Source organism: Cavia porcellus, unplaced genomic scaffold (assembly GCF_034190915.1).
Source record: "Cavia porcellus strain 051 isolate PalLab524CR breed Dunkin Hartley unplaced genomic scaffold, mCavPor4.1 scaffold_19, whole genome shotgun sequence".
Taxonomy (NCBI): Eukaryota; Metazoa; Chordata; class Mammalia; order Rodentia; family Caviidae; genus Cavia; species Cavia porcellus.
The window spans coordinates 59,365,518-59,647,664 of NW_026947502.1; the positions used below are offsets into that span (position 1 = coordinate 59,365,518).

Genomic DNA, 282,147 nt, shown 5'->3' on the forward strand with positions numbered 1-282,147 from the left:
GGACACAGCTCTGACTGTGGACTCTCACTGGACACCTTTGTCCTCACTGGATGCTTTCATCAGTCACCTTACTAATGGGTAGATTATCCATTCCACTGCCCTTGCTCTGTAGGTGGCTCCCACTTGCACATCTCTGCCTCACGTGGGACCAGGATCCCTTTTTCTGGTCTGTTTGTGAGTGAGCATGCAGGTCCTTGGATTACTGCAAGCAACAGAAACGTCGGCTTTCATGTGTTCTCTGATGATCCTCACATCCCCCTGGCTGCTAGGGGTCCTCTTTACTTGTTGCCAGGTGTGCCATGTACTAGCAGGCAGGAGGGGGTTTCAGGTTACAGAACCTGTGACAGTTGGGAATTCCCTTTTCATTGCATTACATCAGAAAATGCTGAGTTTTGCATGGTGCACAATATTTTCCACTGTTAGATAAACTCATATGCTTCTAATAGGTTTCTCAATTGTTTCACATAGTATGCAAATGTAAGATTTTCTAAAACAATATGCATGTCATTCCTTTTGATTATTATTCTAGCCAGAAGCTACATTTTACAAACTATTCCTTTTTCTTATTGTACTTACACAGCTGAACAGAAACAGCTAAGCTGTGAAAGTACTGTCAAGGGGAACCCTCAGGTACTGGGCTGTCTCATTCTGTAATTTGTAATAGGGACCCTGCTCTCCTAGATGAGGCTTTTTTTTTTCCTGTACCAGGCATCAAACTCATGACCTTGCTCATATCATAGTACTACAGACGCAGGATTAGTACTTGGTAGGCAACCTGAGAGTTTATGAATGAACACAGGGAAGAAAACTGTTCCTGGGAGAAGTGTGTCTCGGAGTAGATGCTCATGAATGCCTGAGGAACTGAGTCAATCCATTTTACGCCATTCGAGAGCAGGCACACATCCTGGCCACCTACGGCCATCAGATGAAGAAGCCTCCTTTCCTTGAACAGTTGCCTCAACACACAAATTCTTTTTTTTTTTTTTTCGTTTTTATCGGTACCGGGATTGAACTCACAACTGCCTGCTTGCAAGGCAGGCGCTTATGCCGCTGAGCTAAATCCCCAGCCCCAACACACAAATTCTTACAGCGTTTTCCCCTCTGTTTCATATCTTTCTCGTGAATTAACTCCCATACTTGATTCCCATGATAAGCAGCTGCAAACTGGCTTGCAGCTGAGGTTTTTTTTTTAATTGAGAAATTTTAAAAATATTTTAAAAATTGGAAAATGTGACATCAAGTTGCAAAGTTTTTAAAAAATTTTATTTTAAAGAAAAACATAAACAATGAAAGCTAGTTTCAAAACAGGGTCCTAAGACAGTTACACCACTTGATACATTGGGTACTGGTGTCTTATAGTAGTTATTCAGAGTACAGGACAAGGCATGATCTCTTGTCTAAATATTAGCACAAAACATTCTTTTCGAGGAACAAACAGAAACTAGTTGTATAACTACCTAAACTATCTTGTATATACATAGTTTCCTTTTACTCATTCTTCCTTTCTTCTATCACAGTTTGTCTTTTCTTTTGAATAGTTTCTTTCTAATTCAAAATATTTATTGCACATTTATTTTAAAGAGAAAAAAGAAAAAAAAAACAGAAAAATCAAAATGCAAACAAACCAAAAAAAACCACAACAAAGGCAAAACAACAACAACAAAACAACAATAGCTATTTACGTTTTCAAAACAAGACAATAGGAATTTAACAATGGTTGCTATACTGCATATTGTTTTTATTTTATTTTAGTTTTTTGGTACTGGGGATTGAACTCAAGACTTTGGGCTTGTTAGGCAGGCGTTTATGCCACTGAGCTAAATATACTGCATATTATTATCTTCAAAATAGTCGCTCAGGTTACCAGATACAGGAATAAAACAAAACACTAAAATGGAACAAAAATTGGGTTTCAAAAACAAGACAGAAAGAAGTCCCCACAGTTGCCACAATGCACTTCCATCCTCCAAATAGATGCCCAAGATCATCAGTCCCTGCAAAGTCAATCAAACAATACCAGGATTAAGCTACTCTTTTACCTCAGCTGCCATCACCTCACCCCCAGTCCTCCTAACTAGCCAGTTACTCATGTGGGGGGTGCAAAATATGCTCTTCTGTTTCCCAGCCCCCGCACTGGCTGGCTCACTGCTGGCTTTGTTCTTGCTGAGTCTCTTCCCATTCCCCATGGTGGAGCCAGGCTCAAGTTGTAAAATTTTAGCCTCTCCAGAAAAACAACAAGAGCCCACAGCCCACCTGGCCTCTACTCTTCAGAGGAGAACCTGCCGTGTAGGTTGCTACAGTGGTTCCTCCATTCCTACTGTTTTTTTTTTTTTTTTTTTTGTATCAGGATCAAACTCATGACCTGGCCTTGCGCTTGCCAGGCAGGTGCTTATGCCACTAAGCTAAACTCCTGGCCCTTTCCTACTTATTTTTTATTTTATTTTTTTGTCTTTTTCCTTTTTATCGGTACCGGGGATCGAACACACGACTGCCTGCTTGCAAGGCTCCTACTTATTTTTTAAATAACAGCTTTATTAAACTAAAATTTGCATACTGTACAATTCACAAACTTACTGTGTATTATTCAGCAAATTTTAGCATATTGACAGAGTTGTATGACCATGACCACAATCAAATTTAGATCTTTTCTGTTATTCCAAAACGAAACACTCTACCCACTGTTATCTCTCAATAACTCGCTTCCCTCAATCTAGGCAACCATTGAGCTACTCACCAGTACCACAGATTTTCCTATTTTGGAAATCTTTTTAAAAATTCAAAATAGACCATGTTAAAAGCAACCATAAAGGGGCTGGAGATTTAGCTCAGCGGCATAAACGCCTGCCTTGGAAGCAGGCAGTTGTGAGTTTGATCCCCGGTACCGATAAAAAGGAAAAAGACAAAAAAAAAAAAACCTACACTGGAGACCTTACAGGACTTCAAAAAAGATAATAGTCAAACCATAATGGGCGTCATAGTATATCTTATTGCCTTCAAAGTGGTTGCCTATACCCTCAAACTTGATACTATCAAACAAACCAGAATATAGAATAGACAGAACAAGATGGGGAGAGCAATACTGGGGTTCAAATCAGGTTAATAGGAAAACAAAAAAGTTACTATAATACGTCCTGCTATTTTTGAATTTAGTTTTCCCTTAATTAAAAAAATGTAAGAAAAAAATAGATTAATTATGTCAGGATATCTTGAGGTGAAACACTATTTTGCTTAAATGGTTGTTTTGACCTGCGCTGTACTGTTGTTATGCCCTCTTTTATCTCAATCCCCTTTATTGCTTTTTTTTTTAATTATTTACTTCTTTATTTTTATCTTTTTAATTAAGGGAAAAATAAATAAAAAATAGCAGGATACATTATAGTAACCTACTTTGATTTCCTATTAACTTGATTTGAAACCCTGTATTGCCCTCACCATCTTGCTTTAACTGATTTTCCCCTATTCTCCTTTGCTAGATAGTACCAAGTTCGAAAGTATAGGCAACAACTGTGAAGACAGTAAGATTCATTATGACGCCCATTCTGGTTGACTCTTATCTTCTTTTAAAGTCCTGTAAAGTCTCCAGTGTTTTGGTTGTATTCGTTACTGTTTTGTTCAACTTTATTATAACTGATGATATAGGCAATTCTTCTTAAGATAGCAAGAGACAGTACGGTAACTATTGTTGATCACCTTGTTTTTTATTTTTACATTATCTATTACGTCCATCCTTTTGATTTGACTGACTCTGTTCTGATATGTCGCTTTTGGTTTTACTCTCTTCAAAAAAAGTAATAAGAACTGTGGAAGTAATAAAACCCAAAATGTGTAATTGTCATTGTACAAAAGAAAAGAAGGTGCTCTAAAGGATATAACTGCATATATGTTTGAGTGTATAAGATGGATAACCATATTACTGAGTTTTGTTGGATCACTGAACAGAACTGTTTGCACTCTTACTGTTTGAAAGTCCACTTTATATGCTTTAATTTTGTAACCTGAACAACTATTTCTAAGATGAGAATATGTAATCTATTAACTAGTGATTTCTTATTGTTTATTTTTTAAAGTTTGTATTACTTGTACCCTTTCTCTGTTTTTTTCTTTTTCTCCTTAAATAAAAAAAAAGAAATAAATAAAAATTATGGTCTCAAGGTTCATTTTCCTACAAACATCTCAAGTTTATCTTTCTTTATAGCAAAGTAGTACTTCACTGTGTATAAATACGTTTTCTTTTCTTTTTTTATTAAAAGAGAAAACAAAACAAAAGAATAAAAGGGTACAAGTAATACAGAAATTAAAAAAATAAATAGTAAGAAACTACTAGTTAATACATTACAAATTGTCATCTTAGAAATAGTGATCAAGTTACAAAATTAAGCATACAAAGTGGACATTCAAACAGTGAAACTGCAAACAAGTGTTTTTAATGATCCAACAAAAACTTAGTAATATGGTCATCTATTTTACACACCTAAACACACTTGCAGTTGTGTCCTTTAGAGCACTTTCTTTTCCTAATACCACATTTTCTTTAACCATTTATCTGTCAGTGGGCATGTAAGTTGCTTCCAAGTTTAGTTATTGCAAATTGTGCTGCTGTAAGCATGCGTACACACCCTCATCCCCACCACTGTCCACTGTCTACAGGTGTACTGCCCAGTGGCCACACACACGGGGCTGTGAGCGTGGTACTGACCCCTTTATCACCTCTCCCACTAGCTTCCTGCCTGAGACAGATTCTAAACGCAGAGAGGTGGGCATTTCCCTGCCTGACAGCTACAAAACACATGCAAAACATCTCTAAGGATGAGTCACTGTAACAAGTATTTTTAATTGATTCTTGCTAATTCCATTTTCAAAAGTGGTCTGTTTCTAAGCAAACCCTCTTCTACGCTGACAACTGCCCAATTTGTCTGAGGGTATTACAGGGTCTAGGATCATAAACAATTCTACTTAGAGGTCACCAGGGAAAGCTTAAACTCACTTGAGTTCACAGATGAGCTAGTCATGATCAGCAGATTGGGGGGGGGGATAAGCTTCAGTGTATATTCACGGAGTGCCAAGCGTGACTCAGGTATGCCCATTTAGTGCCCCTCGCTTGATGGATGAAGAAACAGAGGCACAGAAGAATAGAAATTGGTGGAGTCTGGAGCCACTGTCTAAATCATCTAACACACTGCCTGATCCATCATGAAGGTCAGAAATTGTAGAGGAATGGCCTTGAGTCACACAGCAACCTGTGAGGACGTTTGTAGCTCTCCCCACTCCAGATTAAAACCTCCTGAGGACTTCCAAAGTCCAGCCAGGCTGAAATTATGCCTAAATAAAAATTATCTGAAATTATGCCTAAATAAAAAAAGTTTAAAGAAAAAAATGAACAAATTAGAGTATTATTAGTTAACCTGGAGAGAAATCAAGTGTTAATAGCAAGATTCAGAAAAATGTGAGTAAAACAATTCCATTTTTGTAAATAAACAATGATATAATCTCCCCCTTACATCCCTATATATATCCTTATATGAGAATGTAATAAAATATATACAAATTATTAAAAAATATTTCTGGAGCCTAATCACCAGAGGTTCTAATTGAATTGTTTCAGGGCAGGACTTGAGCCTCAGTGCCTTCCTTTAAAATTCCACATATTAGGGTTCTTAACTTTTCTACACATTACAGTCACCTGGGAAGTTTTTCAAAGTCCTGATGCCCAGGCCACAGCCCAGACCAACTAAATCAGACCTGCTGGCAGTGGAGCGCAGAATCAAGGTCTTAAACTCTCCAAGAAGGTTCCAATACGCAGCCAAGTCAGGACCAGGCAGCCCTCTGGACAGCCAGGACTGTTGCTGGGAAGGAAGGCAACACCTTGTACACCACTACTGTGATAGGAGCAGTGTTCCTGTGAATCCTTAAGACAGTTACTGCGTTTGGACCCTGGGAAAACAGAGTCTCCAGAGATCAAATAACCGGCTAAAGGGTACAGAGTTGGGAGACAGCAGGGCACACAGGCAGCCACGGCTACCCTAGCCTACGGTGCTGAAATTCTTCTACCATATTCTTTCCTTCAGATTCCTCACCCTAGCTCAAGGACTTGGGTTCAAGCGTCAGCACTGAAAACAAAAAACAAAAGAAAACAAAAAGCAGCAACAGCAAATATTCCCAGGAGGAGGTACATGTCAAGCAGATCTTAACACCCACCCACAAAGTGCTCCATGTTTTGGAGGAAGGAAAAGCTTGGAAGATGCTCAAAAGGGCGAAAGGAATATAAGGTATGGGTTATAAATCTGACCTTGCATCATCTCCTTCCCAAGATCCCCCTACTTTTTATTAAAAATGCCAAGAGTCTGTCCTACCTCTGGGCTTTTTCTGTCTTGGGGAACTTTCCCAGAGACCCTCTCAATGATTGCTTTCCAATAAGACAGAAAGGCCTGGTTCTCAGATCCGAGGGCACGAGAGAGGTGCGTTTTATAAATACTGCAAAGTTAGGTTGTTTAGCGCATGTGGCAGGAAAGCTGAATTTAGCCTCTGGGGCTAAGCAGGGCTCTCTAATCCCAAGAGTCTGGAGGCTGGACGGAGGGGCAATCTGTGGCAGGAGTCAGAAAACCAGGCTTGGAGTCCTTCTAACAGTAAAAAGACAACTGGAATCACAGCTACCTTCAGTTATAGGTAAGTCGAGTGAAGTGCCTATAGGGATCACTGCAGATCCTCAGCCCGGGTGTGTGTGAGTGGGGGACACACCAGCATCTCAGTGTTGGGAGGGCACTCTGGGGCCCAAGGTAGATGTGAGCTTTGGCCTGGTATCTACTTCTGTTGGTAAACTTTCTTGAGGGCTTACTGTTCTGATGCCAGATACAACCTTAAGGCCATGTACTTACTAGGCTGTAAACAGCGTGAAACCAGGCCAGCTGGCTCTACAAACAGTCGCCTGGGTCATTATAGCACCTATAGCATTAAAACCATGATGGGGATGACCAAGAGCTAGCTAATCATGCGTCAAACAACCGCTGGCAACTGATACCCAGGGAGAGGCCGGTGCAACTGAATGTTCTTGGGACGCGATCCAGCGAGATTGCCAAGATCAGTTACTTCCAGAGGGTGCCTCACAGTGATCTGGGGGAGAAGGGTGGAGAGTGAGTGTCGGTGTGTGGGGGGCGCGAACATCTGCAACTCCAGGAATCCCTGGGATCCAGGCTTCTCAGTCCGGCCCCTTCTTACTGAGGGGATTTGACACAAATTTGCACATTTTGCATATGGTTTCTTTTGCTCTCTCCCCCAATTCCTTTTCCTCTTGTTACATTTGTGCTTCTAATCACCGGTCAAAGTCCAATTAGATGTTTTAAGGTCTATTTTTTTTAAAGTTGCTCATTTGATCGCTCCCTCCCCACCCCCATGCCCAGTTGACCTTAGTCTGAAGGGGACCTCCTGGGTTGGGGTTAGGCCAAGGCGCTGGGAGCAGGAATCTCCAGCCCCACCCAGGTGCTCTGCACTGTCAGGTCAAATTTCCAGGGGGTGGGGGCGAAGCTCTCTGTGGTTACAAAACATCCCTTACCCTCAGCCAGCCTGAAAAACAACCCTCCGAGTCCCGGCCAGTCAGCAGTCCCCACTGAGTGAAGAGCAGGAGATAGGACTCTATCGAAGGCAAGCCATCAATCTTGCAAAACCGATCCACTTCTCCGCACCCCGCAACTTTATCGAACTTAGCACCCCACCGCAGGCTACGGCCCCGAGCTCCCTTTTAATTACGCCTCTGGCTATTTACAGAGGCCACCCGGCGTTGTAGTCCTGACATCACTGAGCGGGCTTCCCGGGGTGGGGGGGCTGCAGTAGAAGTGGCTTTCCCGCCCCACGCAGCGCTCACTTGCTCGGCGTGGCGCGCGGGGCACAGCGCGGCGGCGCGCAGGTTCCCGGGCGCCCGCAGCCGCGGTGGGCACTTGCCGGGAGGGCGGGGTGCTGACCTGCCCTCTCCGCGCAGCCGCCCGCAGCCAGGGGCGGAGGGGTACTCCGCGAGCGGAGACTCGCCCGGCGCCGCCCGCAGCCAGCCGGTATCTGCGGCGCGCGCCCTGCCCCGCCCGTTCGAGCGCGCGCGCCGCCCCGCGTCCCCGCCGGGGACGCACGGCCGCGAGCGCGCGCGCGCCCCTCCGTACGCCGGCGGGAGCCCAGCCAGAGCGAGCACGGGGCTGGGCGCGCAGGAGTGAAAAGGAGGCGGCGGTCGCGGCTGCGAGCAACAGATCCCGGCGCTGCGAGCAGACGTTGGCTGCTGCGGGCTCATTTTTTTTCAGTTTCTTAAAAAAATTTTAAATCTGCAAATCTTGCATTTTTTTAAATGGCGCTGACCCGGGGTCGACGGGCAGCTTTCTCTGTATCAAGATGGGCTTTGCCTTTTCCGTCCTGGGCGCCGGTGGTGGCCTGATTACCAGCTTTCTCCGGGCATTTTCGAGACCAGGGGCTGGGCAGTGCATGTAGGCGAGTCGCCCCACAGAGCGGTCTGGTTCTCGCCACCATTGTTAGTCTTCGGGGCGGAGAACAGTGACCCTGCGCACCCCGCGCTCTGCAGACGCGCTGCAGGCCGGCCCCGAGGGCGAGGCTCCTGTCGGGTGACGAGCCCGGCCCGCGCGCAGCGCAGCGCCCCACGAGTGCGTCCTCCCCGCCGGCGCCGGGAAAATGGAGGCTGTGATTGAGAAGGAATGCGGCGCGCTCGGAGGCCTCTTCCAGACCATCATCAGCGACATGAAGGTAGGACGCCGGGCGCGGCCGCGGTCGCTGTAGCCTCCGCGCCCTGACCCTCGCGGTTTCTCGCTGTTTTCGCCCGGAGCGGCCGCCCTGCCCTCGCTAGCGGCGCGACCGCCTGCCACCTGCGGGAGCTCGCGGCCGGCGGGTGTCACCTGCTCGCCCGGCCGGGGCGCTGTTGCGGGCGGTCGCCTGGCGGGCGGCTCCGGGTTGGGGGCGGTGTCCCGCTGTCTCCGACGCTTCTCCGCGGGTTATTCCCGGGGGCTTGTTCTTTGGGGGGCTCGGGGCCCTCCCTGGCTGCAAGTTTTCCATTGTCTGTCCCTGGATTAAGTGTTCGCGCCCCGTGAAACCTGGACACCCGGGCGGACATTTGATTTCCTGGAGTCCTGGGTGGGGGCGCCTAGCGTGGCGAAGGGGAAGGAGTGGAGGCTCGGCTCGGCCTCAGGAAGGCTTTTCCTGCCTGGTAGATGGGGAGGGCGGCCTCCCTCCTCGACTTTCAAGTCTACCTGGAAGGTGTGCGTACTTGCGTGTGTGTGTGTGTGTACACAAATTAGTAACTGTGCTGTGGCAAAGCTGGTGTGAGTGCACAAGCCTGCCCTCAGTCCTAGTGTGTGCGGGTCACAGTGCAGAGGTTCCCAGAGCAACCTGAAACCAGCCAACCTGAAAGCAAGACCTGGGTCCTTCTAAACAACTGTGTCTTACCTCTTCACACACACGCACACGCACACGATCTCCATGACCCTTTCGAGAGTGGTTTTCTCTTGGATCGTGGAGGTCCTGTGTGCGTGCATGTGCGCGCGCGCGCGCGTGTGTGGGGGGTGGGGAACAACAGTATGGCTTTTTCCTGCAAAGGGTGGGACTGGAGATAACCTGACCCTCCGATGTGGATTTTCTGGGATAGATAGACCAGGGCCCTGTGTAACTCAACCGTAGGAAGTGGAGCCAGCCAGAATCGCTAGCTGGAAGTGGGAATTAGGGGCCGTGGGTTGGGGGTATTTTTTTTTTTGTATATATATTTAGGGAGCTTCTCTTTGGCTCCAGCCCAGCCCCAGTTTGCCTCGACAGATCCGGGAAGGTGGTGTTTAATTAAAAGCTCGGCTTCCAAAAGAGTGGGCAGGTTTGGAAAGCAGTGCGGGCGAGTGGGTGTGGACAGCCCCTCTTCAGCCGCTGCCTGGCGCCTGGAGAAGCTTTTGTCTGATGGAGTGCAAGGTTTGGAGAGGCTTCGTGCCTCGGAGATGGACTTCGGGAAGGAATGCTCAGCTGTCACTGCCAGCTTCTCCTTTTTAGAAGCAACTGCCACCTCACCCAGGGTGAACTTTGTCAAAGTGCCTCTTCTTGGTTTTGTCCATTTTAACATCCTACATATCTTGTGTCTTTTGTCAGAAATTGACATTCACGTGGCCTGATCTGCAGGCAGACCAGCCTGCCCAGGAATGCCTCTAATCCAGTCATTCGGAATTAGATGGATTAGGCCCTCTTCAAAGACAGCCCCTTTCATTCCTTTGCCCCTGTCCACGTTGAATTAACGAAGTGCTCTTTTGAACAAAGATCGGTGCCCCTTCTGCGGGCTCCTACATTTATTGTTAATTTAAATTCTCCACGCCTTATAGTCAAACAAGATTGGATTTGAAGCACACATGGTAAATTCTGATCTCCAGAAGAGAAATTTGGGATGGGTTGGTAAAGCTGTTTGTGTTTTTTGGAGGAGAAGAAATACATAAATGTTTCCAGTCCTTGAGTAGTAACAGGGAACCCAGGGCCTTCACTGATCCCACTGCAGCCCCAGAGTGATCACACCTGGAATTTTTTTTCTTTGTTCTTTAACCCAAAATACAAACCCAACTCTTCTGATTCTCTGGTTTGAATCCAAAGCCCTTCAGAAGGTAATCCTTCCTCAAGGGTGGGCTCTCATGTCTTCTGCCTGCCATGCCCTCTTTCTGGTGGTATAGGCTCTGTCCAGGAATTTGTGAGTATTGAGATGTTTTTTGCAAGGTTCCAGTTAAAAAGATCTCAGAGTTCCTTCAGTACTGACTCTAGAGTTTGTAGATCCTAAGTTCTTTTCCTTTGAGTTTGATAGGTTTAGTCAACATCCTGTGGGAAAGCATTTATTTTAAAGATTTTTTTTGTTTGTATTGTTTTGTTTTGGCAGTAAAAGATTTTAAAAGCAAGATAGAGCGGAAGACCAAGCTATGTTGGTTTCTGCAGAGTTATAGTCTTTTGGGAAGTAGAGAGATAAGGAAAAATGGGATGTTTTATTGCCAAGATTGTTTATACATGAGACAATTGCTAAATTATTTTTACAGAGTTTCCTCTTAGGACTTTTTCATTAATTAGATGTTAGTGATATTTTAAAATAGAAGTTAAAAATACTAAAATTTGACCATGTTGGAAATAAGCAGTGTAGAGTATATGGATACATACAGTTGCCAGAAAAATGAAGTTTTTGATAGCTGGGTCAGCTGGCTTTGTAATGACTTGCTGGTTTTTTTCTCTTCTTAAAACTCTTGTGACACATTTATCATGACTTAAATTCCCTTTCAGTTTGCTTTGAGAGAGAAGTGTTAAATGTTAAACTAATTTGGAATGCCATCTTGACACCATTTTTAAGTTATTTTCTTAAAAGTCATGGGGACTGGGGGTGAGAGAAGGGTAAAGAAAATGCTTTTCTAAGTAACATTTTTTTTCAAAATGTATAATAGCGTAAAAAGAGAATCAATTTCTCCTTTGGAGGAATAAAAAAAGAGGAAAAAGGAAAAACAGAAAATGGAGTAATTTCCAGGCCTGATACCATCCATCTTCTAAAACTAAAGTCTCAGGACCGAGAAAACTAGAGAGGATTCTTGGTGACTTCTAAAAGATTCTTCCCCCAGTCCTGGGCTGTCTGGGTGTGTGTGTGTTTTACCCTTTTCAGAAGGGTGTGGAAGAAATCCTCACTTTTCTCCCCAGGAATAGAGCCCCACGGAAAATCAGCAGCAGCTGTTAAATAACTTATTGATTACTCTAATGGGAAAAACCTGATGTTTTCCCCGTTCTTCCACCCTGCTGTGGGGGCAGTCACTAATGAGTGGTGGTATGCAGAATCACTTAGGGTTGCCTTGGCCCCATAGCGGGTGTAAATCACCTGCCAAGTTGGCTGGGGTGTGTTGGTCCCTGAGAGGAGGGGAGACCAGGACTGTTTATGTGGCTGGAAGGAAAGGACTTCATTGGTTTGCCTGGGTTAGCAGTGGTCTGGCAGTAACTGAGGACCACATTAACGAGGTCCTGCAGTTTATTTTTATTTATATTTATTTTTACTTTTTAATCCAAGGCCTAGGAAGGACCGGCTAAAAACTGTAAACAGATTTGTGTTGTTACTTTTAAGTAATTCAACCAGCATCTGGTGGTGGTTAGGGGTTTTTTTAATACCAGAGGGTATTGGTGGCCAAACTGGAGGGCATCTCACCCTAGGGCTGTCTGTCTTCTTTTAATAATTAACTTTAAAAAAAAATCGGATGGTAACATCAAATATTTTCCTTACTGTTGTTGCTCAAGCCTCAGGGTCAGGAGCTGAGTGAGGCTGTGCAGGGGCACTTTGCCCTGGTGAGCAGAGCATCTGGGCTTATATAACAGTGATTGGTGAGGAACAGCCAACCACACCTGACTGCTCCTTGCTGCCTGTCACTGTGGACAGGGGTGTCCTGTTACTGGCACCTGTGCAGAGCAGAATAGGGGCCTTGTTCAGTTCCTCCCTGCTGTGCCCTGCTTCCCTTGGCCACCAGTATCCTCTGTCCTAAGTTCTGCCTAAAATTAGAACTGCTGAAGGGACTTCTTTGAATTTGATGGAAATTTGTTTGTGGCTCGAAAGCACATCATGATATTTTCCCTTGCTTATCGTGAGATCAAGAGCGTGGGTAGTGGGTCCAGCACTGGATCTTGATTGGAGGCCTGTTTTTTTCATTAAGCAGACTCAGGGCTCCTATCAGGAGAAAGGTTCCTTTTCTTGGTGCTTATGGAGGGCCTACCCCTGGGAGGTCTTTTGCTTGGTCCTGCTCTGGAGAGGGTTGTCTCCTGGTAGGGGCAGTACAATATGGAGGCCACATCAAGCTTTGCCTGACTTCCTTTTGATGTTTCAAATCAGTTCTCTCAGGGTGATACTGAAAACCAGGGCCTCAACCAGTGGCCAGGTCCTATAATCTGTAGGTGGACTGCTCTGTGTAAATGCTGACAGCCACACAAGACAGCAAGTAGAGTCCTTAAAAAGGACAGATGGGCCCTGTGTTGGCTTTTCTTCTGGCAAATGGCTGTGTTTGGCCAGGGCTTTACAGCTGCCTCAGTTGGAGCCTGGGGAAAAGGGAGTGAAAATGTAAAATCGTCATCAGGCAACTGCCTGGAGTGGGTGCTTACTCAGAGATTAAGGGTCTCTTCTGTGTAGATCAGGCTTTCCAGCTGAGCGTGTTTTGGGGAAAATCCCTTAAAGATCTTACTTAATCAAATTGTTTAGGGCTTGTTTGATGTTCTGAAATTCTGTGATTTATAATGTCCCAGGGAGAAGGTTGTTCCTAGGTCACACAGCTCACATGGAAGGGAGGCTTCCTGGGCTTTGGCCTGGTCTAGAGGTCGCTAGGTACAATTTCTAGTGATGCGTTCTCATTCTGTAGACTTTATTCACAGCTTGGTGTAAGGCAACACACTTTGCTAGGATTTAAGCAAGCAAAAATACAGCGTTCTAGTTACATTTGCGTTTCACATGAACAGTCATTTTCAGTGCTGGCTGTGTCTTCTCAGCTGCTGACCAGTTGCCCTTTGACCTCTTGTTTTGCATCTTGGCTATAGAGAAAAGAAAAAAGCTAAAATGATACTTGTTAATTTGGCTAGCTTGTTTAGGGTTGTTAAAATGCTTGAAGGGTGAAAAGGTTGAAACTATTGATCCATTAGATGCTTTATCATTTTATCTTGACTTCTTTGTCTTTGCAAGGACATGTGGCAGCTGGCAAGTCTTTTTGCAGAGAGACCGTTTTGATGGTCAAATTAGGTATGGAGAAATGAGATCATTTTGAGTTCCCATTACTTCTTGGAACTGCCTTCAGGAGACTTCCCCCTAAAACCCACGTCTCTGCAAAAACAAACAACACTCCTCTAACCAAACAAGAGCCAAAAGGACAGGTTTAGCTGCTTTGGACATTGGACAAGACTTATTTGAGACCCCTTACAGGGAACTGACTGATGCCTTGAGCTGTCCAGCTTGGATTTGTAGATTGCATCTCTGATTTGGCCTTGTTGAGTACCAAATGGGAAAAAGAGTAAGTTAATTGGCTGAGTATTAAGGAGACGTATTGTATTTGATTGCAGAAGTTCTACTTTGAATTAGATACAGACTGCAAAATGTTTTGTCTGAGTTACATGGCTATGGAAACAACCCAGGAGCCATTCCCAGTGCAGAGTGCCTTCTGAGCAGCTCATTGGAGTGTCCCCTACCTAGCCTTCTCAGGGCCTTTGGCCTGGACTCTCTGTTGCAGCATCATTTAGTTTTATCAACTGCCAGGACGAAGGCTTTGGTTGTGTTTGATGCTCATGTGTGCCACTTGGCACGTAGCAGTGCTTATTGTTCTTTGATGTACTGATGAGGACCTACTGTGCACACATTGTGTTCTATGCTTGGTGTGTGTGATGTCATCCTGTCCTCTCCTGTGCCCCACTTTATAGGTAAGAGAACAGAGACTTGGAGCAGCTCAGTAAGTTGTGTGAGGCCACGGTGGGTGGAAGTGCTATTCGAATCTTGGCCACTGACCAAAGCTGGAGCTCTTTGGTGTTAAGTGGAGAGGGTTTCCATTTACTTCTAAAAGACAGTGCCTCACTTGCTTGAGTGTTGCAGGAAGCTTAGAGGGAGAATCAGGATCTTGTCTGTGTCTTACATGCAGAGCCAGGCTGGAAGAGAGGGCTTGAACCCAGTGAGGAGGACTCTTAAGATCTGGGCAGTTCTAATCCAGCTGTCACTTTGGTGGAAAATCGTTTAATTTTGATACACTGGCATATTATGGCTTTCTTCCTTTTCCTGCTTACTGATCTTCAGCAGATGGCTTGGCATTCCCTTTCCTTTTGCTTTTCTGGTATACAGAGGTTAGAGGTGCTTCGGGGCCAGGCCAGTCCTTGTTCACACATGAAGACCACAGGATGTCCTCTGTGACAACCATGTGTCCAGAGACTGGGCAGCTATGCAAACCTGGCACCTCCTCCCTCTTCCATAATCATATGAATTAACCAAGTTCACCCAGAGTTCATGACTCCTCGAAGGGAATGTTTTACCTTGAACTCGTTTTGTGCCCAGTCCTGGAACTCTCTTGTAAAAGAGCTTCTGTGTTTAATTACCTCCCAGTAGCCTCCAGTTTGGATTGAGTTAGTAGAGCCCTTGCCGGTTTGCCTTTGGAGTGCAGGGGCTCCTTCCTGTGCGGATTTTTGGCATGGACAGACTTGGTCCTCCTTTCTAAGTGGTTTTTCTTTTCCTGTCTAGTTTAAGTGGGTGAAAAAAAAAACCAATTGAGTGTCTTTTGAACTGTGTGTCGTTTTATTTGTTTTCTTTGCCTCAAAGAATTGGACAGCAGTAAAAGCACTGGCTGGATCAGCGTCAGCAGCCTCCTGAACTGCGGCAGGTGGGTGGCAGGTGTTGTCTGTGAGTCTCTTCCCTGCCACCTACCACACAGCCAGGCTCTCCAGGGGCAGGGGGAGTGGAGTTGGGCAGGGAAGCAGGTTCCTGCAGGTGTGCCCGGTGGTGGAGGAGACATGGTAGCAGAGACAGCTCCACTAGTTCTGGGAGTTTAAAGATCAGGGCTTGGGCCCTGTTCCCTGGAGGCTGCTCGCCAGTGCTTTGGGGTGCATTCCTGGATACCAGGATTTTGAAGGCAGGCACCCTGGGTAACTGTAGCATGAGGTCTGGGTTGTGAACCCCTGAGCTGGCAGAATTCCCTCAGATACTGAATCTCACCCAAGTCTGAGTAAAAGCACCTTAGGTGCTAGCACTACAATGTCAATGCACTTGCCTTTTTCACTTTAAAGAGGTCAAGATGGTGGATTTTTTTTTTGTCTTTTTACCCTAATTAACAATAAAAATTTAACAAATTACAGTAAAACACTAGGTTAGTTTTTAAACTAATTAGTTTTGAACTAAATGGGGGATTGAATCCAGGGCCTCACACATAATAGGCAGCTTCTGGTCCACTGAGCTGCATCTTAAGTTAGAATAAAAAGCAGCAACAAAAATGTATTTTAGGATTCTTTTTTCAGAGTTTTGTTGTTCTATAATATGCTTTTCTGCATGCTGAAAATTATCAGATGTATTTGCTACTGACCACATGTAAGAATTGACTATATGACATGTGGCCAGTGTAATCAAGGAACTGAATTTTTAATTTGACTCACTTTAAATTCGTTTAAATTTAGGGCTGGGGATGTGGTTCAGTGGCAAAGCACCTGCTCGGCAAGCAAAAGGTCCTGAGTTTGATTTCTTGTACCAAAAATAATTTTTAAATTAGTTCAAATTTAAATAGCCACATAGGGTTAGTGAGTGCTGTACTGAACAGCAAATATCTGTAACAAGCTACATAAAAAAAGTTAGGGTACATGTTTGGAGATAGCTTCCTGCTGACTTTCCGCCCCTGCTGGCCGCAGCACATCACTGAAGTCATCCTATAGAAATTATGGAGCAACTGCGGACATTGGATTTCAAAAGGATCTGGTTTTGAATGCTGTAGACAAGATACTCTGTGTGCCTCAGTTTCCTCTTCTGAAAAGCAAGTGTAGTGAAGCACCCACCTTATGGGGCTGTTGTGAGAGTTCTGAAGTAAAGAATTCCTTGTGAAAGTTTCACCTGTGTCTGGGTGCGTGTTGGCTGCTGTACCGTTCTGCCCTGTAGGTTTGGCAGTGGAGTATTCTGTAATTCCTAGCAGAGTACCCTGCCCGTTGTGACACTCAGAGGTAACACAAGAAAGTTGTGTTCAATTAAATAATGCAGTAGAGACAAGACTGTAGGACTTCTCCCATTTTGACCCACAGTGTAAATGAGCTGAGAGAACACATTGTACATACTCAGCAGACATGGTGTGTTGCCTGCTGTGTGCTGCTGGAAGGTAGACATATATCTGTCAACAGGACAGGCACAGTCTCTGGCTTGAAGCTGTTACTACAGAAATGGGGCAGGTAGGTAATTAGAACTCAGTGTGGTTCCAGCCATGACAGAGGTGTGTGCAAGATTTCTGGGTGCCTTTGGGCTTCTGACTCCTGTGTGAGGGTGGCAGGAGACAGTCACTGAGGCTTTTGGTCCAGATGACATGCAGACTGAACCTTGAGTTTTATTTTACTTACTTAATATGTATTAATATGCCTGGCACTGTCAGGTTCTGTTTTAAGTGCCTTGACAAATAGCGTAAGGACCCATTTAATCTCCTGACAACCCAGTGAGGGAGTGATTTGTAATTACCATTACAGCCCCCATTTTAGACACAGGGAGACTGAGGTAGAGAGGTCAAACCTCTGAGCTGTGCATAGCTGATTGGAGGCGACTTCAGAGTTGATTTCAGACTGTTGACTCCAGGGTCTGTGCTCTTATTCCCCAGGCTAGGCTGCTGCTTGCAGTGTGGCATGTTTGGATTTCCTTTACAATTCTGGAGTGGGTGCCTTTCACTGACTTTGATGACTGTTCTAGCTATACTTTCAGGACGTAGGGGGAGTCACATATAGTATGTAAAAAGCCTGGCCTGCCTCTGGGCTTCAAGAAGCTTCAAAGGGCCTCCCTCTGTTTCAAGAGGAATATGACCAGCTGCTGACCTGGAATCCAGGGGCAGTTGTTCCATCCACAGGTGCTGTCAGCTTACCAGCAGGGAGAAGGCTGTGGGAGCAGTGAGATCCAGGTGACACCTGCGGGAGGTGCTGTAGGGACCCTCCCTCAGAGGTTGACTTGCTTACCCTCTGTAGTTCTGAGGGAAACAGGAAAGGGGGAGACGGGAGAGGAGGAGGCTGGAAATGCTGCAGGATTGGTTCCCAGGGAGGCCTGGGGTTCACTTCTAAGGCCAGGCGCAGCCCTGAGCCGCAGCCAGTAAGGAAGTCTTTGAGTTTGGTTTAATGGCCGCTCTTTGTTTTGAAGTGATTGTTTACTGAACCTTCAAAGCCAACTCCACAGCAGGATGTGATCTGGGGCCTGAATTATGGCATCAGACACCCCCAGTAGGAAGCAGGTAGTGGGGAGCAGAGCCAGGAGGAATTGACAGCCAAGTCTTGAGTCTAAGCTGCTGCTGGCAGGACTGAGGTCATCTCATAACCAGAAGGAGACCTGGAGTCCCCTGGAATCTGGTCTCTGGGAACCTGGCCTCTTTGATGTTGTGCCAGCATTAATTAGGGGCACCCTAATTAAGTCACTGAGGAGGCAGCTTTTTCTTTAAAAAAATTAACAAATGTTTTGAGAACATTTCACAAGGGATTACTTCTCAAAGATTATGCAAGTAATGCAAAATTAATGGAAGAAAAACTGGAAACTTCAATTAGGTAAAAAAAAAAATATGACCCATAAACACTTGATTATGAAGTGGGTTAGGTATGCATGCTCATAGCTGCAGGGTTAGGTATGCATGCTCACAGCGCGCATGCATTTGAAACAGAGGGGCATTTGAAACAGAGGGGCATTTGAAACAGAGGGGCGTGAAGCCATGCTGTTATCACTCTGAGTTATCACCTAGTGTCTTCCTGTTCCCTGTTGGAGTTGCCAGACAAGCTGGTTTCCATAGCTATGCGCTGAGTCTCTGTTTTGTATGTCTAATTAATTCATTTGTTGGCACATATTTGATGACCTACTGTGTGTAAGGTTAGGTTTGAAGTGTGCGAATGGCAGGGAACAAAACAGTCGCAAATCCTTCCTTCCTGGAGTGTACATTCCCACACAGTGAGGGACAGATGAATAAATGAGTGGTCCCAGGTGGTTCTGTGCCTCGGGCAAAGACGTGGCTGTTTTCTCAGTAGAATAACGAGGGGCGGCCTCACAGAAGGTAATGTTCGAATTGCAACCTATGAATTGTGTAGATTTCAGTGGGTGAATGTTCCAGGCAAGAAGAAGGACCACATGCCAAGGTCCTGAGGTGGGGAACCACTTCCTTAATTGGGATTTAGGTTGTGATCAGTTTTTTACTAGTTGTAAGCAAAATTTCACTGAGAATATCCTTGTAGTTACACTGATGTTCCCCCTGCAGGATTTACCCCCCTGTTCAAAGGTATGAGCTTTTCTAGGCCTTTGAGACCCACTGTTGAATGCTTTCCAAAGAGGATGTCTCAGTTCATGCTCTTATGTGTGGCTGCTCATCCCTGGGATTACTTTGGAATGAACTAGATGTGAACATTAAGATGGAGGAATCGCTGAAGTCCCAGCTTCCAAGGGCTCAGTGGAATGCGTGGCATCCTGTTTCTGGTGCTGGTTTTCCATTCTTGCCGTCTGCTCAGTACGTGTAATTTGTAATGAGTGAGCATGGCTCTGGGAGTGGGCTAAATACAGGTTCCTAGGCCTCGCCTTGCGAGGCTTTGGGTGGATCTGGGGTGAATCAAAAAATCTGCAGATTTTACAAAACACCTCTCTGGGTCTTGCTGAGTCTGTACCATGACTGGGGCAGGCACTTCCCCTGTAGCTCAGGAGGCAAGAACTCCCCTGTCCTTATGCTCCCCCACCATCATGAGTGGACTAGCATATGTTCCAGGTGGACAAAAGGCAGTAAGTGCCTTAGAATAGCACCATCTGCCCTACTTCCTTTTCTTTTGCTAGTTTTGTTTTTGTAAGAGGTATTTCCTCCCTCTATCCATTTTTTCCTTCCTCTTAGCCAGAAAAGCTCCCATTTATTCTTTTGTGATCCAGATGAAACTCCTCCCCTCTCTGGGAAGCTTGTACCATCTCTACCTTCCAATGCCTTATACCTGGAGTTTGCCATTCTGCAGGCTTTTAGGATTGGTGGTTGCCAGGTCAGCCTTCCTACTCGGCTGAGTGTCTTAGCACATCAACGTCTTATCTCTTCGTGGTCTCTCAGTGTCTGTGCATAGTAGGTGTTCATTAAATACCCCAGTTGGGAAAGACTAGCATTGTAAGTGAACTTGTTAAAGCAATGCTGAGTGCTAGTCACTCTTCTAAGCACTCATATTATTTCACATAGTCTCATAACCATCCTTTGAGATAAGCTGTAACTACTAGATGATTTAGAGCTCAAGATAGGGCCACAGGGCTGCACTTGGTAATTAAGTAACTTGCCTAAGGCCACCCAATGAGTAGATCTGATGTTGGGGGTAGACTGACTCTGGAGTCTTAACTACCAGACCACACTGAGCCTTCCAGATTCTCAAATGGGGCTGCTTTTGGTTCTTCAATAGGAGCAAGCCAGTGTGTGTACACACACACACACACACACACACACACACTCTCACTCTCTCTCTCTCTCTCTCTCTGTCTCTCTCTGTCTCGTATGAAGTAGATACAGGTGCCACTTATTTGGGTACTTTGGTGACCCCTGACTCTTCACTGCCCATTAGGGTATCATTCCTGACAGCTGGGGTGGTGCTGCGTTGGCCCCCCAAAGAGAATTCTGTTCCGTAGACAATGGCAGAACACACAAAGTGTGCATGGTGCGGGGAAGCCAGGGAAGGCCCAGGTGCCTTTCGACATGGTTATCAAATTGCACTTACTTGGGAGCTGTCAGCACCTTGAAAGGGTAGTTAGCTGGGGATATAGCTCAGCGGCACAGCACCTGGCTCACAAGTGCGTGTGATAGGATTATTTCCAAAAGATGAGAAGTATAAAACAAAAGAGGCCTTTATTCTGAGAACATGGAGAGAGATGACCTGCACCCCCCACCGCTGGAGTCCGGCGGTCTCTCCAGCGGACACGTGGCATAGGGGTGTCTGTAAGTAGCCTCGGTTTGGGGTGGAACCTAAGGGGGCATCAGGGATGCACGGGTAGCCCATTGGTCCTAGGTTTGGCCCATAGGTAAGTTCCCAGGGGCGGGGAAGATGACGTCACATGTAAATTCCTAGGGGTGGGGGAAATAGGAGCTTCCTGGTTCCGGTTGGGGCTTTTCTGGCTACAGAGTCCTGTCTGGGCCAAAACCCAGCGTGGTTGTGAATTAGAGTCCCAGTACCAAAAAAAAAAAAAAAAAAAAAGTGAAAAAGGCTAGTTAGAAGGTAGATGCAGAAGTGCACACTTAGAGGAAAGAGATTAAGCCTATGTATGCACTTTCTCTCTAGGCCACAGTGTTTGTGTAAGGTGCTGGAGGAATTGGCTCCAAGAAGGATCCCTGAAGGGCAGAAAGTGGTTCAGGGTTTGGGTGGAGGCAAGTCAGAGAGGACACACCAAGGAAGAAAAATGAGCGAACAAAGGTGTGCAAGCCTGCAGCACTGGTGACAAGACTTTGGTTTTGTTGGGTCATTGTGTGTTTTGCTTGGGGTTCTTAACCCATATAGACACTCACAGGCAGGAATGAACCAGTGGGGCAGTAATAGCTTTGGACCCTGCATAGTGGGATGGAGGTTAGGAGGAGGAAGAGAGGGAGGAGGAGGAGGAGGTGGTATATTGTATCCTGTGAGGCATTAGTACATACAGATGTATCTTAGGAGCCCGTAGGTAAAAAGCCGCCAGCCACTCCAGTAAGTTTAGTAGTGTAGATGGGTAAATTTCAGGTTCTCAGGTTTTCATGGAGGATCACCAGCCTAAGATGGAGGATCACCAGCTTAAGATGAACTGATGGAACAATTCCATTTTCAGAAGAAATGGTCAGTCAGTAGCATTTGATGCAGCAGACCGAGTGTGAGGACAGACTGTAAACCCTCCCTCTCTGGGGCTGTTTTCCACGGTGGGAAGCAGTGTTGCATGCAGCGCTGCTGGCTGCCCTCCCAGGGTTGCTGTGAGCCATCCCGAAGCATCCACACTGGAGGGGCTGTTTGCACAATAATCACACAATCACCAGAACGTCATCGGTGCTGTGGCTTTTCTTTGAACGTTCACTCAGGCAAATAGGTGGTGACAGGGAGGCAGGAGATTCACCACCTCTTCTTCCTCTCTCTTTTTTTTTTTTGGTGGACTGAACTAAGTATCCAGCTGGGTTGAGTGTGTGTATGTGTGTATTTGTGGGAGGTGGGCAGGTTGGGGAAATGGAAAAACAGAGGAGGAGGTTTTATTTTCACAGAAATGGGGAGCATTTCACAAACACACGTATTGTGAAGCAGACTAGGAAACCTAGTTGCAGTTGCTGGCCATGCATGGATGCTATTTAGGGTAGCCCGCGTTATCTGCTGTGAAAGCCGCCCTAGACCTGCTGTCTAGCACTGTGGACTCTGGGTGTGTGTGGTTGCTGAACACCGGAAATAGGGCCAGTAGGACCAAGGATGTGAATCTTCTATTTTACTAAACTGAAACTTACCCCATATGGCAGATGGCTGCCCCATTGGATGGCTTGGGGATAGACAAAAGAATACTAATGGATAGAGCTTAAGAAATAGAAAGCTTTGAAGATATGGTTGACATATTTGTTTAGTTTTTAAGTTTTAAGTGGAGGCATACTCATATGTCCGAAAACAGGCAGTCTGGGCATCAGACCTAGTAGTCTAGTATGGTGGGGAGCTTGCTGCCCTGCCTTAATTAGAGTGTTACAGTTACTACTGGAGCAGGGGGAGCTGGCTGGGAGCACTTTCTGTGGTTCAGTCCTCCCTTTTATAGGCACATTATTGTTGGTGTGCTTGGGCGAGTGGGTGAGGGTGGCAACCATTGATTATCCCCAGGGCTGTCATCGGAGTGATGGACAGCAGTAATTAGTGGATTAAGCAAGCCCCAATTAGAGAATAATAAGCCTGGGACTGGTATTTATGATGGATGGGCTTACCCAGTGCCTTTTATCTGAGAATCGTAGGAGCCCTTCGTCTTACAAGCGGGTGGGGAAGTGTGGTTTTGGGGATGGCGCTGTGACAGGCATTCATGGGCCCTGTCCCTCATTCTGCTCACCCTTGTCTGTAGGCTGAGCAGATTCTTGCTTTGTGCTCAAGGAAATGAGTTCAGAGATGCCCAGCTTGGTCTGCAAGGAGCCAGGCATCTCTCAGGCTTCCTTGCTCTCCTCCTCCTGGAGTTTGAGCTCACCAGGGATCCACCTAGAAGGAGATGAGGGGTGCTGCTGACCCTTCCTCATGCTCCCCTTCTGCATTGCTGCAGACCAGGGACAGGGTGCAGTGGCTTGAGTGTTGGCCAGCCTCGAGGTGCTGTAGAGGAGATTTGCTTCAAGGTCCAAACCTCAAGATGAAGTACAGCTAGTCTAATCGTGCAAGTGATGCAGTTGTGTGTCTGTTCCTTTAAGGCTTTTATCTATACAGATGGGTTTTTCTTTGTTTTGGCATGCCTTTTTCTGTGGCTGAGGCACTCAAGTAGTTTCTAGGATAACCCGCAGCTCTCTCCTGGCCCTCTAGTTGTGATCAGGTGTGTGTATTTCTTGCTGCTTGCTTTTACCCTGGGTCCTAGCAGGATCCACATACAAAGTAGGAAGGGACCTGCTGTGTGAGTTGCTTTCTGTAGCCCCAGGGCTGGGCTGGGCCGAGCTGTGAGCTGGTGTTTTGGCTGGTTAGACTCCCCAGAATCAAGGAGCACTTAGGCCAAAAAGTCAGACAGTTCTGGCATCAAATTTGAGCCTGGATCCCTTCAGTGCAATCTCCGGTCACATTCCTCAGCTGCAGCCCCTGCCTCCAAGGGCTCTGGTGAGCAAGGAATGAGAATCCCTGCAAGGCTGTGTGTGTCCGAGTGCGGTGGCCAGCAATGCCCTCAGATTAAACAAGCCACATCCCTGACAGAAGCACGTCCTGCAGCCGCGCAGGCTCCCTGGGGGATAGATATGGAAGTTAAAGTTTGAGAAGCTGTGTCAGATACCTGGCAGTTGTGTAAAAGGGACAGATGCCTCATGATCATGGTGGTGACGACAAAGCTTGTCAGGGTGCCCAGAAGGCTTGTCTAGTCCGGTGCTGCTTGGCTTCTCCCTGCCACAACCACTGGTCAGCCAGCTTCTCTCTGGCATCTTCTCGCCAGGACAGTCTTCTGGGTAGGAACGCAGCTCCCTGTGGCTTGTCCCCTGCTTGTCCCTATTTCATTCTCCACTAAGTTGAGTCCCTTTCCTTAGGACAGTCCTCCTAGCGCTCTAGCACCTCTCATATCGCCCCTTCCCTGGCCCTGATCCCTGGCCTTCTCCTGTTCTCTGTGTGGTAGCGTGGTGTCCAGTTCTCTCTGCTGTCATCATGGGGCCAGGCTGGGAGAGGCAGTTGCTGCATTATTTATGGAGGGCCGTTAACCAGCCGTGCTGATGAGTTACGCACAGTTTATCCTCCTGCACCGTGTGTGGGATGCCATCCTGGGCCTCTGTTTGACACAAAACAAAACAAAGCCAGACGCAACCCCAAGCCAAGTTCCAGGTGGCTGACTTGTGCTCCAGTGTGCTACAGATGCCTACCTGGGCTTCCTGCTCTGGGTGAGAGGAAGAGCGGGGTTCAGGTGTTTCCCAGAGCTCCACCTCGAGGGTGCAGTGGGATATACTTCGGGGTTGGGGTCAGTGGCCACTGAGATCCAAGGACACTGAGGAATGCCTTTTCCTAAAAGTAAGAACGTAACTTTATTGTCATTCCCTTCCCAAGGGTACCAGGCTGCTGCCAGATATGTGACCCATGAACACGATCCTAACTGACTTGCAACTTGTGTCACTCTTCATCGAGTGAAGGCCACCCTGTCTTCCTCTGCTGTCTGTCATTCTACTGTAGACCTTGCTCTTGAAGACTTGGTCACCCTGTCCACCCTGGCCATTACCTGCTTCTCTGCAGTAATAGAAAGGCACCATTTTGATGTGCCTTGGGAGAACTAGTGTGGCCTCTGCTTCGGTGTCAGTGTACCTACCAAACCTCTTCCTGGAAGTGTCTGTCTGTCCTCTCCATTTCTGTGTCCTTGCCTTGCAGTTTAGAAGGAAAAATCCCCTGCTCCTTGGCAGCCAGTCCTGTGATACAGTGAACTGTGTGTGAATATGGCCAAGTCTGGAATGTGGGTGGGAAGGAGGTGTATCAGAAAATCCTGGAGGAGGCGACATTTGGTCTGGGTCATGACTGAGCAGGAACTTTCAATTGCTGAACACCTGTGGAGGTGAAGAGAAGACAGTGGTGATGTGTGTGTAGGACTGTGGCAGGGACCTCAGCTTGGTGGCTGGAGAAGGTCTCAGTGAGGTCATGTGTTCAGGAAGTCCCACCTCAGCTAGGAAGTGGGGTTGCCATCCATCTCCCTCAGGGAGTCCTGTTGATCACTCATTGATCATTTTCCCTTCCCTTTGGTAGGCCCTTTCCTATCCCTGTGAGCCTGAGTTCTGTGTTCAGCACCCTATAGAGGTCCCAGTGATTCCCTCCCTGCCTCTCAGAGCCCTTGGGTAGCTCCGGGGCACAGCCTTTCTCTGCCTGGGACTTTGAGTGGAAGCAAGCTGGGCGCTGTTGGGGTCTGGAAAGTTGTGACACCTTTGTGTGCTCTCTGGAGGAGGTGAGGGGTCCTGCATTGTGTGTTTCTGTACCTCTGGGAATGTGTCCTTCTAAGGACTCCTTTACTGGGACCAAGACTCCTGGAAATGCAGCAGGGCCCTCAGGAAAGTATTTTCTGGGAGGTTGGTAGATGGGCTCAGGTTAGGAAATGAAGGTCCGTGTTAGAATTGCTTTCTGTGTGCCTCTGGTCTTGGTCTGCAGGTTTCTTTTGAAACTGAAATATGGTCTTCTCACCCAGTTGTGTAGTGAAAAACCCTAGGGCCTTTTCTTTATTGCCATTTAATCTTTCTACAGTTACTTTCCTCCATTCTCCCATCCAAGCTGTTGAATTTCTGTAGTAAAAGTACTTTCAGGTGGGTAGAAACTTTTTTTCCTTTAAAGAAACTTGTAAAAAAAATCTGGAATAACCCAGTATCACCTTGCCTTTAAGTTTTAATAACATTTATATAGTTTTTTTTCCCCAACAAGGAGGTTTTTGTCTTCTGTTCTTAGAAGTTGGTTTTAAAAGATTTCATTAAATTACGCACTGCCTAAAACAGGTAGGCCTGACACACTCTGATAGACTGTCAAATGTCATCAAGTCAGGCGAGAGCTGCTTTTGGCAGTCTTCATCTGAGTGGGTGTTCGTAGGTGGGGAACTGTGTGCTGTACCCCTAGACGAGAGAGAGGACCCTCCTTTGGTTGCTAATTTGGTAAAGACAGCGATGAGGCTCCAAGTGTGGGGGCAGATAAGTAGTTTTTTAAGTGGTTTGGGCTGAATTCAGGCATGCACGCCACGTTCATCACAAGTTTGAGTATTCCACTGTGCCATTTGCTCAGAGTGGCAGACACATCGTCTGGCACTGTGCTTCCAGCCACCTCAGTGTGTTCCCGCCTTAACTGTGGTTATTTAACCCTGAGATGTAAGACAGACCATGGCCTGGGTATGTGGTTTGATTAGACAGTTTTTAGTGTCTTTCCCAGTGACATGCTGAATGAGATTACCTGGAATCATGAGTGCTTGAACCCATCATGTATGTCTTTCTGTGTCCCAGGCACTGCACTGAGCCCCTTATTTACCACCTCATTTGTTTATTTATACAGCTTTCTTGATGTCACCCATTTATATTAGTACAACCCACTGGTCTTTTGTGTGATAAGCATTGTACCACTGACTATGCCTCATACTCAATTTTAGTATGTTTTCATCACCCAAAATAAAAGTTTTATAACCTTCACTAGTCATTTCCAATCCCCATTACATCAGTCATTTCCTGTCCCTGGAACACAATTCCTAACACTCACAACTTAAAGCAGGAGAGATTGATTTGGCTTGCAGTCTCTAGGGGGTCCAGTCCATGGTAGGCTCGAAGGCAGAAACGCGTGGTGGAAGAGTATGGTGGAAGAAAGCCGCCCCATTCCATGGCAGCCAGGAAGCAGAGGGAGAAGGGAGGAGCCGAGAATAAGAATACTGGATTCCAGGTCACACTTTACCTGCAGCCAGGCCCCACCTCCTAAGAGCACATTCAGCTACTGAATTTATCAGTGGACAAATCCACTGGTGAGTGTAGCACTTAGTTCACACACACACACACACACACACACACACACACACACACACACACGAGACTTCTGGGGGACATTTCAGACCTAGATTGTAACACCTCTCCCTTGGCATACCCCACCCAAATCTGACCTAGGTGCTTGCTTATCCATTTTGTCTCTAAAGATTTGTTACCTCCTCTGCATCCCCCCCATCTGATTATAATTATATATCCTTTAGCCAGCATTTCCCCATCCCTCCCACCTCTTAAATACTCACACCTCTGGTAACCACCGTTTCACTCCCTTTGTTAGAGCTTTTTTAGATTTCACAAGTGAGTCCCTGTAATACTTCTGTGCCTGGAGTATTTTAGTACAATAATGTTGTCCACATCTGCCCATGACAGTTGCGTGGCACAGAATTTGTTATCTTTTCTGGCCGAGTATTCTGTTATATGAATACACTGCATTTTCTTTATTCATTCACCCACTAGCTATTGTATAGTGCTGCAGTAAACATGGGATGCAGATGTGTCTTTGACATAAATGTGTGACTTCGTTTATTCCTGGCACCACCAAATTTGTGAAGTAATGACATCCCTATCAAGAGGTCAAATGACTTGATGTGTCACATGGCAGAAGGGAAGTAGTGGGCAATGCTTCTGAACATCCACAGGCTTTCAAAAGTTTTTTTCCTGCGTTTTGTGGATTAGGAAGAAAGAGACTGGCTAGACGAGGTAAATGAGCCTTGATGCCCCTAAGGGTGCACTGTTGTCCCCATTTGCCCCCCAGAATACTTCGGTCCCCACCCTTAGCTCCTGAGTTACTTGGGTATGGATGATGAGGGGCTGTTCATCTCTGGACTTTGAAAGAACATGGTGAGTACTGAAATCAGGATCCTTACTGGATCACCGTGGGTCTGGACTGGTCTGAACACTCGAGATTTCAGTAGTGCTGTGAATATGCACTTCTGTTTTGGAGTTGAAGAAATTTCCAGGGAACAAACATCGGTGCCATTTGGAGAGGGTCCCTGCCTGATGTCGCTTGGTGTCTGGTGCGTGTATCACTATGGCAGAGGGGAATCAGTCCAGAGACCTCCCTTGGACCAGTCAGGACTCGGGGGCACAGATGCAGAGCTGGTGTGATCTAGCTGCACTTGTAAGATGGATTGCAGGGCTGGTGGATCCAGCCCCACGTGTGAGATGGTCGCAGAGCTGGTGTGATCTAGCCACATGCGTGAAACAGATTGTGAATTCACGGTGCTGTTGATGTCAGAACCTCAGATTCAAATCTTAAATTCTTTTTATAATGACTGTCATTTTCATTGAAGTGATAATGATCCTTATAAGAGCAAAGCAAACTAGCTCTCAACATAAAGGAAAGTATAAAGAGAAAAAAGCAACATACTGGTCTAAATCTTAGCTTCTGGAAATCACTTGTTTTAATGGCTGATTAGACCACTTTCTATGCACATTTTCAAACAGGATTATAGCTAGAGAAATACATAAATAGGTAATTTTATAATGATGTTCCTTCTAGGTATATTCTTTTCAAGACAAAATCATATTTAATTCCTTTGACAGAAAATGAAACTGATATAAAGTAATACTGACAAAAATTGATGAACTTCAAATGACTGTACCTTCATCACAGTAAATTTGTTTTTTAAATGCCTCTAAGACAGTGATTGTTAACTAGGGAGTGTTTGCCTCCTGGAGGACATCAGTGGTATCTAGAGATACTTTGGGTTTGGGTTGTCACATGGGGCTGGAGCCTTCTGGTGTCCAGTGGGTGGCGGCCAGGGATGCTGCTAAGCGTTGTGTGAAGCCACCATAGTCCCTCACAGCAGACAGTTACAGAGTCCAGAATGCTAGGTAGTGCCAAGACTGAGAAACAGTACTGCAAGGTCAGAAAGGAGGCTAACTGCTGGACATGGTCGCCTGTAACCCAGTGCTTGGGAGCTTGAGGAGAGAGAGTTTTTGTGAGTTCAAGGCCAGCTTGAACTGCATAGTGACACTCTGTCTCAAAAAGGTCCCCCCCCAAAAGAGATTGAGTAAAAGCTGAAATGTTGTTATAGCTCAATTATAGTTTTAGATTTTTATTGGGCTTCTGTAATGATGGGATAGAATGATTAAAGTCATCCTCTTACCCCTCTCTTCCCCCTGACAAAACGAAGAAGCAGCATGTGTTATTTTTGCCTTGTCAAGGTTCTTAACTTACATTCAGTTGTGCAGTTGTAATCCCATGTTTTTGGTCTTAGGTTTCTGTTAAACAGTTCAGTGCCAAATACTCTGTCTCTGACTGTGACATTTCCTTTCCTGGGCCCTTGGTAGATTGCTGTTTGCTCTCAGACATTCAGTGTGCAAGAGAAGGGAGTGTGCTCTGAGTTGCCTCTGTCAGAGTTGCAGCTGCAGATTCGAGTTTGTGTCTGAGCACTGTACTCACGGGAGAGGCTGGATGGGTCATCTGTAGCATGCTGTGGCCAGGCACAGGGTCCTCTGCAGAAGTGGGGTTGGGTTTGGCACAGGACTTTGGTCAGAGTTCAGTGCGCAAGCAGGATTATCAGTTTAAACTCTCGGGGCTCCCAGAACGGTGAAATGATAGCTGTCAAGGACAAGGAGACTTACAGGGCTGGCCTGGCAGCTTGGTCTTGATGAGTTTCTTCTTGTCTAAAGTGTGCTGGGGACCTACTGGTTGCTGTGTTATCTGTAGACTCTGAGGCTAAACCACCAGCTGAGCAGCTGTATTTAGGTCGCTTTGCCACCCTGAAATTCTGATAGTCTGATGGTGCTTCCTGAGAGCCACCTGTCCTGAGGAGGGAGGAGTCCCAGTTACTCTAGGTCCCTCCTCCCCTCTGTGGGACAAAGGTGACGACAGCCAGGGCTACCTTGCATGAGCACATGGTTCAGGCTAGAGCCTCAGAAGTTCTGTACACCTCAAATTTGAGCCATTATCTACTGGCTCAAAAATGTGTGTGTACATTTTGCCAGGCTAGTTCCTGTCATTGTCTGTAGTATTTGTGAGATTATAGGACGTGAGCACATTCTGAATCCATTTCTTAGCCAGTGCATGTATATATAGCTTGGGTAGCATACTGACGACTCCATGAAGGAAGACAGCCTCCGTGGACTGTTTCCTGCATAATTAGAATTGAGTGTCTGTTCGTGTCATAACCAGATGCCTGTTACAGTGTGACTTACCCATGCCTTTGTTTTGTTGTAGGGGAGCTATCCAGTTTGGGAAGATTTTATTAACAAAGCAGGAAAGCTGCAGTCTCAGTTGCGGTAAGTAGATGCCTGTGTACCACAGGAAAAGGGCACTGTCTGTGGGAAAGAGTTGGGTGGGTTGGACCAACATGCGTTGGGGATTAATATGGGCATTGTTAGAGAAGCACAGAGTAGGTTCTGACTGGGGTGCAACCAGTTGTTTAACTGTACGTCCTTGCCCTGATTCTGATGTAAAATCAGACTCATGTCTGCTCTGCCTGCTTGCACAAGGATCTGTAGCGCTCTCACTGTGTGCCAGGCATCTGTTAACTTGTTCAGGTCTTACATCCCTGTACTACGAATTTACTTAACAGCTCCATTTTACAGCTGAGGAGACCAAGGCACGTAAGCTAAATGATTTACCCAGTCATTCTCTAGTAAGTGACCAAACTGTGGTTTGGACTTGGGCAGTCTGGTTCCTAGAGTCTAAATTCTTACCTTTTTTTGTTGCCTTTCAACATAAAGGGTTTAAAACCTACTCTTGACTGGGGTGTAATTTTACCTACATGAAGTTTCTAGGAAAAACACATCTGTGGAGACAGATGTACCTTAGTGGTTGCCCAGGTCTGTGGACAGCAAAGAAGATTGACCAAAAATGGCTAAGAGGCATCTTTCTGGGGCAGTGGAAATATTCTAAAATTGAGTAGTGATGCAGATTGTACAACTCTTAAATTTACTAAAAATCACGGAGTAGTAAGTATGCTTAAGAAGGGTAAATTTGGGGCTGGGGATTTAGCTCAGCGGCATAAGCTCCTGCCTTGCAAGCAGGCAGTCATGAGTTTGATCCCCAATACCGATAAAAAGGAAAAAGACCAAAAAAAAAAAAAAAAAAAAAAAAAGAAGGGTAAATTTTAGGGTATGCAAACTGCACCTTCCATAGTAAAGGTCTTAAAAAACACACCAAGGCCTGCTGCTGAGCTGAACCGAGAAGCTATTATTATTGCCTGGTGTGCTTGTGAAGTAATTGTTTGATTTGATAAGAAATACTTTTTGTTCAAGCTGCAGCCTTTTAAATCAGTGAGAGCCTTTTAAATCAGGAGAAGGGATACGGTTGCACTTGGGTGCTCTGTGAAGGTTAAAAAAAGTAAGTATTTTGATGATTCTCATTCATGAAATTTGGGTGGTGACCTTAGGGGTCTGAATGAGTGAGGAAGGTTCAGAGAGCAGCAGGGTCAGGAGGTGTTTCTCTGGGACAGAGCCACGTGGACGAGGCGCAGATGATAGGAGGGGAGTGCTGTGGCCTTCCCTAGCTCAGCCTGGGGCACATCAGAGGGGCTGCCTGGAGTTTAAGGCCCAGGCCTAGGATAGGACTGCAGGTTCCATGGCGCCTGTTGGGGGAGCAGAGAAGAACTGGGGAGCGGTGAGTATTTTTCTTGTCATCCTGTCTGTTTCTGAGGGGCCTGAATTTAGAGTCCCCTGTGGGCCTACAGGTGGACAGCAGACTCTGGCATATGGTGCCTTCACCAGTTGTGCAGGTCTTTACTATTTCCCCTGCCCCAGGACTTGTAGTTATGGTCTCCTCAGTGCAGCGTTCACTAGCTTTAGCTTCTTTAGCTACATCCCTTCCCCTACCTAATTAATCCCTACTGCATTCATTCATTAATTTGGTGGTTCTGGGGAGCACACCCAGAGCCTTTGCATTGATCTGCATCTCTGGCCCTTTTTTAAATTAGCATTTTGAGGCAGAATCTTGCCAAGTTGCAAAGTTGCCCGGGCTGGGCACCTTACCATCCTCCTTCCCTTCTTTCAGAGTGCTGGGATTACAGACGTGTGCTACCACACCAGCTTATTGTTTATTTTAGATAGATTAGTCTGTGTCTTGTAGGAGATCTTCTCCGGCAAAACATTTAAACACACTGCTGCTCCCCCACCTGACTTGTTAGCCTTCTTTAGCTGTCTGGAAGACTTTCAGGGTTGACCAGGGAAAGTTTGCTTTCCTTTTTGCTGGTGAGGGTGCTAGAGCTTACTAATAAACTTAGGAGCTATCTGAAACAGCCACTGGATAACCTATGAGCCACTTACTCTTTTTTTTAAAAAAATTTTTTTAAGTGTATCAAAAAGGAGCTGTTGGTGCTCATATACATTAACTACAATCATTCTGTATGCAGCCTAAGACTGTTCCATCAGGGCGGCCCAGGCAAACCAAAGGTTGGACACCCATGATTTAATAAAACGTCCTCTTAGCCCTGCTGTTTGGGGGTGCATCCTGTTCATTTTCATACAACATTTAGGCATCCTGAGGCAGGGACCAGTTCGTCATTATTTTATCACAGAACTGGCATATGGCTCAGAGTTTAGTTTCCTGTACTAAACAGGGATAAAGGCTGCAGAAGAAGCATAGACGTCTTGGTGCCCTGCAGCTAAATCACCCAGGTGTCTTACGACTGTGTCAGAAAGTGCAGTGTGACTGTCATTTAAAAGCTCTTCCTCAGAATTAACCCCCGTCCTCATTTACAGTGGAGGCTTGGTGGCTCTGTAGTCTGCAAGGCACCTTTCCAGCTGACTCATGAGATCTGGGCATTGGCCTCCAAGTGCAGTGAGAATAAGTCTAGCTGTTATATCAGATGTGAATTGTAAGTCAGGATGAGCTAGTTTTAAGTTGCTGGATGTTTGATAAAACTAACTTTCCCAGGGTTTGCTTTTGATGTCAGCTCTAAAAACTGTGCTTTAGCGTAGATTTGGGTATGTGAGCATGCCATTTTTGTTTATGTAAGCAGAGTGCTGTCTTGCTCTACTAGAAACCGTCAGGTGTCATTTCCAAGTTTGGCCCCTGTGGACCTCTCATAGCACTTTTCAGGAACCTTTTGTTTCATGGCTCCTATTGTTCTTGTTTCTTTCTTTTTTCTCCATTTTGAACTCTTTACTTCTAGTTCTCAGTCTTTCTCTTCCTTCAGCAACTTTGTGTTCTCAGGAGTGTTCAGTAGAAACTAGCATCATGTAGGAAGTACTTGGAGGTTGGTGTCAAGCTGAGTTGGGTTGTAGAGTCCTTGAGTGCTGGTTTTGTGGCCTGTTAGTTTGCAGTCTTGACCAAGGCATGGAGCGCGTTGCCTGCCTTCATCCCAGGTCCGGCCTCCAGGAACCAGCAGGCCACAGAGCACTCAGGAGGTAAGAATCCAAAACATTTGTAGAATGTAATGTGAGTATAGTACAGTTTCTCCATTTTCAGCTTTTAGAAATTCAGAAGGTACAGTTTAAATAGCATCCTAATTGAAAAAATAAATCCCCAGTTCATTGTAGTTGGAGTTCGGGGAGAAGAGTTACACTGCTGGGACCTTGTGTTGCACTGGGTGAGCTGGCCCTGGGAGACACCAGGCTGCCTCACAGTCCCAGCTCTGGTATGGACTGGTGGTCTTTAAAAGTCCCTTTGATTTTGAGACCTCAGCTTTCCCTTTCACTGCAGTGAACCGTTTTGAACTCTGTGATCTTTCCCAAGTTGATCTTTCCTTCAGTTCGGGGGTGTATATATTATTTTCCTATTTTAAAGTTGTTTTCTTTTTGCTCGTTTATATTTTTTTAATGATTTTTCTTTTGGCTAGAAATACCTATCTTTTTCTGGTAACTTTATAGTCAGGTAAAGGGGATAGGAAGGACTTGTGTTCGTGGACTAGCAGCAGATGACTGGGCGGACATCTTTGAGGAGAGAAGTGGGCCGTGTACCTGGGTAGTCTGTGTCCAGTTGGATTATTTCCCGTGGTTGCTTACATTGTGTCCATAGTGGCGGTTTCAGCCTTTGAGCTGTACTGACTTTACCAATGTGAGACATTCCTCAGGCTTTTGTTATCTGTTTGCATTTTAGGACAACAGTAGTAGCAGCAGCTGCCTTCTTGGACGCCTTTCAGAAAGTGGCTGACATGGCCACCAACACACGCGGTAAGCAGATGGAAGGCAGCCTTCCAGCACTAACTGAATTCAGCTTGTGGGCTTTTCCCCTGGGTGACTCCACAAGAAGATGCAGCTTAACTCACCGGAGTTTAGCTGACTCATGTGTTGCATTTTTTTTTAACTCTATGGGGCTCAGTGGATGAGAAGTTATGACTAGTTCCCCAGACAATAAAACACATGAGGAAGAATGAAAAATAAAGCAAAAGGAACCACAGTTCCTATAGGAGACAGCCTGATGGTTTTTGATCATTGTAATGTGTGGTTTCCAACCTTTTTGGCACCACTGGGACCTGTTTTATGGAAGAGAATTGTTCTGCACATTGAGGTTGGAGTGAGCTGGGGGATGATTTGGGGATGACTCGAAGGAGCATGCAGCCTGCACTCCCCCCACACTTGCAGTCCACAGGCTTCGTGTCCCCTGGAATCTGAGGTCCACCCTGATCTGAGCAAGGTGGAGCTCGGGCCCTGACAGGAGCTGTGAGGAATGAATGCTTGCTGCTTACGTCTTCCCGTGTGGCCCTTTTTCTTTTTTTTTTTTGTCTTTTTCCTTTTTATCGGTACCAGGGATCGAACTCACGACTGCCTGCTTACAAGGCAGGTGCTTATGCCGCTGAGCTAAATCCCCAGCCCCGTGGCCCTTTTTCTAACAAGCCATAGACCTGCTCTGGTCCAGGGATTGGGACCCCTATGTTAAAGACATGCTCATTGTGGAGCCTTGAGCTGTGCCACTGCTCTTCCTTCCTGGCATGGGTTGTCCTGCAGTTTTCCATATTCCCTGGGGGAATGGAAAGCCATGGAGATGACTCATAGCCATTTCTTTGGGTTCTCATCAAGCAAGGAACCCTTTTATAATGAGCACAGTATCCAGTAGGTCATACCCGTTTATGTGTCTGCCACATTTGACTGCAGACCTGTTGAGTTGGAGACTGAGACTTATATCTGAACACCCAAAAACATAGTGCCCGGAACACAATTGATGTTTGAGTTATGTTTGTTAGGACGGGAAACAGTGGGAAATCTTCTGAAAAGGTTTAGTAATGTCAGTGAACACAACCATTAATAACACCTGATAGCATGTGAGAAGAAAAAGAACATGACCCCCCCGTGGGCACCTCCATCTTTAGGATTACAGCGTTGCTAGTAATGTCAGGGATCCCTGTTTGGGGAGCATGCCTGCCTTCACATCCCAGTGCAGCCTATCTCTCTTTGGCCCCTTTCTTGCTTTATCTTGCTGGGTGTCCTTGTTAAACCGATAGCTGCATTTCTGTTCTAATTGTTGTCATGGTGATATTGGGAAATCCGGAGTAGGGGAAGTGCTGGGGATCATCGTCCCCAGTTGCGTGAAGCACACTGTGAGAACCTCCAGTGGGTCTAGTAGCGATCCACTGACTGCAGGGGTTTAGTGAAAGAGTGGAATGCATGTGCCTCAAGGATCTTCTGTGTGCATTTAAAGAACACCAAGTCCTTTTATTGTGGGCACCATGTGGGACTTAAAAAATCAATACATTGTTCCCCTTGTCCTGGAGGAGCTTGCAGCGGAGCAGGGAAAATGAGATGTGTGGATACAGTACGTCAGTGTAGAAGTAAGATGTGCGGTAATAGTGGAAGAACAGAGTGCTATGGGAATATTTGAAAGTGAGCAATTAACTTGGCTCTTGGGCTTGGGGAAGTTTTCCTGGGGGAGGTAATATTTCTCCTCATTTCCGAGATGCCGGCAGTGTTTCAGAGGTTCCCCAGAAGCATGCAACAAAGGCATTGGTGCTTCTGTGGTTTTGTCAAATCCATGTGAGTCTTAGCTGTTGTCATTTTTTTGTGAAGTGTTACATAGCTTATGTGTGTCTGTTACAGAAACATCAGAAAGAAACTTAAGATGTTAATGTGCAAGCCAGTGAATGTACCTGTTAATACGGTTGGGTCTTGTCTTAGTTACTTTATGCTCGTTGCTGAGACAAAATACCTGATGCTCAAGTTGGAAAAGGAAAGGTTTATTTCTTACAGTTTTTGGAGGTTTCAGTCCACACTCAGTTGGCTCCCAAGCAGGTGGGCATGGCTGGGCCGCCTTTCATGGCGGCTGCAAACAACAAGGAGGAACAAGCAAAGAACAAGACACACCTTCTTCTGCAATTACATCACATCCTGGCCCCACCCCCATGAGGGTGGAGCAATGCACCATCAATCCAAGCACTGAGGCCTGGGGGACACAGACATAGACCATGACAGGTCTGCTTTATCTTTCTTCTCCGTTAGCAGTATCTGGAACTGCGCTTGTCTGCTGCATTGTCTGCTTGTCTGCTGTAAAAGAACTCTCTGAATATAGCTTAAAACAATCAAAAGCAACAAAAAACTGCTGCACTATTGTGTGTGTGTGGAGGGGGCAGTACTGGATTGAACCAGGATTGTCATGGTGAGCCACATCTCCGGTCATCCTCCTCCTTTAATTTTGAGTTAGGGACTTCATAAATTGCCCTAGTTGCTCTCAATCTTGTCATCCTCCCTCCCAGTACCCAGAGTTCTGAGATTACAGGTCTGTGCCACCACGGCCAACTTACCCTACTGTTTTATTTATTTATTTATTTTTTAATCAGTACTGGGGATTGAACTCATGACTGCACACTTGCAAGGCAGGCGCTTATGCCGCTGAGCTAAATCCCCAGCTCCTACACTACTGTTTTAAATCTGCCATTGCATTTTTGAGGCTCTGGGATTCACAATTTGTTTTTAGATTTTATTGTTCGATTATTTTATGGATACTGCAGGATGGACTAGAAGGGCATTTGCTGTCTGCCCTGTGCTTCCTGTGGTAAGAACTTGGGTCTTTGAAGAAGCTGCTCTGAGGGAGGTTCTTGGCGGCAAACTGGAAGACTTAGACATTCCCATGTTTGGAGGGAAAAACAGAGCAGTTACTTGTGGGCAAAGGAACCAGGAGAGGCCTTCTGATGTGGTGGCAGTAGAGTAGGACTCTGGTGTGGTATATTTGACCACAGACAAATAATGTCACAGTGAGCAGGATCCTCTGTTGACAGAGCTTTGAACTGGTTTCAGGTCACTGCTGGCTGTTTAGAATCCCTGTGTACTGATACTTTTTGGTGGATTATGGAGGCTTGAGGCCCCTTATAGGACCCAAAGAATTTAGGGTTGATACAAAGTCGCTGTCCTTTGTGGAGGTAACGAGAGAAACTTGGGTGGACTTAGGTGTCAACACATCAAATATGATTTGGAGTTAATTATTAGTTAAAATTGGAAAATTTAGAGCATGCTGTACTTCACAAATTCAAATAACAAAGTATGTAATACAAAATGCACCCTCACGTCTCCTAGGAATTAGGCTCAAGTGTCATTTATAGACTTTTTTGCATATATAAATACATCTGGGGAAAAAGACATCTGCAGAAACATGTGAAAGGGTGGCCTAAGGTATATCTGCATGATCGTTTTTAGAAGGTAGCCCTAAGAGATACTGTTCCTGTGCTTTTATTCCCCAGCATGTTATATTATTTTCCAGTATCAGTGCCTACACAGCTGCTTTTTTTAGTGGAAAAACAGAATTGTGTTGTCTAGAGAAAGTGCAGTCCAGCAGCTACTCTGTTGATAGGTGTTGAATTGTCTCCAGACACTGGCCATTACAAGCTATGCTCAGTTAAAGCCTGTGTACACATCGTTTGGGTGTCTGCGAGCTGCAGGGCCACCAGGGAGTGATGAGTTAGGCTGTAATACTGGAGGATCTACAGTTCTGCCCTTGCTGAAGGAGTTCCCTGCATCCATTCTTTTGTTTGCACTCTTTCATTTTTTTTGAGTCCCTTTAGTCAGAAATGGTTTCAGGTATTCATTTTCTGAGCTTTTTAAGACACACACTATGTAATTCTTACTGATGCAGTAAATCATCCGTGAAGTCCTTACTGTGCAGTAGCACACAGGACTTGATTTTGTCTCGCTGCACGTGAGACCCGTTGATCAAACTTTGCCTGTCTCTCTTTCCCTTCCTCTCTCCCCAGCCTCTGGTGACCACTGCTCCACTCTTACCTTCTGGGAGCTCAGCTTTTTTAGATGCCACATGGGAGTAAGCCACGAACTTACTTGTCTTTCTGTGCTTGACTTGTACTTAGTGTAATGGTCTCCACTTCCACGAGTGGGTTTTGGTGGCTGAATAGTATTCTGTGGCGCATACACCTCACATTTGCCCGTCCTTTCATCTGTTGATGGCACCGAGGTTATTTCCAGCTTCGGGCTGTTGCGAATGTGGACAGTGCTGCAGCAGTGGGAGTGCAGCGTCTCTGACTGATTTCATCTCCTCTGGATCTGTGTCCAGTAGCGGGACTGCTGCATCGTACGCTAACAGCTTTTAATTTTTTGAGGAACCTTCTCACTGTTTGCCATAGTGGCTGCGCTAAATGACATCCCACCAAGGGGAGCAAGAATTCCCTTTTCTCTGCATCCTCCTGGACACTTGTTACCTTTTGTCTTTTTGGTAATAGCCATTCTTAATGGAGGAAGAGATGCCTCACGCAGGTTTTGATTTGCATTTTCTGATGATTAGTGACGCTGAGCGTTCCATCACCCACCTTGCGGCTGTGTGTCTTCTGCAGTTATTTTTTTATCTCTTTTGGCATCTCCAGAATATCAAGCTAGAAATTTCTGGTTTTTATATTATCATTTCACATTGTTTCCCAAAGGAAATGAATATGCCTGAAGGTCTTTTGTATTCATCAATAATAAAATTGACTTTGGAAAAAGTTTTAAAATTGGTCACTATAATGATAGAATCGATCTAGTCATTGCTTATGGATGTTAAACAGATTTTTTTTTTTTTGTCCTAAAATTTTGAGACGGGGTCTCGCTGTGCAGTTCAGACTGGCCTTGAGCTCGCTTTGTAGCCCAGGCTGGTCTCAAACTCACAATGATCCCCCCATCTCAGACTCCTGAGTGCTGGGATTACAGGTTGTGAGCCACCACACCCAGCAACAGATTTGTTTTTAAAACAAGAGTGTAAATTGGCTATTATCTGTAATAAGTACACCAGCATGGAATTTGAGTGTGTTAGCAATAGGCATAGTTCCATAGTATGTTGATTTTACACTCTGGAATGAATGTAACAGTTTTGGTAAATAGGAAAATACACCTTTTTCTGGCCAAATGACATCCATTTCTAGGCATTCAGTATGGGCAGAGCCCAGACTCTGAGGCAAGGTTTCTGTTGCTTTGCACCAGCAAGTGGCTTGTCCTCGGAGCTGAGAAATAGCTGAGTGACTGGCGTTTGTCTGGAACACTTAGGAAGTGTCGCCATAGTCTGTGTCCAGGTGGCCCGCGTGGCCTGTCAATCTGCCCTGGTCTCACTGTGGCAGGTGTGGTGCCACCATGTCATGTGCTGAGTCGCGTACAGTGCTGCATGACCGTCACTGTATGGACCTCTCTGTGCCTCTGTAGTTACTGCTGTAGCTTTTTAACACCATCTCAGGGATGTTTGTGTAGCGATATTCCAAGCCCACAGGAAGTAGCTGAAGGTTCTGGTTTCCAGGTAGAATAGCTTCATCTTCAGTGTCCAGAACCCCTTTTTTGTTGTTTTAAAAAGCAGACCTGGCTTTGTATTGAAAATCACAGGAGTTAGTGTTTTCTGAGGTCCTGGGCAGGGCTCTGTTCTGAGTGGTTTACCTGTATAGCTCCCCTCTTAGTTGCTAGGGGCACATTCCAGACCCTGTGGGTGCAGCCCTGAAATGTCAGACACTATTGATCTCTAATTTAATTTAGAGACCATATATATATATATAGTTTTCCCCATGCATACCTATCTATGATAAATAATAAACTACACATAAGCAGAGATTAACAAAGACTCATAAGAAAATAGGACAGTTCTAAAATATACTATGCTAAAGATTATTTAAAATTTCTAGATTATTTATTCTTAGAATTTTCCACTTAATATTTTGAAAGCACAGCTGACTGGGTAGCTGAAGCCACAGAAAGCAAAGTGGTAAAGCTGTGAAGGGGTGCAATTGTGCTCTCTCACTGCAGCCTGTCTAACAGGTGCCTGGGACCCCATTTTAGGTAATGAAATCAGGACATAGAAAGCTTAACTGAAGTGACCAATGTTCCCCAGCGTGAAAGAGATGAAGCTAGATTGTTACCTAGAGACTAGAGTTTACTATTAAATTAGAATTTCTTTTGTAAGGCACTCTTGGATTTAGTGTAGGCTTATGTGTTCCTTTTTTTTTTTTTTTGTTATCAAGGATCAAACTCAGGATTTCACACTTGCCAGGCAGGCTGTTACACCACTGAGCTATATCCCCTGCCCCAGCTTGTATTTACTTTTAAAATTACTTGATCATGAAAATACAAAAACAAAACTCAAAACAACCCATGCAGCCCCTTGGCGTTGCAGTAGGGGTTGGCGTTCCTGGCTTGGCCTCCTGGCCCTGATGGCTGTGCGGCCCTTAGCACATGGAATGACATTCTCTGGGCTGCAGGTGCTCACCTGTGAAGGGACTGGGGTCCTAGGTGTCCTTTTTTTTTTTTTTTTTTTTTTTTAAGGTGCTAACGGTCTATGATTTTAAGGGTTTCTGTGTTGCTGTTAAATACATTCAGTGTGAGTGAAGATGCACAGTGGACTTTTCCTTTTCTGACAGAGGGAATGGAGATAACGGTATAGGAAAGGAGAGAGCAGAGGGTCCAGAGAAAAGATTGGAAATAGAGATGAGCGTGTGGGCTGGTTCGTGTGTAGAGGAGGACACCCTCCCTCCAGCTTGTGGTGGGCATGTGAGGAGGGCCTGGCGCTGGCCCTGGGGCTGGCCACTGGGGCGGGGCTCTGATTCGTGCTCTTGGCAGTGAGCCTGCATCGTTCCTGCCTTGGGTTTGCAGACCTGGTTCTTCAGAGTGTTACGTGCTTTTTAGTGTGCATTGCATGTTTTCAACATGGATTTCATTAAATGCTGCATTTTGCAGAGCCAGCGGCTGTATCTTCATCCTTGAGGAGTGTGCTTTAAGGTGCAGATTTTGGGTGTGTGCCTGCCTCAGACCTGTGGAGGCGGAATAATTGGATGCGAGCTGAGAATCTCTGATGTTTTAAGGCTTCCCAGGAGACTGCTCCGCCAGGAGGTTGGTCAGTGGTGTCACAGAAGGCCTCTTGCCATCTTGCCATAACCCACCTTCCAGTGGCATTTCTGCCCGTGGCCAGAGGCTCCTCCCACAGAGACCTGCTCACTGTTCCTGAAACCAAGGACCTCTAATGCCTTCTGCTTGCACAAGTGCCTGCTCTGAGTGGAGTGCCCTTTCCGGCCACCTCAGGCCTTGTGCATACCACAGAAGGACTTCAACGGCACAGTGACCGAGGATCTTAGTTAGGTTCCCTTCTCAGGACCTCTGTTGTGCCCGTTGCTGCTGAAACCGTCACCATCTGCCCCAGTGGTCTGCAGCAGCCCTGGGACAGGACCTGTGTCTCCTTCCTTGCTGAGGAATGCAGATTTCTAGGTGCCCAGTATCTGATGTTCAGCAAGGTGCAGACTTTGACTGTGGATTGAATGGCAGATGTGCACAACAGCTGCATCCCAGAGGCCATGGGGACTCTGATGAGAGAGCTATCTTTCAGAGCTCCAGGGCTGGCCCAGATGGGATGGCATCTTGGCCAGCATCCACTCAGGAGTTCAGAAGTGGAACCCTCGGAAGAGATCATGGAGAGAGGCGAGTGGGGGAAAGGCAGCCACCCACACTGGGCTGGCTGTGGGAGGCAGGGACTCTTCCTCCCCAGGGAGGTGCTGGGAGCAGTTTCCAAGTTCCAGCCCCCCTGTTCTCCCTGCCCCCATTTTACTTTAACTAGGTTGTGTAATTGAGACTTTGCTAGCCTTTAACTCCTGGATTAACTTTGGTTTTCAGGGCCAGAGCTCTTTTCCATGTAATTAGAGCCTTGTGATTTCTACCTGCAAAGCTCTCAATCTGAAAAAATACTTCAAATGAAAAGCAGTTATGAAAAATGCCTCCTTGCAAGTCTGGAATTGAGAATTCTTTGGATAGTGCCTTAAAGAAATGAGGTCAAATCTGTTTATTCAGTTAAAATAAAAAAAGCTGGACGTGGCAGTGCATGCCTGTATGCCTTCCATTCTGGGAGATTGAGGCAGGAGGATGTTTAAGTTCAGATTCAACTTGGACGACTTGTGTGGGTTAGTGTGAACAACTGGTGTGCACGCTCGGTAAATATAATACATGAGAGCTGTCCGATGCATGCAGTTTACCTCAGGACATTGTTGTGGGCTTCCTAGGTTCCCAGGGCTCTGGGGATACTAAAGTCAGATTGATACAGGTCTTGTTTCTGAGGCATCAAGTTAGGGAATGGTAAAAGGTTTGGGCAGGCAAACTTTCCAGGGGATGAGGTGGAAAGATGTGTGTGAACGGTAACTGTAGTTCCAAACACTAACCGTACCATCCTTCTTAATTGTGACCATTTCAGGAACTTTCAGTGGTCAAGATACTGTTGCTGAGGTATGAAGACTGGTTTCTGACATGGGAATTTACACACAGTTGAGCATCTCTGATCTGGAAATCTCAAATCCAAAATACTCCAAATTCTAAAGCTTTTTGAGTATCAACTTGATATCACAAGTGGAAAGTTCCACAACCTGAAACTTTTGTCTTGTGTACAAATTATTTAAAATATCAATAAATTAATCAATAAATAAGTAATTAAATAAAAATAGCCAGGGATTTAGCTCAGTGGTATAAGTACCTGCCTGGCAAGCAACGAGGTTGTGAGTTCGATCCCCGGTACCAATTGATAAATAAATCCATAAAAATATTGCATGAAACTACATTTTGGCTATATGTTTAAGGTGGATAAGAACAACATGAATTTTGTGTTTAGACTTGGGTATGTAGTTGTGATATTTGAAAAGCTGAAAAAAATAAGGAAATCCGAAGCTTTTCTGATCCCAGTTATGTCTAATAAATAATAACTTGCATAAGGAATGGATATGCATGTAGAACGTGCGCAGATACACACACTGGAGGAGTTAAAATCCTCGGGGAGGGTACAGATCAGGAGAAGAAAGTCCAAAAACATTTGCTTTGCGGGAGTGGGGAGGTCACTGGGGAAAAGCTTGAGAAAAGTGTTCAGAGGTGAGGGCCTGCTTCCTGGCCAGGTCAGCCTTTGCACTATTGTTCTCTGACCAGTAGTCCAAGGGCTTTTCACAAACCGGAGGAGGACAGTTGCAGTTAGCTGCTTTACCTGAAGTAAGTGAGTTAGTGAAGTGAACCCAAGTTACCGAGCATGATGGGTTTGCCTACAGGTCCACACTGAACTGACTCCTCTGACTGGTGTCTAGTGTCCATGAACACACGTTCTCTGTGTGTTGGTGCGAGCAATGCTGTCAGCCCCGGCTGATGTCAAACAAACAACCCTGTATTGATCGGACGTCATAGCTGTAATGCTTTCAGTGTGGTTTTTTTTTTGGTATTGTTTTGCTTAGATGAAAGAACTACAGCTTTCGACCTGGACTTAGTGGATTCTTACCTAAAATGATGAAGAAAACCCAGTCCTCTTTTCTGGGATGACTGGTTTGCAGGCATGCTGGTCTCCGATGAGCTTACAAGTTTGCCAAGGGCCATGGTGGTATCAGCACTTGGGAATAGGTTTACTGTCATCTCATTATTTCCCGTCATCCCTTCAAGCTATTCTAGTTTTGTGTGTGTATTCGTATGTGGATGTATGTTTTATATTGAGTATGTCTTAAGAGCCTCAATCTTAGGAAATATGAACTGAAACTTTGGTATAAGTTATTGCTACTTATTATACTATGAAATACAGCTAAAAATTCTTCAGCCTTTAAGCCCTCTTACACAGAAATTGTGTTGCCATTGTCCTAGTGAAGTAGGTTTATAAATGTGAATTCTGCTTTTATGTTCCATTATTTTGATTGCTTTTCCACTCTGATATACTTTGAAACATTTTAACTTCTTCATGCAGTAGATTAAGTCATCCACATTCTGCTTAGGTTTAAACAGCTTTTTAGAAATGGCTCTTGAGTGTAAAGTTTGTGTTTTCTAGCATTTTAAACTCATCTTTTAGTGTGCTTTGAAACTGGGGCTTGGTGTTGAGTCAGAGTGGTGGGGGGCATAGGGTTTTTAACATTCTTACCAACTACACTGTAGGTGAAAACTAGAATTAACTAAGAAATTCATGTATTTATTAATATTTCTGTTTTACAGATTTTAAAAAAATAAAGCTGGATTCCTTTTTATCTCCTTCCTTTTGACTGATGGAGATGGGAAATGGTTGCTTATGTGTTTTAAGTATTTCAATGAGCAAATAATGAATATTTGGGAAGTTTGGAATCCTGAGCTGAGCATTTCTAGTGATGAAAATGAAGTCCCTCTTTCCCATCCCCTTGACCTTTCCTTGGTGTTAAGACTGGATGCCAGTAGTACTTGGTCTCCCTCTCCAGGTGGCTTTGTTATGGATCCTTGGTTAGGCAGCAGCAGTTGACAGAGAGGTCCTTTGTCGTGGTTGCCAGTGCTCCTGCCTGTGTTTCAGTGTTAACTGACTTCCTGAAATGACACTTGAAAGAGCGGTCATGTATGTTACCCCAAGAGGTCCAGCTTTGATGAAACCATATCCAGAATTCTGGAACCCTGCAGCTGGACTGGTGAGGGACACTGGACCCCACAGGTGAGCTCAGGCGTCCATCTCCCCGAGTACCGGCAGCTTTTGCTCTTGCTGGTTCAGTGGTGTTGCCCATTTCGTGTTAGTGCATTTCCCGAGTGATGCTTGATGCTTGAATAACAGTGTGTGCTGTTGTGTGCCTAACCTTGGCGGCCGTAATCAGTGCCGGTGAGTTGCGTGGCAGTGGTGGTGGCAGCTGGGAGGGTCTGAACCTGGGGAGGATGTGTGTTTCCTCAGGTTACCAGTCCTTGCCTGCCCTGCCTTTGCTGTCTGATGCCGTCACCTTTGCTTCTTGCATGTAATGCCCCAGCTCCTTCCCACCGCACATCTCAAACCCACTGTAGTCACTTTTGGTAACATATAATTAACATTCAGGAAAGAGTGCATTTGCTTTGGTTCGTACACATGAAGGCAAGCTGTTTTGGTGTATGCTTTCTTTTTGGGGTATGTGTTCTTGTGAGAGATTGTTTGCCACACCGCCATGAACTTGGTTTCCTCTGCCCTGGCCACCTTGGATAAAAATAGCTGTTTGGAATGTAAATGGGAACTTAAAGACCCTTGAAAATGTCACACTAGGGTTTTTCTGCGATGTGTGGGCGTAGGTGTCTTCTTACCCTTGGACAAAGCCCCAGTGAACACAGTGAAATGTGAAAACCAGTGAGGACTGAAATTTCACTTGAACTGTGTGTGTCTTCTCTGCTGTAGGAAAACATGTAACTCAGGGAATGAGAGAGATTCAGAAGGCCTTTCTTTACCCCAAGAATTTGGCAGTGAATTCTCCTGCAACGTTTTTTTTTTTTTTTTTTTTGGTGTTTTTCCTTTTTATCGGTACTGGGGATCGAACTCATGACCGCCTGCTTGCACAGCAGGCACTTATGCCACTGAGCTAAATCCCCAGCCCCTGTGCAATGTATTTTTTAAAAATGGATTTTATATACATTATTTTTGGGTACAGTGAGAGTTACCCGGAAGGTTTTCTTTTTTAAACGTAACTTTTTGGTTTTAATGTTTTAGAAATCATCGATGCCTTTCTTCCCCCCCCCTTGTAGCTCATGTAGTATCAAGTGCAGCCTTTTCATTTTTACAGGGGAAACTGAATCAGAGTGTAAAGTCAGGTACCAGTAGTGACCTGATTACCAAGGGTTTTCACATCCTACCAACCAGGACTTTCTGTCCTGTACTTTCCGTCACAGCTGACCCTCCCAGGCCCCTCAGTCACTTGCCTTCTTGGTTCTTTGGTGAGTGTGTTCAGGTAGGAATGACAAGGGCTATGAAAAAAATCTGTTCTGAACTCTGTATTGGTTTTTATTTCTGAATACTGTTGTTTGCTTATTTGTCTGCGAGGGATCCTTAGTCATCTGGTTTTCCCCTACTTCCCTTCTGGTCCTTCCTTTTTCTATCAAAAATGTTTTTATAGTCTTCTGGCTCTTTGGTAGGGGGGACTATTTTTATTTGTATTTTAATCATTTGTTACATTTGACGTGAGCTTATTAACTGTGAGAATGTCTGCTTCCATTCATCTATGTATTGCCTTATAGGGAAAGATGTACATGCTTTTTTTTGGTAAATTCCCACAGTCACCATGGAACTCTTTTCTCTAGTAAAAGATACTGCTGTGGAAATCTGCAGCATTTCCTGCTGTGTGTTCCAGGGCCCAGGGACCCCTGGTTACCATGGAAACGAATATTCAGCCACTGATGGTTCTTCCCTTAGAGCTACATTTGAGCGCATTTCACAGTTCAGTGTGCTGCTTCTTGCCTTTAAAGTAAAGGAAGAGGAAAAAGCTGATTGATTAGAAAGGTGAAAAACTACTGATTCTGTTAAGACAGGAAGAGACCCTTAGCACACACCCTTTGATATGATCGGTGGAAATAGGGCTTGCACAGTTTCCTAAAGATGGCTAGAAGTGTCTGATGAGATACAAAGGAATTGTGGAACAGATTGTGAAAATCTTTCTCTCTGCTGCTCACTTGCAGCTTTTCTTTGAGAATGATGGGCATATGCGGCTGACTCTGGGCACTGTCCTGACTGGTTGGGTCCCACTAGTTTGCTGGAAGGAGTTGGTGGGAGAGAAAAGACTTTTGGTTCTCTACATGTGCCGTCCATCCTGTTGTTTTCTGACTTTCCTCTGTCGGAACCTTGCAGATAACCAGATCTGATGGAGAGCTGGCTTTGCCCACCCAGATTTTAGCCCATGATTTGCCATTTAAGCCTGTGATTGCCCTTTTGTGCTGGTGTAAAGGCTGATGCCCACGATGAGACTCGTACTTCATTTGAATAACATGACCTAAACCCAAGTACAGCATGTGTTGCTTGTACAGAGCGGGAGAAAATAAGGAACCATGTAAGTGCACCCTCTGAACTCCCAGTGGGCTCCCTCTGACTACAGAGGGCTTGCGGAATGTCCCGTGGCTCTGAGGCCCAGGTCTTCACCGCAGAGGTGCAGGGCAAACTCTTCATCAGCGAGACTGAAGGCGTAAAATTACCTCCAGCCTTGTTTAGATGGCTGCGTGTTGCTTTGGTGTTTCTTTTTCCAGATACACTAGATACAGTAAATGCTGGTAGCTTGTCTTATGGAAAAGGGGATGGGGGAGAGTCCAGAGCCTTCCCGTCACAGGTAGTGGGGTTCCAGCCCAGCCTTGTATTGACTATTTATTTCATGTTGAGAAAGTTGCTAAGAATTCAGTAGGCAAATGAGGAAATGACTTGGTGGCTTCAAGTGACTTGGTTAAAGCAACATGGTTACACTGCTGTGAGTCCAGAGAGCCTAGTGTGTGTCGGTCCGTGGGACACCTCAGTCCCACTCTTTCTGCCTCAGAGACCACGTTGCATGGAATTGGCTGGGAGTTGGGCGAGGGTCTCCTGACCTCAGTACTCTTGGCCCTTGGGCCGGATCATTTCATGTGCCCTATGTGTTATGGTATGCTTCTTGTCCCTGACCTCTGCCCTCTTACAGTTATGTAAAAATGTCCCTGGACATTGCCAGATGTCCCCTAGGGGGACAAAATTGTCTGTGGTTGAAAACTACCATCCTAGACATTTCAGACGTTTTCATTGTGGGAAGTAAATGGAAGTGAGGCTGTGCCTTTTTTTTTTGAAGCAATTGTGGACAATTTGGTTCGTGTAAGCTGAGTTTAAAATTATTCACAGCCAAGTTATGATTTTAGAAACTCAACAGTCCAAGGATCATTTTGTCTGAGAAACCACCACTCTGCCACGTTTTGTGTGCACAGCTCTGTGAAGTCTGCATCTTACTAAAAATAGCTACTTACTAGAACTGCATTTTGCGCGTGCACACATGTCAGGCTTCTGCCTCCCCAGGAGGCAGAGTGAAATGAGCTCAGTGGCAGGGCGTGGTGGAGGTTGGACTCCTTAGGTGGAGCTGGAATGAGGGCCTGTCTCCAGGCTCCTCTGCCCATCCTCGTCTGGCCACAGGAGGGTCAGCACAGGTGGATGCTACAGAGTGTGGCTGTCTAGTTTGCTCTGCTTGCTGTCTAGGGCCCCATGTAGCTATCACTGTAGATTGGTCCTCCTGTGTCACGTGACTTCTGGGGGCACACAGAGACCCCTTTAACGACTTGTCCCTGCTTGGCTGTGTGCTCTACTTGTTTGGCTACAGCTTTTGCCACTGTCTGGGTCCAGCTTGTGCGATTGGGCTCTGAAGACTTTGACATTTCATGCCCCTTGGCTCTGGGCTTTATTTTGTTTCTTATCATTGCAGTTTATTACTTTCTTTATAATTATCATAAAGGTTTGGGTATTGGAGTGGAACTTAAGAGGACGATGAGTTTCTGGTTGTCTCCCTGGTGTTCTGGATGAATCCTTTCTTCTTGCTTCTCTTACACTCCATGATACCCCTCCTGCCGTCCCTGCACACTGCCTTGCCTCAGTTTCCCTCTGGTAGCCCTGCTCGGAGCCATCTACTCTGGGGTCACAGTGGCTTTTTGTCAGCTCTGGACCCAGAAGTGGGCTTTCTGGTCAAAATCAAGCCACTGGTCTATGCCTGTCCTGCTCTCCCATAGACTGGAGCATCTTCCTGGCCAGCACGTGGTCCTTTAGTAACAGTGAGTACTGCTTTGTGCCTGGCATTGTTTGCTTTCTTCCTTTTTTAATTAAGATGGGATTTGCGTAATATGAAATGAACCATTTTTTTCCTTTTAGTACCTGGAATTGAACTCAGGACCTCATGTTTGCGAGGCTGGCAGGCCCTTATGCAGGGCAGTATCCCCAGCCCAGAACCTTTTTAAAGTGAACATACTCACAGTGTTGTGTAATACCACCCTGTCTAGTGACAAAGCCTTTTTTTTATCACCACAGTCAAAAGTCCTGTAGCCAAGATGATGAAAGTGTTCTAGACATGGAAGTAAGATGTTCTAGACTGAGCACCATGTGATCAGATACTTAAAAGTGGTTAAAAGGGCAGATTTTCTGTTATGTACATTTTACCATAAAAAGTAGAAAACCCCAAACTCCTGCCCATGAAACTATAACTTCCTGTTTCCCCCATCTCCCAGCTTCTGGCACTGTTTTAAGCCATCTTTGTATCTGCAGCCCCTAGCATAGTAGTTGCTAAGTCGAATTTGGTTGAGTGAATGAGAAGATGCTTGCTTTAACACCGATTTCTTCTCTGCATGTCCCTGATGGCTGGGTAGTGGAGAAAATTACTTTAGGGAAATTTTGTTGAAACCAGTATTTATTAAGGAGTCTCACGGGTAGGTCCATTGAAATGCCTCTTAAGCAGAAGCTAAATTTTATAGTTTATCCGTCTGCCTCTTTGTTGTCTCTGCTTATTGCTTGTGAGTGATAATAGATCAGTACCTGGTGCCGCCTCCAACGCTTGGAAACAATCTGCATCCCTCCATAAGGTGTTAAAGTGTTTGATTCCTCTGTATCTTATGGGGGAGAAAGAAGATCTGCTGTCTTTTCAGTAGTTACTGTTTCTAATCCTGTGTCTTCCTGGATACATGGCTGTGTGTTTACTCCTTTTTTTTCATGCTTTATAAGATCTTGTTCTCCTGTGTTGCTCTATGATTTATAAAATTGCTGTTGGCTTGGGTAGAATTTAGTTAATCATAGTTGAGCCTTTAGCTTTTCTTTCTGGCTTGGACAAAAGCATCGTTCATGATGAATATGAATTCCTTTTGCAGAATGGCAAGATTGAGCACTTCCGCATGCCAATAACCCAGCTGTCTCATTCTGAAGCCCAGCGAAGACTTTGCAGAGATTGTTTTTTAATGGTCATGGTCTCAGATAGGAAATAAAAAGCTGAAGAGAATGCAGAGTAGTTATTTAACGTTTGTTTGTCTAGTGAAAGAAATAATGAAAGATTCCTGCTTGGTGGTGGCTGTTTCTGTCTTGGTCTCTGTGTTGGGCTGAGCTGTAGGCAGAATGATTGTGCTCAGCCATTGGCAGACGCATCTGTTCAGATGCTCGGGATTCGAGAATCCCAAGCCTGGGTCGCCCTTCAGTCTGGGGAACTGGAGCTCATTCTTGGTTTGCTGATGGGGTGGGAGTGATGTCAGTGTCTCTGTGCCCAGTGCGGCGCCCTTCCTGCCCCGCTTCCCATCCTGCTGCAGTCTGTCCTGGTCGCCCGTGTGTGCACACCACATGTAACTCCAGTTCCTGCCCAGGAGGCAGCATCCTAAGCTCAGGTTCTGGAGCACATCGTGGGTCCCTACCATCAGTGGGCCCCCACCATCAGTGGGCCATCTCAGTAAGACGTTTCTGATGTTTCCCTCCCTGTACCCCATGGGATTTACTGCTTGGAGAAGCTGACCTGGATCCAGCGTTTGGTTCTGTCATGTTGGAAAGGCCCTGGCCTCTAGCTGGGTTTCCTAGACAACAGATGGACCTATGTTCTTACGTTGCTTCCCAGTGTGCCCAACGACTATGCTCTAGGGAAGTCTCCAGTAAGTTTAGAGTCCAAGATCCCATTTTGTGTGTGTGTGTGTGTGTGTATGTGTTACACTTGTGTATAAATGAATGCATGTACAATTGGGTGCGTGTGTATACACACACACACACACACACACACAGAAGTTGAGTATCCTGCAGCCAAAATGTTTGGGAATAGAAGCATTTCAGATTTTGGATTCTAGAATACTGGGGAGAAATACATAAGTGGATATCACAGCAGTGGGACCCAGTGTAAATGTGAAACTTGTTAAGTATATACACCTTAGCCACAGCCTAAAGGCTGTTTTGTACAGTATTTTTAATAATTTGATTCATGAAATGATCTTTTATGTCACGGACTTTTCCACTTGTGGCATCAGGTCAGCACTTAGACAGCTTTTGGATTTTGTAGCATTTTGGATGCTCAGTTTTTTTGTACACACAGCAAGTATTTGATAATGTACTGCAGGCTGTTGAAAGGATTTGTTTTCTGTGGATAATTCCTTGAGTGAGGAATTCAGGTTTCTTATTGCCCCCCCCCCTTAAAAAATTTTTATATGCATTGTGGTCACTTCCTTTTTAACTGCATGCATTTGTGTGTGAAGAAAAAGAAACTCTTTGGGGTTTACTTTACATGCAAATGCTGTAATGTTACACAGCAGGCTGTACATGTGTCCAGATGGCATAGTCCATTCACCGTCTCAGGAGATGTGGGAAGGATCTGTGTGGTCTGCAGGGGACAGAGGCTGGGAAAGCGAGGGTGCAGGTACCGTACGTCAGTGTTTACAAAGAACAGAGCAAGGCAAACCAAACCTGAACCCTGTATGGAAGCCACTTTCACTTCTGTCTACGGGAGGTGGCTTGGGATGCGCTTCGCTGGAGATGGTGTTGACAACATGCCTCAGCCTCCCAGAGTACCCCCTTCTTTGAATTAGGAACCACTGTTTCAGTCACCTATCCTGAGAAGGCCTTGTTTTCAGTGACTGGCCCGGTAGCCAACTTTTGCCTTTTACACTCCACCCTGTGGCCTGTTGCCTGCCGGGCAGACTGGCCACTCCAGGCCTCGCCTCTGTGCTGCACCTCACACCTGTGGCCTCACACTCCTGACTGACCTGTCCTGTGTGAGGAGGAAGCCTGACCGACAGTGAGCCCTGTTCTTTTGGATTCTAGCTCTTGTGGCCCAGTCCAAGGGGTGCTGCCGACCCTGTTTTATTCCACTAAAAAAGACAGGCAGAGAGTGAATTCTGGTGTGAGTGCTGTCCTGTTGTTATACATGGCCTCTTTTTTTTTGGTACAGGGGATGGAACTCCAGACCTCTCACTTAACAAGCAAGCGCTTTAACTGCTGAGCTAAATCCCCAGCCCTATCCTTTTGTTACATATAACACACTGCTCTTCAGTTTGGGTTGAATCCCAGCCTGCATCTTTCTTGCAGTGGGACTTTGGCAAGTTGCTTGGACCTCTCTGTGCCTCAGCTTTGCTGCCTGTGAACTGGACATAACCACAGCATCTGTGCAGATGAGGGAAGAGGCTTTGCAAATGTGTGAAGAGCGCAGCTCAGTGCCTGGTCCACGGTAGCCTTTTCTCAGCACACGTGAATGTGTGAGATGCTCAGCTCTGTGCTTGATGTAGCTAATATTAGTTATTAGGTAAACAACTATGGATTTATCTATCAGAATGACTGGATAGGTTTAGGGTGGTGCATTTTCTTGGGGCCCCCGCCATGTTCCATGGACGATGGGTCCCTTCATCAGCTTATCATTTGTGTTTTTCTTCAGAGGATTTCACAGCCTCTTTGGATTGCTGTATCAGGTTTCTAGCGCCCCCCGCCCCCCATGCTGAGCTCCATATTTCTCCTCTTTGTTTCCAACACCAGGCAGTTGGATCTGCTCCTTGCTGGAGACATCTGTGTTCTGGGCTGTGCCATTTACTTCCTGGGTGGCCTCAAGCAATTTTTAAACTTGGTTAGATAGGATTAAAGAGCTCCCTTCCTGGGATTTAAGGATGTCAGCTGCCATTCTGGCCGGGAGGGTCTGTTGGCTTAATTTATCCTTCCTCTGATAGGGATGGAGCCTGGGGTAATGAATGCTGAGCCTGGTGTGGGTTTGAGGGCCCCACCTGCCTTACCTGTGTTGCCTGGGGGAGTGTCCATCATTTGTACTTGTAGAGATGCTGCCTGGCACTAGCGAATGTTCTCTTGATACACATAGGGGTCATCATGTGGCTCTGTTTACCATTGATTGTCAAGGACTGGGTGTTCTCTCAGTGCTGTGAATGTAACAGCGATGTTCTAATGTACTGTCAATGTGAGGGGTGTATTACATACCATTAGTACAGTAGAGACATGACCCTGGGTACTGGAAGTCCTTCTTGTGGCATGGAGACCACCTTTTCCCCCCCGACCTTGGAGTGATGCTCACTTAGGTGCTGAAAACTTGTTTAGCCACGCTTGGCTAAGAGTAGAGGCAGCAGCTAGCTGGCAGTGGGCTTGGAGATTTGGCAGCCTGAGGAGATGGTGCCCTGGGCAGGTGACTGCACCCTTTCTCCTACTCAAGCTGCCTGACACTCAGCCATGCCTGGCACTGTCTGCACATTCACTTCCTGAGCCTGCATGGAGTTGCCCAGCCCTTTGTTATAAATGTAATGGGTTGATCCAGTGATAAAGTTGTCATTGAAAAATCTCATTCTTGAAAACTGTTCTGATATTTGCACTTTAAATCTGAAAACTGAGACTCCTATATGAGTTTTAACTTTTCCCAGCATGTTTTGGAGGATTAATATATAAATAATGATCAAGGGAGTCTGACTTACTGTTTTTGTTTTGCTCATCTTAATATTTAAAAAAAAGTCCTGGAGGAGGTAATAAAGACAAAGCTTAAAGGATGTCTTGGCATTTGTTAGAGGAGATTTAATTAAATCCCCAGCTACTGGGTGTGTGAGAGTGGTTCTCTTCATGAGGGTGACTGTTGAGTTCGAGTCCTGTACGATGTGTTTTACACATCTTCATCTGTTGTAGTTCAGGAGCTTTCCGTTTTCCCTAAATCTTCTGCAAATGGGTGGGAAGATTGGAGATTCCTGAAAATTATATATCTTCTCTTGGCATTCTCAGAGGTTCATTTTGGACGTGGATAGGGAGGTTCACAAGGGGAGTGAGATACAAGTGTCTGACCACACCCAGATTTCCGTGATGACCCTAAGGCCGTCAGTTCCTTGGGTCAGCCAGTAACTATGAGCATATTCCACAGTCAGGGTCCCAGCCAGCTCTGGCCAGGACTCCTGAAGCAGCTGTGTCCAAACTGGGTGGTCACCGGAGTACTCTTGTAACTGTAGCTCCAGAGAGCAAGTGGCCCTTTCTAGGAGAAATGAGGCCTTCTTGAATCTTCATTGGTGGGCAAAGGAGCCATATAGGGCCGGTGCACATTTATCACGTGGATATTGACATGGGGTCACCTGTGAGGTGGAATTTACTGTCAGTCACTGGCTAACACTGGCTCACTCCATGCACACACACAGAGTGAGAGGGAGAGCGAGAAAACTTGGCCCAGCATCAGGCTTGAGAGCTGAAGACTGGATCCGTCAGCCTCTGGAGAGTTCTGTTGTTCCAGCAGTAGCTAGGCAAGCTTTGGAGATGGCGTTTAAGGGTTCCTGTGAGTGAATGAATGGCAGGATCTGACTACGAGTAGGAAGGAAAGCATGCACCAGCCCTATTTTTGCTGGCAAGTGGTTCTCTAGCTAGTGCTGCCTGTGGGAATGTGGGCCTCAGTCTCTGCCCCACACACACTTGGGATTGAACCCAGGGGCTGGGCTCCATTCCTCAGCCTTCTGTAATGTTTTTCTTCAGAGAGAGTATTCCTCAGTCACTAAATTGCCTAGGCTTGGCCTGAGCTTGCAATCCGTCTGCCTCAGCCTCCTGAGTATGGGATTACAGGCCTGTGCCATCACAATCTGGGATCCTTGGACGTTGCTGGGCACAGTCTAGTGGAACTCTGATAATGATGGAAAAGCTCACATCTGCATTGTCCAGTACGATAGCCACATGTGGCTGTTCAGCACTTCACATGTGTGCTATGATGACCACGGAAGTGAATTAATTTTATTTTAGTTTTTTGAATTAATTTGAGTATCAAGTGTGACCTGCTGCTAGCTTATTGCCTATGTATCATAGTTGGAGGAGCCAGGATCTTGTTAGGTGAAATTTTCTGGTTTTTAAGGGTTTACAGGTTAAATTTGGCTAAGAGACTGCCAGCTGCACAGAGATTCTGAAGAGCCTTTTTTAAAATTAGCGTGTGCATGGGGCAGATAACTCGTCCGTCATACAGAATTAGTACTGTTTTTACTTCTTTCTCTCCGTCCAGTTGCGCCCTCCTTGGACCCTTCCCATCTCCACATAGTCTGCCTGTTTCCTGTCACCTATCTTTTATTTTGCTCTGCAAATTTTTTATACTTTGGGTTAAGCCTTCCTGGTGCTCCGGCCTCCCTCCTTACATAGTCTGTTTGACTCATCTGAGATGGGAATTGGGCACTAGTATTTTCTGAAGCTCCAAGATGAGTATACGCAGGATGACCACACAGGTCCTTGTGAATTTTCAGATGCTCAGGAGCTATGTGACTGCTCTCAGATCCCACCCCTTTCTTTTTTCTTGATCCCACCCCTTTTACTGATGATGGTCATATCTGACCATCAAGAATGATCAAGGAGGATTAAAGAAAATGTCCTATTAAATGAAAATAAAAAACCACAAGTTGAGGTACACGCATGAATCTGGGTGAATCACTAAAGGACCTGCCTTCCCACGCCAGTCTTGCTTTGGACAGGAATCAGACCTCATCTGAGCAAACCCATGGATTGGATTAGTTGGGATTGTAGAATTTCTTAGGAATAGGTCAGTTGGAAGAGTAAATCTTTGAATACCAAAGGGTCTCTTGAAGTTGTACTTGAGTGGGTGTGGGTGAGCTGGGGCTGGATTCCAAGGCCAGTGCTGTCTTCATATCTACAGGGCAAAACAGGATTGGAGTGGAGAAAGTTGGGCGGTTCAGTGTGCTCCTGGTGGAGGGATGTGTCAGGCAGGCATGTGTGTGTTTAATGAGAGAAGCTCAGGAGTTGGTCTGTGGGTTTTCATGGTGGATTCTGAAATCTTTGTTGAATGACAGGATAAATTAGTGCCTACCAGGCCCTGCACCAAAGTGTTCGGGTTGAGAGAGATTTTTTAATGTCTGTTTTGTGAGACAGAAGATTTGAAGAGGTTAGTTTTTCCTAGGTCACAGGAATAAATGGCAGAACCAGGATTTTGAAATCTAAAATTGTTCCTGTGGGACCATGCTACTCCCTTGTCATAAACAGGTATGTGAACCACTAAAACGGTCTCTAAAATACATTCAGTAAGATCAAACAGGGATCCACTGAGGGAGATCTGTCCCATTCTCTTGCCTCCATAATACAGCCTTTGTAACTCGGAAGTCTCTTGGGGGATCAGAACCTTAGGGGTAAAGATTTGTTTTGATGTTCTTTGTATCTGATCAGTATTGAGCATACCAGAGGCATCTAGTGAGAGTCCACTGATCAGATCCAGAAAGTATAGGTGACTGTTTTTTTATATCTTTTTAGAAGAGAAGGGAATGAGGCATTTAAGTTTTAGCAGTAAACCGGCGCATTTTAGAACTTAGTGTTTTCAGCCAAGAGGTGAATAGAGAAGTCTTTAAACCATCTTGGGATTCACGTGACAGAGGGCTAGGTGCCTCCTTTCTGAAATACACTGTTGTAATGCCACCTTTGCCGCGTTCTCTTCTGGTTTGTGAAATCTTTAAATCTGTCTCCATGTAAGTAAAGAAAAAAACCCCAGCAGACACACTACCTCAGAACGTTAGCGTCAAGAATCTCGGACCTGGCCACCCACGGCCTGTGTACTGAATTCAGCCTGCTGCTGGCCCCTCACCGTTGGGAGGGGATGGAAACAGTAATTTTCTGTGACATGTAAAAGGGCTATGACATTCAGATTTAAAAACACATCCATAAAGCTTTATAAAAACATAGGTCCATTTCTTAAAGTTTTGTCTCTGGCTACTTTTGTGCTGCAGTGACAGAGCTGAGTAGCTGTGTTAGTGATTGAATGACCTTTTCTGGAAGAATCCTGATTTCCTTAAAGCGAAGTACCTTGGGAAGAGGAGCTGGTGTGGAGGTAGAGGTGGAAAATACGTTTTTTTTCCCCCCTTTTGTTTTTCCCTTCTTTGTCTTAAACTTAATGCTAAAAATTAATCTACCCTTCAAAAGCTTTTTCTTCCTTGCTTAATTAAGAGTCTTGATTGGAGAAGATGAATGAACAGAATTAACAGTTGATGGTAATGGAGGCCCTGGGCTTGAAGTCTTCAGCATCGGCCCACAGAAGAGTTCTTGCCTCATGGTTCCCGCCCATATCTGCCCTGTGTGCCTTCACCTTTTGGAATGGTCTGTTTTCTGCCTTTCTATCCCATAGGGGACACAGTACGAGAGCGTTCATCTGGCTGACTTTACTGTGCGTGCCAAGGAGGATGTGGTATCAGGGTGCTCTGGTAACAGTCAGTGTGTTTTGTGCCTGGGACCCGCCAATTTGCAAGGCCTGTTGTGATTGGATTTACTTTATGTGGAGTTGGAAGCCCATCTTTAGATGAAGAAAGAATCTGAGGGAACTGAGGCTTTTTCTTGACAATGTAACACTGGAGGTTTGCTTATATCCGATAGGATCTCTGTGTCTTGAGAGGTTGTCTTGGAGTGGAACAGTGGCAATTTTAATAGTGACGATACTAGCCTTCCCATTGATGATGTTTGAATTTGGGTTTTATTGTCTTCCACTACCAGACAGAAGTCTAGACAAAAGCCTGCCTGGTGACTGTGTTCACAGTTGTCCGAGGGAGGTTCTGAGCTGAATGTTGGGGTGACAGTGAGACGTAGGCTGGATGCACTGGCTCTGTGTGAAATGTGTCCGAGTATTCTGAGGCCACAGACCTAGATGGTGAGCAAGAACTGAGCCAGCGAGGAGGAGCTTTGCTTTTACACCCTCCTCTGTACTGTTTTTCTCCACACTCTTCCAGAGTCTTTTTAAACAACTGAATCTTAACTATATCCATCTCATTTTCTCTGCATGTTAGGAATAATGTCCAGTGTCTTGAAAGTTATGTTACACTTTCTTAGTTATGGGTAATTTTTAAAAAGTCAAATCATTTTCATTCCTTTCTTTTATAAATTCCTTATGACTGACTCTGTTTTAGAAGCTCTTTGCCATTTTCCTTATAAAAGGGGGGAGAGATTATGATTAAATTAAGAAGTGGCACCCCCTAATATCATTCATAGGAGTAGGATCTATATACTTACTAAAACCAGACTTAGCTGGGTGTCCTAGCACATACCTGTACTCCCAGCACTCTGGAGCCAAGGCAGGAGGATTACAAGTTTGAGCCCAGACTGAACAGCTTCATGATTTATTGAAACCCTGACTTAAAATAAAAAATAGGACTAGGGGATGTGAAGTTTAAACTCACTGTGAAGGTCCTTGGTTCAATTCCTAGTACTGAAAAAACTCAGAAGTGAAGGTGCTTTAAAAGATGTAACCTGCTATGTGAACATTCATGGCGTGTTACTGCCAAAAGTAGAAACCACCCAGTCGCCTACCATTTACCACGGATTGAATGGAGACATAAATTGTGGTGTGTAGACAATGGAATATTATCCCACTGTAAAAGGAACAAAGTGCTGATTCATGCTGTGACTTTAGAGGAAGCTCAGAACATTAATCCTTTTAAATTCAGATATAAAAGGTCTTGCCGTAATTGTATTCATGTGAGATGTTTAGGACAGGTAAATCTTTAGAGATAGAAGAGATCCATGATTGTTCAGGGAGAGGGAATGGGAACTGACTACTAAATGGGCACAGATTTATTTTGGAGCCATAAAAGTATTTTACAGCTATTAACAGGTGATCATGGCACCATGTTATATAAATACCCTAAATGCTTGATTTTATGTTAGGTCAGTTTTACAGCAGTGAAAAAAATTGTACACACACCCACACCCAGGCACACATACACAAGCATATTCACGTGCCTGTATCAGTGTGTGTATGTGGTGTGCTTGTTGCCTTGCCTGGAGTTGTCGGCCCTGATGTCCTTGGTCTGGAGCCCTGGACTACAGAGAGAATCCAGCACACCTTTACTCATGGCAGGCACAGGTGAGGCAGGGGATTGTTCCAGGTCAGAGTTTCGGAAGTGACTCCCAGGCCTTCACTCCTTCTGTAGGATGCTTGCTGGGAGGGGGTAGGGGCAGCTGATAAGTAGAACAGACTAATGAAGGATCAGCATCTTTTTAGAAGCTTCTTCCACCCCTCAGAGCACGGGCAAGGCTCTGCTATGCAGCCAGGGTCAGTTTGCTCTGAGCCTTGCCAGCTGTGTGGGTCAGCCTGGTCATTGCCTCACCTCTCTGAGCTAGGCTTCTCTTTTGAGGTAGAAATAGAAATGCTAAGACTTACGTGATGGTTGGAGGTCTCACGAAGCAGTGCCTAGAAGAGGTTTAATAAATTGTGTGTGATTGGTTCACTTAGAATGGTTGGGGCAGAGCCTGTGCCTTCAGAGGTGACATGCCTGGTGACATGCAGTTTGGGGGTCTCTGTTCACCTTGCCCAGTGGTGTCCTTGGCCAGTGTCTCCTGAAGTCCCTGCAGGGGAGCTGCCTCCCTGCTTCTGAGGGGAAGGGATCTCACAGTTGGTGGCACTGGTGAAACCAAAAAGGTTTTGGGGCTTAGCGGTCCCCTTTGACTGCTTTTCAGGTAGAGCTGGTGCTTGGTGTCATGAAATGTGGTGGCATTTGTCGAATACTTTCGGGAGGGAGGGAGGGAGAGCGGAAGAGGGGGAGGGGGAGGGTGAGAGAGAGACTGCTTGACATAGCAAGTCCCAGCCTCAGGACAAGCAGGAGGAATATGCAGCTCCCATCAAGGTCTCCTTCTGTAGTAACAGGAATTGATGAGTCCCATCTGTGCTGCCTCAGAGTGGAGGAGGATGAAGTCATTGTGCTTAAAATAGCTTGGGGACTGGCTCCAGCAGCCCTCTCCTTTTCATCTCCCCTGGGGACTTTTGCAAGGGATTTTGGAGTCACAGCTCCATGTGGGGTTTCCTTGGCATGCCCATACCATATCTGGGTCACACGTGTGCTTGTGACCAGTCTTACTTCATGTGTGACACTCACAGGAGACATTGCATCCGGGGCACACGCCCTGAGAATGTGTGCGGTCTTCTCACGGACCTGTGACTTCATTTGGTGTGGTTTTCCTCCCTTGTTTCCACTGCACTGTCGCCGTGGATTTCAGTGCCATTGGAAGACACGGCTCACCTTGCCAGTGCCAGTCCAGTGCACACGGCACAGTCATGCCACTGTCATGCTGGGGAGACCCTGAAGGAGGTCCTCACTTGCATGGCCCAGAGCCAAGCACATGGATTCGGCTCTCTTTACAGACAGTAAACCAACAGCTGCATTCCAGGGAAGAGCTCAGTGAGGGTTCTGGATTCCATGATGATATGAAGCAAGAAGCAGTCAGGGACCTGGCCTGCGTGCAGGATTGGGACGAGACCCTTGAAGAGACAGCGCCTAGGTGTGACTGGCTCCCAGCAGCAGAATACAGAGGCACTTCAGGTAGAAAAGGCAAGTGTCCCAGAAGGTGGCAGTCACAATCTGGATGGCTTCCTTTAAAATAGTTACGAAGGAAAATTGAAGGTGGCCCATGGCTTTTATCTTAATACAGTAGCTATGGGTATTCTTTTGGTGACCAGGCCAATGACACTCATGGGGTCTGAGTCTCAAAGCTTTTTAAAAAGATGGTTTGAAGTGTAGGAGGAAGAGAAGTGGTTCGAGTTCTTTGCCTGTAGTCTCTGGAGTTACCCTCTTTAACTACTTCTGATGGACTGTATTGAGTTCTTAGTGACCTCTGACTCCACCACCCACAAAGTAAACACTCAATGAAGATGACCTTGTGAAAATTCTTGACTAGCCCTGATGTGCTGTACAGCTGCTGTTGACCCTGTGACCACGTCCTGTTGTTGAGTCATGTCTCTCAAGTGATTGGCTATCAGTTTGCTGAGCTCATCATGCATTGCCTTTGAAATCATAGCTACTTGTTGACCTGTGAGACTCCTCTGCACACATTAGAAGGTCAAAAGTCCCTCACCATGGCCTGCAAGCCTGCATGGGCAACCCTCTGCCTGACTGCGCATCTCTGCCACAACTTGTCCACTTGTTTTTGTGTTTAAGTATATGGGCCACATAGCTTTCTATCCAGGCTCACAGTACTTGCTGACTCTTTGCTCTTTCCTGGGCTGTCGTGTGGTTTCAGTTCACATTGCACCTTGGAAGGGTCTTCTCTGATGACTCCCACCTTCCCATGTCACCACTATTCTCTCTTTTCTTTCTCTGTCCTGTTTAATGGCACTTTGTTTGCAGGACTTCTTTGTCTATTTCCTTATGGTAGCATGCAAGCTCCATGAGGGCAGATATTTGCCTTGTGTATATGTCTGTGTATTAACTGGTGCTTATGAACATCGAGTGAATGAACGACCATGAATTTTAAATTGATAAACTTAAAACTAAATGCATGCAGAGATAGTGATATTTGGACTCTGCTAGTAGAGCTGGAGCAAGATAGGAGACACCATTTGCCTTTATATAGTGTGGGGAAGCGGTGTCAGAGTGATCCATTTCCAAACCCCAAAGAAAGTGTAACCTTGTGTGATCACATGGAACTAGGAGATGTTAGTGCCTGAGCTGTGATGGTTGTCACTTTGCTTCGTCTGTCTGAGAATGTGGAAGCAAAGACGTTGAATGCTAGTGAGGAAGCAAAGACATTGAATGCTAGTGAAAACCAACCAAAAGCATGTAACTGACTGTCTGAACTGTTTTTGGCTGGGACCTTTTGCAGTGCTGTAATAGCCTATTAAACAAAAGTAAAACTACCTTGAATGTATTCCTCCGCCACTCTCTTTCTTCTCTCCAGTCCAAATCCGGCTTCCGACTGAACAAGCCGCATTTCCATTTAAGATGTCTGTCATCAAGAGTGTGTTTTGAGTTTGGCGTGAGCTCTCTTGAACACCCCATCTCGGCTGTGTGGTCATCTCTATTTGTGTAAACCTCGCGGCCCACGCATGTTTTATTTGCCCCAGGTTAGCATCATTTGTCGCTCTACCTCAGGGTAGTGAGAGGGTGACACCTACGCAGTTTCTCAGGCTGTGCTTTCTACTAATTGTTTGCTTAATTAGAAAATGAATAAGTATTTATAAAGAAAATAGCATCTGAAACTGTGGGGATGCAGCCTTGTCTAATTGCACCACGCCCTCCTGAGTTCTGAAGGGCTGTTTTTTTTTGCTGTGTGTGGGTGTGGGGCTGTGTCCTGTTGTTACTGTTTACTGAGAGATTCATTTTTTGCTAACATTGCAAGAAGAACAAGAGGAAACACACTGGCAGTAAACTTCAATTGGCAAGACCAGCTCTGAAGCTATACTGTCAAAACGGTCTGTCTGGGCCCACAAATGTGTGGGAAAGGGCCTGTCTGTGCCAAAGGAGTTTCTTTCCCTTCACAGGAACAGAGTGAGTCAAATCTTGATAAGTGAGTTTGTGGAATTTGCTTGTGTTGGGTATGAGCCTGTGGAAATATCGAGGAGAGGAAGTTTTGGGTTCTGGGCCTGGAGCTATTTTCAGAGTGGCAGTCAATTTTGATTGGTTTCCAAACACAGTGGGCTCTTCGTTTCAAGAGGACCGTGTAAACTGTTTTGTTTTTGTTTTTTGGTCATATTCAGACATACTGATTTCCTGCCCTCCTGTCACCAAGTCTGGCATGCTGTGGAGTGTCAGGATGTACTTGAGGTTGCCATGCTGAAACAAAATGGTGGCCATGAAAGTTCGAGCTGGCCGGCTCCCACAGAGGGCGTAAGAAAGAGAGGGGCAGCTTGAAACTGGAGACTAGACACAGCGAATCCCTGCTGTGATTGAGAGCTGAGGGGTGTGAGCTCAACTTGGTGTCTTTGAGAAGAGGAAGCACATCTGCCAGCACCTCACTCCATCATTCTCCATGAACTCAGTCTCAGCTTCAGAGCTGAGATAAAACATGCCTGCCCAGATGAGGCATATGGAACTCATTGTGCCTGTGTGAAAGCAGAAATGAAGAGAAACAAACACTGCCGTAGTCTGGCCTGCTTGCCTGTGGGCCTCTGACACTGCCCAATGCTGCTGCCATCTTGGTTTTAGGTCTCACAAGTGTAGATGAAAGCTTTGGAGACTTTGAATCTTGAAGTTTAGTAGCTATTTGACCTTTCTAACTACAAACAGTATCAATAAAGTTCACCATCTTAGCCATTTCTATGGCGGACAATTCAGTGGGATTAAGTGTATTTACTCTTGTGTAAGCATCGTCACTGTCTACCTCCAGAACCTTTCCCAAGCCACACATGGAAACCTTACCCACCAAACAGTAACATTCCCCTACCCCGCAAAAGGAGCTGAGACTGGAGCCCAGGATTTCATATGCCCAGTGTTCCTTCTACCGTATCACAATTCAGCGAGTCTGTTGTTCTGAATGTTTAAGATACCTCCTAAGGGTCTGTTGTGATGATGGTTACTAGCTACAAAAATAAATTATCTTAATGAACTGAGGCCTTATCCTTGGTGCATCTTGAGGTTGAATTAAGATCCGAGTTACTGAGATTTGATTCTTTTTTCTGCTGGGATTCTTAGTATTTGTCTTTGGCTTTGTCTGTCAGTATGGATGCTGGTGACCATCCCTTCCCTGGATTCCTGCACTAGGCCTTGGTATGCCTTTTATCTCTTGACTGTTTCTTGGAGTTTTCTGTTGAATTTTTTATCTGGCCCTACTGGCATTCCTTCAGAAACATGCAGTGCTTCAGTAGTTGCCACCAGAGTGCACACACCCCCTACCCTCATCCCTCTTCAAGCTCTGAATCTTACAAGCAGAGCCCCCACCCCCCACTGAAGGTTGGCCCTTCACTTCTGCCCCACGGTCTAAAGTCCAATTCTAAGGCACAAACAAGGTATTATGTCCCTACCTTTTCTATAACAATGCCCCCTTTTCCTTTTTTCTCTATTCCACCATCTGACCAAATATCCTGTCACAGAACATGTCATCTTTTTGGACCTCAGATCCCTTGGGGGAACTCATGAAACTTTGGACATCCTCCCTGGAAAGGTATCTGTTTACTCAATTTCCAAAATTCAGTTCCAGAGGTGTGTGTGTTCTGATTCTGAGCTCTTTCCTGATGTCCATGCAAGGCCATTGCTGTCTCTGTCAGGCCATTCCTCCTGTTGTGAACGTTCCTCCCATGTGGGTCATACTGAGGAACACCATGCATGGTAAGCCTCTTTGCCTTTGCTTGTGCCATTTCCTTGTGTCTTTGGTCCTTGTGCTTCCATAATATTTTTCTTCAGTGCAATTTCCTTCCAGAGCTAGTGTTTTTTCTTCTCTGTAGAGCACATTACCAGAACATCCACCTGGCATCTGTGTTGAGGTCGATGGCGTGCATGACTGGCTTGCCCTTCTGTTCCAGAGTGCAACATTTTGTGTGTGTGATACACACAATCACGTGTTCACTCTGCAGCACTTTTTTGAGTGCTTGTGAGATAGCCATGGTGCTTGACCTTTAGGATGTGCTAGGGAACATGATCCAGTGTCCAAGTTCACTGGGGAATGTACACAGATACGCAGATTGTTATATCTACATCGCAGCGGGAGCTGTGATGATGGCTAATGTTTAGTGAGCATTTACTGCATGTTAGATGCTAATGATCACTTATGTTGTCTTCTCAGAATTCTCCATACCTCTGTGAAATAGATTCTGATGTTTACAGAGTCTTTGTAAAGCAACTGTGCCACAAATCACTAGACTCATAGTGGTAAAATGGGTTTTCACCTCTGCACTCTCCAGGATCTGTTTTTCATCACTGAGCTTTCTACAATGAGCCTGACTGAGCCAGTACCCTGCAGGAGGCTGAGGGGAGGGAGCAGAGATAGGAAGGTACAGCGCCAGCAGGCCTCCTGGAGGAGGGTGGAGAATGGGGCTAAAGACAGAATAGTCAGAAGCCTCAAGGTGAGAGTGAGTGAATGCACTTTGCATGGAATTTTAGGATCTGAGGTCTATAGAGCTGGAGAAAGGAAAGAAAGCAGTGTTCATTAAATAAATTAAGGGGAAAATTAAACTCTTCACTGAACAGATTATTGGATTAAGCAAAGAAATCTTCAGATAATCCCAGGGAGAGAAATGGCTTGGTCACTGCAGGGCTGGTTTTGTTTCCATTGTGGGTAGGCAGCGCTGCTGCTTCAATGTAGACCTGTGCAAATAACCTGAGGCTGGTTGCCCAGCAGGTACTTGGTGCAGCCATTGGCCTTGGGAGGAGTTGCTTACCTTCTCTGTGTTTAGTGGTCTGTGTCAGTAGGGCGAGTATGCAAATACTTATTTGCCCAGGTCAGTGAAGCTGCACCTTTTATTTTATGTAGCCCCAAGTAAACCCTAACATTTCAGAGATGTTAAGGTGTTGATGGAGGAACCTTGCAATTGATGACTGTGGTCTCTTCCTTCCCAGAGTTGTTGGGGGAGAGTGTGATCAGTGGTGAACAGTGCACCACACAGGGAGGCAGTGGCCCTGAGGAGCTGGAGTGACAGATGACCAGAGCAATGTGTCGCTGGAGATTTTGCAAATTTCTGATTAGATCGGGTCTCCTGACAGGCGAGGGCCCTTGCTCTTCTAACTCCATGGAGTTGGGATAGAGAATGTTTCCCTTTTAGTTACCACACAGGCTGGTGTCCAGTCACACGCCTTTGCAGAACTTAAAGGCTCAGTTTCATTTCAGAAATGAAGGGCTTAGTTGTGAGTGTGGTCTCTAATCTTCTGTGCCCTTAGACTCTGATCTGCATGTGCCCAACGATTAGAGAGCAGTTTTGTAACCTTAAATGGTTGGGTGGAGACTAGAATCCCTGAGTGCCACCAAATTACAGGCCCATGGGAACTGTTCAGAGAGCCCAGCCTCTGGCCCTTGTGGTGGAAGAGCCTTTAACAGGCGGTGCTGGAGGGAGGTGGCCAGTCCTATGTCCCTGTTGACTGTGTAATTAGGTCCCTTCCCTGGGCTGCTCCATGATGACAGATTGCACTTTAGCCTGAGGTTTTAAGTCACAGAAGTACTCCTGGGAAAAGCCCAGAAGAGCCATGAGTGGCTCCTCCAAGGACTCGTGAGAAGGTGGCCCTGCAGGAAGCAGCCTTTGCTTGTCAGTCGCCACCCTTTGCTGGAACTCCCCACTTGCACTGTACCTGCTCATTGCTGTGAGGTGTGTGCGGTTTCCTTGCACTGCCCTGGGCACAGGATCACCTTTGGGTGTGGCTTCGCTTTACTTTTCCCTTGTCTGGAAGCACCAGGTGACTGCCTGTTTTTGTGCCAGAGGCTGACATGGGCTCATCCTTGGCTTGTGACGTCATCAGTCGTGGTGCCTGCTCCTGCAGAGACTTCCTGTGATCCCAGCCCTCTCCATGCCGTGCAGTGCCATGCGCTTGTGTCCGCTGTGCTTTCTGAATAGATTTTCTCTTCGTGTATTTGAGGAATGGGGTCAAATGTTACTCATCTCTGTCTGCTGTGTGGCATGGGGGGCCCTGGCATGGATGAGGGGGCATATACAGTTCAGTCTTGGGGTCTCTCAGGGAAGAAGAGGAGGGGGCAGTCTTTGTATGTAGGCACAGAAAGGGCTTTGTGTGTGGGGGAGCCAAGAAAGGGACAAGAACTTGCAGTCTGCTGTTTTCCTGGGTGTGGGCAGGTGGCTGACCCTGGCTAGCAACATGCGGGCAAGGCTGGGTTTCCCACCCAGCCTCCACGTGCCCCCAGTGAGGCTCTTGGGCTTTGGCCCAGGCAGAAGGAAGACTATCAGGCCCAGGCTGCTGGGGCTTCCCCACCCCTCTGGGTGTCCTTGGCCTCCTTTGTAAGTCACTTTCAGGACCTCTGGGGAGCATTTTGGGACAGAGGCCAGTCAGAAGCTGTGAACTCCCCCCCCCCCCCCGAGCTTTAGCAAGTAGCCTAAGACACCAGATGGTGATCCCAAGAGTAGTTTCTGGCCATGCCGTGACATCTCGGCAGGCTATGCCCTGCACGGCAGCATAGGTTTCCTGTCTGGGTGGACCTAGAGGCCTGATGGCCCTCAGTGGGGTGTTGAGGTAGAGGTCCAGCTTCTGATACCTGGTGTCACTGTCTGGCTAAACAGCTGTCCCTTGGCTACTTGAGGGAGCAGTGGGTCAGAAATGGCTCATAGCCACGCCTCTCAGTCAGCTTGGTTTCCACCTGTTTATCTCACTGCCTGGTGCTACCAGGTTCAGGAATCTGAGCAGGATGTTGATGCTTACAAATAAAAGCTTTGCCTGCCTCACCCTCCCAGGGTGTTTGTAAATGGAGAAATAGGTTCCTTTGAAGTCTGGAGCAGAGGTTCTCTGGGGTAGATGTGTGTGCTGGAATCTGAGGGTGACTTGGGGAGGTCAGAGGAGAAGCTGGCCCCTTGCACTTTGGAAGGGCTGTCCAGCTGACCATGTGCCGTGCCCCAGGTTGAAAACTGGTGTTAGATGAAAAGCTTTCTGGTGGCAGAGACTGAGGCCTTTCCACTTGCTGTCCCTGCTGCATGTGACATAGTGTCTTTTACTGCTTACTGGATAAGTACTGTGTGCCAGGCCTTGGCGTACAGTAGTGAGTGCCCCTGTTCTTGACATTCCTGGAGCACCAGAGGAGAGACCCTGGTTGTTAGTTGCTAGGAAACTGTGGTCACTGGGTTCCGGTCTTCTCAGGTGTGTTGGGATGCCTGTCACTCAGTATAACAGTATTGGTCTTACCTTCTTCTGATAGAATTTTCGGCATGGCTAAAAAGATAGAAATACGAAATAAAAAAAGTGGCCTTTATTTTAGGAATGCAGAGAGAGAACCCCCATGACCATCGAGGTCTGGCTTTTCTCTGCCGGGCACATGTTGTGGGGGGCATACATATAGCTTAGATTTGGGGTGTTGCCTAAGGGGCATTACTAATGCACAAGTAGCCCATTCGTGCCACAGGTAACTTGCCTAGGGGCGGGGAAGGTGACCTCAAGATAGAGCCCCTTGGTTCTGTCTCCCAGCCTCCCACTGCTGTAGTGTCCCATTTAGGGCAAATCCTTTCACTTCCCCAACCCAACACGGCTCCCCGGGTGTGGCCCCAGAATGTGGTAATGGTCTGAGCAGGTGGGATGCTTTAGTCGAAGGAGCAGAGCCTGCCAGCCAGGCAGCTGCTGCTTTGGTTTTGCTGGGTTCACCAGACATTCCGTGAGCACCTACTACTTGCTGGGCACAGAGGATATGAAGATAAATGAAGCAAAGCCCCAGTCTTACAGATTATAAACTCTCAGGGTGGAGTCAGCAGCTGCGTGCACTCAAGTGTGACAGGTTGATGTGTGTGCTGGGCAAACTGAACAGGCTTACTGCTGCAGCCGCTTTGGGGCTTTTGGTAGATAGGGAAATCTGGGAAACAGTGCTGCCTTGACTTCTCAGGTTACTCCCAGCATCCCCTTGAAAGGGAAGTGTTTGTAGGGAGCAGCTGGTCCAGGAGGGCAGCAGCCTGGCTGCCCTGCTCCGGCGCTGCCGTGGTGAGCCTCTCTTCCTGTAGGGTCTGTGCCTGGCCTCATCAAGACCCACTGCCTGCCCTTAGGCTCATCTGCTTTTCAAGCACGATGGTCACACATGTATTTAGCTGCGTGTTGCCTTCACATCACCCTGAGACAATCCTAGCTTGTTTCTAAGAGCAAGTGCTTTGGTGGAAAACACAGATGTGAAGCTTGCTCTTTGTCTAGATGCAAACATAATTGGATTGTGCAGGCATGGGTTGTTTGCAAAAAAGTCCATCTGCTTATAGAAGAAGGAAATAAACTGACACGGACAGTTTTGTTGTTGCTTCTCAGTAGTGGTTTTAGGGTGACAGTTTTTCAGGCTTCTTATTTCTCAGTATTACACTTGGAGTCTAGAAAAAGATAATCAGTTTGTTTTCTCAAATCTAAAAAGACTTGGCCTGTTTTTCTCACAGAATCCTTTTCTCAAAGGATGATGATTCAGAGTGATAAATTCTCCAGTGATCGAATTGCTCCTTTGCCCTCTTGCAGCTTGCTGCCAGGCTGGGTCTGGATTTCAGCATTCATTAAATGTTGTGTTCCTTCCTATAGATTGAAGATGGCCTGGGGGCCAGCAATGATTTCTCTCAGAGGACACAGCATGATCCAAATTAATTGTATGTGCATGCACGTGTGTGTGTGTGTGTGTGTGTGTGTGTGTGTGTGTGTGTGGAGTGTGTATGGGTCTGTGTGTGTCAGCTCTGCTTTTGGGGCATTCGACCCTCACCCATTTTGCTTTGTTGAGGAGACAGGAATAAGGGTCTCAGTGTAAAGCAGAGTTGGTCTGTCCTAGGGCCCCAGAGGAATAGTGGGATTGAGGATGGGGCTCCCTGTTGAGTGAAGCAGCACAAGGCTTTTGGACTGGACCTGTCCCATGCCCTTGACACATGCTTTGTGGAAATATTGTAGCTGTTCTGATTCCTTCAGCAAGCAGGAAGCCCCTGTGTGACTGGGATGGGCCGCCTGGCTTGCAGGCAAGTGGGAGGGAGGCTCAGCGGTCACCCACAGCTCTCCTTCTCCCCTGGGACATGGGTTAGTGATTTTTACTGCTGTGAGGAAGCCCTGTTGATGCATTGCCTCCACCTTGACATCACCTCAGCTTGAGGGAGGCATCCTGACATGCATGTGTGTGTGTGTGTGTGTGCGCGCGCGAGCGTGTACATGTCTCAGCACTGCAGTATATCTTCTAATTCCATCCTCGTGTCAGTGGTTCTGCGTGCTCTCCCTCGATTTCCTGTCATCGAGTTAAAATGCTGCCTCTTCTCTAGGTCCCTTTCTGTGGAGCAGCCTAGCCAAGTTGTGTTTTTCTGAAACCTAACTCTGGGCTGCAGGGTACTGTTCATCCCCCATAGCTGAGCTGGGAACCAGAGCAGGGCCTTTGGAGATTCCCCCTGGGTATAGGGCAGCCGCATGGCTCTGAGTCCCACAGGTGAGAGTGGCCTTTCCACCCACCATGTTTTAAGGGAGGGAAACTTTGGAGGATGTAAAAATAGGAGCTGTTTCTCTGCTTTCATTGCTCAAATTCCATGGGACATGAATCACAAGGTCTGGTTTTAACAGAAGAGGTAGACGAGTCGGAGAAGGGCTTATGCCTCTCCACTGTCTGTGCATGTGTGTGTTCCTGTTGAGTTGTTCTGTTTGGACTTAGTTCTGTGCTCCAGGTAGCTCTCACTGCTTGAAGTTGATGTAGCTGTTCCTCATGTAAATGTCTCCCTGTTAACCAGGGGAGAATGGAGCAGCTCCTGCATTACCCCACAGATGGGGTTAGGAAGAAAATGCAGGATAATAGGCAGGCACTTTACACAGCTCTTTCCAAGCTGTGGCCGTTCACCAGACTATTTGTTCCAAAAAATGTCTGTGGCCTTTAAGCTGTGGGACCAGTGCTGTAGGAATATATTAGCTACTTGCCAACAGAAGGTGAATCATATTTCTTAGCATTTAATCTCAGAAAAGAGCCAAGCAGCCCCATGTGACCTTGAGGTGGCTTTTCTGGAATAAGCCATCCAAGTGGTACAACCTAGGTATTTCATGTTATGCAAAGGGTGCATCCTCATGTTGTGGGGAAGAAAATAGAGGAAAATGGGAGAAATTGTGATTAACCATACCTTCTGCAGAATCTGAGCTTTTAGAATACTGTGGTAGTTGATATCATTTAGCTATTTTATACTACCCTAACATCAGAAATCTCAACAGAACAGAAAGGTTATTTTCCTTGTAAATTACGCGTTTTTTTCTCGCATCATCTATGATTCTAGTTATATCTTAGGTTCTTCACCAGTATTAAATGTTTGTAAAGGAGCTAGCTGCCTATTGGAAGATAGGTTGTTTATTGGTTGGTAGGTTATTAGAGTCACATTTAAGAACGTTCTAAATTGCTGGAGTTTTTTTACTTTCATTTGAGATAATCAAATTCAGTATCTTAGTTTAGTCCGTTATAAACAAAACTAGGTGGGTTAAATTGCAGAAACTTACTTTTCATAGCCCTGGAAGCTGGAAGCCAAAGATCAAGGTACTGACCAATTTGGTTTCTCTTGGGGCCCGGCTTCTGATTTGCAAGACATTGCTTTTTTGTTAATTCCTCAGACTGGACAGAGATCAGCTTTCTCATGGCTTTTCTTATAAGGACATTAATCTCCTTCATGAGGGCCCAGCTCTTATGACTCACTTTACTTCCAAAGGTCCCTTCTTGGAATAGCATCACGTTGGGTATTGAATTTCAACACAGGAATCCAGGTGGGGCGCAGACATCCATACCATAGCAGCAGGAGAGGGGTTCCCTTTTATAGTGCTTAGTTATAATCCTACAACTTGAAATGGGTTGACAGTGAGGATGGCCCTCAGTCCACCTGCTGGGCAAATGTGCAAGCCAGGGGAGCGGGGTAGCTACCTGTTATTTGTGGGTTTTCTGCTTAATGTGTGCACACTGCCATGTCCACAGTGGACACAAGGGGAGGGGGTCAGTGCTGACCCCAGAACCCTAGTTTGCACAGTGCTTCTGCAGAGCCCCTCTCCCCAACCTCAGTCATGCCTGGCTTGTACCATGATGAGGTAATGAGAGACTTTTTTTCCCTGAGTTTGCCTTTAACAACATGTTAAGAAAGAAAAGTATCTTTCTGTTCTTTTGTGGCTCCATTTTTAAAAGCTTTATTGTGGAAAGTTTTAAACAGACAAAAGGAGACAGAATATCTGAGGGAAGCCCTGATTATTCATTACACAGCTTCAACAACTGCTGACTGTTGGCTGTTGTTATTTTCAGACATGCCCTCTTCCCTTTTGGTGTATTTTAAAGCAAAGTACTAGCATTCTGTTAATTCTCTCATAAGCATTTATGTTCATACTGCCAACAAATTAGACCTTTAAAAATTCTGTAACCATGATACTGTTCCCACTTCTGACACAAATAATGTGCATTTGTTTGCATCATTAGTTCATGCTCACTTTTTCCTAGTGGACTGAAATCTCTTTTAGATTGGTTTGTTTGAATCAAAATACAAAATCCTGTAACTGCACTAGTGTGTTTGTTAGCTTTCTGTCACTGTGACAGAATACCCAAAATAAATCAACTAATAAAGAGGGAATGTTAGATTTTGGGGCCACAGTTTGGGTGTTTCAGTCTGTGATTGATTGCACCTGTTGCTCTAGTTTTGCAGAAGCTCGTTACTTCACGGCAGAAGCTCATAGCAGAGAAGGCCCCCTTACCTCATGGCCAATGCGAACATCTGCAGTAGGGACAGGGTTCCTCACTGCCCTTTAAGGACACCCCTCCAGTCATGTAACTTTCTCCTGCCAACCCCCACTTCTTACGGTTTCATGTCTCAGTCAGTAATACCATAGCTGTGTACCAAGTGTTTAGTACGTGGAGCTCTGTGGGACACTTACTACTATAGCAAGTTGGTTGATACGTCCTTTAAATGTTTTCTGAACTGTTACAGCTCCTTCTCCCTTTTAAAATGCTACTTAGGGCTACATGCTGTGTAACGTTTTGGTCAGTGACGGGTCACGTATACAGCATAAGATGGCATTGCCTGGTGACATTGTGGCTGTCTTTAGTTTATGTAAATGTACTCTGTAATGTTCACACAGTGATGAAATCCCCTGACCGTAGCACGTAGCTCTAGAACATAGCTCCATCATTAAGTGACACCTGACTGCGGGCGGAGGAAATTGGGTCATTTATCCTGTGGGATATTTCTGCAGCCTGGGCTTGGCTGGCTTTGTCTTCACTTAATACCTGCTTCTTCCCCGTGGTGCCTGCAGTCAGCATGGTTGAGGAATGGGTCTAAATGAGTAGTTTCTGGGCTCATGGAAGCAGTTCAGTGAGACTTGAGTCTGTTCCTTCATGGTTAATATTTTTTATTCAAATGCCTCAACACTGTATACTTGTTTCCCTTCAGTAAATGGACGCAGATTCCCTTAACTCATTTAAGAACTTGATTTTGTAAGCCAGTCTCCCTAGCTGTGAGCCTGTGGGGTTGATATATTTTACTCCCGCCACTTACATTGTGTGACTTTGAGCGAGATAATAAGCCTGTCCTGCCTGAATTTCCTCTCCTGAAAGATGGATCTCTTGCTCTTAAGGTAAATAAGGTGAAGAAATTCAGAAATGTTTGAAGAGCACGTAATATGGCTATAGTCAATGCTTAGGACACCTGCTTTTCCCTCCCTTGATTACATCATTCTAAATTCAAAGATTGGCTTCTCTTTGGCCTACAGATTGAAGTTCAGTCCCTTAATCAGAAGTTTTTTAAGCTCCGTGTTGTCTGTCATGAACACACCTTCCGAGCTTCTGTCCCTGCACCTCAGCTCTGGACGCAGCATCCCAGAAGCATGCTTCTCACCTAGTAATGACCTTGCCCACATTATCCCTGTGTAGTGCTGTTTCCTCTCATCTCTGCCTCATTTGTCAAAGGTCTGCCAAACTGCTGCCTTTCCCTGAAGTCCTGCTGTCCTTCCCTCAGCGAGTAGCCCGCTGGTTCCACAGTGCTTTTCATGTGTGAATATCATAGCACATAGTATTATGGATAATTGTAGGAATATTTCTCTCCAGTACAACTAACGATCAGTTCTTTAAAGGCTGAAAGCCTTCATTTTTGACTTTTGCAGAGTGAATCCATGTTGAGTTGCATGGACTCTGATTGATCTCACCTGCACTGAGCCTACAGTGGAGACTACACATGTATGGGCTTTCCCTCTCCCTCCCTTCCTTCCCTCTCCCCGCTTCATCCCCTTCTCTCCCTACTCCCTCTCTCATACCCTAAAGAAGGGAGGATCTAATTCTCTTGCTCTAGGGAACCCCATGGGCTTCCAAGCTAAGTAAGACGAAATCTAAAGCCCAGAGAGTACCATTTTGTTTTTCTAATTGGGTTGTGTGTTAGTCCATTTTTTATTACTATAACTCTCCTCCGAGGCTGGGTAACTTTATAAAGAAAAGAAGTTTATTTTTTGTCACAACTCGAAAGGTCCAATAGCTTTAGCTCAGCTCAGTGAGAATCTCCTGGCACATGGCACGTAGGAGAGATGGGACCCATGGTGGATGGGAAGGCAGAGAGCAGTTTGGGGGTCAGGCTCAGCGTTTTATAACAGCTCACTCTCGAAGGGTCCTACAAGAGCTGCCTTCATCCCTTCTGAAGACCTACCTGTTGTAATCCCAATATTGAGTTCAGTCATCCAAGTATTGTAATCCTCTTTCTAATGTTCCTCAAAATCTAAACAGTTATATTTACAATCCCACTGAGACATTATTGGAATCCCAGCAAGTTCATTCCAATCTACCACCACCAATGTAAACCGCTGTGAGAATAAAAACACCAAGACATGTTCCAAGTTAAGGGCAGCCAAGGGGTCCTAAATCCAATCCTGGTGAGGACATGTGGACAAGGCCCTGACCCTAGGCCTCTCTCAGAATTTATTATCTTGTCACAAAGGGGGGTGGCTCAGGAATGAGTGACAGTGAGGATGGGGGGTAGATTATGTGAGTACCTTGAGCTGGCTGGCCTGGTGGGAGAAAGGCATCTCTGTAAATGGCAGAGATAAAGATATACAGAAGGATCAATTTACATAATCTAATTAAGGTAGCAACTGAATTGTTTTGGGAGGCCAATCTGGTTTCTGATATGCAAACTCTTGTGCCCTGAGGAGTCATAGCCTTTTTACTTTGAGACTCTTACCCAGTTGACATTCCTAGAGCTATTAGCTCTAACATCCCACTGTGCTCATATCCTTTACATGGAAAACCCTATGGGAGAAGACAGGACTGTCTGTTGGCTTTAGAGATTGCATATCAGCTCCTGGCTACCCTATTTGCAATGCTTAGAGCCAATTGAAGAGAGAAGGAAATACCATAGCCAGTTCTCTGCATATCAGTATAATGATATGTCTCCAAATAATCAGAGGTACAGTAATGGTTTTGCATTTAAGGGGAGTCACTGGAGTTGTCACCCACACTACTTATTGAAGGTCCCAGCACTTCTCATGTTGCTATCCTGAAGACTGAACTTCCAGAAATGAACCTTTGGGAGATAGACCACATGCAGTCACAGGAGTCAGCAGCCACCTGAGACCCACTTTTAGTGTCTTGGAGGATAAAAGCTTCCCCTGGAGGGCCAGGAGACTTGATCTGTTCAGGTAGTGGACTCTAAGCCTGGGGCTGAGCCATGTAAGCCTTACAGCTGAGGAGCACTGCTGCTGTCCTAAGTCTTCACAAGTCCACTTCCGCTCTGCTCTTCCTGAGGCCAGCGAGCAGCAAGGGAGGAGGGAGTATGGTGCCTGGTCGAACCATCAAGTCATGAGTCTTTGACATTGAAAAACTAGAGCTGAGCTAAGGGGTTAGCTCAGCAGTGTATGTGCCTGCCTGCCAAGTGTGAAGTCGTAAATTCAATCCCCGCTATCCCCCCCGCCCCCCCAAAGAAACAATAACTAGAGCTCACTGCCCATTCTGGTGCTTTTGTGCCCTGTGGACTTGCGCAAATTATTAAAGTTAAGACAGGGAGAAAACGCTTCATTGGGTTGATGAGAGGTAGAAGGACTGTAAAGAGCTATTCTCTGTGGTTGTTGTGGTTATGCAAAGGTACGTTTTGTACATTTTCAAGGAATAGCTTGTGGGTTATGCCCTCCATTGTAAGGCAGCTGAGACCAGTAGTGACTGATTGGAATAAAGTCAGAGCTCTTGATTTCAGGTGTTCTTGTGGTCTTCAGTGTGAACTTTTGAATATTGCTTATATTACACCTGATGAAACTTTTGTGCTGTAGAAGTCATCAGAGAGTCTTACATTTGCAGAAAGACTTACCACTGTGAAAAGAGGCCCAGACTGTGAGAGAGTAGATGGGGACCTTGGCTTCTGCTGTGCTGCTAACAGAAAATTCTTTCTTCATAAATGGTGTGTTTCTTAAAAGTGACAACCAGGTAGAAGAAGAAGGTGAAACATTTGAAATAAATTAGGGGTCCTTTGGCAAAGCTGCTTACCCTTGGGACTCTTGGGGCCTGTCCTGCTCTCTGGAATTGAGGTGCAGGGACCGAGTTTCCTAGCACTTGGCAGGTTGGGGAGGAAGATGAGGCCCATCACCCCAGGGTGTGGTTGCAATAGACTTCCAGAAGCACTGCCCACGGGGAGTGTTGGAGGAGTTCTGGAATGTAAATAACTGAAAAGTCCCTGTTCTATGACAAAGGGGAGACCCCTTCCTGCAGCCAGAACACCCAGCAGCTTCCTGATGAGCAGGAAGGGTGAGGCAGCTACCGCCTTCTAAATTCCTGAATTGGCAGCCACTTTTGAGGATGAGCTGTGTCTGGTGGTGTGTTGGCTGCAGGCCTCCTCCAACATCCATATCGAAAGTCACAGAGGTTGTGAAACCCCGGAGGTAAGTGTAATGAAGACCTGCTTCTTTAAATGAGATGGCACATGTGACCTTCTCCGATTGTATACCAGTGCAGTGGTAGTGAATAAAAAGTTATAGAAGACATGGCGCATGGGAGATTATCCGCTGCCTGTTTTGTTTTAAGATGGTAAAGCAGAGTGCTCGTTGCATGTGAGCATAACTTTAGCTGATAACTTCGTGTTCTGTCAGTAATGAGCTGTCACTCCACAGAGAGATTCCAGACTGCCCTCTTGTTGACACAGAAGCTTGCTGGTCTGGTCTCTCCTATCCGGATTCCTTCCCTCCTTCCCTTCCAATTTGCTGATACTACGCCCCAGCCAGCATTCCAGACATAGCCAGTTTCCATAGCCAGAACTGATTATGTTTTGGGTTTAAATTAGTTAATTTCTCTTGAGAGTTGCCCTGAAATGGACATAACTCAGAATGTGGCTTGGCTCAGGGAGCCAGAGCATCAGCTGCTGTCTATAGTTACCTGGGAACGGGGTGGTAGAGGTGATAGGCAGCCCACAGGATGAGGGGAGGAGCTTCAGGATGCGTTGGTCATGAATTCATTGGATCAGAAGCTGGACCGCCCTTCAGGACCATTCTGAGTGTGGCCATTGCTAGAGGCTACTGTCCATTTTTCAAAGCTATGTAGTCTCAGTGTCTTAAATTATGTCCACTGGAGTGGAAGGGAGGGTGTGTGGGTCTTCAAGGCCTCTAGAGTAAAAGCATTTTGCCAATTTTGTACTTGCAGTTAAGGTACTGTGTGTTTCTGTTTCTTGTATAGTTCCTCCTCTTTGAGGTAGGGATGGGAAGGGGCACACTAGACCAAGGTGACAAGACTGGTGAGTTTTCTGGACCTCAGAAAATTGGGAATTAACTTGAAGGAAGCAGTTTGTACTTTTCTATAGTAGTCTTTATTTTCAGTTAAGCACCAACTACATTATAATAATGACACAAGAGATACCTCTGTGTGTTGTGTATATGTACACGTATGATACTGCGTATTAGAAGACCTCCCAACTGAACATCTAGATTTTAGGCTTCCCTCTGTGACTGCCCATCTGGGCGATCAAAATACTTATTGTGGTTTCTGGGCTGCAGTGTCCTGAAGCTGTTGAATCTCTCAAGCCATTCCCTATCCTGGCAAGTTTGTGGGGAACGCTGGGGCTCTTGTTATTCTGAGCAGCAGTGGCCTTTGCTGTCTGCTGTACTACTATGCTGTGTTTGTGGGAAGGAACTGGGTTTTTCCTGTATATTGTTGGAAACTACTATGGGAATTCTGAAAGGTGATGTCTCAAACCCCACCCCATGTTAGCGAGTGGCTATTTAGGATTGTTGAAAATTCAAAATATGAGTAGTGTACATGGAAATGTATCCCGTGGAAAAGACTCACTGGATTTCAAATACTTAATTTGAAAAACTAAATTTAGATGTCTCCTTTGTAATTTTTATGTAGGTTTCATGTTGAAATGACAGCACTGTGCATATATATTAGATTTAGTAAGTTATATTATCCATATTATGCTCAGGTGTCTTTTTTTACATGAATGTGGCCACTAGAAAGTTTTTTAAATGACTTCCATGACTTTAATTGTAGTGCTACTAGAAACTGTTAATGTATAGAGCAAATTTCTAGCTAAGAAACTGGGGGAAGGAGGTGTTCCCTGGGTCCCACCTGGTTATTAAAGAGTGTGATTTTGAGTGACAGGGAGGGAGAGTGTGGAGAAGGAGCCCTGGGGAGGTTAGAAATGGCAGCACAAGGACCCCATGAAGGGCAGCTTGGGAGCTGAGTTTGGAAGCTTGGGAGTGAAAATCTTCCATGGGAATGAAGTGGACAGAGTCAGGAGTCTTTGACAGGCAGGAATGGCCCTGAGGGCCTGGGGAAGAGAAGAGCACAGTATGTCTTCTCTAGTGGGAGAGCAGCACAGCGCTGAGATGGGAAGGGTGCACCAGCCAGCAGAAGTCCTCAGCTCCCTCACTGGGGACCGGGAGGCACAGGCTGAGTTCCTCAGTTGAAGTTCTTTAGGAGAATGGAGGTTTTTTTTCAGCTGGGTGTCAGCTGGGAACTTGTGGCCAGGCGGAAACTCTTGTCCCAGAAGAGCTGACACAGCTGCTTTTCTTGAAAGCCCTGAGCATAGTCCTCTGCTGGGGGTCTGTGGTTTCTCTGGGGACAGACCCTTGTGTGGTCTGGAACTGTCCTTTATCTAGAGGCACTGCTTTGGGGAGATGTAATGTGAGCATCTCCCAGCTGTAGAAACCAAGGGAGCAAGCAGCCAGGTGGGCTGCACCTGGCCACACAGGCCGTAGAGCTCCGGGGGCTGTGCCTCGGGAGTGCTGCAGACCTGCTCCCCACATGGCTGTGCTCAGGGGTTCATTTTAGACTTCCTGTGTTACCAGCTCATGCCATTATCTCTCTGGTGTGTTGTTGGCAGAAGCCAGATGTCCTTTTGAGAATGGCTGTGTTTGGTGAGGCTTTCATGTTGGCCTTTACTAGATCATAAATTAAAATTGGTATAACCTCTGTTGGTAAAATGTGTGAAAGAGAAAGCAAAAAATTGGCGCAAAGGTTTGGGTGTAAGTCAGGTATGCTCTATTTAGTTAGCAAAAAGCAAAGGCCAAACTTTCTTAAGTAGTTGCTTTGTGTCAAGCCTATCCTAAGCCGGTATACTACATTAGCTCTGTTAGGCCTCACAACAACCCTGTGGACAGGTTTTATTATTTCCCTTTCACTAATAAATGAATGCAGATACACAGAGATAAACTCGTGTTGTGGGCCAGCAGCTGCTAGATAGAGGAGTTGGAATTTGAAACTAGGCTCACACAATTGTTAACCAAGTCTCTATAACCTCTTGATGTTTATAGGGCCCCAGGCATAAAGGAACTGTGTAGGCAGGTGGCTCTGGCCCTTGCTGTCTGGCCATACCTCCTTCCCCAGCCTCAGTTTCCCCCTGCTGTAGAAATGCCATGCATACGTTGCCCTGCCCACTTCATGGGATTTATTTCTTAGAATCAGTTGCCTTGACACAGGTAAATGTAATGTCACTCTATGGGGGAAGGTTGTGTGTGGCTTTGGTTTGCAAATGTCAGAGAAGGTGGGCAGGAAGGATGAGGAGACGTGATCTTCTCCGCAGACACCCTCAGATTCTGATTTGTCAGGCTCTGTTGCTTCCTACTCTGAAGATCTGGCTCCTGTAACTGCTATAGGTTGGGACTGGCGTCACACCTAGTGTGCGTGGGTGTCCTAGCAGCGTAGAGCAAGCAACAGGAGCGTGATTGCACAGCCTTTTAAAACATAAGCTATTGGAAGCTTAGCTGGCCTCTGTGTGGTTTGGCCAGCTTGGGGAATACCCTGTTCCAGGCGCTGTCTGTGGAAAAGATAAAACACAGTGTTTGCAGACAAGCTCTGGGTAGCTGGGCTCTGGGACTTTTCTGTATCCACTGGGCTGCCTTACATGCCACGTGGAAATAATCCAACGGGAAATAGCTCACAGTGTTTATGTCAGGTACCAGAACATGAAGTCCTAAACCTTCACCTTCTGTGACTCAGCAAGGAGGGATGGTTTCTGTCTGCAGTGTGCTGCCTCTCTGACCCTTGGCGGTCACAGTGCTGGGGGCCTTCGTGACGGAGGATGAGCATGGCAGTGAGCACATGCTGTATGCTTCTTCCTCGAGTAACCGGGCTGAGGGTCATCGCACTTATACCTGAAGACTGTCAGGCTGGGGCAGAGACTTTTTTAGAGATGCCAAATCTCATCAGATCTCCAGGCAGCTGGAGGAGGCACTGATGCCCTGCTTGTCTAGATAGAGGTGCTAGGGCTCACTAGGGTCACCTGATGGTCAGAGAAGCTGAGCAGGAGCACATCTCCCCCCAGAGAGCCCCTAACTCACTTGTCTGCCACTCCTCACAGGCAGCCCGGGGTGTTCCTGCTGTCAATGGCCTGCCTCCTAGAGGCCTAGGTGCTTTGTACTGTTAGTGAAAACTTCTTCTGTAAAAGGGCACATAGTTAAAGATTTTAGACTTCAAAGGCCCTGATTTCTCTTGTAGCTGCTCAACTCTACTGCAGAAAGAAAGCAACCATAGGTGATAGGTAAATAGGTGGAGTTGACTGTGTTTCACTAAAACTTTATTTACAAAGACAGTCAGGGGACCAGATGGGGCTCCTGGCAGTGTGTGCTCACTCCTAAATTAAGAGAACAGACTAACTAGAAATGGCTGCTATTGTAGTTATTACTAATATTTTCTAACTTTAGGAAGCATGGCAGGTTGCTCAGAAAAGGGAGACTGCTTTTCAGACAAGATTAAATCACAAAACATTCTTGCTTAGGGATCTTCTTATGGAGGTGGGTGTTATTGAAGCTGCTTGAGGGTAGCTGTGTGTGTAACCCACAGTACTTAAGAATACAGACTCGGCCACCAAGGGCATTGGACTCCTATGATGTTTCCTAATCATGGCATATCCACAACCTGTGGACCGCCAGTTTCCACTGTCTCACTTAGCTTGCGCTGAAATGTCCCTTGTCCATAGCTGGAGTGGGTGTTGTTCAAGTTGTGGCTTTTGCTTCTGATACTGTGGCCTGAGATGAGAGCCTAGTTGTGAGGACGTACTTGGGGAATAGCACTGCATACCCACCAGCTTTGGCACAGAAGCCTGATGCCTCTCTGAGGTGTGACATCTCCAGGAAATGGTATACATATTTTTTAACCAGAAGAAAAATGGCTGTTAGCTGTGAACCCCGGTGCACTGGACCTTTATTTAGTGAAAAACAGGTGACACAAATTTTCCTTTAAGGTACTGAGAACCGTCTAATGTTTTGTTCTATATACAAGGCTTGAAACTCAGGCTTTTAGTTTTTTAAAGCATATGAGAAACCCATTTTTATTACATCAAAATTTGTGTTCTATCCAAATTTATATCCTATTCTATTTTTTCAGTTAGTTTAAATTTTGAAAGATCTCGCCATTGTATTACTTGCAGGTAGTCCTGTGAATTTAAAGTGCTTTAAAAGTCAGCAAATGTGAAAGAGATGCCTTATCCAGCGATAATTTAAGAAACCCCAGTACTTATCCTTTGTGACCCAGAAAAATATTTTAGGAATTTTTTTATGATTCTTTAGTATCTGGTCATTTTATTTATAAAGATGCTGATTAATTGTCTGTTATGTTCATTATTACACATTCTCCAGGTTATGAGTGGTTTAATATGTACTTGGTTTGGGATAGATGGCAACAGCCATGAAGTAAAGGGCAAAACTTGCGGGCCCAGCCTTGGTAATGGCCCTCGGGGACAAAGGGAAGAAAGTTCTGGAAGGGGCCTAGACAAGCCATTTCCACATGGCTAGGGTCTTCCATGAGTTATTAAAAACATAACATTTTAAATGGTTTTTTTGTAAATAGGCATCTTTAGCGTGGAGGGAAGGGAAGAAGGCAGCAGAAACAAAAGGGAATTTGTTTTTATCAGTGGCTCCAGAAGATACCATTGTTTCCGTGGGAGGCGGTGAGAGTCACTAAGCTTTCAAGCCAGAAGCAGTCGAGGTTGTTACTGTGGACCGTTGCTGCTTGGGTTGAAGGTTTTGTCGGTTTTGAACAAGTAGAGGCATTTTCATTGAGAGAGTAAATGCTAAATAATAAGATGGTTGCGGTCATTTTTGCGTTCTGGGAACTCATGGTTCAGTTTAGGTCAAAGATTTGGGCTTAGAATTAAAAATTGCACAAGCATAGAATTGAAATTGATTGTCATCTAAGAAAGTGGCATGTGGAGGGAGTAATTTAGCAGACTGACAAAGCCTTGACCGTTGGTCTGGTCCATGGCTGATCTGACTGGCCCATGCTGAGCTCAGGCTCCAGAGCACAACTGCCCTAAGATCAGCATCACTTTGGTTCTTACTGGGAAGAGCACTTTCAGTTCACCTCGGGATTCTTGTTGTAGGTAACAGCCAGGAAGACAGAACTAGCCACTCTGTACCTGTGGCAGCCTCGTCTGTGGGTCAGCTGTCCCCTTTCCACCTTTGGTATCGAGACCCATCATTGCCAAGTCTGAAAGAGGCCCGCAGCAGGGGTCCATGGTTGAACTTACAGTACGTGGCTCGCCTAGCTCCACCCAGTTCATCTGACTGGACATTGTCTTAGAAAAATGGTTTATGGGGTAGGTAGACACGTGGTTCAAAAAATAGCAGGTCCCCTTGCCATCACAGACTCAAGTGGCTTACTTAGGTATCCTTATCTTTCTCAGAATTTTCCGTGGATTTCTTAATAGTATTGGTCTGTAGTGTCAGATGCTGAAGTGTTGCTCCCAGCCCCTGGAGACTCATTTTTCAGTGTGACATTGCCTGTTAGAATTAGCTCTGGGCTGTCCTCCGCCTTCCTCTGGCTGCTTAGGGGCCTGGAGGTGGCACGAGTGGGTAAATATTTAGATAGTGGTTCTGGTCAGCAAAATTGGAGTCTTATGTGTGTTTCCTTTTTTTCTTTCACTTAGTGAAAAAGATTAGTTTAAAAAATTTATTTTAAAGAGAATAAAAACAAGCAGAATAAAACAATAAAATCAAGCAAAGCAGTGTAAGTGATACAGGGTTTCCAAATAAGATAACAAGAAATCAACAATGGCTACCATAATGCCTCTTGCTATATTCAAAGTAGCTGCCTGTACCATCAGACACAGGAAAATCAAAAGAAACAGAACCGAACCAATCAAAACAAAACTATGAATGTAATACAGAACTTCAAAATAAGATAATAGTAAATCCAAAATGGCTAGCATAATAGATCTTGTTATCTTTGAAATAGCTGCCCATGCCATCAGATACAGTAAGATCAAACAAGACAAAACTGTGAAACCAAACCAAAAAAACCAAAAACCAGTGAAAATGATACAGGACTTTAGAACAAGACAATAGGGAATTAACAGTGGCTACCACCCTCAGAAGGAGATCCCCCATACATGCTATACTACATATTACCATCCTCTGAATAGATGATCAGACTACCAGCTGTAGACCTGCAAAGTAGTGAAACACTGAACACTGAAAGCATTAAGTTGTATTTTACTTCAATAGCTATCATCTCTGCATCAGCCAGTCACTGCCAGGGCTGGGGGGCAGTTGGGATGGATGGGACGGGACATTGGCCCTTCTTGTCCCCCAGCCCACGTGCTGGAATGGCTGGTGTCTGGCTGTCCTCCTCGCATAGCACTGACTCACAGGAAGTAGCTGACTTGTTCTCCTCCCTGGGGCGCATGATTGGCGCTGACCAACAGGAAGGGGCTGGCGTCTGGTTGTCCACTCTGTGGCCTGCATATGGTGCAGACTCACAGGCTAATTATGTTTATATGATGCAAAGTTATATTTCAGCAGGATGAAAATGAGACAGTTCAGAGCTTCAGTAGTGGATGTCTTTATTCTCAGAAACCAATCGAGCATTGTGAACAAATTAATTAGAACATCTTTCTCAGCAAATGAGCCTTCCACCAGAGCCTGCTTGCTACTCTAGCTGCCAGTTGGTCGCAGGGGCTTTGGAGCACCTGGATGTTTTGATCTGTGACCCTGACTGAAGAAGGCTAAGATAAGGTTGCTAAGGAAACCAGAATGCTACCAGGTGAGGCATTGCTCAGGCATGCACGTTTGAGGTTTGAGCAGCTTTTTGGGAGGGGATGAGTGGGGTGTCGGTCCGAGAAAATGAGCAATACCCTGTGTGCCTAGACCTCAAATGATACAACTACAGAATTTGTGTGGTTTGAAGTATGGGCCAGTTCTCACCCTGCTTTCCTGTGTCCAGCACCTGCCAGGAAGGATGCAGATTCCCATTGGTTCTCACGGACAAGAGGACTCTTGCATGCTGTGCTTCCCAGATGTTTTTGTAACTGTTTTCCAGATTCTAAAGTCAACAAATTCATCACATAGGACCTTATGGATGTTCTTTATTACCTTTTTCAGTAGCTACAATACCTGTAGTTTCACTGCCTGAAAATATCTTTATGTATAGTAAACACTTGTAGGCTATGCTGAGTCTATTGTGTTCTTCCTAGTATTTATACACATACATGCACATTTATAATTTAACTTGTGAATGTGCACTGTTTATAATGTATGTTAACATATAAAAATTGCGTAGTTTTGGTTACAGGTTTTAGTTTCTAAATGATCACATTGTAATTATGTCCGCAGAATCAGCTCGTTACTGGGGGCTGGAGGTTTAGCTCAGTGGTATAAGCTGCCTGCCTTGCAAACAGGCAGTCATGAGTTCAATCCCCAGTACTGATAACAGAAAAATAAAAAAAAAGAAGAATCAGCTCGTTACTTATTTGGAGCTTGCTTGACTGCCTGCTTGCCTCTTTCTCTTTCTTTGCTTCTTTTCCCCTCTTCCTTTGTTTGTTTCTAGCTATTTCCTCTCACTGTCAGTTAGCTCTTTATTGCTCGTGTTGAGTCGCTAAGACTATCAGTGATGCTGGAGCAGCATCTTCCTGGGCATCTTGCTGCGTTTTTGTTCCTGTGTTCCTGTGTGTTCACGGGGCCCTGTGTGCCTTCCTGAGTGCAGGGCACAACCTTTTTAGGACTGGCGCTCTGTACTGCTGAAAATGGGAATGGGAGTTTTCTGCACGGTCTCAGCTTTTGCAATACCTGGCCAGGTGCCCTCCCACCCCCTGGGGAGGAGGGATGCTCTTTAACACCAGGTGTTAATCCGTTTTTTTCCACTCTATTAGTTTTATTAATCAAAGTACTTTTTTTTTATACTGAAGAATAACAAGAGCCGCTAGTATGAGGTTTTTTGGTAGGTTGTGCTAAGTTAGTTGTGTATGATCCTTGTAACAGTTGTCTGAAACATTCTACTGCCCCGTGTTACAGAGTAGGAGACTGAGAACACAGAAGAAATCCAGGGCTCTAGAGAGGAGTCTGTCCTTCCCAAACAGGTGGGGCAGTGCCTGTCAAGAGAAGTGTGGAGCCCTGAGAGTTGCAGAGCTGAGCCAGGCTGCGGGTGGGTGGCTGGGAGGAAGATGGGAATTAACTGAAACTGAGAGGAGTGGGCTGACTTTGACTTCTCTTCTTTCCGATGGATCTGGTAACAGCTGTATTCTTTCTCCTGGAGTAGTGTCCCTTCCCTGGGTTTCAGCTGTGCCTTCCTAACACTTACAATGTCTGCTGATTGATTTGTTTGGGGGGGAATCATCTTTAAATGAGTGGAGCCTCAGGGCCTTCAGCGTCTGCTGGCCTGTCTCTGATGACCCCACTGCAGTGTGTATTCTGCACCCACTTCATTCAGAGTTTCAGCGTCTTTCCAGTTAACTGCTTTTTTTTTTTTTTTTTTGGGTGGGGATTGAATGTAGAACCTAAACTACATCTTCACCCCTTTTTTATTGTTTATTATGAGACAGGGTCTTGCTAAGGCACTAAATTACTTGGAATGGGTTCAAACTCATGATTTTCCTGCCCTGGCCTCCCCAAGTGCTTGGAGATGGGGTGTATGCCCTGCATGACCAGCTTGATGTCATTTTAGGAAATAATCAAACCCAGAGGACTGGGGATGTAACTTAGTGGCACAGTGCCTTCCTGGCAAGCACAAGGTCATGAGTTAGATTCCTGGTACAAAAAAATAAAAAGTTTGCAATTTGAGAAGCAAACCCATGTAGTTCTCATTTTGAAATGACTTTTGACCTCTGAGACTTGCTGTTTATTGAAAACCAAAGGTAAATCTTTATGCCGAATGGATTTAGCTTTGTTAAATTTACCTCATCCTTTCTAATGTATCCTTCTCAATGGGTACAGTTGGAGGGAGAGAGAAAAGAGACCTACTCGGAAGCCAGTTGGTTTGTTTGTTTAGTATCTGGGACTGATGTGTCTTTGATTTTCTTCTGAAATCTGTCTTCCTTTGTCCCTACTCTGGTCTCTCTCTGCTCACTCGTAAAGTTACATTTGTTTTATGTAGGGTGTTTTATCTGACTCAGGATACAGTTCTTACTCATTTTGGGGGGTCCTTTGAGCCAAAAATTAGTGCACTGAAGGATACAATTCTGTCACTATCATTTGTCTATCTTTCTGTCCCTCTATCCATCCATCTTCAGAGCTTTCTCCTTCGAAGTGTGTTGCCAGGTGCTAAGGGAGAGGCCCTAACAGCTGGAGAGGCGGGGGTCTCGTGACGGTAGTGTAGTTCCTGTGCTCCAAGGCTGGGAATGGGAGTTTTCTGCACCTTCTCAGTTTCAGTAACACCTGCATCAGAAACACTGCCTTAACCATGCATTACTGGACAGGAAGAGAGAAATCAGGACTTGACAAGGTCAGGGTGACCAGAGCCCATGTTTGTCACGTGTCAGCCCATTTGCCCTGTTGCCATGGCTCTGATTCCTGGTGGGAATGCCTGCTGTTTTCCTAGGTTGCTTATAGGTAGGGGTGCGTGCGTGCGTGTGCGTGCGTGCGTGCGTGCGTGCGTGCGTGTGTGTGTGTGTGTGTGTGTATGTATGACAGAGAGGAGGAAGGCAGACGCTCTGTGGGTTGTCCCCCCAGGCGTACTGGCCTGTATAAGGTCACTCTTTATCTCTGTGGGCACATGGGGTCACGGGGATGGGATGGGACTGCCCTTCCCTCTGTCCCACTCCGGAATTTGTGCCTCACCCCAGTTTGCTTTTGCTCCCTGTACTTTCTTTGGTTATTTACCATGTAGTCAAATACAATACTAAATTGGAGGATGAGAAGTTATTTTTCTAAATACTTAGTTATATGTTTTGCGGACTTGAACAGAACTTACTACTGTGAAAGGGTGGGAGGAGGGGGTGGTCATGCTTAAATGTAGACGGGTTCCCTGTGTTGTAAGTGATACAGACTCCTAGAAGGAAGTTAATATTGATCTCGTGGGATGACCTCCTGGGGTGTGGTTTTGCTGGAAAGACCACAGAACTCCACCCAGAAGAGCCATACTCAAATGGCTGTGGCCTTTTTTCCTGTGATTAAGGAATGGATACCCTTGGTGATGGTTTGAGGTCCCATCTTTGAGGCAGGTGGCTCTATGGAACTGGAGGGACTGTGTCTCTCAGCTGTGCCTGGCTGTGGGAGGCAGTTGTGGGAGGTGAAAGAGTCGGAGTGTGGGGTTCATTCAGGGTGTTGGAGTGCCCACCTGCCTCCTCTGGGGAAGGTGGCCGCTCAGCTCCCCTGGTTCTAAGTGGGGTCCAAGGAGGGCTCTTGTCCAGCGCTGTGCTAGAGGGGCTCCAGCTGGTACTCATTTCTGTAAAGGCTCCTGTGATGTAGTAGGTGCTTGTGAATATCAACCAATGTCCCAGGCTCATTGGCCGCTCTGTCTTGATGCTGTTTATCTTACTCGCTTTTGTGATTATCTGTTATGAGGGCAAGAAATGCAGAAAAATCTTATGAGGTTAGGCTTCCCCGATTCCAGGTTTATGAGCACTTAGAAATGACAGTTGTAACACTTAGAAAAGAAACCTAAACAAATTAATACTGTCAGCATATTTAACAGTGTACATTCCCGTGGTGCTTTCAAGGAGCCGGTTGACACTTTTGTTGTGAGAATCTTGAATCATCCTGAAAGTAGGCGTTCTGCCTGCCAACACAACCTAGCTCATTACTACTTATGCCTTTAAAAAACTAGATGTGCTTTGTGTTGTTAAGATGTGTGGTAAATACTTGGAGATTCTGTCTTTTGATGAATTCAAATGGGCCTTCTCAATTAATTTAAATTCTTTATCTCACAGGGACTGTTTCAATAGTTTCAAAATGACATTTTCCATTTGTTTACTCTGTAACATTGTAGCGAAATTACTAGTGAGGAGGAAAAGCCACCTCTCCCTTCCCAGTTCTTGTGTGGCCTCTGGGCACCTGTCATTCTTTGGTGACTCTGCCAGAGGGATAGATCTGTGGCACAGGTGTCTTTGAAGGCCTCTCAGGCCCTTATGTGGGAGACATAGTGGTGGTGGTTCAGCTTCGTGCCTGGATGGGTAATGAACTCTGCGGCCCTGTCCCATGCTGCTGGGCTCCAGGAGAGCAGGGGCCCCGGGATGTGGGGTGAGCAGGTGTCTGCTCATCCCGTCACGGGGCCTCCAGTTTCCTGACTGTGGCTGGAGGCGTGGAGATTTGGAGATGGGATGTCAGTGTGAGCCCCTTCCTGTTTCAGATGTGACTCTTCTCGTTCCAAGCTTATTTGGGAATGACTTGTGCTTCCGTGGAAGCTCTCTGCTTGGCAGCGTGACTGCATTCTGAGGCATGATAGTTGGGGTGTGGGTTTGATCACACTCCCTCGGGAGTCTCTTTTTTAACTCTGTCACCCCTTGGTTCCAGGGGCCCCCTCAGTAACTGAGCAGCAGTGTTCCAACTTTATAAACACTTTGTAGTCTTGAGATTTGAAATTTCCTTGGGTCACTATGATAAGGTAAAAAAATAGGGAATGATTAATGTGTTTGTTAGACTTAGGGTCAGCATCTGCTTTCTTGAACATAATGGAAACAGTGTCAGAAAGGTCAGCACCTTCTCCCTTGAAGAGATTGTGCAGTTACAGAAACTTATGATGGGGGCAAAAGACCTCTTTTGGGACCATTTCTCAGGAGATGCTTCTATGGGTTGATTTTGGGAAGCCCTACACTCCTGAGCCACACGAGGATAGGTTGCCTTTTGAGACTTCCCCACCTGCCCGAGGGTGTGTGCCTCTGTTCTCCGAGGACAGGTTCAGTCTGATCTGTGCTTCTGTCCTCCCAACTTTAGCAGCTGGTGTGTAATTTGCATACAATGAATGAGGAGTGTGTAAATGCTAAATGTAACTATGAAAAGCAGCTCTTTAGCATTATGGAGCAAAAACTCCCTCCCTTAGAGGAAGCATGTTGCTATGGTTGAAGAATCTGAGACCCCAGTGTGGCACATAAATTCTGTCCCTTCCCAGGTGCAGATGGAGGTGAACACCTGTTTCCGGCAGGCCTCAGTGAGAAACAGCAGCTGGGCCAAGGCCAGAGGTTTGCAGATGATCCAGCCTCTCTCCCCGCTGCATTTTCCTGAAGGGCTTAGTGTTCATCTGCAGCGTGTCAGATACTGAGCCACCGCCAGATGGCTGGGGCACGTGTGCCTCCTTCCTGTGCCTTTTGGGGCTCCCTCTGCCTCTGTCCTACTCAGGTTTCTCACCCCCCATGTAGTATTCTTTAATGGTGCCCCCTCAGGCCTCCCTCGTGTATGCTCCCTTGCAATTCACCACCCACCTCCCTGCTCACTTTCACAGAGTAAGCTGACTTAGTCAGTTCATCTTCAAATCAAACTGTGTTAATCTGAGCTCTTTGTTCACTGGAGCGGGGTGGCTCTTCAGAAAAGCACAAACAAGTGGCGGTCCTTAGCCTAGAGCATGTGGGTCCTTCAGGAGAGCCATGGGTTTCTGATGTTTTGAGGAAAATGTTGAACTTCTGGGCTGTGACATTCAACAAGGGAAAAGGGAAGGCACAGGGCACTCAGTGGAAGACTGAAAATTAATTCTTCGATGCTCCATGTCCTTTCTTGGTTCAGAGTTTGACACTTGCATTTTCAGTGATGTGCAACCTGAAGGATGGTGGCATCTTGGGGTTGTGCTACCCCTGGCTCTGCCTGTAGCCAGTGCTAATCACTGGCTCTGCTGAGATGGTCTAAGGTCACTGTGCATGGGTGCGATGGGGAAGAGAGCGCCTGCCAGTGTGAAGCAGCGGGTGGACACACTCACCAATGGCAAGGGTGCTTAGGTGCTTGCAAGGGTTGGAGGCTCTTGATCTGCCAGAGCTCTGGGTACACAGTGGGCTCATTTCCTTGGCAGGATTCTGAGACCTTGGTGATCATACTAAGGAACAGCCATGCTCACAGGCAGATAAAGTTACGTTTTTCACAGCTGTCAAAATGATCTTGTCAACCAGACCTGGTGGTACTAGTTTGTAACTTGAGCATGCTGTGAAGCTGAGGCAGGAGGACAAGCAAGCCCAAATCAATTTAGCAACATAAGGAGACTCTATCTCAAAAACCATATACAAAACCCGATAAGATCACATTTTCTGCACCTTGGAAAACTTTTTAGAAGCTCCTTCCATAAATTGGTTTTGTTATACCTTCCTAATTCTCAAAACATGTTTAAGGAAGACAGAACTCGGGCAGCAGCTGGGGTTAAGCCACAGGAACCTGTGTGGGAGGCTGTAGGCGGCATCCTGGGACCTTTGCTCAGAGCCCGAGCCACGTGTTAAACAAACCCTGCCGCACTGAGCATGCGTCTTTCCTGCCTCCTGTCTTTGAGTCTTGGATAGCTAAGTCTTCTTGACCTTCTTCAGGGACACATCCTTGTGCCTGGTCTGTGTTACTTATGTTTTATTTGGTGTAGGCGAAAATAGAGAGAGGTAAGCTTTCTCATTGTTTTGTTTTGCCACTGGATAGAGAACCTGATAGCAATCTAATGAAATTAGAAATCAGGGAGCCATAAAATAAGTTGATTCCATCTAGAAGTAGGGCAATTGCTTCTGAGTCAGTAACAGCTCAGGACATTCTTGCAAACATGGTGATGGAGAGTCTACCGTCTGCTAGACCTCACAGTACCATTGGGAGAATAAAGATTGAGTTGTTCCTTAGCCTCCAACAACCGAGCAGGGCAGATGGGAGATAACCCCAAAGCCACTAATTAAAACAGCCATGAAGACTTTCGTTGCTTGGGTGAGGAGACTGTGGCTCTTCTGTAGGAACAGAGGCATTCAGGCACTCAGCTGTGGATACCTCAGGCTTACAGCTCTGCGTCGGCATGCGCATTCTCAGCCAAGCTTTGTCACAGAGGGTTCCACATTTTCTAAAACTAAGATGCCCACCTCCCTGATTTAGTAATTAAAGGTTGAACCTGGCAGATAGGCGGGTATATGAAATAAGATTAGCCTCTGTATTATCCATTTTACTGGTCTCAAAGGAGGCTACGTAGAGAAGGTCAATGCTACTTTGTCATTTTGATTTTTGCGTAATTTTATTTTCTTGAAATAGTCTCGATATGTTCCTTATGCTGACCTCAAACTTGACATTTTCCTGCTCCAGCTTTCCAAGTGCTGGCATTACAGGCATGTGATACTATACCTGGCTTGTCATTTTGATTTTTATTTTCACACATGAGTTTAGATCTGGATTGAAGCTTGAAGTGTGCTTGTACTCACTGTATTTAGACGCTGGTTCAACCCACTCCTAGGGAATTTCTTCTACAATGATCATCATAACTTCAGTCAGCATTGATTAGAATCAATAAACATTATTTTCAAAACCAAGTCTGGTGGCAAATTTTTATCCACTGAGAGTGGACCTAGTTTTCCCTTTTAGAAATAGAAGCTAGAACCACCTTCTTTGTTGAAGTGTTGACAAAGATACTCCCTACTAATTACGGTCAGAAGGAAGGCTTCGTGTGAAGCAGGGACTCCTTTCCGTGAATTACGTAGAAAGCTGAGTTAGAATGCTGCTCATAAATGCAGTTGACCCCTGATGTCCTGGGGAATTGGTCCCAAGTTCCCCTGTGGATATCAAAATCTGGGATACTTGTGTCCCTTAAATAAACCAGGACAGTGTTTGCTGATGACTTGTACACATCTTCCCTCAGACTTCAGCTCATATCTGTATTATTTATCTAGCAGGATGTGAATGCTATGTAAATAGTTGCTAAACTGTATTAACTAGAATCTTGACCACAAATAAGCTCCATACACGTTCAGCATAGGCATAGCCATCTACACATCAGCAAGAGTAGAACTTTTCCCTGAAATACCGTCAGGCTGTGCCTGGTTAATCCTCAGAAGTGAAACCTGTGGCTGTGGAGCTGACTTATGTGTTCCCCACAGGTTTTAACCAGCAATAGAATTATTGAAGTATTAATGCCTGAGTTGAGAACAACCATTTGGTGGAAGAAATTTCATTTGTAGCAAAATACATTTTATGTTCTTGGATTGTAAGTCATGTATGTGTTAATAAAAGTTAGGAGTGAGAGACTTGCTCTTTATCCCTTGTTCTGTTTGCTTTCCATTAAAATCACACTAGACGCCCACAGCCAGCCGTGGATCCCAGGTTTCAGGTCTGGTACCCTAGCAGCTGCCGCAGGAGGCCTGGCCGTGAGGATGGGCAATGGCGGGCACCTCAGCTCTGCTGCTCTGTATTTTTTGGAGAGCTGTAGATTTCATTCTGTAACAGTAGAGTCATCTTTGGGTATGGTGGGCTCCAGTTGCTGGTCAGGAGACCAGGGCTAGGCCATGGGCCACGACTGGACACACAGAACAGCGGGGTTAAGAGAAGGGCCATGCATACCAGCTTGGGCTAGGTGTGACCTCAGAAAGGCAGGTCTGACTAGTGCATGGTGTTGGGCCTCTGCATATGTGCATACATGTGATGCATGTGTGCATGCTCTTCAGGGTCTGGTAGGGAGCACTTGCTTGTTTACTGGCTGTGGAAGTAAGGGAGAGCTTAGTTTCTGTGATGTATGTGTTTATGTTGGCCATGGGCGTTTTAGGTGCAGTATTGAGACTGTGGAGTTCCGGCTGATGAAATGTTTAAGCACCACTGTTAGCCATGGTTTTCCTTTTCTTACACCAGTGTACTTCAGCTCCAGCTGCAGTTGGTAGCTCTAGTTTAGCAGTGTTGCTGTGTGAAAATGTGTGTTTAGGAGCACGCTGGGAGGCAGCAGTGCATTGCAGCATGACAAGCAGTTTCTGGAATACTGTGGCTGAAGGTTTCCACAGTGATCAAAGCAATGTGAGGCAGAATTTGGCAACTGGGTGCTTTGAATGTTACTAACAGACAAATGCAATTTTTGAGAGGGGGATCGGATTTTGCTACAACCACCTTGTAAGCAGGAACCACTTTGCAGATGAGACAGTGCAGATTGGGGTGACCTGACTCCTTCAGTTCACATAGTAAGTAAGTAGCTAAGGGTGAAGCACAAGAGTGTTTTTACCCCAGAGGCCTGGGCTGGGCTGTGAGCTGTGCTGGCTGTGATGCAGGAAGCAGGTCTGGAAGAGCCACCCACTTGGTGCTGCTGGCCATTGGACGCCACGGAGTTACGAGTGTCTGCGTCACCCAGCGCATGGCTTTCCTTCTCTGCATCTCAGAGAAATCCATTGGTGCCCATTGTCTCCTTCCTTCAAACTGCTGCGAGAACAGAAATCTTAGACCTTTCTCCTCTCGTTTTCCCTCCCAACCGTTTCTCCTCCCCATCTTCCAGAACTTTTCCTCTTCCTGCTGTAACCTCACTCACCCTTACCCCTGTGTGCATGGCAGCCAGTCACCTGTGTCGCTCTGGCATGCAGTGACTGTCGTTGATTCTGTTGACAAATGTCTCACCAGGAGGAGTGGTGCACCAGGTGAGTTAAGAATGGGGGCCTGTGGGGCTTACAGCCTCTTTGGAGCCAGGGAATAAGTGCGTCACTTTAGAAGGTAGTCTCTTTCTGGGAAGGTGGAAGAAAGCTTTCTTTCCCTGATCATCATTCCTGGGGTGTGCATTACACTCCTGTGATTGAGAAACTTAAAGAGAGCTTGAAAGACAGTGGTACTCTGTATTTCACAGAAGTCTCAGACAGGACTGAGTGGGCAGGATGATGCAGTTTGCTTGGTTTTCCTCGTCTGTCCTCAGTGACTCCACACTGGACATGGCCTCTCTTTATGAAGGTGTATCGTGCATAATGTGCTCTAGAAGATTGCATTAAAGTAGTTACTCAGATGCTTCACTTTGGGGAGGTCCTTGTTCTTGCAGGGTCCAGAGGGACCCTTGTACCTTGTCCCTGGGAGATGGAATCCTCCCTTCGGCATACTGAGGCTGTGGCCTTCTGTGTATTGGGGTGAAGATAGTACTTATCCAACTTCCTGTACTGCAGGTCAAGAGGCCACTTAGATCAGGAGCACTTGTTTTTCTGAGCCACTGGGGTTGTGGGGAGTTGTGCATGGGGTCTGTTGTAGGAAGAGGCCTCATTCAAAGTGAGGCTATAGATTTTGAACAAGGTCCCAGACTGCAGAGTCAGGTACCCCTAGAGCTCAGTGCTCAGCTATAGAATCTCATAGCTGTGTAGCTCTCAGTAATTTCCTTGAACCTCTATTTTCTCATCTGTAAAATGAACACAATAATAGTCCCTACGTACAAGGCCACTGAAACAATGAAAGTAAGGGCCGGGGACTTAGCTCAGTGGCATAAGTGCCTGCTTGGCAGGTGCTAGGTCGTGAGTTTAATTCCCAGTACAAAACAAAACAAAACTAAACTAAAAGAATGAAAGTGAACTAATGTGTGCGGAGCTTAGGCCTAGGCCTGGCTTGTGAATGCTTATTACAGCCATGTGTCACTTAATAAGGGGACATGGTCAGTAGAATGAGTTGTTCATTGGTTTTGTCATCGTACAGACCCAGTAGAGTGTACTAATACAAACCAGGATGCACACCACATCTGTACACAGCAGGGTGGGGGAGGTGGTACTGTAAAGGTGGCCCGTCCCTGACTGAAATGCCATTGTGTGTGTGCCACTGTGTACACGAGCACACCTTATGAACTTACTTCCCCTTTGCTTAGGCGCCTCTTGGTGAGTAAAACCGTGATGCCCATGATGACAGTAAGAGCAGCTATTGATGAAACAGTTGTAACAGTGCAGTGTAGTAAAGTTAAATGGACACAATTCCTCAGTATAGTAATATTTCCAGGTTGCAGTTGACCTTGTAAGCTGAAAGCATGGCAAGCACAAGCCCAGATACTTGCTGTCATTAGTTTAGGAGCCTATAAAGTATGTTTGTTCCCGTCAGGTACGTCGTGGTGAATGGGGAGAAGTACAGATGGCTTGTGGGTCTGAATCCTAGGTTACTCCTTCCCGGCAAATTCGTGGTAGCCTCTGCTGCCTTGTCTTTAAAATAGGGGTAGGGAGCTGGGCATGGGGGCACACACTTCTAATACCAGTACTCATGGAGGCCAAGGCAGGAGAGCTGCAAATTCATGCCCAGCCTGGGCAGTTGAGTAAGTCAGTAAAGCCTCATCTCAGAATAAAAAATGGGCAGGGTGTGTAGTTTAGTGCAGAGGCTGCAGGTTTAACTCCGGTTAGCAGTAACTAGATGGACAGGTAGATAAGCAGGTAGCTAGATGGGTAATAGAAGGGGAGTAGATAACAAATAACGCCCTCAGAGGGTTGTGGTGAGCCCTCATGGTGGCCGCCCCACTTTCCCAGTCTGATTGGGCTCTCACTCAGATGGCCACCATCTGGGAATTAGGTAATCTGTCATCAGTGGCTGTTTCCCTCTGGGGTTGGTACTATAGTTAACTTTGGTGTCCCTAAAGTCCATCGTGCAGGACAATGGACCTGAAGGTGAGCAAGCGCAGGCCCCTCTGGGTCCTGCCATCCTCAGCTTCCTGCCTTCCTGAGCACGTGCCATGAGGCTTATGGTGGACAGAGATGGGTGCCCAGGACCCACAGGTGAGCTGTGGGGAGAAGGCAGTGGCGACTTCCTGCTAATAAGGGCTGTAAATGCCAGCCCTCGGCAGGAAGCTTCCTGCTGGTGATCAGTATCACTGGATTTAGCATCCTGTGGTGGTGTCTTAATTGGAAGAGACAATTAGAGCTGTGTCCTGGGTAGTAAGCTCAGGCAAGGGGTGAGAAGACTGGGGTGACCAAGTCCAGGAGCTCGGTCTCCAACCAGGGTGGGAAGCGGCTTCCCCTGCTGACCATGTACTTACAGTCCTGTTAATGACCGCTCTGCACATCTGTCACAGCTTCTGTCTGCAGAGGATTCCCAGCAGGAACAGTGATGTCACCACTCTCGCTGCTCCCCTGTTCCCTGTGGCTGTGGAAGGAGGCATCCCAGTGGTGAACGGGGAGAACTTCTCAGCCACTGTGGGAACTTCCTGCCTTGTGTCACCCCTCTGGACAGTCCTGAGACCCACAGAGCCTCTGAACGGGCCCCAATTTTTTTCTCATGGCTGACCCTCATCCTTGGCACCTGACTCTACTGCGGCATTGAGCACTCAGGTGGTGTGAGATGGCTCCAAAGGCTGCTCTGAAGTGCCAGGTCATTCAGGAAGCCAAGCACAGCTTCATGCTGTGTTCTGGGCGTTGGAGTAATCTTCAGAAGCTCTGTGCAGCCCTCACGTGGGCCACCTGGCTGCTCTTGGTTAGGGGAGCATGTAGTGGGAGGAAGCACTGCGTGTAACAGCCCCAAACTGCTGACTCATCAGCCTTGGTGACCTCCGCTGCCTTGGGAGCCTGTACTTTGTGCTGGGCCAGCATGGATCTAACGCTCAGAGTCAACAGGAGATGTAATTCTCTGTCCCCCTCCTGTCTGCTGCAGCAGAGGTAGGGGACCCCCAGCAGAAGGAGTCTGCCATGGGGAGTCTCACACACAGCTTGGGTGAGGGAGTCTCTGGTTTTAACCACCCCGTTCCCGTGACCTGGAGATAGGCACCCTCTTCCATGACAGGATGAAAACTTCCCAACGTACCTCTTTGTTGGGTGGAGCCTTGGCAGACACCCCCTTCATTGTTCCTCCCCCAGCTGTGGTGGGGACCATTGGTTTCTGATTTAATACTTTTTGCGGTCCTTTTGATTGGAGCTGCCTTAAGGAAAGTTTTTTCATTTTGCTCAAATATCCTAGCAGAAAAGCTTCTAGTGAGCTGGACTGGCCCAGTGTTGTGCCTATAGAATGTTCCCCAGAGGAGAACTGGTAAAACATTAAATGGCTTAGTGCGGTGTGGGATGACCTCACTTCCAGGAGAAGTACACTCCTTCAGCTGCCTTTCCCACAGCCTCTGCTTCTGCTGGGGTCTTTCTCTTGTTCTGTCCCTCCATTCATTCTCCTTGTTTTCATTCTTGTCAACATGGTGCCATAGTTAAAAGACCCTGCAGTGCTCTGCTGCTCATAGTAGGTGCTCATTAGACTTAGGTTCAAGTTGTAGAAAATTGATTGACCTAGAGCCAAATAGGAGGTGAGACAGGAGGCATCGGAACATTGCACAGAAATAATCCCGGTGTCTGGGTTTCTTACATGGTTGTGTGTAAGAGCTTGCTCATGAAAATGGACATTGTAGACTTCCTGTTTTGCAGCAGTGCTTGGAAGCATGCTCATCAGAATTGGAAGGAACTGGCTGCATTTAAAGAACACAGAGTAGCCACTTTTGCAGCTGGAGTGTTTATGCCCCTTTCACAGCAATTTTCAGAAGCTGCAGTTTTTGTTAGGCAGTGGTTCCTTAACTGGCCCCTCTCAGAGCCTGGCCTGGGCTGGGTCTGGGGGTAGAGCTGCCTCACAGCAGATGGTCACTACCAGCTGCTATTGTTGTGAAAGTTGCCTGTGTTGGAGAGTGGGAAGTCTGTCCAAAAAAGGTGCTGGCCTGTCTAAAGTTTTGTGATCCTGAAGTTTTCTAATTGTACGCTTGCTCCTCTGGTCTGTCATTCGGCCCTTAAGAGTGAGCTAGGATGATTTTGAGAGGAGGTTGAATACAGAGATTAGAAGGCTTGGCTTTCTTGCTGGGAAACCTTGCTCTGTAGAAGGCTTTAGATTTTACTGAATATTCTCCTGTGATGTCTCTCAGGCATTCCTTACTTAAATCTTACAAAGAAGATTGAGAGCTTCACTTTCCAGATGAGCCCAGTGAGACTCAGACTGGAGTTCATGTGATCTTCCAGGGCCATGCTGGGAGAAGTAGACCCAGGACCCAGGACCTGAGTGTCATCCTAACAGATAAGGATGCCAGCTTTTGGTACGATGCCATCTCATTCATTTCCCTTTCTGCCTCCCAAGACCAGCCCTGCCCAGAAAACCATTTCTCTGGAAAGGGAAGATTTGCATTTTTGGGTGAGAAATGTGTACATCTGGGCCCTGACAGATTTAGGGCCATGCACTATTGCAGCCTCCAGGGCTGTCTGTAGCTGGGGATGTGTGGGCAGGTCATCCAGAGCGTTTATCTGTGGAGTGAAGGACAGTGTCAGGCAGTTACCAGGCACTTGCCAGACATCTGCTATCTGAGTGTGGAAGTAGCAGACAGCTTCCTGCAGAGGTTCAGCCCTCCTGGGCCCACAGCTCCCACACCAGGCAGATCCCCTCATTGAGTCAGCTCCATGTCTTGTTTCCAGACCTCTCTGGTTGACCTCTATTCATCTGAACAGACCATTAGCTCAGTGTCGTCAGTGTACCTGGCCCAGGGGAGGAACAGCTGACTGTCTCCACAGCAGGTGAGACCCAGCCAAACTAAGCCGCTGCCTCTTGCTTCCCTCCTCTGTTGGGGGATGCCTGGTGGTGGTCACCTGGGTGGCAGGTGTCAGGCTTACCTAGATCGCCACTTTCTTTTGCCACTGTCTAGCTGTTGAGCTACATAGATACTGCCCCCCGGGGCTCTGCATCTCTACCCGTCGTCACACCAGCTGAGCCTAGACCACTTCTGGTCGTGTGTTCTCTGAACATCTGGACATACCTTACCATTTCTCCTTTTGCAGCATAACTGAGGGCATCTTTGAAAACCATGTCTGCTCTGCGCAAAAGCACTCGCCTGCTGTCTGAACACTGCCTTTGCTTTAGAGTTCTTGTATAGTGTAAAATAAATAGTGTGAGTGTGATTCAGGTGATGAGAATAGCATCACATCTTCATCTTTGGTCTTGCACAGTCCTTGAGTGGTGACTGACTAGCCTTCTTGCCTGTGTGCATGTGGAAACAGGCTTGTATATAAATGTTCATTTTAAGCAGCGTGACCAGCTCACATCATCGCAGTCCTTGATGAACTGCCGAAGGAGAGCAAGTACTGTCCCTGCCTCACCAGGAAAATGACAAGCAAGCTGCTTAGGGGCTGCTTTGGGATCTTGGGTGATGTTTGGCTTCCTTTTACGCTTAAGTGCTTACATTTTACAAATTTCATCCTTTAGTCTAATTGGTGAATTCAGCACCTCTCCATTGTGAGGATGAGGTGTTTGAGATCAGAACATCAAACTATTCTGGGTGCTGGATTTATTTATAGTTGGTAAAAAAAAAAAACAAAAAATGATGTGGTGTGTACAAGTTCGAGGCCAAGTACGTGTTCTGGAGACTCTGGTCTTTCGGTGTTGCTGTTCTCAGGATGATTCGTCAGTACCTCAGTGACAAATGTATGGGGAAATAGGGCAGATTTATTATGTACATATGAACACAAATACATATAGTTTCATTGAGTGTGGTCTTTTGTAAGAAGGGTAAACATTTGTAAGAGTTTCCACAACAACAAATGGAGTTGAAGTTCAGCCTTTTGAGTAGGGTGACCATGTATCAAGGATCGGGAGATCCTCTGTTGTCAGGTTCTTCAGAGGAAGCAGGCTTTCATGTTAGATACCGCTTGGGTGCTTCATCTCCTCCCGCTACCTCGCCCTCCTGGGAGGCTAGATAGAGACAGTAGGTCCAGTTGTTCTGCCTCACACAGAGGTGTGGCGTTGTCTCTCTTGACCATGCCTTAGGCCTCCTCCCTGTTTTCATGACTCAAACTGGAGAGGGTCCTTCTGTGTTGAAGGCACACAACACCGTAAAAATGTTGGTGCACATAGTGAGACGATTATAATAGGCAAACCAGCACATCCTTCATCTCTCAGAGTGACTGCTTCCTTTCTGCTGTGGCAAGAGTGCCTAAAATCTCTTCTCAGCAGATTCCCCGAATGCTGCACGGCGGTGTTGATGGAAGTCCTAGATTTCATCATCCTCCCACTCTGGAACTGTGTGTCCTGGACCCAACCTCCATTTCTTCCTTGGTGACCACTGAGCACTGTCTTATTTTCTGTCCCTACATGTTGAAGTGACTTTTCGTCTTTTTAGTTCATATATCAGTAAGATTATGAATTATTATTATTATTGGGTATCAGTGGGGGGTTTTGCTATCCTGTGCTTATTTTTCTGCGTAATAATGCTCCAGGTTTTTTTGTGTCGTAAATGGCAGCATTTTCCTTTTTTGAGGCTGAATAGTAGTCGTGTGTGTGTGTGTGTGTGTGTGTGTGTGTAGCTCAGTTTCTTTTTCTGCTCATCCCAGAGGGCCGTCTTAACTGAGTGAAACCAGCTCCTGACAGCACATCACTGGAGAGAAACAAAACCAAGTCTTAACCTGAATCATGGAGTCCAAATGCCCAGAACTAAGGCGAACAGATGGAGAGGTCAAGGCCTTGTGTGCATGTGCTTTCGAAAACCGTGTCCTGTCACTATGGCTGCTTTCCCTCCTGGGGGGCTGTGACCCCCTTCTGCTTCCACCTGAGACCAGGGTTAACAAGACTGTCTCAGACAGAACCCATGACATTAAATATTTAGTTGAATTATTTCACAGTGGGGATATTGTGACTCATGGTGAAAGCTAATAACCTGCCTTTTTGTCTGGCCCTGAAGAAGCAGCTCCCTGGTAAGCATTTAAAGGTCAGAGTTAAGGCGATGGACTAGCCTCATTGTTTTGTTTGCTGGTCTTGGTTCTCCAAAGAGCTGTGGGAAGCACTGGAACGCAGCTGAGGGTTGCTTGTGAGCCGGACTGTGCGATGGGAAAAATCTGTCTTCCCTGCCCAATCATTGAGGTTGCGGTTTCATTTGCACTGACAGTGCCCAGGGAGGCACTGCAGTGCTGGTGCTCTGCTATTTAATTCATTTTTCATGGAAGGAGAACAAAAGGCACCCCAGCATTCCAGGTTCCCCTCCCCGGCGTGCTGCTCTGTGGTAGCAGGTAAGCTGTCCTTAGCACTGGAGCACCTGGGCTCGGCGCCTGTGGCCTTGCTCTCTTATTTGATGAAGAAAATCAGTGACACCCTGAGCTTTCTTGGGGACTGTGACTTGTGTTCCTTCTGGCACCCTCTAACAGGAGTTTTAGGAGGCAGGAATTGGGGACCTTGGAGTGTAGGCCTGTGGCTGACCTGGGATTCATGTGGGTGAAGAACCAGCTGTGAGGCACTGGGGTGTCCACTGCCTACTGTGACTGTGCTCAGCACCCTGGGAGTTCAAGCTGATCCAGTGCCCTCCAGGAAGGCCTTAATATTGAGTGAGAGAGGAGCGAAACTGCTTTCCCTTAGAAGATCACCATTGCCATGTCCCCAAGGACAAAAAATGCCCATCTTGGATATGAAGCCCTAACTACTAAATGTCTTTGTGTCAGTTGGAGATGAAAAGTGGGAGAAAGTTGAAGTGGTGGAAAGAAAAACTTCAGCTTATTCTCCATCTGAACAACAGGCCCGTGCTGTGGCCCTGCCTAGAAGAGCATCTGCCAGGAGAACGATGTCAGTGACATGTGTGACTTGAACGGAGCCGCACATGTCCTGTGTGATGTGGATGTGGGGCCACGTGACCAGGGACCCTCCAGTTCCAGGAGGCTGAACTCCATGATGCTTATATCCAGCCAGCTAGGGATTTAAAAAACAAAAATAAAACCTTAAGAAATTAGTCTAAAAAGCCAAGTCCAGTGTGTGGTATTCTGGACAGTGTTGCTGATTTCCGTTTGCTTCCTGAGCCTCCTCCCCATGCTTCTCAGCCCTGTGTCCTTCTCCTCTGCCCTCACCCAGCTGATGCTGTCAGAGTGCTGCTCTGTGCCAGCCGCCAGGCAGGGCTGCAGTCCTCCAGGGGATGCAAGAGTGAAAAGGCAGTTGTGCGATGGTATGGGGGTGACATTGAGGCACCCAGCTCAGACAGAGAGTAGGGGCCCCAGGAAGTAGAACTCAGAAGGCCGCTTATCCCTGGTGACACCCGGACAAGATTGCGAGGGGTAGAAAGTGGGCAAGGAGGGCGGCCAAAGGAAGGTGAGGGGACCGGAGGTGTCGGGAGCTGCCAGGATGCCTGTCACCTGGAGTGTGTGTGCTGGCCGCTTGTGACAGTTCTGTTTCTTGTGAAGATTCTCAGGTGCCAGTTTAAAAGAATATTCACAGCTCTGCTGTATTGTCTGTTATCACCTCCATCAAATCCTCCTCAGGTGAATGTAAATCACCTCCTGTTGACCATGTACTAGAAGATTCAAGACACGCAAGCGTAATAAACATCTGTCTGACTCACCTGGAGCAGAGCATAGAGCCCTCGGATCTTGCAGCCATGGTACCCTCAGAGGCTGCCATTGTGCTCCTGGGAATCAGTGTTGAAGACGCGCAAAAGTCAGAGAGTCTGAGTTGTGTCACACCTCTTCCCCTTGTTCCTGGGTGTGCTATTTAATGGGCGCTTTTTATCTTCCTTCTTTTTTGCCCTGTGTGCCCTGGGCATGAACAGGCAGCTGTGGAGCAGGGAGTGGCCATTTTGGGGGAAACCCCACATCTAGTCATGGCGGGTGGGAAGCTGAGGTCTTGGGCTCCTGACTCTCTGCCAGCCCTGCCATGGTGTGTGCAAGGCAAAGGGGCTTCTGCAGCAGGGTCAACACCCCTCTCTGACAGCTGTGCAAACTTTGGTTTCGTCACGTGAGGATTATGAAGATGTGGGATGGGACCCACCCTGTCGCTGTCACTGGAGCTTTGTCCTGTGGTGACCTGGAGTGAGGAGCAGGTGACTGCGCTTGGTGTGAGCGGAACCAAGGCCAGGAGCATGAGAAACAGGAGTGTGTGTTCCAGTGCTGCTCCTTCACCGAAGAAGGTGCTACGTGGAGAGCAGTGGCCAGTTCTCCCCCAGGTTCCATGGAGGCCTCAGAAAGAGCAGGAGGGTTGGAGCCCCCACATGTGGGCTTTGGAGACTGAGGATCCCGTCTAAAGCCAAAGTCCTTTGCCTTTTAGCCATGTAACCTAGGACAGCTCAGTTACCCCGAGCGTGCAGAGACAGTGGGATAGTATTGAAAATGCTGTCTTTGGAGGCGCATAAGTAGCAGCCTGTCCAGAAGGAGGGCTGTTGCATCATGCTGTATACAGACTGAGAAAGGCTGCAGAAGGAGCCCCTCTCCCCAGAGTAAGGGCGAGATGAGGGCCAAGGGCCAGACCACCTCCTGGAAGTGCTCGTTCTCTGTGCCACATTTCTACCTCCAAAGTGGAAAACCCACGCCCATCAAACGGAGTTGTCACAGACTTCAGAAATAAAGCCCAGGGTGCTATAAGGGAACCACGGGACACAGATTGGTGAATTCTACCACGTGACTTCTCGAGTTGGGAAGTTTCTGAACTTCTAGTCTGCTTTCATTCTGAAAGCTGTGATCATGTGGGTAAGCTTTTAAGAACACTGGGGTGCAAGGTGGGATCTGGGAACCATGGCCTGCAGAGGCCCTGTGTTCATTTTTTGTCTTTGTAAAACATCTCAAATCAAAGTGAGTTTTGCTGCTTAAAGCATTGACCCTTTGGAAATCCCCTGGCAGAGTTGAGATTCCTTTTAAAGGACCTGATGGCTTTTCAGGAACTTTTCCAGCTACTGTGCTTCCCCAGTAACAAATGGAAGAACTGAATTTTAGGTCTTTCATAAATGAATGGCAAGAAAAATTAAGGTAAATGGTATAAGGAGTTGGGCCTGAATGTCTGCTTCTGACCATTGGGCCTGCATGTCTGCTTCTGGCCTGAATGAGAAGCCCCAGGACAACCTGGCCCTTTGGGGGTGCTCTTTCTGTTGGAGACAGAGGCAAGAGGTGAGGACCTTGCTCCTCGGCAGTAGCCCCAGCTTGCTCCATGGGGTGGACAGAAAGAAGCATCAGCCTACCGAGCATCATTTCCTTGCCACTGGTGATCTGAGAGTAGATCCTGGGAAGAACCTCAGGTCTGCCCTGCTCATGTGTGCTAGAGGCAGACACCTGCCTCACTCTGAATAGACAGCATTTCCAGCTGGTGGTTTCTTCTTACATATACCCGATTTGGGAAATGTCAGGATTTGCGGCAGGCTACAGTCCGCTGAAACACTGGTTCTTAGGTATAGATTTCTGCTGTTTAATCTGATCGTTACTAATTGATTGCTGTTCTTATAAAAGATTTCAGAATTTGAAACAAAGCAAACAAGCTTTCTTTTTCACAGCTCTGTGCATCATTGGCCAGGGGTGAACTGAGAAAGGCTGGATTCTGCCCTAATCTGATCAGCCCAGGTTCTGAGTTACGATGGCCGGCAGAAGTCACTTCAGACTCAGAGGAGAGTTGTAAAGGGTGTTAGGAAGCCAGAGGAGCCATTCTTCCCTCTGTGCGTTCTCTTTCTTTATCGTGATAGCCATGACACTGTAGGGTGCCCGTGTGCTTGTGCCTTTGGGGTCTGCCCACACCCTGGCTGGCCTCTTCTGCTTCCCTCCAGCTTCCTCCTCTGACTGCCACCTTCACTTCCATGGGATTGGGCTGCCCTGGCCTCCTCCCTCACATGGCTGGCCTGTGCCTGAGCTCCTCTCCCATCTGGGTGCCACACCTCTCCCACCTTGTGGACCCATGGTGTGGACTGTAGACATCACTTGGTGTAACCTATTTCTATTTAACTTACGTGGCATTCTGTACCTGTCACGCCTTTTAGGGCAATAACTATTAAATCGGTGAATCCTAAGGTATACGCGTGGTGGGTGAGGGCTACTTACGGCCAAGGAGTCATCCTCTCAGCTGCAGGAGGCTCTTGCTTTTCTCCCTCTGCTCTGTTCTGTTTGCCACTTAAATCCACATTCCAAGTTTTTCCCTGTAGAAGCTCTGTGTGGGCCAAAGCCATCATCATAGTACCTGGGTGAGGTGTAGGATGGGTTAAATTTGTAGGCCAGCGGGGGACATTCCATGGGGAATGGGTTGGCTTCTGTGCCAAGTAAACAGCTGAGCTTTAAATGTCTTCTGGAATGTGCACCTTTTTGGTAAACTGCCACGGTTTTGGAAACTCGAGATGATTTTTCCACGTTCAAAAGCAGTAAAGGTGGATGGTTCTCTCTCTACATAAAGAAGCACAGCTGTCGATTCAGAAGGGGGAGGATTGTGATGGGCACACTTGTCCTCGATGGGTGACGTGATTGCTTTTGTCTGTATGTTCCGGTCTCCCGCCCCTGCCTCCCTGTGAATGAAGTGTCAGTGCACGTGATTGCTTCTTCTGGTCTCAGGGGAGCCGTCCCTTTGCTGAGAGCGCAGTGCTCTGCTTTAGGATTTGCCAGCAGGTGAAGGATACCGATGGGGCAGTCAAGAATCAAACCGTCCTTCCAGGGCCAGAGAAATGAGAAGAGCTACGAAGCCCTGGTTTCTAAGAACCAGAATGTGGAGGAGAAACCCACATCCAGTTTGTCTCCTTATCTGGCCTGCTGTTTGTGGCTGCTGGGTGGTAGTTCTGTTGCTTAATCCACTTGATAGAACTGAGCCTTTTGTACTTAAAAAATAAGAAAATTGGGTTTTCTAAATCTCATTGTCCAGTACAAGAGTTACTAATCTGCTTTTGAATGCTGGTTTGTGGATACGATTCATGTCGATCAAAGGCCCTGACACTGCCTGGTGCTGGAATATCTTCTGTCCCCGGGTTTACTCCCGTCTGTCTGTTTCTGTCTCATTTTGCACTGAAAGCCGTTCAGACTCTGTTGCTCTTCCTGTTTGCTTGTGGGTTGGGAAGGTCTCTGCTGCCATTTGGCTCTCTGAAAGGTCACTGCTTTCTGATGATTGACTGAAGGTCTCCTGGAATAGACCAGTGTTGTGAGTATTGTGAGCATGTCTTGTTGGTCATGTGAATGCCACCTTACAACTGTGGGGGAGACAGACACTTCCTGCTGTGGGCCAGGCCTCAAGACAGAGGATCAAACAAATGCATCCACATCCTAAGGACTGATACTCTAAATAGCTCCCTATCACCTTATGGAGTCACTGTCCCATCCTCCTAGGGGAAAAGTCATAGTTCCAAGAATGCCTGCTTCCTATGTGACTGGCTTCCCCATTTGTCCTCAATTTAATCAATTTTACCTGAACTATTAATCTTATTGGCTAAGTATAGTTACATTACATTTTATGGCCATCTGCCTTGTGAGTTCCCAGTTTTCCCCACCTTGAACCCATCTCACCCCATGATTTTACTGACCCCTTCTGTCTCTCTCAGACAGAAGCTTTCTATCAATATATATATTCTACTTTTAACCTCTACCTCTGCTGTTCTTAAAATTCATTCTTCAGTTTTAGATAACACAAACTCACGGACATAGTGAAAGAGTTTTTCGCTGAGTTAGAAAACAGAATATAAAGTAAAGTAGCCTTTATTTTAAGCATGTGGAGAGAAACTCTATGACCGCTGAGTCTGGCTTTCTTTGCTGGATACATGGTGTGGGGGGCATACATACAGCTTTGGTCTGGGGTGGTGCCTAAAGGGGCATCGCTAATGGGCCAGCAGCCGATTGGAACTCATTTTGTGCCACAAGTAAATTGCCTAGGGCTGGGAAAATGACCTTAAGGTAAATGTCCCTTGGTCCTGCCTCTCACTACTATAGTGTTCTGTCTAGGGCAAAATCCTTTCACATAGTAGGTTGGGAGTTTCATTCCCCTATATTAGAAGGGTGTAAAATTATCTCTGTAGGATACTTAGCAGAAGGACAGTAATTTCTTTTTTTAATATTGGGACTCAAACCCAGGGCCTTATGCATGCTAAAAAAACATTCTACCACTGAGCTACACTTTCAGTCCTTTTCTTTTTATTTTGAGCCAGGATCTTCCTGTGCTGCTGAGGCCGGCTTTGATTTTGCTGTCCTGCCTCAGCCCAGGGAGTAGCTGGGATCACAGGCGGGTGCGATTGTGCCTAACTTCAGTGCTAATTCTTGAAGGGCTGACTCCTGCTCCAGACTTCCTAGAGATGTGTGCTGGGTTCTTTTCCCAGGGAATGCTGGTTCTGAGTGGGGTCCTCGGTGGAGAAGTCCAAGGTTCACACCACAGCTCTCTGAGAGCCCCCGGGGCAGTGCAGCCGTCCTTGCTGTGAGCTGTGTGCCCTGCAGAGGCGCCTGCTCACAGCTGCCATTTCCTGGTCAATGGTGCGCAGTGTACGGACGTGGGTGCTTGGTATCAAGGGGGATGTGGTGGGACTTGCATATTCTTTGCATTTCTTCAGTCCTTTTAGAGGGGTGGTAAAAGTTACTTATAAAATACTGAATAAACTACCATCTAAGTAGCCCAGATACTTTCAGGGCGGCAGTCCCTGGTGGTGCTGCGCTGGCCCAGAGTGACCCTGAAAGACGCCTGTGGTGTCCTGGGCCACCTGGGCAGTGAGCTGAGGGCTTGGTGAGCGGGCTGCTCTGACCCTGGAGATGAGGGTCGCATGTCCAGTCTGCAGGCAGCATAGACGGGCAGCGTGTGGGGCTTGCATCATATGTGTGTGTGCCCTCCGTGTACGTGCAGATGCTGGGCACATGGTTGTACTGTTTTCTGATGAAGCTTCTGCTTGTTTCCCTGATTGCTGCTGAGGTCCTCGGTGCTGTTTCTGTTGTGAGCAGCCACGATAGCCATGAGTTTCTAGGGGCACCCAGTGGCTAGCACTGGAAGCCGCTAGTGTATTTGAGACTAGGGAGGAGCCTCCTTCTACTTGTTTCTGTTTCTTTTGACCTCCTTGAGTCAGAGCCTAGCCCCCAACCCCCAAGATTTAGAATCTGTAGGTAGGTGCTGTCCCCCATCTCTTCTTCGTCCCCTCTAACCTTCCCAACGAACCTTGGGGCCTCCACCTCCAGCCCTGAAGGTGTGAGAGCTGCAGGCGCAGAGGCACTTCAGTTAAGCGGGAGCTGATAGAGAAAAAGTCACACAAACTAGGTGAGCCCTGGCTTTTTAGATTTTCTAACTCCTAGATGCTGAAGGCTCTCTAGAAGGTGGCTTTAAGAAGTCTCAGCCTTTTCTGTTGAGCATACCGTTTGATCGATGCCATGTCCTTCTTTATCCTCAGGCAAGCGATAGCTGCTATGGCAACAGATCTGCTCCTGAGAAGACTTCTAATAGCATAGAAGGGGGACTTGATGCTTCCTGAGGTTGTTAGTAATTAGCATCTCAAAAAAATGTGCTCTGCATATCTGAAACATTTTAATGGGCCCTGAGCCGACCTCTGGGGGACTTTTGAGGTCCATTTCAGCCCCAAGTCTTAAAATAAAAAGACGTGATTGTTTTGCTTTCTTTTTTTGTCTTTACCACATGTTCTTACATGTTAGAAGTCATTATCATGTTGTTAATAATGCCCTGCACACTGTGGGTCCTTAACTATTTAATTTTACTTGAAATGCAGGCAGAATAGGCATGCATTGATCTAAAAACAAATATCCTTAATTAGGTTAGCAGTAAGATACATTCTTTTTCTTGATGATCTTGAATCTCAAATCAGGCAGACTTCCCCAAGCTCACAGCCATAGGATCTTAAACTCCTATCACCAGGCAGAAGGAATCTACAGGAAGTCTAACGTGTGCAGAGAACCTCTCATTGCTGTCTGCAGGGGGTTCAGATTTTGCTCAGTTACTAAAATGTTAGGAGTATCTGCTTTCCAGTATTCCATTATGGGGTATTGTCCAATATTTTCCACTTCCGTTTCCTCTGTATATGAAAGTATTTGTTGAGGCTTTATTCTGGGTTAAGTAATTGCTAGGAATTCAGGGATGGCTTGGATACAGTCACTGTCTACAAGGAGGGCACGTTCTGATGGTGGACCCAGGCCTGTGGAATGTGGAGTCCAGGGCAACACAGTAAGTGTGACAGTACAAGTACTCGCAGTGGGGTAGGAGGAGGCGAGCCAGTGACCATCCTGGTCCCTTTGATTTCTCCTTCTCTCTCTTTCTCTATATTCCCATCTTGTTTTGCAAGTGCTGAAGACCTCTGAGCTGCCTGCCTCTAATCCTCTGCTAGACAGAAGAGAGAAACAGCACGGGGACAAGGGACCCTTTCTGCCCCTTGGTCATCCTGCATTGAGCCGCTTAGCTTATAGTGTCTGATACTCCAGCCTTTTTTTGTTTTCTAGACCAAGGCTGTGGTTTCCCTCACTGGTACTAGGGCATCCCTTAAAGTGAGAGATGGGACACAAGGTGAGGGCAGGGGAGGTTCAGCAGTAGCCTGTTCCAGCAGGAGCCCAGGATGGCCTTTAGGGGTGCAGCATGGCACACAGTGACATTTCCTGTGCCTCTCCCCCAGGTTCAGGACTTGTGGTCCTCCTTGATCTGATCGGAAGGCTCTGTGCGTGGTCTTGTTCTCAGGGAGCCGGGAAAGTATACTCTTCTGCCTTCCACAGAGAACGTGGCTGGTGGTCTAGTGGCCAAGCTGTCATCATCTGGGCAAACCTCAGGCCGCCCAGGCCTTCTAAATCAGGATCTTCGTGTTAGCACAGTCCCCTGCTGACCCCAGTGCACAGTCCAATTGGCCCTGGGGCATGGTTGGTACTGTTGTGAGACTTTAGGGCCAGGGTAACTGACCTGGGGGAGGGCCTTCTGTTTTCCCTAAGCTTAGATCCAGCCTCAGAACTCTGTGTAAGTCACCACCTGATCAAGGTTGGCTCAAGAGATAAAGCACATTTGCTTGCCCTGCTTTTGTCTGCTCATGACTCAGTGAAAACACAACAAACAAAAAAAGCAAATGGTTTTTTGCTTAGACCTCAAGAGTGAGAATTAGGACCCTAATCCTTCTCCAAGGCTGAGGGAAAGCACTAGAGCACATTGAATGAACAGCTGTTTTGGCAGCCACTCCAATGAGACCTTGCTGTCCCTCCCCTCCAGTGACCTTGAAGGCTCAGTGAGGCCATTGTGTTGCCCTGGCTGCTGTGTCCGCCCTCAGGACACTGGGTCAGCTCCTCTACCCACTTTGGCAGCTTCCTGTTAGGTTTAATTGATGACTGAGCCAGGTCGATTTAGACCTCTCTGGGAGAGTTGTTTCCCTTATGTGCATCCTGTTGGCAGAATGGGTTAGAGTTTACTAAGTGGGTGTGAGGATGCAGGATGCAGGAGGAAAAAGGACAGGAAGGGGAAGAAGAGCAGCCTGGAACGCCTAGGGACTGCCTGCCTCTGGGGAATTTGATTTAGTTTACCAAGGGGCTTCTCGTTTTCATGGAAATCAGGCAGGACTGGGAGAATATTTTAGGAATTCACATTTTTATCTTCTACTCAGAGCAGTGGCTGCCAGCCACTTACAAACTGTTCTTGTTTTTCTAGCCTCTATGGACCTTTGTAAGATTTTGTTCACCAAACAAATTACATTTTTAAGTAAAATTAACCCACCATTCTTTTCTTTAGGGGGAGCATAATAATCATTAAGCTAGGGCCATTTTTTCCAGATTTCGTATAATTCTAACCCAGAGCAAAGGACTGCAAGTACTTGAGAGTCTGAGCAGTAAAGAGCCTTTGAGAAATTCTGAGAATAATTTTTGGATATGCTACTTGACCTTGAACTCTAGTTTGGGAACTGGAAACTGAAACTGGTTTCCAGCCTAGCATTAAACAGATGGAGAACAGCGAGGCTTCCCTGTGCGTGTGGACAGAAGGACCCCGGGGTTGTACTGCTCGCAGGTTGCTGTGGGTTGCTCACCTGCCAGAGCTTCACAGCTGCATCCTCTGCTCCTTAGAGCCACTGCCTCCTCTATGCTGGTTCAGGCTGGAGATTGAGTCTCTTTTTCACTTCTGCTTACATCAGAAGCTGGGCTGACCTTCATTCTGGAGCTGTGCAGGGGAGGGGTGGCTGGTGAGAGAAAATGAGGAGGTAGAGAGAGGAGAAGGTGGTAGAATAAGGTCAGGTTCAAACAATCTTTGATGACTTTAGCTAGGAAATCAACCCCAGGAGTGGGTCTCATGCCCCCTGATGCATTTCCAGGGCCTCTGATGGGTGCATGGCTTCAATGCCCCATTGCATCATCGAGGTGTACAGTGGGAATGGAGACAAGGGACCATGGGCAGGGAAGGGCACTTAGAGAGCTGAGGATGAGCAGGTGTCATAGCATAGGGCCCCATGCTGAGCAGGTCTGCAGATTCCCACCTAGACATCCCTATTGAGCATCTGCTGTGTCCAAGAGTTTGCAGAAAGAGGGGATCTGGATTCAGGCAGGCAGGGGCCACTGTCCCTGGGAAGCTGTGCTGCAGAGATCTGGTGGGGCAGGGTAAAGTCAGAGAGGTCCACTGTGTGAATGAACAGCATCCCTCCCATGGAGAAGGTGGCAGGGGCCGCTCCTGCTGAGACCTGAGTCTGCATACTCAGGTGTTGCCAAGAACATTGGATGGGGAGCAACCAGCTATACACAGTCCAGCAAGGAAGGGATGGTGTGGCCTGAACGAGGCCGATAGCAGACGTTCAGGTGGATAGGGTCTTACTTTCCCTGTGCTGCAGGACTTCCCCCTCTGCCAAATATTTCTGTCAGTAGGGACTATTGGCAACAAAAAGAAGTCCCCAACAATGGACTAGCCAAAGGTTCTAACTGTGGATGAGTCCTGAATGCCAGTCCTGAATTCTGTGACCTTGGGCAAACCATTGACTCTCTCTACACCTGCATCGGAGGGGCATCGTGAGGTTTTTAAACAAACGTAACATGGGCCTGTTACATCGCCGGCACTCAGTAAATGGGAGCTATTCCTAATAATGTAGATGGCAGCAACCTTGCTTTTGAAAAGGTGATAAAGTCTGGGTAGTGCGGCACGGTTCAGGAGTGTGCAGATGGGTCTTAGAGGAAGACTGTAGCACTCAGTATGCCCTGCTTCTGGGTATCTGAGGTTTCCAGTGCTCATGTTTATCCCGAGGATGTCTGACTGCCTGCTTTTGAAGCAGAGCAGGAGCTCAGCTGGAGGGCAGCGGTGGCTCCCACTGTGGGGTGCCAGCTCAGGGTCACTTCTGGGGATGGGTCCCCCAGCATATATTTCCTTGTTCTGATTTGCTGTCAGGCCACTTTCTGAACTACCCGATGTGCCATGAAAGCTTCCAGGCAGGGAGATGATGCTGAGACTCAGCTACTGTGGGTAACTGTACTGGACTGTTAAGTTTTGTATGCAAGAAAATGATACATGGTTTATGCATCTGGCCACATCTGCCTGCCTGCATTGGCATCAAGATGCTTGGCCCTGGCTCTCACCTGTGTGGCCGAGACAAACCATGGTGGTGGGAGCCCAGAGCGGCAGGTGTCAGGAAGCCAGCCATAATTCCTGGGTGACACCCCCACGGGTTTTGTAACCAGACACCATTCCATCGGAAATGAAGGCTGGGAGGCCTCTCCCTGTTGGAATGCGTCCTGTTCTGGTCTTCCTAACGTGAGTGTGGCTGTGTTTTTATTTCTGTATTACCATTCTCACTGTGCTTTTCAACAGCAACAAAGGAAGAGGAATATGGTCTTTGTGGCTTCTAGGTCCCTGTGTGCCAAAATCTCATGCTTGCTGGTCTCCAGCCGCCAGATGGTGGTGCCGTGGTGTGTGGTTTTGTTTCCTCTGCTTTTTGAAAAGTTGTGAAGTGGGAGAGATGGAGAAATGGGAGATTGATTGGAAGGTTGTCATCTGATAACAGCTTGCAGGATCTTCAGTCCCTGTGTGGGCACAATGGTGTCTTCCAAAAATATGAGGCTGACCCTTGGTAGCATTTGCTGAGTGCATGGTATTAACTGTCCCGTAAACACCAGCTGGGCTGCCCAGGACACGCCCAGCCATGCACAGCAGCTGAAGGAAGCCGGGTCAGAGCAGGAAGTTCACGTGCTGCTCTCTTCCTTGAAGTGCTGCCCTTGCGGTCGAAGGGAAGTTGTGCCTCCTTTGTCAGGGTGCATTAAGGGTTTATTTTTGAAGGTCTTTTCCTTCCTTTTGTCTTAAGGAACCTCTTTCTGTGGCTAAAAGTAGCATTCATATTTCCCATCTGTTAGCCTCCTTGACATCAGCTTGTATCGCAGGAAATTCTGGTGATCTGAAAGGTGGGTGCTTTAGTGGTTCCGGTGGTTCTGCAGCCCTCTGTGGGGCGGTGGGGGAGCCCAGTTGCACAGTGACACGCATGATCTATCACTGTCCCTGCGAGGCGGGGGAGCTCCTGGGCTGGGGTTGGAATGGCAGCCTGAATCGAGCCGCTGGCTGCCCCCATCTCCTTCCCTCCCGGGGCGTCAGATGATGCTGTCTTGTCCCAGTCGTCTATGGCTTCATACCCGAGGATAAAAATAAAATGCTGATGAAGTGAAAAGAAGCATGGTTTGTTAATTTGATGTTCTTAATGTTCTGAGCACTTGCTTTGACCTTTAGTGAAAATGACAGTCCCCGATAGAAGCCAGCTGCCTTGCTGGTGTGCAGCTGGAGGACTAGGAGGTGTTTCCTGAGGCAGGAAGGGCGCGGGAAGCTGGACGCTGTGTGAGTACCCGGGATGCTCCCTCCGGCCAGAGGCACAGAACTCTGGGGCCCCTTCCAAGGTCATCGTGGAAGCCCATCATTGCCAGTTTGAGGAGATGACAGGTTCACGCTGAGGGCAGGAACTGTCTTCTGCCTTCACAGCACGGCAGTTAGGCCAGGGCAGTGTTTCCCAAATAAGGAATGTTGAGGAGAGGAGCACTGTCCACGTCTACCTCGGCATCTAGGCCTCGAGTCTAGCTTGGAGGACACCCGGGGCTCCGCCCGCAGAACGCCCAGCAGGTGCACCCCTCTAGCTGGGCTGTGCCCTGGCCTGTGGTGTCAAGTGCTCCATCTGTTGCTTTATTGGTCAGGGTGGGGTTTGTACCCGGTGGCCTTGGGCTTTTGGTCCTCAGACTGAATCTTTGTGCCAAATGTGGTCTTCGTTAGCTGGAAGGGGTAGCATAAGCACCAAGCCCAGCAGAATGCAGGCTCACACACACTCTGAGACTATTTTGAAACATTTTTTCCTCTACCTTTTGAAGATCGTGTACTGTCACTTAACACTGCCAAAAAAAAAAAAAAAAAAAAAAAAGAAATTAAAAATATGTATATGTATCTCCTGAAACAGACCAAAAAGATGGTGAAAGGAGGGTTCCTAGCTTAACCTCGGGCTTGACACTCGCTCTTGCACGTGTCCTTGCCATGATGAGTGCCACCCTCCAGGTGTCCCCCAGGGTGACAGATGGTGCATCCAGCCAGGCCCTGACCGCCTCGCCAGAGCGGCCGCTGATGCGCACCGGGGCAGCTTCTGGGCTACGCTGCCTCAGCGCCTGCCGAGGTGATTTGGGGGCTGTCAGAGAACAAGGAAGGACAGAGAGAGACTATTTCCGCCTATACTGAAGTGGAAAAAGACAGCCTGCCTGCCTTCGTGGATGTGACCCTGGGTGTCCGGTGACGGTCCTGAGCACTGGATTCAGAGGCAGCTCTCCTTTGTCATTCTTGGCTGGAGGAAGCTGGTAAAGCAGCTTTTGGAGCTGTACAGTATAAAAGTCAACAGCTAAGGGAGGTACAGGGCCAGGGACATCTTTAAAAGCTGTGTTGCCGAGGGACAGCACCCTCTGTCCCAGAAGGTGAGGGCAGAGAGATCGAGGCTCTGTGGAGTCAGCGCGCCAGGGAACCTTCTGCTCCCACTGTGCCTTGCTGGCCTTGGCTCCCCTAATATGCAGGGAGAAGGAATAATTCCAGCTTTCATAGGTACTACCCTTTGCACTGTTAATGTGCTGTGTGTGTCCTGATTTGCCAGCTCATCTGAGAAGGCCGATATGAGCTGCGGGAGGAGAGAGGGCTGAGTGTGGGCGGCTGGTATATTGTAATGGGCACAGCACAGCCTGGCAGGCCAATTGCCCTGGCCTCTGCCCTCCTGGAGGATTTGCTGATGGTTGTTGTACCAGAGTTCTGCTTAATTTGCCTGCTGATGTAGCCCCTGCTTCTTACTTCCCTGTGGGGTACAACGACCTCAGTAGCACACGGCTGCTGGCTTCTCCTGCCGGGGTTGGAGACTTAACTAAGCGTGTGCGCCCCCCAACTTGGCTATGCTGGCTGTGTTACTGGCATTAAATAATTTCATCATAAGATGTGTAAGTCTCTGGAATAAGTATGAAAATCAAAACCGTTGTTTCTACAAAATAAATGAAACGCTTAGAAACGTAGGGTAAAAACTAGTTGTATTACAACAAAAGGATGCCATCACATTACATAAGAACAAAGCAATGGTTAGAGAAAGATCTGGGAGGATGGAGGTGGTGGCATGGTTGGGCGGAAGGGTCCTGCCTGGTGTTGGTGAGGCCTGAGGTTTTATTGCTGCACCATTCCAAAACAATTACGGACAAAAAGCAGTAAACAGAGGGCACGCAGTCTGCTTTACCAAGAACCCCAGCAGGAACTCACAGATGTGCATTTTGGTGAGAGGAAGTCTGCTGCCCAAATCGGGCTCACTGGGCACAGGTGAGGGGACAGGAAGGAAGGACATGCTGCTGGGGAGGGCTCCCGCTTTGTGTCCAGTATTGTGGCCTGCAGGACACATCGGGTCGCCTCCTTGCTGCCTGTGTCCCGTTAGGGAGTCCCCAAGCACCCAGAAGTTGAGATCCCTTTCTTAGCCAGGACTCCTTCTCCCCTGGACTTCTAGGTCCCTTCCTGCCTTCAGCATGTTAGCTCCTGCCCAGAGTGGGCTCTCGTTGGCCCCTGGTACTTACTTGGATGTTTCCAGTATTTTGGAGGTGAACATCCTGCTTCTTGTGAAGTAAATGTGTCCCTGTATCTGACATGGTGGGAGTGTCAGTTGTGTGTTCTTACACATTCAGATATCTTCAGTGGCAAGCAGGGTGTTTGTTCATTGCAAGAGCATAAGTGCCCAGTTAGCTGTGTGCTCTTGTGACTGGGAGGCAGAGACTGTGACAGTTTAAGGGCTTTGGGGTTGAGTGTGTGAGAGAGGCCAGGTGGGCATGGCAGAGGAGCTGATTTTTGCCCAGTGAGACCTGTTTTGGGTTTCAGATTTCTACATTTGCAGGGTCATAAATCTCTGTTGCCTTAGGGCACCAAGTCTGTGGAACTCGGTTACAGCAGCAGTAGGAAACTAAGGCACCCTTGCTTCTCTAGACTGGGTTTTCTAATAAGGGACACGGACGTTTATGGAATAGGCAAAAGACAGACTAAGTCCTGGTCCAGCCTCTCGGGCGGGGCTCAGCCTGGTGGTTTGTTGGTAATGCTGGTTCCTCTGTTCAGCACGAGTGCCAGGCGCAGAGGATTCAGAGTGCCTGAGAGCTTGGTGAACTCACAAGCAGTGAGTCCCTCAACCTCCCCTGTGGCTCTGTGTTCTCACCATCAAGTTGGAGTTATTTCAGATTTCTCCTTTCTTCTTTGAGCTCCAGCCAATTTCCTTTGATCAAAGCTACTGATTAAATATATATTAAGTATACTACTGATTTTATATATATATATATATATATATATATATATATATATATACAAACAAGGGCCAGGGAGCGCACAAGCTGTTGTTTGTGCTTGCATGGACGGGCCTATTTTTAGTGGGCCCCTGTTGCTGAGACCAGGTCTTGGGGTCTGCAGGTGGCAGGTGGATGGTGACATGCAGGTGGTGGACACTGCCTGATGTTCCCAGGCTGCTTGTTACGCCTGCAGCTCAGAGTTTCGGGGAGGTGCTGTGCTTTCCTCAGGGTGAAGTAAATGTATGGAGAGAATCTGGGAAGGATCTGGAATGGTGGGGCAGAGCAGCGCAGCGAGGGCTCCCATGAGGGGCTCCCCTCTGTGCTGTCCCAGAAGCCTGCTGGGGTGAGCTCAGTGCCCAGAGTACCGGTTAGCCTCACAGAAGCTTGGCAGCTGTTGTGGGTGACCGAGAGGAGCCCCGGGCTCTCATCCTTGGCTTTTGTTTCCAAGGCCCCCCCCCCTCTGGGGCGGGGCCCATTGAGTCCCATTTACCATGTGACTTTGGAGAAACTTTTGAAGTTTTTTCCCATCTGTAGAATGGTACCAGTGTGATGGGCAGTGTTGTGAGGTTAAATGAGTCACTCTGGGCCAGGGCCTGGTCCCCCCATGTGGCTGTACACATTGTGCCTCAGCCTCCTACACTGTCCTGCCACACAGTGCTGGCTATGTCCTACGGATTATTTCACCAGTTTCCTGGAGTGGGATTTGGTATTGCAGACAACATTGAGTGACTGCCCTCATAGGCGAGGATTTTCCTCATCCCCAGTTATTTCCTTGGCTAAGTTTCCAGGATCAGCGCTGCTGGGGCACAGAGAGCGCATGCTGTCAAGGCTTTCTTGAAAGATTGACTGGATTCCCTGTGGGACAGGGTTAGTCTACACTCTTACCTGGGTGAGTGTGCTGGTTTCTGATGTGGCCAGGTGATGAACTCTTTATCAGATGAAGGCCCAGAAGGGATGCGAGATACTTCCATGGAGGTAAAGCCACCTTCATCTTCACACACCTGCAGTAGAAGCTCTAGAAGCTGGAGTGAGCCCCAGTGTGGGTGGAGCGTGTGGGCACAGTGCCCTCTGCTGGCTCCCTGCTGCAGAGATGTGTGGCAGTGGAGGAGGTAGTGAGCTCAGTGCTCAGTGCTGACCCCAGACCCTTGGTGCAAGTGCCAGGAAATGAAGAGCAACATTGTAACGAGCTTTGGCCACTTAAATTCAGCCTTGGGTGACATTTACTTCATGGCCAGGTTCATATGCAGCAGTAACTTTCAGCAGTGAATGCTTCGGGCCCTGCGGAACATTTGACGCTGTGAGGAGACCTTGAATTTGTAAGTGGCGTCAATCTGAGAGTGGAGGAGCCCAAGGGTGCTGCTGCCCTCTAGTGGGAGGGGCCCAGGGGCACTGCCACGTGTGTAGGGTGCACAGGGAGCCCCACAGCAAAGGGCGCTGGGTTTAAGGTTCGGAAGCCTCCTGTGAAGGAAGTGTCTCTTTACAGGCCAAAATAAAGTCTAAAAATATTAATATTTAATATGTGTCACTGTTATCATTATGACTTGGTGGTAGAAACTTGCTAATTTTGCAGCATAAAATGAAAAGAAAAACAGGTGGAACTGAAACAACAAACTGGCATTTCTGAAAGAGGGGGCCAGATAGAACTCATAGAATGTTCCATGTACTCGTAAGAGGGAAATGCTTTTCTGTTGACTTGACTTGGTTAAACCTGCTGTAAATTCCTGCCGCTTTTCTTGAAGGCTTCATCTGCTAAAAATAGAGCTGTATTTGATGCCTACCCCCGCTTCACAAGTGCCAGTGTGTTGCTAAGGTTAATAACCATGCTGTCCGGGGTCTGGAATGCAGTTACCACCTGAGGTTACCATTGGTTGCCCCCTTCCTCCCCTGGATGCTGACTCAAGCATTGTTTTGGGGGGAAGGGATAGAAGAATTTAGAGTGATCTCACAGAAGGGTGTGCCTAAAGGGGAAGTATGGCAAGAATTTTTGGAAAAGCAAATTGTGCTGCAACTGCCTTCCACATTTGCTGAGCCAGAAGACCTCTGCTGCTTGTGTCAGCTAAAGCTGCTTACAGAACATGGTGGTGTTTCATTTTTATTTAGCCTTGCTGTTCTCCAAATGACTTGCATTGTAATGCATGAGTGTTGAAATAATTCACTGGAGCCTCCTTGGCCGTCTAGATAATGTTGGGATTATTTAGCCAGAAACAGGGAGATAAAGGGAATCTGCAGCTTTACCCTGAACATCAGACACTGTTTTGATTATCTCGCGTGAGAAGTGTTTTTTTCAAACTATAGGTCCTATTAATGAGTGGATTGTCAGGTTAATTAGCAGATCACCACCAACATCATAGCAACAGCAAATAATCAGGTAGAATGGGAACTATCAAAGAGTTTGGCTGCTGTATAAACATGTCACCATACATAGGTATGTTTACATATGTGTTCCTGTGTGTGCACACACATGCATGATGAGTTTGAAAGACAGCAGCCTAGATTTTAGTGTGACGAGACCTGGCTTGCTTTTGAGCTGCTCTGTGGACTAGGGGACTCCTGTGTATCACCCATTCTTAGCTTTCCTTCTGTTGCTCTTCCAGGCGGTACGCGGGAGATCGGCTCGGCCCTCACCAGGATGTGCATGAGACACAGAAGCATAGAAGCCAAGCTGAGGCAGTTTTCCAGGTGAGCAAAGTGCCCTTGCTGGTTCAGGTTGGAGGTGTAGTGATGCACACCGTGCCTTGCTTTGAGCAGTGCCTGTCTCCTGCAACCCGGGCTTTCCCCGACGGCCTTCACTGAAGAAGCATCTGTTGGGGCCCTGCTGCTTGTCAGGCCTGGGTCTAGTGCAGTGGTGGCAAACCTATGGCACATGGGCTGAGCTGCAGTAGGCCATTTGCATCATCAAAAGCTCTAAAAGGTTTACCACCATCCCTGATCAAGGCTGGGGCTGCAGTGGGGGACCACCATCCAGGTCCCTGCCTTCCAGAGGCTGCAGCTCCATCTGCGTGGCCCGGCATCTCTGCCCAGGTCTCTCCTCGGCTCCACTGAACTGAGGAGCCAGTTGTCCTGCTGAGGCACGCTGAGCCCTGCCTTGTGGGATCCTCTTAGAAGAGAGAATGGCTCCTGGAGCCCTTCACATCACCTTCCCAGCTTTCAGAGCAGAGAGAAGGCCCAAGCTGGCACTGGGTGTGGACTCGCCAGCATAGAAATGAAAATGCACATCTGTTTCTAAGTGGTATACGCAGCAGGGGCTGAAGGTTGTGTTTGGGGCAGTATGGAGTAAACTTAGGGTGCACCTGGAGACCCCTTGACCTCTCAGTGGACCGGAAGCTGGCAGGGCAGCTCGAGCCTTCTCTGAAGCTCTTAGTGCTCCCCTCTCAAGGCCGGGCACAGTTGGTTTCCCCGATAATGTGCCCTCCCAGACACACACTAACACCTGAGTCTTTGAGAATGCACAGTGCTGGGTCCCCATCCTCAAAAGCTTCTGTGGGAGGTGACTGCCTCTGGGTGAGCCCTGTTTTCTGGTTTAACACGATTGCTGGGAAGTGAGAAGGGGTCACTCCCACCAGTCATGCATACAGCTTCTTGTAGTCTTCTCAGAAGCATCCTGAGAACGAGGCAGCCCCTGATGCGAGGGTTGGCTCCTTCTGCCGCTTCTCTTGCTTCGAGGGTGTGGTGCAGGTTTGTTCTGACAATGATGTGTGAGCCCTGACAGCAGATTATATCTGTTTAGGGCTGGGGATTTAGCTCAGCGGCATAAGTGACTGCTTTGCCAGCAGGCAGTCGTGAGTTTGATCCCTGGTACCCATAAAAAAGAAAGAGACAAAAAACAACAACAGCAAAAAAACAAACAAACAAACAAAAAAACACAAAAGAATGTATCTGTTTAACTTCTTTTCTTTCTCTTTTGGCAAAAGTGCTTTAATTGATTGTCTGATAAATCCACTTCAAGAGCAGATGGAAGAGTGGAAGAAAGTGGCCAACCAGCTGGATAAAGATCATGCAAAAGGTACAGGATCTCACATCTGCCATGTCCCCACACCTGGGAGGAGCCCTGGGTGTTGTCTGCCACCTCTGTCACCAAAATAGCTCAGGACCCTCTCTGTCCCTGCTTCTCCTTAGAGACATTAACATGTTGAAGATGAGAAGTCCAAAGGGGTCCCATGGCAGGACTGAGTGCCGTTTTGGGGGCATGAAACATCACTCAGCAGCTGATAGTCTTTCTCCTTGGTAACATTGTGGTCAGCTGAGTTAAATGTGCCTTATGATCTCAGGTTTAAATGGCTTAGTTACTTTTCTCAGTGCTGAGACAAAATACCTGATATCCAAAGTGCAAAGGTATGTTTAGTTCACAGTTGGTGGATGTTTCAGTATGTGATCTGCTGGCCCCAAGGCAGGGTGGCACATGGCAGAGGGGTAACAGTTCATGGTGATGGAAGACAGCAAAAGGAAGCAAGGGAAGTGTGAAGCGAGCGTCTTTCTGTCCCTCATAGAGTATCCAGTCTACTGGGACGAGGGCTGTGCCTTCCTAGTCAGTGGACTGATCCAGCAATCCCCCATCCTACTCCTAACAGCTTTAATCCCAGAATTGCACAGTGAATCAGTCACACACCCTAGACTCATCCATCTTTAAAAAGACTTCCCCCATAACTACATGAGGTTTGGAGGGGACATCTAGACACAAACCATAACAGAAGGGATTTCAAGGGACTTGGAAAACCAGGATTCTGATACACTGACCTTGGCCATTCTCTCCGTGTTGTCTGGAGTGAAGTGGTTTACTTAGCTGTCAAGGACCTTGCTGTACCCTTCACACTGACCAGCAAGCCCTTCATGGTGAGGTTTTGTCCCTTTTTTTGGGTCATCCTGACATTGTTTATGTGCTGAGTCCTAAAGATACATAGAAATAAGTGGTTCTTACTAACAGGGGAACCAGTGAACTTCACTGGGAGACACAGCCAGTGACTGCTCCAGAGGTGTGCAGAAGCCACTTTCCATTGGCTTTGGAAAGAGGCCTCCTTTGGGCCTCAGAGAAGATTGATTTTGCCTGCTTTTGGCCATTCGATGAAACTTAATCCACAGCCAGGGGCTGGACAGTCATATTTCCCTCAGCTCTTTCATCCTTTTTCTCATTCATGTACCTTGGAGCTGTTGAGTTGTGCTGTGCTCTGTGTCCGCATTCTCATCATGGCCACAAAAATACACCGATCTTGATTTGGGGGCTTGTCCTCTAAACTTGGGTAGGCACAGACCGTAGAGTCTTGTGGTCCTGTCTTCTTTGTACTGGAGATTGGTCTGACAAAAACTACAGCAGCCATTCTATTGGAGAACGAGGAATGGCAAGGGCCTGGGTACACTGAGATCTCACCTTTGGAGAAAGATGCTGGTGTTGCTTGCAGCTTTGAGGAAGAGTTAGGTTGAAAGTCATTTTGTTCCCAGTTTTTAAATATGTACACAGATTGTATGGCTTTTGCCACTAAAGCAATAAAATATAACCATGCGATAGAAAAAGACATTTTCAGAAGTACGGGTAGACTTGCCAAATATTTAGCAATTGTATTAAAAGATTACTGGAATCTTTTATTCTTTCTACCCTGGTTTTTTTTTGGGGGGGGGGCGGGGTACATGACCATGCACTTGCAAGGCAGGCGCTTATGCCACTGAGATAAATTCCTGGCCCTCTATCCTGATTTGAAAAAAAGTTAGAATTCATCTTTAACAGGAAACATGTCATCCTAAACCTGTGTTTGTTTTAAGAGTCATTTTAAAAAGTTTTTCCTTAAAATCTCCCCAAAGTGGCATTCCCCAGCTGGGACTAGTTTGATACCATCTTAAAAAGTCTTTTTTTCTGCTCATCTGAAGTTAGCGAGCTAGGTGGCTGTCCCACCATTGATGGTCAGACTTCTGTCAGTTCCCGGGGTGCTTCCCTCTGTACCTCCATTAGGTAAAATAAAGTAGAAATACTTGACAGTTTTTTCCAATGGGAGAGAGTTTACATTCATCCCACACCATTTTTTCTTTTTCTTTTTTGTACTGGGGATCGAACTCCCGACCATACGCTTTCAAGGCAGGCACTTACGCTGCTGAGCTAAATCCCTGATTCCACGCTATTTTTTCGTGCCACTTTTTCATTGAATGCACCCATTTGCTGGAGCAGCAGAGCTGAGGGTTTTTTTTTTGTTTGTTTTTTGTTTTTTTTTAAAGCCAAGACTTCAAATTTGGTTGTGTGTGGCTTTTATAAAGAGACTTTGCTGAGTGCGTGGGGAAAAGGCTTGCACAGAGCTCTGCTGATCTTTCCTCCTCTAGCAGAACAGAGATCCTTGTTTTAATTGAATGTCCTCTGTGCTGCCTCCTGGCTGTGTGCAGAGAGTGCTTCTCAGTTTACATGCAGAGACAGAACACTGGGCCTGAGTGGGCATGTGTACTCACTGTTGGTCTAGACTGGTCAGGAGATTTAGGGTCCCAGGTCAGGTGTGGGAGAGAACCCCTTGTCCATCCCCATGAGAACCCGGCTGCTGGGCTGCCTCTCAGAGTGCACAGAGGTGACCAAGGCGTAGCTTCGCCCATTGGGAAGGCGGAGAGAAATACAGAGAGAGAACTCAGAAGCCCAAGGCAGCTGAGCACAAGCTTGGTCGGGGGAGAGAAACTGAGGTAGTGTTTGACAGGTCCCAGTGGATGGATACAGTCTCACTACACTGAATCTGGGGCGGGGCTAGTGTCCTTGCCAGAGAGTGAGCCAGGGGTGCTGGAGAAACATCAGCCAAGAGCAGGAAGCTGCCATGGGCCTCAGTCCGGTCTGCACAAACCTGGTCAGCAGCGTGAGGAGCCCGAATTAGCAGGGCACAGAGCCCAGACAGGACGAGAACAGCATTGGGCTGTAAGCAGATGTTCTGGCCGTGGTCCGTTGATGCTCCAACAAAGGCGTCTCGTACGCTCCCTGCCCTGGGAAAGTAGGTAGCACAGAAAATCTTCCGTGACTCTTGAGCCAAGAAACGGTGAATTCTTTTTGTTTTTATCAAAATATTCCCAGATGACATCCTTCCTCAAGGCTGACACAAGAAGGACAGGCCCGAGTGCATTTGTTGCTGTCATGTAAAGTTTCTTTGTTGTAAAATGTCATCCTGGGAGTTTTATCGTAGAATATTTCCACAGAGTTATTTACTGCCTGTCAGAGTTTGTGCCTTTTCTGACAAAAGTAGTGGCTATTCCTGAGTATTTTCTGTTCAGCTTAATTGTAAAGTCACTCAATATTCTGCTTTATTTTAGAATATAAGAAAGCTCGCCAAGAGATAAAAAAGAAGTCTTCAGATACGCTGAAACTGCAGAAGAAGGCAAAAAAAGGTAACTAAATATTCTGCCCCTAATACCTGTTACACTGAGACACGTATTGGTTTGTTGTTAAAACGAAGGTGTTCGATGCATAGACATCTTTGTCTGTGATGGCCTGAAGAACAGACAGGAGCAGTTAGACTCAGGAGAATAAAGTGCTCGGGGGGCCAGGGATTTAGCTCAGTGGTGCAGCACCTGCCTGGCAAGTGTGAGGTCCTGGGTTCGATTCCCGGTGCCACCCCTCCTCCCAAAAAAGAATTGACGTGTTTAGAATGCAGAATCTTATTAATTCAAAGCCCTGCCAAGTAGCGCTTGACTTACTCTTTCTGCCCCTTTATCTATCAAAGATGGGCATTTCCCATGCCTATGGTACTTTGTAATGGAAACTGTAAGTTCTTTTTTAAGAAAGAATTGGGATAATACGAAAAAGGCCTTATGCAAATGTCCCGTAGTAATTATTACAGAAATGATGTCATTTTCTCCTGTATGTTTTCTATAAGCTTCTGTTAAGTCTCTTGAGAGTGTTAGAAGGGGGTTCAGGGAGAACCAGAAAAACACTGCCCTTTGGGGGATTTTTCTTGATCTTCGTGAGGGCAGAGCCTGACAGTTCACCAACCACTCAGGGAAACAAGGAGGGTACAGTGTGATTCTTGTCTCTTGTGAATCTGTGAACGCTCATACCCACGACCCGTCAGGATGGATGGAAGCTGGCCCGGGTCCACTGTGCAGGCACCCTCAGCATTTTACTGCGGGCTACACGTGAGAATCTTCTCTGAGACGGAGATGCCGGTGCTGCTTCAGGGCTTTGTTCTGGAGCCCTAGATTGTGAATCTGTTGTACCCCAGCTGATGAGATGTGGTCCTCCCACCGGGGTGCTCCAAGGCGGGTGTGTGTCTGGGACAGCAGCCTTTTAGGGAGCATTCTGGAGCCAAAGAGCCATCTTGCACTTTCCGAAACAAGCAGTTTTCCTTGGGAATCAGTGGAATCTGATTAGGAAAATGGGGCGGTAGAGGCTGTTCATGTCTGCAGTTTGCCACTCTGACAGTAAAGTCCCAAAGTGGGCCTGGCAGTACATGTCTGTAGTTCCAGCACTCTGGGAGGCTGAGAAGGGATGGTTGAACTTCAGCCCAGCTGAGCAACTCACTTTGGAGGCTCTGTCGCAAAATGAAAACTAATCCTAGCACTCAGGAGGCTGAGGCAGGAGGAGCACTGCGAGTTCAAGGCCAGCCTGAGCTACATTAGACCCCATCTCCAAAAGCAAAAACAAAAACAAAAAGTAAAAGGGCCTGGGGATGTAGCTTAACACGAAAGCCCTGGGTTCAACCCAGGATAAAGAAGTCCTTTTCTTTGTTTTTCCAAAAATGGTAAGCTCATCTCAAGATAAAGGCAGCAGGATTTTTTTTAACCCACAATCGAATTTTCTGCTTGGCTTGGCTCTGGGCATTTCTTTGGGATGTGTTTTTCTGATCTTGTGTTTCAGATTTATATTTTACCTGATCAGAGCAGCTGGAAGCTGGTGTTTGACTAGTGACATTTTAGTGAGCAATAAATTGTTTACAAATAAAATTGCTCTATGGTCCATCAAACCTGGGCCTGTGAGGAGTGGGCTGGTCTACCTCATTGGCGGCTTGCAGCTTTGATGGGCTGATGAACCCGGAGAGATGGTCCTGGAAGATGCTTGGGCTAAGAAAGGGTTGGGAGTTTGGTGAAGAAGAGAGAGTAAGAAAAAGTAACAATTTTCTGGTTAGCTCTTCCTGAGTTTTCCTTTCCAAACTGTAAATTCTGGCTGGTAATCCTTTTAGCTGAGTTCTGCAGGGCGGCTAAGCAGATCCTTGCTGGCCACTTAGTCACCAGCATTGGCCAGTGAGCTTAATTTGGGTGAAAGCCCCATAAGTTGATCACAGTGCAACATCAAAAGAAGCTTCTGGCAACTAGATCTGGCCAGCATTGGCTCAGACTGCCTAGAGGATACCAAGCTGCCCTGCAGGCTGGGCAGGAAGGTCTGGGACTCACAGGGTGTCCGAGAACCTGGAACCTGCAGGGTATCTGGTCTTGGACGAATCTGTATCCAGTTGTGAGGTTTCTTGGGCATGGGGCACGGGTCCTGAGGCCGATAGAGGGGGCTGTGGTCCAGGCTTTCCGGAGTGCTCTCTTCTCAGCACCACCACCTCGCCGGTGTCTCAGCCACCTGTCCTTTGCAGATGGTGTGTGCAAGCCTGCAAGATCAGTCAGGTCAGCAGCAGTAATCTAGTTATTTTCAGGATGACATTTATACGTTTTTAAAAAAATTATTTAAGTGTACTTCCTGAGCCCGGTGTTCAGCTCGTAGTTTTGCATCTTAGGAGTGAGAATGCTCTTCCATAAGGTTGGCAGAGTTGTCACTCTGGTCAGCATCTTGTGTGCGCTCTCCTGCGGGCACTGGATCTGAGAACCGCCTGCAATTTAGGGGGCAGAAGAAATTCAAAGGCTTGTGGTTGTTTGAGCCACGGTTAGCTGCTAAAAAACCTCTTGAGGTGTTAAGCGGTTTTCTGCCATACCTTTTTGAGATCTTTGATCTAGAAATTCTTGACTCTTCCTTGTCGAAATTTCACATCCGCTGTGCATATTACTGTGATTTTACCACTTTAGCTTGGACAGACAGCTGTCATACGGGCTATGATCTTTCACCTTTCCACTCTTCAGAGGTCACCTTGTATCATGCACTTTAATCTTTTTTATATAGAGTGGAGATTTGTAATCTAAAGGTACTCAAGTATTTGTGTCGAACAAACTTACATGGATTGTTAGGTTTTTGTCCCCAAATTCTTAAAAAGCAGCATGTCATGTGCTCAGCTGTGGAGGAATGTCAGGCTTGGGGGACAGCTCCCGGGGAGCCCACGGGCAAGAGCTGAGGCTGGAGAGGGATGGTTCCCAACCTCTGCACAGGATCAGCAGCACAGGGTGGAGCCAGTCTTGTCAGCAGGTGAGGGAGGGCACAGAGCAGCAGGAAGCTGGGGAAACTGTGTGGTGCTGCGGTGGTATCTTTTGCTGCAGGATGGGAGTGCATTGCTTTTGGAGGGCATTCCTGGAGAAATCAGGGAGAACCGGAAGTTGCAGACATAATAATCTGCATTCCTGTTATCCATCTAACTGTGTGAAGTCAGCAGCCATATTTCTCATTTAACTTAACTCCCATATTACCATTATTCCCAAGGTTTGCAGTACTGGAGATTGAATCCCTGGAGTGAAACTGGGATCAAACCCAAGGACTTACACATGCTGAGCAAGTGCTCTACCTCTGAGCAGTGCCCCTGGCCTCCATGTCGTTAGCTGAAACTTAGAAATTGGATTGAGGATGTAGCTCAGGGACAGAGTGCTTGCCTAGTATGTCTAAGGCACTGGGTTTGACCCCCAGCACTGCAAAAATACATACATACATACATACATACATTAATTATGGTAGAGCTTTCTGTTTTGATCTGGAGAGGCAGAACTGGGTGATTACATGTGAACCACATAAAGAATCCATCATTTGCAGTGGAGTTTGCAAAGCCAGTCTTACAATATATAATAGACTCAACGGAGTTCCATGCCAGTATAGTATTTGTATATTAAAGTTTTAGGTTTTTAAGTTTCATTCTACTTTAAAGTTTGGCTTGTTAGATTTCCCCGATGTGTTTCAGCTTATGATACATTATACTTCAGAGATTGTCTTGCTGAGGCATCTGCCGTGGCCTCTTTTGGGTCTGTAGTCTTCACCTCTCTTCACGGAACCCTTATCTATGTGAGCAGCACAGACGACTTGGGCCAGTTTCTGTTCGGGTGAGGAGGACAGGGCACTGGGAGCACTGGCCAGGCAGGAAGGGAAGCATGGACGTGGCTCTTGGAGGGTGTGGGCTTCACCGCCCGGCCGTCCATGCGAGCAAAAGCTAAAGGAGGCCACTGCTCGAATACCAGTTTGACTCTTGTTGTTTTCCTTTTTGTGTCAATTGTGTATCCTGCACTTTCTCACCGTGTGCCCGCCAGTGGACGCCCTGGGTAAGTCTGCTCTCCCGCTCTCTGGTGGCTGGTCGCAGTGTGGTCCTTGCTGTGGGCTTTCTGTGGTTGTTCAGACCTCCTCTAGCTGCCCAGGTTTTCCTGCCAGCTCAGAACAATCAGTCGTGTCACCTGCCTTCCCGTAACTTTAATGAAATTGTGTGTGCGTGTGCTTTAATCTTGGATGTTTGGGTACTGAGAGTGCTAGCATCATGTTCTATGGACCTTTCTGTCTGCATAATTCAGTATTAGACTCATGGAAAAAAGAAATACCGAGTGATTTAAATACCGCCTATTCTGTAAGAATTCAGTATGTTTTTACATAATACATGTATACACCTGTGCATACATGTGCATGTGTTTCTATTCCACAAACAGAGCAATGAGAGCTACACTGTGTAACTCTGCAAATTAATTCCCAAATCTGATTTGGTTGTAATAAGATTACAAAATATCCAACTTTGCCTGCTGAAGGCCATACAGTTCTTTCCAAAACCAATAATTCATTAAAAAAAATCAGCTAAGTATTTCTTATTTCATCAGAGTTTGTGAATGTTTTATTTCAAAGGAATCCAGTCTTCAAATCCAGCCCACAGATGATTCTCTGGATTGAATGTGAGCCTCAATGAGTGATTGTGCTGCTGAACTGCAGGTTGCTTTGGGGTCTTGTTGCTGTGCTCCTGTCCTGGGAAGCTCTGTCTGTGAGGTGTGTGTGTGGCCCTGGCCTCATGTGTCCAGCTGTTCTCTGAGCCTTTGACTGACAGCTCCATGAGGTATTCAGGTGGGATTCTGCATCTTCACCAAACCCGGGTCACAAGGGTGTCCTTTGGGGGGCAGGTGGCCCACTGCCATGGGGTGCACTTGTGTCTCTGTGCCCACTTGTGGTACTGAGCCGATCATTCCTCACTGTGAAAGGGGCTGGTCCCTGCCCGGTCTCAGTATTGTGACTACGGAACAGCTTGGGCATTTCGTTAGTAAACCTTTGGAAGGAAGGTAAGGCACAGGCACATTTTTGCTTATTGCAGTAAAATTCACATAACATAAAATGCACCATGTTAACTGTTTTAAGATTATATATTTCGGTGGCTTTTCCCATTCACAATGTTGTACTGCCATCACCACTGTCCGTTTGAAGACATTTTTGTCACTGTGAAAAGATACCTCCTGGCTGTTTAGTGGTCCCTGTCACCTCGCCCTCCAGCGCCTGAGCCCAAAACCGCTCACCTCTTCCTTGTACCTGGATTTGCCTCTCTTGGACGTTTACATACCCAGATCATGCAGTAAGGGCTGGCCAAGGACAGTCTCCTGGCCTCTGAGTTTTATGAAGCCTTTCCTGAGAATCTGGCGACTCAGCTCACCGGATAAACTGGGCATTTTGCTTGCTCGAGATGACAGGAGGCCAATTTGGGATGTGTGAGGACACCGTGTGGCCTTGTTGGTATCATCAGGTGAGGCTGCTGCCTGTCTTAGTCACACGGATGTCTCTGTGCTGCTCCTGCTGGGCAGATCGAGAGGATAAAGCCACAGTACTGGGTGTGTTGATGGCAGTCACTGTGGGTGTACAGATGCAAGGAAAATCGTGTGGGTTGATGAGTTCCTGAGTTCGTGAAAGCTTTTTTTTTTTTTTTTTTTGTCTTTTTCGTTTTTATCGGCACCAGGGATTGAACTCACAACTGCCTGCTTGCAAGGCAGGCACTTATGCCACTGAGCTAAATCCCCAGCCCCCTCGTGAAAGAATTTTAAGATTAGTTTTGAACCCCGAACTCTGTATTTTAACAGTTCCATGATCGATAACGTGCTCTTGGGCTGGGGTAGGAGTAGTTCAGTGGGCTGGCACTTGCCCAGTGTGCCCTGGGTTCCACCACTGACTCCCCCAAAGCAAAACCAGAAACAGAAGCACTGGCTTACAGAGAAGGGAAAATGCACGAAAATCTCCTTTGGAGAATTAGGGCAACCAACCGAAGGGAGGGCACTAGCTAAGCCCAGGGTGGCATGAAGGTCCTGCGCAGGATGGATAGGAGTCAGTCAGTGGAGAACCAGGAAGCAGGCATTCAGGGCTGAAATGACAGGATAAACGGAGATGTGGCTGTCACCATGTGGTCAGGAGTCCTGGAAACTGTGGTAAAGCATAGGCAAGTTGCAGAGGGGCCTGCCATCAGAGGGGCAGTGTGTGTGATGCCCGAGGCAGGCACTTAGAAAACCCACAGTGACCCTGGCCTCTGGCATCCTGGGCAGCCCTCCATTTGAACCTGCGTCCAGGGTGGTTCCACCACTGGCCTCATGTCCCCTAGACCCTGGAGCCACCTGCATCCCTCCCCACTGCATCCTTCCCTTCCCGAGAGGCAGGCTGTGCACGGTGGCTCTGCCAGCTGTGGTTTGGTGTCCTCCTGGACCTGTGCCACATGTCCACGTGCCACACGAACCTTTCTCCTGTGTTTGCAGAACTCTCCCAGGGAGCCTGAAACCTGCTGTGGTCAGACGGTAAAAGAAATCTGCTAAGCACCTTTCCTTTGAGTTGTGGAGAGGTGGTTCTGGGGCTTTCCTCCTTGGAGCACCTGGGCGATGGTTCCAGCCAGCCAGTCCCCTGGGGTAGCTACAGGATGGCAGAGTAGGAAATGCAGAAGGAAGTGGCAGCCAGGCCCCCACCTGGTAGAAGCAGGGCTGGACCCTAACCCTTTCAGACTATTGTGGCAGTCGGGAGCCGTTAGTGGTGTTCAAATTGCGCTCGGCTCCTGCACAAGGTGTTTCAGGTGAAAGCAGGTGGTCCTTGGAGGCAGGGGAAGCAGGAGCTTTATCCCATACGTAAGGGCTCTAAGCAGACCCCCTTGAAGCTGGAGTGGCGAGGTCTCTTCCTGTGAGGGTCAGGTCTGGCAGCACCTTGCCAACAGGGTGCCTGCAGTGCCCAGAAGAGCCCTGCACATGGTGAGGCCTTTGAGTTCCTCCGGGGTGTGTGCAGAGCCTGGGCGATGTGTTGGCAGTGTGAGGCTGCAGCAGGAGCCAAAACACTTCAGTCGCCATTAATTTTAAAAAATACAAAATGGCAGAGAGCTAAACAGCACCTTGCTTTAAGTACTGATGCTTGCATGTCGCAGTTTTTAATCTCCCTTGAGAACACTGTGTGGCTGGTTCAGAGTTGGATAAGGGGCAGGCTAGGTAGTTTTGTCAGTCTTTTTTTTGTACTAAGGATGGAACTCACAACCTCAAGCTTGCAAGACAGGTGCTTAAGCCGCTGAGCTAAATCCCCAGCCTTACTCTGTCAGTCTTAAGCTGCAACCCATAAGCCATTCAGGTTTTACTGGATTCTTTGATTCACATCTGCTCCCATTCTTTCATTCATAAATGTTTTTGCTCGCAGCAGTTAAGTCTGGAAGGCAGCATTTGTTCATTCATTCATTCATTCAGAAATGAATGTGAGGCTGTTCCTCTGTTAGCTGCTCTGGAGGCACATGTAGACTGTCCGCAGGTTGTATCCCAGCGGGCAAATGCATTTAGGTCATGACAGATGCCTCATCAGTGTGGCAACATCAGCTCTCTGATGCCAGCTGAGCATCTTGCAGTTCAGTTCAGTTCTGACACCAGCCAGGAGTTAGTGAAGACTCTGCCTGGCAAGGAGCACGCCGTAAAGCCTGTCCTAACCAGCCACAAGTCAGGTCCCCAGGACCCTGACCCTTCTGCCTTGGCAACCACAGATTTGAGGTTACCTCCAAGCTTAATGACACCCTACAACAGCTCATGGGACACAGAAGACACTATGATTGTGAGAATCATTTTATTAGAGAGTCAGGGGAACAGCCCAGGTGGAGAGATACACATGGTGGCCAGGGTCATGGAGGCCGGCACAGAGCTTCCGTGCCCTCTCCAGGTACCCACATTCCCAGCATCTTGATACATTACCAGCCAAGAAGCACCCTGAGCCTCATTGGTCAAGAGTTTTGATGGAGGCTTTATTTTATCAGCTGCTGGTCACTGAACTCTGCCTGTAGCCCCTCTGATGTCCTTGAAGTCAGGAGCTGGGGTAGAAGTGCCAGTCTTCCAATGCAGCAGTTGGTTTTTCCAGCAACCAACCGGCACCCCCATCCCCAATATATTTATACCCCTTCCTCTCTTACAACACCTCATTAGCAAAGAGACCCATGGCCATTCCTGAAAGTCCAAGGACTTTTTGAAGCTCTGCTGGAGTTGAAGGTGAAGGCAGGCTTCTGGGTCAGGTAGTAGGTGGCGGTATTTCTTTAGCCACTTGGGAAGCTTTGGGGATGTGAGACAGCCTGGGTGGTGAGGTGCAGGTCACCTGGATCTTTTCTGATTGTCCTTGCAGCTTTTTTAATTCTTTGCTTCCATAAATAGCAGATTGCCTTGTGTCTGTTGCTGTAGCTACCTGAAAATAGGTAATACATAAAGACAGGTTGGTTTGGCTCCTGGTCTGGTGGCCTCTGCTGCCTCAGGACAGCATGGAGGACCGCGCAGAGCAAGCCACTAGCTCAGGCCTGTCAGATCCCTCTAGAGCCCCAGCCTGTTGACCTCATCTGATTGTAGTCTCCTCCCCAGAGCCTCGTCTCCAAAACCATTCACACGGGAACTAGGAACTAAGTTTCCAGTACATGAACTTTGGGGACAGCTAAAACTAGAAAAGCATCCTAATGATGAAACTCCCACCTTTAGTTGAAGAATATGAGATTGTTCCCATTTAATTACATTAAAAAGGGTCCCCAAGGAAAGTCACCTTTAAAAACCTCTGCCTTACCCCGAGTTACCTATCTAGGCAGGGTCCCGGATACAGGGTGCCCATGACACATGGGCCTTGCCGAGGGCTCACCTTTGCCCCTGGGCTTCTGCACACTGGGTGTGGATTACTTCCTTTGCTTTTATATCATCCATTCCCATGTAAAGGGGGACTGAGGCATCTGAGATCGAAAGAATAACAGAAAGTGAGTTTGTTTGAAAAGTGTGAAGGCTAAAAACATTCGGTCTTCCCCGATCAAATTTGTCTTGATTCCTGGTTCTTCTTTTTTTTCTTTGGAGAAACCTATCAAAACCTGCTATGTAGCATAGAGTAGAAGGTGACATGTAAGAGTGGTAAAGGCAGCCACCTTTTGACGAGAAAATTTCAGTATTTACATCCCATGTTTCACTGACTCTGGGATGGCATCAATTCTTAGATGCTCTGTTACTTTCTGGGCCCCCGAAAGAGGAAAAAAATAACAGCCAGTTAAACTGTGAGGCACCACTGGTTGTAGCTCGCACAGTCTGGTCTGCGAGGTGTGAAGCTACAGAGATGGGGCATCGAGAGCAGGGGGAGGTCATTGTGCAGGGTCCCGGTGGCCTCCTGTGTCTGTGCCGGGAGAAGGAAGTGGCTTTGGATGTTTTGCTAATGCCTGCAACACTCTGGCCCATGGTATCCCGGCTGGTTCTTCTAGTCCAGAGACCCTTCCCTGCACGCAGCCTTTGGTGTAGCCGTGAAGTCATGGTGTGGCCACAGAGCAGGGGTTGCAGGCGGACAGTTCCGGGTGCCGCTCACCCTGCGGGTCTGACTGGAAGCTAGCCAGCAATGTCAGTACTGACTGGAAACTAGCTCCCAGCTGGAATAGTGGCCCTGGGCAAGTCACTTTACCTCCTTCATTCCAGGTTGCCCTGTCACAAAGGGTTATTAATTCCTCTCCTGAATTTTTTTTTGGCACTGGGAGTTGAACCTCCGGACTTCACATTTGCCAGACTGGCACTGTGCCGATGAGCTATACCCCCCACCCTTTTGAATATTTATGTAGGGATTATGGAAAATAAAGTGTAAATGTTGCGGAGTGGACAGAGGATCTTCACTCCAGAAAGTTCTGTGGATTTTCTCTACTTGATTAGGGCAGGGCATGGGCCCCACCTTGCTGCCCACATGCCCATTCAAGCATTTTCCCAGGGAGCATAATCAGAAGATTTTTCAGTGCCGTTGTAAGGGGCTTCTGGCTGGGGTTCATCAGAATTCTTCATTGTGAATATAATCAAGACTTGGAGGCTGGCAGTGGAAAACAAACTCACAAGACTGAGAATGAGTTTTAGAAAAATCCACATGCAATTCTTAGCCCAGGGATTTTGTCTGGAAAGCCCATCTGAGGAATTTTCACCCTTCCTTCTTCAGGCCAATCAGCAGTTCTGGGATTTGTTGGTTTTGAAGCCATTTAAGGGCACAGTGGGTGATGGGTGAGCCCGTAAGCAAACTTGGGTCAATTATTCTACCAGTGCCTCATTCATTTTAAATAATATTTGAGTCCTGTCCTCCAGGAAGGTGCCAGTGGGACTTTTTAATGCGTTTTGGGGAAAGTGAAGCCCAACAGATAACTAGGGAGGTGCAGGTGAAACTGGGACTGGAGTGTGCTGAGCAGGACAGTGGTAGGGGTCTCCTGAGTGCAAGTGAGGGGCCCTGCTCTGCTCTGCTCTGCGGAGGGGCCGTCTGTGAAGGTGGAATGGTGTGGCACCAGACCTGCAGGATGGGAGAGAGGCAGGGAGGGCTCGGTGGGACGGAGGCTGTGAAGCAGAGGGGACCCAGGCGTGTGCGCAAGGCAGGCCATGCTGGCTGGGGACATGGTGCTGTCCTGAATGTCAGGGCTGATAAAGGCTGAGTTCAGTGTGTGGAGCTGCTGTGGACAGGCAGAGTGATACTTCTGAGCCCTTGTAGGGAAGAGGCTGCCATGGCAGCATGGGTGCAGACGCAGAGGTGAGACAGGGTGGGACGCCAGGATGGCGCCTGAGGGAGGTGGACACTCCCCTCATATGGCTGCCACCTAGGGTGCTCACCGCCCACCTCCACATGTTTAATCACAAATGGATCAAAAACAGTGTTGTAAAAATTGCAGCTGGGGGCCAGGGATTTAACTTAGTGGCATAAGCGCCTGCCTGGTAAGCAGGAGGGCGGGAGCTCGATCCTGAGTACCAAAAACCCCAAAAAACACAACTGTAGCTGAACTGAGTATGTGCAGACTTTCTGAGACCGGGTGATGACTGCTTACATACCAGTGTTAGATGGGAGGGAAATGTGCGTAGGTTATGGCCAGTCTGTTATTTTACAAGAGGGACCTGAATGTCCAGGGATCTTGGTGTCCAGGGGGCTCCTGGAATCAGTCTTGGGGTCCCAAGAGCCATTGTGTTAAATCGGAGCAGCACAGCCCAGAGCGGAGGACTGAATCTGGAAATCAGTGCACCCGACTGGGGCGAAGGTGGTTTCCTGTGCAGTTGTTTCTTATGCACATAATTCTGTGTTGGGTTAGGAATTTAAGATATAATCAGTGTGATTGTAGGGTATGAGATATTTTAAATGGTCTCACTATAACCATAGTTACAGCAGTCTGTATACTTTAGAATACTACAATTTGAGTGTTTTTAATTACAATGTGATAGGTACTTAAAATAACTGCTGTAAACATAGGATAGTATAAAATTACACTTATCAAATTAGATGACACATTGACTTTGATTTATTGATTGATTGATTTTTTTGAGACAGAGTCTTGCTATGCAGTTCAGACTAGTCTTGTACTCACTTTGTAGCCCAGGCTGGCTTCGAATTTGTGGTGATCCTCCTGCCTCAGCCTCCTGAGTGCTAGGATTACAGGCATGCGCCACCATGTCTGGTGTTTTCCTATTTAGGTATACAAGTCTGTTATTACAAGTGGACACATGCCTTCTCACTTGTGAAACAAAGTAAAGAGAACATATCTCAAATTTCTTATATTTACAGTGTTATTTTCGAAAGTACCCTTTGATAACCATTATAGTCCCTGTCCTCGTCACTGAGATGCAATGCCTGACACCCACAACCATGAGTCCACGGCTTTCAGTCCACGGTCAGCTGGCTCCAGGGAGCACAGCAGGGTGGAAGGGTCTGATGGAGAAAAGCTGCCCACATCATGGCGGCCTGGAAGCCAATAGGGAGAGAGGAGCCAGGGAGGAAGGTGCTGCCCTCCAGGTCACGCCCAGTGGCCAGCACCTCCTGTCTCAGCACCTGTAGCCGGGGGTTCATCTGTGGGGACACCCCCCCCCCATCCACGCACCCTCCAGAAGCCCCACTTCAGAACACAGGAGGCTCTGGGGGACATCTAGGCCTAAACCCCAACATCACCAAGGCCTGTCTAAAACGGGGGCAAATGTTGCACTCTTTAGTCTGCTGTCACCCGCAGCCCCTCCTTGTGCCTCTCTGCTCAGGTAAAGACCATTTTGCTGTGGTTCGCAGCCCTTCATGTCTTGATTCTGGAACAGCTCTGGGGGGTTGAGAGCCCCGAGCCCCACAGCCTCCCGCCACAAGGCTCCAACTGACCATAGCAGTGCTGAGCAAGAAACTCAGTCCTCTTCTGGGATGTCCCAGCCATGGGGCGTGCGTCCTGTGTTAAGGGGGTGTGGGTCCAGTTGTATAAGCTGCATTTTAGTGTGCAGATAGAGAATCCCCACTTTTTGTAGCATGTCAAGGCCCCATTCTTGTCTCTGTGAACCCCTGGCCATGGAGAAGGAAGGTTGAGGTGTTTGTGTCTGTGAGAGAGAGGCAGCACCCATTCCTTGAAAAATTGATCCTAGAGTGATGGTAAAGAATTTTTGTCCACTGAAAACTGAGGAACCAGTGGCCTTGTGGCCAGTTGATGTATGAGAACAGTTTCCTGTCTTACCCTTCAGGAAGAGATTGAAGAGGAGGTGGAGGAGTGGTTGGTGTCTAGGTAGCAGAGTGGGTGAGTGGACCACCCTGAAATACACACAGCGTGGTGCTTACGTGCTGTAACTGGTGGATAATCTTCTCTGTGGCCTTAGATACTGGGCATTGCATATGCCGTTTTGAACTCACCTGTGTTAGTGGGAGTTGTCGGTACACTCACAGAGTTGTACATGTCAGCCTTATTTGCACTGTGAGGCATTTTCTAGGGCGATCTTTGACTGTGTATAATTTTCCCAATGTGTGCGAATTTAGAACTTGCTCCTTGCATAAGAAAGTGGCTTTCATTATGAAAACCTGGCTTTTCTATGGGGATGATCTTCAAGCCTGACTGCCTTTTGCTCCTAATTAAGCTTTCCTCTCAGCTTAGGGGAGAAAATGTAGAATTTATTCTTATACCCGAGACAGTTTTGTCTGACCATTTCATTCAGCCCGGTGGTGCATCCTGTTAAATGTTTGCACCTTGTCCCAGGGGCTCAGATGGTCCCTGGTCCAGCTTGCTCTGTAAGGTGGCGGGTCTTGTTTGCTGGCTTCCAGGTGGCAGCCAAGGAGCACAGGACCCTGGGGACTCTGGTCTGGGTCTCTGCCTTTCTCTTGATGACCTGGGATGAACCTCAGAAGTTTTCTAGGACCTGACCTCCACTGAAATATGAACAGGCTGGCTAGTGTGACCTTGGAGGCTCACTCTGGCTCTCATGTTTCACATTGAAATCCATTGCACAGACATTTCTTGAGTACTCACTGGACATGGTACTGTCCTGGGGATCTTCAGGGAAAGGCTGAAATCATGTGTCACCTTGATGGCCTCTGCTGTGTCACTTTGTTGTCTTCCCCTCCTGGTGAGATTTGAGGTAGCCGCTCCCTGGCATGGGCTGCCTGTGTGCCCATATTTCCTCCCAGTGCAGCAGACTTGATCTGCAAAGGGCCGGGAATTCTTATCACAGAGCCATGCAGGCTGTGTCACAGTGCCGATCTGTGCCATGGTGGCCACAGCCGGCATAGACAGAATGTAAACAAATGCATGTGGTTGTGTTCTAATAAAACTTTATTTAGAATAGTTTGTTGTTCATATTGTGGAGTTGTGTACAAGGCTAAGGCCCAGTGTGAAACTCTGGAAATGGTCACCCCTGCTTCACCAGGCTCTGTGGGCATGGCCAGATGAATAAAGGACATAGGCCAAGCTTGGCATAGATCCTGTGGTTGTCACTGACACACACCTGAGCCTCCAACAAACTACCCGAGACAAGGGGTGCTGCTTGCCTCCTCTGTCTTCAGGCAGGGGGACTTCTGCAGAAGCAGAGGCTCTCCTTTGAGGCTGATTCAACAGAGGCATCTGTGCCGTCTTTGTGACCGTCAGGGACCCTGCCGTGTCCACCCATTTTGAGCCTCTTCACGTGCTCTGAAAGGAAAGCGCCCTCCCTGGCTGTGGGCCAGGGGTCTGTGGCACTGGGGGTTGTGCAAGGCCAGCAAGCAGGACATGACGAGGAGGATTCTCATCATGAGTAAACCAAGTAAATGTGCGTTCAGATGCTGGAAATTGGAAATCGGGTCCTAGGATAATAGCTGCCCTTAAGTCCTGGGAAGTCACTGTTTTGACTCCAGGGAAGAGGAGTCTTTGTTCCACAAGCTGAGTCTCAGCAAGCCACACTGAGGCTTTGATTCCTTCACAGGGAGAGGTGATATCCAGCCTCAGTTGGACAGCGCTCTCCAGGATGTCAACGATAAGTATCTCCTGTTGGAGGAAACGGAGAAGCAAGCGGTCCGCAAGGCTCTGATTGAAGAACGGGGCCGGTTCTGCACCTTCATCTCTATGCTTCGGCCAGTCATCGTAAGTCCAGGGGGCTCCAGGAGGCCTGCACTATGTTGCTGCGGGTGAGCTTCCCTCTGTGCGGGTCAGTGAGAGCGCCACAGGTTGGAGGCTGCTGCGGCGAGTCATGCCTGTTGACCAGGGATTGTCTTCAAGTGCTGGTGCTGGTGGCCATGTGTTCCACACCTTGTGCACGGTCAGCACAGGATATTCCACTTGACCTTCTTCCTGGATCAAGGAAGCCTGGTAGTGTGGTTCTCCATGGGGAATCCCAGCCTCCAGTGTCACCTGGGAACTGGTTAAAAATTGAAGTTCTCAGACTCCCCCTGGACCACTGAATCCCAAACTGGGTTGGGGCCACAGGGATGTGTGTTTAAATGAGGTGATGTTTGAGACTTGCTGGCCAAGCTGAATCCCCAGGAGAGACCATGAGATTAATCAGTTCAGACTTCATTCTGGGGTGAGCTCCTGGGGTGAGCACCCACAAACGCTAGCGAGAAGGCCTCACCATACCTTCCCTCACCTCCGGCAGGACACCAGATTTGGGCTGTTCCTTGAGAACAGAGCTTTCCCCTAGATCATTGTTGCCTGGGCCCCTGATCCTAGTTGGAAACTTTGGAAAAGAGAGTGGAATGATGTGTCGTCTCCGCCACCTTGCTCACCATTTACTAAGACGATGGAGAACAAGAGAATCTCTGTGGATCACACGGTAGAACAGTAGAAGAGGCTCCACAATGATCAGTGACCCTAACAGGAGCAGTGGGTCTAAGACCATGATGAATCACTTTTGATAATAATGAGTAAATTATTTTCCTGCAGGAAGAGGAGATCTCAATGCTAGGGGAAATCACCCACCTGCAGACCATATCAGAAGACCTGAAGAGCCTGACCATGGACCCTCACAAACTGCCCTCCTCAAGTGAACAGGTAAGGGTGACAGGCAAGCATTCGGGGGCACAGACCAAAGAGATGGAAGCTCAGGTTCACCATGTGCTTTGCTCTGGAAGCCATGGGCATCCCCACAGCTGGCCACTGTCTAGTGCTGATGTCGTGCATCAGGCACTGTTCCAGGCTCTCCACGTAGACTTCTTCAGTTCCCCTTCACTATTGTGCCTGTTTATGCAGCCGGACCTTGTGGCCTTGCGAGATGGAGTCTCTTACCTGGGGTCACCTGGCCAGTGGGGATGGAGGAGGACCTGGGTCAAGCTGTCTAGGACCAGGGCCTCCACTTTTGACCCCTCTAGGAATAGCCTCAAGGGATCCTGTGAGGGTGTGCTCGGCTCCTCATGGCTTGAGGTACTCCTTTGCTCCCTGTGGCCGTGTGAGGGCATGGCTTTTGTCTTAGAAGAAGATGATGCTCTTGTGCTTTATTCATTTGGAGCATGTGATCTTAACACTACAGATATGTAGGGGCCGGGCGCTTGACAGATCGCCTGCCGGATGAGTCTTCTGGGTCCAGCCTCCTCCTGGGAGATTAGGCTCAGAACCTGGGAGCTTGTGTTTCTGTGTGCTCTGAAAGGCTGCCCCTCACAGCCCAGAGGTGCTGTCACTCAGCAGACGGCCACCACTTCTGGGGTGGGGGTGGCCCTTAAACTCCGGGCCTCTCGGGCAAGCAGGGGCGATGGGTGCAAAGGAGGCTGCGGGAGAATTGGCTGGGACTTCATGCTTTTCGAGTTGCTAATCCTGGTTAATTGGGGCACAGGTGACTGTTGAATATGAAGTGGTCACAGTGTCCGTTCAGGAGTCCGGACACTGTGGTTGCCTTTATGGAGCTGAAGGTGAAACTGCTGCCTGTCCTGGTCGTTGGTGTGAAGTCATTACGTGCCACTGTGATTAGCTCTCTTTTTCCCCAACATTCTGTGCTATCCTGCTCTTCTCTGTGACCTGCATTAGGCACACTTTCACTTGCCACAGATTGTGACATCGATGGGTTGGTAGTGCAGCCCTTCGGTTAAGCAAACCACTTTCTTCTTTAATAACCATGGCCTGCAAGGGCAGCGGCTTGATGTCCTGGTGGGCCAGCGCCGTGCAGGCTGTTTCCCGTCTCAGCACCATGCTCATCTGCTCGGTTCTATCCTTCCAGGTGATCTTGGATTTGAAAGGCTCTGATTACAGCTGGTCCTATCAGACACCACCCTCTTCTCCCAGCACCACCATGTCCAGAAAGTCCAGTGTCTGCAGGTAAGTGAAGGTGGGGCCTCCTGTTTCCAGGGACAAGTTGATTTCAGTGTGCGTATATCTGTCCTTTTAAACAGGAGGTGGTGAGGCGATCTGCTAGCGAACAGCCGTGAGTCTGGTCTCGTTCTTTGGACTCTAGATTAATTTGGGAGTTGAAAGGCAGCTCCTCATCTCTTAGAGCGGTGACTCTTAGAGCGTGCCCTCTTTCAGCTGCCTGTTGTAGGGATTTTCCATATTATGACACTGCATTTGAGTTTCCTCTTTAAGCAGAGCAGAAGCCATAAGCAAAACGGTGAGCGTAGACTCCTGACACAGGCCAGTTCCACTCCTGCTGGAGCAAAGGGAGGGGGCAGCCGCAAGGCTTTAGGCCCCACTCTGTTTTGTCCAGCAAATGCATTTCTTGCTCTGACATCGGTGCCACCATCACATTGCTCTGCCCAGCAGTCCTGTTCTCTTCTCCACACAGCCCACCTGCACGACTGGGGCCCTAGCGGTTTTGTTAGGTGGCTGTTTTTGCTGCTTGGGCAAGTTTGTTCTCGAAAGTGGCAGACGTCTTCATATATGGCTTATGTTTCTTGATATACTGCACCTGCTCCTGGTCACATTGCCTGACATTTCCAAGCCAGATGAATGTCCACTCCCTTAGAACTGGATTGAGGAGCAGGATGGATCTACTCATCTGCATATGGAAATAATGTCCCTGTGCGTCCTGCTGTGTTGGATCTCACTCTGTGGCTTACACAGATACCCACCTAGCAGGCAGCCCAGGTCGAGGTTACATCCTGCTATTCTGCCCCTGAAGCTGTCATTTAGTTTCTTGTCATCTTTTTTGGGCTCTGTGTATTAGCCAATGAGAGAGAGAACTATTTTAGTAGCCAAGAAAAATGTTTCTCTAGGTAAAACCAGCTGCGTGGTATTTTTCCTCCCTTATGGTTTTAGTAGAGAAGAAAACCCTGTTGCATTGACACAAACTTGTTGCCCAAGTCGCTGTGAGGTTTACTGTCTGTCCGCAGATGCCCTCTGGCTGCTGTGGGGTCAAGGCAGAAACTCTGGTGTCTACCCCTGAGCAGTGGTTCCCTCCAGCAGGCTGCCCAGGGTCTGTCTGAACATTGTACCATTGTACCTAGTGTGGGACAGGCTCCCAGCGCTGAGCTGCCACATTAGCTGTGGTGTGCAGAGCACAGTCTCCTGAGGACTGGGAGTAGAAGCCGAGGACTTCCAAGTCCTCGCTGGCTTGTTTATGTCCTCCCTCAGATGCCCCGCTGCTGCCCTTAAGTTTTAGTTCTGCCTGTTTGGACCTTGGGGCTTGGAACAGCTGTTTCTCTAACCTGAGTTAGAAGAACTACCCATACAGAGTAGTGTATTTCTTGCAGCTGGAGTTGGAATGCAGGCAGAACACCCGGAGGGGTGTGTCATTGTGTGACTGTGTTTACTGCTCTGCCTTGGAAGCAGACAGCTGAGCATTGATTGCCTTTGGAGATTGAAAACTGTCTGCTTCTTGCCGGGCCTGGACTTCCATGAGAAATACCTGAGATCAAGGAAAGGCTATTGATTAAAGCACCTGCTTTTTAAATAAAAAGTGTGATGTATGCACACAGACATACTAATCGATCTGCTGATGTGCTTTTCCACGGTGTGCGCTGGCTCAGGGCACAGTCACCCTGGGGAGTCCTTCAGCTGCAGTTAGTTGTGCTTACGCTGGTCCTCTGGGCCCAGCTGGTCTGGCTAAAGACATCTGACCGAGTCGTGCTGCAGACATTGTGGGTGTTGTTCTGGGTGGTGCTTTCTGCAGACAGATGAGATGAGCCCTGCTTCTTTTCATGCTGAAACAGCAGGTCCCCTTGATCTAGTGGCAGATGACATAGCAAAGGTGTTCATACGTGAGTTTCTGAGTCACAGACCTTGCTGTGTGCGTTACCTCACCAGAGACCTAGGTCCCAGTTCCTGTCATGCACCTGAGAAAATTTTTTGTTTCCTGGGTCAGTGACTTGGTGCCAGCTGTCTTCGGGTAGTACCTGTCCAGTGCAAAGCGCTGGCTGCATCATGTCGTGCTCCTCCTGTCCTTGCCCCTTGCTGTGTGTCACTTCTTCTCACTGTTGCCTCCATGGCTGCCGTTGCTCCTTGCCCCTCACAGCAGCCTGAACAGTGTCAACAGCAGCGACTCACGCTCCAGCGGCTCCCACTCGCATTCTCCCAGCTCCCATTACCGCTACCGCAGCTCCAACCTGGCCCAGCAGGCACCCGTGAGGCTGTCCAGCGTGTCCTCCCACGACTCAGGGTTCATATCGCAGGATGCCTTCCAGTCCAAGTCGCCCTCCCCGATGCCACCAGAGGCTGCCAACCAGGTAAAGGGCCCTTGGCTCGAGCAGCAGCTGGCACCCCAGCTGCCCTGACCCCACCAATGGCTGCACCACAGAGGGACTTCCGCTGGGATGGACCCCGTGTGCTGGTGTAGAGCAGCTTGGTTTAATCCCTGCCCCTCAAGGTGCTGTTCCCACAGGGAGGGACGTGTAGGCTGGGGAGGAAGCCTGTTTCTGCAGGGTACAGCTGAGCACCATGTTGATATGGGGAGCAGGGAGCCCAGAGGCGTGGCCACACTCTGGCGCCCGTCAGTGCCCACCAAGTGAGCCTACGCGGTTGGTGGGCTCTGGTGCAGTGAGCTTGCCTTCTGCACCCCCTTGCTCAGGCTCTGCCCTGATGGCTGAGCCCAGCAGTGAAAAGCAGTTCGGATGCCCTTCCTGGGCCTCTCAGCTCAGTCAGTTTGTTTCCGGTGGGGACGAATCACCAGTGCCTCTGCAGATAATGTGGGTGGTGCTTTGCTCCTGGGAGAAGGGGTCATGTGGGGTGTCTTGGGTTAGGCAGCGCCAGTCCAGCTTAACCCAGCCAGTGTTCTAGCTGCAGCCAAAAGCAGGGACTGGGTGAGATTCCAGACACCTCATGTGCCTTGTAGGCCTGTGTGTCCCTCTCTCAGCTTTCCCCAAAGTAAGTACCAGTGTGTCCCTTCTGGCTTAATGCCTGGCAGGCAGCAGTTCACTGAACACTGGGACTGGGACTGTGTTGCCACGGGCGAGCGCCTAGCTCCACCTGCTGGGGAACATAGTCCAGAGCAGCTTGTCACTCCCAACTGGTGAATGTAGAGCTCTTTGGCGTTTATTTTTGCTTTCCTGGGAAACTATGACCTCTTTTTCTTCCTTATTTAGAGACTCAGTTTTGTATGGAGTGTGGAGATCCAAGTGCCACTGCTCTAGTTTTAATGTGTCTGTCCATTGTCATGTGCTAGGGTGCTTTGGGTTAGCCTCTACAGTGTCACCTTGTCCCCTGCTGTGTGCTTCACTAAATCATGGCTGTCCTGCTCACAAGCAGAGTGTGAATGGGCAGGAGGAGAGCAGGACTTGCGCTTCTTGGAGGCTGTTCTCGTGTGCAGCATAATTGTGGGTTTGTTTTCAGTGGACTGAAATTGGCATAGCGCGGTGCAGACAGCGCTTTCTGAGAAGCAAAGCTGCGCTCGCCTCCTAGCCAAGTTGCGGGGTCGGGAATGACCCACCATGCTCTCTCCAGGAGTACTGGGAAGGCAGATGATGCAAATCAGGGTTTCTGAAACCTGAAAGCCTGTGCCCAAGATTCATTTGACTAGTGGTGTTAGGGAAGTTTTAACAAGTTCTGAGATACTGCAGGATTTAATAGAGACCTCTGTATTTTTTTAAGGCATTATGGCTGTTTGTAATGATAAGGAAGGGGGAATTTAGGAAATTACACAAATCAAATCAGTTTGAAGGCAGTAGAGTCACCTTTAATCTAGATACTTTTGACCTCCATTCTAAAGATAAAAACTGTTAAATTTAGAGAGCTTTGAAGCCCACAATTCGTCAGCTAAAATTGGCAGAGACAAAGCTCTCAAACCTTTGGATCCTGGGCTGCTGGGATGTCTGTCCACTCTCCAGCCTGTCCCTGCTTGGCTCCACAGAGCTCTGCGTTCTGAATGTCATCCTGGTCCTTTGAATTTGCAGGCCAGGAAAGCTAGACCTCTGTCCCTTTATAGGAACCTTTCTGTTGTGGGTGAATGGGACAGAAACACAGCTGACTGAGGAACACTTCTGGAGAAATCCCAGTGTAGCGGGTGGGGCTTGCAGTATCCCGGGGTTGAGGTAGAGGTTGCTAGTGACAGTGAAAGACTTCAAGCAAGTTCCTAGGGGCCCAGGTCAGTGCTTGGGAGCTGGCTGGGAGCACAGGGATGCTCACTGCTGCTTATGCTATCGTGTCCAGCATGGGAACTTGGGTGTGACAGTGAACTGACTGGCGCAGCCCACTGTAGCAGCGTCAGAAGCCTCTTTGGGAGTGAATGCCCTGTCCACATTTGACACCATAGTTTAAGACATCCACGGCAGAAGTCCTCGTCACTCGGTCCTTTGTACCTGCTTTACCCTGCCCCACAGTGGCTGTCAGAAATGTGGCACTGACCTGACCCCAGAATTTTCCTACTCCCAACCCCAAGTTGCTCTCCAGACAGAGATTGCTTGGTGTGTCTCAGAGCCAGAGGCCACCGCCATAGAGGGAACGAGCCATCCCAGGTAGACATGGCGGTGTCCCTGCTGAAGTCAGCCTGGGGTAACAAGCAGTGCCTGTGTCTGCCGGGGACCTGGACAAGGGTAGTAAACAGTGCAGCACTGCTGCCTCGGCCTTCCCGCCACCCTGTGGGGCCAGGAACACAAGGAATCTGTGTCCTCGGGTCCCGAGCTGTGCTTCTGGGGCTCGAAGTCTGCGAGTGCAAACTGGGACGTGTCCGTCTAACAGTGTGCTCTCTCGTCCTCCCCTCTTCTGTGTATTTTGTCTGTCTCCGTGTGTGCCCGCCCCGCCCCGCCCCGCCCCGCCCCTATGTTATGATTTATTATGATTTTTGGTGGCGTGCGGTTTGGTTCCTCGGTCCCCTCGTGTGTCCCTCCCTGCTGCAGAACTCGTCCAGCTCGGCCTCCTCGGAAGCCTCGGAAACCTGCCAGTCAGTGAGCGAGTGCAGCTCTCCCACCTCTGTCAGCTCAGGCTCCACCATGGGTGCCTGGGTGTCCTCAGAGAAGGTGACCGCCCAGGGTCCCCCGCCCGTCCACAGCTGCCGGGAGCCGGACACTCAGCGCTACCCCAGGAGTGGGCCCTTCTGGGGAAAGGGCGGGAGCAGCCCAGGACTGTGTCCTAAGGACAGGGGAGAGGAAGGGTTGTGGGAATGTGGAGGTATGAAGGCTCCTTCCTGGGCAGGCAGGGCATGCTTCCCACCTCGGCCCCTCGCAGCACCCCTGATGCCATCAGCCGCGAAGTCCCCGTGTCAGAGGCTCTGTGCTCTTCTGCCTTTAGTTTGTGACTCCCCGCACCCGCCTTGGTCTGGAATCTGCTCCTGAACTGGGTGATAGTTTTTGAGACCTACAGTGAACAGATTCATTGGAGGATGTTGCCAGATTGTACATTTGCGTAATGAGAGGAGCAGATCCCTATCCCAGGAAATTCCGCTTTGTTAGTTACCAAGCAGAACCGCATCAGGCACTGCAGGTTAAGGGTGCCGGGTGGTGTGCAAACCCGGGATGCAGAGCGGCTGTTTCCTGCTGGAGAACTTACTCGGTGTGGTGTGGAGTTGGCGCCAAGTTTTTTCGTACCTTGCTCTCTCCTCTCGAATCTTGGGTCATCCTCGAGCAGCAGAGACCCCACCCCGTGTCTTATTTGTGATATCCAGGTTTTCCCACTCCCGGAATGTCAATGCCATCGTGTACCTCCACACTCATCCTGTTGTATTAATTTGTTTCCTTTTCTTCCCTCTTTTTGTTTATTTCCAGTTGTCTAACGGGTTTTCTCACTGTAGTTTATCAAGTGAGGCCCATGTGGGGCCCGTAGGTGCAGGCCCTTTCCCTCATTGCCTGCCCGCCTCCCGCCTGCTCCCTCGGGTCACCTCTGTCCACCTTCCAGACTACGCTCATTATTACACCATTGGGCCCGGCATGTTCCCGTCATCTCAGATCCCTAGCTGGAAGGTTTGTGTCGTTCCTGGCCCCATTCCCCTCATTGCTGTGCTGCGCACCCCTGCTCTGTGCTTCCATCTCCCGCCTCTGTTTACACTCGGCTGCTTCCCCAAGCCTCCGCCTCGCCCTAGGTGGCTCCGGGAGCCTTGCCATGAGGGACCTCGTTAGCCTGAGGCCCGGCCAGTGGTGCAGGGAGCATCCCTGCCAAGGTGCAGGCCAACGCTGCTGGGCTGAGTCCGTCCTGAGGCCACCTGCACTACCCTCCATGGCTGTGTACCCCACATTTTGCCTCACGAGTTCTGCTGGGCCAGAGTAACAAAACCACAACCCAAATTATATTTGGGGTCATTGTGTGTCATCTTAGAAATACACAGAGACTTTTAGTTTTTAGTTTTGACTTTACTAGCCGTCTCCCAGCAAGCCGAGTTGCTGCTCTAAGAGAATGCCGTTTTGTGAGAAGGACCCTAATTTGAAAAAGTCAGCACCTAGGCTGCCAGTGATTGCAGCGGGTTTTGACTTCTGTGCTCACAGGTTCATGTGGGCGGCTCAGACTGTTTACCTTCCTTCTGTTCCTGGGGACCCTGCCCCCCAGTCTCAGGCAGCTAGACTGGCCCCTGAGAGGCCCCCTTTTCCAGAGGTGGAGAATATGGCCTGGGGAGTGGCCCCATGGCCAGTCCCTTGACACACAGCTGTTCTCCCGGCTCAGAGGCCGGCCTGGGGAGGGGGGGGGCATCTGCTGGCCACTTTCGAGGTGGCTCTTAACTGAGTCTCCTGCCTGGTGGTTGAGCAATTTTAATCTGGGCAGAGATAAGGAAAAGGAGGTACCCGGGGTCTCCCAAGGGCATCCTGCTCCCTGCCTCTGGGGCTGGGTGGGAGCATCCAGAGGGGCTTCCCCTGAGGACCGGCCATTGTCCTCCACCTGGGGTGCAGCCCACTGCTGACCATCCTTGTTCTGCTCAGGACTGGGCCAAGCCGGGACCCTACGACCAGCCACTGGTGAGCACCTTGCAGCGCCGAAAGGGCAAGTGCGAGCCAGACCCCAGTGGGGGCGCAGCCGGCTCAGCAGCGGGCCCGGGGGCAGCAGCTGAGGAGGCGCAGAGACCTCGGAGCATGACTGTGTCGGCCACCGCCAGGGTGACGTAGCACCTGCTCTGTCTGGCGGGTGGCGCAGGGTGGGGTGCAGCCTGGGCCCGGGGTGCCGTGTGCTGCCTGCCACTGCCCCTGTGGAGCTGGGACTTTCTCCTGGCCCTGCTGCTCATCTGTCTCTTTGCCCCCTCTACCTGCAGCCTGGGGATGAGATGGAGGCTTGTGAGGAGCTGGCCCTGGCACTGTCGCGGGGTCTGCAGCTGGACACGCAGAGGAGCAGCCGGGACTCGCTGCAATGCTCCAGCGGCTACAGCACACAGAGTGCCACCCCATGCTGCTCGGAGGACACCATCCCCTCCCAAGGTAGGCGTCGTGAGGGGCCAGAGCTGGTTGTGTGTCCCGCAGCACTGCAGACCCTGGTGTGCTGACGGGCTTGGTGTGTCATGAGCCTGGCACAGGGGACACAGCTGTAACCCCAGCCTTTGGGAAGTGGAGACCAGCAGGATCCCTGCTCCAGAACCGCACCCGGGTGACTGAGCCAAGGTGCCATCTCAAACTGAAAACGGCGTGGGGACCAGAACATGGTGCAGTACTTCCTGGGCTCCAGGCCCTGGTGTGGCAAGGAAAGAGAAACTGTGGGGAGATGGTGGAGGCAGGGAGGGGTTTTCTTTTCACCAGGGAACGTTTTGGAGCTGTGGGTTGTAGTCAAGTAGTTGCACATAAGAAGTCACTTTTTCAGGCATAGTGGCCCACACCTGTCATTGCACCTAGTTGGGAGGCTGAGGCAGGAGAATTTACAAGTTCAAGGCCAGCCTGGGCAAGACTTCAGTGAGATGAAACGGAGATGTAGCTCAGCTATAGAGTCCCTCTGTGCTCAAGTCCCAGCGGCAGCTTTTCCCACAGGGTTAGCCTGTGGTCCTGTGCCTCTGTCCTCCCAGCTTGGGAGGCAGAGCCACTGTGGCCTTGCTGCGTCTAACCACTCCCTCCCGTCAGTTTCAGATTATGACTATTTCTCCGTAAGCGGTGACCAGGAGGCAGAGCAGCAGGAGTTTGACAAATCCTCCACCATTCCGAGGAACAGCGACATCAGCCAGTCCTATCGACGGATGTTCCAGGCCAAGCGCCCAGCCTCCACGGCCGGTCTGCCCACCACCCTCGGACCTGCTGTAGTCACCCCCGGGGTCGCGACCATCAGACGGACCCCCTCTACCAAGCCTTCAGTCCGCCGGGGGACCATGGGAGGTGGTCCCATCCCCATCAAGACACCAGTGATTCCTGTCAAGACACCAACTGTCCCAGACCTCCCTGGGGTGCTGCCAGCCCCTCCAGATGGGCCAGAGGAGCGGGCAGAGCACAGCCCTGAGTCACCATCCGTGGGTGAGTGCCCACAGGGTGGCGCTGGCATACCCTCTTCCCTGTGGAGTGGCCAGGCCTCCGTCAACCCTCCACTGCCCGGCCCAAAGCCCAGCATCCCTGAGGAGCACAGACAAGCGATTCTGGAAAGTGAGGCTGAAGATCAGGAGCGGGATCCCCCCAGTGCCAACATGTCCCTAGGCCAGATGCCAGAGAGTGACCCTGCAGACCCGAGCCCCAGGGATACCCCACAGGGAGAAGACATGCTGAATGCCATCCGCAGGGGTGTGAAACTGAAGAAAACCACAACAAATGACCGCTCTGCCCCTCGCCTCTCTTAGGCACCCAGTGGAGGAGGAACTCTTTAATTAATAAAACCTAATTTGTCTTGACCCATTCCAATCTATAATCAAAAAGTTTTGTAGGCAATTCAGAATTGAGCTCTTTTGAAAATACTCAACATATTTAGATAAGAATTAAAAGCAAAATATGTAACTGACATAATCTTGATCTTTTAATTTGTAAATATTGACGATTTTCTTTCTGCACATTTTAATCTTAGTTTCCCTTTTGATTTTTCTGAAGGTGCCAAATTCCATTTAACTTTTTTACAAGTGTTTGTAAAATTTTAAATGCATAGGGGGTGGGTCTGGGCAGGGGACCACAGAGTAGTAACTTTCAGAGCAGGGTTACTATACTTAGTTGTTTTTTCATCCTGGCCCCTGCAAGCTTTTGTAGATGCATTGTAGTAGTCTAGCTTAGAAACAAATTCAAGTTATTTTAATGTACAAACGAAATGGGTAAGGGGTAAAATTGTCATTTAGGTATCCTGTGTTCTGGATGGAAAAGCAGGACTAAGAACTGAGCAATATGCGGAGAAGGGAATCTGGGGAAGGTAGACTGGCGGCCCGGGGTGGGGGCTCGGGAGGGACCCTGTCTGCGTAGCGATCCTGTGCCGTGAGAGTGGCCTTGTAGGTTGGATTGCTTGTTGCTTCATGATGAATGCGCCCCATAAGCCATACCGGATTGCAGTGTTTTGTTTCCCTAGGGTGTTTCAGGGACTTCTTCCTCCCACAGCTCCCACAGCCACCACAACCACCTGGAATCCCACGCATGCGGCCACTGTCCCCCGGGGTAGATGTAGCGTCCCCACATTAGTTCATCTGCTGTGCTTTCATTGAATCCAGATCCATCTCAGAGGGTAAGGCAGTTTTTAAAAACGCGAAAACACTAGAGGAGGACAGCAGGGAATTCTTAGATACAGCAAATGCCTTTTACTTACCTGTGCCCAGCAGGCTGGGTGCACTGAAAAGCCCAAATATTTTGAAAAAACTTGAGTGGATTTATCAAGGGTAACTAATTTGGAGTCCAGTGACTTGCCAACGTGTTTACCAACCTGGGGGCTTGTTTTTCTTACCTTCCTTAAATAAATGGCAGTGAATTGGCTTCATTCTCAACACCAACAAGAGGAGGAATTAATTATCATCTGGAATCTGACCACTATACTATTTTTGCATTTTAGGCAGTTTTTTGGAATGGATTTATGTCTTTAAGTGGAAGTTAAATTTGTTATAATGCCCATCTCTTAAAGTCAACAGAGATTTGTAGATTGAAAGAGATCACAGTTGAGAAGACAACTGTTTTAAGAGAGCAAGCAGGCCCCTACCAGTGGGTGACAGTGCTCTCGTGACAGCCCCCTCTGGAGGGCTCTTGGGTCCTGTCCCGCCTGCTTTGCAGATTTCTGTTGGCTCCAGCCTTCAGGATGTATCCTCTGCTTCCCACATAACTGCACTGGATGTGAGAGTAACGTACCTGTACAGTCACTGTTTATATTGTAACACTGAACACTGCTGTGATTGCTCAAGGACACTTACGTTAAGACTTTCAAGCAAGGCATGATTATTAGAAACTATTTAAGCTTTTTTCTTTGAAAAACAAGCTCCTTCAACAGACTATAAGCAACAGTAGTGCCTGTGGTTTAGCCCACCAGTCTTGATGACTAAAAGCTGATGCGCTGTGCATATGATGCTTGAGATGGTTTTTGCAAAAGCAGAAATCATTGCAAGGTGATTACAGTAGATAAAAGTGATATTTTAAACCTTCAAAATAAATGGATGTAACTGTACCTTGGTACAGCTTTTCACTTGTTTAGTTTTTAAACGTTAGTATAATCTGAATAAATTTAATATAAACTGTTGCCAAATTCAATGTAGAGAATGTGACAAAACACCTTGGATAGTTCTGTTTGTGTTTTTGCATATTGTAAAAGCAGTGTCACAGGTAAAAATAAATCCTTTCTAAAGGGAAGTTGTGGTTTAGTTGCTAGTTTGTACTGAGAGTTGACCTCTCCCTGTGCAGTTTTTGTTCTAAACCTGTATAAATAACAGTGTAATAGTGTTGCCCTTCTACATTGTAACAGTTGCTTCAGCCTATGTTATAAATAAAGAACCACTAGGAAAAAAAGCCCTGTATTTCAAGTCTTATTAACATCGGAAGCTGGACTGAGACTCACTCAGATTGAGCTTGCTTAGGAAAATGACCTTGTTCCTGTACTGGTGACAAGACCTAAGGACAAGCGTTCCCTAAATTATGATTTCGAAAAGTTTTAATGAGTCACTAGGAACTAAAAGTAACCAGTTCTGATTGAGTTTTGAAAATCAGTTCTGTGGAGAAAAGAAAAACCTTGAAACAAAGAGTCATGTTATGTTCTCATCTGTGAGCCTATGAAGACCCAGTTTACAGTGGAGGCAGCACCACAACTCCATTGATCCAGCCCTTACCCAGCTGTCCAGCTTCTGCTCCCGACAGAGCAACGCCAGCCCTATTTGTGGGAGAATTGTCCTTCACGAAACTTAAAAACCCCTGCCTGGCCTGCTGGTATAGGCCTGTAATCCCAGGACACTGGGAGGCTCGGGCGGGAGGGTAAGTTTGAGCCCAGCTTGGTGACTCAGGGAGACCCTGTTTCAAAGAGCTGGACATCAGCTCAGTGCAGAGGCCCTGGGCTCACTCTGCAGCAGCACAATGAGGAAATAGTGAAACACTGTACCTTCCTGAGCATCCTTAGAAAACCAAAAAGGTATTTTAGGTTCTCAGGATTTCTCTCCCAAGTTTATGCATTTGTTCTGGTTGTTACAGCTAATTAAAGCCTCACTTTAGAGGCTGTTCAACTCAGTCTTAGGAGTCAGTCTGGATTCTGCCAGCCTTCCATTGGTAATGGCCTGTCAGTATGATCTGTCACCCATCCGACTAGGTTAACAATGATATGGCAAACTCACGCAGCACCAGTGACCCTGGGACAGAAGCACGCCTCAGTCACAGCAGACCACGGTGATTTTATTAGGGCAAGTGTGTTTCACTTGCAAACATAAACGCAAGGTTCCTGCATCACTCTACATGGGCCTTTCCCGGGGTCTAGTCACAATATGCCACCACAATGGGGGCAGATTGCCTTCCTTCCTGGCAGGAGGCAGAGCTTCAGTCTTGGGACCATCAGGTGGGGTTTCTTCCTGCAGCTGCTTAACCTGGAAGGGGATGAGGAAGGAGAGATTATCAAAAGAATCTGACTTTGCCCAACTGTGGCAGTGAGGTGGCAGCCCTCTTTCTGTGGGGTCCCACTACATGCAGTCTCAACCTCGCCACCGAGATGCACGCTGTGTACAGCTGCACTGTTCCACACTCCCAGTTTCATCTGAAGTGACCCAAGGCCCCACTCCTGCAGAGTCTCGCTAAGTGGCCCAGGCTGGGTTCAAACTTGCGATCCTCCTGTCTGAACCTCTCAGGGTGCTCAAGTTACAGGCATGCACCACCCATCACCACATTGGCAAACTTTCCAACTCTTAAAGCAGCAAAGCTGCAAACTATCCCACCTTTCCTCTTATTCTTTAAATGGTAACGTGACAGTTACCTTTGCAGTTCTCCCTGTTACAGTCCCTAACTGCCCCCTCCTAGAAAAACATTCTCCTGTTTCCACTAAGCGCTATTAAGAAACCTCTGTTCCTAAATGTAAAGCCTTCTGCTTCTGATAGCAGCCTGGACAAAAAGCAACATGAAATTACATGTAAGAATGGGCAGTCTGGAAGCCGGGTGTGGTGGTTCTTGCCTGTAATCCCAGTACTTAGGAGGCTGAGGCAGGAGGACTGTTGCGAGTCTGAGACCAGCCTGGGCTATAAAGTGAGCTCAAGGCCAACCTGAACTGCATAGTGAGACCTTGTCTCAAAAAGATTAAAAAAAAAAAAAGAATGGGCAGTCTGCCTGATGCAGCCTCCAAGGTCACTGTCCTAGCAGGAGGGGATGAGAGCCAAGGCTCCCCCGACAGGTGGACTGGCTGGCACTGCCAAGGAGCTGGAGCATGAAGGCAGCCCAGAGGGAAGAGCAGCGGTCAACAGGAGCCTCCTGCCAGCTTCTAAATGTGACGTTTCTTAACAAACATGGTGCCCTTGGCCATGTTTCCTTCCACTTCACCATGATCAAGGACTTCTAACCATCGACATCTTCAACCTTGACCACAGACCCAGCACAGCTTCTAAACCCTGCATTCGAACACCCATTACCCAAGGACACCTGCCCTTGCAGCTCAGTGCAGACACCTGGGAAGCCCAAGACATTATGCTCACAAATCTTCCCTTCCAAGCTGACCTCTTGTCTTTACTTCCCTTCTTTATGCAGCTGAGAGTCCATTATGACAATCAGTCTTTCGAACAACTTCAGTCTCTCAGTAACTGTGTGTAATAGGCAGCCTCACCATCACCTTTACCCTGAATGCACACAGCTTAGTACTGTAAGGAGAAAACACCCTGGAACACATCGGCATCTTAACACAGCTGCTTTTCCTGGCCTCAGATGGACCTTCACTGCCAGCCAGTGCCCACTGTCCCCCAGCAAGCTTGTGCGGTCCATGAGCACACCTTCCCCACGGCGCACAGTCCCCAACACAGACACCACCTCACAGCGTCAAAACATCCAACCCAAATATATACATGCATTTTACACTTACCTAGAATGGGGAAAATTCTTGTTCCTTTCTTCTTTCTACTCTCCCCCACTAAGGGTCTCATTCACATCTATGGCTTTATAAATGACCAAAACCACAGTTCTATTTCCAGACCAGCTCTCTCCTTGGAGGCTCAGATTCCTACATCCAGAATTGTCTCTGTATGTCAGATACGGTTCCCAAGCCTCACACTTCTAATGAGATGCCTGACTGTACTTCTGGTACTCACTTCTCCACCATCTTCTCTACCTGGACCTGAGGAGATTAACGTCTAGCACCTGAAAACCCTTGAGTCCCTGTGCTCCCCGCCCCTCCCCCACCCCATCAATCTAATTTTCAAAGACACTTGGGGTGTCTTATTTTCTTCCATATCTACTATTTCCATGACTGAAGTACTGCAGTACTCCAACTAGACTACTTTTCCTCATACTCTCCCATATTTTATAAAGCAAGCTTTCACATATGTAACTCTAGCCACCAGATCATTAAAAAATGCTTAAGGCTTTAGGGCACAGAAGGTTAAAGGACAGTAAGGTACAGCAAGGTCAGCCAGAGGACTCAGGTGAAGGAAAACAAACACAATTACGGCACATCCCAGCCAAAAAGACGAGGGAACACTTAGAAACTCTAGAGTATCTGAGCAGCAGGGGACCAGAGTGAGCATCAGGCTGAGTAGGAACCTTGACACAAGCTGACGGCGCCATGTTGCCTGGGCCTCCAGCGATTCACAAGGACACACACCTCTCGCTCCCAGCTTTCCATCCGCAGTTTCTTCCACTGCTCTCTCTTGGCAAAGTAATCAGGATACATGGCCTTCTCAGAAGGGTGCCAGTAATCTAAGCACCAATCTGGAACCTGCAGGAGAGGAAAGCATGATGTCACTGCAGGGTGCACTTACATGCCAACGTCAGGGTCCCGCTCAGGAGACAGCAGACACAACTCAAGCTGTACTTCCCTAACTGCTGTGATGACCAGGCTGTTTCTGACTCTTAAGAGACAAACAGCAGAGGCTAAGTGGGGACCAAAGGGAAAGATTGGTAACAGAGAGCGCCCATGGCTGCAGAACGGCAGCCGCATTGAGAGAACCGCACCGTTCCCCACACGCACCAGGGCAGCGCCCTGTTATCTGGGAACATCCCTGAGGAGTATCTTACGAAATGTGTCAGTCTAACAGGTTAACTTCTAGGTCCCCAAATTCAGTATTTCCAAGTAACCTATCACCTGGCTTCACAAAAAGTACACTGCAAGATCTTGGAGCTGAATTTAGAAAGAAAAGTTTCTGGGGAAAAAACTGACACACACACAAACTTGACAACTCAGGGAAAAAATGTCCTAGCCACCCTGCACAGGGCAACAGCACGTAAGGTTCGGGTCTGGAGGGCGGAGTGAAGACCACCTTCGGCGCCCAGTCCTCCCTGGACCCTCACCTACCTTGTAGCACTCGTACCTCTCATAGGAGGTACCCCCGGGCGAGTCAGGGAAGATATAGGGCTGCGGGTGCTGACAGCGCCAGAACTCCTCTTCTCCCTCCCTCAGAAGCCGGGTGGCTTTTATCATGTCCTTCTCATCCTTATGCTCTTCAAAACGGGCTCTCAGCAGACAAGCAAAGTACCGGTACTTGTGCCTTAAAGCAAAGGACTTTGGAGATTAGCAGTGTTACCTGCTGGGCAGGGAGAACAGCAGAGTCCGACAGGAGCTGCACTCCCAGCGCTGCCAGGAGGAGCAGCGTACTCTCCTGGCACATGCCCCACCCTGCCTATGGAGCAGCCGCAGCACGACAGCTTCCTTTGCAGCCTCCAACCAGCAGCAGCAAGAAATACTGTCTTAAATACAGCCTAGCCATTTCCCTGCTCTCCTCCAACACGGGAATGATGATTTAACAAAAATAAGAAAGGGAACTCATAAAAGAGAAGCTACAGAGACCTTCTGTAGAAGCGTTCAACATTTATTTACTGAAAACTTACTGAATGTCCTATCTTGTGCTAGGCCTGTGCTACACTCTGGAAATAGATGACTAAAAAGGGAGGTGTTTCATGGTACAAAGTCCTGCTCAAATTACAGATCTAGGTTTGAATCCTGATACCAGTCATACAACCTTAGGCAAACTATAGGCAAGTTCTGAAGGAACTGTGGTCAGACTTCGCACAGGACACTGGGTGGCACATGCCTGTAAGCCCAGCATTAAGGAGACTGAGGCAGGACCAGTGCAGACAACAGTGAGACCCTGTCTTAAAAAAAAAAAAATCAGTTTAATGTGCCAAGCTTTGGAAAATGATTCTAATAAATCCTGGTAACTAAAAATGTAATCACTGTAACAACAAAAAAAATTCACATCAGTTAGGGTGCTCTCAGTATAGTCCACACCAGAGGACAAGTGCCCAAAGTAGGCCACCGTAATAACAGAATACAGGAGAAAGATAGTTAGCCCATTTATGAGAATGAGCCTGAATTTTGGCTTTGCTCCTGCTAGAAGCTCGGGTGTATGCTATTTAATGGCTCCATCAAGGTTCCTTTCTGCATGTTAATGTCTACATCCTAACATTTTGTGAAGATTCCATGAATCAAAACATAACAGACACACTTCACAAAGCACCTGGTACATCCCAAGTATGCAATAATGTTTTCCTACAAGGTATTCTAGTTCATGTCTAGAGGTCCCCCCAAACCTTTCTAGTCCTTGCTGAATTTTTCCCTTCATTTCCCTCCACGGTACTATGTTCTCTGGTTCCATCCCAGGCTCTCTGAAGTGTGCATGGACTTTGGACACCCTCATTTAATTCTGGGACTAGAGCTGCCACCTTTGTTCATTTGGCTCTAGACCTATTGTTATGGATTAAAACTGGTGGTTAACTTGACACAAGCTGACCTGAATCAGCATGGTGCTGAGTATAGATGACCCACATGAGGAAAGTTGCCAGCATAAAAAAAAAAAAAAAAAAAAAAAAAAAAAAAAAAAAGACATAGAGAGGAAGATCGGAGCATTGTGGGTTCTCCTAAGTGTTATCTGGAGCCGTTGGTTTTCCTGGAGGAGCTTGTCATGCTGGCTTACCTGATATAAATTCAGCCATTATTATCAGAGGAGCTTGGGAACTTGTTGCTGAGAATGGCTGCAGTTCACTTTGGGGGAGCTCTACTCCTTACCTTAAATAAGCATCAATTCCTGGCTCCAGAGGGGAAGATGTGTGCTGCTTTACCTCCAGAAGTCTGTCACCTTGGCTTCCTGATATGAACTTGGGTGTTATCATTGGAGGAGGTTGGGGATTTCACTGTCACTGAGGATAGCTGTGATACCTTTGTGGGGGAGCCCTGGTCCTTATTTTGAGCATTGCTTCTTGGCTCCAGTGTAGAATCCTCAACTGACAGGCACAGATCCTTTAATCTGCTAGCATAGACTTTCTAGCTTCCACTGCTTACCTTTGGGCCTTCCCAGCGCAGATTTATAAAACAGACTTGCATAAGTCATTGTCTTAGATGCTAGGCCTCCAGTTGGACTCGTGGGAAGCATTGTCATGGGCTCTAGGTTTCAGGTGGACTCATACAGATTATTGCTGTGGGATCTAGGCCCTTGGCAAGATTTTCTAGGTCTGTAGTGTTGTGGGCAGATTTCCTGCACTTTCTTGTATTTAACTCTGGGTGACCATCCTAAAATATTATAAATTCTGTGTACTGTAATGTAATTGTCCTTGCAACCTCTGACTACAACACTTGTATTTCCAATTGTTAAGTTCTTTCCCACGTATCCTAGTAACTTTCTGATCACTGGGATAAAACAGCCAACACCTGCAACTCAAAAGAGGCCTGGTTAATTGTGACTTACGTTTTTAGTTGTAGCTGCCTGGCTCAAGGCATGAAGGCTTGGTGGAAGAGCCGGGCAGAGGAAAGATGCTCACCTCAAGGCAGGTGGGAAGCAGAGAGCCAAAGGAGGAGCCATGAAGGGAGATGCATCCTTCCAGGCCACGGTGCCAGTGAATATCTCTTCTGACCAGGTCTCCCCTCCTACCACCGCATTTAACTACAAACTCATTGCATCCCTATGATCGAATCACTTCCCAAAAGCCCCATTTTTGAATGCACAAAGCTTTGGAGGCACCGCTAGACATAAGGATATGATATTTTAAAAATACTGATTCAGTGCTACCACAGTAGTTTTATCATTTCTGTTATGATTATGAACTTTAACATTCCAAGTTGTAGTTCAGCATTACCTGAATTCTTGACTGCTTAGCTTCCTTCACAGAATTGGTAATTCTCCATTTGTTTACATGTTCACACCCCACCATTCATGACCTGCTGCAGCTCAGAAAGGATTTAACTTATTCATTTGGTATCCACCATAGAGCTGAACTGCATATTCCTTCAAATAAACTACTAAGAAAAACTCAAGGAAGAAACTAAAAATCTCACAACACAGTACCTGGCCACTTTCCTGCTCCGTAAGAATGTTCAGTCTGCGCTTCAAGGCCACCCTCTGAAACCCTTAAAAGCTGACTCAGTTTTTCATCATTTAGAAGTTTATTTTCCAGACATCCTTTATCTGGAACTAGGTTTTGGGACTGACAAGACAGAGAGGCCTGGCATTCACACATCTTGGACTGTCACCAGGCCTGCATTGTATTTGTGTCACAGAAAAACTATATTTTAATACTAGATTCTGGGACCAGTGGTTTTTTTGTTTTGTTTTTTAACTGGGGATCGAACTCAAGACCTGACGCTTACCAGGCAAGCACCTGAGCCGCCCGAGCTCTAGGCCCAGTTTTGGACACAGGTGAAACAAATTATGTGGGAGGTGAAAAAGATTAGAAGGCGATGACAGAACTAGATGAAGCCAAAAAGAGAAAAGCTGATGGGAAAGATGACGCTTTGGAGTCAAGACACTTAAATTTTAATCATGATTCGGCACTTGGCACCTGATCGGCCTTGGGCGGGTTACTCCCAGGGTCTCAATCTGCTTATCTGTGAAACACTGTTAAAATAATCCCTTCATTCTTAAATTGCTTTGCGTACTGAATAAATAATGTACGCACTGATGTTAATTTTAGGTAAGGTAAAATGGCGAAGAAAATGTTACTCAGTAAGCACTGGACCTATGACAGTTTCTGGTACTCGATTTAATTTTTATGCAACTCTGTGCTCTGGGTCCCAGCTCCACTTGCTGAAGAGAAAACTGAAGCCCGCACCTCTTAAGTATCTCTGCAAATTTCGGCAGCCACCGGCTGCAAAGTCTGGACAGGAACCCAGCTCCAAAGGCCGGCTCCGGGGAGCGGGCATCGCCCTCCCATTCTGTCCCCAAAGTCCTTGGACGGCCGGGGCCCGGGCCTCTCGCCCTCCATATCCACGGTCGCCCTCCCGATCCTGGGGCCCTGCTCCCACCTGTGGACACACCACGACTCGAGGTGACGCAGCGCCCGCTTATAAAGCCGCAACACCTTCTGCTGGTGGGTCAGGTAGGCCGCCGGCACCGAAAAAGCCATACCTACTAGCTCACCTACAGCGGCCGCAGGAGCTGCCGGGAACCGGAAGTCTGCGGCTGGGGGCGGGACTAATACCGGAAGGGGAGCGGACCAGAGGCCACGTCCGCTTCCGCCGAGGAGGAACCTTTGGTGTCGCTATGAGTCGCTACAAGTTCATCGGTAAGAAGAGCATTTCTGGTCCTTAGGCCTTTCTGATTCGTCCCGGGCGACTCTCACCATGGCCAGAAGGCCCTGGGTGTGTAGCTCTCCGACTGTTTGAGAGCACAAAGAGCAGTCAATTAAAGGAGAGTAGGACGGAATTAGTACTGGGAATGGATGATCTGGTTCTTGACCTAAGTGCTGGTTTCACGAGTGTGTACTGTATTTGTGAACATTCGTGGACTGTACAGATTTATGGTACTTCCAAAGTGTTGTATTCAGTTTTAAGAAATGAACCTGGGGGTGTAAGTTAGTGATGGCGCTCTTGTGTAGCACTCTTGAGGCCTCGGGTGCTATAGACAGCACCTCCACCCCTCAAAAAAGCACCTTTTAAGAGATTAGTCACTTCCCTTCGCTCCGTGTACCACAGCCCCAGTTGCTCTTTCTCTCCGTGGTTCAGAGAATTGGCTTGGAGGGACCCATTCATTCTTATCAGTGTTACTGAATGCTGATGGCCTTCGCTCTGACTTCAGAACAGGGGCACAAAGATCTGGTCCCAGATTCTGCCGGCCTCGCCATCTGCTGGATAAACGAGAGAACACCAGGAGAAAAACCACTTCTGTCACTTGGCAAATGCAGTGTTCTTTTCAGTTGCAGTTGAATGAAAGGGAGGATGCAGCAGGGATCCACAGGGTACGAATCTTCATTATTAGATACTTAGGAAAACCCGAGGGACACTGTTGGAGTTGTGATCTAAAAGATAATTTGGGACCCGAGAGTCTCAGTTTAGTTTCACTCTGTATGGAATGAAGCTTTACTGCAGGCTTTTCACAGGGAGCATCCCATAAGTTACAAAGGGCCAGATACGAGGCCAGACTCTTGCTCTGTGACATACAGCAGCGTGTAAAGTTAGGCTTGATCCTTGTTTTGGTAGAGTTTTCCAGCTACTTAAAGGGGGGCATGAGTGTGATCGCATCTCTGCCTCACTAAGGATCCTGCTTTACATAGATATAAGGGGGTGGGAATCATTTCAGATCTTAAACTAAAGTGATAAGAAATGGAAGATATGGGCACAATATTTAGCAGCTGAATGTTCAAAGCAAGTTATGGCAAGTGAATAAAGACTCAGAGTTTAAATAAATAGTAAATGTGAAGTGGAAGCATGACTGGCAGGAGTAGTAGAGAGCCACTTAGGTCTGTTTGGGGTTTGTAAAGCACATCCAGGCAGACATCATCCAGGCTCTTGGAAATATAGTGAGTCAGGCACTTGAGAGAGTAGTTAAGATTATAAACTGAACTTGAGAGTTACTTTAAGCAGTGTATTTTTCCAAAGACATTTTGTTAAATACTGTGGAACTATAAAACATTTGGTTAATGCAGCTCTGCCTGGAGTGGTGAGCCTTAGGTTAAGTCGAGGCAAATGCAGGGGAGAATGTGAGTCCCATAAAAGAGGTTTAGACCCCCTGTGAGAGAGCCTGATGTGAAGGAGGGTTCTCAAAGGCTGTGAGACATTTTCTAGGATGTGATCTCTGCCTCTCCACCCTAACCTGTGACATGGTTGGTAGCAAAGAGGAATAATCATGGAACACTCCTAAAGGACAGAGTGGAAAGATGTGTTTGGGTTACACTCTGCCTCAGATCATGTCTGTTTAAATGCATTCTCCTTATAGACTCCGGAATGGTCTATGAAAAAGTCAAATCAACTAGATGTTTCTTTTGCTGCAGATTTTTTATTTACTCGCCTCAGGATTTTTGAATTGTTTTTATATATATAAAGCCTTTGTGCTACTGTGTGATCCTGCCCACATTTCCAGCCTCATGCCTTTTGTGCCATATATACACTTGTCTATCCTCTTTCTTTCCTCTGGCAAGGTTTAAGAGTGCTAGTTTGGGCCAAAATGTTTACTCTGCCTCTGATGACTTTTTGACTACTCTGTTGTCTGGCCTCTTACATATTCTTTAAGATTTCATAAATCTGTCCTATGTCATGTTATTTATAATTAAATATCAGTGTACCTGCTTTTCTCACTAAAGGATAAGACAGGAACTGGTATTTATGTTTGTTTCCAGGGATTTAATACAGTGCCTGTTCAATAACAGTATGAATGATTGAGTGAAAGAATGTATGTGGCGTTAGTGGTGAAGTGATAAGAAACTGATAAATCAGAACCAGACGAAATAGAAAAGGAGGTGACTTAATTGGAATAAATAACTGGGATAATTTTATGGTCTTCAGTTCCATTCTTCTGATGTAACTATATTAAAAATTTAAAGCATATTCTTCCTTAATTTAAACAGATATACACAGCTGGAGACAGACATCAGGGCTTTTTGTTTTCTTCTTTAAAACAAAAATGGAGCCATGCCATACATTCAGTCTTTGTTATATAACTTGCTTTTTTTTTTTTTGCTTTTGTTTTGTGTTATAAGACAGGGTCTCCCTATGCAGTTCAGGCTGGTCTTGAGCTCACTGTGTAATCCAAGTTGGCATCAAACTCACTGCAATCTTCTTGCCTCAGCCTTCCAAGTTCTGCCATCACACTTGGCACTTGCTCTGATATTTAATCTTTGTCATTTACAGGATACTCTTTAGGATCCATTGTACTGATATTCAGCCTATCAATAAGTCATGAAAAGCACCATAAATCATGGAAAATTCATCCATGAGCAAGCATTACATAGAGCAGTTGCGTGAAAAATTAAACCAGTGTTAAGAAATGGAGCCATAGATTTTAGTTTAGAACAGTTGACTTGTGCCCAGGTTATAATGCTTCTCCATTGCCCTCTCTGATTGCATAACATGTTGCTTCCCCTTCATGCTACACTGTGGGAGAAGAGGATGGGAAGAAGAACTATTTGTTGAAAAGTCTCCACCTCCTCCTAAAAGTACAGACTTTTTACACATGAATTTTGAGAGGCTTCAGATCCAAACTGTAGCATGAGATAGCCTACCTTTCCTCGCACACTGAATGTGCTATGGTGTGCCTGTGTAGTCTAACCTGTGGAGAAGTAATACACCTCCACTACAATTCTGTGCTTCTGCTAGTGAGTATAGACACTGAACAGCAAGCTACAAAAGCCTTGCCCTTGGTCTCAGTAGGAGAGGAAGCAGCTCCACAGTTTTTGAGGAAGAAAGTAGACCCTGTCCCACTGTTCATGGACTGAAACACTTGGGTGCTAGGGCATGGTTATCTGTTCTAGCCCCAGTACTCTGAAAAGTGTTCTTCTATTCTCAGGAGTTCTGAACCAGCTAAAGTTGTGCTAGTGAAAAAACAAAAGACTTCATGAGATCTGGGGATGTTGCTCAGGGTGCAGCACTTGCCTAATAATGCAAGACTCTGGATTCCACGTTAGCACCAGTGGGGATGGTAGCGGGGAAGAGTTTTTGACATCTTTTTCAAATAATTACTTTCAAAACACAAAACAAGTATAGTTGTTGATCTTTTATTGATGATTTATGAATGAGAGTAACCTTCATTACATAGAACAGGATTAGAACTCCCATTTCCCTAGCAGAATACAATGGGTTTTGTAAGGTGGAATGAGGAAATAGAACAGAAGAGAAAGAATTTGATTGGTTAACAGATCACTTTTTTGGTAAGGGTTAAAGCAAAAGGGACTTCCCTGTTAGACTCACTGAGAGACTGGACTCTTGTTTTTAGGTAAAGTTAATCTGTTTTGAGATCTTTCTGCTTAAAATTTCACTTTCATTATGTAGCATTTAGTAAGAGGGACTGTTTGGTTTCATCGGTTTCTTGGGTTTAGTGAAATAGTGTAGTCGGATTGTGAGGAGAACTATTAGAATCAGGATACTGAATTTATAAAATTATTTTATGATGGTCACCCAGAGTTAACCTAAGAAAGTGCAGGAAATCTGTCCACAACACTAAAGACCCAGATTATTCAGCAAAAGGCCTGGATCCCAAAGCAGTGTCCTGTATGAGACCAGATGAAGACCTAGTGCCAATGACAATGCCTCTCACAAGAGTCCAATTGGAGATTTAGAGCCCATGAGAAGGACTCACGCCAGTCTGTTTTATAGATCCGTGCTGGGAAGGCCCAAAGGTCAGCAGTGGAAGCTCGAAAGTCTAGGCCAGTGGGGTGAAGGAGTTGTGCTGGTAATTGAGGGTTCTGAACTGAAGCCGAGAAGTCACACTTTTTTAACCAGGGCTGCCCTGAAAAGTACCACAGCTATTCTCAGCGACAAGAAGGTCCCAAGTTCCTCTGACAATGAGAACAGTCGAGTTATGGCAGAAAGCCAGCATGAGGAGTTTGTCCTGAAGATTAAGTGGCACACATCTTCATTCAGGAGCCAAGAAGCAATGCTTAATGTAAGGACCAGAGCTCCCCCAAAGTGAACCACAGCCACGCTTACGTACAAGGTCCTGAGCTCCTCTGATGACAATGGTCGAATTCACACTGGGGAAGCTAGCCATGATGAGCTCTGGCTCAAACAGCAACACTTAGAGAAACCCACAAAAATGCCTCCCTCGTCTTCTTCCGAGTCTCTGTTTATGCTGGCAACTTTCTTCAGGTGGAACATCTATGCTCAGCACCATGTAGATTTAATTCAGCTGGCGTTAAATGACCATTTTAATCCATAACAAATAGCCTCTCATAATTTTTTAAATAGTGTTTTTCTCAAAAAAACCTTTTTATTACTACATGAATGACATTCAAAATTTTAACCACCTGTAGAGGAGGAATAGATTTCCCCTCCTCTTAATTCTTATGTGGGCTCTTTGGCTGGATTTAGAAATGAAGTTAATAAAAGGTTGATTAGCAGGAGAAGAGCATATAAGTGTTATTAAAATGTACATAGGAATCCTCATAGGAAAGTATGGAGACATTACTAAAGCAAGATGGATTTATACTTTTTAGGCAAATAGCTATTTTAGAGCTGGTCTTAGTGGTGTACTCCTATAATCCAATACTGGGGAAGCTGAAGTGGGAGGATCATCATAGCAAGTTCAAGGCTAGCCTTGGCTATATAACAAGACCTGTCTTAAAAAACCCAAACCACACACACACACACACACACACACACAATACATTTATGAAGAAACGCCAGAAAAAGAATGAGTCTTTGAATTAGCGTGTAGTAAATTCTAGGGATGTCACAAAGTAATCTATGGTGGTGGGAGTAAAAGCTAGTGGAAGGGTAAGTTTACTATATATGAGTTTATTCATGTTCATGGTAACCACAGTTACCAGTGTCTGGTCATTCAGACTTTTCTAACCTTGGTACAGGAATGATACGCCTCCCAAAAGAAGCTTGACAGCTTACTGTGTATAGGAAAACGCAGGCCAAATCACCCTTCTGAAATTACAGTTCCTCAGTGATTTTAGCTGGAAATGAGTAGTATAACAGTTTGGCATATTTTGAGATGGGCATATTCTTAACTTCTTCAAGCCTGTTAAGAGTTTCTCCCTTTTGGAAGGTCCCTCCACTTTCCACCACCCATCACCACAAAGGAGTACTATGAATTCAGAAGGCGCTGTTTATTACACTACACCCTTGTCCTGTTTGTCTCTTCTGGCTTTATCTCCATTCTCTTCTGAACACCAGACTTAGCGGAAGGTTTGATTAGCATGAAGGTTTCCTTAGGTCAATTTACCCCCCTCTTCCTTTCTTCCCTCATAAGTGGATTTTTTGTATGTGTCACTGCCCAACTGGGGTGTCATTTACAAACTCTCACTCTAAAAAAATACTTTTAGCTGCAACTATTATGTGCAAAATCTACTGCATTGATTCTAATTATGCTATATAATACAAGCATACGCAAAGAAAAATCATATCTATATCAGAAGAAAATACAAAATATAAACAATCCTTAGGAAAAAAATAAAGCATTAGTCCTGTTTCCCAGATCACACATAATCTCTCCATGGCTAGTTCTCTAGGCATATCAGACAATATTCTGACCAGAGTTTTTGTAGTCTTCTGCCTTGAGTCAACTTGAGCAGACATTTACCTGTTGGGTATAATATCTCTCTTTTTGTTTCTTTAAGAAGTTTCTTAGTAAACCAGACTTGGTGTTGTTTTTGGCTCATGAGTGCCTTCATTCTGTTTCACAGACTAAGGAGAAAGGAAGCAATTATTAACAAGGCAGCAACAAGGCTATCATTTCCTAATGAGTTCCTATAATCCCGGTTTGGGGATTGAGCCAGCTAAGATTGGATTTAAAGATCTTAAATGATTCTGTCTGTTTTGCCTGCTCTTGGGTAGCCAGGACAGTTTGTTGGATTTGATGATGGAGCTTCTGTATGTCAAAAGTAATGTTACCTTTGGCAGACCCTTGGGAATGTTTTTTTTTTTTTTATCATTTCCTAAGTATGTTGGGTTTTATTCCACAGATACGTGACACATACATGCTTATAATGCCATCATAGGCAAGAGAATTTTCTTTATTAAGAGCCATTAGGTAATCCACAAGCTGTAAGCAGTTTTTTTTATCTATAGGGTGTTGAATATTACGGGTTGTTGTCACATTAAGAACAGCATGGTTGACTTATTTAGCAATCTGTACAGACTGGGTCAAAAATGTAATTGCAGTAGCAGTTGTGGCCACAATGTCTATGGCAGCCATGAAAGCGACACTGAGCATGCCAATAAACTACAGAGACCATCGAGGGCCTAAGTCAAGATATGAGTGGTACAAGAATCTTCCCAAGTATGGGTTAAGTTCACAGGTAAATAAGTGAATGTCTTTCGAGGTATACATCTGAAGCAAGCAAGCACAATATGTACAAGTGTGACAGGTCCTGGAGGGAAACATTAAGAAGCCTAGTTAAAAGACGTAAGGATGGCCGATGCACACTTTGATACAAGAAGTACTAGTATGATAAAATGTAAGGTTGGTTTGGCTCCCATTTTTAGATAATTGTCCCTGCCATATGCGATATGAGTGGAAGGAATGTCCCAACCTCTAGGTGGCAGTCTGTGGTAGGCAGGTATTCAAGAACGGTGGACGTGGATAAACCACCTTCTCCCCAGATTATGGAATCATTACGATAGTGGAATGTGAAAAATCGGAAGTGTATGCAGAAAAGTGTATGGCTGTGTTTATCATGAAGATAGCCTCTTGGTCGCCAGCCAGCAATCGTTAGGTTTCCCAATTTGGTCTCATGTCTGTTGGGGCCTCTGTAGAATTCCCTGATTATAACTTCCTGATATTCAGGATATGTGTCTCCGATGACATGCCAAAGGGGCAGGATGGGGTGGACACATTTGTAGTAGTGTTACATGTTTATAACTTCCCAAAGACAAAAATTCAAGGGCATTAGGACCTGAGCACAAATGGAGCCACACCTGTTCTCTGAGAGTTAAATACAGGATGTCAGTACCTATACAGATAGGGGCTAGCATGAACCATGAAGTTATATTGGTTCCGTTGTATGACATGGAGTCAGATGAGGAAGCAGGAGGAGGCTCTGTGCCTCCTATTCAGGAACTTCTTTGTTGAATAAAGGAAAAATAGAGTCAAACCAAGTCACTGGTTCCTATTAAAGGGGAGTCTTACATGAAAGCCCAGTAGGGAGCTATTTGACACATTGGAAGGCATTCTAGCATTACTACACAGGTTGATCGCAGCAAGTGTGGCCGGAAGAGGATTTGCAGGGAGGAAGGGTTCTGTGCCTTGAAGGGCTTTATCTATACTTTTCAGGCTCCCCAGGTCATCTCGGGAGCCTGAGTTGTTCAGCATACCAGGAAGGGAGGTGAGTCTTTTTTCTGTTTCAAATAGAAACAGCTGAATCTGAGGAATTGGTTTCTTTTCCCTGAAAGCCATCATAAGGCTTCACCAACTGGACTGGTAACCAAATTGGTCCTTTTAATACACAAGCAAACCTTCTGCACCATGTTAAATAGGAAACATGCCTCCCCACAAAGCTCTGAGTTAATATCTTTCTGTAGAAGTAGTGGGTCCTGTGTATGTGCAAGCTTAGAAGCCCAGTGTTGTTCTGCAGAGGTATGACCTTGATCATTAAGATTGAAAAAAATTAAGAATAATCAGAGCTTAATGTGGTCTCATTTGTGGAGTTGCTGTTGTAGCCCCATCATCTCCTCACTTTTGTTTCATAAGTATATATATATGATTCAAAGAAAATTAAAGCCTTTACCTTAAAAAAAGAAACCAAGGACTACTTTTATATGAAAGCACTTGAGAATCCTAAGTAAATATTGAACAGTTGATCTAGCTTCTTGATCCATTCTGCCAGTCTGTGTCTTTTGATTGGTGAATTAAGACCATTAACATTGATGGTTATAATTGATATGTATTGACTAATTCCATGTCATGTTATTTTCTTGTAGTTGGATTTTCCCTTGTTTTCCTCCAATTGTTTGCCTTTCCTGGCAGATTCCTTCTGTTGGGGTTCATGGAACTGTAGTCTTACTATCTCTTTCTAGAATGTCCTTCAGAACATTTTGGAGTGCTAGTTTGGTGGTCATAAATTTCCTCAGATGTTCTTTGTCATAACTATCTTATTTCTTCTTCAGTTTTGAAAGATAGTTTTGTGGGATACATCAGTCTGGGTTGAAAGTCGTTTTCTTTCAGAACTTTCATCACAAACTCTCCTTGAAGTGAGAGTTTATGCTGAAAAGTCAGCAGTGATTCTGATGGGCTTTCCTTTGTAGGTGATTTGTTTCTTTTCTCTAACAGCTTTGAAGATTTTATTCTTGTGTTGAATTTCTGGATGAAATTTCTGAATTTCACCTTTACTATGATATGCCTAGTCATAGATTTTTTTTTTTTAATCATGGCTAATGGAGTTCTATGTGCTTCATTTATCTGCATGTCAAATTCTTTTTTCTCTACCAGGAAAGTTTTCCGACAGGACATCTGTGAACGTTCTTTTAGTGTCATTTGTGGTATCTTCTGCTTTTTTCATTGACTCCAGTAAATCTTAAATTACTCTTTTTTGTTTCACTTAGCAGCTGCTGGATTGATTTCTCATGTCTCTTGCTATTTTTGAGAAATCTTTCTTTCCCTGGTCACTACCTACAAACCTGTTATTAATATCTGAGGTCTTGTCCTCACTTTGGCCTAATCTGCTTAGAATATTTTAAATGGAGTTTTTATTCTTCTGGATATCTGCTTGAATCTGCTTTATGAATTTCATTTCTTTCCTATGCTGATCTTCCATAATTTTCTTAAGCTTGTCTATTTTTTTGTCTGTGTCTGCTCTAGTCACTAAGCATGGTGTGTATTTTGGTAATCTCTGTCTGAGAGATTATTTCTGATTTCACTTTTTCCAGAGCCTCATTCAATTGCTTTGTCATTACCACTTCAGAGAGACCTGGTGGGGGGCTTTTAGATTGTCCCATTTCATTGCTCCCTGGATTTGCTATTGGCAAACTGGATATCTGGGGTTTCAATTTGCTTAACTATCTTCTCATTTTATTTTCTGTGTCTTTTTAGTTTAATTCCTGAGGTGATGCTTGTAAGTTGTGTGTGGTAGGTTGATTTATTGGTAGTGTTTAGGACCCTTAGGTGATGATTATGTCTCTGAGGTATCTTCCAGGTATAGCTGATTTTTGGGTTTTGTGTCTGTTGGAAGATCTTACCTCTTCAGTCTGTTGGAGATATTTGCTTGTTTGGCCTAGACCTTGGTTCTTTGGCACTGTGCCACAATATTTTCTGTGACCTTTAGTTAATCTCAGTCATGGAATACCAGGGCCAATAGCTGTTTAGAACAATTATGTCACTTTTGGCTATAGAAGTACCAACAGCATTAAGCACAGCCCAGAAAATAACAAGATGAATAACCCTTAATTGACAACTTTTAACTGTATGCATTAGATTTGTGATTATATAATAAAATGTAAGACAAGTCAGATAATTATATGCATTACATAAGTCTATAAATGTGTCAAGGGTTCAAATTTAAAATGGATTAAGGAGAAAATAGAGTAGTGGAAGAAGAGAAAGAGATTAGAAGCAAGGTTGGAGGACAAATGGGAAATCACCAACTTTGGAAACTGGTGCAGAACACTGAAGGAAAAAAGAGATGGAAGGGCTAAAAGGAACAGAACCACACCCACAAAGAGGATAAGATCCTCTTTCACACATAATAAAAAGAGAATAAAATACAAAAAAGAAAAATGAACAGTCCACTTCCAGGATTCTCTGGTTTCACTAGTAGACAACCTGCATGATGATCTGTGCTAGCAAGCCAGCAGTTGCTTTATGGCAGAGTAATGGATAATCTCAGCAGGCCTGCCCTGACACCAGACTCATTGGGTTTGCTGGAGTCCAAGCAGTTTCCCCAGGTCTGCACACAGATGGGAGCTGATAGAAGCAACCAGCAGCAGTTCTAGGTTCTGAGATCAGCTGGCCCATCTCTTGTAATTCACAAACGAGCCCCCAAACTCGAGTTTAAAAATGAGGCAAAAACATATTTTAAAAAGTGGTGCTGATTTATTTTATCCTGGGCCCAGTGACACAGTGCAGTTGGAGATTGCAAAAGCTGTGTGTGTCCCTCTATACTTGCCACCTTTAAGTATATATCACAGTTTACAAAGTAAGGGGGTCGAGGCGTGGATCAGGAGATAGGCTAATGGAGAAGATCTTGTTTTCCTCAGCAGAGAACAGAAGAGGCTAGCAGCAGTTAACAACCTTTGTTACCTTATTTTAGTACCATATCTGTTATTTGTAGAGGGCAGCAATGTTTAACATATCAGTTAGGTTAGGACCCCAGGGACTTACAATTCAAGAGGAGAGAATTGATTAACGTATCAATTAGGTCACCCAGAGGGAGATAGGAAACATATACAGAACAGTTAGGGTCACTGTTACAGATATTTTGGCATAATACAAATATAACAAAGCTCTTTTTGCTAGTGTACAGCACCATCTACAGAATGGCTTCCAGGCTGGGGGTTTAGTTAGTGGCACAAGCACCTGCCTGTCAAACACAAGGTTGCAAGTTTGATCCCTGGTGCCAAAAGAAAAAAAAGTTCCAACAAAATGGCTCGAAGCTAATCCCTCTCTCCCAGTGGGAAGACTAAGTCCTCTGTGATAAGATTATATCCAAAAGATGATAAGTATAAAACAAAAGAGGCCTTTATTCTGAGAACGTGGAGAGAGAAAACCAAAACCCCCCAACTGCTGGAGTCTGGCAGACACGTTGTGTGTGTGTGTGTGTGGGGGGGTATATAAGTAGCCTAAGCTTAGGGTAGTGCCCTGGGGCCATTAGAGATGCACAGGTATCTCATTGGCACATGTTTGGCACCAGGGGCAAATTCCTAAGGGTGGGGGAGATAGAGGCACAGGCAAATCCCTAGGGATTGGGGGGGGGGAATAAGAGCTCCCTGGTTCCTGGTTGAGGCTTTTCTGGCTACAGAGTCCCGTCTGGGCCAAAACTCCTTCACTCTGCCTTCCCCACCAGCCATTACAGTCCTCCACATCCCCTTTTCCCCTCCACTGTGGTGTGTCTCTGCAGAGGCCACCAAGGTTACCCTTACCATGCGTCCCCAGGTTCAATGCTGTGAGTCCCATCTCAGGGTGAAGGTGCTGCTGGCTGCTAACTTCTTCCTTGAAGTTTTTCTTTTTACTCTGTAGGCTTCAGTTCGCATTTCAGATTTTTCCTGGTTCCAGGGGCCTCAGTTCCTTCTTGTCTTCTTTATAATGCTATATCCCAATGTCTGGATGGTGATTCCCAGAGAGGCTGTTCTCTCTGCTGCTTATCGCTCCAGCATCTTCCTGGAAGTCCTAATTACACACTCTTAGTAGTCCCAGCATCACATATGCTAGATAGAGCCACCCAGAACTGTGTGAGGTTTTGGGGAGACATCTAGACTGAAGCGGTAGCAAGGGGTGATATTTTGTCTTTTTCTTTGGTATTTTGGAGACAGGGTTTCACTATGCAGTTCAATATGGCCTTAAAATCATTTTGTAGCCCAGGTTGACCTTGAACTCACAGCAGTCCTCCTGCCTCAGCCTGCCCAGTGCTGGGATTACAGCATGCACCACCATGCCCAGCCTGAAAATCATTTAAAGTAGTCAGTTAATCACTCCTAATAGAGGGTGTTTGGGGCTTGATAGTATGTTTTGTTAAAATGTAACCCAAATGATTCCAGGGGGAGTTTTTTGTACTTTATCAGGTGCCACAATTTGCTTGAAACTTCAGACTTGTTCTAGCTGTTAATGATATAGCTTTAAAAACTCCAAGGGATCATAGTACTTAACAAGATGTCATTCATGGCATACTCAAAGCCACTGTTGTCTGGTTGTTCTAGCAGCCGGATTTTGACATATTATAGGACTGTTAAGCATAAGCTGGAGTTGCACTTTGCAATGAAACCTCTAAAACATGGCTGAGTTGTTGACAGAAGCAAGGGTGAGAGCATCTTTTCACAATCTTGAGAGGCCAAAGAAATGGTAAAGAAACTTATCTTTTTAGATCGATCACTGTCAGTGACCAATCTTGGGAAATCATAGATGGTGAAGGAAGCCCAGGCTGCAAAGCCCCAATAGGTTGAATGATTGCACTGATTGCAGGAAGGCCTTGTAAGTCTCCTTTTTTTGGTACGACCAAAACAAGGGAATTCCAAGGACTCTGGAAGGTTCTCTGTGTCCCTGTTGTAACTATTCCTGTACTAAGAGGTAAACATGATGTAATTTTTCCTCTTTTAGTGGCCACTGCTCATCCAGACCAGCTCCTGCATGAGCCAAGTGAGGGCAAGGGGAGTGACAACAGTGGCACCTGCAGAAAAGGTGGATTCCCTAATGAAAAGCCCCAGTGTTGTAATAGATCTCTGCCTCAGAGATTTACAGGTATTCCTGCAGTGTAGTTGGATGAGTGCTGTCTTTCTGTCTGGACCAGGCCCAGAAAGAATAGCACTGCCGTGGAGCACAAGAGACTAGAGTCCAAAGCCTGTTAGCCCAGAGGAAGTTCTTTGGCAAGGCCAGGTTCTGGGCCATTCTTTTTGCAGGAGTAGCATATATGCTCCTGTGTCCAGCAGTTTGAAGATTTGATTGTTTATCTGCACAGTCACAGAGTTGAGAGGCTGTGATGAGTGGGCCCAATAGACTGATCTCCAGTGCTACCAAATCCTTGGTCTCCCATCTCCTTTTCTTTAGACTGAGGAACTCATAACAAGAGGAGGACCAGTTTTCATTCCCGGAGTATTCCCTTCCCTTGCAGTAGTACCATGATTTCCTCTTGCTAATCTACATCTGCTGCAGAATCACCATTACCCCTGGAGCATTTAGTCCAAATTTTCCCAAAATGAGTCCTCTGGTCCCAGTTGAAAGGGGTCTGAAGATTCCTATGAGGACCTTTTGAGGGGCTGCTCTAGTGAGGATATTATATTCTAGTGAGTAAGTATAGCATTTTCTGTGCGCATCATCGGTCACCACCCCCATTATTTGTGGGACCAGGGGCAGGCCCCACTGGGTGTGTTTCAAGGAGAGAGGGTTGCCATCCTTATCATATTTAGATTGGCATTGATCAGTCCAGTGGTTCACATTTTTACCTCAAGAGAAAAGGCCTGGGGCCTACGAAGTGTTACTTGGCCCTGTGGGCAGAGATCCCCTTCTCTTCTGTTTGTAACCTTTTTTAAGGTGACCAGGTTTTCCATATTGAAAGCAAGTAGCATTTTTTCTGTTTATTAAGAGGAAGCCCAATGGCAGCAGCAAAAACCCTAGCTTTATGTGTCTCTGTGCTCAGCAGTTGATATGCCTTTATGAGATCCTCCACAGCCTGAGCTCAAACACAAACAGATTTCATAGCATCTTGAAAATTTCTCTTAGCAGTTAGCTGGGACTGAACTACAGCCTGGGGCCCTCTCCCCTGTAACATTTGAGTGGTGATTTGTACTCCTGTAGGCACATTTTGAGTAGGCTGTTCTTCATAGAGTTTTATAACTCAGTTCTTCTTAGCAAACATTAAGGAGCTTCTAAGCAGATCTTTACTAAGGGAGTCATGTGATACTGACTGCCTAAAGCGATAAGTAGCCCTTTAGTAGAGGAGACTAGGGGCTGAGGGCTTAGCTCAGTGGCATAAGCACCTACCTGGCAAGAGCAGGTCTCCAGTTTGATCCCCAGTACCCACAAAAAAAAGTAAAAGTAAAAGAGATTAGTTGGTCCATTTTCCCTGATACTCTTTCTGATCTCCTTGTAGATGTCAAATTGCATGGCGGTATGTATCCTGTTCCTATTTTGTATTTACATTGGGAAAGCTATAATTTCCCCGAGAGCCACCTCTTTCAGGCAGTCTACAAGGGTAGATTGGCCTATGGGGGTAGCAGTGGTGGTGAAGGCAGAAGTTGACCATTACCCAAGATCTTCTGGGCTGCCCATGGGAAAGGATGAGGGCTTAACAGCTGAGTGATTAGGTCCCTTAGTTTCATTCTCCTGATTAACTGAGACCAGGGCAGCTTAGAGGAAACCCCATGTTGTCAGGCTGGCCAGTCGTACCTTTTTCCCTTGTCCTTGAGCCCCCCTCAGATTTTCTGCTTCTCTATCTCAGATTGTAAGACCTAGACTACCATGATTGGGAAACCATGAGTTATTTTCAATCATGAGCCCTAGAAGTATAATAAGCTGCTCTCCGGAAACTGAAATGTCAGCCATCTTCAGTAGCCAGTGCAAAACCTTGGTCTACCTCTTTTGCTCTGTTGTTATGACTACCCCCTTATTATCCTGACTGCAGAAGCTACCAGGGTGCAGAAATCCTCCACTTTACAGTCCGTTACCTAGTGTTCCTTTCTGTTTCATGTTCTTTTGTCCTCATTGCTCATCATCGCAGCAGCTCAGTCTCTGTTCAGGTGGCACTTGCTGGATTTGAGCCACCAAACCCTGACATAGAGGTGACTCAAAACACAGCAGACCGTATCTTTATGGAGGCCAAGGGACTACACTGCAGTGAAATCCTGACCTCAACTGCCCCGATTTACTGAGGGACAACAGGGGCTTGGCGTCCTGCTGACTATTTGTTTCAGGTTAGCAAGACGTGGTGAAAATGTGGCTGAATTATTAACTTTTATCTAATTGTCCCCTAGGAAGATACCTTGTTTCCCCCATAAGGCCCATCTCTGCTTGAGTTGACAAAACATCCTGCCTTCAAGATGTTCTGGCACCTCAGTTACCGCTCCTGGACAACTCGGTCAGCCTGAGCAGACACTGACCACTGGGTGGCCCAGGGAACTCCACAGAGAGAGAACTACTGTGAAACAGCAAAGTAGCCAATAGGTCTGTTTTGTCTCCCATTCCTCAGAATGATGTCCAGTCCAGGCCGCCCTGTCAAACACCTGCTCTGGTTCTCCCAAGAATTAACGCTAGTGCTTTCCGATTGGTTCCAGGTACGGGGCTTTGGGAAGTTTTCTGCACATGAGGCCTGGAACGCTGAGCAACCATACCCTAATCTGCCTCAGTAGAGCAGCACATTTTGAATAACTTAAATAATATTTCAGCTGACTTTATGTTTATGATTCTATTATGAGGTGTGTGTGTGTTGTTTGAGACAGGATCTCACTGTGTAGTCCAGGCTGGCCTTGAGCTGACTGTTCAGTGCCTAGGACAGCCTTGAACTTGCAGACCTTTTACCTCAGCCTCCTGAGTGCTGGGATTACAGGCATGTACTGCTGGAAACAGGTGACTCACACTGGGCTCTTCCATAAGGTGGTCTTGGATTGGGAGTAGTAGGTATGTAAGGCGCTGTAACAATATAGTTAAGATTGACTGAAATTTCATTTGGTGTTGGCCTGTTACAATATTTGTACTCTTCTCTATAATAATAATAATAACAACATATTTTAGCTCTTGATCTGCAAAATGGCTTCACATTCATCTTTAGATCTGAGCCATATTCATTGGTAGAAGGAGAAATTCCTGCCCATTTTACTTGTAAGTAAACTGAGGTTCAGTGTGGGCCATTACTTGCCTGAGACCATTCAGCTAAAAATTGGCAATGCTATCGTGCCTGGCCATCGGTGTGCAGAGGAGGAGCTGGGCAGATCTGGGGTGCCCTCATCAGCCTCTCTGCATGTCTGGAGGACTCTGGATATCTCCGCCCAGACTGTTGGAGTCCCCCCAGGCTTCCAGGTGCAGTGAAGGGGAGAGGTGGGTTTGAGGCTTCCACATCAGCCTCCCCATTCCGGTTGCACTTGGAGAACTGCTGAGCTCCCGACGAGTGGGCCGGCCCACACTATCAGCCGAGCCCAGCCTGTTTTGCGGCCACGCCTAGCCATCAGTGTACAGAGGAGGAGCTGGGCGGAACTGGGGTGCCTGCATCGGCCTCTCTGTGTGTTGGGAGGACTGTGGATATCTCTGCAAGCAGGGAGGGTCCACAGGTGCCTGAGGCACCGCGGCCTGTGGTGAGTACCCTAACCTGACTGCGATTGAAGAACTGTGGAGCTTCCAAGGGGCAGGTGGGCGCACAGTGTCCCTGAGGCCCAGCTTGTCTGGAACTGCGGAGTTCTGAGCAGGCAGAGGAGGGCCACTGGTTCTGTAGGTCCAATGGCTTGGGGTAGCGCGGTGCCAGAGTCTCAGTAGCTCCAAACATAGAAGGGGATTTTCAACAGATCCTGAGGAAGCTTAAATAACACTTGAAACACAGAAATATAGGAAAATGACAAAACGAAAGACCAAATTACAACCTCAAACCTCCAGCCCATCTCAAGAAACCCTAGGAGCGATGTATATAGAAGAAAATATATGCCATCCACCTCATATATCGGACACAATAGCTACTGAAATTGACAAGCAACTCCAGGAAGCTTTAAAGAAATTCAAACTTGAAATAATCTCCCAGGTAAAAGATGAAATGATAAAAGAAATGAAAGAGATTCTGAATATATCTAAAGAAAACACAGATAAAAAATTGGAGGAAATAAACAAAAAGATAGAATCCCTAGACGAGCAATATAAGAAACAAACAGAATACATAATGCAGATGCACAGAGATGTACAGGAAATAAAAAACTCCACTGAAAGTTGTAAAAACCGCCTTAATGAAAGTGAAGATAGAATTTCAGACCTTGAAGACAGGATTGCAGCTAGTGAACAGGAAAGGAAAGATCTTTTGAAAATAACAAGGAATCAGGAAACAACAATTCAACAACTGCAAGACGATGCAAAGAAGAATAACATAAGAATGATAGGGATTAATGAAAGAGAGGGAGACAACATGAAAGATGTCAGGAGGATATTTAGAGAAGTAATAGCTGAAAATTTCCCAAGCATGAGATCAGAAACTGACATCAGGATCAGTGAAGCATGTAGAACTCCAAATAGTCATAACCAAAATAAAACTACACCCAGCCATATAATAATCACCATCCCAGAAATCCAACACAAGAATAGACTATTAAAAGCTGTCAGAGAGAAAAGACAGATCACTTATAAAGGAAAACCTATCAGAATCACAGCAGACTTCTCAGCACAAACAATAAAGTCAAGAAGAGCATGGAGTGAAATATTCCAGATCCTAAAGCAAAATGATTTCCAACCAAGACTGATATATCCTGCAAAACTATCATTCAAAATAGATGGTGAAATACGATACTTCCATGACAAAGAACAGCTGAAGAACTTCATGAACACCAAACCAACCCTGCAAAAAATATTGAAAGACAGTTTAGATACACAAAGGAAAAAACCACTAAGCAAAGCAAATAATTAAACAGAACAGAAAGATAAAGATGCAACGGCAGAGAGATAACATTCCTACAATTAACCAGCATTTATCAGTAATAACCATTAATGTAAATGGTCTCAATGCACCAATCAAAAGAAACAGACTAGCAGAATGGATCAAGAAACAAAATCCAACCATATGCTGTTTACAGGAAACCCATCTAACCCAGAAGGATACTCACAGACTGAAAGTCAAAGGATGGAAAACAATTCTTCATGCAGCAGGAATCCAAAAAAAGGCAGGAGTAGCCATTCTGTTTGCAGACAACGTGAACTTTAAACCAACAATGACCATAAAGGACAAAGAAGGTCACTACATACTCGTAAGGGGAAAACTCCAAGAGGAAGAGATAACTATCTTAAATATATACGCACCAAACTCCAGATCACCCAGTTGTATAAAACAATTATTAACAGAAATGAAAACTCAAATTATCAGTAACACAATTGTAACAGGAGACCTTAATACACCACTGACACCAAGGGACAGATCAACCAGACAAAAAATGAGCAAAGAAATAACAGAACTGAATCACACCTGTGAACAAATGGGTTTGATAGACATATCCAGAATGTTCCACTCAACAACATCAGAATACACATTCTTCTCAGCAGTACATGGATCTTTTTCTAAAATAGACCATATATTAGCTCACAGAACATATTTAAGCAAATGCAAAAGAGCTGAAATCATCCCTTGCATATTATCGGATCATAACACTCTGAAATTAGAAATTAATGATAAAAGATACTGCAAAAATTCCGCAAACACATGGAAACTGAATAACACACTCTTGAGCAATCAGTGGGTCACAGAAGAAATTAAAGAAGAAATTAAACAATACCTAAAAGAAAATGAAAATGCAGATACAACTTACCGGAATCTGTGGGATGCAATGAAAGCCGTCCTGAGAGGAAAATTTATTGCACTGAGTTCCCACATCAGGAAAACAGAGCGAATACAAATAAATAACTTGATGCTACACCTCAAACAGCTAGAAAAAGAAGAGCAAGTCAAGCCCAAAGCCAAAAGAAGAGAGGAAATTATAAAAATCAGAGCAGAAATCAATGCAATACAGACTAAGAAAACAGTCCAAAGAATCAATGAATCAAAGAGTTGGTTCTTTGAAAGAATAAATAAAATCGATAAGCCCCTAGCCAACCTTATTAAAAAAAGGGAAGAAAAAGCTCAAATTCATGCAATAAGAAATGAAAAAGGAGAAATCACTACAGACCCAATAGAAATACAGAGGATCATCAACACCTATTTCGAAAAACTCTGCTCTCAGAAGTTTGATAACACAGAAGAAATAGACAGATTCTTAGAAGCATATGAAGTACCAAAGCTAGATCAAGAGGATGTAAAACTGTTGAATAACCCAATGTCTGCTAATGAAATTGAAAATGTAATTAAGTCCTTACCCACCAAGAAGAGCCCAGGCCCAGATGGATTCACTGCAGAATTCTACAAGAAATACAAAGAAGACCTAATGCTGACACTCCTCAAACTATTCAATGAAATTGAAAGGGAAGCAATCCTTCCTAAGTCATTCCTGGAAGCAAATATTACTCTAGTACCAAAACCTGAGAAAGACCCAACTATAAAAGAGAACTATAGACCGATCTCCCTAATGAACACAGATGCAAAAATCCTCAATAAAATATTGGCAAATAGGATCCAGCAAATCATCAAGAAGATTATACACCATGACCAAGTGGGATTCATCCCAGGAATGCAAGGATGGTTCAACATACGCAAATCAATAAATGTAATCCACCATATCAATAAAGCCAAAAATAAGAATCACATGATAATTTCTATAGATGCAGAAAAAGCCTTCGATAAGGTCCAACACTTATTCATGATAAGAACTATACAGAAAATTGGAATAAATGGTCTTTACCTCAATATAATAAAGGCCATTTATGACAAACCAACAGCCAGCATCATACTAAATGGCCAAAAATTGAAAGCCTTTACTTTAAAATCGGGCACAAGACAAGGATGTCCTTTATCACCACTCCTATTTAATACAGTACTGGAAGTACTAGCCAGAGCAATTAGGCAAGAAAGAGAAATAAAAGGGGTAAAAATAGGAAAAGAAGAAGTTAAATTATCATTGTTTGCAGATGACATGATATTCTACATAGCAGACCCCCTAAACTCCATTGAAAGACTCTTAGATACAATAAATAAATTCAGTAATGTGGCTGGATACAAAATCCATACTCAGAAATCAATAGCATTCCTATACACGAACAACAAAATCACAGAGAGGGAAATAAGAGAAACTGGACTATTCACATTAGCAAGCAAAAAAATGAAATATTTAGGAATTACTCTTATGAAAGAAGTGAAAGACTTATACAGTGAAAATTATAATACACTGAAAAAAGAAATTGAAGATGATCTCAGAAAATGGAAAGACATCCCTTGCTCATGGATAAGAAGAACAAACATTGTGAAAATGGTCATTCTCCCAAAACTGTTATACAGATTCAATGCAATCCCAATAAAAATACCATCAACATACCTTATAGATCTAGAGAAATCACTCCTAAATTTCATCTGGAACCAGAAGAGACCTAGAATCGCAAAGGCAATTCTAAGCAGCAAAGACAAAGCAGGAGGCATCACAATCCCTGACTTGAAGTTATACTACAAAGCAACAGTAGTAAAATCAACATGGTATTGGAATCAAAACAGAGGCGAAGATCAATGGAATAGATTAGAAGATACAACCACAACTACAAACACACTCAACCACCTTATCTTTGATAAAGGAGCCAAGCAGGTTCACTGGAAGAACGACAGTCTCTTTAATAAATGGTGCTGGAAAAACTGGCTCTCCATTTGCCGAAAACTAAAGCTAGACTCATGTCTATCACCATGTACTAAATTAAAATCTGAATGGGTCAAAGATCTGAATATTAAAACAGAAACACTAAATCTATTGGAAGACAAATTGGGTAGAAACCTTGGAGACATAGGGGTAGGTAAAGAATTCATGAACAGGACTCAAACCGCTGAATAATACTCCAGAAATACTTCCCAGAATCAATAACTGGGACCACTTCTTATTAAAAAGTTTCTGCATGTCAAAAGAAATCTCCAACATAGTGAAAAGAAAACCCACAAACTGGGAAAAGATTTTAGTGAACTCTCTCTCAGACAAGGGCCTCTTGTCTAAAACATATAAAGAATTAAAGAAACTCAGACCTCCAAAATTCAAAGATCCAATCCAAAAATGGGCATCTGAGATGAATACGCAATTCTCAGATGAAGAAATGCAAATGGCAAATAAATACATGAAAAAATGCTCATCATCATTGGTCATTAGAGAAATGCAAATGAAAACCACACTGAGCTACCATCTCACTCCTGAAAGAATGGCCAGGATCAAGAAAACCAACAACAAATGCTGGAGAGGAACTCTCCTGCACTGCTGGTGGGAGTGTAGACTGGTACAGCCTTTGTGGAGATCTGTCTGGAGATTTCTCAAAAAGTTGGCATTGGAAATCCCATTTATTCCAGCTATTCCACTTCTAGGCATATTCCCAGAAGTACTGAAAGCATCATACCACAGTGATATATGTGCACCTATGTTTATAGCAGCACAATTTGTAATCGCCAGATCTTGGAAACAACCCAAGTGTCCATCAACTGAGGAATGGATAAAACAGTAGTGGTATTTCTATACAATGGAGTATTATTCAGCTATAAAGAAGGATCACATTGAGATATTTATCAATAAATGGGCGCAGCTTGAGACCATACTCATAAGTGAAATAAATCAATCTCGCATGTGTGAATACCGAATAGTTTCCCTAATGTAAGTAATGATTCAAATATATAAAAATATGTGGTAATCATGATTCCCCATTAGGTGGCCTTGAAACCTTATAAAGTTTTCACTCATTAATTAGAAAGGCTTTATTCTGGGCTTCTTGATTTGGAAATATTTGAAGCTAGAGTATATGAAGTTTTATCCAAATATTTCAAGGAAAAAGACAGACACTATGGTAACTACTATTAAGTCGGGTTATATGGTGGTGAAGTACTAGGTTGCTGAAACAGTCATGCTTTGACCTCTATTGTTATATTGTTATGTCCTGTTTTATCTCAATCTCCCCCTTATTCTTTTAAAAAAATTATTTAGTCATTTCTTATGTTTGTCTTAAAGAAAAAATTTTAAAAATTAGGATATATAAATAGTAACTCTTTTTGATTTCCTATTAACTTGTTTTGAAGTCCTGTAATACTCCCACGATCATGTTTTGACTGATTAGACTCTGTTCCATTCTGTCTGATAGTATCAAGTTTGAGGATATAGGCAACTACTTTGAAGGCAATAAGATTCACTAAGATGCCCATTCTGCTTTGACTATTGTCTTCTTTGGAAGTCCTGTAATGTTTACAATGCCTGAGTTTTATTGGTCTTGTTCTCTACTGTTTTGTCCAACTTTATAATATCTAATGAGATAGACAATTCTTTTTAAGGTAACAAGAGACAACGTTGATAACCATTGTTGATAACCTTGTACTCTGTTCTACACCATGTGCTATGTCTATCCTTGGTTTTGACTGACAGCTTTGTTTTGCCATATTTGACTGTATTCTCTCCCCCCCCCAAAAGTAATAAGCACTAAGGAGTAATAAAATCCAAAATGTGTAAATTTTGTTGTAAAAAAGAGAGGGGAAAAAAAAAAAAGAAAAGAAAAAGAGCTCTAATGGATATAACAGCAAGTGTGTTTAGGGGTGTTAAATAGCTGACTATATCAATGTTTTTGGATCATTGAACACAGCTGTTTGCAGTCTCCCTGTTTGAATGTCCACCTTGTATTCTTTGATACTGTGATTTGAGCAACTATTTTCAAGATGATAATATGTAATCTATTAACAGGTGATTTCTTACTGTTATTTTTTTTTTTTGTAGTTCTGTATTACGTGTACCCTTACACCGCTTTGTTTTGTTTTGTGTTTTTCTCTTTTTCCTCTTAAATAAAAAAAAAAAAAAATTGGCAATGCTGACAATTCTGACCCCAATTCACTTTCTTTCCCTAACTGTGTAGTTGCAGTTCTTCCATATCTTTGTATGCCTTGGTATTTGCTCACAGGTTGACTGCTTTTAATCAGTTTGAATTTTTCTTTGGCCCCAGTGTATTGACTTGTCAGTTAATCTAGTCTTCCTAGTCTGGGGTGGGTCAGTGGGTGAGGAAGTGGCTTTTATCTGAAGGGAAGTAGTTTATGTCAGTGTGAAAGATATTAAACATATTTGGATATTATTTCCTGTCTTTTAAGAATAAAAAATGAGTTTCAGTGAAACAAGTATACACTGATGTCATTTTCTTTTGTATGAGGAAATATGAATGAAATGTGCATTAATAAAAGCAAAGTGTTCACAGCCAAAACTTTAAATATCTCAAGAGCACAACGAATTCTGAACAGCAATGTCCCATAGCTCTTTCAATATTCTTGGAAATTTTGAGCAATTAGTCTTTTTGTCACTCAGGATCTGTTTTATTCTTGTTTTTTGAGTTTCTGTCTCTCGACTTTCATTGTTTTTTGATGTTTGCTGAAGTTCATGGTGGTGCTAAGAACAGGACACTTTCCATCTCGGGTCCAGCTGATCCTCCGTACGTTGCTAAGTGGGAGATGTTCCGATTCCCTTCACCTGGCCTCTCGTCCCTTCACTGTCTCCTTCTTGTCTGGCTGATGTTGGGTCACCATTGAAAAGCATTTTGTTCTTGGTGATTCTTTTCCTATTCATTTGCAGGAAGAATTTGCTTTTTATACTCAGCAACTTTTTCTTATGCTGCAGCAATGCAACGTTCTGTTTCCTTGTAATCTCTCTCAGTTTTCCCAGTCTCTGAGATTCGTATCATAACACCAGCAAAGTTTTGCCCCTTGAAAACTCACACTGAGACAGTGTGCGCAGCATACGTTGGTACTGGCTATAGTTACCTGCTAAAAGGGATCAAATGAGTGATCTCAAATTTAGTTTTAATTTCTTCTTTTACCCTCAGCTTTCTCTGTGTTTCAAAAACATAAGGAAGGGGCCTCTTCTTGGGGTCCAGTGTTCTCCAGCACCACCTCCATGAGTAAGGGAACGTTTTCTGTCAGTTGTGGCTGCCGTGGTATGCAGAATGGTGGTCTGTTTTTTTTTTTTTTTTTAACCATGACTTATTTTTACTTCATATAAAGTTCTGTTCAGAAAACCTTGCATGAACAAACCATATGTGTTCATCCTAGATGTCAGTTCAGAACTTTCGTTGTGCCCTATGTCTACAATCACTTCAGTTTTGAGATGTCTCAATTTTATTATCTTGTTATTCTGTTTAGCTTACATTGATACAGAATATGTAACGTACTAAGCCAAATAATATTATCACTAAGAAAATGTTTAACTGGATGTTGAAAGTAGCTCAGAGATTTTAATATTAGGTGTTTTTAAAAGGTCTCAGTTTATAAATAATGACATGAAGAGGACTAAAATTCACCTTCACAAAAATCTCCGTCGCTTGATGAGGGGGAAGGGATGGAAATAGGTAGAGTGAGGATATGCCAGGAGCAAGGATATGCCAGGAACGTGGATATTACATGCATAAACATGAACTAAGATTAACAACATCAAAAATGAAAAGAAGAAAGGAGCACTAGAGGAGGGGGGGGAAGGGAAGAGGATTTAAAAAATACACTGTATTTTGTACATCTGCTAACTTCTCAAGATGATATAAAATGCATGTACTAATCAAAAGAGTAGTAGCACAAATTTAAAATAAAATTTCTATCCTTTATAGAAAAAAAACTAACAAGTATTCAGCCTACACAAGAAAACCAATTTAAATGAAATTGGTAGTTTTTAAAGGGTGGCTATATGAATTATCTTTCAGTTGCTTTAACAGTAAATATCTACATATGAATAGTTGTCAAGTTGAAACCAAATCTTTATTGACTGGAGATACATATTTTAAAAGAAGAAAAAACCCACAGGTACTGTTGTCTCATTTCCTCACCTTCAATTCTGATGTTGGGGAAGTTGGTGGCGGAGCCAGGCAGGGTATCCCGGTGTCCAGGACGCACGTTTGTGCAGAGCTGAACACAGAATTTGAAGTACATTGTGAGCCTTCAGAGGACGGCACCAAGTGGCCTGGGGTCACCTGCAGTGGGTCTTAGCTGTCAGCTGCCTCAGGGTAGACCCTGCAGAGGGTTTGGTGGTGGTTCCATGTAGCTGAGACAGGACAAGACCTCATAATGCCTCCAAGTTAATCTCAGGTTCACTTTTCACTTGTGAATGTTTACTTATCAAATTTGCTTACTTTTTGGCTCCTTTTGGTTAGTTTTTGGGTTTTTATGATTGGATAGTTTTTGAGTTGGATAATTCTCTGTTGTGAGGTTGTCTTATGTATTGGAATATTTGGTAGCCTCTGAAGCCTCAACCCAGATGCCAGTAGCACTCCCTTCAGATGTGACAACCAAAAATGTATATAGAGACATTGCCAAATGTTGGGGGAAGAGGATGCTGCACATTGTTGTCCACTGAGAACCCCCCCGCAGGCACCATGGAGCCCTTGTTGCTAGTTCTCGTATGTCCCTGCACACACTTGTGCGTACAATACCCTTTGCCTTCTTCTTTAACTTGTAGGCCTAAGCTGTTTTCAAGGCCCAGCTTTTCTGTGAAGCTTTTATATTGTTGTGGCAAAATTGTATTGCTTTCTTTGTGCTCCCATGTGTATAACAGTTGTTTATCGAGTACATAAATGTGTATTCAATTCTTCTGTATGTCAGCACTTATGGTGTGTTCCAGGGATACAGTAAGGAAGAAGGTAAACATGATTTCTTTATAGTCTAGCTTATGTTACAGCATTTTATTTGTAGCTTCTATACTGACTGTACATTTCTGGAAGACAGGGACCAAGTGTTGGGCCTTACTCATTGTTGTATCCCCTAACTTCTGATATAGTAGTTGGCACAGAATGATCTTTTTAAATATTTGGTGAATAAAGAAAATAAATGTTTTATTACCCTCTCTGCATCTCCATTTCCATTACTGTAAAGTAGGCTTCATTGCACTTACGAGTCCTTATCAGTTTCCAGGTGGGTCATCCTAACTGCATCTGTCCCCTTCTAACACCTTCCGCAAAGATGCCAGGATGGGCTACGGCAGTGTAAATCTTACTCCTCTGCTTCTAAGCCATCAGTGCTTCCTGTTGTGCCTGGTAACATAGTTGGGTTTGGCCTCTTCCAGCTACTGCATTCCCTGTGTTGCTCTCCAGCAGCTAGCAGGACCCTAACTCTAAAATACTGTTCTGTTCCACAGACTGAAGGTGTTCTAGTTTCAGAGCAGGGATTACTTCTAAGCCGGCCACCTGACTAGGTTGGATGTTCCCTTCTCTATCCTGTTGTACCAGTGTTTCCTTTTAATGTTTTATGATTGACTGTTGATTGGTCTGCCTTATTAGTTCTGCAGGGAGTTTCTTGAGAGCAGGAGTTAGGTCTGCCCTAATTACTTTTCTTGTTGCTGAGAAAATATCCAACACTCAAAGTTAGAGGAGGAAAGGTTTCTTGTAGCTCACAGTTTGTAGATGTTTCAGTTCATAATTGGTTGACTCCAAAGCAGGGTGCATGGCAGAGGGCATCATAGTGAAGAAACAGTTCATGGTGGGCAGAAGACAGCAAAGCAGCAGGTGACCACAGTGGCCCTCTTTCTGTCCCTTATATCATTCAGGCTCTATATCCTTAGGGTACTCAAATATCACTCAGGGTGAATCTTCCCATTTTCCACACTCAAAACTAGGCCAACCCAGTCAGTGGACTAACTAGGAATCATGTACTCTTAGTCCCAGCATCACACACTAGATCCAGCCAGTCTGAAAGATCCACCCATGACTCCATGAGGCTTTAGGAGAACATCTAGGCAAAAGCCATAACAGTATCTTGCTTGTCTTTGTATCCTGTGGGTCTAGCACAGCAGCTGAAAAGTGGCTGGCACTTGGATATTATTTGAGTGAATATGCAAATGAAAAGTTTAGGAACAGGACCTTAAATTTAAAGAAGTTTCCAACAGAGACTCCTAATGATTATTTTATTTTTGGCTTCTGCAGATATTGGTATCAACTTGACAGATCCTATGTTCAGAGGAATTTATAGAGGGGTTCAGAAGCATCAGGGTAAGTGTTTCTTTTACTAAACAGTTTCTTGAAGATACATTTTTCTGCTGTGTGCAGGTCTTGAAAGGTAAAATCTACTCTTAAGACATGTTGAGGAACTCATTACACATTTTGGATTTTTAAAAAGGGAAACAAGAACAAGCTGTATTGGCAAACAGTAGTCATGAACTTTTATAAGGCATCTGTCACAACAAAATTTTAATTCAGTCCTCTAATTATCGGTACTTAAAATTTTGAGTACAGAACTTTGAATAATCATTTGTACAAGGCCAAGTAATAGCCTCTGTATAATGTGTTAAGCAACTGAACAACTGGGCACATAATCAGAAGTAACTTATTGTACAATGTCAGTTCATCTAGTTTTTAAAAAACATTTTCACGCAGGCACCCAGGCAGTAGCAGTATGATTGAGAGGTAGAGCACTGTTGTCACCTTCTGTCCGTTTCTATTCATGTCTCAGACCTATACTGTATCTGCTGCATTATGTAGGACTAGATAATAATGCTGCAAAGTGAGGGGAGGCTTAGCCAAAAGCAAAAGGAGGGTTTTTAACATACGAGCTAAAAAAAGAGGAACTAAGACACACCATGTACAGGTACAAGTTCCCTATGATGAATGTGATCCATTATGTATATCTAAAGTGTACCAGTACACTTAATAAATTTTTAAAAAAATATGAGCCTATGTGTAATGTAAGGCTTTTTTTTTTTCAACCGAGAGGTAATTAAGGTGTGGCAGCAACAGCAAGTTTTTAAAAACATAGTTTCTGCAATATACTAGTCTGTGAATATTGCCTCAGAAAATTGATTATACTCACCATATAAACGCAAACAGGAAAATTTGGATTTACCATTATGGATGAAGTAAAACTATACATTTTAACAAGCTATGTTGGTAACTAATTTTGTTCACTTAGGTGAAAGCTTTTCTAAGTACAGGAAACGTTAGCTGTCCCTTGAAAGAAAGTAAATGTTAGTTTTCTCAAGCCTTACCTTAGCACTTACCTTTTCTGCTTCATTTATTTGATGATAAATTTTGGATGATATTTTTATGTAATGCTTATAGCACAGTTGGGCTATTGAGTAAATTCTACTTTCTGGCCTTTGTACTGTAACAGATTTCATGTTTTGTGATGCGACATGTATGCATGTGTGTTTATGAAATGAACTATTATCAATAACAGCATTACTATCATTTATAATATCTAGCAAAACCAGTTGCTGTCTTGGGTAACAAGTTAAGGTTAATATTTGTGCTCTAAAATAAATTTTGTGCTAATTTAGGCATAATAGTAATTTAATTATAATCACATTTACTGTCACTTAAATATGAAATTAATAATTGGATTTTTGTGATACTATAATTTTACTGTCTATTTATTTGTGGTCCCTTAGAATTTAATCATTAATACTGATTTTCCCAGAAAAGTTTATTGTCACTTAACAATGAATGAAATGAATAACAAAAAACCCAGAAAACAAACAACCTGACAGGTGAAACAGAAGACATCTGTCCTTAGTGGGAATAGTAGTTAGAGAAATGGAGCACTGACTGAATGTTTTTCTTTCTTGGTGCTGGGGATGGAGCCCTGGGCCTCCTGCACATGAGATAGCCACTCTACCACAGAGCTGCATCCCCGGTCTGAACTGACTTTTACACAGAGATGTGATGTTTGGAACCTATCGCAAATAAACCTAGAAAAGCCCTAGTAAAAATGATCTTAATAATTATTTACTGGACCGGGGATTTAGCTCAGTGGCATAAGCACCTGTTTGGCAAGTGCGAGGTCATGAGTTTGATCCCTGGTACAAAAAAAAAAAAAAAAAAATTATTTACTTTCTAAAAACAATGCCAGCAAATGGGCATGTGACTCAAATTGCAATTAGTGAACTCATCTTTAGTTTGAACCTCCTGAGTTTTGTTACTCTCTCCCTTTTTGGTCAACAGAATAAAAATACAATATAATTATTCATTTAGTTTGCCTTAATTTTGTTTCTTTTTTCAATGAGAATTTTGCTAGCTCTCGCCTTATATGATAAAAGAGTATAGTTGTACCTTTGGTGCATGTGATTACTTCCAGAAGAGATAACATGGATAAGTGAATTTTTACTGTCTTGTACAGATGACTTGCAGGATGTAATAGAGAGAGCCGTCCAGATTGGTGTTAAAAAGGTAACATCTGTTTTTTTGTTATTCTTTAGCTTTTTGTTTCTACAATAAATTTTAATGAAAATTCTGTAGATAAAAAGGAAATGAGCAGGGCCGGGGATTTAGTTCAGTGGCATAAGCACCTGCCTGACAAGCATGAGGTCATGAGTTCGATCCCTAGTACCCCAAGAAGAAGAGGGCAAGGGAATGAGCACTACCATCTACCTGGCAAATATGCGCTATTAACATATAGTAGAATTAATTAATAGAAGTGGAGTATCAGTATATTCTGTTCACAGCTACTTAAGGGAAGTTTAAGGCCTTCTGTGTAATTCTTCCATGTGACTGGAAATATGTCAGTGGCAAAATCTCTTTGAAAAATATGCTTAAGCCTATATGAAGTACTGAGTTTCTTAACCAATGTATAACAAATTTATAATATAATTTAGCATTTGTTGGAACAGGCAGTTGTCAAAAAGACATGAATCTGTCACAAATTCAGCTTAGAATATTCCAGTTCAGACAACTGAGAAGATATTTTAATTTTTATAGGACTAAAATTCTGCTAAGTTTTAGAGAGTTCTAATAAGCAAGGGAATATTAGGTAGCTCAGCACCAAATTCTTTGAATAGATATTTCTTTACATCGGTTTTTAAAGTAGCAAGCTAGACTCAGGGAGTAAGATTAAATTCCACAGCATGGCATCTGGTTATGTAGTAGCTATTGGTTCTAAGTTGAGCAGCTTCATTTCCAAAAAATGACAAGGCTCACTGAGTTCTCAAGGTTCCAACTCTCAAATTGTATGTTGTTATTCACAAATAATTAAAGGATAAAAGTTACAGATTTCTCATTATAAAGTCACTTGGTAAGTCAGTTTAAAACTTGCTTTTCTGTCAGCGGTAAAATACCAAGCTTCTAAAGTTTTGTGGGAGTCTCAAACAATTTAATACTAACCTCTCTAAGTATACAAAGACAAATACACACAACCAGTTTAAGGATGACAAAGCTGATGTCAGTTTTAATTGGGCGTGGTCCAAAATTGGAAGTTAATTTAGTGCCTTGCTGGGATATTGTAGTGGTACCAGCTCTTTTATGGTATTAGGAATCTGAGGGCCCTTCCAGCTTTGCAACTTGGACATTTTCTCTCTAGGTACTGGTGTTCTCACTGTAGAGCGGGATGACGGTGGTGCGTAGCTGCGCAGTCACAGTGGGGATTTAGTGGAATGTTTTTGAGTACAGGGCCTATGGTTTCATACAGGCATCACCAGCCTTCAGTTTGAGTGTGGTGGGTGCTGCTGGTGGTATGGCGTGGCGTGGCATGGCATGGCATGATGTGTCATCAGCATTGCACGCTGCACGTGGGTTTGCAAGTATAGGTAAAGTTGAGAAACTGACTTGATGGAAAGCTTTTACACAATTGAAGTACTAGACATGAGCAACTGATTTGATTTTTGAGGTTAAATAATATTAATAAACAAGAAAGTTTTCCTGCATTTTTATAAGTGTATCCTATGTTCTGCATGCATCTGAGGACTGAGTAGTGGGTAAGCGCCTGAGTGGGTAAGCGACTCAGTGTCTAGTCATGTTAGAGGGTTAAGCTGCTGTCTGAAGATGTCTGATTCTCCTTTGCAGCTCTGCGTTTTATTTTGTATGTATTCTCTAGGTGCATCCCTAGAATGGAACCTTCATCTTAGCTCAGTGACACTCTTGAAGTGTGCTTTAAAAATATACGCCAGTGTATTTAAATCATTTCTTTAGAAATAGTGTGTACCTTGAATGGCACTTCCTGCATAGTCACCGACAACACGTGCTTCTCTAGTGCTGTCTTCCTGTTGGCAGACAGCAGAGATGGCATTCCTCCCGTCAGGGAGATGAATGGCCATCTCTTGTAGAGATTTGCTTATTTCCCAAAAGCCATAAATTCCCTACAGAGAACTGGTCATTTCATTATTAACTCAGCAGTTCTCAAGCTTTGCAGTCTTCCAACCCCTTGCCATTCGGTAGTATTACTGAAGACTTCCACAAGTTTTTGCATGTCTTTTAACTATAATATTTTTAAAAACTTTAAACATTCATTACATTTTTCAAACTTCATGTCTCAATTACAGTAAAAGACCACTGTCAGGACCCCCTCAAACATACTCTCCCTCCCTTCAAATACATGTCGCCCATCATTTTTGTCACTTTCTGAAGTTGTCCTGGAAATCCTTTAGGAGTGTCTTTAGTTAAGCTGTCATGGCTGCCAGAACATTCTAAATGCGTTTAAAACGTTTACCTTTCGTGGTCATTTTGGCTTCGAGGAAGAGCCAGATGTCACATGGTGCCAGATCCAGTGAATGAGGTGCCTGAGGACAGACACACTGATATTTCCACAAATCTACCTTTCTATTGGATGGCAGTCTGTAGGAGCATTCTTTATGTTTTTATTAAACCTAGACCCTCAGGAAAGAGGATTTCCAGAACTGTTTGCAAGGGTGGTACAAATGATGGCAGAAGTGTGTTTGGAGTGAAGGGGAGTATTTTAAGGAGGATTAATAGTTTATTACAGTTTTTACTGTAATAAATTATTTTAAATTTATGTATTTATTATACTTTGATCACACCTGTACAATACTAGGATTTAGAACTAAAAATTGTAATTATTATTATTTTTTTAAAAAATTTTAAGGACAAAAAGAAAAAAAAACAAAAAGGGGACAAGTTATACAGAATTTCAGAAAGAATAAACAGTAGGAAATCACTAGTTAATAGGTTACATATTGTTATCTTAGAAATAGTTGTTCAAGTTACAAAATTAAAGCATATAAAGTGGACTTTCAAACAGTGAGACTGCAAACAATTTTGTTCAATGATCCAAAAAAAGTCAGTAATATGATTATCTTATACACTTAAATATATATGCAGTTATATTCTTTAGAGCACTTTCTTTTCCTGTCTTTTGTACAATGACAATTACACATTTTGGGTTTTATTACTCCCACAGTTTTTACTACTTTTTTTTGAAGAGAGTAAAACCAAATTGACATAACAGAACAGAGTCAGTCAAATCAAAAGGATGGATATAATAGATAATGCAAAAACAAAATACAAGGTGATCAATAATGGTTACCATACTGCCTCTTGCTATCTTAAAAAGAATTATAACTATATCATCAGTTATAATAGAATTGAGCAAAACAGTAAAGAATAAAACCAAAACATTCGAGACATTACAGGACTTTAAAAGAAGATAATAGTCAACCAGAATGGGTGTCATCATGAATCTTATTGTCTTTACAGTTGTTGCCTATACTTTCGAACTTGGTACTATCAAGCAAAGCAGAATAGGGGAAAATTAGTTAAAACAAGATGGTGAGGGCGATACAGGGTTTCAAATCAAGTTAATAGGAAATCAAAGTCGGTTACTATAATGTATCCTGCTATTTTTTTATTTATTTTTCCCTTAATTAAAAAGATAAAAAAGTAAATAACTAAACAAAGGAGATTGAGATAAAAAAAGGCATAACAACAAAACAGCGCAGGTCAAAGCATAAATATTTAAGCAAAATAGTGTTTCACCACAAGATACCCTGACATAAAAGTAGTTACCGTAGTGTTTCTTTCCTTGAAATCTTTGAGTATAACTTTGTATACTGTAGCACCAAACATATCAAGACAATGTAAAACCATTCAAGAGAATGACAGTATTATAGGGTATTTAGAACCAACTATCAGAAAATGAACAATGGTTTCTGTATAATCTCCTTGTCTATGAAAGTTTTTGCTTATATTGTCACATATAATAAAATCCAATAAGATACAACCTGTTAAGAACGATGGAGACAGAAGAATAAAAGCTTTATTTTTTATTTTTATTTTTTTAAAAGCTAGTCAAATTTAGCAGTGTGTGGGGGGGTGGTATACCAACTTTAGTGACACTAATGTTAATAAGTTCTGATAACCCACTGCCATTGGACCAGCCAAGAATAAAAGCTTGATGGGACTTCAAAACAAGATGATACGAAATCAGGACTAGCTATTATAATGTCTTGTTTTCTCCAAAATAGCTGTTTCTACCATCCAATCTTCTCTGCCTCATTTCTGTTGAGATCTTTTTCTGTTGTTTGTTGTCAGTTGTTGTCTTCTTCATTTTGCTTTCTGCTTCATTCATTATGGCCTCTCTGCCACTGTTTCTGGAATCTTGGTATTTTCCTTTTTTAGAATATCCTGCAGTATTCTCTGTAGAGTTGAATTGGTGGTTGCAAATTCCCCTAGTTCCTCTTTATCTTGGAACCACCTTGTTTTTCCATCAATTTCTAGGGACAGTTGTGCAGGATATATCAATCTTGGATGGAGGTTGTTATTTTTCAAAGTTTGAATTATTTCCCCCCACACTCTTCATGATTTGATGGTTTGTGCCGAGAAGTCTGCTGTAATTCTGATGGGTGTTCCCTTGTAAGTGATCAGTTTCTTGTCTCTAATGGCTTTTAATATTCTGTTCTTATATTGGATTTCTGGAATTTTGATTATTATGTGCCTGTGTGTAGCTTTGTTTGGGTTGTAGGTGGCTGGGGTCCTGTATGCCTCATACATCTGAGTATCTTTACCTTTTGCTAAATTAGGGAAATTCTCCTGGATTATTTCTGTGAATAACTTTTGTAGTCCATTTGTTGTTTGTGTCCCTACTTCTTCTTTTATATTCTTAATTCTTAAGTTATAGATCCTCTTATCATCTTCTAGCCTTTGTATTGTTGCTGTTCGTTTTTTTGTTATTTTTAAGACTTTTCATTTCATGCTCCCACATTACAAATCTGCCCTCCAGTTCAGATAATCTATCCTTAGTTTCTTTCAAGCTGTTATGCCAGCTTTCGATAGAGTTTTTAGTTTCCTGGTAATCTCTTTGAACCTGCTTCACGTATTCTATGTTTTCTCTATTTTCTCCATCAAACAATTCTCCCCTTTTTTTCTGTTCTTCCATTCCTTCATCTGTTTTTTCTTGGGCAGTGCTTAGCATTTCTCTAACTGTTCTGCTTATATCTTCCTTTATTTCGTTAAATACTTCTCTTTTGAACTCATCTATGATGCTCCGGAGATATCGCTTTATGTCTATTGGTGCCGTGTCTGATATTGCATGTTTTCTTTCCTCATTCTCCTTTGTATTCATCTTTCCTGGATCAGTGTTCTCAGGATTGGGAACTGAGGACCCTTTCTCATTGCTTCCTCTTCCCATATTTTTTGTTCCTTCCATACAAGTGAATATAGGAGGCCCAGTTTTTTTTCTCTTTTTCGGTTACAGTTTGTTTGAATTGCACTGGCTAGGTGTTCTCACCCACTGCAGTGTACTAGGGGGACACAGACCTGGGCAGCCTCTGCTGGGCCCGCCCCTCCAGGTCAACCTACCGAAGGCTTCACTCCTAGGGTGCATCCAGGTGCTGGGACCTGGTTTGGGCTAGCCTACTGAGTCTTAGGTCAGCGGCGACACCCAGGCCTGGCACTCCCCACTAATCCCGCTTGAGAGGGGAATATGCGACCAAAGTTACTGCAGCGTCCTGTTCCAGCAAGTCTGCCTGGTCCCAGTGTGTCATTTGCTGAAGCCTCCTACTCTATGGAAGGGTCCCCGATCCGCTCACTCACCACAGGTCAATGCAGGGCTCCCTGCCAGTCCTCTTCTCAACTCTGTTTGCCAGTTCCCACTCTCAGAGTTTTAGCGCATCTCTCTCCCTTCTGTGCTGATTTGGATGCAGCAGCGGCAGCAGGAAATTCAAATTGTGGCTTCCAATGGCTCGGGATCCAGCTTCCGCGCTGAGATTTTATCTATTCCTGTTATAGCACCAGGATTGGATTTCTAGTTGGTTTCTTTTAGCTTAGTTCGTTCCTGGGTCAGCAGGGTATATCTCCTCTTGGTTAGGACTCCTCACACCGCCCCATTCCTGGATTCTAAGTGGGGTATCTCAGAGAGCCTCCATACCTGCTGCTATCTATCTCCCATATTCTCCCGGAAGTCACTTCTAAAAATTGTACTTATTTTACTATACATATAACAGAAATTACCATGTAATATAAACAGTATATTTTTATGAAAAATAAGTAGTTTATCAGACCTTAGCAATAAATGGGATTATGTTGTATTCTTTCAGATTTTTTGTTTTCATTAGAGTTTTGAGACAAGATCTTGCTGTGCAGTCCAGGCTGGCTTTGAACTCACTATAGAGCCAAGGTTGGCCTCGAGTTTGTTGCAATTCTCCTGCCTCAGCCTCCCAAGAGCTGGAATTACAGCAGGCACCTTCACTTGCACTCTCAGATTTCTTATGACTGAGTTAACAAGGAGACTGCTGGGTTTGCACATCTGTTTCTGTGTTGGTCTGTTGTGATGTCACATGTTATGTGGCCCCTTTCTAACCTCATTGTGTACTGTGATAGATCAAGAATAGAAAAAACAAACAGTGTCTTATTATTAGGAAAATAGTTTTGACCTCATTTACTCCCTGGGAATTCTTAGACCGTATGTGGACACCTGTTGAATTATTCATCATTATTGAACAATGGTGTAGATAATTATTGATTTAGAATAACTGAATTCTAAATTTGTGGTCGTTAGTTGTTTGATCTTTGCATAACACATGAGCTGTGTCCTCAAGGCACTAATAGCAAAGGCAGGTACATGACTACATTTGTTTTCTTTGTGGTATCGAGGGTGGAACCCAGGACCTTCTCACTGAGATGCCTTTTAAAGATACTTTTGAGACAGGACTTGCTACGCCTCAGTCTCCCAGAATGCCAGGATTGCAGGCATGTGCTACCACCCCAGCTGTAAACATGTGGACAGCCTCTACTGTGGGACGTGTTGGTGGGTGTGTAGAGCAGCCAGGGGCCATGCTATGTAGGGATGATTTTCTGAACTGAATTATAAAGGAAGGGTAGCTACATGGTATTCAGAAGGAGAAGTACTGTGCACTGAAAGTGAAAGTCTGGAACTCGGTAGTGCTGCCATTAGCTTATTTTCTTTCTTTCCATTTCAGTTCATGATTACAGGCGGAGATCTGCAAGACAGTAAAGAGGCACTGCAGCTGGCGCAAACAAGAGGTACCCTCCAAACAGGATGATTGTAGGCTCAGTAGGGAAGATGGACAGCTTTCAGTGGGACCTACATAAGGTGGCACAATTCACAGTGTCTGGAGTGTCAGACGCTTGATAAACCACCAGTGGTCAGCAGAGACTACGTTAGTTTGTTGATGAGAATAAAGTAATGTAAGTGTGTGAGTGACCCACAGGTGTTCCTTATGTGCAACTTGTGTGGCATCAGATCTTTAAAACTGGAATCGTTTTTATTTCTTCTTTTTACGCTAGAGCTATGAGGGTCTGTTTATTAAATACTGATGTTGTGGAGCAGCCCCTGAAGGCCCAACAGTGCAAGTAATTACAGCATGCACACTCCCTCATTTGCTCATTTCAGGTCTGTGGGTTCACATTTCCTTCACAATCTGGAGTGGCTTGCGATGCACTGATTGAGTTGTGGCCCACAAAATACCTCCTTTACTGGGGACTCACTCATCTCGAGTTTATGTGCCTGATGCACTGGACATTAAGGGGTCAGACGTTCCCTGTCATTTGTCAAAATTTAGATGTACTGAAGAAGTGAAACTTGAGTCTGACACCGTAAACCACTCAAGCAGCCTGACACCTGTCCCCTGCCATACTAGGGCTGAACTCAGTAAGTGTGAGCTACATCCCATCCCATTTTAGTGGTTTTTTTTTTTTTTTTTTTTTTGAGACAGAGTTTTGCTCAAGTGCCCCAGCTGGCCTCATACTTGTGATCTTCCTGCTTCAGCCTCCTGTATCTGGGGTTACAGGCAGGAGCCAGTATGCCAAGATCAGGGGTCTTTCAAAAATACACACTTCTCTGCAAGATATAGTGATACTTTTTTTCCCCTGAGTGATTAAAAACATAAAAATAATCATTTTCCTAGGAGTTTGGGGATACATAAGAGTATTTCCTCCCATGCTGTTTGCTCCCAAACAGCCATGATTTGTGAAGCCTTTCCATCCATCGCCATCATGAGCCCTCCTCTAGTTCTCACTGTGTGCCGTGAGACCTTAGAGCTCTGAAAGGCTGTCTCTGAGCTGGGTGCGGAATGCACAACTGTAATCCCAACACTCGGACACAGAGGCAGGCAGGAGGATCCCAGGTTTGAGCCCAGCCTGGGCTCAACTTAATGAGACCTTGTCTCAGAGTAAAAAATGAGAAATAACCAAAAGACTGGGGACGTACCTTAGCAGGAAAGCCTGAGTTCAGTCCACAGTATGAGGAAGAAAAGAGGGGAGTAGAGGGGAGAAGTAGAAGAGGGAAGGAGAAGGAAAAGCTGCCTCTTTATCTGTAGGCACCTGTGCGAGGGCTGAAGTCTCCACAGCTGTCTCATAGACAGTTTCAGCCCTCCAGAACCAGCCTGACTTCTCATGTGTGTGCCCTGGGTGCGAGCTGTGAAAGTGTGGCCTCCGTGAGCTTTTTCACGGTGTTAGAAAACAGAAACCCCCTTCTACCTCTGTAGGTTACCACTGCTATTCACCATTACAAAGTTCACTTCTCATATTTTAAATTAAAATACAGCATTAGATTATTAGAATGTACTAAATACCATTTGTATAATTTTGTTATATTAAATACATGCATCAAGATAGGCACAAACAATGAATATAGAAGACATAATCAGAGGTAACATTTCAAGAAATCGTTTCACTATTCATTTGTAGTATTTGATGGTATTAATACCGAGATTTGGAAAGAACAGAACTATTTTAAACACAATAAGGCAATTTTCATATGCTTATTCTACTTTCTTAATATTTCTTAAATTCTTATATGAATAACATAATGCAATTTTGTTATTCTGAAATAGTTTATGGCATTTGTTAAAAACCATTTGTTGAAATTAATTGACATTCTCTAACTTGTATATATTGTCAATATGAAAAGTATTTTGAAAATAACCTTGATGTTATTTTTTGGTTGTTGTTAGATATGTTTTTCAGCACAGTTGGTTGCCATCCTACAAGATGTGGTGAATTTGAAAAGAATAACCCTGATCTTTACTTAAAGGAGCTGCTGAGTCTTGCTGAAAACAACAAGGGCAAAGTCGTGGCCATAGGGGAATGTGGGCTTGGTGAGTGTGGGCCTCGCCTAAGTGGGTGGCTTTGTTTAATGATGAACCATGTGTCTTACACAAGTCTGGAGTAATTACTCTTATTTTTAAATCTTTTAAAGATTTTGATCGGCTGCAGTTTTGTCCCAAAGACACTCAGCTTAAGTAAGTGATATTTAAAATAATTTATCATTTGAACATGTAGCTAAACTAAGCACAAGGATATTTTTTGTTTTTTTCCTGTGTATATCTGAAGTTAAATGAAACAAATCCCATGCATATTTGTAAATAATTCATAAGAGACTGAAACACATAGTCCCTCAATTAATGAATTAGATTTGATTTTGATTGTTTTTGAGATGGAGTCTCCTTGGATACTCTGGTCTGGCCTCCAACTAATCGTGATCATCCTCCAGCCTCAGCCTCTGGAGCATGACTTTTTTGGTACTGAGTATTGAACCCAGTACCTTTTGCTTGCTAGGTCAGTGCTATGCCACTGAGCTACTCCCTCCTAATTTGACTTTCAGGGTAGAAATAAAGCATGAGTTTTACCTGATAAAGATTTTTGGTTTTCTTTTTTTTAACTAATGCATTCATATGTACACCATTCTAATGGAGTGAATTAAATTCAGTTGTGGATGTGATTTAAGAGTAGGAGACGTTAAAAGAGGATTGCAGGACCAGCCGTAAACCGAGAAAGCCTCTTACCTCTTGAGGGGCAGTGGATGTTGTCAGTTTGGAACAGTGAGGATCCTTTAATAGGAGCTTTGGAAGGGCTTTAGTGTGACTCAGTGGGTTGTACATAAGAATTGTGTCAAAGTCTTAATTTAGAACATGGCCATTTTGTTGAACTTCAGAAACACTTAATTAGCAAGATTCAATCTTTTCACATTCTGGGTGCAAACCACATTGTACGAGAACTGAATCAAATTCGTGTTAGGGTTAATACTGACCTTCTAGGGAAATTTGATTTAGCTCCCACCCACTTCAGCTTGCAGCCAGAATCACGGAAAGAATTGAATTCGTGAACTGAAGTACCATTGCACTTAAACATTAGAATGAACTTCTGAGGTTGATTTAGTTATTCATTCAGACAACAGATATTTGTAGACTACTACTTGGCAATGACTGCTGGGAACTCAGAGTTCACAAAAATGAGTAAGGTCTGCTGTCTGTCCGTAGGGGCCTATAAGAATCAGCAGCCATCTGTGTCTCCACTTCAGCTTCTCTTCTGTCTCCCTGCCTGCCCCTGCCAATCCCTCTTTTTGGTGCAGGGGATCAAACCTAAGACTCCTGCATGCCAGGGAAGTGCCCTACCCTGAGCTACTCCCTACCCCCTACGTTAGAAGTTTCTTATATACAAAGGAGATGAGTCAGTCCCTCTTAAGATAACATCTTGCTTTATTAATAATTTTTGTCATTTGATTTTAATGTGGCCAGTGACTTGATGGCCAGCAGTGTACCCCAGCCCTCACCCCACTGTTTTGCCCTAAATAAAATCTTGGTCTGAGCTCCCTTACTGAAAACCACTGTGGTAAGGAACAGGTTTATTGGTGGAGCTGGAAATAACCTAGACTTGAAGCTCTTGAATTTCTGGAATGTGAAGATCCTCTACCAAGTGGAGTTAGAATATTGTTCTGTGGTCATACTCTTCCTTCAGGCCTTTTCTTTAAGCAAATGTGGTATGTTACTTGTGTTTTTCAGGGACACTTGTGATTTTCTGGTGGCTACCAGCAGAGTTACTGCAGCTCTGTGCCTCTCCTGAATACCATGTGATCAGCTCACTTAACCTTAAAAGTTCACATATTCACACTAAAATAGAAGCTTTTTTTTTTTGACTGTTTCTTAGGTTTTTCTTCTACTTCCATGTCTGCTTTTGGGCAGAATGAACATTATGGGTCATCAACTGTGTTAGGACAAGCAAGGCAGATTTCTTGCCCATAGGAATTTTCTTCTAGAATATGTTAAAACTGATTCTAAAATGTGCACTAATTCTTTATACTCAGTTTGGGGGTTACATAAAAGCACTGGTAATATTGATCATTTTATTGTTTTAAAGATACTTCCATCGTGAGATTAAGATGGGAATACACACACACACACACACACACACACACACACATTAAAGATATAGTTTCTGCTATAACTCACAGAATGCCACTTGTCTAAGTGTTGATGTGTAATAGATAGCTTGACTTCAGTTGATTCAATGGATGATTACTCAGTCCTCCTTCACTATGCTGCAAAGAAAAACAAGGTCAAGGGTGTTACGTGCCACAGCACTTGAGAGGCTGAGGCAGGAGGGTCACAGGCTAGTGGATCACCAGGCAACTTACTGGAACCCTGTGTCAGAAAATAAAAAGATCTGGGGGTGTAGTTCAGTGATAGAACATCCCTGGGGTTAATAAAAGTATGACATTGGGAATCAGCAGATCCTCAGGTGTGATTTATAATTGCCACTGAAGACCATGTAACCCTTCATTGTGTCCTCATCCTTACAATGAAGATAATGATACCTGTTTTTAGCACAGTAGGTATGAGAAGCCCATCATGGCTTGCCTGACACAGAATAAGTACTCAATAAATTATAGCTGTGTTACATTGTTGTTGGTAGAAATATTACCATTCTAAAGGAAAATACCAGCTGTAATTTTTGTTTGGGGTTTTTGAACAGTTTTAAAGAATAAGAAACAAACAATGGAAGCAATGGAAGTTGTCACTTGGTTATAGAAAGTTTATCCTTGGAGTCATTCCCTGTATTTTCACTTCCTTTGCTCTGTGTTACACTCTTTCCTGCTGCAAGTTAGACTCAGTTCTCCTGGTTTGGAGGAGTTTGCTCTGGACATTTTCTTGGGGCTTTAAAATGTTAACACCAGGTAAATCTTTAAAAGTCAGACAAATCAGGAAACCCTCAAAGTGAGAGCTTGAGGCCATGCTTGTCATCTGGTTTGCAGTGGCATCACTGCCTGTGCCGAGGTGGGTCAGAGTGAGTCACTGGGATTTCGGGCTCTTCAGTCTTATTTAGTAACAGCTGTTACTCTGAATCTTGCCTAGTCAAACCTTTCTTCTTAGATCTTTTTTGCCCCTAAATTGTAGGAAGCAGTGATACAACCTGAAATCAAAGTGAGTAAATCCAACTCAAGTAAAGAAAGATACTCATTTATGAACTGAAAAACAAATCCATAAATAAGGACAATAGGCAGTGATGTCTTTTAGTAGATGTCAGTTCTGCCCTGTAACTTAGGTCATTTCTTGTTAAACACAGCCGTTATAGTGATGATGTTCTCAGTTTTTATCTGGAGTTTTCTACTACATGGCTTCCGAATGATACCCAGCTAGCTACCTTGGACTCAAAGTCTTTCCTGTCTCAAATTACATAAAATTCTTTGAGCGCATTGCTTGGGTTTCTGTTTTTTCTACAAATTATACTGTTGTTTACCCTGCAATAGAATGCTGGTTTGCAGATTGACAAAGATTCTATAAACTTGCTCGATTCAGCAGTCCAGAGTGGTGGGCACATGTGGAGGCGCTGTCCGTGGTGTAGACAGGAGCAGCATGCTCCGTAGGCCACTGATGAGAGATACTCAGCTGCTCACATCTGTTATTTATTTATTTATTAACTGGAGCTGGGGATCAAACTCACGACCTCGTGCTTGCCAGGCAGGCGCTTACGCCACTGAGCTAAATCTTCAGCCCCTCACAACCATTGTTTCAGCAGCCAGGGAAAGCAGTGGCAAAGTAGTTACTCTTAAAATTCTTCCAAGTTTCCATTAATATTGCTTGCGCTGGAAAATGTCAATACTGTTACTCTAGGTAAGCAGAATCTAAAGAGGTGATTTAATTATTATTATTATTTTTTTTTTTTTGTCTTTTTCATTTTTATCGGTACCGGGGATTGAACTCACGACTGCCTGCTTGCAAGGCAGGTGCTTATGCCGCTGAGCCAGCCCCTAAAGAGGTGATTTAAACACCCAGACAAGCACGGCATGGTGGTGCTCACCTGTAATCCCAGCACTTGGGAAGTTGAGGCAGGAGGACTGCCAACAGTTCAAGGCCAGCCTGGGCTCCATAGTGATTTCAAGGCTAGTCTGAAATATATAGTAAAACCCTATCTCAAAAAAACCAAACCAAGCAATCTTACTCAATGGGTACTTAAGATACAAAGTACTAATTTTAGGGAGATTATTTTCTTTGTTTTGTTTTGTTGGGACAGGGTCTTACTATGTAGTTCAGGCTGGCCTTAAACCCATGGCAGTACCCCTGCCTCAGCCTCCTGACACCATGTCCAGCAGAAAGACTATTTCTTTACTAATAATGTGTCAAGTATATTTCTATTTCTGATTTTAAAATTTAGCACTTTCAGCCACATGAAGGGGTATTCCAGGGAAACGGTCCTTCATATCAAAAGATAGGATTATAGGAAAATACAGTAAAAAAAAAAAAAATTAGGTAGAGAAATTGTTTCCCCAATTTAAAAGACTTAGAAGAAATAACCCACTTAAGAAAATCACAGGTCACCTGTTGCACTGGTTTCAGTTAGACAGACGTGGCCAGTCATGGGAATAAGGATTAGCACAGGGTTAAAAGGAGAAGCCCAGCAGGATGCTGCCTCTGTTCTCACCTCTGGATATCAGCCACTACTTGGGGAGCAGGAGGAAGTGGCTGTGAACAGTAAGTCTAGGTAGGACATGGGATTAGAGCACTAACCTCCTGGTTCCAAGCCTGCCTGCCTGTGTGGTCCTGGATGAAGCACTGCGGCCCTGTGAGCCAATTCTTGTCCTCGCCTAGCACATAGGTCCTCCTGAGCAACACGAGATAGGGGATGTGGCATTTGGTAAAGGTTGCAGAGTGTGCTAGCATACTCAGGAATGCCGCTATTGTGCTGTTTTTGTCCTCTGAAAAAATAGCTTACTTTGGTTTTTGTACTACAGTAAGTCCCTGACTTAGGAACAAGTTCAGTCCCAAGAGAATGTTCACTTGGTTAAGTTCAACAAAGTGAGTCTTCACACACATTTGATGCAAATGTAAGCCGCACACACACACTGATATGGAAACCAGCTTTCCTTTTACAGTTACCTTAAGATGGTGATAAGGATGGTGCAGCAGCTGGCATCTAGGGACGCATGAGTGAACACGGGGTGACCGGAGCGGGGTGGGGGGATGTGAGCAGTGTCCGCTGGCCTTTCATCTCATCCAGTCTCTTAGTTATTTTCATTTTCCTGGTTACTGCTTTGTGCTTCCTGGCAGTCCCTCCACATCTCCACTGCTGTTCCTCTTGCTTCTGATGACCTGGCTCTGAGCACAGGACCCCGTACACCATGGCACTGTACAGGTTGTGCACAGCAGCGCAGCTGTGACCGTGTGTGGCTGACATGGGAGCTGTTGCCACAGTGCGTTCGCATCCATGAATGTACCTGTAAAAGTTCACGACTCAGATGCCCATCAGCCGGAGACTTACTGTACTTACTTACCAACTTCTTGGATTTAGTGTTGATCCTTGTTCTTTTTGTAAAGTGGCAGTAACTTTTATAATAAATAGCACATGAAAAACAGACTGCAAGCTGGCAGAGCAGCACATGCTTGTCACCTCAGCTTCTCAGGAAGCTGAGTCTTGAGGGTCACAAGTTTGAGATCAGGCTGGACACCTTGGTAAGACTCTTGTCTCCAGATGAATAGGACAGGGCGGAACAGGATGGGGAACTGGGCTGGTGGCATAGTTCCGTAGTAGAGCACTTGACCCCCCTGGGTTCAGCCCCACGTATCACAAAGAAAGATGTGTAGAGTCATCCTAGAAAATGGAGTAGCCGTTTCCTTAAGTTGTGTATTTAAAACCCTCTGTTATGCCTAATGTATTTTAGTGTCTGAATTCACAGTTTTGGTGCCGACATTTCTAAACAATAAGATTCCTTTAATTAAAAAAAAAGCATTTATGTCTGGGATTTTGTTCATTTGTAGAACATGTGGCTAGCAAGCACCAGGCCCTGGGTTCAATCCCCAGTGCTGCCCAAAAATGTCTTTTGAATAACTTTCTTTCTCATGCTAAAATAAAAAGTTTACTGAGGAAATTTCTTAACAAATGCAGATATTTTGAAAAACAATTTGAACTGTCAGAACAAACAAAATTACCAATGTTTCTTCATTGTCGAAACTCACATGATGAATTTTTGGGTGAGTTTAAAATAAAATTCTCATTTAGAATTTAAGAATTTTATAGAAATCCAGCTACTTGCTAAAGGTTCTTTCTGTTAATTCACAGACATAATGAAAAGAAACAGAGATCGGTGTGTAGGTGGAGTGGTAAGTATAAAATAGCTCAATATATTAAAAAATGTCTTGGTTATCAGCGTTAACCTATAAAGAAATTCAGGTGTCAACAATAAAGCTATTAAAACTTTACCATTATTTGAAGAACATGTGTGTTTACTATTGGATTTATGGGCCAGATGTTGGACAGACATAAACTGTTTTAGTATGTGTTTGTTCAGACTACAAGAATGAGTACAGAATAATTCAGGGGGAGGTTGAGAGAGGGTCTTGCTACATAGTTCAGGTTGGCCTTGAATTCTCTGTGTAGCCTAGGCTTGCTCTGAACTCACAGCAGTCCTCCTGCCTCAGCCTCCTAAGTGCTGTAATCACAGATGTGTGCCACCACATCTAACAAGAATGAGTACAGAATTCTCACAAGAAAATCCCATGAGTGTTCCTAAATACATTCTCACACTCTGCATTTTTGTCTCTCACATCAGCCATTCATTAATGTTCTTCAATTTAAATTTTGAGAAAAATATAAACCGATTTTTATAGTATCTTGAACTATTTCATCATGTGTTTCAGGCTTGCCTTCCTAATTTCTCATCACTATATTCATTTGCTGTTATACTCTGGTCTCACTTTCTTCTGTAATTTGTATTTTGCTCTAAAGAGTTCTCCCAGTCATTGCAATCATTAATCTTATCTGTACTTCACTTAGCTTAGGTATTAGGTAATGATTTTTAATCTTACTTGAATCGTGGACTCTTGAGAATCTGCTTTAGGAAAATACTCAGATCCACAGATTTTCATACACATTTTCAAGAGACTCACTGACAATCAGTGAAGTTGTTTCTGGGTGTGTAAAACCAGTTACACACTGGGGCTAGGGATTTAGCTCAGCCACATAAGCACCTGTCTTACAAGCGCGCAGTCGAGAGTTCGATCCCTGGTACTGGTTAAAAAAAACCAGTTACAGTCTGCTGAGTGAGGAAGAGGAGGAGCTGTCGCTGCCTGGCTGAGTGTTCCGCAGCACTGTAACACATGTGCAGTGTTTTGCTGTGGTGCTGCTACTCTGCACACTTCCTCTTTTACTGACTCTAGTTTGGCCTTCAGGACCTACACTTGGGAGTTGAGAGAGGTTTTAATAAGCAGCTTGTCATTACTGATGGCATTTACTATAACCTTCAGACTCTGCTTCACATGCATTTGCTTTATTTCTAAATAACATTTTACTTAGGCTTGGCATGGCAGCATCTGTCTGTAATCCCAACTACTAAGGAGGCTGAGGCAAAAGGATTGCAACTTGCAGGCCAGCTTGGACAATTTACAGAGACCTTGTTTCAAAATAAAAAAGGACTGGGGATTGTAGCTCAGAGCTCCCTGGTTTCAGTCCCCAGTACCATAATAAATTAATTAAAAATTAAAATTGACTTGGATGATTCTGTAATTTAAATTTTAAAAAGCAACAACAAATCATTTGATTTTTTTTTTTTTTTATCACAAAAACTGGTTTATGAAGAGTCACATTTAAAACTGTTCGGCTATTACCAGAGGCTTTGTTTTCTAGTCCACTAGCAATGCTTTTGGGAAGTTAACACAGATACGTTTCGGACAGCATGTTATGCACAGTGTGCTTACTCTCTCTGGACTTGTAACACAGCATCACTTGCAAAGCAATGTTGTTATTACTTGTTTTTGAGTACATAAATACACTCCAAAGTATGAACAGCTGTGCCTACACTTTGGCTCTGTAGAGATGAAAAATGTCATTTCAGTTCTTTCTGCCTGCTAAGCTGACATTGTCAACTTTGTATCAGTTTACATTTTAAAGCAGCAGTCTCACCCCTTACTGAGAGCTAAATAGTTCTCCAAGTCATTATAATCATTAATCTTCAGGTATGCTTCTTAAATTGCTTTTTAGAAGTCATTTTTATTCTTAAAAAAAAAGATTCTCTGCCAGAAGAATTCCAGAGTAATACGTTCAATATATTTTGAAGTTTTCTACCCATTCCTCCTGCTTTTGTGTTGTGGCTGCCACTACCGTACTTTCCTGGGACTTTGCAGTGATGCTGAGGCAGTGACACCTACTGAGCACAGCAGAAGGAAATCCTAGGCAGCCCATCCTTGCCTGTGTCACTGGAGATGACGACAGAGTGCAACTGAGAAATCTTACTTGAAAAGGAAAATGGGAGGAAGTGCCACATTCAAAACACTGATCCAGGATTTGGGGAGGATTTTTTGTTTTTTCTCAGAAGGTATTATCTATGTTACTTAGAATTTTAAAGGAAGAGTAATTGTTATAATAATAAAATGACACCTGTGTGTCCCCTAGGTACACTCATTTGATGGTACCAAGGAAGCAGCAGCTGCTTTGACTGATTTGGATCTTTATATAGGGTTTAATGGTTGGTACGTCGTTAGGTTATTTTTTGTGTTTGTTAACTTTTATACTAAACATGTTTCTTACTATTTTACAGTGAACTGCTGATAAAGGTTTATTTTTGTTAAAGTATGTGTTCTGTATTGATTTTTGCTTGAGAAACAGTAATTATGTAAGAAATTAAAGCTTACAGGTTAAAGCTTGATAATTATAGGGCCCTACCTTCTATATTTTTTCCTTTTTTTATTTTAAAGATAAAAAATACAACAAAACAATACAGAATAAAGCCAATCAAGATGATGCAGTGAAATTGGGTCAGAACTTCAGACCAGGATACTGGGATAACAGTAATAGGTACTATAGTATATCTTGTTATCTTCACAGGAAACAGTTGTTCGTTCAATCAGGTATGGCAAAATCAAACCAAAAACAGAACACTATAAAACCACTCAAAACAATATTGAATAGATCAAAACAGTCAGAACAAAGCAAATCAGTGAAAACAATACTGGCCTTCAAAGAAAAGATAGAAGGAAATCCCCCATATTTGCTATACTGCATACTGTCATCCTCACAAGCCATGCTCAGACATCTGGCCCCGTCACCATAGTCACCATAATCAACCAAACAGTACAAGCATTTAGCTGCTTTATGTTCCTTAGTTGCTATCAACTCAGGCTGGCTTTGGAACCATCCAGTTGCTAAGGCGCGGGAGACAAGATATTTGATTGTCAGCAGCACTGGTAGGCTCACAGGAGATACTGACTTGTTCTCTCCCTGGCAAGCTTGCCCTACCTTCTGTTTTAATAATGGAAACAGTTTATGTTGAAATCCACAACTTGCATTCACCAGCAACCCAGCTGATTCTCAGGGCATTATATGCCTCTGAAACAGGTTCACAGCTCTATATGTAGTTGTACACACGTGGTGTGTATTCTGTGGTCAAAAAACTGAGGCTGAAAACAGAAATAGGTGTAAAGTGACTCCCAGTGTGAGAATCTGTGCTCTGGCTCCTTGCTTGGTGACTGCACTGTGCCACCACCCTAAAACCTCACTTGGTGCAGTCACTAGCATGCCTATAGCACGAGCTTGTTTTTTGTCAAATACGAGTGCTTCCATCAGGGTCCTTTCACAGGATTTCAAAGTAGTATGAAACTTGCTTTTGTAGTCACTTTCCAAGGTGCTGGAACAAAATAATGTCTCTATGGATGCTGTTGCCTGCTGGCCTATGTGATATGCTATGCTTATGTTTCTTTTCTTGAACTTCTGTTTTGGAGTAATTCCTGTGGTGATCAGAGTGGAGTGACAACTTCATTGGCTTTGAGGTCTGTCCAGGGGTTGGGGGATTGGTGAAGCAACTTTCTGGGACGTCAGGGTGGGTCCTGAGGGCCTAACTTTGAGGGTGTGTACCTGGCCCCTTCCTCACAGCTGCTGCTCCTGCTTCTTTGCTCCTGTGAACTGGGTGGTCCTGCTCTACCACACCCTTCTGCTATGATGTTTCTGCTTTGGATTTGGGCAGCTATGTGCTGAATCCTCTGGGAGCTGAGAGTCAAATTAAAATCTCTCCTCTTTGAAGTTGTGGGTGTCAGCTGTGTCCCCGTAACAAGAAAGCTAAAATACTCTACTTCCTCCCTGCCCCCCGTGTGTGTGTGCATGTGTATATAACAGAAATACTGAAATTACATCCAGGGACTCTACCCTGACTGCCTTCTCCCCAGTTTACTCTATTTTTGAGATAAAAAAAATTGCTGAATTGCCCAGGGAACTTTTGAAGTCTTCCTGCTTCAGCCTTAGAGTAGGCTCACATTACAGGCAGACCATCATGGCCTACTCCTGTATTTTTATTTTCTTGGCTTTCTTCCAAACTTTGAAGCTTGCTCATAGTTTTCCCTGCTCTGTAAAATGCTTTTATCTGTTTTCCCCATGAGGAAACCGGTCTATATAGTTTCACTAATTCTAGACCCTTCTTTCTGTTTCCATTTGGACTAGTATGTCTTCTTGATAAAACTTTACATCCTGTGGTGTCTGTTTTTGTTCTGAAGGGAGAAACTTTTTGTAGGAAGTAAAATTTTTCAAGTTTTTTTTATGTTTGAAAAATCGTAAATTGTCTTTTTCCTCCTAAAAGTTTGCCTGGGTGGTTAGTGAAAGGAACAAGCACTCACTTTTGGCTGACAGTTCTGGGCATAAAATTCTAAATGAGAAGTCGTTTTCACTGAGAATTAATACCATCCCTTCAAGTCTGCTCTGATTCCCAGTGCTCACTCTGTGTTTTGCTTGTGGCTATGTCTGGTATTATGACACTTCACAGATGGGTTTTCATGGTTTATATTCATTGTGATGCTTCTTTGCAGCCCTCTTCCAGCTAGAGGCTCATCTTTGTCAGTCCTGGAGAATTTTCTTAATTTTTTTTTTGCCATTTAGATTGACAAATTGAAAACTTCTTTTATTCTACAATTTACATCTGTTTTCTCCTTCCAAAAAAGTGCCTTATTTACCAACTTTATTGTTTACTTTGGCATTCATTTTGAATCTCTGAAAGCTCTTATTTTTTTATATTATCTTGATAGATGCAGTTCTCATCTCTTGAGACAGGAATTACAGTACTTGCTGTATTGTTCTTTCCTGTTTTGGTGTCTGTCATGATGAGGACTTTCTTTAAATGTCAGTCTTTCACTGTCTATTTAAAAAACAACCCCTGGTCGGAAGCTGGTAAGAGTCCCATCAATTGGCAGGCCCAGATGGTCAACAACTGACCTTACGAAAATTTCTGAATATCATTTTATACAGATCTTTTCTGGATCCAGTTTCTTCAGAAAGGATCCCAGCTGGAAAAGTGAGGTGGGGATTTATAACTGCGGAAAGTGTGGTGGAGCAGAGCAGGGTCAGAAAAAAGACTGTTCAGACAGCAGTCAGTCTCCATTTGTGCGGGCCACGCTTCACCTCTACTCTGATACATGCTGGTTGTTTTCCACCAACTCTCTGATTTAGGTTCAGTCTCTGTCTCCCCCTTTCCTTTCCTTCTTCCAGATTTCTAGGTATCTAGTTAGAAATTTCTTGGGTGTATTGGTTTGCTTTTGTTCTCTTTGCAGGCACAGTACATATGTCTCTTAACACATGACATCACTTCTCTATCAGCTTTCCACCTCACATGTTATGATTCAGGGTAGCAAATGTCTACTAGTTCCACCAAAAAGTCCTGTTTTTTTCTCAGTATTTGATGAGGTGGTTGTCAAGAGACAAATTAGTACTTGCTAGATGAGGGGAGGGAGAAATGAACAGGCAGAATAAGGGAATTTTGAGATGCTGAAACTGCTCTGTGTGACACTGTACTGGTGAATATGTTATTTATCCAAACCCAAAGAATGCTTCATCAGTAAGCCCTAATGCATTATGGGCTTTTGGTCATGCTGATGTAGGCTGACTGTAGAACATTTTGAGAGTGACAGGTTATGCCTATGTAGGCATGAAATGTATGTAGAATCTCTTATCATGTTTCCTTGGCTGTGAACCTTTTTAAAACTGCTCCTAAGGAATTTTTTACCTGTAATTACAGAGCACACACACACACTCACACACAGAGTATTAGTAGACATCACATTATATAGTCAGCATTCCATACTTCACTCATGAGTAAGCGTTTCAGGCCTTGTGCCAGCTGGGTTTGGAAGACAAAAGACTTGAGCTCTCTACTACAGGCCATGTTTTCATTCCGGGGCCTCAAATGTAGCAACTACCCAGTGTGGCACACAAACCACAGAAAAGTACCTGGCCTATGGCTAAATCATCCCATCCCATTAGCCCAAAGCAAGTCTGAAGGCAAAGGCTAGACTCAAGGGGCAGAGTTCCTCCATCCTACTAAGAAACCATGGCAGGGTGCAGACATAGAATTTTATTAGAGACCAGTGTAGAACTGGATGCAAGAATCCTATCTCAGAGGCTGAAAATGAAAATGATGGAAATGAAAGTTAACAACCTCATAATTTATGCAAATCAGTTTTTTAAGTTAAATTTTACTTAAACTGATACAAAAAGCAATTGGTGCATCAGCTGATTAGCATGAAAAATTACATCCTCTAAAGGCAGAACTGGTTGGAATTAGTCTGGAATCTGTGAAGATGAAGAATGTATTAATGCTTTTTTAAAGTATACTGACAAAACTTGTTATGTTAGATTTTTTTGTAACTTGCTTTAAACAAATGTGGTATAAAAAAGTTATTTACTGAATGCTTCTTTTAAAAACAAACACTTTTTTTAAAGCTCACTGAAAACTGAAGCTAATTTGGAAGTTTTGAAATCAATACCTAGTGAAAAATTAATGATCGAGACTGGTAAGTTTAAGTGTTGAGAACTGTAGTTTCATCTTAAACTAGTACTGCCTCCCCCACAAAGAAGTTGACATCAGGTTTACTGTTAAACATGTATTTTAAAATAGGATGCTCAATTTAAACAATTAGACTTTTCCAAAAGACTTTTTTGGGTTGTTGTTGAAGTATTTACACAAGAGATTTTTGCTTTCAATTTTAGAAGTTTGTCTAAGTCTAGAAACTTAAAAAAAAATCAGACTGTAAAAACTAAGGTCTTATACTTAATTAAGGAGTTCTGACCAAGTATTACACTTCAGGGTTTCAAGATCTCATAATCTTTTTTTACATGATGTCTTTTTAATGGTTTAATTCTGTAGCATTTTATAAAACTGCAAAAGTCAATTGTTTTTGAACAAGAACCTTAGAATCTGTTCCCTTTTAAAACAAGGTGAAAGTGGAAACTTTTTATCTCTAAATCCTGTTATCTCTTTTATTATATAATGACAGTTAGTAAAGCTTAGACTGACATACTCTGGAGACATCAACTTTATTTCCTTGGGCGAACATAAATTTGAAATAGATAAGTACAGTGTAAAATGTGTAAGATGTTATGATTAAAGATACATATTCAAAGCCACTGTTTCATATTCAGTAGAGATAATACAGAAATTTACGTTAAATATTATCATGTTCCAATTGTTTTATTTTTTAAAAGCATACCATCAACAATGTTAGCAGAAAAAGCTGAGTCTTACTAATTAAAGCATTTAAAATGCACCTGAGGATTTTCTTAGAAGTGTTCTATTACATTACCAGAAGATTTAGAAAGCTAAATTATGGCTTATAATTCACAGATTACATATTAATTTATGTTCATAAAGTTTAAAAACAGACCTCTCACCAGTTGTAACTTTTTTTTTTTACTTAACTCCAGATGCGCCTTGGTGTGGAGTTAAAAGTACACATGCTGGATCAAAATATATAAAAACTTCATTTCCTACCAAGAAGAAATGGGAAAATGGGCATTGTTTAAAAGATAGAAATGAACCCTGCCATATAATGTAAGTGTTTTTCTTTTATGGTCTTTAGAATCCCTGAAGGCAACCACTGCATGCCATTTACTAAAAAATGAACTCAAAGGGCAGAACTTAAGTTTTATGAAATCCAAATCAAATACAGGTCATTGTAACAAGTGTCCGTGGAAACTATACCCACTCTTATTATCATGAGCCAAAGTTCAAGTTCAGGTCAAAGATCGTTTCAGTAAGGATCTGAAAGAATCTGCACATCAGTTTCTCTATCTGGACTTTTAGCTTCACATCCTTCCAACCCAGCGATTTTATTGCAGCAGGGAGAAAACAGACTTTGGGCTGGTTACCTGTCATTCTGCAAGACGGAAAAGATCCTAGAGCTATCCACATATAATCACCTTCCCCGATCTAAGTTTATTCTGGTGTACCTTCTCTCTGCTGTTAGGAACCAGTTAGCTTTAAGAGACCTTCTGTTAATGTGTCTACAGTTTCAGTGATTTCACAACCTGAATAAATCCAGGAAATAACATTTCTTTAATGTTAGAATCTGTTCTTTAATGTCTTGGAACAAAATGACATGTGACAGGGTTTTCTTTTCTTCACCCTCCCTCCCATAAAAAAGGCAGAACTGTATAACATGTCCATAAAAATTAAATATGGGATTGTTACCTTTAGACTGCCAGTTTTTCAGAATGCACCTTTTTTTAAAAAGTAATTTTTAACAAATAATCAGTATTAGATAAATCAGGTCTAAAATTCAGCAGGCAGAAAAATGGAGAATTATCCTGTAAAAGTTACTTGAGAAGTTTTTTCCTCTTTATTTTTGACTCTGGCAGCCTTTTTTAAATTGAGTGCTTTTAAAGTCTATAGATTTAGGAATGTATTTGAGAAATACACTTGAAATCATTTGTCACTTGCAAATTTAGTCAGAAGGCAATATTTGTAATTATTTTTTAGAGCTCAAAGAAGACATTAGAAATGACAGACTGGTATTTTGCTAGCAGCCAGCCTATAGCAAGTGGTTGCTAATAGTGTATCCGTGTCAGTTTTCTATACTGTTTTACTCTTACGTAAAATTGTGCCCATTCACTTCACTTATACTAATTACAAATTGGCAAGTTAATTCCTACCTACGGCCTCGTTCTGTTGTCTACCCTGTCATTACTATATGGAGGTCTTACTTCTCGTTAGATTAGCAATTCCTTGAAAGAGCCATTTTGGAGCTCCTGCCACACATCCAGAAAAGTGTACATTACTAAAGCTGCAAGACTCAAGCCAGTTCCTGTGCCCATCCACCCACTGCAGGGATGGTTCCTTGTGCCAGGCACCTTGGGGGAGGCACTCAGAGTTGGACACTGGCCCCCTGCATTCCTGAAGTAAACAAGCAGGAAACATACTGGGTCTGAGATGGTAAAGCTGCTAGAATCTGTGTCCAGGAACACAGACATGGCAACTGTCTGCCTAGAGGATTAAGCATTTTAATTCAGGTGACATTTCAGCTGTTTACTAAGACAGGCTGGGAATCAGGCCAAAGATCTTAAGTAAAGGCCTACTGCAAAAGGCCTGCTGACTCAGGGAAATACTGAGGTTAGTGTTGCAAAGTAGGATGCACCAGGGTGAGTGGAAGAGAAGTCTAGGAAGGCAAAGTGAGGCCCGACTGTGAGGTCTCCTGTACACCAGCCTTAGTAGTTCAGATTTTATCAGGACCCAGAGGATCTCAAGTAGGAGACTGGCAAAAAGGAAAAAAACCCACTCTAATAGGTTGACAGAAGGAACTAAGAAAGGAGGTTGGGTGGCAGGAATCATATGGCTCTTTCAAGACTTAAAACTGTCTAGTTTAAGAAAGCCACATTAAACAAATGCCATTAAATTCTTGGGAACAATGAACTTTTAAAAAGAAGTAACTAAAACTTGAGGCCATGTAAGCTACCTACCAATAGACTGGCTGCAAAGAGATGTTCAAAGATTGCCATAAACGTTGTTGTTATCGAGCACACAACAGAAGGTTCTACTAAGCACTGAAGGCCCTGGTAAGAAATTTCTGAGCCAGGTATTGGGGCTCATTAAAGAATTCTAGCTGATTGCCATAAACGTTGTTGTTATCGAGCACACAACAGAAGGTTCTACTAAGCACTGAAGGCCCTGGTAAGAAATTTCTGAGCCAGGTATTGGGGCTCATTAAAGAATTCTAGCTTGTGTCAGGCTGAGGCAAGAGTTCAAGGCTAGCCTAACTACAGAGAGACACTGTCTCAAAAAAAAAAAAAACGATGTCCCACCTATAAATAATACTGTTAGAAGACACTGCTGATAATCATTTTAGGCAAAAGAAACTGAAAGATAAATCCCAGGGCTGTTCTATCATCCATGAAAGATACTATAAACACCTCCACACTCCCCTTCCCACCCAACTTGCTGTCATTGTACTTAGTTATTAATAAGCCATTCTTATCTAAATAACCAATTCCTTAAGCAGTGGCTTTCAAACTTTGGGTGCTATTCTTTAGTATCATCATTACATAAATACAAATGTAAGTAAAATGAAACCAAAAGTAGAAAGGTACTTACCCTTATTAAGTACAATGTACCTTTCCTTGTAGTCTTTTAAGTGCTTCTCACGATCCATTAAAGATGTTATGACTGTCTTAAGGGACTCATTTCCACTGGCTTAATTACACGGTATTGTGCACACAATACAGAAAGCTGGTTTAATCTAATATACTAGAGCCTGACTCTTGGCTCTGTATGCAAGTCAGCTCCAGGACTTTATAATTGCTGAGAGTAAAGTTTTTCTGTTGATACTTGCTGAAAACTTTATTAAACTTACTGTGCTAAAGGTGCTAGTAATACAAGATATTCTTTTACATGGAAAAGATGATTATATGCCTTTAAAACAATACATATTTGGAAATTTAACCATCTTTTGTTTTGTTTTGTTTTAGTCAAATACTGGAGATAATGTCAGCAGTAAGAGATGAGGATCCACTGGAATTAGCCAATACCTTATATAACAATACAATTAAAATTTTTTTTCCTGATATTTAATTGGCATATTCCATCATGAATGAAAAATTTCTGGCAAAATTTACTGTAAATTTCAATAAAGAAAATTATCTGAAAGCTGTCTAAAGAATCACATCATTTCCTTTATTTATATACATGAAATCAGAATTTTTGTATCGCTCAATGCAGCGGTTTAAAACAAAACCTAGCTTCTTGCATTGAATCTTCTCATCAAAAGACTGAAAGGACACTTTTCAGTATATTCTATTGTATATCACAACTTTGTTGCTAAAGCCTGCTTCTGAACTAGGTCGGCTAACTCCAGACTTTTGAACCTAGCAACTCAAATTTCAAAAACCTCAGGTGTGTGGGGTATGGTGGCGCATATACTCAGGAGGCTGAGGTAGGAGTACTGCAAGTTCTGGCCAGCCTAAACTGCAAAGTGAGTTTGAGGCCAGCCTGAACTGCACAGTGAAGCTCTGTCTCAAAAAGACCAAAGGAAAAACAAAGTAGGGTGTGGTAATCCCAGCACTCTGGAGGATGAGGCAAGAGGACTACCATTTAGTTCAAGGCCAGCCTGAGCCACAAAGTTCTTTCAAAGCCTAGCTGAACTACATTGCAAGACCCTGCCTTTAAAAACGGTGACGACAACAAAAAACTTAAGTTTTACGTATTACTCCTTTAGTCATATATTATTTCCTTGACTTTAATGTGATTTTTCTGGTTGGCGCTTAGAGTTTTCCAACTTGAAAATCCACTTTTTTTTCTGTATGGGGACTCAAACTCATGACCTCCCACTTGCCAGGCAGGTGCTGTATGGCTGAACTTTATCTCCAGCCCTGAAAATCCATTTTAAAAACACTAGGGGCCCAGAGATATATAGCTCAGTGGCACAGTAACCTGCCTGGCAAGTGCAAGGTCCTGAGTTTGATTACTGGTACCAAAAAAGTAAAAAAAAAACACTAGCCCACAGAGTTTCAGATGTTACATAACTGCATTGAGAATCTCTGGCACAGCTGACGCACCATATGACTAATGTATCTATTAAAAAGCTATTTGTTCAAATTTTGTCATAAAAACGTGAAAACATTTTATTCTATGTACAATAATGTACACAAATTTAAATAGGTCACCAAAGAGACCAGAAGTAATTAAAGAGGTATATTTACAGTAGCACATCACAGTAAACGGAAAACCATTCACAGATTCAACATTGATACTGTTTTTTGTGCTTGGTTACACACTGAAGTGAAGTGTATTACTCCATTTTGGATGAATTCAATTTTAAACAAATACCCTCAGTGATTAGTAAATGTATTTTAATCAGTGTCATCATTAAATTCTTCAGCTGCTGCACCTGTGTGCTGAATCCCTCCATTTCTTTCTCTTTGCACATCATCGTCGCAGTCTGTACTGTCATTTTCATTCAGTTCCCTGTCAGATTCGGCAGCATCTTCTCTTACTTCCTGTGGATTTTCATTTTCATTAGGTGCAATAAATCCATTGTTGTTAGATATACTGGAGTCATCCTTGACATCATCTTCAATGTATACTTTTTGATGGCACATTGGACAAGTATCTTGAATGTATAGCCATTTTCGAAGACAAAGCGCATGGAAATAATGATTGCATGGTGTAATACGAGCAGATGTTGTAAACTCATGATAGCAGATTGCACATACATCATCTATTTCTTGCAAGCGGCTCCCTTTTATTTCAGGAAGTGAGTTGATTTTCTTAACAGCAGTTCTACGATTCATGAATGTCTTCCAGCCATTTTTTGCTTGTAGGTAGATGTTAAAATATGCATGTAGGCACATCATACAAGCCCGAATTTTACTTCCTGATTCAAACATCATAGTATAAGCCCCATTTCCAAACATTACTACTCCAAAGATAAATTCTATAATATTGCCGGTTGAACGAACATAGTAGACATAATCATCAAGCTTTTCCCAGAGGACATTATAGTAGCCATCAATCATGAATAATGTATAAACAGTGAGGGAAACAATTACTTTTAAGCAGAGCTCCACACAAAAGGCAGTTACTGCAAACAACCATGTATTTAGTGCATAGTGGTGCCAAAGAACATAACTAAGTAAAACAGGAAGAATGAACAGGCAAGCAGAGACAAATAGCACAGGAAAATGTCTACGAAAAGATGAAACATGGGAGGCACTGAGAGACATTAATACAGGGTCTGTCATTCCATGGATGAAATGCAGGACTGCAGTTAACAAAAGGCACATGTTTCTACTTAGGCGAATGAGTCTCTCTTCTGGCCTTAGCCCACTTAAACCAGTCTGAAGAGCCAAAATAAAAAATAAAACAGGTGCTACAAAGCCAAGCCGCCTATCATCTTCTTCAGTTGATCCAATGAAGGCCAATATTCCAAGCCCCAAATAATGGGCTACTGAGGAAATTACAGCACTCATACCCAGTACAGTCAGTGTAGAATCACATCCACTAATTATAAGATTGCAAATGAGGTCCCAGAAATCATCCCAAGAAATAAGGAAGGACTCGGTTTCATTTGCCATCCTTAGAATGTACATTAACACTGTAGCTTGAGCTGTAATTCTTGTTAGCCAGAAGACTCTAAGTATATCTGGAAAACGAATCCTCTTCCATGTGTCCTCCATTAGTAACTGTAATCCATAAATTCGATACATGTGCCTCACTAAAAGATAAACATACCGTGTGGAATAATAAAACCACCTAAGTTTCACTGCCAAGACAAGCACTGTATTTAATATGAGAATCAAGGAAGAGGTAAAAACTAATGTCTCCCTGATATGTAATGGTAGCTCTGTGATTAAGCCTATTACAGGAACCAAAAGATCCAAGACAATTAACTGTGAATAGATGGAATGAATTTGTAGTAGGGTGATGTATCCAATTCCAAACGTTAGCTGAAGAACAATGAGTGCCATCCATAGAGAGGGCCCTTTTTGAGGAAGCAGCTCAATTCCAAAGGCCGAAGTGTTGTAGGCACCATAGAAGTCAATGTGCAAAGCAGCGTAATAGTTTACCAACACTGAAGTTGCAGCTAAAAGAAAGGCTGAGCTGTACATGTAAAACTTGAAAAGTGATCGCTGTGACAAGATCAGAACAACACTGGATGCAAATATACCTAAAAAACAGAAATAGAAAAGGTTATATAAATTTAGTATTTTTCAGCATGTTTTACACTAATACTTAAATCTTCTGGCTTTAATTATATTTCATAAATTATATTTATGAACATCAAGTCTCAGAAAAATTTAGGCTTAAAAAACAGTAAAGTTTGGTGAAGTCAAATCTCAAAAGGCCAGAACACACTAAATTAGCTGGGCATGGTGGTTCACACCTGTAATTCCAGCACTCTGGGAGGCAGAGGCACAACTCCAAGCCCAGCCTGGGCAACTTAGTGACTCCTTGTCTCAAAAAACCAAAATAAACTAAAAAACAAAACAAAACAAAAAAAACACCAAAAACAGACAAGAGTGGGGAGGGGTGTAGCACAAGTGCAAAGGCCCTGAGTTCAATCCCAGTACCAGGGGGAAAGAAAATCTCACCCTTTTTTTCAAATTACCAACACAATTTTATGACAAAATTACTAAGTTATCTTCAGGACAAATTTGTAGTGATATATACCTTTAGATAAGTTTTAAGACTCAAAAGAACATGTCCTTTATAATTTCATAATCGCTTTTTAAAAATTAGGGCTGGGATGCAACTTGTTGGGACAGCACTTTTCTAGCATGTCTGAGGTCCTGTGTTTGATCCCCAACATTAGAAAAAAAAAATTTCCATCAAAACATTAAAAACAACCAAGTGGAAAACATCAACAATATTGTCTTACAATTCTTTTTTAAAAAGTGTTCACTTGGTAATCAAGTTTTACACTTCCATGAATTCCTCCTTTTGTCCCAAGTGTAAATTCATGCCAGCTCTTCTTCCTGATCCTTAAATACCAGCATTTTCCAAAGGTTCAGGTTCAGTTTTTTTCTTCTGATTACAGAAATGCCCTCCAAGTTCCCTTTTCCACGTACATTACTGAATTCCTTTCTTCCAACACATTTTTCTTCCTCAGCTTACAAAAGTGACATTCAGAAAACCACAACATGTTAAAAAGGGATAATAAATTCTCTCCTCCCCTTTTCCATATGTAACTACTGTCAATAGTATGATGATGTGCACAAGGACACATCTTTCTTTGTGCACTGACAGAAAAAAAATTTTTAAGCATGATTACAATAAACTTAATGAAGGTTTCAACTATAAAATGACATCAAATATTCACCTAGTTCTATTCCTCATTGGTAGAGCACATTACAACTGCAAGAATAAAAAAAAGTAAGAGTAAAAAGGCTTAACTGGCCTTAAAGCAGAGCCAGCTTTTCCTTGTGATTGCCACTTTCACTTGAATATACCATCATTATTGTCCTAATGATGCTCTAGGGCCCACACAGTCTAAGCCCAATTAGTTGCCAAATTCTAACATCTTCGTCTCCCTTCTCTTGGTGACACTAACCAAAAACACCTACAAATCACCAATTGCTTTTCTTCACTCCTCTGCTCAAATTATGTTCTTCAGCTCTAAAGTTACTAACAACTAACGTTTATACTCCTTATCTTGGCATTCAAGACCTAATTTAAAGTCATATTCTTCCCCACACAAACACAGACACTTGAATGTGCCAAATTTCTGTTTCCTAAATACATTTCTTTCTCTACCACAATTACACCTTTACAGTCTTCTCTGCTGATGGCTCCACTGAGTTTTCCAACCCTATTATGCTCTACACATGGAATGTCTCCCAAAGACTCCTATATTGAGAGCTTGTCTCAATGTAGCAATGTTTGGAGGTGACCCAGAGAAGTAATGGATTAGGAAGGCTCTAACTGGATGAATCCACTGATGAGACTATAATCTGATAGCATTATGGAGGTAACAGAGATACAGGAGGTGAAACCGAAATGAGGGCAGGTCAGGAGGGCTGTATCTGATCCTTGGCTCTTCGGTCTCTACTTCCTGGTTGCCATAATATGAGGAGCTTTCCCGACTGCACCCTCCCATCATGAGGTTCAGCCTCACCTCAGGCCCCAGGCATGGAACGAGCTTACCATGAACTAAACCCTCTGAAACTGGGAGAGCCAAAATAAGCCTTAAGTTGTCTTTCAGTGATGAAAAGATGACTGAAACATACTGACTATTCAAATCCTACCTATTCTAGAGCCCTCTTTCAAAGGACACAGTGGCAAGGGCTTGGCCTACAGAGCTACTTTGACAGTGACTCCTTTCAGGACACCTTCAGAACCTTATGGAGCATCTGACACAGAGGAGCTGGTGTTACATTTGTAGTTATCTGTGTAGGTATTATTTACCCTACTTACAAGGTATTACTGGAAGCTAGGAAGACTCAACATATCCATATCCTATAATATTCTATATAAAATAAGTATTCACTGGGGAAATGAAAGTTCTACCTGTGGATCATGTTTTTAAAGGCTATCACAAAATATAACATGCTTGAAAAATGAAAGCTATGAAATGGAAGAGAAAGCTGAGAAACCAAATTAAACACCCACCTACCCATTTTACTTCACCATGTAATCAAGACAGCTGCTACATATGATAGTGGAAGCACTTTACAACCTGTTGCATGTAAAAGCAAGAGCTAGCTCCTTTAAGTGATGACTCCGACCACAGACAAACTATCCTATGCTTAAGTGTCAGGTCATTGTGAAAAGAACATTCTGAACTAAAGGGTGCATAAACCTTTCAGTAAGAGCCATCTGCTTCTTCCACCCAAATAGGCCACTAGTAATCTTCCAGAGTTGAGAGCTGGGTCCTTTGAACAGAAACTGTGTTTTCTGAGAATTAAAATTTTTTTCCATGCAAGATTACAATATTCAGTGTACTATATGCCATATGTGATTTTACTTTCATTATATGGGAAAACAAATGTACTGTATTTTTTGAGAAAAACTTAAATAATCTCTGGTTCTATTTTATGTCACTGAAAGTCAAACAAGAACTAAAGTAAAGAATAGTAAATTAATCTTCACTCTTATTCACGAACTTTGCTTTTTTTTTTGGTACCGGTAATTGAACTCAGGACCTAGCTCTTGTCTGACAGGCACGGGTGCTCCTGAGCCATATCCCCGGCTGCTCTAATTTTATAACCAATCCTGTTTTGAGTAACTTTCTCCCACTGAAGTTTATTTTTACATAAAAATAAAGGAATGACAGGTATTTGAAATACCTCTGGTTAAAAGGTGCCATTGTGAGCCAGGTGGGATGACACACTCCTGTAATTCCAGCACAGACTGGGGGCTCAGATAGGAGGGCTGCTGCAAGTTTGAGCCCAGTCTGGGCTACACAGTGAGTTCAAAGACAACTTAAACAAACAAAAACAAAAAAACTGCCATTTTGCTCTTAAAAAACTTTTATCAACCTCTCATTTTAGATTAAAAAACTGGTATTTTATTCACTACAGTTTTGTTTTTAAACTGAAATTATAACAAGTTTTTTTAAATTAAAAGTATGTGAAGATGGATGTTTTTAAAGCCAAGTCCTTTATACATACATGGTCTTTGCCTACATTCCTAACATATAACAGGATTCCTAAATCCTAGAACCAGGAGTGAGATAAGGCTGTTCCATATGCTAAGAAGATGACTGACTGAAGGCTGGAGGTCTTCAGGAGTCTCAGTATGGCTGGCTGCCGTGGGGACTCACAAATGTTTCTAGGCCTGGAACTTCCAGGCCAATTCCTCCCCACACCCTACCCCTGAGGAGGGGAGAGGGACTGAAGACCCAGTTGTTGTATCAGTGGCCAGAGAGCTAACCAATCATGCCTATGCGATGAAGCTTCTAAACACAGAGATGACCGAGTTTTGAGGGCTCTCATATGGCTCCTGGAAGGAAGGTGTAAGCCTGCAGAGCCCATGGAAGCGCCACACTCGTCCCCTTCTTCACCCTGTCCTTTGTCTCCCTTCTCTCTGGTGTTCACCTGTGCCCTTGGTAATACAGCCTTTTTAATAAGTGGCCAAAGTAAGAACTTGTTTCTCTGAGTTTCGCACTACTATGGCAAATTAGATGAAACCAAATATGGGTTATAGGAACTCCAATTTATAGGTCAGAGGCACAGGCATCTGAAGTGAGGCAGCCTTGAGAGCTCAGCATTTATAGTGCCAGCACCGAACTGAAGGGAAGGGCGACTAAGTAGCCCCTTGAAAAATTTGCTGCAGAATTGGTGATTGGTGGGGAGAAATCCCCACACACATTTCGATGACTAGAAGTGAAGCATTCTGGTTTGACTGTGAGAATAGGAAATATATCTTCATCTTTTTTTTTTCTAGCATTATATCCTGGCACCAAAAAGAACCATTTTAAATTTCTTGTACATCTGACAAATTATTAAATATACAGTCTATATACATACAAAACTTTTTAGTTTCTTGACGCTTCCCTCTCTAAGAGGTTTTAGAATTTAATATTAATTTATCAATATTTTCTACATTTGCTTTTATATACTTGTAAGGAATATCCTCATTACTCTAAGATTAAAAAGATATTCTGTATCTTCTAAAAATTTAGTTTTATATTTCACATTTAAGAATTGGTTCACTTAGATCCAAGGTTGTCAGAGAAAAAAAAAATAGAATTGGTTCACTTAGAATTAACTTTTTATATAGATATGAGGTAGAGATCCAGTATAATTTTTCCATACACTGTAAAGAAATGACTATTAATTAAATGGTCCACATTTACCTCAATGTACTTCACTTCTACCTCTGAAACAAATCAAGTTTCTACACATTCACTGGTGATCTACTTTTGGGCTATGTGTTCTGTACTACTGGTGTATGTGTCTACTCAGTGATTCTCAACCAGAACTGGTTTTTTTGTTTTGTTTTTTCTTTTTTAACCTCCCCCCTTCCACATACTGGGACATTTGGCAAAAGCTAGACAGAGTTTTGGCTGTCACAACTGGTTGTGCAGGGCAGGATGGGGGTATTTGCTAACTGGCATCTAGTGGACAAGGGGATGAGGAGGCTCAAATACTACAGGGCAAAGGACAGCCCTGCTACCCCCAAGGCACGCCTCTCTTAAAATGTCAATAGCACCCCAGTATACCTCTTTGCTGCTGTTAATTATTTCTGCTTCATTCTGCTTTCTCACTTCATAGACTGATTTCTCAGATCATTCCATACCATCAAAAATAATCATGTCATTCTTTTCAAGAACTTTATCCAGTGCGACACAATACAATTAACAGATTTCTAATACACAATTAGGTTTGAAGTTTTTTTATTATTTCCAATAATGCAATAATGAATATCCCTGTTCAGTTTTTTCACAACTATAATCGCTAGGTGAAGTCCCTAGAACTGAAATTGTGAGTCAAAACAGTAAACATCAGATGATACTGCCATATGCTTTTAATACAGAAGTTACAGCCTACCAAAATTGTATCCATTTACCTTCTTCAAATAGGTAAATACCTTTGCCAAAGTACTGTTTACAACACTCTGAACTCTAGTAAGAAAAATTCTGTTTTGACTGCTTTTCTTTATAAATGAAGCCAAGAACTTTTATTTTCCAACCATCTCCATTTTGTTTGTGAAATACAAGGCCCATGTTTTCTGTCTTATAGCAGAATATAGCTTTTATAGGGACTGTACTCACATATACAAAATCTTCCCTTTAGATTGTCATTTTTACAGATTTTTAAAAGTTTTGTCATAAAGTTTTTCACTTTCATCTACTCAATCTATCAGATATTCCCTTGTAATTTCTTTTATGTGTAATCAGTCCTTGACTACATCAATGAACACACCCCAAGTAACTTTATGTTCTTAAACACTGTCACTTTTTTATTTGAAGTCAAAAATGAGATGCTTTACTTTTTGACTTGTTGAAATCTCAAATGAGTGAGACTCTATATTACATTGCTGTACCTTTTAATTGGCAGAGGGAAATAAACAATACAAACACTACATATAAAACTGTTAATTCCTGGAAAAGGTGAGGTTGACAAGTACTGAAATTTATACATAGCAGCAGTGAGAAATCTACTAGAACAACAAAACAAGGCAGAACAATTAATTTCAATTATTCACTAGATCCTTTCCACACTTACTTGACATTTTTAGTAACTGATTTTACTTGCAGTAAAATTTTAGCTTCAAATTATTTTTTTCAGTCATTTAAAAAACATTAAAAATTAGCATAATTATACTGATAGGATATAAAGAACTGAGATGAGATTTGGAAAATACTTTTGTTGTTTTACAAATTCTGGTAAGAGACCACCTAAATTTTCCAATAAACTTTATGCTGATGCCCTCAAAAACTGAAATATCTGTAACAAAGTATATGTTAACTGAAGCAGTAAAGGTTTTTGAAAAGCCATCAAGCTTACTAACAGCCAAACTTAAATCGCCCAAGTGGTATTTTAAGAGTTTAAATCTTAACCCATTTAGTATCCTAACCGAAGTCCTATGACAGAGATATCATCATTGTCCATTTTTATAAAGATGGACAAAACCAAGACACAGAGCATATAAGTAAATTATCTAAAGTCAAGCAATTGTTTAATTGTCAAATACAAACTACCATCACTTATTACAAAAGTGATGGAGAGTACAAGGAAAAGAATACTCTGTTCATTATTCTTAGACTAGAAATGATTTAATTAAGGAACACACTTTTCCTTAAAATTTTCAATACATGAAAACACCAGGGCCCTGAAAAGCTCTCACAGAATCTGCAATTATGCCATAAGAACTTTTGAGGCAGTAGATGTACTATTTCTGTAATGAATATGCAGAATTCTCCTAAATACAACCCCATTTTTGCCAACAAATAATGGTGGTAGTATACTTTTACAGGGACAAGCAGGAATGCTGAAATTAAATAGCCAGTAGGTTACTGAGAGGTCCTGTTTTACAAAATAACTAAAAACACGACTTTTAAAATCAACATATGACCATTACTACCATTTCTCTATCTGGATTTCAACATACTGAGTAGGAAAGTAAACCACACTTCATGTCAAAGATTTCTAAACTCAGGCTCTGGCAACCACTTAAACAGCGTACCAAAAGCAAAACAACCCTATAACCTTCAGACTCCTGATTTGTAAAATGAGGGTAATACTACCAACTCTTAGATAACATCAACGAATACAGTCTGCAAAAGTAAGTTTACAAATTGTTATTTATTTCTAAGAAAAAATTTTTGCCGTAAGTCAGTCCTTTTTTGTAAGAATAATGCAACAGATGGCTTGTAAATCTGAAAGGTTTGGAATGGATCTATCAGCCGGCCTTCCTCAACACCTCAGAAGCGTGAGCCCACTTAAGACTGACCACAAGAATTACCTCGTCAACAAAATTTGCCAACTTATAAATACTGGGGGAAAAAACCCTTTTGTTTGTGTGTATATATATATATATATATATATATATATATATATGTTTCTCACTCTAGTAATGTAAGGGAAGATGGGCTATGCTTTAAAATGCTTTTAAAACTATCCATATGCAACACGGGCAAAGATTTTGAGGAGTCTTTTGAAACTGTCTCATCACTTTCTGGACAGGTTTTCATCATTTCCAATACAATACCTTCTCATTTATTCACGGAAATTTTTAGGCCACCTTATATTGTAAGTATAGCTTTCTTGAGGCTTTTTGGTAATGGTTTCAAGGTCTGACACTCAAAACCCCAGCTCTCGTTTGGATGTCACTTACTACAGACACCCCAGAGTCCTGAGGACTCGCGGATGCAGAAGTAACCGCACACCAACACTCAGAATCCCGACGTAGGGGAAACTGAGGCTCAAGGACTGGCACAGGTCCAAGGTCGCACAGGGCACTACTGGGATGGAGCTGCGGCTTTCCAAGGGCTGTCGCTCAGGACGTGCCAAGCCGGCCGGCACTCGCTCCGCAGGAGAAACAGCGGCGGTCGCCCGCCCGCATCCCCGGACACCACCCCGAAGGGGGCGAGCAGCTACCCGACAGCTCCGGGGCCCTCGCACCAGCGTCGCCGCCCTCCCCCGCCAGAAGCGCTCCCCGGGGAACCACCCGGCCCCCACACGGGTGCGCGCCCGCCCGTCCCGGCCCGCGCGGCGCCCGTCGGCTTACCTAGGAGCCGCAGAAGGATCTGGAGCGCGACGCAGAGCCGACTCTGGCTGGAATCGTAGTAGGAGTTGAAGATGGCGTCGATGATGTAGAGGCAGGGCACCCGGAGCGCCACTTCGAGCGCCGCCCAGACCTGCTGACGGGCCATCCGCACCTGCTGCTGCGGGGGCCCCACCGCCGCCATGAGCCGCTGCCACACCGGGGCTGGGCGGGCCGGCAGGCCCGGGGCCGCGCGGGGCGGGGGAACGAGCGGCCCCGCCCCGTCCTCCTCCCCGGCGCTCTCGCGGCCCGCCCCGCCGCCCGCTCGCGTCTCTCGAGCTGGAGCAGGCGGCGGCGGCGGCGGCGGCGGCGGTGGCGGCGGCTCCTTGGGAGGCTCCGGGTGTCGGTGTTTCCGGCAGGCTATGATCTGACTCCTCCTCCCTCCACCACCTCCCCCGCCCGCGGAGCCACCATCTTGACCCCGCCCGCCTCAGCCGTGGCCGCTGTTGCGAGCCGCGGCGGCTGCGCCTGCGCTCACGCGAGAACGCGGCGCCCGCGGCGCCGCTTGCGTCATAGTCCGGACTGCGCGTGGCGTCACCGCGCACCGCGGACGTCTCCTGGTGTTGCCAGGATTCTCGCCCGCCTTCGCCTTAGGCTATGCCTGCTGTTCCCTCGCACGACGCTTCGGTTCCCTGGCAGCCGCGCCCTCTGGCTCTGTCGGCGTCTACCTAGCGAGGAACTCCCTGCTGCCGCAGAGGAAGATTATAGTTTGTTTAATTACGACCTATTATATGTCCCTAAATATCCTGCATACTACTGAGGAGAATGAAAGCCAAAGAACGCTGTCCGCCATACCTAACCCATTCCACCTGGAGGCCGTGACTGAGAGACGTTTCAGGAAAAACACCTGCGGGGCGTTTCGCAGACCTCAGGAGGTAGGGACTATGAGGCTTCTGCACGCGTGGCCCTGGGCAAAGTGTGGTAAGCGCTGCTGAAAAGCATCCTTCTCTGTGCATCTCCCATCCTTCCTATTCGAATAGAACTGAGGACCTTCATCGCCACATTTTATTAGTGGCTAAGGGACTGGTGACCCAACGGCAAGAACCCAAACCTGTTTTTTGATTTCTTGTCACTTATTAGGTAAGCGGACCTATACAGTCCCTTCTGGACAGATGAGGCCACCCCTTTCTCGTGGCTTTCGTGCCTGTCCATGGTACTGGATAAATCTGGTTGTCCTTAGCTTTCGGTTCCTTCACCAGCAAATGAGAATGTGAGTTAGGTCAGAGACTGCACTGTATTCCTAACTAGCTTAAGGGTGATAAAATAGAAACCAAGAAGACACTTGACTGCTTGGGTTTATAATTCGAAGAGCACCCTGCAACCTCGTTTATATCGGGGCTTCATGTGAGTGAGTATCCTCTACCAGAGTCCGCCCAGAGGGAAGAATATTAGTAAAATTGTTAACTACAAAACTCATTTCTTTGGGGGAAAGTCCCATGTACTGCAGTCCTATGTTTTTAATTTTGTCACCTGTGACCTCTCATCTGTCGACTTTTTGTATACTAAGCACTGTACTCAGAATTTTACCTTTTATTTGAATATTTTGGTTTCTTTTACGTTTCTCAGAAGAAAACAGGTTTAGATAAGTTGCAAGATCAAAAAGATAGTAGGTTAAGTGGTAAACCTCTGCCACGCCCAAGACAGTAAGAGTCAAAACCAGAATTTAAATCCAAGTCTACCCGAAGCTCAAAACTTTGACATATTTGATTTTATTGTCTTTTATCCCACTTCCAAGCCTGCAACCAGATTGTGATCATTCTGTCTTCATAGTCTTTTGTACAATGTACTTTCTAGTTCACTGTCACCCTAACTCAAGATCCTACTGTGACTTGCCTGGCTTATTGCAGGATCCTCATAATGGTTGCTACCTTTTTTAGTCCAGTCTGTACCACTGCTAAGTTAATTTTCCTAAATACATCTAGGGAATAATCTTGTGGTTAGGACAAAATTTTCAAAGGATAGCAAGTTTGGAAAGGAGAGAATTATGAAGCCTTGATACAGAACCTCAGAGTTGTAAGCTAATCCATTCTTTATTCTGTCCTGAGTGCAACTTAAAGCCAAAAGAATGAAACCATTATGAAGAAAAGGGTCTATAAAGAGTATTCTAGGGGCTGGGGATTTAGCTCAGTGGCATAAGTGCCTGCCTTGCAAGCAGGTAGTTGTGAGTTTGATCCCCGGTACTGGTAAAAACGAAAAAGACAAAAAAAAAAAAAAAAAAAAAAAGAGTATTCTAAATAATAATGTGGAAGAGAAGACCGGAGGTGTGTACCATTTTGTTAAGATGATGCAAAATTGAGTTTTCATGGGCTTTCCTCTAATTTTTATTTTAAAAGTTAAGTGTAGTAAGTGTTAAATGTAATATTTGTATTAATATTAAAAGGCTTTTTTTTGAGACAAGGTCTCACTGTGTAGCCCACACTGGCCTCAAACTTGCAGTCCTCACTTGGCCTCCTGAAGGCTGGCATTAGAGGTGTGCACTATCATGCCTGGCAGAGAATACTTTTGAAAATGAACAAATGCTCCAGTCCTTACTTATTAGTGTTTTAATTGTTTTTAGTCTTAACTTGATACACATATTAATATAGAAGTTTCCGTGGGTTTGCCTTGGTACGCATACACTAAAATAGTCGGAATGATAGAAAAGTAGGGTGGCCTCTAGGAAGGGATAACATGCAAATTCAAGAAGGCTGCTTTTTAAAGAAACAAAATTTTTTTTTTTTTTTTTAAGACAGGGTTTTTCTATGTATCTCTGCCTTGCCTTGAACTCACCATGTATCCTAGGCTGGCCTCAAGCTCGAGGCAAACCTCCTTTCTCAGCCTCCTAAGTGCTCAGATGACAGGCACTGCACCACAAACCAGAAAAAAGAAAGAAAGAAAAAGTTCAGATTAATTATAACTGTGCCAAGAACTTTCAGGGGATATCATAGTCATTCTTATTTTTCTTAGGAGTTTAAATCTATGATTTAAAATTTAAATGATAGATTTTGCTTAACCCAATAAAGGTTTCCTGGCAAATGCTTTAAAATACAACCTTAAAATTAAATTCATATTGATGAGGTAATTTGTAGAATAGTAGAGAAAGTTTAAGATGAAATGTAGACTTTTAGAGAAATAGCTGCAACCCACTGCATGTAAGCTTGGCTTGTTGTCTGTGTTGATTTGAGTTTGCACAACTCTGGTATATATTTGTCTTGAATCTTAGAACAATTTACACAAACTATAGATACAGAAAACCTGTGTTCAGAAATAACAGTCTGTTCACTTGGCTTTAATGGTTTTAAAAGCCTGTTGGTAGCTTTTTAAAACAGTTTTTAGAAGTGTAAAACCCAGTTTGAATTTTCAGTGGATATTTATTGGTGAAGTCTTTGTTTTACACGGCAAAAACTGATTCTTGTTTATCTTAAGCTGGAAGGGAACTTATTAGAGAGTTACTTTCATTATTACTCAAGATTTTAAGTCTTGGGAAAAACTTTCTAATTGATTAAGCTTATCAAATCATGTGTGTTTGTGTATTGGGAATGAGCAATGGGAACAAGCCATTGGATTTCCCTGACCAAATATATACACTTCCACTGATGAATTATGTTTCCTTTAGAGGGCAGATAAGGATACTGATAACTAAACTCAATGCTATAATTTGTCTCCAATCTTGAGAACCACTTAAAAAAATAATCTTCTTAATAATGGTTTTTCTCTTCTCCTTGAAGTAAAAATCAGAAATGCCCATCAGAATGTAACTATTTAAATTCTGGTCTTGTAAAGCCAAGTAAATAGAATCTGTTGTTAGTTAACAAAAGAAACAACAGAGAACATAATGGTATTTGGGTATGTATTGACTGATCTTGTTTCATTAATTTAACAGACATTACTGAGCATGTTTTGTGTTTCACAGTATGCCATCCCATTTCTGCCTCTAGACAAAGTACTTAATCTGGCCAGTATTCGGTGTATTGGTCTTGGAAAAAGAAAACAAAAAAGGTTAATATTGCCAGGTGAGGTACAAAACACATACATTATATTGAGAGAAATATCTAGTAGGTTTCTTAAATTTGTCCAAGAACCTGAACCTAGTTAAAGTAGAGCCAGAGCCAGAGCTGTCTGCCGCTCCACTTCTGCTTACCAGGGAGGGGAGGTTCTTGCTTGGCATATTAGGGTTCACTTAGAGCAATATACTTAATAGGAAGTATCTGCATGGTTATACTGAGAATTTACTAGATAGGCTTACAGTGTTAGAGGTAGAAGAGCTGTAGTGATCATCTGCTGTTACACAGGTGAAAGAATGCAAAGTGGCTGTCTAACCTCAGCTTGAGTGAGAGTGGTAATTACGATTCTGAATTGTCACAAAGAGGCGCTGGCGGCCGGCTGAGGGTTTTAGCTGCTTGGTGGTGAGGATGGTCTTGCTCCCTCGTCCCCTCCTTGCCACCTGGTGCAGAGTGTGCAGAGCCCAGGCACTACCAGCTGCTGCAGGATCTGGGCCTGAGCACCCTGCTGCTGACGTGGCCGCTGCTTCTCTGTGTTCCTTGCCTCGTGAAACCACGGGTCCTGTTTGTCCTCAGTGGTCCCGAGGGGCTGGCATTGTGGAGAAATCTGGCTACACACACATTTCTCAGGAGAACTTTGTGGTGAAAGGAAGAACCCCGAGTCACAGTATGGTGAACTCACTGAAAAGTACACTGAAGAAGGAAAGGATTCAGGCTGCTCTCCAGGCAACAAAGCCATTTACTGACTGACAAGAAATGGAGAGTCAAGAAAATAGATGCATCTAAATCTGATGGAGATTGTGAAGAGTTTTGGTAAAGGCCAACCCTAAACCCCAAAAGCATCCTTGTAATCTTTCAAAATTACATTTCAGTTAAATGCCAGAAAACACATAGTAAGAAATTAAATTTATTCTTTTGGTCACAGGAGTAGATAATGCATTAACTTTAACTTCATCTTATGTTTTTTTATCCTTTTAATCCTAATTATGGTGCTCACAAAACAAAGACATCAGCTAGTTTTTTTGTTTTTATTAAAAAGACCATCTCTTTTATAGTTTGTGCCTTCTGTGAGCAAAATTTTTTAGTGTGCGTGTTATATCCATTTAATAATTACAACATGGCTGGCTCAGCGGGTACACTTGTAATCCCAGAACCCACGAGGCTGAGGCAGGAGGATTACTGCAAGTTCGAGGTCGACCTGGGCTACTTAGTGAGTTTAAGACCAGCCCAAACTATACAGCAAACAAAACCTTGTCTCAAAAAAACAAAAAACAAAACAAAAACATGAACTGTAAGAACATGTTAGGATTAGGAATTCTCACTTCCTTTGCTTGCAGGTTTCTAGTTTCCAATCTGCTAAGTGAATTTGTGGACCAGATTTCAAAGGAATTTTTTGTGTAGTCCTTGCATAAAGTGTTTGGTAAACAATCTCAGAAAATAGATTGCTAGCTGTTTTAATATTTATCAAATAACTGAGCATTTCCTATAGAAAACATTTGGGTTACTACATCTTGTGCAAAGTTATCGATAGGCTATAGTCTTTGCTTCCAAGGACTGAACTGGGTACACAAGGGGTTCAGAGCCTGGCAAAATTGTCAGCTTTATTATGACATAACATGAAGGTGGGGAACAAGGGTCACATCTAATGGTTATGTTACTTATGCTCTGTTACTCATGATTAAACTGATCAACATAGTTCTTGGCAGTAGGATCTTGAAATGCATATGCTAGATTTATGCTGAAATGATTCAGTTCTCACATTAGTAATTCAAGTTGTTTCCTAGACTAAATACAGGGTTAGGGTAAAATGGAAAAAAGTGATCTAATAGTTAGATTTCCCATTTGTATTTTATTTTCTGGAATACTTTTTTCATAGTTATTTGTTGAAAAAGGTAAAAATAATTGCACTTTGGTAAAAAAAATAATGTCTTATAATATTAAAATCAATCAATCACAGAAGAGGCCTATGCAGAGTTTGGTGTGGTTCTCTGGCTGTGGAATCCATTTGGCAATGTGACAGTTAATTTCAGTTGTCAGCTTGATTGGCTTGGGAGACTCCTAGATTAGTAAAGCAGACTTCTGGGTGTGTTGGGTGGGCCATGGCGGCATGACCTTGGGGACTGATCTGCTTCCTGGCCTCTTCCTCGATCTCTGCTTCCAGGATGCAGGAGTTGAGTAGCTTTCCTCCCACCAGCAGCTTTCTTCCACCATGATTCTTGTGCCTTAGAGCCAGCTGGCCATGAACTGAAACCTTTGAACCTGTGAGCAAAAATAAACTGTGCCTCTTCTAAACTGGTATCAGGTGTTTGTCCCAGCAGCTAGAAAGTCAAAGATTGTGATGTGCAACATTTTTTTTTTTTTTTTTTTTTGTGGTATCGGGGATCGAACTCATGACCTCACACTTGCTAGGCAGGTGCTTATGCCGCTGAGCTAAATACCTGGCCTAATGATTTGTTTCTTTACTGTGAAGCAGATAAGGTACGGGCCCTAAACATGACATTGATACAACAGGCTTTCGGGCGTTACTGGGGGTTATTTTCCATTCTCATACACTAGCTATTTATCTCACCCAGTTAGCACAGTCATCAGCGTAGAGGTCACTGTGACATTTTGTGCGATTTACAGATGGTCTGGATCTTTTCATTATGATCAAGAGTGGAAGAATTAGAGTAACTCTAGGGAAGGAGTATAAATATATACTAATCTCTGTTGAAGAATTCCAACTGCTTCTGGTCCAGTACCTTAAGACCTAGTTCTAGGCAAATTTTCCTGGATCCTGTTGTAGAGGTTAGCAAGGCCCTGACCCTCTTCAGGTATGTAGGCCCATTTGAAATTGCTCAACATAGGCAAAAAGGATCAGGGGGAAAGAGCTGCTTCACTGTGTTGTGGGACTGTTTTGTTTTGTTTTTTTCCTTCCCTAACAGGTTTGTTATCTTTGAGTGTTTCAATAATCTGTAAAGCTTTCATTAAAAAAATAAAAATTACTAAATATCAAAATCAGGACCGTGTGTCTTACTCACTTGTATCTTTTTACCTTGCCAGTGTGACTGTGTGTATGTGCATGTGTGTGTGTGAGAGAGGAGACACACAGAGAAAAAAATTCACTTTAGTTTCATTTTTAACATTTTCTGTTTACTTTTGATTCTACCTTGACCTTTAAAAAGCCAGAGACAGATACCTGCTTTAACTGTTTCTGGACTCTGAAGTTGTATGTGACCAATAATTATATAATTTTGCAGGTTAATATGTCCAATAAAAATATTACATTGTTAATGTGTTTTATTCACTTTATAATATGAAGTATTTCTGAACAACAATCAAATTATATGTTGTTGGGCTGGGGATAAAGTTCAGCGGCATACTGCCTGCCTGTCAGGTATGAGATCGTGAGTTTGATCCCTGGTACCAAGATAAAACAAAAAATTACATGTTGAAATTTTGTGTTAACAGAAATGCATATGTATATTATTATTACTGGAGTAAATTTCTACAGTGATTGCAAAGGACAGTAAACAAGTACAATTATTATAACCTTCTGAATAGTTTACAGAAACAAACTGGCCAAGCTGAGCATGCTGGTATGTGCCTGTAATTTAGCACTCTTGGAGGCTGAGGCAGGGTTACAAGTTTTAGCCCAGCCTGGGAAGCTCAGCAATTTAGCAAGACCTTGTATGAACTTTTTGCCAAAAACTCTGGTAGTTTTTTGTTTTCTTTTTAAGCTCAATAGTGCTAAAGCCCTGCATTCAATATTCAGTACCACCTACCACCACTACCATAAACAAACAAAAAACTGGACAAAATATATGAAAAAATGGCTGTCAGGATATTGGAGATAGGATGGAAATCCATGTGGGATGAGAAGCAACCAAGGTGAGTCATACAATTATTCCAACTTTCTGGAAAAGCTACCAGGCTGTGACATGGAGAAGGGAATCAGGAGAGACCCAACCAAAATCCTAAAGTAACTCAATTTCACAAGGTAGACTATTAAGAGATCTAGAGACAGCACTTCACTGCGGAACTAAGTTTTACACAAACTTTTCCAAAAAACGGAATACATCCCAGCTGAGCCAACCCACTGCAGCCAGCATCCCTGCCCCAATTACGAACACAGCAGTGCTTCACCACTGTGTACAAGGGCAATGTCTCATATTCTGTTATCATGCATGTTGGAAATGAGGGAGGTTAGAGTATGGAAAGGCCTATTTAGGAAAATCAAGTGTGTGTGGAGAGTAATTTTTAAAGCATTTTAGAACATTAGGCTTCTGATAAATTGTGAACACAAAAATCACTTAACCGTGTCACATTTTTGCTTCAGACTCTAGTGAAGTCCCAGTGCTGTTGGAGTAAGGTTCTTGGTATGGTCTCCACTGTCCTTTGCATGGTGTGACTGCCACTCAACTCTCACCTGATTTAACCCTCATCTTCCCCTTTCCACTCACCAAGGCCTTTGGGATTCCTCCCCAGGCTACCGGTACACGCTGCCCTCACTGTGGGCCGCTGGCTTGTTTTTGTCACTCATTTCTACTCGAGCTCACAGTTCAATTATGTTTAGGGGAAGCCTTTCTGACCTTCCTGACCAAGTGAGCCCTCATAGCCTCATACAGCACCAAAAACTTCTCCTCCCACCATTTACTAAAATGTGAGATGTTTTATGTGCATGATATTGTTTAATATAGGTCCTCCATTATCATGGAAGGTCTGGGACCAGGTCTAGTTTATTCACTGTTTTAGTCCCAGTGGTTATCACAGTGGCAGGCACACTGTCAGGGGTCCAAAACATTTATGAAGGGGTAAAAAGAAGGGAAGTAAATAGAGGTAGATCCTGGAATCACAAAAATAGTTCAAAGTTGAATTTTTATTTCCACAGCATCTCCACTAAATGGCAGCATTAGCAGTTGAAATGTTTGAAAAGGAACATTAATTTAAAATGCCCTGTTTGGGGTATAAGCATTCTAGGGCTGCTTTTTGTTTGTGCTATAAATATATTTGATTAATCTGATTAATCCACTATTCAGAATATCAAAAATATTTCTTGTATTTAAGATTTTTTAAAAAAAAATCCCAGTGACTTAAATAGGCATGTGTGTATGTGTGTGTGCAGGTTTTTTTTTTTTAAATGACAAGTTCAGAGACTTTATGGCTTGTATATTGATCAAAACTATCCTTAAGAAGTCGAGAGTCCTCTAGCTAGGGGGCACATATCTGCAAATCCCAGCTACTGGGAGGTAGAGGCAGAAAGTTCACATGTCTGAGGCCAGCCTGGGCAACTTAGTGAGACCTGTCCCAAGAAAAGGGCTGGATGCATAGGAGTTCAGTGCTCACATGACTTTAGGTTCAATCCCAGTGTCCTCCAGCCCAACACACACGGAGAAGAAATCCTAGTGCTACAATCCTATTCTGGCTACATCTCCAGGGTTAAGACAAGTCCTCCTGGGGACCTCTGCCTACATCTTGCCAGGACTGGTTCATATGACCACTACAGCTGGGGGGGGGGGCGCTAGGAGGAAATTTCATATTTTTGCTTTCTAGTTTTCCTATTTTTAAGAAAAAGGGAGATTAGGGCTGGGGATTTAGCTTAGTGGCATAAGCACCTGCCTTGCAAGCAGGCGGTCATGAGTTTGATCTGCAGTACCGATTAAAAAAAAAAAAATCAGAAGAAAAAGGGAGATTGGAAACAGTACAGTGGGTCAACCTCAGTACCTTCCAGTGAATGAACTTCCTCTGCCCCAGTGAAAGGGGAATAGCTTGGTGAGTGTGGAGAATGGGCTGGGAGAAGGACACAATGATAACTGTAAAGTAAGAGGCAAAAAAATGTTCCAGGCAGACGGGAACAGCTTGTTTTGGAGAGAGGAGGCTAAGGTCTCACTTCCTCTACCTTTACCTGGCTTATCCCAAAAATTAAGTTTCAGCTCCTGCTCTTCCAGGTTTTCTCTTTTTAAAAACTAACACATAAACATTGCACATCCATATGACACATTGTGTAATGTTTAAATCAGATTAAACACCTCTATCATTCAGCATCTTCCATTTTTAAATATAGAGCCCAGTATTGCCATCTTGGTTATCTGCTGTGCAGCAGCATGCTAGGACTTATTTTTCCTATCTAACTGTAATTTTAGCAGCCATTCATTAACCTTTCCCGAACTTCTCCCTCTCCCAGCTCTTCCTAGCTTTAGGCAATCACTATTCCACTCTCAACTTCTGTAAAATCAGCTTTGTGAGATTCCATATATAAATGAGACGTGGTACTTGTCTTTCTGTGCTTGGCTTATTTCATTTATAATGATCTCCAGTCCCATCTATGTTGCTAGAAATGTTAAGATTTTGTTCTTTTTATGAACCGGTTGGTTCATTGTGTAAATGAACCTCATTTTCATTACCCACGCATTGGCTGATGGACACTTGGACTTTTTCACTTCTTGACCACTGTGCAGAGTTCTGCAGTGAACACAGGAGTGCAGATGATCTTTGACTGTCACTCTGCGTCAAGGAAACCAGAGGTACATGCCTTACAACCAAACTGGGGAATGGTGGTTTACTGTATACAAAGACAGACAATTAATGAACGAAGTGTTCACTATATGCCAATAACTGCTTAACACATTGACTTATTTATATATCTTAACAACTACTACTTTGATTTAAATATGAAATGTCCCCCAAAGATGCATATGTTGAAGGCTTGGTCTGTCAGAAGGTGGAGCCTAATTAGAAGATTGGGGTGTGCTTTTGAAGGGTATTACCTCTTCTTGGGATCATTCTCTTAGTTCTGTTTCCTGCCTGCCATGAAATGAGTAGCTTTCCTCTGCCATGTCCTCCTGTCCTGTTTCTGCCTTGCTACACACTTAAAGAAATGGAGCTGGCTGACCACGGACTGAAACCTCTGGTACCAAGAGCCAAAACAAACTTTTCCTTCTTAAAGTTGTGTATGTCAGGTATTTTGTCCCAACAATAGACAGGTGACAAATACAACTACCCTACATATATGTACAGTTGTTCACTCAACATATAAGATAAGGAAACTAAATCTTGGGAGAGTTACTCTTTGTCTCAGGTTACAGAGAAATAGAGGAATTTCAGAATTAAGAGTGTTGCCTACATTCAATGAAGGTAGAGCTTCATTGAGTCAATCTTGTCTTTTACTGATGAACCCTTGGGGCCTGATCTACCAACTGCTCAATATCAGGAATATATCTACATTCTCTGTGTCTGTCTTTCTATCTGTCTTAGAAAGTCAAATGAATTTCACAAGCTGCACTTGACACTGGCTGCCTGTACATCAGTTATGGCCAAAACGAACTCCTTAGTCCCAGTCGCTGTTTTATCTTCGCCATGTTGGTTCAGGCCTTACTTTGGCATCTTTACCAACTTGAGTAGAGTAAGCCATAGGCACACAAGTGAAAAGGAGCTCAGGATGTGTAAAAGATTAAGGTAAACACAGGAAGGCAACTCTAGGATGAAAATGAACGTCTGGTTTCTGTGGTGAGATCACAGGGTAGCCAACATTCCCCAGGAGCTTCCTGTGTGCAAGCCACAGGAAGCTTTTTAACTGTCACAATCCCCATCTTTAATATATGTATTACTGATTCCTCTGTCCCAACTAGCTAATGACAATGGCTCACTTTCTGAGTAAACTTTAGCTCTTGTTTCTACTTCTACTCTACCCACTCAAATCTGAGCCAGTTTTCAAGAGCCAATTTAAATAGTACTTCTATGTAGACTTCCCCATTTAATTTTCAGAACTCTCCCACTTTTGCACTGCTACAACATGCTGTCACCTATATAGCACTTAGCTTATTACATTCACTAAAGTCACTAAATACTTACATTCAAGTAAGACAAGAAAGGAGCTTTATCTACCAGATTTTTGTATTTCCTCTGGCTCTTAAATATAAAAGACAGTATTTGCCCCATAATATAGTGTCCAACTTATCCTTACAGCCAGTGTTTAAAAAGATTAATAATCCTGCATTACTGTAAAATGTCAAGTATAAGTATAATCTACACAAAGCTACACTTTTTTACATTTCCTTCACTAAGAAAACAAGTACAGATGGCTTCAGAATGCACCAAAGTAAAGCTACAAGTGATTCTCAACTATTAGTCACCCAAACGGCAAACCATGGTGACGGCACACAGCCATAAAATAAGGTGAAGTTTTAAAAAGTACAGAATATGTTGCAATTTCCTATTGCATCTTATGGTGCCCCTGAAAATACTGACCAGAGAAGGAAGTTTGTGTCTTATAAGAGCAAAGATTTTAATCAGAATTTTAAAAATTGCTAGCAATTGGCAATTATGGCATGAGCTTATGACTTGAAATTCAGATATTCTGTAATTTAGGGCAATGGTTCTTAATGTTTTCTATCATAATATACCTGACTAGTAAGACATTTCCCCCATATTCAGTTAGAAATGCTTAAGTCAAGGAGTTACACTAATTGTCGCCCTCTGCACTTCCTCATCAGCATCATGTTTATACTTTGATTTGGATTCCACTGCTTGATCTATTGACTTTATTTTTCAAATCAACCCATCTCCCATTGCCACCACCTTAGTTCATGCTACCATTACCTCATGTTGAACAATTACAGGAGCTGCTTCACTGGTCTCCCAGTTTCTAGCTTGGCTTTCCTCCAGCCAATTTCTCATACTGTAGCTTGAACAGTAATGTTTAGAACAGTATAGCATGGGGGTTCCACTCACAGGCAAGGGATGAAGGCAGCACCAGCATGAACTAGGAAGGGTAATGTAAAATACCCAGTGACTGCACAACTGCTTACTTAAGATAACAGCCATGTCAAACAGTTTAAAGAAACATTTATTTTGTAAATAAGAAAAACCAAGACCAAATGAATATGGAACCACATACGTCAGGTCTTAACTGAGGTCAGAATTCAAAATTCATAATCGCACAGATGAGTGTCATTTTACCCAGATAACTTGACATGTTCTGAGAGCAATAGAAGACAAATGAAATCATTTGGTCTCACAGGAGTGCCCAGTCTGTAGACCATGGGATGGATACACTTTATTTACCTGGGTCACATTAAGAGGAAGTGCCTTAGGCTGAAAATAAAATATAGTTAATGTATGTAAGTAGCAAAGTTCCTTTTTAAATATTTTTTGCTATGAGCATGTCCAGCCTACAGGCTGCAGGGTGGACACACCTGGTATAGCATACTACCAATGCCATAAAATATTTAAAAGATTACTAGGAGATAAAAAGGATGAGAACTCAGCTTGAGCAGAAGCATTAAGGGCCACTCCTGTGGATACCTTGTGTCACTGGATCCACTTCCTCTAGCCAATTAGAGGACAAGGACGGCATTCCAGATCCAAGACTATGTGATCCACATGGGGGGCATAAGATTTCACTAGTTGGATATGCAAGATTTGTGTCTTCCATGGTTTTCCATGCACCTGCTGGAGTAGAGTGGCAATCTGAGTTTCTGCAGATTCAGCCCACCTTTGCCACTCCAGCTTAGTGGCTGATGAAGGCACTTTTCCCCTAAAATCCCTGGTAGCTCCATTTTCCCCTTTGTTAGTGGTAATTTTCTGAGGGTAAGAATTTTCCGTTCTGCTGCTTCCGTGAGGCTGGAGATTCTTTCCTGGGAAAGAGTCCACGTTTTGATGGATATGCAAAATGCCCCCAGCATCCTGTCGTAGGACTTGGCAGGCAATGGGCCAACCTTCTTCAGAGCTGGGAATGAGCCCCAAGTTCACCCTATCTGCAATGTTTGAGAGTTTCAATGTCCTATTATCCCCAAAGTGTATTTGGCACCGATCTGACACTCCATTGATCTCCAGGTTTTTTCTCAGGGCAACTACAGCATGGGGGTTCCACTCACAGGCATGGACGAAAGCAGCACCAGCATGAACTAGGAAGGGTAACGTAAAATAACCAATTCCTGAATATAGATCCACCACTACTTCTCCGGCACAGGACATTGATGCCACTCGCAGCTTCTCACTGATGTTTCCGAAGGAGAACATACACCGCGTCACGTCAAATTTATATCGGATGCCATTATCCACATGCTCTACCCAGCTATTATCGCCCAGCAGCAGAGTCACTGCTGGAGTCCGAGGACCATCGGGTAACACCTTCCCTCGTTTTGCCAAACGCTGGACGCCAAGTGCAGAGGCAATGGTTTTCCAGAGTTCTGGTTCTAGATTTTTCCACTGCTTAGCTTGGAAACAGTCTTCACTCAGCAACAAGAGGTTACCATGCCGTTGCCAAGATCGGGGCAAATCAGCCTCCAGTTCAGCGGACCACGTTACTCCCTGACCCTCTACCCAGCGCCTCACCTCGCGACACAGTCTTTGGGCAGGTGGACAAACTTGGGCCTTCTTTGAAGGCACAGGATCCGGCAAGTGCGTCAGCAGACAGGTGCTGCCCGGGGCCACGCAGCTCCTCAGCGCCAGCAGGTGCTGCTCGCGGAGTGTCTCCCCCAGCACCGGCAGCGCCACGGCGCCGTCCGGCATCTTTTCCGCGCGGTGCTCTCGGTCCAGGAGCTTCATCTTCTGGAGATACTCCCGGTATCGCTGGGCAAACTGAGGCTCGGTCACAACTGCGACAACACCTGTGGACATCCCACCTTCCGTCCGCATTTCGCTGGCGCTCACATTAGTTCAGATTTCCTCGCAGAGGCTCCCGGGTCCGTTACACTTCCCGGTGTCGATTCTGAACCTCAAAGAACAAGTCCTCGCGACGGCCCGGAGTCCGGAAGTGACGTCAAAGGATCAGGCCGGAAGTAAACTGTAAGCGGCCCGCTTTCCCTTTGCAGTAGTGACGGGCCGTCTGCATTCTACGTTACGGTCGGTAGACCGCTCCCTCAGCTTGAAATTAATAAAAACAAGGAATTTTATGGTCTGCAAGACGTCAGATTTGTCGTAGCTTCCAGAACCCTCATCGACTCTGTTTAGTGCTGTTGTGCTCAAGTAACACTAACAGTTGTTCCATGTTTCGTTTCTTGCAAAGATTATTATCACTTCATTGTCTTGAAGTGCGAGTTAAATAGTAAAATATACAATATGCCTTAGATAGTGGTATGTTATTTGTGTATTAACACAAGGTTAAAAGGGCATGCCATAAAATGTAAATGATTCAATGGTGCAATTACGGTGAACAGTTTTCTTTTATATATTTTCTCTAATTCTCTAAATTGTATGTAATGACCGAAAGTTATTTTTTTTTTCAGAAAATTGATGCTACAGTTAGGAAATTTTCTGGGTCCCAATCAAGTGGAAACTCCCTTTGGTTTATTATTAGTAGCAGGGAATGGGAGAAGTCATATCATGCAAAATATTCTTTCACTTGTTTCCTTCTGTTCCAAAGTAAATTTGATCCGGCAGTTAAAAATTATTAAAATAATGTATTACAGATTTTGACCCAGACTACATCTTGCTTTTAATATGAGATAAATTACTGGCATATATAGTTTGAGAGATAGCAGATTTCAGAAACTGAGAATGTAGCTCAGTGATAAGAGTACTTGCCTAGGATGCATGAGATCCTGAGCTCAAGATCCAGCACCACAAAAAACTTGTGTGTGTGTGTGTGTGTGTGTGTGTGTGTGTGTTTTGTAGATTTATGAAGCAGGAACAGTTACAGGTGACCACCTTGCTCTTTCATCATTCAAATACTTTACATCATTTTCCCTTTAACTTGACTTCTTTAACATCACAACAAAGAAAAATTAACCAGCAAAGACAATAATAAACCCACTGGTAAGTAACCCATGGGCTCAAACTCAGAGGAGACACTTAGAATAAAAGAAGTTTGAGGAAATTAAGTGGACAGATAAAGAGGTGGAGAGTGGACAAACTTTGTCACACATTCTCTCTACAAAAAAGGCCAAAATTATTTCATTCCACATTAACACCCTAGTCAGAGAAGGTCGAACTGGAGATATGTTTCTGCTAACAATTTCCTTTTGATGAGATAACAAACATATAGAAGACCCCAGTTGCACTCACAGACCTTCTCAACAAAAGAGCCTATACATGGTGCAAGGCTTTTCTTCCTTGTGAACTGTCAGATTTCATATGGGAAACAGGTTCTAAATTTTATTGGATTGGCTATATACAAGAATACCACAGAGAACCAACTCAGAAAGGAAAGGAGAAAGACAGAAGGAAAATCAATATTTTAGTTCCAAAACATTACCACTAGATGGCAGCAAAAGTCAGGACCAAGGCAGTTGGTATCTCAGAAAAGTGTGCGTTTCACATGGTTTGAAGTTCAGGATTTCTTAGGGGTCTTGTCCTTCCTTACAGGCCTTTCTTCATTTGTGCCATCAGACATCCAATGCTGACATGGATAATTTGCGTTTCTTAGTATGTTTGGCAACAAGCAATAGAAAGTGGCACTAAACAGTGGGGAAAGAGGTAACATAAAAGGGTCCAGGGTTGTGTAGCTATGCAGCAAAATCTTCAGTTACCAGGCTCATTCTCAGCCTTGGTGTTAATTCTGTGGCTTCAAGATGACCGCTGAATTTCTGGGTGCTCTGACTGATTGAGATAGAGCAGAAAGAAATGAATGTCTGTCCCCATGAACTTCTACTCATCTCTGTGGGACAGAATGGGTGACCCTTGGGTACTGGGGAGGCCAGGAAATGGGTTAACAGTTCCTCTGGGTCCCAGGAATGGAGGACACATGAGGAAGAGTGAGAGACTACCTCTGAGTGGTCGTTCTGTACACAGCAGGTGAAAAGAAGCCCTGGGTACAAGACAGAGGCTCTGGAGAGGCATTCACAGGACAGGCAGAAAGGAGACTGTAGAGCAAAGAACAGAATCTATTAGTAATTCAGTTGATCCGAGAAGAGGCCAAGCTGATTTACCTGCCTTCACCTTTCCCCTGGAAACTCTTAGGTATTTTTGAAAATTCAGATTCAAATAGAAAATTATCTGCTTCAAGAAATATCTTTTCCTTTTCTTATGTGGGTTGTTTTTTAGGGCAGTTTACAAAAACCAAGCGAAAACTCTATACACATAAAGAAAGACACTGCTTTAAATAGTGGCACTGAGGAAAACAATATCAACATTTTATCAAGTGTTTACCATGTGCCAGGTGCCAATTTCAATGCTTCATATTATTTTTTGCAAGATTTCTATAAGATGCATAATGTTACTCCTCTTTAAATTTTTGTCTTTACTTATGGTAAAAACACGAAATATAAAATTGCACATCATAACTATTTTCAGTGTTCAGCAGATCAGCAGCATGTAACATAGTGACACTGCTGTAAGGCAGATCTCCAGAAGCTTCTCATTTTGTAAAAGTTGTTCACAACCCACAGCTTCTTTGCTCCACCTCCTCTCAGCCCCTGGCAACTCCATCCTACTTTCTGTTGCTATGTGTTTGAGTATTTTACATACCATGTATCAGTGAGATTATATAGTTTTTGTCTTTCTGTGGCTGCCTTTTCCCACTTAACGTAATGTCCTCTAGGTTCATCTATATTATGGCGTGTGACAGGATTTCCTTTTTCTTTAGGCTGAATAATATTTCATTGTTTATATAAACCATAATTTGTTTATTCATTTCTCCATGATGAATATTTGGATTACTTCCACATCTTGGCTATTCTGAAGAATCCTACAAGGAACATGTTCTTACTATAAAGAAAAAGACATGGAAGTCACTGAGAGGTTGTCAGGCACCTAGGATGTAGCAGATGCAGCCCTGGTGACTCCTGTGTGGATGTATTTAACTACCATCACATGTTTCTTTCAAGCTTAGTTTTGAGGTGTCTTCAAAATGATGTAATAATGTATACCATATGTAAGATGTTCCCTATGGGTGGAAGAGGGAAATACCAAATTTTTCTTCTACTTATTTTTTGATATATCTTTAATTGCAATTATCTGATATACGCATTGAAGTAAATACTATACTACTTCTGTAGCTCCATAACTTATCAGTAAAATGCATAAGTACATGGTTTAGGGTTCCATGGGTGATCAATGTTATGGGCTGGTGAATAAGTAGGTGTAAAGCCCATATGTATGTATATAACCAGATGCCTCTGCCAGGAGAGTGCTCATGGGCCGCTAGACTGGTGCCACTCCCCAAGGAAAAGCCATCAGCTTCCTGGGCTGCAGTGAGGGCTATAGTGAGCATTCTCTCCATCTTCATTCTGCCCACTGGAGGCTACTTGCCCAACTGATAAATTCCATTCACATGTACACTTCAGGAAATTGTGAGAAGTGAGCTATGTCAGTGTTGTGGTAGTCAGGGATTGTGCACAGAACAATTAGAATCAGGACATGGAGTTATAATATTGTTTTATGATGGTCACCCAGAGTTAACACAAGAAACTGCAGGAAATCTGTCCACAACACCAAAGACATAGAATATTTAGTCAAGGGCCTAAATCCCACAGCAATGTCCCTCATGAGTCCCAGTGAAAACCCAAAGCTCATGACAATACCTCCTACGAGTCCAACTGGGAGGTCCAGAGCCTACAAGGACTCACATCAGTGTCTTTTACAGATCTGTGCTGGGAAGGCCCAAAGATCAGCAGTGGAAACCAGAAAGTCCATGCCAGCAGGGTGAAGGAGCTGTGCTGGTAGGTTGAGGGTTCTACACTACAGCAGAGAAGTCACATTCAAAACAAGGACCAGGGCTGTCCTGAAAAGCACCACAGCTATCCTCAGCGGCCCTGAGCTCCTCCGACAATAAGCACAGCTGAGTACATGCCAAGAAGCCAGTGTGATGAGTTCATCCTGGAGACCAAGCAGCATATGTCTTCCCCTCCAGAGCCAGGAAGCAATGCTCAATGTGAGGAACCAGAAGAACCAAATGGCTCAAACAGCAACACGTAGGAGGACCCGCAATACCTCCATGCCTCAATGCATTAAGGCCTTCCTGCTCCTCCACGTCTCTATGCTGCCAACTGTCCTCAGGTGGAGCATCTACGCTCAGCACCATGCTGATGTAATCCAGTTGGCGTTAAGCTGACCACGAGTTCTTAATCTGTAACAGTCAGTCTAGAGAAAAGGTTGGAAAGGCGCACCCACCCTTACCTGCCCCTAAGCTCCCCTCACCTTTCAGCTCAGCTCAGCTCAGGAATCACCTCTTCTTTCCTTCTCTCATCATTTTCCCTGCCTTTCCCTGCCACATCCTCTAGAGGAAAATCTGTGTTCACTTCTCACGTATGGCTCAGGGCAGAGTATGCAGACCCTCAGCAGCCATCGACCGCCTCAAAAATAGGAGCCTGCGTTCTCTTTCTCTCTGCCCAAACCCTTGCTCAGCACGCTGCTTGGTTGAGGAGGTGCATAGCAAATAGCTAGTAATCAATAAACAGCTTTCTAGAGTAAGTTGTTCTGGTTTAGAAACCAGTTATATAATGATCTTATCCAGCTGAATATGGGGTGATGACTCAGTTTACATAACATCGACCTTAGCGGGCAACATTAACTAGTGACTTTTTTTCCCTCCCTCTCAAAACTTACACTTCAGAGGCATTCACTCTGCACAGGCTCCTCCCAAAGATCCCGAGTGCAGTCTTCACCGTGTCCTCACAAGATTATGTACTTCTGTAAACGTGCAAACTTAAGATGGCAACTGAAAGTCATTGAAGTCACTGTTATTGCAGTCCACCTTTCCTCTGGGACATTTCTGTTTGTGTAGGATTGCCTTGGAGAGGTTCTGGGCATTTTGGGGGCCCAGAAGGTGAAGTTAAAAGTTCTCAACAGTGCCTGAGTAAGACGGAAGTTCTCTGCTGTGGGAAATAGCTTGCTAACACAGTACCTGTTATTCTATTTTTTTAAAAATTTTATTTAAAAGGAAAAAGAGAAAAACACAAAACAAAACAAAGTGGTGTAAGGGTACAAGTAATACAGAACTACAAAAAAAAGTAAGAAATCACCAGTTAATAGATTACATATTATCATCTTAGAAATAGTTGCTCAAATCACAGTATCAAAGAATACAAAGTGGACATTCGAACAGTGAGACTGCAAACAGTTGTGTTCAATGATCCAACCAAAAACATTAATATGGTCAGCTATTTAACACCCCTAAACACACTTGCTGTTGTATCCTTTAGAGCTCTTTTTTTCCCTCTCTTTTTTACAACAAAATTTACACATTTTGGGTTTTATAACTCCTTAGTTCTTATTACTTTTTTTGGGGGGGGGGGAGAGAATAAAGTCAAATATGGCAAAACAAAGCTGTCAGTCAAAACCAAGGATAGACATAGCACATGATGTAAAACAGAGTATAAGGTTATCAACAATGGTTATCAACGATGTCTCGTTTCCTTAAAAAGAATTGTCTATCTTATTAGATATTATAAAGTTGAACAAAACAGTAGAGAACAAGACCAATAAAACTTAAGCATTGTGAACATTACAGGACTTCCAAAGGAGACAATAGTCAAACCAGAATGGGCAACTTAGTGAATCTTATTGCCTTCAAAGTAGTTGCCTATACCCTCAAACTTGATACTATCATACAGAATGGAACAGAGTCTAATCAGTCAAAACAAGATCGTGGGAGTATTACAGGACTTCAAAACAAGTTAATAGGAAATCAAAAAAAGTTACTATTATATATCCTGCTAATTTTAAAAAATTTTTCCCCTTAATTAAAACAAACATAAGAAATAACTAAATAATTTTTTTAAAGAATAAGGGAGAGATTGAGATAAAACAGGACATAACAATATAACAATACAGGTCAAAGCATGACTGTTTCAGCAACCTAGTACTTCACCACCAAATAACCCGACTTAATAGTAGTTACCATAGTGTCTGTCTTTTACCTTGAAATATTTGAATAAAAATTCATATACTCTAGCTTCAAATATTTCCAAATCAAGAAGCCCAGAATAAAGCCTTTCCAATTAAAAAGTGAAAACTTTATAAGGCTTCAAGGCCACATAATGGGGAATCATGATTACCACATATTTTTATATATTTGAATCATTACTTACATTAGGGAAACTATTCGGTATTCACACATGCGAGATTGATTTATTTCACTTATGAGTATGGTCTCAAGCTGCACCCATTTATTGATAAATATCTCAATGTGATCCTTCTTTATAGCTGAATAATACTCCATTGTGTAGAAATACCACAACTTTTTTATCCATTCCTCAGTTGATGGACACTTGGGTTGTTTCCAAGATCTGGTGATTACAAATTGTGCTGCTATAAACATAGGTGCACATATATCACTGTGGTATGATTCTTTCAGTTCTTCTGGGAATATGCCTAGAAGTGGAATAGCTGGAATAATGGGACTTCCAATCCCAACTTTTTGAGAAATCTCCAGACTGACCTTCACAAAGGTTGTACCAGTCTACACTCCCACCAACAGTGCAGGAGAGTTCCTTTTTCCCCACAGCCTCTCCAGCATTTGTTGTTGTTGGTTTTCTTGATCCTGGCCATTCTTTCAGGAGTGAGATGGTATCTCAGTGTGGTTTTAATTTTCATTTCTCTAATGACCAATGATGATGAGCATTTTTTCATGTATTTATTTGCCATTTGCATTTCTTCATCTGAGAAGTGCGTATTCATCTCAGATGCCCATTTTTGGATTGGATCTTTGAATTTTGGAGGTCTGAGTTTCTTTAATTCTTTATATGTTTTAGACAAGAGGCCCTTGTCTGAGAGAGAGTTCACTAAAATCTTTTCCCAGTTTGTGGGTTTTCTTTTCACTGTGTTGGAGATTTCTTTTGACATGCAGAAACTTTTTAATAAGAAGTGGTCCCAGTTATTGATTCTGGGAAGTATTTCCCGTGCGGTTTGAGTCCTGTTCATGATTTCTCTACCTACTCCTATGTCTTGAAGGTTTCTACCCAATTTGTCTTCCAATAGATTTAGTGTTTCTGTTTTAATATTCAGATCTTTGACCCATTTAGATTTTAATTTAGTACATGGTGATAGACATGGGTCTAGCTTTAGTTTTCGGCAAATGGAGAGCCAGTTTTTCCAGCACCATTTATTAAAGAGACTGTCGTTCTTCCAGTGAACCTGCTTGGCTCCTTTATCAAAGATAAGGTGGTTGAGTGTGTTTGTAGTTGTGGTTGTATCTTCTAATCTATTCCATTGATCATGTTGATTTTACTACTGTTGCTTTGTAGTATAACTTCAAGTCAGGGATTGTGATGCCTCCTGCTTTGTCTTTGCTGCTTAGAATTGCCTTTGCTATTCTAGGTCTCTTCTGGTTCCAGATGAAATTTAGGAGTGATTTCTCTAGATCTATAAGGTATGTTGATGGTATTTTTATTGGGATTGCATTGAATCTGTATAACAGTTTTGGGAGAATGGCCATTTTCACAATGTTTGTTCTTCCTATCCATGAGCAAGGGATGTCTTTCCATTTTCTGAGATCATCTTCAATTTCTTTTTTCAGTGTATTATAATTTTCACTGTATAAGTCTTTCACTTCTTTCATAAGAGTAATTCCTAAATATTTCATTTTTTTGCTTGCTAATGTGAAGAGTGCAGTTTCTCTTATTTCCCTCTCTGTGATTTTGTTGTTCGTGTATAGGAATGCTATTGATTTCTGAGTATTGATTTTGTATCCAGCCAAATTACTGAATTTATTTATTGTATCTAAGAGTCTTTCAATGGAGTTTAGGGGGTCTTCCATGTAGAGTATCATGTCATCTGAAAACAATGATAATTTAACTTCTTCTTTTCCTATTTTTACCCCTTTTATTTCTCTCTCTTGCCTAATTGCTCTGGCTAGTACTTCCAGTACTATATTAAATAGGAGTGGTGATAAAGGACATCCTTGTCTTGTGCCTGATTTTAAAGCAAAGGCTTTCAATTTTTGGCCATTTAGTATGATGCTTGCTGTTGGTTTGTCATAAATGACTTTATTATATTGAGGTAAAGACCATCTATTGCAATTTTCTGTAAAGTTCTTATCATGAATAAATGTTGGGCCTTATCGAAGGCTTTTTCTGCATCTATAGAAATGATCATGTGATTGTTACTTTTGGCTTTATTGATATGGTGGATTACATTTATTGATTTATGTATGTTGAACCATCCTTGCATTCCTGGGATGAATCCCACTTGGTCATGGTATATAATCTTCTTGATGATTTGCTGCATCCTATTTGCCAATATTTTATTGAGGATTTTTGCATCTGTGTTCATTAGGGAGATCGGTCTATAGTTCTCTTTTTTTGTTGGGTCTTTCTCAGGTTTTGGTACTAGAGTAATATTTGCTTCCAGGAATGACTTAGGAAGGATTGCTTCCCTTTCAATTTCATTGAATAGTTTGAGGAGTGTCGGCATTAGGTCTTCTTTGTATTTCTTGTAGAATTCTGCAGTGAATCCATCTGGGCCTGGGCTCTTCTTGGTGGGTAAGGACTTAATTACATTTTCAATTTCATTAGCAGTGATTGGGTTATTCAACAGTTTTACATCCTCTTGATCTAGCTTTGGTACTTCATATGTTTCTAAGAATCTGTCTATTTCTTCTGTGTTATCAAACTTTTGAGAGTAGAGGTTTTCAAAATAGGTGTTGATGATCTTCTGTATTTCTATTGGGTCTGTAGTGATTTCACCTTTTTCATTTCTTATTGCATGAATTTGAGCTTTTTCTTCCCTTTTTTAAATAAGGTTGGCTAGGGGCTTATTGATTTTATTTATTCTTTCAAAGAACCAACTCTTTGATTCGTTGATTCTTTGGATTGTTTATTCTTAGTCTCTATTGCATTGATTTCTGCCCTGATTTTTATAATTTCCTCTCTTCTTTTGGATTTGGGCTTGACTTGCTCTTCTTTTTCTAGCTGTTTGAGGTGTAGCATCAAGTTATTTATTTGTATTCGCTCTGTTTTCCTGATGTGGGAACTCAGTGCAATAAATTTTCCTCTCAGGACAGCTTTCATTGCATCCCACAAATTCCGGTAAGTTGCATCTGCATTTTCATTTTCTTTTAGGTATTGTTTAATTTCTTCTTTAATTTCTTCTGTGACCCACTGATTGCTCAAGAGTGTGTTATAATTCAGTTTCCATGTGTTTGCGGATTTTTGCAGTATCTTTTATCATTAATTTCTAATTTCAGAGCGCTATGATCCGATAACATGCAAGGGATGATTTCAACTCTTTTGCATTTGTTTAAATATGTTCTGTGAGCTAATATATGGTCTATTTTAATTTTTTTTTTGTCTTTTTCCTTTTTTATCGGTACCGGGGATCGAACTCACGACTGCCTGCTTGCAAAGCAAGCGCTTATGCCGCTGAGCTAAACCTCCAGCCCCTATATGGTCTATTTTAGAGAATGATCCATGGACTGCTGAGAAGAATGTGTATTCTAATGTTGTTGGGTGGAACATTCTGTATATGTCTATCAAACCCATTTGTTCGCAGGTGTGATTCAGTTCTGTTATTTCTTTGCTCATTTTCTGTCTGGTTGATCTGTCCCTTGATGTTAATGGCGTATTAAGGTCTCCTGTTACAATTGTGTTACTGATAATTTGAGTTTTTATTTCTGTTAATAGTTGTTTTATATAACTGGGTGCTCTGGAGTTTGGTGCGTATATATTTAAGATAGGTATCTCTTCCTCCTGGAGTTTTCCCCTTATGAGTATGTAGTGACCTTCTTTGTCCTTTATGGTCATTGTTGGTTTAAAGTTCACGTCGTCTGCAAACAGAATGGCTACTCCTGCCTTTTTTTTGATTCCTGCTGCATGAAGTATTGTTTTCCATCCTTTGACTTTCAGTCTGTGAGTATTCTTCTGGGTTAGATGGGTTTCCTGTAAACAGCATATGGTTGGATTTTGTTTCTTGATCCATTCTGCTAGTCTGTTTCTTTTGATTGGTGCATTGAGACCATTTACATTAATGGTTATTACTGTTAAATGCTGGTTTATTGTTGGCATGCTATCTCTCTGCTGTTGCATCTTTATCTTTCTGTTCTGTTTAATTGTCTGCTTTGCTTAGTGGTTTTTTCCTTTGTGTATCTAAACTGTCTTTCAATATTTTTTGCAGGGTTGGTTTGGTGTTCATGAAGTTCTTCAGCTGTTCTTTGTCATGGAAGTATCGTATTTCACCATCCATTTTGAATGATAGTTTTGCAGGATATATCAATCTAGGTTGGAAATCATTTTGCTTAAGGATCTGGAATACTTCACTCCATGCTCTTCTTGACTTTATTGTTTGTGCTGAGAAGTCTGCTGTGATTCTGATAGGTTTTCCTTTATAAGTGATTTTTCTTTTCTCTCTGACAGCTTTTAATAATCTATTCTTATGTTGGATTTCTGGAATGGTGATTATTATATGGCTGGGTGTAGTTTTATTTTGGTTATGACTATTTGGAGTTCTATATGCTTCACTGATCCTGATGTCAGTTTCTGATCTCATGCTTGGGAAATTTTCAGCTATTACTTCTCTAAATGTCCTCTTGACATCCTTTATGTTGTCTCCTTCTTTTTCACTAATCCCTATCATTCTTATGTTATTTTTCTTTGCATCATCTTGCAGTTGTTGAATTGTTGTTTCCTGATTCCTTGTTATTTTTAAAAGATCTTTCCTTTCCTGTTCACTAGCTGCAATCCTGTCTTCAAAGTCTGAAATTCTATCTTCACTTTCATTAAGGCGGTTTTTACAACTTTCAGTGGAGTTTTTTATTTCCTGTATATCTCTGTGCATCTGCATTATGTATTCTGTTTGTTTCTTATATTGCTCGTCTAGGGATTCTTTTTGTTTATTTCCTCCAATTTTTTATCTGTGTTTTCTTTAGATATATTCAGAATCTCTTTCATTTCTTTTATCATTTCATCTTTTACCTGGGAGATTATTTCAAGTTTGAATTTCTTTAAAGCTTCCTGGAGTTGCTTGTTAATTTCAGTAGCTATTGTGTCCGATATTTGAGGTGAATGGCATATATTTTCTTCTATATACATTGCTCCTAGGGTTTCTTGAGATGGGCTGGAGGTTTGAGGTTGTAATTTGGTCTTTCATTTTGTCATTTTCCTATATTTCTGTGTTTCAAGTGTTATTTGAAAGCTTCCTCAGGATCTGTTGGAAATCCCCTTTTATGTTTGCAGCTACTGAGACTCTGGCACCATGCTACCCCAAGCCACTGGGCCTGCAGAACCAATAGCCCTCCTCTGCCTGCTCAGAACTCCACAGTTCCAGACAAGCTGGGCCTCAGGGACACTGTGCGCCCACCTGCCCCTTGGGAGCTCCACAGCTCTCCAATCACAGCTGGGATGTGGAGGCAGATGTAGAAGCCTCAAACCCACCTCTCCACTTCACTGTTCCTGGAAGCCTGGAGGGACCCAAATAGTCTGGGCTCTGGGCAGAGTGTGCTGAGCACACACCACAGGCTGCAGGGCCTCCGGAACCCGCGATGCTCCACCGCCCGCCGAGACATCCACAGTCCTCCAGACACACGGGAGGCTGATGCAGGCGCCCCAGATCCGCCCAGCCCCTCCTCTCACTACCTGTTATTATAAGCGTACTGTACACGTGCCATGTGTGAGAAACGAGCAGCTGTTTTAATGGTTTGCTAAGAAACAAGCATGTGATCCTGTACACCAGTGGTGGGAACTTATGGCACGAGTGTCACAGCAGGCTGCATGAAAGCTCTAAAAGGTCTGTCATCATTGCTCCCATGTGTGGCGAGGAAAGGCAGGGAAAATGATGAGAGAAGGCAGGAAGGGGTGATACCTGAGCTGAGCTGAAAGGTGAGGGGAGCTCAGGTGCAGACTGGGATGATGACAGCTGAGGTACAAAACAACCTAATGCTTGTGTTGATCAACTGACTTTGCAGGCCAGGGCCAGTAGTCCGAGCATCGGTTTAGAGGTAACAGTATGTATTATAGCAACAATGGGGGATCTCCTCCTACCTTGTTTTTAAAAGTCTATATTGTTCTCACTGTTTCGTTTTGTTCCATTTTATTATTGTTTTATGCCCTGCAAAAAGAAATGAAATCAAGAGAGACAGTAATTTGCTCTATGTGCTTTTATATCTCAAAGATAAAAACTGAAATCTGTTTTTTACCATTGTAAATAATACTCTCATAATTTGTAGCAGAACCTGATATCTTAGGAAATGCACAATACTGACTTTACCAGGATGCTCATGGTGGTAGGCTACAAAACCATAGTAATAAAAAAAAATAGGTCTGTGGTGAAACTGTGTGTTTGATATATGTTAGAGAAAAGACTGGATCCCATTTTTGTTCTCTCTGTAACTACAAACTTGTTACATGTCGAACAGAACCATAACTATATAGGTAAAAACTGGTGGAAAATATGATACAGATGCTCTCAACAGATGTAACAATATTTGTTTTTCTGAACTTCATAAAGTTTGAGATACTTGTGTCTTTTAACATTAGCAATGTATTAGAATTTTTTGTCTCATTCTTAAAATGAACATGTAGTTTTATTTCTAGTTTTGTGTTTGTAATTTTACATATTTTTTTTAAATTTCCAGAATGTCTCTTTTCTGTTTTTGACCTCAGGCTTCCTGACAAAAGTTTTGGTTACACCTGAGATTCTCCCTTAGTCCTGAGGATTAGGCTTTTGTGGGGCGAACCAGAGCATGGACAGGCTAGTTCTGGTCTTTTCTCTTGCAAACCTCTCAGAGTAGTGAAGAGCTAGGAGATTATGAGTGTGAATGGGACAAAAGGAAAAAATAACTGGGAAAAACAAAATGAGGCAGATTAATACTTCAAAATATACCCAGAACATATATTTATTCTGAGTATTTTTGTGAGGTCCTGTCCTATAAAAGCCTTACATGAATCTGTGAGACAGCCCTGTGGTTTAATGTCTTAGTTACTTTTCTCATAGTTAGGACGAAATAACTGACAGCCACTAGTTAAAAGAGCAAAGGTGTATTCAGCTGGTAGTTTGTATTCTAAGATAATAACTGATTAGGAAAAAAACCCAAGAGATTGATGGATTGGGAGCCACAAACGTTACTGGGCCCAGGTTCTTGGGTCTAGAAAAAGACAAAGATAGATAGAAATGGGACCTGACCAGAGAAATATAACACAGTCAAGGGTTTCTCTGGGACTTCTACTTGACCAAGAAGGGAGCTGCAGCCCTGACAAATGGCAAGTTAGGCTTGTGACTCCCTGAAATGGAAGGGGTAGCTAATGTAACAGAAGTTCCCACCCCAAATTTCTCATCTTGTCCTCCCTGCCAGAAGGAATCCAAGCTTGAAGATACTGCCTGGTCCTGACTGGTCAGGGGCTGAGCTCGTAGCAGGCAGCTCATAGGTCAGCTGTGACTATTGGGGGTAAGGCAGGCTTTCAGAAGGCTGACCCCTGATTGCATCTGTGCCACATACTGTGATGTGTTTGCATTTGTTGTAGTTCACATTTTATATGTTGGAGACTTGGTCCTCTGTGGAGGTGGGACCTTTGGGGGGACCCACTGAGGGGTCTTCAGGTCAGTGGAAAGCACTATGGCGCCCCAGCCTTCTGCTGACTTCCTGTCTGGCAGCCCACTTCCTGCCGCACACCTTCCACCATCACTATTTGCTGTAAGGTTGCATGACTGGAGGAGGTCCTCACCAGAGGTGATGCAGTAATGTTCGGACTTTCTGCCTCCAAAACTGTGAACTATATAATCCTCTTTTCTTTACCCAGGTATTTCCTTGTAATAGCACAAAATGAACTACTGCAAAGGCCATAGTAGTCATATTGGAAGATTCAACTGGGAAAATAAAAGGACCATATCCTTAGAAAGTACACAACCCCAGTCAGAATACCTACAGCATTCCTTGTGGAGCCAAAGCAAACAACCCCAAAATTCACCTGGCTCAAAAAGAGACCCAGAGTAGCAAAAGTGATCCTGGTCAACAAAAGCACAGCAGGAGGCATAACAATACCTGACTTCAAATTATACCACAATGGTAAAGAGATAAAAAAAAGGCATGGCATTGCACCAAAACAGACGTGTGGATCAGTGGGACAGAGAGAGGGTCCAAAAACAACTCCAGACACATTCAGCTCTTTGACATTTGATAAAGGAGCTGAAAATACTGGTTGGAGAAAGGACAGCCTGTTTAGTACATGGTGCTGGGAAAACTGCTTGTCACGGCAGAGGACTGAATGTGGCCCATGTCTCTTACCATCTATTAAGCTAAAGTCAAAATGGACCACATATCTAAACATTAAGGCAGAAACACGTAACTTACTAGAAGATAAAATTGATAAAATTCTTGAAGTCATTGGTGTAGGCAGGACTTTTTGAACAGAACTCCAATTGTATAAGTATCAACATATGTGATTACATTAAATTAAACGTCTTCTGCACAGCAAAGGCAACAATCAACAAAATGGAGAGACAACCTACATAATGGGAAAAAATTTTGACAGCTATTCCTCAGGGGCTAACATCTGGAATGTATAAAGAAATAAAAAAAATTAGACCTCCAAAGATAAATGACCAATCAAAAATGGGCAAAGGAAATAAATAGGCACTTCTGAGAAGAAGCAGCAGAAGTAGGCAGGAAACATATGAAAAAACATTCAATATTTTTGACCGCTCAAGAAATGCAAATTCGATAACACTAGGATTTTATCTTATGTCAGAAAAAACAGCAATCATCAAGAAATCAAATAATGGCAAAATCTGGCTCGGCTGCAATGAAACAGGAAACTCTCCATGTTGTTTGTGGGAATGTAATGCAGTACAAAAATTATGAAGCTCAGTATGGATATTTCTCAAACAACTAGTAATAGAAATTTCATTTGACCCAGTCTTCTAAGTATCTTTCCTAAGGAGCTAAAGTCATCATATTACAGAGTTCTGATGCCTCACTTATCTGTATGTCAGGTTCTTTTCCCATGGTTGGGAAATTTTCTGCAACTATGTCTGCAAATAATCTTTTTATGTCATTTGTGTTTTCTCCTTTTTTGTTGACATTTATCAGCCTTCTTTGTTTTTCTTTGCATCATCTTGCAGCTGTTGGATTATTTCCTGATTCCTTGTTATTTTTCAGAGCTGTATCATTTCATGATCATTACTCACAATCATGTCTTCAAGGTCTGATAGTCTATCTTCAGTTTCATTCATATGATTTTGCCAGCTTTCTATGGAATTTTTGATTTCCTGAATATCTATTTGAATCTGTTTCATGTATTCTAATTGTTTCCTGTATTCTTCTCAAGGTTTCCTTCCCTTTCCTATGCTCCTCTGTGTTTTTACCTATGTTGTCTTTGGATATATTTACCAATTCTTTTATTATGTTTATTATTTCTGTTTTTATCTCAGTGATTATTTCTGATCTGATTTCCTTTACAGCTTCCTAGAGCTGTTGTTTCTTTACTTCCCTAGTTATCATTTTAGAGATTTCAGATGTGTGATTTCCAAATTCATCCATGTCTATCTCCTAGACTTGATCTGGATGAGCTGGAAGTTTAAGATTGTGTTTTGTTCTTTTGTTTTGGCATTTTCCTGAGTTCTTCCAAATCTGCAGAACACCAAGTACTAATTGCTTCCCATTCTGGAGGGCTGTCCAGCAGTGGGCCTCACCAAAGGTTGCTGTTGGTTCCAGGTCACTGGGTGCAGATACCCAGTCTCCATGGGCTTCACCGAAGGTTCCCAGATCACTGCAGGTTGCTGGGCACAGGTTCCCAGTCCTGATGGATCCTGGATGAATGCAGGTTGCTGAGAGGAGACTCCCAGTCCCTGCGGACCTCAGAGATGCTGTCTGGGTGTGGGTAGGCCTCTGGGCCCAGCTTTCCAGTCCCCCAGAACCTCACTGAGAGTTTCCAGATGACTGCAGGAACCTAGGACAGACTCCTGGACTCTGTGGGCCCGAAATTACTTTTTTCTAATGTGAACATTGATTAAACTACTCTTTTACAACTGCTTTATTTTTCATATTTACTTATTTGGACTTTATTAATACATGTTTGCTGTACATAATGATTACATTCATTGTGAGGAATTGGTATATGTACATAACAAATTTCAATTTTTTCTCTTCCCTTTATCCTCCTTTATTTTTCCAGCATTAGATTCATGTATTTATAAAACCTTATAAAGTTAAATATCATATGTGCAGATCAGAAACCAGACTAATCTTTTTAACAAAAAGAAAATAGATTTACCTTTCTACCTTCCCAAGGCTCTTACAGTGATTTTTCTTCACACACACACACACACACACACACACACACACACACACACACAAAATCACTTATTGACATGTATTTACATTGCAAATCCGGGTTTGGGATGTGTAGGTTGGTGGTATCAGTGTTTCATTTGGATGGCTGAATTAAACCTGCACTCACTAGGAAAATGTTGAGTGTGAATGTGTGCCTCGGTCTAAGCCTGGGGCTGCAGTGGTGCTGCATAAACAAAGCTGTAGTTTCAGAAAGGAGTAACACACAGTCAGATGCTTTCACAGCCTCAAATGCCCAGACACCATAGTTGTAGCCATTATTTGTTATAAGCTCAGAGCTAGATTCTCAAAGTTTTAATTATATGGCTGCAATAAAAAAGTAAAACTTGCTATTTTTACAGCCTTTTACAGTTTCATAAAAGGTTAGTTTTTGTTGCTTTGGCAAGCGTTTTCAGTGCAGCTAGTGTGTACTGCTATGCACCAGAAACCCAAAGCTAAACAAAATAGTTTATGTCTTCCTAAAGTGATAGCCAGAAGAAAAAACCAATCAAGTAATTGAGTGATTATGGCTCTGTGTGTGTGTGTGTGTGTGTGTGTGTGTGTGTGTGTGTGTGTGTGACAAAGGCACCTGGGTGGGAGGGAGGAGAATCCCAGGGAAATCTTTGACTAAGTGATAATGTTTGGGTTGAAGATAGGAATAAACTGGAGAAATGGGACAGAAAGAGCTGTACAGAAAAGTGCCCTTTCCTTATTCATCATTGCAATGTTCTGTTCATAACTCCCATGATGATTTAAAGATTATTTTAACTAAAGGCATTTGAAAGTTAATCAGATACAGTCAGAAAGAATTTCCTTTATTTCACCAAAAGCAGAAATTCTTAGCATGAGGCTGCCTTCTTGGATCCCTTGGATCACTTCTTCAGGAAAGATTTATGATCATGAGGGACAATGACAAAATAAAAAAAAAGAAAATAGAGAATATTCACACCTTCGTAAACCAACTCTTGTCCTCCACTTGTTCTCCTGGAACCCCTGTGGGAGCCCCCCAGCCCCACTGAATTAGGTGTGTAGCCCCTTTCACCACAGCTGGTCATTTATGGATGTGAGTGCTATTCTCGCCCTGGAGCAGGAGCAGGCATTCAATACAAGGGAGGGAACGAGCACTACTCTGCCAAAAAGAAGGATGCCTTTGGTTCTCTCCTTGTGTGTATGAATGAACCATAGGTTTATCTCCTGTTCATCTGTCTTTGTTAGTTTAATTTGCACTTCTCACGTGCTGAACCTGTGGAAAAAATGTTTTAACCTAGTGTCTTGGTTACTTTTCTCTCATTGCTGGGACAAAACATCGCACACTCAAAATGAAGAAAGGAAAGGTTTACTTAGCTCTCAGTTTGTGGAGGTTTTAGTACATAATCAGCTGGCTCCAAGGCAGGGTGGCATGGTATCCAGGCAACACTTCAAGGCAGCAGCCAGAGCAAAAAGGGGGAAACAAGCCTCTTCTCCCTTGTATTGTACACAGGACACGCCCTGCCAGGGCAGATGTAGCACCCATAAAATCTCCTGCCCTCCTCTTGAAAAGGATGAGGAGCCAGGGATTTTGCTCAGTGGTGTAAGCACCTGCCTGGCAAGTGCAAGGTCATGAGTTTGATCCCTGGTACAAAAAAAAAAAAATGAGGATATTTACAAAGTGAGGACCCTGGCTCTCTGCTGAGTCTCTCTGTTAAATTTCTGAACTTCTCAAATTGACCCAGTATATCAACCATAACACCTAGAGGAAAAGTTTTGCCTTCCTGACACTACTAACCTGTGTGAGAGACATTATTTGAAGATTTTAAAGGGGAAGCTCAGAACATACAGCTCAGCAGCAGTGAGGCACTGGCTCAGGTCACACAAAGAGTAAGAGGGATAATTGGGTTGCGTCCCAGGGAGGGGTACAGCTGTTCTGTTAGCCAAGTAACCACTGTGACTCATAAATTCCAGTATCAGTACCACATCAAGGACACGACGTTGAGGGACAGGAAAGGAGTGGAAAGGAAAGGACAGACAGCTGCTCTGATGAGAATGGAGGAAGGGGTCCAGGAAGGCCGTTTCCTGTGGGTCTTACTCCCTGGCCTCTCCTATAGGGGATCTGGGACTCTCTTTTCCCACCCAGAACTGGCCATGTCAGGTTGTTTTCCTGATATCCTTTCCTCCGTGGTCTATGTGCAGCTTCTCTGTCTTACTGCTCTTCTCGTCCTTGACTAGTTTTCAAGGTCTTATCTTTGGGCTGAGCAGCGCATGGTGAGGGAGGGCCTTATTCATGGTTAGCTTAGAGTTAGTAAAGGGGTGCGTGGATGCCTACTGTACTCCATAATGATGCTAGAAAAATCTATCATCTGTCAATCACTATCGTCTACCTTTCTATGTGTCTACATCTTAGTGCTTAAATGTGAGCACATACTACCTGCAAGACAGTCAGCACTTCTCTCTGTTTCACCTATATTCTTTTTAAAAAATTAATTTTATTGATACACTGTAGATATACAATATAGTCACATGAATCATAAGGAATTTGTACCGGTATATGATAGATCTTGACTCTTTTTCCCAAACCTCCTTTCCCTCCAGTGCCTCTTCCTCCACTTATTTACAAAGTTTTGTTTGCTTTTTCCCTTCTTTTTTTGTTTTCCTTCTTTCCTCCTTCCCCTTTCTTGTTTCCCTTCCCATTTGAACATTGTTTTCCTATTTCCCAATATTGATTATACATTTTGGTCCTTGTCTACCCTTTGCTTTTTCACACCAGAGAAACAGTGTGATATTTACACACTTGCGTGTGATTTATTTCACTTAAGAGTGCGGTCTCAAGGTGTATCCATTTACCTAGAAAAGTCTCCGGTTTACTCTCCTTTAATATGGCAGAATAGTACTCCATTGCATATCAAAACCACTTCTTTATCCATTGGTCTGTTGATGGGCATTTTGGCTGTTTCCAACATTAAGCTATTATAATCAGTGCTGCTATAAACATGGGTGTGCTTCCATCGCTGTGGCAGGGTGTTTTGAATTCTTTTGGGAAGATACCACCAATGGTGGAAAAGCACTCCTTTTCTCCACACCCCTCCAGCATTTGTTATTAGTTGATTGTGTGATGGCAGCCATTCTTTCTGGAGTGAGATGGAATCTCAGTATTGTTTTAATTTGCTTTGCTCTAATGGTCAGTGGTGTTGAACATTTTTTCATGTATTTACTGGCCATTTTTATTTTTTCTTCTGAGAAGTATCTATTTCAGATTCCCATTTTTATCTGGGTCTGTAAATTTGGCGGGAAGATCTAATTTTTAAATTCTTTGTATATTGAGGTATTAGTCCTCTGCCCGAGGATTAGCTGGCATGTTTTTATCCCATTCTGTCTGTTGTCTCCTAACTCTGTTGCTGGTTTCCTTTGCTGTGCAGAAACTTTTTAGTTTAATGTGATCCTATTTGCTGATTCTTGGTATTATTTCTTGTGCAACCAGGAAATAATCTATGTCTTTGCCCACATCTATGTCTTTGAGAGTTTTACATATTTTGTCTTCCAGGAGATTATTTCTGTTCTAATGTTGAAATCTTTGGTCTACTTTCATTTTAGTTTTGTGCATGTTGAAAATTATGGGTCTGGGTTCAACCTTTGGCACATGGAAAGCCAGATTTCCTAGCACCATTTGCTGAAGAATGGAGCCTCTAATTTTAGTTTTCTGAGGCATCTCCGCACTGATTTCCACCATGGTTGCACCAGTCTATTCTCCTAACAAGCACTCGAAGCATGTACACTATATCCTCCCACCAACAGTGGAGAAGGGTCCTTTTTCCCCACAGCTCTGCCAGCATTTGTTATTGGTTGATTTCTTGATAACAATCATTCTTTCTAGAGTGAGATGGAATCTCAGCATTGTTTTAATTTGCATCTCTTGAGTGACCAGTGATGTTGAGCATTATTTCATAGATTTATATGCTGTTTTTATTTCTTCATCTAAGCAGTGTCTATTCATTTGTGATGCCCATTTTTGGATTGTTTATCCTATATACTACTGGAGCTGGGGGAGGCTTATCATTTATGCAGTTGGCTTTTTCCCTGTCTTGTCTGTTAGCTCTTTGTTTGGTCTCTTGGTTCAAGTCCCAGGGTCATTTTGTTCCTTTCTTTATCTATTTTTTCCCTCTCTTTATCTGCACTCATTCTTGACCTCTTTCCCAGGGGACTTTTTCTAGTAAAGCTTGTTTTTAACTCAGTTAGGATTAGCAAAGAGACCTAATGAGGCTATTTTTTGCTCTGTTTATACACCCTTGACCTACAATCAGATTTCAACTTTTCTTTTGATAACAAGTCTCACGCTTTTTTTCTGTTATATAAGATCTTGATTAATCTTGATATCAATTGTGGGTGAAGAGTAGGGGAGGGAAGAGATAAGGCTGTGTGTGTGTATGTGTGTGTGTGCACATGTACACTGGTGAGGTCTGGGAGATCTGAGTTGGGAGAGGAAAGCCAGGTCAGAGACTGCACAGAATCTACAGTGGAGAGAATGGAATCAAAGCAAGAAAGGGTCAAGAATAAGGGACACATGTTGTAAAGATGGGAATTGATTGGAGATACAGGCCAGGGAAGTCGTAAGTCTCTGAATTTGCTTTTACCTCCCAGCAGAAATCAGTTGTGAGTGTCTGTACAAATCACGGGCCTCACCATCCCCTTCAGTCATTCCAGATGACAAACTCAGGAGTAAAGACTGGGGAGAACATGTATTACCCAGAGCTTCTCTCTGTGAGGTGGCCATCAGATCTATTTTGACTATTACCCACTAGTGGGTTTTGCTCTGTATTATGTAATTGACTGATGTTTTATGCCAGTGCAAGTACATTTTGTACTTCCAGTGGACTATGACCTCCTTCAGGGTAAGAAGGCTGAGCATTCTGATCTACAACCTTCACTTACCCATGCACTCACTATTTGAAGAATAGTGAATTCTTCAAATACGAGAATAAATATGAGATTAAAGAATAGAGAGGCTTCAGAGGTGACTCCTAGAGTTCTACTGTAATAGTTTTATTGACATATAATTTATATACTTTAAATGTACCTATTTAATGTCCAATGGTTTTGAGCATATTTAGATTTCTGCAGCTCTCAGCATGATATATTTTTATAATAGTTCATCACCCCATAGAGGAACCTCCTATTAACAGTCATACTCCATATCCCCCATACCAATTCTAGTATATTAGTTCCTGTAGGGGTACCATAACTGTTACAGTTTGTGTCTAGATGTCCCCACAAAGCATCATGCAGTCATGGGGGCAGGTTTTTCAGAAGCAGCTGAATCTAGTGATCAGTTCACTGGTTTGGCACCCTAATCCCAGCAGCCTCAATAGAGTATAATAGGGGCAGGAAGACGCTGTTAGGGTTGGTTGTTGATTTTACTGTCTTCTGCTCACCGTGAACTGTTCTCTGTGAAGCCACCCTGCCCCGGAGCCAGCTGAGTACAGACTGAAACCTCCACAAACTATAAATGCAACAAATCTTTCTACCTTTAACTTTGGGTATTGGGTATTTTGTTTCAGCAATGAGAGAAATATAACTAAGTCAATAACAAATTATTGCAACTTTGGTGGCTTATTACAACAGAATCTTCTGTTTGGAGGCTAGAGCCTGACATCAAGGTGTCAGCAGGGCCTCGTTCTCTCACAACATTTCAGCAGGGACTCCTTTGCCTCTTCTAGCTCCTGGTGGCTGCAGCTATCCATTGACTTGAGCTACATCATTCTAGTATTTGCCTCCACCTTCACATGGAGGGGAGGGAATGGCAGGAGGAGGCAAAGAGAAGGGAATCTTTCCTCTGCATGTCCTTTATAAGGATGCTTGTCATTGGATTTAGGGCCCACCTGGGTAATGTGGGATAATCTGTTCTCAAGATTCTTAATTTAATTACATGTGCAAGTTTCCTTGCACATGTAAGCAAATATCCCAATGATATTACTTTCATAGATTCCTGGAGGTTAGGACATGGCCACATGTTTTGGGGGAACATTAACCCAACCCAGGATACCTAGGCAATTTCTAATCTAATTTCTATCTCTATAGATTTGCCTGGCCTGGACATTTCCTTCCCCAGATTTTTCACCCAAGAGCTTGAGTGAATGCTAATGCTGCTCACCTAGGGCTAGACTGAGGTACGGGATCAGGCATCCTTGGCCAGTGTCATGCTTGAAATGCACATTGGACATCCAAGTGGAGATGTCATACTTGACACCTATGGACATGAGTCTGGACATGTTAGTCTGGAGATGCAGATTTGGTGTCATTGACAAACAGGTGGTATGGAAAGCTATGGGGCTGAGTGAAGTCACCTAGGGTGAAAGAGACGTAGGAGGAAGATCCATCTTCGGAACATGTAGGTGATGTAGAGAACTCGTAAAGAAAATTTAGAAGAAGCAACAGGCATTTTGATCATAGAAATCCAAGAAGTGTTTTCCCAGATGTCAAAAAAAGTTTCTAGAAGGGGTAGGGGATAGTTCACTATTTCACATGTGCTGGAGATGTGGGGGATAATCATAAAAGATAGGTAAATATTGGATTTGGAAACTATATTAGGATTTTCCATAGAAGTAGAACAAATGAGACATATGTAGATATATAAGAGGAGATTGATTATGGGGACTGTAGACACCAGGTCCCTTCATGTGATGTCTGCAAGCTGCAGGATCAGAAAGACAGCATACAATTCAGCCCAGTCATGTCAATATATGAAACTGTCACAGCAACATATACTTCACTAATGGTTTGATAAAGCAGTTTGGTGGCCATGGTTTTGGTGGAAACTCAGTTCAGGGGCTAAAGAGTAAATGGGAAAAAAGAAATAAAAATGCGACCATAAATGCTTTTCTCAAGAGGTTTTGCTCTGAAGTAAAGCAGAGAAGTGAGGCTTTAGCCGTATGTGTGTTTTGTGATTTGTTTTGTTTTGAGGATGGAAAATAACAGAAGATGCTTTATACCTGGGGAGGTATTGAGTAGCGAGATCTTGAAAAGTAAGAGACAGGGTTAATTCTAGGAGTGCAGCTACTGAGCAGACAGGTTTGAAAGAGCCAGCCTCTGATAACAGGTGATTGCAACAGGAGAGACATCCTGAGGGGTACAGAGACAGACTGAGATCTTTTCCAGCCACATCCAACTTAGCAGGAGCAGGCAGATGTTTGGCTGATACTTGAGTTTAGCCAGAGTTGACATTTTGCTAAACAAGAGCGTGGAGAGAGGAGAGGGCAAGGAAGGGCCTATGGCTTGAAAGGGGGAACTTATGAGGCCATGGAGTTTATGCTGATTCAGAGGGAAGAATGTGAGCGGACTAACAGTGAAAAGTAGAGGTCATGAAAGGGTCCCATATGGCTGATGCGGACTAAGAGTAAGTTATGTACCAGGGAAGGAAGTCCTGATCAGAGCAGGCGCTGCACCTGAGATGCAAGGCACCAAATCGGGGGCATGTGATGAGCAGGTTGGCGTAAGCGTGAGGGTAAGCAGCTGAAGTGAGGAAGAGGAAGGGTCCCTGGGGGGAAGGAGGAGCCAAGTCAGGGTCTATCACACGGTGCTGGGCAGAAAGCAGACGGTCAGTAAATACTGCTGCGTGAACAAGCTCCAAACAAATCAATTTTTAACCACTTATTGTGTTTTGATTGGTCTTAATGAACTCTTTTTTTAAAAATTTAATTTTTCCTGAAAACAAGACATGAAGAAATCATTTAGGATGCTTAACAAGGGCAAAGACAAGAGGAATTTGAAGCCCTTCCTTTATGAATAAGTTTGAACCTAGTCGGGGCAGCAGCTCGTTTACTAGGGGGTGTTACCACTGGAGCTGTCAAGAGGAAAAGCAGAATTCTGGGCTTGCGAGACCTTGAACCTCACACAGACAAGGTCGTGGTAACTCCTCATGCCTCTGCTTTAAAGTTAACACCCTGTGCCTGAACCTGGCTGGACTTCAGGAGAAAGAGCTTGGACTCTGGAGCCACGGAAACCAGAGGCTTGAAGTCTGTCCATCATTCAGTAGCTGAGTGACCTTGGGCCAGTTAGTTAACCTGTTTGAACCACTTAGTGTCTCATCCAAAATCAGAGATTAAAAATAGTTCCTGTTTGATAGCATTATACATAAAGAGAAACAATGTATATTAGGGATTTAGCACAGTAACTGATTATGATGAGCACACAATCATGCTGAGCCATAATCATCATTATTATCTATAAACTAGAGATAGCAAAAGCTACTTTGCAGTTCTAAAGAGGATTAAATGAGATGAATTATGCAAAGTACCTGGAATGGTATCTACCATGCACCAATGGATACCATGCAGTATCTACCATGAATACTAACTAATGGTTAGCAGCTACTATGAAATGAATTAATGGACTAAATAATTTAATTCTACATAGCAACTAGAAAGTGATGGAGGGCTTTCTCTCTTCTGAACCTCAAACTAGTTAAAAATAAATCTTTCAATCGCTTTGCTGATGGTGGAGCAGAGACTCTTGTGGTAACAGAATCAGGAAATAAGGGCCATGACTGACTTTGGGGGAGGTGATACCAGTGTTGTATGAATCTTGCCAAGAAAGAAACTAAAGCTCAAAAAAGTGAATTGCTCCAAAGATACATAACTTGCAAGGGGCAGAGGCAGGATTTTAACTCAGGTTAGCCAGCTTTTAAATGCTTCTGTTTTTAGCTTTTATTCACATGTTGGGTACAATACTGGGTAACAGTTCCTCAGTCTGGATAGAAATCTTCATTCCCCACACCCATTAATTTTCCCTTAACCATAGATATTTCCTTATTTTGATGGGACCTGGGACAAAGTTGGCTGGTCTCATTAGGATGAGAGTTCTCTAACAAAACTGCCTTGCCTTTCAAATTACTGTATCATAAAGTCAAGTATTAATTGACTACCTAATTTAAAATTCAACAAATATATCAAGGTGTCCATGTGCAGGATACATTGCTAGCTGCTCAGGGAAAAAAGGTGCTTGGATAGGAAGGCACTTTTTAGGCTGTTGTTAAGTAACCCCTCCTCTCTCTGGGTACCAGAGCAGAAACAGTGGGTTCAGACAACCTGGGAGGGCTTTGGAAAAAGAGCTCATCTCTTCCCAGAAAGCATCCTGAGTTCCATCTTGGGTGAGAAACCACTTGAGCTGCCCTTGAAGAAAGGGGAAGACAGAGTGGGCAGCAAACGCGCAGGCCAATGTGAGCACAGGCAGCCAGAGTGGCAACTGTGGAGAGTGCCGCGGGAGGAGTCATGAGCCATGGAGCTGGAAAAGCAGCTTCCAATTAGAAGTCCATTAAGAAGCAATGCTGCTGTAATCAACTTCCCCAGGAGCATGTCAAGAAAACAATGTGCTCTTCATGGTAGCTTCAGAAATTAAATACCTAGGGATTAACCTAGCCAGAGAAGTAAAGAACCTCTGTAGTGAAAATTGTAGTACTCTTGAGAAAGAGATTGAGAGGCCTGGGGATTATAGTTCAGTGGCACAGAGCCTGCCTGGCAAATGTGAGGTTGTGAGTTTGATTTCTGGTACCAAAAACAAAACAAAACAAAAACAGAGATTGAGGAGGACATTAGAAAATAGACACCTACTGTTCTGGCTTATAGAATCAGTATAATCAAAATAGCCATATTATTAACAATTATATACAGATTTAATATGTTTCAAATCAAAATACAAACAGCATTCTTCATAGAATTAAATAAAAGAATCATAAAATTTATATAGAATCAGAAAAAACTTAAAATAGCCAAGAACAACTCAGCAAAATGTACAAAACAGGAGACTTTATAATCCTGGATTTCAAGCTATACTTCAAAGCTATGGTAATAAAAACAGCATGATATGGACACAAAGATAGACATGTTGATCAATGGCATAGAATTGAGAAAGCAGATAAAACCCTGGCATCATTAAATCAAATTAAAAAGCCTCTACACAGTTAAGGAAATAAACGACAGGATGAATAGATGACCTAAAGAATGGAAAAAAAATTTTCCAGCTACTCCTCAGACAGATGAGTACTATCTAGGATATATACAGACCTTTAAAAAAAAGGACCACCCCAATAAAAGACCTACTCATAAAAGGGCATTGAAGTTAATAGACATTTATCAAAAGAAGTACAAATGGCCAAACAAGATCTGAAGAACTGTTCAGCATCTTTAGCCATTAAAGAAATGCAACTCAAAACAACACTGAGATTCCATCTACTCCAGAAACAAGTAGCTATCAAAGGATTCAGAAAACAACAAAAGTGGGCTGAGGATTTAGCTCAGTGGTGCAGTGCCTGCCTGGCAAGCATGAGGTCCTGAGTTTGATTCCAATACAAAAAAAAAAAAAAAAAAAAGACAAAACACAACAAGTGATGGCAAGGTTGTGAGGAAAAAGGCTTCCTACATCATTGGTGGGAATGTAAACCAATACAATCATCATGGAAAGCAGCATGGAGACCCCAAAACACTGAAGCCACCTGTCCCAGGATAGAACGTATCTTAGATCTTTTCACACCTTTCCCTTCCTCTCCCAGACTCTCAGTCTCCTTCCCGTGCACAAATGATCAATCTGCCTGCCTCTTTTTATTAATCTTTTATTTTGCTCTTTATCTGTACACTGGATTACTCAGATGAGAGGAACCACACAGTGTTTAAATTTTTGTGTTTAATCTATTTCATTTAACTTTATGTTTTCAAAGTGTATTTGTTTTCCTACAAATGTCTCAAATTTATCCTTTTTATAGCCAAGTAGGATTCCATTATGTACAGATTCCATATTTTCTTCCTCCTTTTATCTCTTGGTGGACATATAGGCTGATTTCAGGATTTAGCTCATTGTGTTGCTATAAACATTGGTATACATGGATCTCTGCAATATGATTTTATCTCCTTGGGAAAGACATATAGAAGATTGGATCAAGTGAAATTTCTAGTTTTAGTTTTTTGAGGAATTTCTATATTGTTTTAATAATTAAAAACATAAAAAGAGGCCCCGAATCCTAAAACTGTACTTGTATACTGTTTATATACTTGTATACTGTGCATGTGGGGCTGAAATAGTAGTAGTATCTATTCAGAGCTCATTAAAATGCAAGCCACGCGCAGTGTGCTTTAATTTATCTGCGCTAACAGGCTAACTGTTAAAGACATAATTAAGCATTTGATTAAAAAAATTGGCTGCCTGTTAGAGTTCACCTGCCACTCAGCTCAGCTGCACTTCTCACCCTGCTCTCATGTGACCTCGGCTCTTACCACGCAACTGAAACTGCGTGGCAAAGGGCAGCACCGATTTCTCCTTGCATAGTCAAAGAGTGCTTGTAATTGTTTTTTAAATCAAAATTATATTTAATTATAAAGATTCAGATAGTGCTGCAGCGTTTACAGTATTAAAATCCCGTTTCGACTCGAGGTCTCTCCGTGTCTTGTGCTATCCAGAAGCTCTCCAAACCCCACCTCCCTTTTGGATAAACATATGAACACTTCCGTGCATGAACATGTCTGAGGCATGGACGCTGTGTAGGGATTTGGTTGGACAAAAAGGGCGCCACCTAATGCCAGAGATCCAGTGCGGAAACCTAGCAAGACCCGTCTGCTGGTGTTGGCCTCTCTGGGCCACCTCCCTTCCTCCCCGGTATGGAGCACGACCCTCTGTGAAAGAGGGGACCTCGGATCTGCGACCAGACAAGCCAGGTCAGAGAAGTCCTTCATGACCACCTCCAGCGCAGAAAGGCGGGAGAAATCAGCGTGTCTGCGACTTAGGGGAGAGAAACTGACCTCTGCGGCCTGTCTTGGGGTGGGCATTGCGATGCGGGGGGGTTGTGACAGGCAGGGAAACAAACCGGGGTGCAATGAGCGCCAGCAACTCAGCTTCTCCAGGACAAAGCGTCCTGAGTGTGGAGACAGGCAGCTTAGCGAGGCACTGAAGTGAGTAGAGGGCACCCAGGGCACCACGCGGGACCAACAGAGGACACCGAAACAGGATCGAGCCGACGGAAGCAGCAGCACTGCACAGAGGGGCGCGGGCTGGGGGGCAACGTAAAAACTGCTTTTCTGCACCCGGAGAAACTGGCACCGGCCCTGGGCAGCAGGAGAGGCCTCCGCAGCTGGACCCCGCGCTAGGCAGGCCAGACGGCTTCCAAGCGGCCCTCCGCAGTGGGCAGGGCTGAGCGAGCCGGGCACACGCGCCCGGGGCACAGTCTCGGGAGCAGAAGCCCTCGGGGACCCCACTGTGCGCAGGTCGCTGATCCCCGTGCTTTATTCGACTGTATTTCCTTTCCATCTTTATTTTACTTTTAAAAATTTAAAATTTTTATTATTTTTATTTTTACTCTGTTGCTTTCCTCCCTCTACACTTTTCCCCACACTGTCATCCCTCTATTTTACACTTTTTGGAGAGTGCATCTGTGTTTCTGTGCCTTGCCTAACCTCGCCGGTCTTCCCTCCCAGGGAGGCCTATGGTGGCGCCTGTTCACCTGTGCCCTGCCGCTCTCAGCCAGATCTCATCGCCTGGCCTGTTTCTCTGTGTTTTACTCATGCTCAGTTTCACTTCAACCTCCTCTCCGCCTTTTCAGTTGTCTCCCGTGCACTTTTTCTCTAACATTTCTATCAGTCAAAAACTGATTTCCTGTTCCAGCTCCCACCACCCCGACTTTGTGCATTTTCCCTTGGCGCTTTCTCAGTATGTGACGACCCTTACCATCTGTAGGGCCCCTTGCCTCCCTGGCACTCTCCTTCCCACACCACGGAGCAGCGACTGCAGCATGTTTTCCTCTATTTTATTCTCTCCCCACCTCCCTGGCATTACTCAGCCCCCCCCCCTACCCCCAGCCACCAGGCTTTAGATGACTGATTAATAAAATCACTGTTGAATGCTGCTGGCCACCAGTAGGGGGAGCCACAGCGTCACATGCAGAGCACATTAACTGTGGATCAAGGCTTGGGTGGTTTACTACACCCAGTGGTTGTAATGGTTTCGTTAAGCTGTGGATTTCTTCCTCCCTAAAGGGAGACCCCAAGCCTAGGTTTACGGTGCGTCATTTCTCTGCCAGCCCTGGTAGACACCACCGCGATGGATCAACCTGTTGCTGCTGTAGCTGAACTGATTCCACAGGAGAAGCCTGACTCAGTGGACAGCAGAGGGCCAGGGCACTTGTCTGCAAAGCCCACCATCACACCCAGGGAGAGGGACAGCAAGATTCCTAACCCAAACCTAATCTCAGTCAGACTCTTCAGGATGCCAGCAACCTGACAAAAAGGTCTTGAGTCTGAGCTAATTTCAGCATTACACTGGGGGAGTCAGAGGAATTTGGGGATGTGAACAATCGGACTCTGGCAAAGAAGCTAATTGGGAATCACATACGCAGTGTTTCATTGGGATATCTGTGTTCCATTGGACATCTTATTGAGTTTGTGTGTTTCTTGATTTATCAATGGGAGTTACATTATGTTCTTTATGATGTCATGTGTTTCTTAGGTTGTTATTCTTGTATATTTGTTTGTTCACTGCCTCTGGTTTAATAGGTGTCTGGGTTCTTCCTCTCACCTCAGCTCCCTATTGCCTTCAACCTAAGACAATATTATTAACACATTTCTTTATTCTTTTCCAAACATATATAAACTCCTCCTTCCAAGTCCTTAAATTCCCCATGCAATGGCAAGTAAAATCATCTAAATGACCCCAAGGATTTGAAGGCAGATTTATTTACATTGATGGGCACTAATAGGGCTCATTTGAAGACTATGAGGCCCTGGTCTCTGGTGGTCTAGCGCTTATATGGGACAAGCAAGCAGGAAGTACAGAGGCAGAATGGCGTGTCCACTGGGGACTGGTTTATACAGAGTGCCCAGCTGTTTCTAGGAGACAAAAGCAACTGGAACTGGAACAGGAACTGTTACCTGGGCAACTAACAAACCCAAGTACACTGGCTGGGGGAGCATTTTCTGTTACACCCATACTTAGCCCTCCCACAGTCACACCTGTTTTCACTAATCCTCAATCTTTCCCATCCTAGACCTTTGATTCTTCCATATCTTACCTATCTTAATGTTCTTCCCCAACTGATAACCACATAGTTTTCTTTAACCACAGAGTAAACTCTCTTCCTCTCATATGCTCTTGCCTACCACAAAATATCCTCTAAAATCCCTCAATACTAACCTTTCAACTCATCTGGAAGTACTCTGATAGAATCAGAACCCACATCACCCTCACCTTCTCATCAACCACCAGTCCCTGCTCCAAGCTTTGTCTTAGTGCTGACCACTCACCCACCCCCTTCCCATCCTCTCCACTCCACCTCCCCTTCCTCACTGCAGTGCAACACAGATAACTGTCATAGTGCGCACAGAGAAGAAAGGGGAAGCCTAACCTCAAAGACTGCTGAACCTGCGGATACTGTTACAAATAGAAGCAATTTTTTCAGCAAAACATAGGGACAGGGTTGAAGTCACTGAAACAACAGAAGGAGTAAATACTAGCACTGGACATGCAGAGCTGAAAATTATTCATGGGGAGGCAACATCCTATTACAAACCTCCACATAAGCCACAAACTCTCCTCAATTCTGTAATTCCGAACCTGCTGTATCCCCAAAGGCTGGCGAAATAAGAAGGGGCCATAAATAATTAAGATATAATATATATGGGAAAGCAAGGCAGAGCATAAGGAGAGACAAAAGCAGATACCAGCTAGCAGACGGCTGTAGTAAGTTCTTAGAAGGGATGAACAAAATGGATGCGTTTAAAGAGAAAATGAACCAAAAATTTATAACGATTATACTCAATATGCCCATGAGTTTTGGGAACATAGATAAAAAATTGGATGAGCTAACTAAAACAGTTCAAAATTTGAACAACAGATTGAACAAGAGTATGAATCCTTGAAAAGATGTCAGACAGAAATGCCTGAAATCAGACACAGTATAGAATTCACATACTGCAGAAATGACCAATGTGATGCTAAGGACAAAACAGTAAATTACAGTAAGAGCTCAAAGAAGCCAAAAAGAAAATAAGAGAACAAGAGACAACCCAGAAGCTACTAGATGACAACAAGAATACCAATCTAACATCAATCAGAATTAGAGAAAAATTAGAAGATAGCACAGATGGATTCAATACTATGCTCAAAAGAAATTATTTGAGAAAATCTCTCAAACATAAGAGTTTAAAATACAAAAACTGCTTACAGAACACTGACCACGTGTGATGAAAGGAGGTCACCGAGCCAAATCCTTACTAAATTCAAAGATATCCAGCAACAAATAAACAAACCAAACCAAAACAAACAGAATTTAAAAAAACCCAGAATTTTAAAGGCAGCCAAAGAAAAACAAAACAAAAAAAATCACATATAAATGCTAACCAATTAAAATCATAGCAGACTTCTCAGCACAAACCCTGAAGATCAGAAAGGCTTGAAGTATTTCAAGCCCTGAGAACATATAACTTCCAATCCAGATTAATTTACCCAGCAAAGTTATCCTCCAAAATAAATGGAGTATAAAGTATTACCATGAGAAAGATCAGTTCATAAGGTATGTGAGTGCTAAGCCAGGTCTAGAGAAAATACTTCATCTGAGTGAGGCAAAGTACAAACAAAGAAAATAAAATATGGATAGGAAGGGACAAAGGGAAAGGTCTCTTGCGATAGAGAAGTGATCTAAGAGGACAAGGGTGAGGGAAGAGGGAAGGGCGGCTAAGAATGAAGATATTCCATATAAACAAATTAATAACCCCAATTAATGTGGACATTATACACCATAACATGAGCTAACCAGTATGAAAGGGGGAGGGGGAGGAAGACAAAGGGGATACAAAAGAAACAAGCTGTAATATGTACATTAATCACTTCCAAGGTGATGGTAAACTGCATGAATTACAAACATGTGCCAATAAAAAATAGAAAAACAAAACACGACAGAGGCACAATCCAAGGTGAACAAGCTGCTTTTTGTACTGCTAGCCTGTGACTTGTTTGCCCACCCCTGTTTCGGATCCCATTACCTGGGTCTCTGGGCTTATGCTTTTGAAATATGTTTTCTAGTTCCTTTTTGATGCAAGAACCGAAACATTTTAAAATTTCAATGTCTGAAAGGCATATAACCTGCCCTCAAACTAGACTGTGGCTATAGAATTCCAGGTTGTAAACAATTTTCCTTTATAATTTTATTCTATTTTCATTTACATGAAAATGACTGAAGCCACCCTGAAGGGAGACTTCTTGTGAGCAAGTCCTCTGGCATCACCAGCCCTCACCGTTGGCCCAGAGCCGGAAGCAGGATCTTCCTCCGCCCCGGTGATCTAACATGTTGTGATAACCATGCCTTAAGTGTATTTGGAAGGCATGCGTTTTCCTCCAGGGTTCTGCCCTCTCAATCTGGGGACAAATGGCTTTCGATTTGGGAATTTTTCTTTAAATGCTTTTTTGACTTCTTTCTCCTTAATGCTCTCAAAACTGTTTGTTTTGTTTTCGGTGCTGGGGCTCAAACCTAACCTAACCCTCACTCAAACTAAGCAAGCATTCAGCCAGACAGCAACACACTCAGTCCCAGTTGTACACTGGGTACCTCCTGGGCTGATTCTTGAATTTTGTCATTTATTTTCTGCTTCTGTAATCTACTTTTAAAAGAATTTTTGCTATCATCTTTTAATCTTTTCATTATATTTTCATTAGTTGTTATACTTTGACTTTTGAAGAAATATTTCTTGTCTTCTGGATGTTCCTACTTTTATAAACTTTCATTTTTTTTTTCAGGAAATTCGATCTCTCTTATTTTTCAAAGAATGATAACATTATGCATTTTCCAAAGCTTTAATATGCTCCTTTGTCCTCAGGGCTACTTATAAAAATGGCTGAATTAAGCCTGTCTTTTCATCTTGAAGGCTTTTTAAAATTGACACATGATTTTAGTATTAGCTTGTTTTGTGTTCAAGAGTAGACAAGGAAAGATTTGTTTGGAAACTGACTGAAGGGGGGTTAACTGGAAAGCTTCATTGCAGGGCCACCTGGCTGAATTCTTTTATTGGATGCTCAGCAAAGAAACCTTCAAGGCCGTGGCTGCCATTGTCCTTGAGGCTGAGCAGGAGGAGTGACATGGGGCTCTTAGGTAAGGGCTCGACTTTTCCTTCAGGAGTTCCTGGTGTCCCCTGTTAGTAAACTTCTAGACTTCTGCTGAGCTGAGGAAGAAAATCATCTCCCAGTTACCTGTGTATATGGCTGCTCCTTTAAAATATATTCAAATATTTTGTTTTTATCTCACCTGTATCTCCACCTTCAGAGATATCTACCTGGTCCTTGGGAATCTTGTTCCTTTGTGAATACCTTGTTCCATTCCAGCTTAGTTTTCAGTTTTCCCTGGTCTACTTGGTTAGTTATTCCTCCTCTCCCTAGTTTCTGCTTTATATCACTGTGTTACTGCCATATCTTCTCCTATTAACTTTGTGCTTGTGAGGCTTTGCCTTTTAGAAAAGACTTTTACATTTACTTCAGACTGACTTTGTTATAAAGTGGCCATACTGTTGAATCTATCAAAGAGTTTAACTTTCTTTTTATTTGTACAAGGGCTCACGATTAAGACTTTGCCTTATATATCATGGAGACTTGTGACTTGGACTTTTCAGCAATGCTGAAATTGTTAGGACTTTGACAACTCTTAGAAATGGACTAAATGCCTTTTGAAAAAAGAGATATGCATGAGTCTTTGGGGGGCCACGAGTGGAATGTTACAGTTTGGGTCTAGATGCCCCCTCAGAGGCTCACGCAGTCATAGGTGGGGCTTTTCAGAGGAGGATGGATCTAAGAGTGTGTGATGCTGGGATTAAGGATGTGTGATTACCAAATCAGTCCACTGGTTGGCTTGGCCCCACCCTACTCCTGATAACCTGGATGTCTTGTCTTTTGGTTGCTTTGCCACCTTCTGCCTGCCAGGAGCTGTTTCTCCTTTGCAGTGTTTACCTGCATCCCACCCTGCCTCAGAGTCAGCCAATCATGGACTGAAACCTCTACAGACTGTGCACTAAAACATTTTTCTTTCTTTAACTTTTGTGGGTGTCATGTATTTTGTCTCAGCAAAGAGCAAAGTAATTCAGACAATCATCCTTTGGCTTCCATGGCTACAGGACTATTTTTCCCTCTTGCTATATCATCTAAGTTTTTTCCTCTTTCTGTTGCTTGTTCTTTAAATGCTGTTTCCCAGGTCTTTGCCTAGTTCTTAAATATTCACCTCTACATTTTCTATAGGCAATATTACCTCCTTGCATGGATTTAAATCACTCTTTAGTAGCACAGACTCCCAAATCTATGTCTGTGTCTCCAATATTCATGTGAACCTCAGAAACTAGACAGAGGACAAGAGGACCATGTCTACATATTCCTTAACCAGGTAGCACAAACATCCTGGAGCCAAAGCAAAAAAGAGAAAGGAAACAGGAGTGAACTCTATATCACAGCCAGAGCCTGACAGAAGCTGTATCAGTCAAGATGGGTGAGGTTTAGCTGTAGTGACAAGCAATCCCAAATTACACTGTCAAACAGTTTATTTCTCTGTTATGAAAAATCTGCTGTGTGTGGATCAGCTTGCCAGGTTACTATATGAGATTATTTTTCAAAATCTTTTCAGTTTCACAGAGAATGCATGTTTGGGGGCCTGTTCATGACAGAAGAGGAGCTGCAGAGATGAACATAGGCATCAGAGGGAAAATATGTCAGGTTTCTATTCATCGTTGAAAGAAAGTCACAGGGCCACCTCTAACTTCAAGGGAACATGTAAGAAGAATCCTCTTGTGCCCTGAGAATTGAAGTTTTGGACAGCAATAATTTGTGGGATTAACAATATTAGACTTTAACTAGAGAATCTGGTCACAAAGTATCTTCTAAGTTTTGTACTCATGGTCTCTAGTTTAATGACTGGTAAAGAGTGTTAGAATGTGGAATTCAAATATGTGTTAGATGATAAATCTCTTGGAGAAACTGTTCAAATCTGAATTTCTGTTTTATTGTCCTTTCAAAACAATACTGGGGCTGCGGACTGAGCTCAGTGGCCCAAGCACCTACCTGGCAATGGAGAGGCTATAAGTTTGATCCCCAAAACCAAAAAAACAAACAAACCAAAAAACCCCAAAACAGACCTTCAAATCCTTTCACTGACCTCTCTCTTGGGCTCAAAGATGGGATCATTTTTCAAAAACAGTACTTTTTCAGGTCCGAGATACAGCTCAGCAGCACAGTACCTATCTGGCAAGCGCAAGATTGTAAGTTTAATTCTTGATACAAAAACAAACAAACAAACTTTTTTGCATCTAAATACTTGGAAGCCTCACTAAGACTTTGAGTTTAAAGTTTGAAGAGAAAGCACTTCATAATTACCTTGATCAAAATTCTTCCCCAAAGTAGAATGGAAGGGGGAAAATTATTAAATAGGCCCTGAAAGAGTCAGAAGATAAGTGAGTGTGTGGGTGTGTGTGTGTGTGTGTGCGCGCACTTCTTATGTTGGGCAGTGAGATGGTCAGTCTTGCACAGAGGTTTATTTACAGGCAGACAAACATGAGTTGTAAGCGGTGTCTGAAACTGAGCACTGCAGTGTGAGCTCCAGGTGGTAGCCCGTCTTACTCTTCACCCTGCTTCCATGAGGTACCGTCTCTTGCCCTGTGACTGACATTTTCCATCATGCAACTAAGTGCCACAGAGGGGAGGATGAGACGCAGTGTTGAGCCACGGATGCAGGGGAACGCAAAAGGTCCGCATTCATTTAGGATTCTCGGATGCTTTCATACCAAAATCATTCCTTAGCTCCTTTCTTTAGGGTAAAGGTTTTGCTTTTCCTTAAATAATATATACTTATGGGGAAGAATTCAAGCAAGAGAGACAAATGACCAGTATTACACCAGGTTAGTATCATCCCACTTACTTTTAATGGTGTGTACAAAGAGGACAGTAAGCAGCACTGTCCTTTGGTCCTCTTTCCCACCTCACTGCCTCCTCTGACTCTTGAGACTTCTCAGCAGTGAAGAATACTGGAGTCTGACTTAGGACCTCCCATCTCTCTTTTTTATAAACGGCTGGGAATGTCTTCACTGAGACACTCACAAGTTAAAGGAAGGAAGGTTTATTTTGGTTCATAGATTATAGAGATTTCAGTCTACAGTCAGCTGGCTCGAAGGCAGGGTGCTATCACAGGGGACAGAACAAACAGTCCATGGGGCAGGCAGGAAGTAGTGAGTCTGTCTTCCTTCTGTCCCTTTGTACCTCAGCCTATCAATTAGTGCCACCCACACCCAAGGTGGCGCTTCCAATATCATTCAGAGATATACTAAAGCAATTTAGTTAGCACACCCAAAATCCATATTCACACACCCTAAATCCAGCCACCTCTGAAACCCCCACCTGGAGCAAATGAGGCTTTGTGGGCACATCTGGATATGGGCCATACTTGACCAGAAACTTGACCAATTCTGTAGCTTTAAATGATACCCAAATAGGCTGACACCTCTCAAATTTACATATTTGGTCTTGTTCCTGTATAAATTTGTCCGCTAGATAGCAGGGAGTTGGTACCCAATTGGATTCATATTCTCTTTCTCACTCTCTGTTTTGAAACAGGGTCTTAGGTCTTGCTATGTAGTTTAAACTGCCCTTGAACTCATTATGTTTCCAAGACTGGCACTGAACTCATGGCAATCCTCTTGACTCAATCTCCTTAGTTACAGGATTACAGGCATGTGACACCATGCCCAGCTAGAGTCTTTTCCTTTTAGCTTTAAAAGCTATATTTCAGACACTTCTAGATAAACTGTTTACTGTGATAACACTAATTCTTAATTTTAATATTTCTAATACTATCACTTGAGCATCTACTACGTTAGGAATTGTGTCTTTTACACACTGTCTCATTTTATTCTCATGCAAGGTAGATTTTTTTTTTTAAAAAAACCAACTCCCTCTGCAGCTTGGAATATTAAGTAGTTTGCTTACAGCTAGTAGTGTTAGAGTAATAATTTAAACCAAAGGCCTATGTTCTTTTTTTGGGGTTTTTTTTTTTTTTTTGGTACTGGGGATTGAACTCACAATTTCATGTTTGCCAAGTAGGCACTTATGCTGTTACGCTAAACCTCCAGCCCAACAGCCCATGCTCTTTCTGATATTCTGTATCTGCATTTGAAAATGAATTTTGACGTTTGACAATTTTCACACATGCACTATTCAGTTGGGAATTTTACTGGATTTGTCAAGACTTTACAGATTCTTTTGGTATGGCAGTTAACTTTTATGTGTCCACCTGACGGGGCTAAGGGAATCCCAGACAGCTGGTAAAATGTTATGCATGTGCACTTAAGCATGTGTATGCATGTGTGCATATGTGTTCCACAAGATTGCCATTTGGGTCAGCAAACTAAGTAAACAGAGCGTCCTCACCAATGCTCCCAGGCACCACTCAAGTGACTGCTGTCACTCCTTGCTCTCAAGATATTGGCACTCCTGGTTCTTGGGCCTTTGGACTTGGACTGGGACTCACATCACTGGTTTTCAAGAACTGTACTCTTGGGGCTGGCACTGTGCCATCTGCTGTTGAGGGTTGCCAGCCTACTCACAGCAACTCCTAAAACTTCCCAGCCTCCATAATTCATGAGCCACTCTCTCATAACAAATCTCTATGTGTCTCTATACATCCTGTTGGTTCTGTTTCTCAGAAGGACCCTGGCATTTGAAGAGAATTGACATCTTATACAATTGAGTTCAAATTATTTCCGTTCTTTTTATTTAATCTTTTTAATTTCTCTAATAAAATGTTGTCACTTATTTTGAAGCAGCAATTTTCAATACAGCTTCAATGAGGGAGGGAAGGCCTTCTGGGTCGGACACAAAGCAAGAACTTGGTGAATGCGAGGTACTATGAGGAGACTGCAAAGCTGTGAACAGAAGAAATAACTGGCGTTTTCACTACACAAATGAAGAATTTTACAGTGAACAGTAACAGCTTGTTTCATCACACTGTAAGCTGTAAACAGCAAGAAGCCTTTGCCCAGCCAGCAACAGGGGTGCCAGCCTCTGGAAGGTAGTTTCGTGGCGCGGCCGACCGTGGAGTGGTGGGTCAGCTACAAGTTTCCATGAGGAGGAGGCTAAGTGTTGACTAAGACATGCTGCTTGTCACCCTTACAAGTACAGCGTGAGCTGGACTGAATGCAGGCCAGCTTACCTTTGCGTCTTCCTCCCTCTTCCATTTCTGTAATCTTCTCCAGTCTCTTCTGCATGTTTCTATTTCCCAGAGCCTCCTTGCTGTCACACACATCTAGACCTACCTTTTCCTAAGCTTTCCTAGAGCTCCATAAAAGAACCCCAAATGCTCCTTTCTTTACCGCCTCTGCTTATTCATACTTAAGGTATTATGCAGAGAAAAACAATGGAGGATGCAGTCAATCTACATCCAATAGCCAGGTAAGCATTTCCAAAGTTATGGTCCAAGCACATAACCCTAAAGTTTTAAGAAGTCTATGGGAATTGGATAGATAGCTCATATTTATCAAACACTCATTGTGTGTCAGGTGCTGTCTTTACTGTTTGGTTTCATTATAACCCTATAAAGAAGAAGCCTTTATTTCCATTTAGTGGGTCAGCAAATTGAGTACCATGATTTTAACCCCATCAAATAGATGAGTAACCATGGAAAGGTTGATTTATTAGCTCAAAGTTATACAACTAATAAATGGTAACGTAAGGACTCAAATCCAAGTAGTCTTGGTTGAGACTACCTGGAGATTACTTGGTTAATGTTTTTAACCACTTTGCAATGAAGTCTTCTGAGGTTTTGTTGGAACCAGTATGACCTCATGTATATATCTAGCAGTATTTTAGGACCCCCTTCTACAAGTGGTCTTTCCAGTAAAATATCTCAGACTTCTTTACATAGCAGCTGTATTCCAACAGGGGAAATGTCATGTAGAAATTACCTGGAAGCACAGAAACCTCTAAGCATATTACAGATTGGTTTTCCCATAGGTGACACATCAGATAGAAATACAGACCGAATTAAGATGCTTAAATCACATTAGCTATATGGCATTCAAATTTTTTCTTTGTTCCCACTGGGAGTTATATCTTGCCTTTGAATCTGGGCTGGCTACAATTTAGCCAGTAGAATATAGTGGGAATAATGCTCCATGACTTCTAAGGTTAAGTCAGTAAAGGCTCTGAGCCTGATTTTTTCAGACTTTCATTTAGGGGGACGTCAGCTGCCAGTGACAAGTTCACTATGCCAGAGAGGCTGTGAGGTGCTTTGAAATTAACAGCCTGCCAATAGCCAGCATGAATTGCCTGTCCCAAGAGTGAGCTGTCTAAGCTGTCCAGCACAGGTGAACTTCAAAGGACTGCAGGTTCTACTGACATCTGATTGCCACTACATAAGATACTTAGAAAATTACTACCCAAGGAAGTTCTTCCCAGATTTCTGGGTCATAAAATTGTAAGCACAACAAACTGTTCAAATCGCTAAAGTTTTGGTGTGATGTGTTCCCTCAAGAGCAGGAACAGTAACAGAATGGTTTACAAGCAGATATAAAACAGAGTGAAAAGCAAGGGCAAGAGCTAGGGTAGGTTAAAAAGCTTAGGACAGGCTGGAAGGAGCACAGTACCTAAATTCGACTGCATGCAAAGTTTATATGTATTGTCCTTCTTTGCTGTGCTAGTCTTCTCTGCAGAGTATAAGAACCAAAATACAGAGTAAGCAAGATTTCAGCAGATTGAAGTGGCCTGAACCTCCTGTATTTGTCATCTTTCCTATCACTGAGACCCAATACTCAACACTTACAACTTAAAAGAGAGGTTTATTTCTTTGGCTCACTGTTTCAGAGGGTTCAGTCCACTGTTTACTGGCTTCAAGCTCAAAAGAGGATGGTGGAGGAAAGCTGTTTACTCCTTTGTAGCCAGGAAGAGAGAGAAAGAAGAGAAAAGCTTGGGACAAGAGAACCACTTTCCAGGTCATGCCCCTAGTGACACTTCCAGCCAGGTTCCCCTTCTAATAGCACAGGCAGCTGTGAACTCATCAATGGGTGAGTCCACTGCCCTTGTGATCCAATCACCTTACAAAGCCCCACCCATGAAAATATGATACCTCTAGGGACATTTTAGATCTGAATTGTCATACCCACCATACGTCTGCTTTGTTGGAGAAACAATCGGCAACTGCATCTTGTCAAAAATGTGGGGTAATTTACAGTCTGGGTCTATTGAAATTATCTGCTTTTCTTGAGCAGAGACATTACGAGGGCTACAATGGGTGCCACCAATAAGTTTCCAATTTAGGTAGGACATAGCTGGCAATTTAAAGGTAATATGAACTGTGCCTCCTTAATGTGTAAAGTTCACTTGACTTTCCTCTTTCTATATAAAGCATCACTTGTGCTTTTTACATCCTTTTAAAAACTATGTTCACTATGTATCCATTTTTTTAGGTATAATACATATTTGACATGCTTCTACATTTTACCTTTTGCTACTACTTTTTATGTAACAGGATTGAATATTCTTAAATAATACTGCAAGGTATTACTGTAAACTGTGATGAGCAAATACTTACCAGATCGGGCTTATTACGTCTCATTTATTGGCCAAGCCAAGTCACATGGCCAAACCCGGAGTTAATTGGAACAGGATTGCACAAGGGAGTGGAAAACAGAAGAGGGATTCACCCAGGATCACTATTGTTAGCAAGCTATCACTAACGCATAGGTAGACAGTAATAAATCTGGGGGTCACACTTTATCCTACAGGCTGTTGGGAAAGAGTTCTTTGCTTTTTTGGTGGCACCAGGGATCAAACTCACAACCTGCACTTGCCAGGCAGGTGTTTATGCCAGTGAGTTAAATCCCCCACCCTGGAGATGAGTTCTTACAGAGAAGTGTTTTAAAACTTCATTTCCCATCCTCATGGCAAGCCTAGTGAATCAGAATGTTTTAGATATAGGGAGGCTCTGTGGAGAGGGTAATAAGCTCAGGTAACTGAGACTGAAAACTGTAGACGATTCTAGGATACATGAGGTTTGGGGTTCAACGACAAGGCACGGGTTCTGCACTCAAAAAGCATACTCCATAGTGCTTTTTTGGGATTGTTTCTGTAATAAGGATTGAAGCCAGGGTTTTCTTATTGAGCCATGTCCAGGCCCCTTTTTAAATTAATTTTGAGATAGTGCCTCGCTAAATTGCCCAAGTGGGACTCAAAATTGGAATCCTCTTTCCTCAGCCTTCCAAAGCTGACATTACAAGGTTGCAGCGCCACTACACCCAATCATAAAGAACATCTTAACTGTAACGTCACAGAGATGAGAATGTTTTTAAACGATTTCACTGCCTACTTCTTGAAGTAAGGGCTGTGGCTTCCAAACTTATGGAAGCATCAGTTTTAGTTGCAGGGTTTGTTAAAACATGGTTTACTGCATATTAGCTTAGATCATTTCTAGAATACTTTATTCCCGATACAATGTAAACGCTACAGAAACAGCTCTTATATTGTATAGTAAGCAAATAATGAGGAAAAAAAATCTGTACATGTTCAGTGCAAGTACAATGTTTTCAAACCCACAAACCCAGAACCCACAGTGGGCTGACTGTATCGTATTTACATATTTAATAGCACAAGGTTCTGGGCTGGGTGCCCTGGTGCCTACGATCAGGAGGAGATTTAATCTCCATTTCATTTGAGCAGATTTATTTGTCTAAGTGGATTTATTCCCTAAGAAGGGGGTGCCTAAATGTCATTAAGCTCAGATAAAGTATCGAAGAGATAAGAGAAAGCCTCAGGATGA

General features: G+C 44.3%; 5 protein-coding genes across 38 annotated transcripts; 2 read left to right on the top strand and 3 right to left on the bottom strand.

Moving 5' to 3' along the window:
- Window positions 1-8,134: 8,134 nt before the first annotated feature.
- On the top strand, window positions 8,135-150,923 carry Mtss1 (MTSS I-BAR domain containing 1). 13 transcript variants are annotated; one of them, XM_023564053.2, is made up of 16 exons: window positions 8,135-8,730; window positions 29,998-30,059; window positions 33,838-33,911; window positions 118,618-118,702; window positions 119,935-120,026; window positions 123,284-123,358; window positions 127,352-127,363; window positions 137,711-137,868; window positions 138,667-138,774; window positions 139,931-140,028; window positions 142,160-142,370; window positions 144,975-145,094; window positions 145,839-146,033; window positions 146,982-147,155; window positions 147,308-147,470; window positions 148,101-150,923. In XM_023564053.2, the coding sequence occupies exons 1-16, from the start codon at window positions 8,659-8,661 to the stop codon at window positions 148,799-148,801; spliced, it is 2,400 nt and encodes a 799-aa protein (XP_023419821.1). In that variant the 5' UTR covers window positions 8,135-8,658; the 3' UTR covers window positions 148,802-150,923. The 13 variants fall into 13 exon arrangements, with proteins under 13 accessions (XP_023419821.1, XP_013005399.1, XP_023419823.1 ...); XM_063231116.1 differs by lacking the exon at window positions 8,135-8,730 and adding an exon at window positions 11,960-11,982 and having other exon boundaries at window positions 148,107-150,923; XM_063231115.1 differs by lacking the exon at window positions 8,135-8,730 and adding an exon at window positions 11,961-11,982.
- Window positions 150,924-151,772: 849 nt separating this feature from the next.
- Ndufb9 (NADH:ubiquinone oxidoreductase subunit B9) lies at window positions 151,773-158,974 on the bottom strand. Its single transcript, XM_003467357.5, has 4 exons — window positions 158,821-158,974; window positions 154,882-155,074; window positions 154,192-154,305; window positions 151,773-151,981 (listed from the first exon to the last, which is right to left on the bottom strand). The coding sequence occupies exons 1-4, from the start codon at window positions 158,919-158,921 to the stop codon at window positions 151,850-151,852; spliced, it is 540 nt and encodes a 179-aa protein (XP_003467405.1). The 5' UTR covers window positions 158,922-158,974; the 3' UTR covers window positions 151,773-151,849.
- Window positions 158,974-214,220, top strand: Tatdn1 (TatD DNase domain containing 1). Of its 22 annotated transcripts, XM_003467380.5 has the most exons (12): window positions 158,974-159,080; window positions 185,807-185,872; window positions 187,995-188,044; window positions 195,019-195,082; window positions 197,014-197,157; window positions 197,259-197,301; window positions 203,219-203,304; window positions 203,393-203,433; window positions 205,721-205,797; window positions 210,026-210,096; window positions 211,007-211,133; window positions 214,043-214,220. In XM_003467380.5, the coding sequence occupies exons 1-12, from the start codon at window positions 159,059-159,061 to the stop codon at window positions 214,143-214,145; spliced, it is 894 nt and encodes a 297-aa protein (XP_003467428.2). In that variant the 5' UTR covers window positions 158,974-159,058; the 3' UTR covers window positions 214,146-214,220. The 22 variants fall into 22 exon arrangements, 13 of the variants coding, with proteins under 13 accessions (XP_003467428.2, XP_013005403.1, XP_063087193.1 ...); XR_002790530.2 differs by lacking the exon at window positions 214,043-214,220 and having other exon boundaries at window positions 205,721-205,793; window positions 211,007-211,132; XM_013149949.3 differs by lacking the exon at window positions 210,026-210,096 and having other exon boundaries at window positions 205,721-205,793.
- A 948-nt stretch (window positions 214,221-215,168) lies between these two features.
- Rnf139 (ring finger protein 139) lies at window positions 215,169-225,672 on the bottom strand. Its single transcript, XM_063231122.1, has 2 exons — window positions 225,246-225,672; window positions 215,169-217,239 (listed from the first exon to the last, which is right to left on the bottom strand). Exons 1-2 carry the CDS (start codon window positions 225,424-225,426, stop codon window positions 215,423-215,425), a joined length of 1,998 nt encoding a protein of 665 aa, XP_063087192.1. The 5' UTR covers window positions 225,427-225,672; the 3' UTR covers window positions 215,169-215,422.
- A 12,395-nt stretch (window positions 225,673-238,067) lies between these two features.
- Trmt12 (tRNA methyltransferase 12 homolog) lies at window positions 238,068-239,996 on the bottom strand. Its single transcript, XM_005008685.4, has one exon. It carries the CDS (start codon window positions 239,876-239,878, stop codon window positions 238,568-238,570), a length of 1,311 nt encoding a protein of 436 aa, XP_005008742.2. The 5' UTR covers window positions 239,879-239,996; the 3' UTR covers window positions 238,068-238,567.
- Window positions 239,997-282,147: the final 42,151 nt, after the last annotated feature.

What these genes read in the sequence shown, in the direction of transcription:
- Mtss1 (XM_063231117.1), top strand. Translation starts at nt 11,785, where the DNA reads ATGAGTGGTGGTATGCAGAATCACTTAGGGTTGCCTTGGCCCCATAGC. An exon ending in CTATGCTTCGGCCAGTCATC is followed by an intron (nt 137,869 to 138,666) that starts GTAAGTCCAGGG and finishes ATTTTCCTGCAG; the next exon opens with GAAGAGGAGATCTCAATGCT. An exon ending in GGACACCATCCCCTCCCAAG is followed by an intron (nt 147,471 to 148,100) that starts GTAGGCGTCGTG and finishes CCCTCCCGTCAG; the next exon opens with TTTCAGATTATGACTATTTC.
- Ndufb9 (XM_003467357.5), bottom strand. Translation starts at nt 158,921, where the DNA reads ATGGCTTTTTCGGTGCCGGCGGCCTACCTGACCCACCAGCAGAAGGTG. An exon ending in AGAGGTACGAGTGCTACAAG is followed by an intron (nt 154,306 to 154,881) that starts GTAGGTGAGGGT and finishes CCTCTCCTGCAG; the next exon opens with GTTCCAGATTGGTGCTTAGA. An exon ending in TGGAAAGCTGGGAGCGAGAG is followed by an intron (nt 151,982 to 154,191) that starts GTGTGTGTCCTT and finishes ATCCCCTTCCAG; the next exon opens with GTTAAGCAGCTGCAGGAAGA.
- Tatdn1 (XM_003467380.5), top strand. Translation starts at nt 159,059, where the DNA reads ATGAGTCGCTACAAGTTCATCG. An exon ending in CCCAAAGACACTCAGCTTAA is followed by an intron (nt 197,302 to 203,218) that starts GTAAGTGATATT and finishes TAACAAATGCAG; the next exon opens with ATATTTTGAAAAACAATTTG. An exon ending in AATGAACCCTGCCATATAAT is followed by an intron (nt 211,134 to 214,042) that starts GTAAGTGTTTTT and finishes GTTTTGTTTTAG; the next exon opens with TCAAATACTGGAGATAATGT.
- Rnf139 (XM_063231122.1), bottom strand. Translation starts at nt 225,426, where the DNA reads ATGGCGGCGGTGGGGCCCCCGCAGCAGCAGGTGCGGATGGCCCGTCAG. An exon ending in GATCCTTCTGCGGCTCCTAG is followed by an intron (nt 217,240 to 225,245) that starts GTAAGCCGACGG and finishes TCTGTTTTTTAG; the next exon opens with GTATATTTGCATCCAGTGTT.
- Trmt12 (XM_005008685.4), bottom strand. Translation starts at nt 239,878, where the DNA reads ATGCGGACGGAAGGTGGGATGTCCACAGGTGTTGTCGCAGTTGTGACC.